We start from the raw sequence: 288,358 nt of genomic DNA, 5'->3' as shown, positions 1-288,358 counted from the left end.
GTGGATGGACGCTGACAACAAATAGATCAGCAAGATTTTATGGCCGTCAGTACTTTGTAGGTCCACCACGTGCAGTGATTACTGCAGACACCCTTCTTGGCACACTGTCCACAAGTTCCTGGACAACAGCAGGCGGTATGTTTCGCTATTTCGCTTGAAATACAGCGACCAACTGTGACACTGAAGAAGCGCGAGACGCCCTAGAATGCACCATTCGCTCCAAATCATCAAATCATCCCAGAGGTTCTCTGTATGGTTAACCTCTTGGCTCTGAGCTGACCAGTCCATCCGGGTTATTGAATCTTTTCTATACTAGTCCAGCGCCGCCATGGAGACATGACATTGCGTTGCCTACGGTGATCCCCTTTTAAAACTCGGTAATCTCCTTCCGGCAAGCCACTTTGTCAGCAAATGATCTAATTAGAGCCCCTCTACATCTTTTATACCTTCACAAACGCGTGTCTTCTGCAGGAGCATACCATTCTGCTTGCGCGTGGTGGGGTGGGGTGTCTAATCACTTTGTCTACATAGTTATGCTGTTGCTTTCACTGTAAGACGCTGTCTCAGTCTGTGTTTATACTGTACGTGTATATCTGGTAATGCATTGTCATGTATTAGATGTGTTTTAGGTTTTGAGCAGTTAAAGTTAATATTGGCGCATAGTGATTATCAGATTTGTTATTTAGTGGTTTGCGTCTGTCTTTCAGTTGAGGGAATATTGAGGTCTGTGTTTCTTGCTCCCACAGGCCTTGTGTCCCTGCACTTTGCCGCTAATGGTTTGGGAGGACGCAAAGCCTTGGTATTATAACGGAGCTTTATCACATACGTTCTCCTCTGTGAGAGATTTATGGTGCCAGCGCGCATCGCACCCTCCGGTATTACGCCACTGACGGCTTTATGTATTGCTGATGTAACTGGTGTGTACAGTATGTAGGTCTGTAGCACAGGGGATTTGCACCAGCTGCGTAAGCTGTGGCCCAGCAGTAATAGTCGGCTCATAACCAAGAGTGATGTTAGCTGCACTGATTTATGGTGAATCTAGGTTCTCTGCGAGTTACGGCACCTTGTAATGGATCCTGTCCCTTGATGTCTTGTAGATGTATTGCTGGAATGTAAGCGTTAATCTCTGGCATTATTGCTGCATTTGTAGGAACTCTGAGGAAATAAGATATAGCAATCGTGCAAACAGCACTTTCCGCTTGATTGTAAGTAGCCCTGCAATTCACCACGGGCTGAACGCGTGTATCTCCTGCACTCCACTAAGAAACACTGGATTCTAGTCTCTATTATTTGCAATGGGACCGCAGTTTACCAGCTCATAAAAGCTTAACTGTAGATGGTGTTAGCCATTGTAGCCTTCAGGCTATGTGTAAGCATTTCAGATCCCTCCCCTACAGCCTGAAGTGTGCATACAGACAGTGCAAATGGCCAACCTGACCTTTCCATAGTGCACAAGATCTTCGTCTCTCATCCACACTCATTACTTGCCCCCATGCACGATTGCAGGACTTTCTTCGGGCTGCACCCACTCTGTGGAATGCCCTACCACATGCAATAAGACTCTTCTCTAGTCTCCAAACCTTCAAACGTTCCCTGAAAACTCACCTCTTCAGGCAGCTTATCACATTCCAGAACCGCTCACATAACCTTCATAAGCTTTCCTATCCGATTATATCCCCACTGTACAGTCCGCACATATCCTCATATATTTATTCTTTCATCACTCTCCCTTCTTTCTGACCCTGGTTCATCATTGCTGTGATGTTATATCATACAGCCCACCAAGTACCTTTTGCAATCTATTGGACAACTGTGCAATAGATAGCACCAACCCTTGTGTATCAGTACCTGTTTCCCCATAGAGTGTAAGCCTGTGAGCAGGGCCCTCCTACCTCTATGACTGTCTGTTATTACCCGGTTTTGTTTTATCACTGTTTCCGATTGAAAAGTGCAAGGAAATATGCTGCGCTATATAAGAAACTGTTAATAATATGTTCTCATACATATTGCGTTGCAGTTGCACCAAACATCCCCTCTTTGCACGCCATGTCCCGTGTTAATTTTTAGCATCTTTCCTAGGACTGCACTGGCACTGTCCTATAAACACTTTCGGGGGACTTCAGATCTGATTGTGGGTTTTTAGTACTCAGGTTACGTGCCCGTTGATGTTTAATTGAATGCATTGTGCTCGGCACTTAAGCCAGGGTCTTAATTGCGATAAACTTAACCTACCGGTTTATGTCGCGTCAGGAGACAAAAGCTGTAATTGGCTGGAGACTTTCAGTGGAGGAACTGATGGAGTAGCGGCTTCCCCTATTTTGGATACTTATTGGGGGATATATAAAAGGAGGATGAGGTAGACTGCAAAATCTTTTTATTTTTATTTTCTTTTTAATGCAGATTAAGGAAGCTACTGATTACATTGCAACTTTTGTATACGTTATGCTGTATATATTAAGAAACAACGTATTTAAGTGTCCATAGTTGTAGATGTCAGAGTGAGAACCACCTGGGTCTAGTAACGCAACACTGAGTGGAAGATAGAAAGTGGCAGTAAGCCTTGGGGGCTAACACAATCGCACAAAATGTATTGTGATCTTTAACAATGGCAGGCATCTTTATTTTATTTTTTTTGCAAAAAATACATTTAATTCACAACAATACATGAGGAGACTGTGCTGATTAACTTGATATGACACGTGTAATTCTGCCTCTGAGTCTGTACACGACGTGCTACAATGCAGCAGCTACAGCTGTTTTCCAATACAAGTTCTGTTCTGCTCCGTATACAGGCGGAGTCACGCACAATATACAAGTGCCACAGTCTCCCAGTCTGTCTTAGACACATTTTTGACAAAAAAAAGGAACGCCCAACGCTAACGTAGTTGCATGGGACCTTTTTCGGCTCACTCACGCCAGGCATCTCAGGCTGCGTGTCATATTGAGGCTGGATGTTTAAGGATACATCTGTATTTTCTTTCATTTGCAGTACTGCTGGTAGGCATTCCAGCAATATGTAGTTAAATAGAAATAACATATAATCAGGTGCAGTATAGAGGGAGCATGACGGAGCATCCAATGCATTTGTATGAAGCTCTTGTAGAGTCTCAGACAGGTTGAAACGCTGCGGAGTCTCCTTCCAGACTTCGCCCGGCTCCAGGCCACTTCATCTAGCCCGTTAGACACGCAGGGTGTATACCCGAGAACACCCTGTGTGCAAACCCATGCTGACGTGTGACAGTCTCCTGGTATGCCAGCACGTCGACCACCTGTGTCCCATGCGCTTATTATAACGCTGCCGGTTGTGAGCAATATGGCGTTCATACGTTTCAGCAGGAGAGTGTGTATTTTCCCCGTGTGAGCCGTTGCGTTGTCCTGCACCTTGTATTACTCTGTAGTAATCAGGGTGTTTATGTTCTAGTGGAAACGTTTATACCGACTCCCTTTGGGTGTGTCCACACGGTGAGATTCTTGCTATGCCCGATTTTCACTTTGCGATTTCCCCTTGAACTCCCCGGAGCCCAGCAACACCGATTTTAACTAACTTTTCTTGAGATATGCACTATGTGTGCTTACCATTTTGGCTTATGTGAGATGTCATTGACATGTGAGATGAACTAGATAGTACACCGATCTAGCAAGGATTGACTTGCCTGCACAGTCTATCTTTTCTTGCCATGCCGACCTGGCGGGACCGCGCTTCGGGATCGAATCGGTATCGCAAGGTGACTTTCACCTTGCGATCTGCACTAACTTTTCTTGCTATTTTGACTATATAGTCAAAATCGAAAGAAAATATCTCACCGTGTGTACACACCCTATGTGCTAATGTGTTAATTTATTTCTAAACAGATTTCAGCATTTATTTGTACACTATATTTTTTGCCTCCTTTACATGACATAGTAACAGATCACCTAAGGGTTTATACTTGTTTGTTCACGTGTTATAAAACCAGTGTTCTCTAGAAGGTATTACACTAGTCCAGGGGTTCTCAAACTCGGTCCTCAGGACCCCACACAGTGCATGTTTTGCAGGTAACCCAGCAGGTGCACAGGTGTATTAATTACTCACTGACACATTTTAAAAGGTCCGCAGGTGGAGCTAATTATTTCACTTGTGATTCTGCGAGGAGACCTGCAAAACATGCCCTGTGTGGGGTCCTGAGGACCGAGTTTGAGAACCTGTGCACTAGTCTATATTCTTTCTGTTTCCTACGTATTGCCAGATTGCCTACCAGCACTACCGCAAATTAAGGAAAATACATCACCATTGTTACTCTCATTACTTTCTGTGCGGTTTGTGTTAGCGCCCAGGGTTTACTGCCACCTTATAGCTTTATTGGGGGGGGGGGGGGGGGGGGGTATCCTGTTCTCTGCGAAAATACAGCAATTTATCACAGGTAAACTTTTCGCGCCTGTGCCATGAAATTTGCTGCGAGAACAGCTAAAGGCGCTATGGGGGTCATTCCGAGTTGATCGCTCACTAGCAGTTTTTAGCAGCCGTGCAAACGCTATGCCGCCGCCCACTGGGAGTGTATTTTAGCTTAGCAGAAGTGCGAACGAAAGGATCGCATATCGGTGGCATAATTTTTTTGTGCAGGTTTAGAGTAGCTCAAAACTTACTCAGCGCTTGCGATCACATCAGACTTTTCAGTTCCTGTTTTGACATCACAAACACGCCCTGCGTTCGCCCAGCCACGCCTGCGTTTTTCAAGGCACGCCTGCGTTTTTCCGACCACTCCCTGAAAACGGTCAGTTGACACCCAGAAACGCCCTCTTCGCTAGACCCTGTGTGAAATTACATCGTTTGTTGTATTAGTATGGCGCACGTGCGCATTGCACCGCTTACGCATGCGCAGAAGTGCCGTTTTTTTTGCCTCATGGCTGCACAGCGAACGAATGCAGCTAGCGATCAATTCGGAATGACCACCTATGTGCACTTCCATTTCTCACACACATCCTTTTCCAAAATCAGAAACGGGATTCGCACGATAATTCTAGCCGAGAAACAAGAGATATTTGTAGAAGAAAATGGGGAAATATGCCTGTATCCCCCAAAAAGCCAAACTAATATAGGAAAACGTTATAGAAGTCAATTAGTGGCTATGATTAAACTATTTTAGATATTTAAATTGGGTCAAATTACTTTCATATGCACTTTTTAAAAATGTGAAAAAAATATAGAAAGCTTTTGTCCCCCCCCCCCCCCCCCTGCAAAATAAGAGCTCTTCTTAAATGAGGGGTACATAAAAATGGGTAGAAGTATGGGTGTGGTTCATTAGGTCACCATGAGTTTTTTTTACTGTTTTTGGTGTCATTGTCTTCGAAAAAGTGACAGGGAACCCCTATTAGTGCACCGTGTCCCCTCACATGACTCGCTTCAGGCAAGGTGCCTCGCTGCGCTTGGCGCAGGTTACCGTTCCCACTTGTAGTCCACGTGGATCGTTTAGTATGAAAAAGGTCAAAAAATGAAGAAATAAAAGTGAAAAACTCATGTCGACCGTTTTGCACGTCGACCTACTACGTGTCATCCTTCAGGGGTTGACCTAATGTATGCTTGTCGACCTAACGACCGCCACCCAGAAGTATATATTTGGGTCATTTATAGCCACATTTATATAAGTAAAAAAAAAAAAACCCCACAAAAAGAAATACAACCCTGACTACTCCCACCTGCAAGCCTAAAAACACTTGTGCCACTCATACAGCAGCGCAATATACCTGTCCCATACCTTGTACCCCAGGCAGCTTCCACCTGTAACGCCGAGTGGGTTTAATGCCTTTGTGTGGCTCCTGGCTCATCACGGCTTCATTTAAGGGGACATGTGAATAGAGGGAGTTAACTGGTTGCTATGGGCAACACCTTTACTCTTACTAAGCCCCCCCTAAGTTACGTGAGCTTACCATAGACATGTAGACAGATTTGTAATTGGTAATCCGTCCTCTGGTCCTTTCAGATAAGTATTTACTGTACGTAGCGCAGGCATTAATGTGAGTATAACTGCTTTACTAACCTGCAGACAAGCCGCATGAAAATTACACGGGTGGTATTGTGTTCCTTTGCTAGTCGCATCTTCAGCTGCAGCTAAAATACTTGGACCTTTTTATTAAAATTAAAACCAACTGGGGGACTTGTCGCCTGCTACAAAAATAATTGCTTCTCCCGCTGGTGCACCTAAGACAAATGATGCGCTTTTGTTACAAAACAAGAGAATTAAGCCCTAGAAAATGAAGGATTTGTACTTCTGGCTAAGTAAACATCAGGATTTACAGAGTAATGGGCCGACACATGCCCAAGACACCAAGGTGCGAATTACGGGCGAGTTTTTCTGTGTCTGTCCATGAATCACTCTCTGCTGTAATTTTCTCCTCTTCTCTCTGTCTGGAAGCCTCCCCTGAGAAGAGCTGTTTGGAAATAATTTTACGATGCTCCTCTCTTTTCTGCTGCTTGTGAAAAATTCTGCTGTGCTTTGCGTCTTCCTGCTGGTAGTAAACAAACCGAGCCATTGGTCTTTTGTACCCCGCGCAGTCAGAGAGATGCAGTGTCTGTCCGGAAGGGCGCTGGGCGGCGCGCCTTTTACTGCAGGCCTGGAGCCTTGTTCTTGTAGTAAATCTCAAGGCTCTTCCGTGTACATCTGATATTTTTTTTTTGTCTTTTCATCCAAACGATAAATTGTGGTTAAAAAACAATACAAAAACAAAAATAGCTCAGTAACTTTTCAAAGTATATTATCTGTTCTGCATTTGATTTCACCTATTTTGGTATACAATTTCGCTTCCTTGGTCAGGTGACCCTAGCCTAGCGAAATGCGTTGATCCTGTTTCTGGACTCCTGACATTTTATTGAACACTAGTGGACTCTGCTGCTCTCCTTGGGAAACATTTGCAGTGTTCTGGATACATAGTGGACACTCCTTCAGCCCGCCCCTCTGCAATTCAGCTGCTAAAGGGACTGCTTTGACTTACAGATTCACATACTGGTAATACCTTGCTGCTATATTGCATCCTTAATGAACACAATAGAGAGTTCTAATTTAATTACAGATGCATTAGGGCAGCACGGATGGTGTAATGGTTAGCATTACTGCCTCACAGCACTGAGGTTATGGGTTTAATTCCAACCATGACCCTTACTGTGTGGAGTGTGTATATTCTCCCCGTACTTGCGTGGGATTCCTCCGGGTACTCCGGTTTCCTCCCACAATCCACAAATATATACTGGTAGGTTAATTGGATACCAACAAAATTGACCCTAGTGTAAATGTGTGTGTGTGTGTACATGTGATAGGGAATATAGATTGTAAGCTCCACTGGGGCAGGGACTGATGTGGATGGACAAATATTCTCTGTACAGCGCTGCGGAATATGTGTGCGCTATATAAATAGCTGGTAATAAATAAATAAAATGCAAGGGCCAGATGAGTAGCTTGATACTCAACGGTGGCCCATTTATTGACTGCATTTTTTTTATTTGATTTTTATTTTTAAATTGTGTTTTTATAATAAATTGTATTTCTCTATCGTCCTAGTGGATGCTGGGGTTCCTGAAAGGACCATGGGGAATAGCGGCTCCGCAGGAGACAGGGCACAAAAAGTAAAGCTTTTTCCGATCAGGTGGTGTGCACTGGCTCCTCCCCCTATGACCCTCCTCCAGACTCCAGTTAGATTTTTGTGCCCGGCCGAGAAGGGTGCAATCTAGGTGGCTCTCCTAAAGAGCTGCTTAGAGAAAGTTTAGCTAGGTTTTTTATTTTACAGTGATTCCTGCTGGCAACAGGATCACTGCAGCGAGGGACTGAGGGGAGAAGGAGTCAACTCACCTGCGTGCAGGATGGATTGGTTTCTTGGCTACTGGACATCAAGCTCCAGAGGGACGATCACAGGTACAGCCTGGATGGTCACCGGAGCCACGCCGCCGGCCCCCTTGCAGATGCTGAAATCAGAAGAGGTCCAGAATCGGCGGCTGAAGACTCCTGCAGTCTTCTAAAGGTAGCGCACAGCACTGCAGCTGTGCGCCATTTTCCTCTCAGCACACTTCACACGGCAGTCACTGAGGGTGCAGGGCGCTGGGAGGGGGGCGCCCTGGGAGGCAAATGAGTACCTATAAAGGCTAAAAATACCTCACATATAGCCCTAGAGGCTATATGGAGATATTTAACCCCTGCCTAATTTTTCTAAATAGCAGGAGACGAGCCCGCCGGAAAAGGGGCGGGGCCTATCTCCTCCGCACACGGCGCCATTTCCTCTCACAGCTCCGCTGGTCAGGACGGCTCCCAAGTCTCTCCCCTGCACTGCACTACAGAAACAGGGTAAAACAGAGAGGGGGGGGCACATTTATGGCGATATTTTGATATAACAAAGCAGCTATAAGGGAGCACTTATTATAAGGCTATCCCTGATATATATATAGCGCTTTTGGTGTGTGCTGGCAAACTCTCCCTCTGTCTCCCCAAAGGGCTAGTGGGTCCTGTCTTCGTTAGGAGCATTCCCTGTGTGTCTGCTGTGTGTCGGTACGTGTGTGTCGACATGTATGAGGACGATATTGGTGTGGAGGCGGAGCAATTGCCAAATATGAGGATGTCACCCCCTAGGGAGTCGACACCAGAATGGATGCCTTTATTTATGGAACTACGGGATAGTGTCAACACGCTAAAGCAGTCGTTTGACGACATGAGACGGCCGGACAATCAATTAGTGCCTGTCCAGGCGACTCAAACACCGTCAGGGGCTGTGAAACGCCCTTTGCCTCAGTCGGTCGACACAGACCCAGACACAGGCGATGACTCCAGTGGTGACGGTGACGAATCAACCGTATTTTCCAGTAGGGCCACACGTTATATGATTTTGGCAATGAAGGAGGCGTTACATTTAGCTGATACTACAGGTACCACTAAACAGGGTATTATGTGGGGTATGAAAAAACTACCTATAGTTTTTCCTGAATCAGAAGAACTAAATGACGTGTGTAATGAAGCGTGGGTTGCCCCTGATAAAAAGCTGATAATTTCAAAGAAATTATTGGCATTATACCCTTTCCCGCCAGAGGTTAGGGAGCGCTGGGAAACACCTCCTAGGGTGGACAAGGCGCTAACACGCTTATCTAAACAAGTGGCGTTACCCTCTCCTGAGACGGCCGCACTTAAAGATCCATCAGATAGGAGGATGGAAAATATCCAAAAAAGTATATACACACATGCAGGTGTTATACTACGACCAGCTGTAGCGACTGCCTGGATGGGCAGTGCGGGGGTAGTTTGGTCAGAATCCCTGATTGAAAATATTGATACCCTGGACAGGGACAATATTTTACTGTCGTTAGAACAAATAAAGGATGCATTTCTTTATATGCGTGATGCACAGAGGGATATATGCACACTGGCATCACGGGTAAGTGCTATGTCCATTTCGGCCAGAAGAGCTTTATGGACGCGACAGTGGACAGGCGATGCGGATTCAAAACGGCATATGGAAGTTTTGCCGTATAAAGGGGAGGAGTTATTTGGAGTCGGTCTATCAGATTTGGTGGCCACGGCTACAGCCGGGAAATCCACCTTTCTACCTCAAGTCACTCCCCAACAGAAAAAGGCACCGACTTTTCAACCGCAGCCCTTTCGTTCCTTTAAAAATAAGAGAGCAAAGGGCTATTCATATCTGCCACGAGGCAAAGGTCGAGGGAAGAGACAGCAACACGCAGCTCCTTCCCAGGATCAGAAGCCCTCCCCGGCTTCTACAAAAGCCTCAGCATGACGCTGGGGCTTCTCAAGCGGACTCGGGGACCGTGGGGGGTCGTCTCAAAAATTACAGCGCGCAGTGGGCTCACTCGCAAGTAGATCCCTGGATCCTGCAGATAATATCTCAGGGATACAGGTTGGAATTAGAGACAGATCCACCTCGCCGTTTCCTGAAGTCTGCTTTACCAACGTCCCCCTCCGAAAGGGAGACGGTGTTGGAAGCCATTCACAAGCTGTACTCTCAGCAGGTGATAGTCAAGGTACCTCTTCTGCAACAAGGGAAGGGGTATTATTCCACTCTTTTTGTGGTACCGAAGCCGGATGGCTCGGTAAGGCCTATTCTAAATCTGAAGTCCTTGAACCTGTACATAAAGAAGTTCAAGTTCAAAATGGAGTCACTCAGAGCAGTGATAGCGAACCTGGAAGAGGGGGACTTTATGGTATCCTTGGACATCAAGGATGCGTATCTCCACGTTCCAATTTACCCCTCACACCAGGGGTACCTCAGGTTCGTTGTACAAAACTGTCACTATCAGTTTCAGACGCTGCCGTTCGGATTGTCCACGGCACCTCGGATCTTTACAAAGGTAATGGCCGAGATGATGATTCTTCTTCGAAGAAAAGGCGTATTAATTATCCCATACTTGGACGATCTCCTAATAAGGGCGAGGTCCAGAGAACAGCTAGAGATGGGATTAGCACTGTCTCAGGAAGTGCTAAAACAGCACGGGTGGATTCTGAATATTCCAAAATCCCAGTTAATGCCGACAACTCGTCTGCTGTTCCTAGGGATGATTCTGGACACGGTTCAGAAAAAGGTTTTTCTCCCGGAGGAAAAAGCCAAGGAGTTATCCGAGCTTGTCAGGAACCTCCTAAAACCAGGAAAGGTGTCTGTACATCAATGCACAAGAGTCCTGGGAAAAATGGTGGCTTCTTACGAAGCAATTCCATTCGGCAGATTCCACGCAAGAATTTTCCAAAGGCATCTGTTGAACAAATGGTCAGGGTCGCATCTTCAGATGCACCTGCGGATAACCCTGTCTCCAAGGACAAGGGTGTCTCTTCTGTGGTGGTTGCAGAGTGCTCATCTATTGGAGGGCCGCAGATTCGGCATACAGGATTGGATCCTGGTGACCACGGACGCCAGCCTGAGAGGCTGGGGAGCAGTCACACAAGGAAGAAACTTCCAGGGAGTATGGACGAGCCTGGAAACGTCTCTTCACATAAACATTCTGGAACTAAGAGCAATATACAATGCTCTAAGCCAGGCAGAACCTCTGCTTCAGGGAAAACCGGTGTTGATCCAGTCGGACAACATCACGGCAGTCGCCCATGTGAACAGACAGGGCGGCACAAGAAGAAGGAGTGCAATGGCAGAAGCTGCAAGGATTCTTCGCTGGGCAGAGAATCATGTGATAGCACTGTCAGCAGTGTTCATCCCGGGAGTGGACAACTGGGAAGCAGACTTCCTCAGCAGACACGATCTTCACCCGGGAGAGTGGGGACTTCATCCAGAAGTCTTCCACATGCTGGTAACCCGTTGGGAAAGACCAATGGTGGACATGATGGCGTCTCGCCTCAACAAAAAACTGGACAGGTATTGCGCCAGGTCAAGAGATCCGCAGGCAATAGCTGTGGACGCGCTGGTAACGCCTTGGGTGTACCAGTCGGTGTATGTGTTTCCTCCTCTGCCTCTCATACCAAAAGTATTGAGAATTATACGGCAAAGAGGCGTAAGAACGATACTAGTGGTTCCGGATTGGCCAAGAAGGACTTGGTACCCGGAACTTCAAGAGATGATCACGGAAGATCCGTGGCCTCTACCTCTAAGGAGGGACTTGCTTCAGCAGGGTCCCTGTCTGTTTCAAGACTTACCGCGGCTGCGTTTGACGGCATGGCGGTTGAACGCCGGATCCTAAAGGAAAAAGGCATGCCGGAAGAAGTCATTCCTACTTTGATTAAAGCAAGGAAGGAAGTAACCGTGCAACATTATCACCGAATTTGGCGAAAATATGTTGCGTGGTGCGAAGATCGGAGTGCTCCGACGGAGGAATTTCAACTGGGTCGATTCCTACATTTCCTGCAATCAGGATTGTCAATGGGTCTCAAATTGGGATCTATTAAGGTTCAAATTTCGGCCCTGTCGATTTTCTTTCAAAAAGAATTGGCTTCAGTCCCTGAAGTCCAGACCTTTGTTAAGGGAGTGCTGCATATACAGCCTCCTGTGGTGCCTCCAGTGGCACCGTGGGATCTCAATGTGGTTTTGGATTTCCTAAAATCTCATTGGTTTGAACCATTGAAAAAGGTGGATTTGAAATATCTCACATGGAAAGTGACCATGCTTCTAGCCCTGGCTTCTGCCAGGAGAGTGTCAGAATTGGCAGCTTTATCTTACAAAAGCCCATATCTGATTTTCCATTCGGACAGGGCAGAACTGCGGACTCGTCCGCATTTTCTCCCTAAGGTGGTGTCAGCATTTCATCTGAACCAGCCTATTGTAGTGCCTGCGGCTACAAGTGACTTGGAGGACTCCAAGTTACTGGACGTTGTCAGAGCATTAAAAATATATATTGCAAGGACAGCTGGAGTCAGAAAATCTGACTCGTTGTTTATATTGTATGCACCCAACAAGATGGGTGCTCCGGCGTCTAAGCAGACGATTGCTCGTTGGATCTGTAGCACAATCCAACTTGCACATTCTGTGGCAGGCCTGCCACAGCCTAAATCTGTAAAGGCCCACTCCACAAGGAAGGTGGGCTCATCTTGGGCGGCTGCCCGAGGGGTCTCGGCATTACAACTTTGCCGAGCAGCTACGTGGTCAGGGGAGAACACGTTTGTAAAATTTTACAAATTTGATACTCTGGCTAAGGAGGACCTGGAGTTCTCTCATTCGGTGCTGCAGAGTCATCCGCACTCTCCCGCCCGTTTGGGAGCTTTGGTATAATCCCCATGGTCCTTTCAGGAACCCCAGCATCCACTAGGACGATAGAGAAAATAAGATTTTACTTACCGATAAATCTATTTCTCGGAGTCCGTAGTGGATGCTGGGCGCCCATCCCAAGTGCGGATTATCTGCATAAATTGTACATAGTTATTGTTAACTAATTCGGGTTATTGTTGAAGGAAGCCATCTTTCAGAGGCTCCGCTGTTATCATACTGTTAACTGGGTTTAGATCACAAGTTGTACGGTGTGATTGGTGTGGCTGGTATGAGTCTTACCCGGGATTCAAAATCCTCCCTTATTGTGTACGCTCGTCCGGGCACAGTACCTAACTGGAGTCTGGAGGAGGGTCATAGGGGGAGGAGCCAGTGCACACCACCTGATCGGAAAAAGCTTTACTTTTTGTGCCCTGTCTCCTGCGGAGCCGCTATTCCCCATGGTCCTTTCAGGAACCCCAGCATCCACTACGGACTCCGAGAAATAGATTTATCGGTAAGTAAAATCTTATTTTCTCTGACGTCCTAGTGGATGCTGGGAACTCCGTAAGGACCATGGGGAATAGCGGCTCCGCAGGAGACTGGGCACAACTAAAGAAAGCTTTAGGACTACCTGGCGTGCACTGGCTCCTCCCTCTATGACCCTCCTCCAGACCTCTGTTAGAATTTTGTGCCCGGCCGAGCTGGATGCACACTAGGGGCTCTCCTGAGCTCCTAGAAAAGAAAGTATATTTTAGGTTTTTTATTTTCAGTGAGATCTGCTGGCAACAGACTCACTGCTACGAGGGACTTAGGGGAGAGAAGCAGACCTACCTGCTTGCAGCTAGCTTGGGCTTCTTAGGCTACTGGACACCATTAGCTCCAGAGGGATCGAACACAGGCCCAGCCTCGGTCATCCGGTCCCGGAGCCGCGCCGCCGTCCCCCTTGCAGAGCCAGAAGCAAGAAGAACGTCCAGGAAATCGGCGGCAGAAGACTCCGGTCTTCATTAAGGTAGCGCACAGCACTGCAGCTGTGCGCCATTGCTCCCTGTGCACACCACATACTCCGGTCACTGATGGGTGCAGGGCGCTGGGGGGGGGGCGCGCCCTGGGCAGCAATTAGAGTACCTTAAGAGTGGCAAATCACACATAATATAGCCTAATAAGCTATATATGTGTAAAATACCCCTGCCACATGATTATAAGAGCGGGAGAAGTCCGCCGAAAAAGGGGCGGGGCTATCTCCCTCAGCACACTGGCGCCATTTTCTCTTCACAGTGCAGCTGGAAGACAGCTCCCCAGGCTCTCCCCTGTAGTTTTCAGGCTCAAAGGGTTAAAAAGAGAGGGGGGGCACTAAATTTAGGCGCAAATCTGTGTATTATAGCAGCTATAAGGGAAAAATCACTGTGGGTAGTGTGAATCCCTGCATTATATAGCGCTCTGGTGTGTGCTGGCATACTCTCTCTCTGTCTCCTCAAAGGACTTTGTGGGGTCCTGTCCTCAGTCAGAGCATTCCCTGTGTGTGTGCGGTGTGTCGGTACGGCTGTGTCGACATGTTTGATGAGGAGGCTTATGTGGAGGCGGAGCAGATGCCGATAAATGTGATGTCACCCCCTGCGTGGTCGACACCTGAGTGGATGGACATGTGGAAGGTATTACGTGACAGTGTCAACTCCTTACATAAAAGGTTTGACGACATAGCAGATGTGGGACAGCCGGCTTCTCAGCCCGTGCCTGCCCAGGCGTCTCAAAAGCCATCAGGGGCCCTAAAACGCCCACTACCTCAGATGGCAGACACAGATGTCGACACGGATACTGACTCCAGTGTCGACGACGATGAGACTACTGTACATTCCAATAGAGCCACCCGTTACATGATTACGGCAATAAAAAATGTGTTACACATTTATGATATTACCCCAGGTACCACAAAAAAGGGTATTATGTTGGGGAGAAAAAAAGCTTCCAGTGGTTTTTCCCCCATCTGATGAACTAAATGTGTGAAGAAGCATGAGTTTCCCCCGATAAGAAACTGGTAATTTCTAAAAGGTTACTAATGGCGTACCCTTTCCCGCCAGAGGATAGGTCACGTTGGGAGACATCCCCTAGGGTGGATAAAGCGCTCACACGTCTGTCAAAGAAGGTGGCACTACGGCCGCCCTAGAGCCTGCAGATAGAATGCAGTAGGCTATCCTGAAGTCTGTATATACACACTCAGGCATTATACTGAGACCAGCTATTGCTTCAGCCTGAATGTGCAGTGCTGCAGCTGCGTGGTCAGATTCTCTGTACCTTAAGACAGGGACACTATATTGCTAACCATAGAGCATATTAAAGACGCAGTCTAATACATGAGAGATGCACAGAGGGATAATTGCCGACTGGCATCTAAAATAAACGCAATGTCCATTTCTGCCAGGAACTCGGCAGTGGACAGCTGATGTTGACTCTAAAAGGCACATGGAAGTTTTGCCTTACAAGGGTGAGGAGTTGTTTGGGGATGGTGTCTCAGACTTCGTTTCCACAGCTACAGCTAGGAAATCAACATTTTGCCCCATGTTCCCTCACAGCCAAAGAAAGCACCGTATTATCAGGTACAGTCCTTTCGGCCCCAGAAAGGCAAGCGGGTTAAAGGCGCGTCCTTTCTGCCCAGAGGCAGAGGTAGAGGGAAAAAGCTGCAGCATACAGCCAGTTCCCAGGAACAAAAGTCCTCCCCCGCTTCCTCTAAGTCCATGACGCTGGGGCTCCACAGGCGGAGCCAGGTACGGTGGGGGCCCGTCTCAAGAAGTTCAGCGACCAGTGGGCTCGCTCACGGGTGGATCCCTGGATTCTACAGGTAGTATCTCAGGGGTACAAGCTGGAATTCGAGACGTCTCCCCCTCGCCGTTTCCTCAAATCTGCCTTGCCGACAGCTCCCTCAGACAGGGAGGCAGTGCTGGAGGCAATTCACAAGCTGTATTCGCAGCAGGTGATAGTCAAGGTACCCCTTCTTCAATAGGGACGGGGTTACTATTCCACAATGTTTGTGGTACCGAAACCGGACGGTTCGGTGAGACCCATTTTAAATTTGAAATCCATGAACACTTAAATACGAAGGTTCAAGTTCAAAATGGAATCGCTCAGGGCGGTTAATGCAAGCCTGGACGAAGGGGATTACATGGTATCACTGGACATCAAGGATGCTTACCTGCATGTCCCCATTTACCCCCCTCACCAGGAGTACCTCAGATTTGTGGTACAGGACTGTCATTACCAATTCCAGACGTTGCCGTTTGGTCTGTCCACGGCACCGAGGGTATTTACCAAGGTAATGGCAGAGATGATGATACTCCTTCGAAGGAAGGGAGTTATAATTATCCCGTACTTGGACGATCTCCTTATAAAGGCGAGGTCCAGGGAACAGTTGTTGATCGGAGTAGCACTAGCTGGGGCAGTGCTACAACAGCACGGCTTGATCCTGAACATTCCGAAGTCGCAGCTGGTTCCTACAACGCGTCTACTGTTCCTGGGGATGGTTCTCGACACAGAACAGAAAAAAGTGTTTCTCCCTGAGGAGAAGGCCAAGGAGTTGTCATCTCTAGTCAGAGACCTCCTAAAACCAAAACAGGTGTCGGTGCACCATTGCACGCGAGTCCTGGGAAAGATGGTGGCTTTTTACGAAGCAATTCCTTTCGGAGGGTTCCATGCAAGTATCTTTCAGTGGGATCTGTTGGACAGGTGGTCCGGATCGCATCTTCAGATGCATCGGCTGATAACCCTGTCTCCAAGGGCCAGGGTGTCGCTGTTGTGATGGCTGCAGAGTGCTCATCTTCCAGAGGGCTGCAGATTCGGCATACAGGACTGGGTCCTGGTGACCTCGGATGCCAGCCTTCGAGGTTGGGGGGCAGTCACACAGGGAAGAAACTTCCAAGTACAATGGTCAAGTCAGGAGACTTCCCTACACATAAATATTCTGGAACTAAGGGCCATTTGCAATGCCCTAAGTCAGGCAAGACCCCTGCTTCAAAACCAGCCGGTGCTGATCTAGTCAGACAACGTCACGGCGGTCGCCCATGTAAACCGACAGGGCGGCACAAGAAGCAGGATGGCAATGGCACAAGGATTCTCCGATGGGCGGAAAATCATGTGTTAGCACTGTCAGCAGTGTTAATTCCCGGAGTGGACAACTGGGAAGCAGGCTTTCTCAGCAGACACGACCTCCACCCGGGAGAGTGGGGACTTCATCCAGAAGTCTTCCAATTGATTGTACACCATTGGGAAGGGCCACAGGTGGACATGATGGCGTCCCGCCTCAACAAAAAGCTAAAATGTTATTGCGCCAGGTCAAGGGACCCTCAGGCGATAGCTGTGGACGCTCTGGTAACACCGTGGGTGTACCAGTCGGTGTATGTGTTCCTTCCTCTGCCTCTCATATCCAAGGTACTGAGAATAATAAGGAGAGGAGTAAGAACTATACTCGTGGTTTCGGATTGGCCAAGAAGATCTTGGTACCCAGAACTTCAAGAAATGATCTCAGAGGACCCATGGCCTCTGCCGCTCAGACAGGACCTGCTGCAGCAGGGGCCCTGTCTGTTCCAAGACTTACCGCGGCTGCGTTTGACGGCATGGCGGTTGAACACCGGATCCTGAAGGAAAAAGGCATTCCGGAGGAAGTTATCCCTACGCTAATTAAAGCTAGGAAAGAAGTGACCGCAAACCATTATCACCGCATATGGCGGAAATATGTTGCGTGGTGTGAGGCCAGGAAGGCCCCAACGGAGGAATTCAGCTGGGTCGATTTCTGCACTTCCTACAGTCAGGGGTGACTATGGGCCTAAAATTGGGTTCCATTAAGGTCCAGATTTCGGCTCTACTGATTTTCTTCCAAAAAGAACTGGCTTCACTATCTGAAGTTCAGACATTTGTTAAGGGAGTGCTGCATATTCAGCCCCCTTTTGTGCCCCCAGTGGCACCTTGGGATCTCAACGTGGTGTTGGATTTCCTAAAGTCGCATTGGTTTGAACCACTTAAAACCGTGGAACTAAAATATCTCACGTGGAAAGTGGTCATGCTGTTGGCCTTGGCTTCGGCCAGGCGTGTGTCAGAATTGGCGGCATTGTCTTGTAAAAGCACTTATCTGATTTTCCATATGGATAGGGCGGAATTGAGGACTCGTCCCCAATTTCTCCCAAAGGTGGTTTCAGCGTTTCATTTGAACCAGCCTATTGTGGTGCCTGCGGCTACTCGTGACTTGGAGGACTCCAAGTTGCTGGACGTAGTCCGGGCCCTAAAAATCTATGTTTCCAGGATAGCTGGAGTCAGAAAGACTGACTCGCTATTTATCCTGCATGCGCCCAACAAGTTGGGTGCGCCTGCTTCAAAGCAGACTATTGCTCGCTGGATCTGTAGCACGATTCAACTTGCACATTCTGCGGCTGGACTGCCGCATCCTAAATCTGTAAAAGCCCATTCCACGAGGAAGGTGGGCTCTTCTTGGGCGGCTGCCCGAGGGGTCTCGGCTTTACAACTTTGCCGAGCAGCTACTTGGTCGGGGTCAAACACATTTGCTAAATTCTACAAGTTTGATACCCTGGCTGAGGAGGACCTAGAGTTCGCTCATTCGGTGCTGCAGAGTCATCCGCACTCTCCCGCCCGTTTGGGAGCTTTGGTATAATCCCCATGGTCCTTACGGAGTTCCCAGCATCCACTAGGACGTCAGAGAAATAAGATTTTACTCACCGGTAAATCTATTTCTCGTAGTCCGTAGTGGATGCTGGGCGCCCGTCCCAAGTGCGGATTGTCTGCAATACTTGTATATAGTTATTGTTTAACTAAAGGGTTATTGTTGAGCCATCTGTTGAGAGGCTCAGTTATATTTCATACTGTTAACTGGGTATAGTATCACGAGTTATATGGTGTGATTGGTGTGGCTGGTATGAGTCTTACCCGGGATTCAAAATCCTTTCCTTATTGTGTCAGCTCTTCCGGGCACAGTATCCTAACTGAGGTCTGGAGGAGGGTCATAGAGGGAGGAGCCAGTGCACACCAGGTAGTCCTAAAGCTTTCTTTAGTTGTGCCCAGTCTCCTGCGGAGCCGCTATTCCCCATGGTCCTTACGGAGTTCCCAGCATCCACTACGGACTACGAGAAATAGATTTACCGGTGAGTAAAATCTTATTTCTCTGACGTCCTAGTGGATGCTGGGACTCCGTCAGGACCATGGGGAATAGCGGCTCCGCAGGAGACAGGGCACAACATTTAAAAGTTTGACCACTAGGTGGTGTGTACTGGCTCCTCCCCCTATGACCCTCCTCCAAGCCTCAGTTAGGTTTTTGTGCCCGTCCGAGCAGGGTGCAATCTAGGTGGCTCTCCTAAAGAGCTGCTTAGAAAAAGTTTGTTAGGTTTTTTATTTTCAGTGAGTCCTGCTGGCAACAGGCTCACTGCAACGAGGGACTTAGGGGAGAAGAAGTGAACTCACCTGCGTGCAGGATGGATTTGCTTCTTAGGCTACTGGACACTAGCTCCAGAGGGACGATCACAGGTACAGCCTGGATGGGTCACCGGAGCCGCGCCGCCGACCCCCTTGCAGATGCCGAATAGAGAAGAGGTCCAGAAACCGGCGGCAGAAGACGTCTCAGTCTTCATGAGGTAGCGCACAGCACTGCAGCTGTGCGCCATTGCTCTCCGCACACTTCACACCAGCGGTCACTGAGGGTGCAGGGCGCTGGGGGGGGCGCCCTGGGCAGCAATGTAATATACCTATTCTGGCTAAAATATATCACATATAGCCCCTGGGGCTATATGGATGTATTTAACCCCTGCCAGGTTCCAATAAAACCGGGAGAAGAAGCCCGCCGAAAAGGGGGCGGGGCCTATTCTCCTCAGCACACAGCGCCATTTTCCTGCCCAGCTCCGCTGCGAGGAAGGCTCCCAGGACTCTCCCCTGCACTGCACTACAGAAACAGGGTAAAAACAGAGAGGGGGGGGGCACTTATTGGCGATATTTATAATATTTGAGCTGCTATAAAGGGAACACACTTATTAAGGTTGTCCCTATATATATTTATAGCGCTTGGGTGTGTGCTGGCAAACTCTCCCTCTGTCTCCCCAAAGGGCTAGTGGGGTCCTGTCTTCTATCAGAGCATTCCCTGTGTGTGTGCTGTGTGTCGGTACGTTTGTGTCGACATGTATGAGGAGGAAAATGATGTGGAGGCGGAGCAAACTGCCTGTAATAGGGATGTCACCCCCTAGGGGGTCGACACCTGAGTGGGTGAACTGTTGGAAGGAATTAACAGTGTCGGCTCTTTACAAAAGATAGTGGTTGACATGAGACAGCCGGCTACTCAGCTTGTGCCTGTCCAGACGTCTCATAGGCCGTCAGGGGCTCTAAAGCGCTGTGTGTCGGTACGTGTGTGTCGACATGTATGAGGACGATGTTGGCGTGGAGGCGGAGCAATTGCCTGTAATGGTGATGTCACCCCCTAGGGAGTCGACACCAGAATGGATGGCTTTGTTTATGGAATTACGGGATAGTGTCAGCACGCTACAAAAGTCGGTTGACGACATGAGACAGCCGGCAAACCAGTTAGTACCTGTCCAGGCGTCTCAGACACCGTCAGGGGCTGTAAAACGCCCTTTACCTCAGTCGGTCGACACAGACCCAGACACTGACACTGAATCCAGTGTCGACGGTGAAGAAACAAACGTATTTTCCAGTAGGGCCACACGTTATATGATCACGGCAATGAAGGAGGCTTTGCATATCTCTGATACTGCAAGTACCACAAAAAGGGGTATTATGTGGGGTGTGAAAAAACTACCGATAGTTTTTCCTGAATCAGAGGAACTGAATGAAGTGTGTGATGAAGCGTGGGTTACCCCAGACAGAAAACTGCTAATTTCAAAGAAGTTATTGGCATTATACCCTTTCCCGCCAGAGGTTAGGGCGCGCTGGGAAACACCTCCTAGGGTGGATAAGGCGCTCACACGCTTATCAAAGCAAGTGGCGTTACCGTCTCCTGATACGGCCGCCCTCAAGGATCCAGCTGATAGGAGGCTGGAGAATACATTAAAAAGTATATACACACATACGGGTGTTATACTGAGACCAGCAATCGCCTCAGCCTGGATGTGCAGTGCTGGCGTGGCTTGGTCGGAGTCACTGTCTGAAAATATTGATACCCTGGATAGGGACAGTATTTTACTGACTATAGAGCAGTTAAAGGATGCATTTCTTTATATGCGAGATGCACAGAGAGATATTTGCACTCTGGCATCAAGAGTAAGTGCGATGTCCATATCTGCCAGAAGAAGTTTATGGACGCGCCAGTGGTCAGGTGATGCGGATTCCAAACGACATATGGAAGTATTGCCGTATAAGGGGGAGGAATTATTTGGGGTCGGTCTATCGGATCTGGTGGCCACGGCAACGGCCGGAAAATCCACCTTTTTACCCCAGGTCACCTCCCAGCAGAAAAAGCCGCAGGCTTTTCAGCCGCAGTCCTTTCGTTCCTATAAGAACAAACGAGCAAAAGGACATTCCTATTTGCCCCGAGGCAAAGGAAAGGGTAAGAGACTGCAACAAGCAGCTCCTTCCCAGGAGCAGAAGCCCTCCCCGGCTTCTACAAAGGCGTCAGCATGACGCTGGGACCTTACAAGCAGACTCAGGGGCGGTGGGGGGTCGCCTCAAACATTTCAGCGCACAGTGGGCTCACTCGCAGGTGGACTCCTGGATCCTGCAGGTAGTATCTCAGGGTTACAGGTTGGAATTCGAGAAGTCCCCTCCTCGCCGTTTCCTAAAGTCTGCTTTGCCAACGTCTCCCTCCGACAGGGCGACGGTATTGGAGGCCATTCACAAGCTGTATTCTCAGCAGGTGATAGTCAAGGTACCCCTCCTACAACAGGGACAGGGGTATTACTCCACGCTATTTGTGGTACCGAAGCCGGACGGCTCGGTAAGACCGATTCTAAAGAGAAGGCGTCTTAATTATCTCTTACTTGGACGATCTCCTGATAAGGGCAAGATCCAGAGAACAGCTGGAGGTCGGAGTAGCACTAACCCAAGTAGTGCTCCAACAACACGGGTGGATTCTGAATTTTCCAAAATCCCAACTGATCCCGACGACACGTCTGTTGTTCCTAGGGATGATTCTGGACACTGTACAGAAAAAGGTATTTCTTCCGGAGGAGAAAGCCAGGGAGTTATCCGATCTAGTCAGGAACCTCCTAAAACCAGGAAAAGTATCTGTGCATCAATGCACAAGAGTCCTGGGAAAAATGGTAGCTTCTTACGAAGCGATTCCATTCGGCAGATTCCATGCACGAACTTTTCAGTGGGATCTGCTGGACAAATGGTCCGGATCGCATCTGCAGATGCATCAGCGGATAAAATTGTCCACAAGGACAAGAGTGTCTCTGCTATGGTGGTTGCAGAGTGCTCATCTGTTAGAGGGCCGCAGATTCGGCATACAGAACTGGGTCCTAGTGACCACGGATGCCAGCCTGAGAGGCTGGGGAGCGGTCACACAGGGAAGAAACTTCCAGGGCGTGTGGTCAAGCCTGGAGACGTCTCTTCACATAAATATACTGGAGCTAAGAGCAATCTACAATGCTCTAAGCCTGGCAAAACCTCTGCTTCAGGGTCAGCCGGTGTTGATTCAGTCGGACAACATCACGGCAGTCGCCCACGTAAACAGACAGGGCGGCACAAGAAGCAGGAGGGCAATGGCAGAAGCTGCAAGGATTCTCCGCTGGGCAGAAAATCATGTGTTAGCACGGTCAGCTGTGTTCATCCCGGGAGTGGACAACTGGGAAGCAGACTTCCTCAGCAGACACGATCTGCACCCGGGAGAGTGGGGACTTCATCCAGAAGTCTTCCACATGATTGTGGTCCATTGGGAAAGACCAATGGTGGACATGATGGCGTCCCGCCTCAACAAAAAACTGGACAGGTATTGCGCCAGGTCAAGAGACCCTCAGGCAATAGCTGTAGACGCTCTGGTAACACCATGGGTGTACCAGTCAGTGTATGTGTTTCCTCCTCTGCCTCTCATACCAAAAGTACTGAGAATTATACGGCAAAGGGGAGTAAGAACGATACTCGTGGCTCCGGATTGGCCAAGAAGAACTTGGTACCCGGAACTTCAGGAGATGCTCACGGAAGATCCGTGGCCTCTACCTCTAAGACGTGACCTGCTTCAGCAGGGACCGTGTCTATTCCAAGACTTACCACGGCTGCGTTTGACGGCATGGCGGTTGAACGCCGAATCCTAAGGGAAAAAGGCATTCCGGAAGAGGTCATCCCTACCCTGGTAAAAGCCAGGAAGGAGGTGACTGCACAACATTATCACCGCATTTGGAGAAAATATGTTGCGTGGTGTGAGGCCAGGAAGGCCCCGACGGAGGAATTTCAACTGGGTCGATTCCTACATTTCCTGCAAACAGGATTGTCTATGGGCCTCAAATTAGGGTCCATTAAGGTTCAAATTTCGGCCCTGTCGATTTTCTTCCAGAAAGAATTGGCTTCAGTTCCTGAAGTCCAGACTTTTGTAAAAGGAGTACTACATATACAGCCCCCGGTTGTGCCCCCAGTGGCACCGTGGGATCTTAATGTAGTTTTGGATTTTCTCAAATCCCATTGGTTTGAGCCACTCAAATCGGTGGATTTGAAATATCTTACATGGAAAGTAACCATGCTACTGGCCCTGGCTTCAGCCAGGAGAGTGTCAGAATTGGCGGCTTTATCGTATAAAAGCCCATATCTGATTTTCCATTCGGATAGGGCAGAACTGCGGACGCGTCCTCACTTTCTGCCTAAGGTGGTTTCAGCGTTTCACCTGAACCAGCCTATTGTGGTGCCTGCGGCTACTAGCGATATGGGGGATTCCAAGTTGCTGGACGTTGTCAGAGCATTGAAAATATATATTTCAAGGACGGCTGGAGTCAGAAAATCTGACTCGCTGTTTATACTGTATGCACCCAACAAGCTGGGTGCTCCTGCTTCTAAGCAGACGATTGCTCGTTGGATTTGTAGCACAATTCAACTTGCACATTCTGTGGCAGGCCTGCCACAGCCTAAATCTGTCAAGGCCCATTCCACAAGGAAGGTGGGCTCATCTTGGGCGGCTGCCCGAGGGGTCTCGGCATTACAACTCTGCCGAGCAGCTACGTGGTCAGGGGAGAACACGTTTGTAAAATTCTACAAATTTGATACCCTGGCTAAGGAGGACCTGGAGTTCTCTCATTCGGTGCTGCAGAGTCATCCGCACTCTCCCGCCCGTTTGGGAGCTTTGGTATAATCCCCATGGTCCTGACGGAGTCCCAGCATCCACTAGGACGTCAGAGAAATTAAGATTTTACTTACCGATAAATCTATTTCTCGTAGTCCGTAGTGGATGCTGGGCGCCCATCCCAAGTGCGGATTGTCTGCAATACTTGTACATAGTTATTGTTACAAAAAAAAATCGGGTTGTTATTGTTGTGAGCCGTCTGTTCAGAGGCTCCTACGTTTGTCATACTGTTAACTGGGTTCAGATCACAAGTTGTACGGTGTGATTGGTGTAGCTGGTATGAGTCTTACCCGGGATTCAAAATCCTTCCTTATTGTGTACACTCGTCCGGGCACAGTATCCTAACTGAGGCTTGGAGGAGGGTCATAGGGGGAGGAGCCAGTACACACCACCTAGTGGTCAAACTTTTAAATTTTGTGCCCTGTCTCCTGCGGAGCCGCTATTCCCCATGGTCCTGACGGAGTCCCAGCATCCACTACGGACTACGAGAAATAGATTTATCGGTAAGTAAAATCTTATTTTTTCACTACCTTATACCGTCCGTCGTTTTCTGTAGCACTGGTTTATATTTCATGGCGTGTTAAGTAATCACTGTACTACCAGATAAGTGATCATGTCTTCTAACACGTCATGACTTCTGTACGGGAAATGCTCAGTGCAGGATTGTCCTTGTGAAATATTGCAAGTGAACTGCCGCAGACACGCAGATAGTAACGGATGGCGGTCATTAGGTCGACATGAGTTAGGTCAACATACATTGGGTCGCCCACGTTTGGTCGACATGATCATTAGGTCGACATGCGTTTTTCACAATTTATTTATTTTTTGACCGTTTTTTTCATACTTAACGATCCACGTGGACTACAGTTGGAAACGGTAACCTGTGCCGACGGCAGCGGTAACAGAAAAAACGACACCAAAAAAGTAAAAAAACAACAACCCCTCATGTCGACCTTTTTCCATGTCCTCCTAGCACATGTCGACCTAGTGATCATGTCGACCAAACGTGGTTGACCTAATGAACCACACACGATAGTAACATAGTTGGTGAGGATGAAAAAAGACCAGTAGTCCATACAGTTCAGCCTGAGTTATATTGCATTCCCTGTTCTATTTAGGTTAAAGTCTATATCCTTGTATATCTTTTTCCGTTAGGAATTTGTCGAACCCATTTTTAAACGCATTGACCGAGTCCGCCATTACAATCTTCTCTGGCGGTGTATTCTAGATTCAAATTGCCTTTACAGTGAAGAATCCCTTCCTGCGTGGAGTAATACATTTCCTCTCCTCATGCCTTAACGGGTGCCTGCGCATATTGTGTAGAGGTCTCTTAATAAACAAATCACCTGATAGCTCCGCATATTGCCCCTTTTATATATTTGTAAATATTAATCATATCTCCTCTTAGTCGTCTCATTTCTAGTGTAAACATGTCTAACCTAGAAAGCCTGTCCTCAAAATCCAGCGTCTCCAACCCCTTAATTAATTTGGTAGCTCGCCTCTGAACCGTTTCAAGTTCTAATATGTTTCTTTTATAGTGTGGTGCCCAGAACTGTACACAATACTCAAGATACATCCGCACCAATGATTTGTACAGTGGCAGGATTACACTCTCATCCCTTGTCTCAATTCCCCTTTTGATGCATGCTAACACTTTAGTTTCCTTTGTTTCTGCACTCTGACATTGTGTGTTGCCGCTAAATCTACTATCAATGAACTTCCCAAATCCTTTTCTAATACAGTTTCCCCTATATTTTGCCCATTTAGTGCATGTTTATTCTTAGTCCCAGAGTGCATAACTTTACATTTTTCCACATTAAACCTCATACACCATTTCATTGCCCAAACTTCCAGTTTAAATAAATCGCTCTGAAGAGACTCCACATCTGACTTGATACATATTTTAGTATCGTCTGCAAAAATTGACACTGCTTTCTAGTCCTTCTCCTAGATCATTAATAAATATATTAAACAGTAGTGGCCCCAGCACAGAACCCTGCGGTATTCCACTGATTACTTTAGCCCAGGTGGAAAACATCCCATTAATCACCACTCGCTGTTCCCTGTTCTCAAGCCAATTGCTCACCCATATACAAATAGTGTATCCTATACCGAGCTCTCTTAATTTGAACATCAGCCTCCTGTGAGGTACTGTCGAAAGCTTTTGAAAAATCCAGATAAACCACGTCTGTTGCATTACCCTGTTCGAAATTGTCGCTTACTATCTCATAGAAGCTAATCAAATTAGTTTGGCTTGACCTATTTCTCACAAAACTATGCTGGTTCTTATTAATAGCATGGGATTTCTCCAAGTAGTCCTGTATGCTGTCCCTTAGTATACTTTTCAACAGTTTCCTCACTATTGATGTCCGACTAACCGATCTATAGTTACCAGGATGAAGTTTAATACCCTTTTTAAATATTGGGACTGCATCCGCTATACGCCAGTCCTTTGGTACCATGCCTGAAACATTGGGGCAGATGAATTAACCTGGAGAGGGCATAAGGAAGTAATAAACCAGTGATAAGTGCAAGGCGATAAACGCACCAGCCAATCAGCTCCAATATGTAAATTAACAGTTAGAAGCTGATTGGCTGGTGCATTTATCACCTTGCACTTATCACTGGTTTATCACTTTCTTATGCCGTCTCCAGGCTTAATACATCTTCCCCACAGTGAAAATCAGATACAGTTTCCTGCTATTTCAGCATTTAGCTCCATCAGAACCCTAGGATGTAGGCCACCAGGAGATTTATTAGTCTTAACTTTTTTTAATCGTTCACGGACTACTTCCTCAGACAGATAAGTATAAAGCAATTGGCCTTTATCAATACTATTATTGTTGTTACTAACCCCACAATCTGGTCCACTCTAGTAAACACTGATGAGAAAAAATGTGTTCAATATTTCAGCTTTTTCATTTTTGTCATTTATCAGGAATCCCAGTTCATTTTTTTAATGATCCTATATTCTCTTTTTTTAGCCTCTTACCATTTATGTACTTAAATAATTTTTTAGGGTTAGTTTTACTCTCCTTAGCGATTTGCTTTTCGATTTCTATTTTAGCTGCTCTGATTTCCTTTTTGCGTTTTTTTGTTACATTCCTTGTAGTACTGGTATGAATCCGCCTTCCTGTCTGATTTGAAAGCTTTAAATGCTCGCCTCTTTTTATCCATTTCTTCCTTAACTTTTTTTGTTTAAACACATTGATTTGAATTTAATACTCTTATTTTTACTGCCCAAGGGGATGCACTTTTGGGTATATTTGTCAAGCATCATTTTAAAAAATCCCACATTTGTGTTTTTTCCCTGAAACAGTATTCCTCAATCTATGTCCTTTAGTGCGTTTTTCAGCATGTTAAAATTAGCTTTTTTAAAGTTGAGTCTTAGTTGTACCCTTAGAGCGCTGCTTTTGAATGCTAATGTCGAATGTGATCATGTTATGGTCACTGTTAACCGAGGTCTCGCCTACTGCGGTATTCGCTATTATCTCCACGTTGTTAGTTAGTACCAGGTCCAATATAGTCCCTAATCTGGTTGTTCCTCGACTATTTGCGACAAGTAGTTATCCTTTAGCATATTTAAGAACCTTTTACCACTTGCTGTATTACATGATTCGTTGACCCAATTTATGTCCGCATAATTAAAGTCCCCAATGATTAGGACCTCCCCCAAGATGAAACCATTAGAGGAAGTGCTGACAACACAAGCAGAACATATAAAATACATACAGACACCACTGTGAGCTGGGATCAATCTTAATACGCAATTGCTGATTGATTGCAGTGCTGACTACTGTGTATCCACATTTGGCCCAATTCCGTTGTTGCTCCGTTTAGATGCCTGGTAGCCGCACGGGTGACTCTTTTTTTCTTGCAGCCTCTTGAGGTGCGAGAAGAAATGTGCACTAAGTTGTCACTTTCGGTGTCCAAGTGGGAATTTGGACTTTAGCCATTGCCTATCACGCCCAATCTGTTTGGGCGTGATATGCGTGATATGCATGTGTGACCAAACACAATTGAATTTTGAGAGTTGTTTGGGGCGTCTAAACAGTGTTGTTTAGACGGGAAAAATAGATGCCTCAAGACAATTGAATCAGCCCCCATTGTGTCATGTAAAATAATAGCGCACCTACTGGTGATCCAGACCCCTACACTGGCCCTCCAAACAAACCTGCCCTGTCCATACACGTTTCTCTCCCACTTCGGGTGCAACCGAAATCATGGGTCTTGGGTGAGCAGAAGGTGTATTCTAGCAACTGTGCAAAGGTTAGTCAAGTTCTGATAATGCCTAAAAAATAGTGACCGTCCTAATTAGGGAGAGCTGGCAACTGTGAGAAAGCAACAATACTGAGGAAATGTTCCGTGTACAGCACGTGCCCCTGCACGAGTCCTGTAAGCTCAGATGTGTTGTGTAGTCCTTCCTCAGGACCTTGTGCAGAGTGGTCTGTATAGAGGTAGAATCTGTAACATGACACTGAGTCACTGTCTGGGTTTGTGTGGGATCCTGTGACATAACACGTTGCACATATGCGGAACATCTCCCCCTCTTGTGCCTTCATGTGTAACAATGTATAACACCGCTTCAAATGGGCTTAGTATTTTAACGGCATTGTGACCCCAGATAGCATTCAGAGAATAACAGTCATCTGTCTCCCGGGTTTGTCTGAACGTACATGATTGTGTAGGTTTCTCTTGTAATAATACATGGTTCAGGTCTAACAAGAGCCACCGCCAGGCTGCGGCCACCCAAAGCTGACGAAGCTGTGTTATATTATGTAGGCATTGTCTCACTTCATCCATTTGTATTGAGCTGTCGTCAGTGCCGTACAGTTCTCTCTCCTGTATTTTTAACTGTATGAGAAAGCGCTGAAACTTAAAATGGGATTAGAACTGTTTGCACAGAGTAGCTCTGGGGATTTCACACAGTGTAGTGCTGCATCCGTTCTGTTAGTTTAGGAATAATTCCCCATGTGTTACCTTTAACCCTTTACTGTCGCTCCTCATTGACTGCAACACAACATTCTCCCCCCTTATATAGTCTATTTTTTGCATCTCCTTTCCGGTATCACACCAAAACTACGGGATGAAGTTGCATCACGTTTTCACTATTGTATAGCTTAGTGACGTACAGTAGAAAGAAAGTGAGGTTGTGGTGTTCCGATTATGATTCTGCAGAACTTGCGTTATGCAACAGATCCCAATTTAAAGTGACTTGAGACAGAGATTCTAACGGGATATGGTGCAGGTGAGACTGCTTATACCACGTGTACCCCAATAGCAACAATTTTCCTTTTCAGTTCTAGCGCCTGCAGTTTCCTGTTACTGTCTGATTCGCTGTGACAGTCAAATGCAGGGGCAAACACTCAGGACCAGCTGCTTCTCCCTTGGGCAGCTTTACGTGGCTTGCTCACAAGTTAGTAGCACCAAGCATCTTTCTTTTAATCCCTGAAGGTAAAAACGGCAAATATTGTTTACAAAGACATTTTGTGATCAATGTGTACAATATAAAATATACATCACAGTGTTAGATGGCACTACTGTCTTTGTGACAGTAGTGCCGCAGAGTAATAAGACATCCATGCGAGCAAAGCTGCAGTCAAATGCTATTGTATATCTATCCACCTATCTATATATTTTTTAATCTATATATCTATCTCTGTAGTATATGGTATGCTGGGCTGCCGCGAGTCTCGGATAAGCAGACCGGCAGTAATTGAGTGTTTTCAATCACATGGCCCCTTTAATTCCCTTCTGTTCTTTGCTGCTAATCAGAAGGTGACACGGAACACACAGGCTGAAGCCGTTTCAACTTAAAACGTACAACTTGCAGAAAGCGGAATATAAGGCTTCGGGCGGTGCGGTTTCTTTCATCTGGTTACCGCTCTTCCTGCTGATCGTTAGTTCTTCGCAAATACCAAGTTACATATCCACGTCTCGTTATCTGTCATAATGTTCTTATAAGAACCAGCATTAAAGTGATGACATCTGGGGTTCTGTTTATTGAGAACATTTGCTGCAAGTCTCCGTTCCATGCATGGCTGCAACTTAAGTTCAAGGTTGATACTATTATTTTCGGATACTCGAGTAACTAATCCACTTGTGCTTCTTAGAGGTGAATAAATAGCAAGAAAAGGCTTTTTGGGACCTGGATATACCGTGTGAGCGCTTAAGAGGAGTGACATGTTTACACTCATCTGTCCACCAACCGGAATGTTGACAGGACATGTTGATGTCTGGATTATATTGGAGTAGTAGGTGAAGGCCTAGGGCTGTTTTCAGTATACGATTAGCTTGTCTCAACCCCCCGTCTGTACAGAGCACAGGTTTCTGCGTTCTCAGAAGCAAGTTGGATTATTTAAAGGTAAAGCAGGTTTTGCTTATGCCAAGTTGACCTGTACAGGACATAACCACCCCCCCCCCCCCCTCCCCCCCATAGAAACAAATTGATAGCTGGAGATACGAGCGGATAGATAGGAATCTATGCTCCGATGAAGTCATTTCGGAAATTACTTTTCCCGTGGTGCCATCATTTAAGGCAAGGAGTCAGATACTCAGGCCCCTCTTCCATACTTTTGCACAGGTGTAATTAGCTACAGGCATACAGTCAGATGCATAAGAATATTCTCTGAAGAGACTCTGCATTAACGGATGGGGGGGGGTGCAGGCAGATGCTCTGGAATTAGAGACATAACTAGTAATTGTAGGCATCTAAATGTTACTGGGATCATATAAAAGGTCTGAGGAGGAATATGGATTAAGATTACGCTACTGCTGCGGAAGCAATACTGGATCGCATCCCTTACACAAGGGGGTAGTGGGCAGATTCACAGGGTGCCTCACTCGGAGGTAGGAGGCTCACCAGATTCCGGCTTTGGGGATTCAATCCCTTCTTCTAATCAAGTCTAGTAATACCCCTTTCAGACATCAGGCGTGGGAAATTGGCGTGTCTTGCAGACCGGCAAATTCCCAGGTCTGAGCTCCATGACCCTGGACGGGAGAAGGGTCGCGGACCCCGGACTTAGTCGCATTCAGACATATGCATACGTGCATAAACCATGTCTGAAATGGGTATAAGTTGTCCCTGAAACTCCTTCTCCCAGACTATGCATTGGGATACCCATCGAAGAGTGATGAATCCAATAGGATCTTTGTATTGCACGCCATGAGTTCTGTTCAGGGCGACTCTGGCGTTATCACTGGCATAACTGGTGGGGATTAACCTTGTTTATCCGGTTGGCGAGTATTTTCATGTAGCATTTATAGTCGCCATTTAGGATTGATATTAGCCTGTAATTCTAGGTGTCACACTTATCACAGAGCGGGTTGGATTTGCATTTACCACATATAAAAGCACCAGGGACCCTACGGTGGCCGGTAAATTGCTAATAATGTCTGTCTCATGCTGCTGTTACACGTTTCCACATAAATCAAATTCTAAAACACTATAGCCTTATACTGAAGCTTCAAATGGAACATTGCCCCTGGTGGTCATATGGTGAAATTAGCCTAGGTCATTCGCGTATCGTTACTTGAAGCCCCTTCCCAAAGTGTGTAGCCCTTCAGATGGCATGTCATACTTGTGGCTCAGAGGGCTGCATTGCATTAAGGCCACAAGTGGTTAAATAAGTTTTCAATCTCCTTTCAGATTAGAGAAGACTATATTCGTGCAGCAGTAACACATTCTCCCGGTCTCTGTAATGGACTGCCACCCGTCACCTTCTTGCGCTGGCTATAGAAGCTGTAGTGATCTGCAGACAGACCGTCCTGTCTTGTATTCTTACTGAACATCTTGTCTAATTATCGGAGCATTACTGCACAGAGCTGGCTCCTCTCTTCTCAAAGGCCTTTTTTTTTTCAGTTTAATGAGTCTGTGAACTTAAGAAAACGTCTGTGTGCCCCTCGTCAGCGGGGGGGATCTCCAGTCCCGAGCCTTGCGCTGTTTAAAGAGCGGCCGCCTCGCCTGCACAGATATTGTGTTCCCGTTTCATCTCTCTGTGTGCTGTGCACTTAACAGGTCAGGACCAGTGCTCCCTGGCTGGAGCCTGCCCACTGCGTGGAATCCTGTTAGCTTTGAGCTTTGAAAGTCTTGTTATACAGAAGAATAAACCTTGGAGCAAAAGCGAGAGGGACTTAGAATGGGGGGGGGGGAGCTGTATAGCTCAGCCGCAGACCGAGCAATTAAAGATATATAGCACCAGCCGTGAGTCTGTGTTTCTAGGAATGCTCCTCTGCGTTCTTTTGCATTATAGATGTGTCCTGCAGTGTAGCTTCATTCGCGCCAAACAGCCCCTCCCAGTGCGCACATCTTAATTTTAAAGGAGGATATTTGGGGTGCAGCACTAAAGCTTTGGTACACACCTATAGATTTTGCCTGTCTGATCATTTGCTCCCATACGTTACCAGATTTTCGTTATAAACAGCCACATTGGACAGATAAATGTTTAGGTGTGTAACCAGCTTAAAGCTTGAATTTTCAGTTAGTAGAGATTTAGGGGGAGGATTCAATTGTGGGTGAAAGGATTCGCCCGGCCGAATTACTGCGACACCCGCCATACTTTACAGTGTGGGGGTCTTGCTCAAAAGTGTTTGCGACCCCACAGGGGTAAAAAGAAAACAAAAAATGACTGTGCACACTCTAAGCACAGGAATCATAAATGGTCAAAGTGATTTGTACTATACATGTTCTTAGTACTTAGAGTGTGCGCCTGCATAACCGATTTTCTCACGAAACTACAAGTCTCAGCATGATTATGTTTGCACTCCTGAGTAGTGCAGGCTACCAGAGACAAGGCTATAGGTACCAGCCATAGAGTCCCTGATCTTTGTATAAATGAGGAGTCCAGGATAAGAGGGGAAAGCTGCGTGATGAATGTGGCGCATACAACAGATAACGGATTGATCCGCCATGCTCTGTTTTCCCTAATATATAGAAATGCCCACACTTGATGACTGTAAAACATTTCTGTGCGGTTCTGTGCCAGTCACCAGGGAAACAGACTCCGAATGTGCAATAAACATCTATCTTATTAATTGCTCTTCACTCTGGATTAAAGTCAAGTTTCTCATGGCTGGAAATTTCCACCAGCAACTTGAACATGTCAGATGATGAAATTAAAATTGGCCTGATAAAGCGTTTGCTATTGAGAATAAACATTGTGGCATGCAGGGGTGACACTGGCCCTTGTGGCTGTATTATATGTAGTCACTTTGTGTACGTAGCTGAAACCTCACTATAACTGGCATTCTGTACCCAGAGAGCCCTGGCAGCTTGGTGGGCACCATATAGCGGCATTCTGAACGCACCTTGGTGCGCTGTAGCCGCAGCCTCTTTGGGCACCATATAGCGGCATTCCGAGCTCACCTTGGTGCGCTGTAGCCGCAGCCTCTCCTTTGCACCATATAGTGGCATTCCGAGTGCCCCATGCTGTAGCCGCGGCCTCTCCTGGGCATTCCGAATGCACCTTGGTGCGCTGCAGCCGCAGCCTCTCCTGGGCACCATATAGTGGCATTCCGAGTGCACCGTGGTGCGCTGCAGCCGCGGCCTCTCCTGGGCACCATATAGTGGCATTCCGAGTGCACCGTGGTGCGCTGCAGCCGCGGCCTCTCCTGGGCACCATATAGTGGCATTCCAAGTGCACCGTGGTGCGCTGCAGCCGCGGCCTCTCCTGGGCACCATATAGTGGCATTCCGAATGCACCTTGGCGTGCTGCAGCCGCGGCCTCTCCTGGGCACCATATAGTGGCATTCCGAGTGCCCCATTGTGCGCTGTAGCCGCGGCCTCTCCTGGGCATTGCGAATGCACCTTGGTGGGCTGTAGCCGCAGCCTCTCCTGGGCACCATATAGTGGCATTCCGAATGCACCTTGGTGGGCTGTAGCCGCAGCCTCTCCTGGGCACCATATAGTGGCATTCCAAGTGCACCGTTTTGCGCTGCAGCCGCGGCCTCTCCTGGGCACCATCTAGTGGCATTTCGAATGCACCTTGGCGTGCTGTAGCCGCAGCCTCTCCTGGGCACCATATAGTGGCATTCCGAGTGCACCGTGGTGCGCTGCAGCCGCGGCCTCTCCTGGGCACCATATAGTGGCATTCCGAATGCACCATGGTGGGCTGTAGCCGCAGCCTCTCCTGGGCACCATATAGTGGCATTCCGAGTGCACCGTGGTGCGCTGCAGCCGCGGCCTCTCCTGGGCACCATATAGTGGCATTCCGAGTGCACCGTGGTGCGCTGTAGCTGCGGCCTCTCCTGGGCACCATATAGTGGCATTCCGAATGCACCTTGGTGGGCTGTAGCCGCAGCCTCTCCTGGGCACCATATAGTGGCATTCCGAGTGCACCGTGGTGCGCTGCAGCCGCGGCCTCTCCTGGGCACCATATAGTGGCATTCCGAGTGCACCGTGGTGCGCTACAGCCGCGGCCTCTCCTGGGCACCATATAGTGGCATTCCGAATGCACCTTGGTGGGCTGTAGCCGCAGCCTCTCCTGGGCACCATATAGTGGCATTCCGAGTGCACCGTGGTGCGCTGCAGCCGCGGCCTCTCCTGGGCACCATATAGTGGCATTCCGAGTGCACCGTGGTGCGCTGCAGCCGCGGCCTCTCCTGGGCACCATATAGTGGCATTCCGAATGCACCTTGGTGGGCTGCAGCCGCGGCCTCTCCTGGGCACCATATAGTGGCATTCCGAATGCACCTTGGTGGGCTGCAGCCTCTTCTGGGCACCATATAGTGGCATTCCGAATGCACCTTGGTGGGCTGTAGCCGCAGCCTCTCCTGGGCACCATATAGTGGCATTCCGAATGCACCTTGGTGTGCTGTAGCCGCAGCCTCTCCTGGGCACCATATAGTGGCATTCCGAGTGCACCGTGGTGCGCTGCAGCCTCTTTGGGCACCATATAGCGCCATTCCGAGTGCACCGTGGTGCGCTGTAGCCGCAGCCTCTCCTAGGCACCATATACCGCACTCACATGGTGAAGCTTACAGGTGCGCAAGATATTTTGCGGCACCCATTAGGTTCTGAGGTCAGTGGTCGGAGCAGAGAGCTGGTTACAAAGCTCTCTGCCGCGTACAGTCTGCAGAGTCACACAGCAGCGCACAGGACCAATGTTCTGACTCACTCATAGCACCGTGCCCCAGACGTAAAGCACCATTGCCCAATGTTTTTGTATTCCATGTTGGCCTGGTGTCTGCCATTTGTCTTCTCCTGAATGAAGCGTGTTGACAGCACACGCCCTCAGGAGCGTTATTATTCCCGTATCTGGTGGAAAGCTCTGTGTTTTGGAAATACCTTCAGGGAGACGGTTTGAGAGCCCCCGTGCTGGAAGATATAAATGTAACTGAGTGGGATGATTTTCTCGTGATGTGCCGTAAATTGCTCACGTCAGTAGGCGGCAGCTCAGCTCTCGTAAGGGGGGGACCGGGGTTCTCCTATGTCTGATTTGTTTTGCATGTAGTCACCGTGTGTTTATCCCATATGGACGTTCTGCAGTTGGCGATACAGAGTAGAGACGTCTTGTACTGATTCTAGCAAAATAATATGTCCTAGAAGAAAGATGGAATTAGTGTTCTAGCAAAGGGTTAACAGCCCCCCCAATCACTTGTCTCCGCCTACGTCTAATAGTAGGACACGATATAGGGCGATGACACTATTGTGCAGCAGTCAGAGAGGGAGATCCCTGATCACTGTTGTAAAGGATCTGTCGACCTTCAGATTACTTTAATTCACCGTCATGCAGGTGCTCCTGTAGCTCTCATATATTCTGTCTCGCTCCTGCTGTGCTCTTCATCCATGTATTTATATCAACAGGGGTGTATTCAGGAGACGGGTTCTTATCGCGTAACATCTCGCCCCATTATATAGATACTTGGCTAAAAAAATAATACAGCCAGTGTAATTACAAGTTGCAGATGGTATTAACCAATAAAATTAAAGCGTTAAATGGCTGAAGACCCCTTTACAAATAATAGAACATGCACACAGGATATGTTCAGGATCTGTGCGTTGGGCTAGGCTGATTCCCAAGAGAGCAACTGCCGCCATGGCCGCTGTGTTATCAGTCATCATATCGTTTACGTCAGGATGGCCGATTCTCCGGTCTACTCTGCTGAGGTTTCCAAAGTGTCCGTCCCGGGAATAATTTTTTATTTTTCAGGTGACTAATTCAAAAAGCAGAAGGTGCGGTTCCTGGTATCCAGTAGGTGTCACATCACAGCTTCCACTTTTCCTGGTTACTCTGTGGTTGTGATGAACAGAACTTTGAGAGCTGGTAACGAATATATATATATATATATATATATATATATATATATATATATATATATATATAAAATTATTTTTCGGTTTATAATGGCAGCTAGAAGGTCTGAACCCCGTGTGACAGTAAATACCAGCGGACCTATATATGAGAAGTTCAGGTCGGCTCAGGCAAGAGATGTTCATTTTCACAAGCGTGTCCTAGGGGGTATATTGTTATTTGCTGCCTGGATGTTACTTTAAAGGAGATTTCAACATTTACAGTGGCCAAATTCATTATTATACGGAAATACTCTGTAAGGATCTGTGTATTACTGCAGCCGATCAGCTCTCTAAGATCTCAGTGAGTTGATAAGTGAACATTGGCTTCCCCCATTTATTGGGATAACTGGGAAGACCGAGAGTCGTACTGATTTGGGGGGACTGTGGAAGGGACTGCTGCAGCCTGTGTGTGCTGTCTGCGGTGGAGCAGATTTGGGGGGACTATGGAAGGGACTGCTGCCGCCTGTGTGTGCTGTCTGCGGTGGAGCAGATTTGGGGGGACTATGGAAGGGACTGCTGCCGCCTGTGTGTGCTGTCTGCGGTGGAGCAGATTTGGGGGGACTGTGGAAGGGACTGCTGCCGCTTGTGTGTGCTGTCTGCGGTGGAGCAGATTAGGGGGGACTGTGGAAGGGACTGCTGCCGCCTGTGTGTGCTGTCTGCGGTGGAGCAGATTAGGGGGGACTGTGGAAGGGACTGCTGCCGCCTGTGTGTGCTGTCTGTGGTGGAGCAGATTTGGGGGGACTATAGAAGGGACTGCTGCCGCCTGTGTGTGTGCTGTCTGCGGTGGAGCAGATTTGGGGGGACTATAGAAGGGACTGCTGCCGCCTGTGTGTGTGTGCTGTCTGCGGTGGAGCAGATTTGGGGGGACTATAGAAGGGACTGCTGCCGCCTGTGTGTGTGCTGTCTGCGGTGGAGCAGATTTGCGGGGACTGTGGAAGGGACTGCTGCCGCCTGTGTGTGCTGTCTGCGGTGGAGCAGATTTGGGGGGACTATGGAAGGGACTGCTGCCGCCTGTGTGTGCTGTCTGCGGTGGAGCAGATTTGGGGGGACTATGGAAGGGACTGCTGCCGCCTGTGTGTGTGCTGTCTGCGGTGGAGCAGATTTGGGGGGACTATGGAAGGGACTGCTGCCGCCTGTGTGTGCTGTCTGCGGTGGAGCAGATTTCCCATCCTCTGCATGCTATTTCCAAGCAGTGTCATTCATTTATATGGGGATTCCCATCTCTTATGCAGTATTTTAAATAAATATCCTAAACAATATAATGTTCTCACTTTTTTTAAAAAGAAGTCGGTTGTAACCTATGTCGCGTGCATTTCCGTCGCTCCTGCTCGTCAGACCTACATAGAGTAGGATGTTGTAGTCGGAGCTGGCCGTTGCGCCATATTATACAGCACGGTGATTGAGACCTGCAGCTCTGCAGTAACTCTCAGAGCTGTTCTCCCAAGCAGCCTTTCTTCTTGGTGCACCAGGTCCTGCGCCCCATGGCAGCGCCAAGCGTCTTTATCACTCAAAGTGCCGGATTCAAATATTATCGCAGGTCCCAGCGCCCGCCAGTAGCTATTCAAATGTTGCCTCTGACGGGAGTGAGAAGTAAATTTCTCTGACGTCCTAGTGGATGCTGGGAACTCCGAAAGGACCATGGGAATAGCGGCTTCGCAGGAGACTGGGCACAACTAAAGAAAGCTGTTGGGTCACCTGGTGTGCACTGGCTCCTCCCACTATGATCATCCTCCAAGCCTCAGTTAGATTTTGTGCCCGGCCGAGGTTGGATGCACACTAGGGGCTCTCCTGAGCTCCTAGAAAGAAAGTATATAATTAGGTTTTTTATTTTACAGTGAGACCTGATGGCAACAGGCTCACTGCAGCGAGGGACTAAGGGGAGAAGAAGCGAACCTACCTGCTTGCAGCTAGCTTGGGCTTCTTAGGCTACTGGACACCATTAGCTCCAGAGGGATCGACCGCATGGAACTGGCCTTGGTGTTCGGTCCCGGAGCCGCGCCACCGTCCCCCTTACAGAGCCAGAAGCAAGAAGAGGTCCGGAAAATCGGCGGCAGAAGACATCAGTCTTCACCAAGGTAGCGCACAGCACTGCAGCTGTGCGCCATTGCTCCTCTCACACTTCACACTCCGGTCACTGATGGGTGCAGGGCACTGGGGGGGGGGGGGCGCCCTGAGAAGCAATAATAACACCTTGGCTGGCAAAAATACCACAATATATATAGCCCCAGAGGCTATATATGTGGTAAATACCCCTGCCAGAATCCATAAAAAAGCGGGAGAAAAGTCCGCGAAAAAGGGGCGGAGCTATCTCCTTCAGCACACTGGCGCCATTTCTCCCTCACAGCTCCACTGGAAGGAAGCTCCCTGCAGTCTACACTACAGAAAAGGGTAAAAAAGAGAGGGGGGGCACTAAATTTAGGCGCAGTATATATAACAGCAGCTATAGGGGACATAATTCAGTTAGTCCCTGCATTATATAGCGCTCTGGTGTGTGCTGGCATACTCTCACTCTGTCTCCCCAAAGGGCTTTTGTGGGTCCTGTCCTCTGTTAGAGCATTCCCTGTGTGTGTGCGGTGTGTCGGTACGGCTGTGTCGACATGTTTGGTGAGGATAATGATGTGGAGGCGGAGCAGATGCCTATAGAAGGGATGTCACCCCCTGCGGGGCAGACACCTTAGTGGATGGACTTATGGAAGGAATTGCGTGCACGTGTCGACTCCTTACACAAAAAATTTGACGACATGCCAAATGCGGGACAGCCGGCTTCTCAGCTCGTGCCTGTCCAGGCGTCTCAAAGGCCATCGGGGGCTCTAAAACGCCCGCTACCTCAGATGGCAGACGCGGATGTTGACACGGATACTGACACCAGTGTCGACGACGATGAGTCTAGTCTAATGTCCACTAAGGCCATTCGTTGCATGATTGAAGCAATGAAAGAGGTGTTGCAAATTTCTGATATAAACCCAGGTACCACTAAAAAGGGTATTATGTTTGGGGAGAAAAAACTACCCGTAGTTTTTCCCCCATCAGAAGAATTAAATGAAGTGTGTGAAGAAGCGTGGGCTTTCCCTGATAAAAGATTGGTAATCTCTAAGAAGTTACTAATGGCGTTCCCTTTCCCGCCAGAGGATAGGTCACGTTGGGAGACACCCCCTAGGGTGGATAAAGCGCTCACACGTTTGTCTAAAAAGGTGGCACTACCGTCTCCGGATACGGCCGCCCTCAAGGAACCTGCTGATAGAAAGCAGGAGGCGATCCTGAAGTCTGTATATACACACTCAGGCATTATACTTAGACCAGCTATTGCGTCAGCATGGATGTGCAGTGCTGCCGCTGCGTGGTCAGATTCCCTGTCAGAAAATATTGACACCCTAGACAGGGACACTATTCTGCTAACCATAGAGCATATAAAAGACTCAGTCTTATACATGAGAGATGCACAGAGGGAGATCTGCCGGCTGGCATCTAAAATAAGTGCATTGTCCATTTCTGCTAGGACTCGCCAGTGGACATGGGATGCAGATTCAAAAAGGCACATGGAAGTTTTGCCTTATAAGGGTGAGGAGTTATTTGGGGATGGTCTCTCGGACCTAGTTTCCACAGCAACTGCTGGGAAGTCAGCATTTTTACGCCATGTTCCCTCACAGCCTAAAAAGGCGCCGTTTTATCAGGTACAGTCCTTTCGGACTCAGAAAAACAGGCGTGGAAAAGGCGGGTCCTTTCTGTCCAGAGGCAGAGGTAGGGGAAAAAGGCTGCAACAAACAGCAGGTTCCCAGGAGCAAAAGTCCTCCCCCGCTTCTTCCAAGTCCGCCGCATGACGGTGGGGCTCCACAGGCGGAGCCAGGTACGGTGGGGGGCCGCCTCAAAAATTTCAGCGATCAGTGGGCTCGCTCACAGGTGGATCCCTGGATCCTGCAAATAGTATCTCAAGGGTACAAACTGGAATTCGAGGCGTCTCCACCCCACCGGTTCCTAAAATCTGCCTTGCCGATTACTCCTTCAGACAGGGAGGCTGTGCTAGCGGCAATTCACAAGCTGTATTCCCAGCAGGTGATAATCAAGGTGCCCCTACTTCAACAAGGACGGGGTTACTATTCCACACTGTTTGTGGTACCGAAACCGGACGGTTCGGTGAGACCCATTTTAAATTTGAAATCCTTGAACACATACATAAAAAAATTCAAGTTCAAGATGGAATCGCTCAGGGCGGTTATTGCAAGCCTGGACGAGGGGGATTACATGGTATCCCTGGACATCAAGGATGCTTACCTGCATGTCCCCATTTACTATCCTCACCAGGAGTACCTCAGATTTGTGGTACAGGATTGCCATTACCAATTCCAGACGCTGCCGTTTGGACTCTCCACGGCACCGAGGGTGTTTACCAAGGTAATGGCGGAAATGATGATACTCCTTCGAAGAAACGGAGTTTTAATTATCCCGTACTTGGACGATCTCCTAATAAAGGCGAGGTCCAAGGAGCAGTTGTTGGTGGGAGTAGCACTATCTCAGGAGGTGCTACACCAGCACGGTTGGATTCTGAATATTCCAAAATCACAGCTGGTTCCGACGACACGTCTACTGTTCCTGGGTATGATTCTGGATACAGTCCAGAAAAAAGTGTTTCTCCCGGAGGAGAAAGCCAAGGAGCTGTCATCTCTAGTCAGAGACCTCCTGAAACCAAAACAGGTATCGGTGCATCACTGCACGCGGGTCCTGGGAAAGATGGTGGCTTCTTACGAAGCAATTCCTTTCGGCAGGTTCCATGCCAGAATCTTTCAGTGGGACCTGTTGGACCAATGGTCCGGATCGCATCTTCAGATGCATCGCCTAATAACCCTGTCTCCATGAACCAGGGTGTCTCTGCTGTGGTGGCTGCAGAGTGCTCATCTTCTAGAGGGCCGCAGATTCGGCATACAGGACTGGGTCCTGGTGACCACGGATGCCAGCCTTCGAGGCTGGGGGGCAGTCACACAGGGAAGAAACTTCCAAGGACTATGGTCGAGTCAGGAGACTTCCCTACACATAAATATTCTGGAACTAAGGGCCATTTACAATGCCCTAAGTCAGGCAAAATCCCTGCTTCTACACCAGCCGGTACTGATCCAGTCAGACAACATCACGGCAGTCGCCCATGTAAATCGACAGGGCGGCACAAGAAGCAGGATGGCAATGGCAGAAGCCACAACGATTCTCCGATGGGCGGAAAATCACGTACTAGCCTTGTCAGCAGTGTTCATTCCGGGAGTGGACAACTGGGAAGCAGACTTTCTCAGCAGGCACGACCTCCACCCGGGAGAGTGGGGACTTCATCCAGAAGTCTTCACGCTGATTGTAAATCGATGGGAACGGCCACAGGTGGACATGATGGCGTCCCGCCTAAACAAAAAACTAGAGAGATATTGCGCCAGGTCAAGGGACCCTCAGGCGATAGCTGTGGACGCTCTAGTGACACCGTGGGTGTACCAGTCATTTTATGTGTTCCCTCCTCTGCCTCTCATACCAAGGGTACTGAGAATAATAAGAAAACGAGGAGTAAGAACAATACTCGTGGTTCCGGATTGGCCAAGACGAGCGTGGTACCCGGAACTTCAAGAGATGATCTCAGAGGACCCATGGCCTCTGCCGCTCAGACAGGACCTGCTGCAGCAGGGGCCCTGTCTGTTCCAAGACTTACCGCGGCTGCGTTTGACGGCATGGCGGTTGAACGCCGGATCCTGAAGGAAAAGGGCATTCCGGAGGAAGTCATTCCTACGCTGATTAAAGCCAGGAAAGATGTAACTGCAAAGCATTATCACCGCATATGGCGGAAATATGTTGCTTGGTGTGAGGCCAAAAAGGCCCCAACAGAGGAATTTCAACTAGGTCGATTTCTGCATTTCCTACAAGCAGGAGTGACTATGGGCCTGAAATTAGGCTCCATTAAGGTACAGATCTCGGCTCTGTTGATTTTCTTCCAGAAAGAACAAGCTTCACTACCTGAAGTTCAGACGTTTGTGAAAGGAGTGCTGCATATTCATCCCCCGGTTGTGCCCCCTGTGGCACCTTGGGATCTCAACGTGGTGTTGAGTTTCTTAAAATCACATTGGTTTGAGCCACTTAAAACCGTGGATCTAAAATATCTCACGTGGAAAGTGGTCATGTTATTGGCCTTGGCTTCAGCCAGGCGTGTGTCAGAATTGGCAGCTTTGTCATGTAAAAGCCCTTATCTGATTTTCCGAATGGATAGGGCGGAATTGAGGACTCGTCCCCAGTTTCTCCCTAAGGTGGTATCAGCTTTTCACTTGAACCAACCTATTGTGGTGCCTGCGGCTACTAGGGACTTGGAGGATTCCAAGTTACTGGACGTAGTCAGGGCCTTGAAAATTTATGTTTCCAGGACGGCTAGAGTCAGGAAAACTGACTCGCTATTTATTCTGTATGCACCCAACAAACTGGGTGCTCCTGCTTCTAAGCAGACTATTGCTCGCTGGATTTGTAGCACAATTCAGCTGGCGCATTCTGCGGCTGGACTGCCGCATCCTAAATAAATTTAAAAAAAAGCCCATTCCACAAGGAAGGTGGGCTCATCTTGGGCGGCTGCCCGAGGGGTCTCGGCTTTACAACTTTGCCGAGCTGCTGCTTGGTCAGGGGCAAACACGTTTGCAAAATTCTACAAATTTGATACCCTGGCTGAGGAGGACCTTGAGTTCTCTCATTCGGTGCTGCAGAGTCATCCGCACTCTCCCGCCCGTTTGGGAGCTTTGGAATAATCCCCATGGTCCTTTCGGAGTTCCCAGCATCCACTAGGACGTCAGAGAAAATAAGATTTTACTCACCGGTAAATCTATTTCTCGTAGTCCGTAGTGGATGCTGGGCGCCCATCCCAAGTGCGGATTGTCTGCAATACTTGTACATAGTTATTGTTAACTAAAGGGTTATTGTTGAGCCATCTGTTGAGAGGCTCAGTTGTTTTCATACTGTTAAACTGGATATAGTATCACGAGTTATACGGTGTGGCTGGTAGGAGTCTTACCCGGGATTCAAAATCCTTCCTTATTATGTCAGCTCGTCCGGGCACAGTGTCCTAACTGAGGCTTGGAGGAGGGTCATAGTGGAAGGAGCCAGTGCACACCAGGTGATTTAAAAGCTTTCTTTAGTTGTGCCCAGTCTCCTGCGGAGCCGCTATTCCCATGGTCCTTTCGGAGTTCCCAGCATCCACTACGGACTACGAGAAATAGATTTACCGGTGAGTAAAATCTTATTTTAAGCTCGCTACCCCCGGAGGCAGCGAGTTGGAATATGCGTAAAGAGACTCGTTTGGATGCCCAAATGGGTCTCTTCACGCTCGCACCCATTAGTTTAGTGCAGGGGTTCTCAAACTCGGTCCTCAGGACCCCACACAGTGCATGTTTTGCAGGTGACCCAGCAAGTGCACAGGTGTATTAATTACTCAGACACATTTTAAAAGGTCCTCAGGTGGAGCTAATTATTTCACTTGTAATTCTGTGAGTAGACCTGCAAAACATGCACTGTGTGGGGTCCTGAGGACCGAGTTTGAGAACCTGTGGTTTAGTGTCTAATGGGTCCGTCTGCAATGGGTGCGATCAGCACAATTGCATATCGCCCTGTGATCTCCTGTCACTTTAGACGAGAGATCGCTTGCGAAAAAAACAATTCAATTTCCCCCAAAATGTGCATCTTAGTCGCGTAAATAAAAAAACTGGAAGTGAGATTACACAAGATTACAGTTTTGCTAGATTACACTAATCAGTGTGATGTGCGACACTTGCATATCTGTGTGTGACTGAGTCTGACTCTGCGTAAGAAGTGCTGCGATGCAGCGTCTGTAGCTTTTTCTCACGCTGAGGTCCGTTGTGCTTCATCTGCGACTTTGTACAACTGTAAAATAAATTCCTGAGCGGCCTAGAGTATCTATTACACACTACTTCAGTGTCGCCTGCTGATGTGGCTATGTTTATTTACCCGGTACCTGTTCTGTATTGTCTTGTACTGTAAGTCACAGTTTTCTTTTTATTATTTGTTTATGTACTCTTTAACTGAGTGCTGCGGAACCCTTGTGGCGCCTTATAAATAAAGGATAATAACATTTCTCTATCGTCCTAAGTGGATGCTGGGGTTCCTGAAAGGACCATGGGGAATAGCGGCTCCGCAGGAGACAGGGCACAAAAAAGTAAAGCTTTACTAGGTCAGGTGGTGTGCACTGGCTCCTCCCCCCATGACCCTCCTCCAGACTCCAGTTAGATTTTGTGCCCGAACGAGAAGGGTGCAATCTAGGTGGCTCTCCTAAAGAGCTGCTTAGAGAAAGTTTAGTTTAGGTTTTTTTCTTTACAGTGAGTCCTGCTGGCAACAGGATCACTGCAACGTGGGACTTAGGGGGAAAGTAGTAAACTCACCTGCATGCAGAGTGGATTTGCTGCTTGGCTACTGGACACCATTAGCTCCAGAGGGATCGAACACAGGCCCAGCCGTGGAGTCCGGTCCCGGAGCCGCGCCGCCGACCCCCTTGCAGATGCTGAAGCGTGAAGAGGTCCGGAAACCGGCGGCTGAAGACTCCTCAGTCTTCATAAGGTAGCGCACAGCACTGCAGCTGTGCGCCATTTTCCTCTCAGCACACTTCACTGGGCAGTCACTGAGGGTGCAGAGCGCTGGGGGGGGGCGCTCTGAGAGGCAAATATAAACCTTATACAAGGCTAAAAATACCTCACATATAGCCCATAGGGGCTATATGGAGATATTTAACCCCTGCCTGACTGGAAAAATAGCGGGAGAAGAACCCGCCGTAAAAGGGGCGGGGCCTATCTCCTCAGCACACGGCGCCATTTTCTGTCACAGCTCCGCTGGTCAGAACGGCTCCCAGGTCTCTCCCCTGCACTGCACTACAGAAACAGGGTAAAACAGAGAGGGGGGGCACATTAATGGCTATATATATATATATTAAAGCAGCTATAAGGGAGCACTTAATATAAGGATATCCCTTGTATATATAGCGCTTTGTGGTGTGTGCTGGCAGACTCTCCCTCTGTCTCCCCAAAAGGGCTAGTGGGTCCTGTCTTCATTAGAGCATTCCCTGTGAGTTTGCGGTGTGTGTCGGTACGTGGTGTCGACATGTATGAGGACGATATTGGTGTGGAGGCGGAGCAATTGCCAAATATGCAGATGTCACCCCCCAGGGGGTCGACACCAGAATGGATGCCTTTATTTGTGGAATTACGTGATGGTTTATCTTCCCTTAAACAGTCAGTTGAGGACATGAGGCGGCCGGACAATCAATTAATGCCTGTCCAGGCGCCTCAAACACCGTCAGGGGCTGTAAAACGCCCTTTGCCTCAGTCGGTCGACACAGACCCAGACACGGGCACTGATTCCAGTGACGACGGTAGAAATTCAAACGTATTTTCCAGTAGGGCCACACGTTATATGATTTTGGCAATGAAGGAGACGTTACATTTAGCTGATACTACAGATACCGTAAAACAGGGTATTATGTATGGTGTGAAAAAACTACAAACAGTTTTTCCTGAATCAGAAGAATTAAATGACGTGTGTGATGAAGCGTGGGTTGCTCCTGATAAAAAGTTGATAATTTCAAAAAAAGTTATTGGCATTATACCCTTTCCCGCCAGAGGTTAGGGCGCGCTGGGAAACACCCCCTAAGGTGGACAAGGCGCTCACACGCTTATCCAAACAAGTGGCGTTACCCTCTCCTGAGACGGCCGCACTTAAGGATCCATCAGATAGAAAGATGGAAGTTATTCAAAAGAATATATACACACATGCAGGTGTTATACTACGACCAGCTATAGCAACTGCCTGGATGTGCAGTGCTGGAGTAGTTTGGTCAGAATCCCTGATTGAAAATATTGATACCCTAGATAGGGACAATGTTTTACTGTCGTTAGAACAAATAAAGGATGCATTTATCTATATGCGTGATGCACAGAGGGATATTTGCACACTGGCATCTCGGGTGAGTGCTATGTCCATTTCAGCCAGAAGAGCCTTATGGACACGACAGTGGACAGGCGATGCGGATTCAAAACGTCACATGGAGGTTTTGCCGTATAAAGGGGAGGAGTTATTTGGAGTTGGTCTATCAGACTTGGTGGCCACGGCTACTGCCGGGAAATCCACTTTTTTACCTCAAGTCACTCCCCAACAGAGAAAGGCACCGACCTTTCAACCGCAGCCTTTTCGCTCCTACAAAAATAAGAGAGCAAAGGGCTTGTCGTACCTGCCACGAGGCAGAGGAAGAGGGAAGAGACACCAACAGGCAGCTCCTTCCCAGGAACAGAAGCCCTCCCCGGCTCCTGCAAAAACCTCAGCATGACGCTGGGGCCTCTCAAGCGGACTCGGGGACAGTGGGGGGCCGTCTCAAAAATTACAGCGCGCAGTGGGCTCACTCGCAGGTAGACTCCTGGATCCTGCAGATAATATCTCAGGGGTACAGGTTGGAATTAGAGACGGATCCTCCTCATCGTTTCCTGAAGTCTGCCTTACCAACCGTCTCTTCCGAAAGGGAGAGGGTGTTGGAAGCCATTCACAAGCTGTACGCTCAGCAGGTGATAGTCAAAGTACCCCTATTACAACAAGGAAAGGGGTATTATTCCACTCTATTTGTGGTACCGAAGCCGGATGGCTCGGTAAGGCCTATTCTAAATCTGAAGTCCTTGAACCTCTACATAAAAAAGTTCAAGTTCAAGATGGAGTCACTCAGAGCAGTGATAGCGAACCTGGAAGAAGGGGACTTTATGGTATCCTTGGACATCAAGGATGCGTATCTACACGTTCCGATTTACCCCGCACACCAGGGGTACCTCAGGTTCATTGTTCAAAACTGTCACTATCAGTTTCAGACGCTGCCGTTCGGATTGTCCACGGCGCCTCGGGTCTTTACCAAGGTAATGGCCGAGATGATGATTCTTCTTCGAAGAAAAGGCGTATTAGTTATCCCATACTTGGACGATCTCCTAATAAGGGCAAGGTCCAGAGAACAGCTGGAGACAGCTTTAGCACTATCTCAAGAGGTGCTAAGACAACACGGGTGGATTCTGAATATTCCAAAATCCCATTTAATCCCGACAACTCGTCTGCTGTTCCTAGGAATGATTCTGGACACGGTTCAGAAAAAGGTTTTCCTTCCAGAGGAAAAAGCCAAGGAGTTATCCGATCTGGTCAGGAACCTCCTAAAACCAGGAAAAGTGTCAGTACATCAATGCACAAGAGTCCTGGGAAAAATGGTGGCTTCTTACGAAGCAATTCCATTCGGCAGATTCCATGCAAGAATATTCCAAAGGGATCTGTTGGACAAATGGTCAGGGTCGCATCTGCAGATGCACCTGCGAATAACCCTGTCACCAAAGACAAGGGTGTCACTTCTGTGGTGGTTGCAGAAGGCTCACCTATTAGAAGGCCGCAGATTCGGCATTCAGGATTGGATCCTGGTGACCACGGACGCCAGCCTGAGAGGCTGGGGAGCAGTCACACAAGGAAGAAACTTCCAGGGAGTATGGACGAGTCTGGAAAAGTCTCTTCACATAAACATTCTGGAACTAAGAGCAATCTACAATGCTCTAAGCCAGGCGGAACTTCTCCTGCAAGGAAAGCCGGTGTTGATTCAGTCGGACAACATCACGGCGGTCGCCCATGTAAACAGGCAGGGCGGCACAAGAAGCAGGAGTGCAATGGCAGAAGCTGCCAAGATTCTTCGCTGGGCGGAGAATCACGTGATAGCACTGTCAGCAGTGTTCATCCCGGGCGTGGACAACTGGGAAGCAGACTTCCTCAGCAGACACGATCTTCATCCGGGAGAGTGGGGTCTACATCCAGAAGTCTTCAACATGTTAATAGACCGTTGGGAAAGACCAATTGTAGACATGATGGCGTCTCGCCTCAACAAGAAACTGGACAAATATTGCGCCAGGTCAAGAGATCCACAGGCAATAGCTGTGGACGCACTGGTAACTCCTTGGGTGTACCAGTCAGTGTATGTGTTTCCTCCTCTGCCGCTCATACCAAAGGTATTGAAGATCATACGGCAAAGAAGAGTAAGAACAATACTAGTGGTTCCGGATTGGCCGAGAAGGACTTGGTATCCGGAACTTCAAGAGATGCTCACGGACGAACCGTGGCCTCTACCTCTGAGAAGGGACCTGCTACAGCAGGGTCCCTGTCTTTTTCAAGACTTACCGCGGCTGCGTTTGACGGCATGGCGGTTGAACGCCAGATCCTAAAAGGGAAAGGCATTCCAGAAGAAGTCATTCCTACCTTGATTAAGGCACGGAAGGAAGTCACCGTGAAACATTATCACCGCATTTGGCGAAAATATGTAGCGTGGTGCGAGGATCGGAGGGTTCCGACGGAGGAATTCCAACTGGGTCGTTTCCTACATTTCCTGCAATCAGGATTATCTATGGGTCTCAAATTGGGATCCATTAAGGTTCAAATTTCGGCCCTGTCAATATTCTTCCAAAAAGAATTGGCCTCTGTCCCTGAGGTCCAGACTTTTGTCAAGGGAGTACTGCATATACAGCCTCCTGTGGTGCCTCCGGTGGCACCGTGGGATCTAAATGTAGTTTTAGATTTCCTCAAATCCCATTGGTTTGAACCATTGAAAAAGGTGGATTTGAAATATCTCACATTGAAAGTGACTATGTTACTAGCCCTGGCCTCTGCCAGGAGAGTATCTGAATTGGCGGCTTTATCTTATAAAAGTCCTTATCTAATCTTCCATTCGGATAGGGCAGAACTGCGGACTCGTCCGCATTTTCTCCCTAAAGTGGTATCAGCATTTCATCTGAACCAACCTATTGTGGTGCCTGCGGCCACTAGCGACTTGGAGGACTCCAAGTTGTTGGACGTTGTCAGAGCCTTAAAAATATACATTGCAAGGACGGCTGGAGTCAGAAAATCTGACTCGCTGTTTATATTGTATGCACCCAACAAGTTGGGCGCACCTGCTTCTAAGCAGTCGATTGCTCGTTGGATTTGTAACACAATTCAACTTGCACATTCTGTGGCAGGCCTGCCACAGCCTAAAACTGTAAAAGCCCACTCCACAAGGAAGGTGGGCTCATCTTGGGCGGCTGCCCGAGGGGTCTCGGCATTACAACTCTGCCGAGCAGCTACGTGGTCGGGGGAGAACACGTTTGTAAAATTTTACAAATTTGATACCCTGGCAAAGGAGGACCTGGAGTTCTCTCATTCGGTGCTGCAGAGTCATCCGCACTCTCCCGCCCGTTTGGGAGCTTTGGTATAATCCCCATGGTCCTTTCAGGAACCCCAGCATCCACTTAGGACGATAGAGAAAATAAGAATTTACTTACCGATAATTCTATTTCTCGGAGTCCGTAGTGGATGCTGGGCGCCCATCCCAAGTGCGGATTATCTGCAATACTGGTACATAGTTATTGTTAACTAATTCGGGTTATTGTTAAGGAGCCATCTTTAAGAGGCCCTTTCTGTTGTCATACTGTTAACTGGGTTTAGATCACAAGTTGTACGGTGTGATTGGTGTGGCTGGTATGAGTCTTACCCGGGATTCAAAATGCCTCCCTTATTGTGTATGCTCGTCCGGGCACAGTACCTAACTGGAGTCTGGAGGAGGGTCATGGGGGGAGGAGCCAGTGCACACCACCTGACCTAGTAAAGCTTTACTTTTTTGTGCCCTGTCTCCTGCGGAGCCGCTATTCCCCATGGTCCTTTCAGGAACCCCAGCATCCACTACGGACTCCGAGAAATAGAATTATCGGTAAGTAAATTCTTATTTTATTCCACTGTGTCCGCAATTTGAATGAGACCAAAAATGTAAAGAAAAAGACTCGATGCTCCATCACGCTAGGTGTCCGGCGCCGCATGGTATATTGAGCTACAGATGTTTCCTTATAGATCATTGACGCAGTTGAGCAAAACAGCCCCTCTTGGTGCGCCAAGTCCTGTGAAACTCTGCCAGCGTCGGGCGTCTTTTATTGTGTCTGTTGCCAATAATCTGTCTAGGCGATTTTGTAGACGATATTGCTTATTTTTACTTTCTGAGCAATATTGTTTACAGTATCGCCCAGTGTGTATGCTACAAGCGATGCGTTGCGCGCTCCTAGGGGTTGTTAACGAGCCCCGATGTCTTCTGTTCATGCAGCTCAATCTAACAACATCATCAGAAGCTGCACGTTCGGGCTAGCGGTATCACACAGTGTGTATGCACTATGTTGGCAGCCCCGGGAGGGGAAACACTATGCGATATTGCTCCCGGAGCGAATCGCATAGTGTGTATGCACCTTTAGTTGCAACTACAACGCACCAGGAGAAAATTGCTGATTAATTTGATATGACCCTTTATATTTTTGTGCGACTGAGTCTCTGAATCTGTACAGGAAGTGCTACAGTGTAACAGCCGCAGCTTTTTTCCAATACAAGTTCTGCTCTATACCGTATACAGCCTCAATCACAGACCGTATACAGTGCTGTGGCATATTCAGACTAGATATAAGAGAACACATCTGTAGAGGTTCAGTATAAGACTCTGCAAAATATATTCTAAGTAAAAAAAACTGCAAGGAAAACAATAATATATACATGCTACGTATAAAATATTCCTAAGTACTCTTCCTAATTCTGTGTTTCTGGCTATGTCTGATTACAGTTTTGGCCGAGAACAGAGCTGAGATTATTCTATGTACGGTAACTCTGGGATATAACCTACTCTGACTACTGTAAATGGTTCCCCAGCACCGGAAATCAGACTAGGAAAATGAAATAATGTTAAAAATTGAACATTCAGGAAAAAAAATAAAAAGTCTTTTGAAACAATTAGGAAAAGAAGTCTGTTTTTTGTTTGGTAATATTTTATAGTAGTAAGTGTGAGACATGTGTGTTGGACAGAGCGGGCCGACGCTGTCCGTGGTGCTAACACGTTTTCCTTATAACTGCTACTTAGGAAATCTCCCACGTATACAGTATTGCAGCACCACACCTCGTGTTCCGTGCTCCACGTGTCCACCTTTCCTCCTGCTCCTCAATCACCTGTCATAAAATGCATTGTCCGTACATAGGTGGTCATTCCGAGTTGTTCGCTCGCAAGCTGCTTTTAGCAGCTCTGCACACGCTAAGCCGCCGCCTACTGGGAGTGAATCTTAGCTTATCAAAATTGCGAACGAAAGATTCGCAATATTGCGATAAGACATCTCTGTGCAGTTTCTGAGTAACTCGAGACTTACTCGGCATCTGCGATCAGTTCAGTGCTTGTCGTTCCTGGTTTGACGTCACAAACACACCCAGCGTTCGCCCAGACACTCCCCCGTTTCTCCAGCCACTCCCGCGTTTTTCCCAGAAACGGTAGCGTTTTTTCACACGCTCCCATAAAATGGCCAGTTTCCGCCCAGAAACACCCACTTCCTGTCAATCACATTACGATCACCAGAACGAAGAAAAAACCGTGAGTAAAATTCCTAACTGCATAGCAATTTTACTTGGCGCAGTCGCAGTGCGAACATTGCACATGCGCACTAAGCGGAAAATCGCTGCGATGCGAAGAAATTTACCGAGCGAACAACTCGGAATGACCCCCATAGCGGTTATGAAATATATGTAATTTTTGGGATCTATAGCGGAGTGGCAGAATAGATTTGCCTTAGTAGGAAAATCCAAATGATAACATCGCTCGTCCTACTGCTGAACCACGCCCGTCTTTAATGAACGTGAGTAAGTGCCGGAGATGAAACGTGTCTCCTATTATGTTATATGTGGAGGGAGGTAAACCGGATATTACAGTGTAATCTGTACATAGAGATAGTGTACTACATATATTTATACTACAATATACTGATGTTTCTCTTCTTTCTCTTTAACAGCCTCAGAAATTGACCCAAATGATCTCCAGGAGCTGTTCCAGATCACGTCTGGGGATGTGTTTAGGATAAACTCGAATGGTGGGTATTACAGATGTCATCTCGTTTATTTGCCAGTGGGTACAGTACCTTCCTAATGCCCTCCACGCTCCCCCTACATAGAGCCTTGCCCCTGCTTTGGATACACTGGCACCAGTCATTAGTATAGGGTTAGCTGTACAGGGTTCTTAGCGCAGAATGGACGGGATGGCTGGGCCACGTTCCTTGCTCCCTGCACAAGTTCTAATGCAGTGTCCTCATTGTGCACTAGTTGTGTCTTGCCTGATCTTTGTAGTACTTTCTATTACTAGTAATACGGACACCATGGGCTAGGACTTGGCAGAGCAGCAGTTACTAAGTTTGTGTTGCGTCCTGTGTTTTCCGCTTTCCAGTATGCTTAGTGTTCTCTAAATGGATAGCGGGAAATCATTCTGAACCCTCTTAAATGCTTCAAGCAGATTGTGATGGTAAAAATAAGAATAATGACAAGTTCAGTTTTACAATTGACCCTTAAGTTTAAAATCTAAAAAAAAAAACAAAAAAACTTTAAATTGCACTTGTTGCACAACACTCGGGGCTGTAAGCAGAAGCCGCTTCCTCGTCGGTTCACCAGGAACCAGTGACGTCTGCCAGATTACAGCCAATCTTTTTGTTGGCACCCTGTGATGTCACTGAAGCAGCGTTATAGATCAGTAATGTTCCCAGTGAATTGTTTTGGTTGCATTTTCTTCCATACTCAGCTGTTTGTGGCCGACAGGTATATGGGTCATTAGGTCGACTTGAACAAGGTCGACGTGAAGTTTTTTTTTTTTAAACTTTTTTTGGTGTCGTTTTCTTCGTAAAGTAACCATGAACCCCAATTAGTGCACTGTGGCCCCTCGCCATGCTTTGGGCAAGGTCCCTCGCTGCGGTCGGCACAGGTTACTTTTTCCAATTGTAGTTCACGTGGATCGTAAAGTATAAAAAAGTTCAAAAAAAATTAAGAAAAAAACGTGAAATGTAAGATGTGTTCATGTCAACCTAGTGACCATGTCGACCAATAGTGGTCGAACTAATGAACGTATCCCGTGGCCGACAGCTGCACTTTTTACATGTAGTTTCATGCATAGCTAATTGCATGGAGCACATTGAGAATTCCACCTGGTGCATCTTGCTACACATGACCCGCGGTGACATGACGCTGGGCAGCAATTTCCGCTAGAATTTAGTTTGTTGTTGTGTCTCTTGTTGACAGTACAGTCTTTGGAGAGAAACCTGCGCTCCCTGGGGACTCCTAGCGATACACCCGAGCTGAGAGACCGCCTGTAAGTACTTACCCGCTGTTTCATTACATGTATGTCCCGGTCGCTGTTACGCTGTGTATCACCTTCTGATGTAGCGGAGAAACATCGATTCTTGTTATACCTAATGTTAGGAGGCATTTCCGGGGGCACGTTAGCTGCTGTCGCAGTGACGCCATCCTGTCCACCCGGCAGCAGGAAAGTCGCTTGTCCGGGCAGGTTTATTGGTCCTGGAAGATGGAAATCTCTAAATGTGAATTTCCCCTGCAAGCAGATCATACCTGTAACTAAGGATGACAACATAAACGGTTTCTGCGACTGTAGGTGTTTAGCTGTGAGTTCCGCTATTAAGTTGCTTGTTCATCCTGATTGTTAATAAATATGTACAGTGTACGTGCAAAATGAATTTTTTGAACAAGCAAGTTTAAGTAGTACAGATATATATATATATTTTTTGGGGTGGGGGGGTTGGAATATTTCATAGCAATGTGTGCAACATATGACGTATTTAGGACAGCAGTTTATATATGTATAATTATGTTAGGAATTTTCTATGAAATATGTGAGTGTGGGTGAAACCTGTAAAGGGCCTTTCGTCTGTCAGTTGAGTTATGTAAGAGACCGCAAAGGGAAAGGTTTCAGGAAAAGTTGACGACTCTGCTCTTACAAGTGGTCACCTAGGATCCTACTGAGATTGGCCACGTGCAGGTCGGCAGTTTCCGTTGCATCCATGCGCAGTGCGATGATCAACAGGTCGGATATAAATCTACATATGTGCTAATATTCAAGGGGAAAAAGATGGTTGCCCGTAGTCGGATAAATAACTCATGCATATAAAATGGCCTCTGGATAATGCGGTTATTACCAAGACTCCCTGCAGCATCCTTAGGAGAGGAAGGTTCCCCCCCTACTACTTTGGGGCAATTCAATTGTTTTTTAGGTGCCCCACCACTAGGTTGCTCCTGACAGCAGCAATTCAATTGTTCAGCGGTTTGGAGACATTCACCGCCAGTGACGACATTTCTGCTCGCGGTGAGCAGAAATGCGCAAAAAACATTTGAGTCTACCCGTCGGTAATCCTACTGAATGATGCTATAGGCAGTCCAAGAATGAACTTGCTTATAATAGAGTGTACTGTACAGGGGCATTATCCAACATAATCCTTACACCCCTTACGGCGCAAAAGACACCCGGCGCAACTGAGATGCTCCGAGAGCTGTAGCTTATCTTCTCTCGCGTACTAGCGTATCATTTGCATTGCAGAAGCAGCAAAACACCATGCACAGGATACTGCAAACACTGACCTGCGACTTTAACCGCACAGGAATTTGAAACACTTAACAAAGTCATAGGTGACGCACAACAAAACTTGGCGTGATGAATAGCCGTGGTTGCTGCATTGTAGCGCTGCGTATACGGGTTCAGATTCAGACGCACAAATGTCGTACATCATATCGGTCAGTGTAAGCCAGCAAAGTAGGTTTGTAATTTCCAGTTGTTTGTTTTGCGCAAAACAGACACCCGTTGTGGCCAAGCCACCCGTGACCCGGTGCTCAGTCTCTGTGGATAAGGTTGGGTCTAGATGTGTACATTGAACATGTTACCAGTGCAGCTGATGAGACGGGGCTGAGAGAGTGACAGGCCGGGTGAATGGGTCTCATTGTACGGAGCAGTGTACTGTTTGCGGTATTGGGGGGATGTGGTGTTGTGTGTTTGTGTATCTGACATACAGTAACTGTATTGGTAGTGTACACTGCAGAGCATGTGAGTTGAGTATAAGTGATGATATCTGTTTTTTTCTTTCTTACGTTTTTACTTTTGAACATTAAGGGGGGAATTCAATTGTTTGAAAAGTCAGTTGGGTGTCAATTTTTTCCTATCTAATAGACAGGAAAAAACAGACACCCAGCCGACTTTTCAAACAATTGAATTCCCCCCTAAGTGCGTGTATCTGTGATATGGAATGTGTGCGTCACATGGAATCATCGCGGTCTCACCAGGCAGGAAGCTAGTCCTTTGCAGAACAGGTGCTGTCTGGCTGCGGAATCTATGCTGCAATTCATTCCCCTGTGCAAATGTACTTCCATTGTATCACCCCGTATTGTGTCTAGGTCCCCTTTTGTTTGCAGTTAGCAGTGTCGCGCATAGAATATGAGTTAGGAATTACAGCTTCCCGGAATACCCGACGCTCGCAGGAGAAACTGCAGGTCACCAGTTAATTGTCGCTATTTGCCAGGTGCGATGTGTGATTTTCATAGCTCCCCGCGTTTGCACTAAGGATGATCCGTGCCGACAGTGACGGGATTGTGTGTCTGCTCTGCCCTTTCTCCGGCTGTTTTTGTCTGAGCTCAGTGTCTGTGCTCCCTATATATATATGAGATGGCGTGTGAGTCAGCCGTTCTCCAATCTTCTTCTCAATCCCTGGGACATTTAGGAAGTTTTACTTCTCACTATTTCCCAGCAGATGCTGAAGACGTCTCAGCAGATAAGTGCTGCAGTTTCCTGTGTCCGTTGCTACGTTTTCATCATATTATATTTGCTGTGATATGAATAGAGGGAAATGATATGCAGGACTGCTGTCACATAACAGGGACGCTCAGATACCAAATAAACTTATTTGTACAGACGTAAGACCATATACAATATTAAAATCTTACAAAATTAATGTAAGCGCTTAGTTCCACTTAAAGGCATTGCAAACCCATAACGTTTAATTTACAATTTAGTGTGATCATGTAGCGATCACAGATACCGGGTCATTGCAGAGGCAAGATGGATTTAATCGTGTTACTATATGCATTATTTGTTCTTTTTATTTGTTACAGTTTCCCTTATTCCCTAAACAATTCAGCATTTGAATATAAACCAAATATTGAGAGTTTTGGAGTGGAAAACAATAAAGAGGGCCGTGCAGTGCTGCAGCCTTTAGTGTAGCGGAAGCACTGGACTGCGGGGTGGGGGGCAGACATTACATTTCGGATCCTCTGGTTGCGCGCCGTCAGCATAGTTGTGACGGCTTCATAAGTTTGTTCTCTGCCCATTTAGTTTCTTTCTGCGTAGAACCGGAAGGGAACTTGCAGTGATTTTTATGAGGGATTAAATGGAAACTCTGCTGTAAACCCCACTGAAAGGTCTGCTAAATGGATGAATGAATTGCTAAGCAACAAGACGGCACAAATGAACAGTTGTAGCGGCGGAAACATCACCTTGTATGAATAATCTCCGCAGGAGTCCACAAGCCGAATAGTGCATGTCATCTGCGCTGACTTTCCCTGAGTGGCGTTAGCTCTGCAGCCCCCGCACTGCTCACGCAATCCTGAGCCATCTGGTGGCTTTAGATGTACAAAAATAACATGCCGCAAACCTCTAAAATATTGTTTCTAAACTCCATTATTATTTTAAATTAATATCAGATCAGTTCCCGTGCTTTTTCTGTTAAATAGCATCTAATTCATATACAGCGCTGCGGTGGCTTGTATGTTCCGCAGCGATTATCTCCTTACATAGGAACCGCAAAGTTAAAAAGCAGCAACCAACGTTCCGTCTAGTCTACCCAGTTTTCCTTCTGGTGAAATGGCGAGACGAGGTGGCGCAGAAGGAGGTACTTCTAGATACAAGTCGTCACGTTAGCCTTCTGTCTATCGTATGCGTCTGAGTCCTGTGGCGGTATGTCGGTTACACACGTCGGGTTCATTGTGACGGTGAGTTGCTCCACTGTAGCGCGTCGGTCGGCCCCTTACGCACCTTCATAGCCGACGTTCACCTCTCACATCAATGGCACGTGGTGCGCCGCTGTTTCCATGTTGGTTATTCGCAGTGGTGCCATTTGTCCAGTCACGATACACCTTCACCGCAGCAGCACGCGGACAAATCACAAACTGCGCTGTGTCAGAAATACTGCCGCCCTTGACCTGAAAGCCGATAATCATCCCTTTGTGCAACTCGGATAAATCGCCCCTTTTACCCATGACAGCAACGAGTGATATGTGTGCAGACGGCCTATCGCACACCTTATATACCCACCAAGCCAGCGCACGGCACGTGACGAACTTCATGGGCTACGCGCTGCCGACGTCACATGTAGGAGGTGGTCATAATGATGTGACTCGTAAAAGGAGTTAAAATTGCTGTTGTGTTGATTTCTAATTTTAGTATTATATTCTATTATTTTAACGTGTTTTATTTCTCTGACGTCCTAAGTGGATGCTGGGACTCCGTAAGGACCATGGGGCATAGCGGCTCCGCAGGAGACTGGGCACAACTAAAAGAAAGCTTTAGGACTACCTGGTGTGCACTGGCTCCTCCCTCTATGACCCTCCTCCAGACCTCAGTTAGAATCTTGTGCCCGGCTGAGCTGGATGCACACTAGGGGCTCTCCTGAGCTCCTAGAAAAGAAAGTATGTTTTAGGTTTTTTTATTTTCAGTGAGATCTGCTGGCAACAGACTCACTGCTACGAGGGACTTGCAGCTAGCTTGGGCTTCTTAGGCTACTGGACACCATTAGCTCCAGAGGGATCGAACACAGGGCCCGACCTCGATCGTCCAGTCCCGGAGCCGCGCCGCCGTCCCCCTTACAGAGCCAGAAGCAAGAAGATGGTCCTGAAAATTGGCGGCAGAAGACTCCGGTCTTCAACAAGGTAGCGCACAGCACTGCAGCTGTGCGCCATTGCTCCTCATGCACACCTCACACTCCGGTCACTGATGGGTGCAGGGCGCTGGGGGGGGGGGGGGGGGGCGCACTGAGCAGCAATATTAACACCTTGGCTGGCAAAAAAATCACAATATATAGTCCTAGAGGCTATATATGTGAAGAATACCCCTGCCAGAGATCCATAAAAAAGCGGGAGAAGTCCGCCGAAAAAGGGGCGGGGCTATCTCCCTCAGCACACTGGCGCCATTTTCCCCTCACAGCTCCGCTGGAAGGATCGCTGCCAGGCTCTCCCCTGCAGTTTCAAGACTACAAAGGGTAAAAAAGAGAGGGGGGGGGGCACTAAATTTAGGCGCAGCAGTATATATATAAGCAGCTATAAGGGAAAATCACTCAGTTATAGTGTTCATCCCTGTATTATATAGCGCTCTGGTGTGTGCTGGCATACTCTCTCTCTGTCTCCCCAAAGGGCTTTGTGGGGTCCTGTCCTTTGTCAGAGCATTCCCTGTGTGTGTGCGGTGTGTCTGTACGGCTGTGTCGACATGTTTGATGAGGAGGCTTATGTGGAGGCGGAGCAGATGCCGATAAATGTAATGTCACCCCCTGCGGGGCCGACACCTGAGTGGATGGACTTGTGGAAGGAATTACGTGAAAGTGTCAACTCCTTACATAAAAGGTTTGACGACATACCAAATATGGGACAGCCGGCTTCTCAGCCTGTGCCTGCCCAGGCGTCTCAAAAGCCATCAGGGGCTCTAAAACGCCCGCTACCTCAGATGGCAGACACAGATGTCGACACGGATACTGACTCCAGTGTCGACGACGATGAGACTAATGTAACTTCCAATAGGGCCACACGTTACATGATTGAGGCAATGAAAATGTGTTGCACATTTCTGATGTTACCCCAGGAACCACAAAAAAGGGTATTATGTTTGGAGAGATAAAAACTACCAGTAGTTTTTTCCCCATCTGAGGAATTAAATGAAGTGTGTGAAGAAGCGTGGGCTTCCCCCGATAAGAAACTGGTAATTTCTAAAAGGTTACTAATGACGTACCCTTTCCCGCCAGAGGATAGGTCACGTTGGGAAACATCCCCTAGGGTGGATAAAGCGCTCACACGCTTGTCAAAGAAGGTGGCACTACCGTCTCCGGATACGGCCGCCCTAAAGGAGCCTGCTGATAGGAAGCAGGAGGCTATCCTGAAGTCTGTATATACACACACAGGTATTATACTGAGACCAGCTATTGCTTCAGCATGGATGTGCAGTGATGCAGCTGCGTGGTCAGATTCCCTGTCGGAAAATATTGATACCCTAGACAGGGACACTATATTGCTAACCGTAGAGCATATTAAAGACGCAGTCTTATACATGAGAGATGCACAGAGGGATATTTGCCGGCTGGCATCTAAAATAAGTGCAATGTCCATTTCTGCCAGGAGAGGGTTATGGACTCGGCAGTGGACAGGTGATGCAGATTCTAAAAGGCACATGGAAGTTCTGCCTTATAAGGGTGAGGAGTTGTTCGGGGATGGTCTCTCGGACATCGTTTCCACAGCAACAGCTGGGAAGTCTACATTTTTACCCCATGTTCCCTCACAGCCAAAGAAAGCACCGTATTATCAGGTACAGTCCTTTCGGCCCCATAAGGGCAAGCGGGTTAAAGGCGCGTCCTTTCTGCCCAGAGGCAGAGGTAGAGGGAAAAAGCTGCAGCATACAGCCAGTTCCCAGGAGCAAAAGTCCTCCCCCGCTTCCTCCAAGTCCGCCGCATGACGCTGGGGCTCCACAGGCGGAGCCAGGTACGGTGGGGGCCCGTCTCAAAAACTTCAGCAATCAGTGGGCTCGCTCACGGGTGGATCCCTGGATCCTTCAAGTAGTATCTCAGGGGTACAAGCTGGAATTCGAGACGTCTACCCCCCGCCGTTTCCTCAAATCTGCCTTGCCTACAACTCCCTCAGGCAGGGAGGCAGTGTTAGAGGCAATACACAAGCTGTATTCCCAGCAGGTGATAGTCAAGGTGCCCCTCCTTCAACAAGGACAGGGTTACTATTCCACAATGTTTGTGGTACCGAAACCGGACGGTTCGGTGAGACCCATTTTAAATTTGAAATCCTTGAACACATATATAAAAAAATTCAAGTTCAAGATGGAATCGCTCAGGGCGGTTCTTGCAAGCCTGGACGAGGGGGATTACATGGTATCACTGGACATCAAGGATGCTTACCTGCATGTCCCCATTTACCATCCTCACCAGGAGTACCTCAGATTTGTGGTACAGGATTGTCATTACCAATTCCAGACGTTGCCGTTTGGTCTGTCCACGGCACCGAGGGTATTTACCAAGGTAATGGCCGAAATGATGATACTCCTTCGAAAAAAGGGAGTTTTAATTATCCCGTACTTGGACGATCTCCTGATAAAGGCGAGGTCCAGGGAGCAGTTGTTGGTCGGGGTAGCACTATCTCGGGAGGTGCTACTACAGCACGGCTGGATTCTAAACATTCCAAAGTCACAGCTGGTCCCTACGACACGTCTACTGTTCCTGGGGATGGTTCTGGACACAGAACAGAAAAAAGTGTTTCTCCCGGAGGAGAAGGCCAAGGAGCTGTCATCTCTAGTCAGAGGCCTCCTAAAACCAAAACAGGTGTCGGTGCATCACTGCACGCGAGTCCTGGGAAAAATGGTAGCTTCCTACGAAGCAATTCCATTCGGCAGGTTCCATGCAAGGACTTTTCAGTGGGACCTGTTGGACAAGTGGTCCGGATCGCATCTTCAGATGCATCGGCTGATAACCCTGTCTCCAAGGACCAGGGTGTCTCTGCTGTGGTGGCGGCAAAGTGCTCATCTTCAAGAGGGCCGCAGATTCGGCATACAGGACTGGGTCCTGGTGACCACGGATGCCAGCCTTCGAGGCTGGGGGGCAGTCACACAGGGAAGAAACTTCCAAGGACTATGGTCAAGTCAGGAGACTTCCCTACACATAAATATTCTGGAACTGAGGGCCATTTACAATGCCCTAAGTCAGGCAAAACCCCTGCTTCAAAACCAGCCGGTACTGATCCAGTCAGACAACATCACGGCAGTCGCCCATGTAAACCGACAGGGCGGCACAAGAAGCAGGACGGCGATGGCAGAAGCCACAAGGATTCTCCGATGGGCGGAAAATCACGTGTTAGCACTGTCAGCAGTGTTCATTCCGGGAGTGGACAACTGGGAAGCAGACTTCCTCAGCAGGCACAACCTCCACCCGGGAGAGTGGGGACTTCATCCAGAAGTCTTCCAACTGATTGTAAACCGTTGGGAAAGGCCACAGGTGGACATGATGGCGTCCCGCCTAAACAAAAAGCTAGAAAGATATTGCGCCAGGTCAAGAGACCCTCAGGCGATAGCTGTGGATGCTCTAGGGACACCGTGGGTGTACCGGTCGGTTTATGTGTTCCCTCCTCTTCCTCTCATACCCAAGGTACTGAGGATAATAAGGAGAAGAGGAGTAAGAACTATACTCATTGTTCCGGATTGGCCAAGAAGAGCTTGGTACCCGGAACTTCAAGAAATGATCTCAGAGGACCCATGGCCTCTGCCGCTCAGACAGGACCTGCTGCAGCAGGGGCCCTGTCTGTTCCAAGACTTACCGCGGCTGCGTTTGACGGCATGGCGGTTGAACACCGGATCCTGAAAGAAAAGGGCATTCCGGCGGAAGTCATTCCTACGCTGATTAAAGCTAGGAAAGAAGTGACCGCAAACCATTATCACCGCATTTGGCGAAAATATGTTGCGTGGTGTGAGGCCAGGAAGGCCCCAACGGAGGAATTTCAGCTGGGCCGTTTTCTGCACTTCCTACAGTCAGGGGTGACTATGGGCCTAAAATTGGGTTCCATTAAGGTCCAGATTTCGGCTCTATCGATTTTCTTCCAGAGAGAACTGGCTTCACTACCTGAAGTTCAGACTTTTGTTAAGGGAGTGCTGCATATTCAGCCCCCTTTTGTGCCTCCAGTGGCACCTTGGGATCTCAACGTGGTGTTGGATTTCCTAAAGTCACATTGGTTTGAGCCACTTAAAACCGTGGAATTAAAATATCTCACGTGGAAAGTGGTCATGCTGTTGGCCTTGGCTTCGGCCAGGCGTGTGTCAGGATTGGCGGCTTTGTCATGTAAAAGCCCTTATCTGATTTTCCATATGGATAGGGCAGAATTGAGGACTCGTCCCCAGTTTCTCCCTAAGGTGATATCAGCCTTTCATTTGAACCAACCTATCGTGGTGCCTGCGGCTACTAGAGACTTGGAGGCTTCCAAGTTGTTGGACGTAGTCAGGGCCCTGAGAATTTATGTTTCCAGGACAGCTAGTGTCAGCAAAACTGACTCGTTGTTTATCCTGTATGCACCCAACAAGCTGGGTGCTCCTGCTTCAAAGCAGGCTATTGCTCGCTGGATCTGTAGTACGATTCAGCTTGCACATTCTGCGGCTGGACTGCCGCATCCTAAATCAGTGAAAGCCCATTCCACGAGGAAGGTGGGTTCTTCTTGGGCGGCTGCCCGAGGGGTCTCGGCTCTACAACTTTGCCGAGCAGCTACTTGGTCGGGGTCAAACACATTTGCTAAATTCTACAAGTTTGACACCCTGGCTGAGGAGGACCTAGAGTTTGCCCATTTGGTGCTGCAGAGTCATCCGCACTCTCCCGCCCGTTTGGGAGCTTTGGTATAATCCCCATGGTCCTTACGGAGTCCCAGCATCCACTTAGGACGTCAGAGAAAATAAGATTTTACTCACCGGTAAATCTATTTCTCGTAGTCCGTAGTGGATGCTGGGCGCCCATCCCAAGTGCGGATTGTCTGCAATACTTGTATATAGTTATTGTTTAACTAAAGGGTTATTGTTGAGCCATCTGTTGAGAGGCTCAGTTGTTGTTCATACTGTTAGCTGGGTATAGTATCACGAGTTATACGGTGTGATTGGTGTGGCTGGTAAGAGTCTTACCCGGGATTCAAAATCCTTCCTTATTGTGTCAGCTCTTCCGGGCACAGTATCCTAACTGAGGTCTGGAGGAGGGTCATAGAGGGAGGAGCCAGTGCACACCAGGTAGACCTAAAGCTTTCTTTTAGTTGTGCCCAGTCTCCTGCGGAGCCGCTATTCCCCATGGTCCTTACGGAGTCCCAGCATCCACTACGGACTACGAGAAATAGATTTACCGGTGAGTAAAATCTTATTTTTTACACTACTGTGCTGCTTGTATGGTATTTTTTTTTAAAATCATGAAACCGTTCTTGATTTAGTGATATGGTGCAGTGTGGCTCCTCAAACAGAAATACCCCCTGATGAGGAGTCCTATTTACTCCACTTGACATAAAAATGTGTGCATGGCTTCCGATAACTGTACATATAGTTGTTATCGCGATCCTGATACCTGTCCGTATAGTTCATCTCGCGATCCTGATACCTGTCCGTATAGTTCATCTCGCGATCCTGATACCTGTCCGTATAGTTCATCTCGCGATCCTGATACCTGTCCGTATAGTTCATTTCGCGATCCTGATACCTGTCCGTATAGTTCATCTCGCGATCCTGATACCTGTCCGTATAGTTCATCTCGCGATCCTGATACCTGTCCGTATAGTTCATCTCGCGATCCTGATACCTGTCCGTATAGTTCATTTCGCGATCCTGATACCTGTCCGTATAGTTCATCTCGCGATCCTGATACCTGTCCGTATAGTTCATTTCGCGATCCTGATACCTGTCCGTATAGTTCATCTCGCGATCCTGATACCTGTCCGTATAGTTCATCTCGCGATCCTGGTACCTGTCCGTATAGTTCATTTCGCGATCCTGATACCTGTCCGTATAGTTCATCTCGCGATCCTGATACCTGTCCGTATAGTTCATCTCGCGATCCTGATACCTGTCCGTATAGTTCATCTCGCGATCCTGATACCTGTCCGTATAGTTCATTTCGCGATCCTGATACCTGTCTGTATAGTTCATCTCGCGATCCTGATACCTGTCCGTATAGTTCATCTCGCGATCCTGATACCTGTCCGTATAGTTCATTTCGCGATCCTGATACCTGTCCGTATAGTTCATCTCGCGATCCTGATACCTGTCCGTATAGTTCATCTCGCGATCCTGATACCTGTCCGTATAGTTCATTTCGCGATCCTGATACCTGTCCGTATAGTTCATCTCGCGATCCTGATACCTGTCCGTATAGTTCATCTCACGATCCTGATACCTGTCCGTATAGTTCATCTCGCGATCCTGATACCTGTCCGTATAGTTCATCTCGCGATCCTGATACCTGTCCGTATAGTTCATCTCGCGATCCTGATACCTGTCTGTATAGTTCATCTTGCGATCCTGATACCTGTCCGTATAGTTCATCTCGCGATCCTGATACCTGTCCGTATAGTTCATCTCGCGATCCTGATACCTGTCCGCCTTGAGCGTCACCCACTCTGAAGTGCTGCTCAGTCCTTTATGTTGTGTGAGCGGGAACAACGTGCAGCCCCCCAGAAGCGTTTCATGAAGCAAAAGTTTGGCCTATTTCTAAAGTTTGTGTTTAGTCTGTTTTGTCATCAGCAGATGCAGAGTGCGTCCGTGTGCGTCAGCGGCTCATCAGCGTGAGAATAATGATGTACTTCTACACCAACACCTCTTACAGAGCTTGATAATACATACAGTGTTTGTGACATGTCTTATTACGTAACTAGGTTAGCCTGCGAGCCTTCCTTTGAGCACGTGGATGGTAAACTTTAGGGAATCTGTACAAATGGAGAAATGCCTGTACTTACCTGGGGATATTATATTGGACTGATAACGCCAAGAGCAGATGTTAGTTGTAGCTGACCGTGAAATTGGATATATGGCTATATACAATGCCTAAGTCTTGCCTCTCGTTAGGTAGTGAAATCACCTTCATAATTGCTATTGCTGTAGTTTGGGCTTTATGTTTAGTGGTCCTTTTTACGCAGATTATGTGCGTGACAAAAATATAAGGCTGACGGTAAAGCTTCTCTCTGCATGTTGGGAGTACAGGATTGCGCCCCAGTAGTTTAATAGAGACTGCGCGTCTTAATTAACGAGCGGAACCCGAGTAAAGGTTAACGCGAGGCTGTCGCAGCAGAGGCTGTGTTGCACGTTTTCTGTCCTCGTGTAAAACAGATGATAAAGTGAAGATACAGATGTTTTACCGAGTGCACGAAATCCCCGTAAAAAGTAAATGTTGGAACCTAGTAATCTCTTTACTTTCAGAGCAGCACTTTCATGTCCAGATTACAGAGCAGCAGGAATAAATAGGGAGCGCGGAGCCCGCTCAGCTCACGGCTCTACGCTCTGCATTCAAGGTATTACTTTGAAGGGATTAGCATGATTCTAAGCGACGTGTCAAAGCATTTTTAGAAATAGTCTCTTTTCCCCTCAAGCCTTCTCAAAGCAGTATAAGAAATCTACATGAGATACGATGAAAGGCCTACCCTCGATTAAACAAACTGACACTTAAAAGCAGGCTATGCGCTTTGCCTGGCCGTGATCTCTTCATTAAATCATGATTAGTTAAATGCTTCCAACCTTTGACTCAATCCATCAAAGTGCAGAGAACAGCGGGATCCGAGGCCGGGATAGGAGCTCCAGCTTTGTTTGCGGTTAAATAAAGGTTGTTCTCTACTATGAAATGCTCCTGTGCGCGGCGATACGCTCGTCTAGAGGGAAGCAATGCCGGACGTCGGTGACCAGGAGATGGTTCTTTGTAGGACCGGACGTAGCATAGATCGGAGGCGACGCCGGGCTCGCACGTCTGGATTTTCTTCACGGTGGTCTAGAACAGAGGTGGACAACTTGTGAGCCCCTGCCCGCACCCCCTGAATCCAAAGTGTAAGAAATGAGAGGCTAGTTTCACACTTTGTAAGTATTTCTTCTGTTAAGTGTCGGATGAATTTGTTTCCATAGTAACAGTCATCAATCATTACTTGTATATTAGTGGTAAGGATCTATCTGTTCTGGTCCCTCAGTCACCACACCATCCGAAAGAACTGCGCAACGTTTGATGCCTTTAATATAATGATTATTAAGAACCCGTCCGAGCGGCCTTATCCATACGCAGTCGCGAGTGGTGTAATCGTTTATTCTTCTCCTGGGTGTCGGTGTCCTGAGTGCATATAGAAAAGGTGATCATTACTTAAAAAGAATAAAAATAAATGACACTCAGTGGCTAGTTCCCTAGGGCCCCTCTACCCCCAGAGTTGCCTGGTCTCTCCGTGTCATGGATACAGCAAGGTGCTGAAAACATTCCTGTGAGGTTCTGGCCCAGGGAGACTGGATGGCGTCATGCAGTTGCCGCAGACGGATGCGCATTCATGCTGCGGGATCCCCCATTCCATCACATTCCAAAGGTGCTGTATTGTGCTGAGACCTGGTGACTGGTGTTCATTGGAGGACATTGATCTCAGTGTCATGTTCATGGAGCCATCGTGAGATGACGTGGATGGATTCCTGTTTACAACAAATTCTGACCCTACCATTAGCGTGTCACAGGAGAAATATTTTCCCATTGTTGGTGGTCCCGTGCCCCCTGTAGCCTCTGTTCCCTAGCTCTTAGCTGACGGGAGTGGAACCTGGTATGGTCTGCTGCTCTGTAGCCCATCAGCTTGCTTTTGTGTTCAGTATGCTCTTCTGGATCTAATGCATGGTTAAGTGACTGTCTCCTTCCTGTCCACTACAGCAAGCCTGGCCGCCTTCCACTGACCCCTCAAGGCATTTTTCACCCCTTGGAGTTGCTGGTTTTTTTTGTGTTACGAACCATTCTCTGTAAGCTCTACTGATTGTCGTGAGTGGAAATCATAGGCGATCAGCAGTTTCTGAGATACTGAAATCACCATGTCTGGCACCAACAACCATCCCACAATGTTCCGTCACTTCGATTACATTTCTTCCCCATTCTGTTATATGGTTTGAACAACAACTGAACCTCTTGACCACACCTGCATACTGTTATGCATTAAGTGTCTGCCAGATGATTGACTGATAGTTGCATTAACTAACATATTCATAAAAGTTGCTTTTAAGTGTATTTATATTTAAGTTCTGGTTTAAGCTGTGCTGGAACCCAATTACATATTCCTATTGTTGGCCTGTAAGCAATCCCATGTGGGAGGAGCTTCTCGTTCTACTTCCCTGTTTATAAACCAGCGGCAGTGATCTATCAGGGTAACACCGTGTATTGTGCCTCACTTCTGTGACATCATGTCATTATGGTTGTCTCGCCACCTCAAACCGAATATTTCAAAAGACAGAGTTAATTATATTTCCACCGGCCAATAGTAGGTACCAACCTGATATCTCTATCACTGTTGAAAACTCGACTACCCCACAAGCTCGCTGCCTAGGTGTCATCCCTGACTCTGATCTGTCCTTTGTTCCCCACAGTCAATCTGTCTCACAGTCATGTTACATGTGTCTAAGAAACATATCCAAAATACGACCATATCTTACACAAGACACAGCTAACACTCTAATCCATGCTCTCATTATCTCCCGCATTGATTATTGCATTGATCTCCCGCATTGACTCTCGCCACTACAATCCATTCTGAATGCAGCTGCGAGGCTAATCTTCCTCACTAGACGTTCATCATCTGCAGATCCGCTCTGTCAGTCCCTCCATTGGTTACCTGTATTCTACTGTATTCAATATAAAATACTTTTACTCACACACAAGGCCATTAACCAGACTGCACCATCATACATCTCTTCACTCATCTCATAATATCTCCAAACCCGACCTCTCCGCTCTGCACAAGATCTGCGTCTCTCATCCACACTCATTACTTGCTCCTATGCACTATTGCAGGACTTTCTTCAGGCTGCACCCACACTGTGGAATGCCCTACCACGCACAATAAGACTCTCCTCTAGTCTCCAAACGGTTCCCTGAAAACTCGCCTATTCAGGCAGCTTATCACATTGCATAACCGTCCACATAACTTTCATAAACCTTCTTATCAAATTGCATCCTCTCTGCACAGTCCACACATATCCTCACGTCTTCTCATTCTTCCTCTCGCCCCCGGTTCATCATTGCTGTGTGACCATATCATACATTCCACCAAGAACTTCTGCAATCTGGCGAACAACTATGCAATAGATAGCACCTATCCTTGTGTATCCAGGCCTATTTCCCTATAGTGTCAGCTTGCGAGCAGGGCCCTCCTACCTTTATGACTGTTATCACCCAGTTTTGTTAGATCATTCTTATTTCCAATTGTAAAGCGCAACGGAATTTGCTGCGCTATATAAGAAACCGTTAATAAATAAATAAATAGTAAATGGTTGTGATTTTGTCCTTTATCAATCTTTTGTATTCTCTCAAAATAAACCACCAGAGAAGTTGAGCTTATCCTGACATAACAGATCTGGGCTGTATGAGTGACAGTGGATATTCCTGCTGACTTACTGTTACCGTCAACTCTGATAGTATTCCCAAACCGCGGTGCGGCTGCTGCTGACACTTGATGGAGGCTATTCATAGGACGCCTGTCATGAGCTGGCGTCCTTACCGTAGTCACAGTCTGCTGTGGTACCACGCTCATCCTTAAATGCTAATGCTTTTGTGTTGCACTTGTGAGGTCTTGTGTATATCACTGCATTATAACGCAGGTCATGCTCCGCGCCGGACATTCTGCTTCCTCTGATTCTCATACAGAATGTTCAGCACTCGCCCTAAACGCCTTCATGTGACCGCAAGTTCCAGGAATTACAGAACATCTCCCCGTTCCTCGCATTCTCCTCCATTTTCAGCCTAACTTCTGCAGCCTTCTGTATTCGTGTGATTGAAAAAGTGCACAAACAGTAGATCCGTAATTACATACTGTGCATTATATTATAGAAAAGCCATTTGACAAGTGACGGGAAATCCAATATTTCATAGCATTGTCTATATATATCACACACACACCAGAATATTTAATGATGCATCAATTGTCCAGTAGATAGGAAAGCCGTTAACTCCTGTCCTTGCAAAAATGTTATGCTGTAAATGTCGGCAGTCGTTACAATACAAACAATCAGCCTTCTTTTACAGTTGTCCTCATACACTATTGCTGCAGTATCTCCAGATAGCCCTTCTTTGAGTGGCAAGCTTTCGCCGAGCGTCTTTTTCTTCCGAATGGGCCTCTCCATTGCAAAGCAATGCAACACTTGTATATCTGTGTGCGACTGAGCCTGAATCTGCATACCAAGTGCTGCGATGCAGCTGCTGCAGCTTATCCATGTCAAGTTCTGTTGTGCTTCATATGCATATTCAGGCTCCGTCGCACACCGATGTACTGTACCCGCGTCACCTATAAAGTATCAGTCTCGTGAAGTAGTTTTTGTGGATTACAATTATGATTAAGAAAAAGATGCAAACAAGACGCTACACTTCTCACGCCAGGCGTATATGCGGACACATCTGTATATTGTGCGTTGCAGCATTTAGCTAGCATATACAGAGCCTGTGTGCTGATGTGTATGTGTGTAACCTGTGTGTAAGGAACACCTACAATACAAAGTATAAATATGCAGTGGCTGCTACAGAGACAATGTAACACTACTATATGGGGTAAACTTACTAAACGGCAGCTGAAGCAGGAAATGCAGAACAGCTTAAACACTTTAAGAAGTTGCAGCTGCTTAGTACATTTCCACCTATTGTCTCTGATACCCTATATAAGTATATTAAGTTTTAAGTTTTATCCCCCACCTCCGGCCCTTTGGAGGCTGTCACTTGCTCTGTATCTGCGCCCACAGCCGAAATGTGCAGTGTCACATCACTGGATGTTATCCTTCATCTTGTTTGGGCTTAAATGACCACATTGAGTTTGGTATGTGTCTGGGAGTATTGTGACATTGATCTTCTATTACATCAGCTGTAATAACCTGAATATTCTCTTTCTCCTACCAGAACCACTTTATACTATCTGATACCGGTCTACGGTGGGTGGGCCCTAGTGTTAACCCCTAGTGCACCTTGCTCCTGACCGCTTTCAGCTTCCTTGGCATCTAAAGCACAACTACTATATGCGGTAATAGAATTGCGTTATTCCGTAGTTCCGAGCATTTCCAATCAAGCTATAGGTCATTTGTCGTTGGGGTTCCATATCTGCATTAATTAATATAACTTTTGCTGAAGAGCATAGAGTGTAGCACTGACCGATTGACACATATTGTAATGGAGATAGCGAATGGGTTCCTCTAAAACCATTGCTTTAGTTGACCAGGAAACTGAACCTTTAGAAGTAATTGAGGAACTTTATTACCAAGGTCAGGATTTTATCTAATTTCCCTATCTTTTTGGGAATACCTTGGTTACAGGCTTGCGACCCAACTATTGTGTTTTTCTAATTTGAAAACCACCCTCAAAGACATAGGGGCAGATGTACGAAGTACCAGCCAATCAGCTCCTAATTGTCATGTTACAGGCTGTGTTTGTGAAATGAAGGGAGATGATTGGCTGGTACTTTATCTCCAAGGCTTAGTACATTTGCCTCAAAATGTGTATTATCTGTCAAGGAGAGACGGGTCTTGAAGAGTCTCCTGAAGTATCACAGCAGTTACCATCACAGAACTAAGAGGCAGCTGATGTAGGCGACCAGAAGAATGATGATACACGTGGAGCTTCTGTGGGGCTCCCGTACCTTCTGGACCAATCTGCCACGTAGAAGACCTGGAAGGAAGCCCTTACAGCGGTACCTGGAGGAATGTGCAGCAGCCGCCTGGGGTATCTGTAGTCTTTGTCCAAGCTGATGGCTCATTATGACTTTGTATGGATTAGAAGGATTGCTGTAAAATATAAGTGACACATGTCCTCTCATCCCAGAACTGATGGAGGAACGGTTTGAGACCTGAATAATGTAATTCCTATAACCTCTGGAGATGAATGGAGGCGGGTGAGAGATATACAGTATGAATGGAGGTTATACAACTCAGACCATTTAGTACCCCTGCAAGTCCTCAGATTTTTATAAATGGCATCATTAAGGACTTACTAGACCAATTAGTTATTTGACTAATTGACATGATTCATTTCAGAGTTCTCTCTTGTACATGCGGAGCGTGTGTTAGATTGGGATGAGAACAGACAGACTTCACCGAAAACAGATTACATTCTTGGGATCCATAGTGTCTCTGAAAGGGTTATGCGTGGATCTCGGCAAGATCCAAGCTGTGGGGAAATTTCCATCCCAGTAGGGGCAATTTAATCAAGCGTAAAAGATTCCATTGCTTAACGTGGGAATTAGGTACTCCTAGCCATGGCAGACCGCTTTAAGAAATGGGTACATCTCTTGGTAGGTAAAACTTGGCAAAAAGGCTTTCCTCACAGATCACCGAAACCTAGAATCGTACAGGTCTGCTATATTCCTTCTTCTCGACATGCTAATCCTTTATTCATGATATCTGGATATGAAATTTGGAGGACACATCTGTAGGAAACCAAGCTCTGCACTAATACAGAGGTTACAGCTCCCCTTCATCCCTAGTCGGGGTCTCTGCTCCCTCCGCTAACTGTCCGTCTCTTCATTCCCCATACCGCATGATGCCCCGTAACTTGCAGATCTGTCCCCCTTTAGGGCCGTGGCACATTGGCACTACAGTACGTAAGCCACAGTAGCCTTGTGTGTGTAGTGTCTGATTCCTGTCCCTCTAGCACTGGTGAGCATTCTCAGTGTCTGCAAACCACCCGACCTCCGGGACACTACGGACACTGAGAATAAACCGGCTTCATCTGTGGAGTCTCCGCAGTATGGCGCGCTTGGGTCTACACCTTTATACACAGGGCACAGAAGTTGTACGAATAAGCAGGCATTCTTAATGCACTGATGCTGGATTATACATTAATTAACTTGGTCAATCTCTTCCATATCATCTGAAACGTCAATATTAAGCAAATATCAGAGGTATAATATTCACAGCTCCATGTAGCATGGCTTTCCATAAAGACCTGACAGGCAGAAAACACCAGGATATAATACATCACCCACTCGGAATATGTCAGTCCTGTCACTGGGCCGTGTTTCGGTAATGTTCTGTGTGTGCAGACCTCTATAATAGCCTCCGTTTATATCCTGCGAGTACTGGTATCACTGCACTACCGGTTCCCATGTTACTGCTGTGTTCTGTGCTGCAATTTTCCTACTTCCTAAGTCATTTCTTTATCTATCCCGATATCTGGGCAGTCATATGCACGTTTCCTGCATTCAGTAAGCTGTATCAAGGCTTCTCCTGGAGGACCATGCATGGTGTCATCCATCACTGAACGGCCTGATTGCGCTGCATTGCTCTTCATGTGTGTCGCCGAGTCAAACTGTCATCTGATCCAACCAGCCGAACTTTACCGTAAAACATAACAGATATTTGCTGCAAAACAAATGTAAAAAGAAAAAAAAAGAAAAAAGTTCATATCAGACAGGGATAAGGTTGTGAGGACTTCCGGTATATACTTCCTTTTTCTAGATTCCGTCAGCAGATGTCCGTTTATGTCTGTGCAGCAAACGTTGTGTGAGTTATACAGCGTGACATCACCAGGTGCGTGCTTTTACTCAACTCCACCAATCTGTACAGAGCATTCCTGTTAATGAGGAGACTGCAAGCCATAGGATCTTGCACCATCCGCTTTGTAGTGCCTAACAGTGATCTAATATGGAGTCTCTGGACCGCTATATAAAGAGAAGCTCACACACAGTGATATTCACCCAGTGGTGTTCATGGTGAGGGATGATTGTGAGCAGAACTTTGCTGTTCCTGAGCACGGGGTCACTGACGTAATGTCGTCCCGTGTTTCCCAGTACAACTCCCACCTCCCTGCTGGGGGGGGGGGGGGGGGGGTAATGGCATCCCCTCTTCAGTGCTACACAATGGGCAGTGTGTGGGAATGGGGTTGTCATGGTTACTAAATAAAAATGTGTCACTAGTAATGACAGTCCTTTTATTAGAATACTAATATAAAAGGCAGCTGACAGCTCCACGTGCGTGGCCTGGGGCGCTGGCTGAATGCGGAAGGTGAGGCTCTCCCCCAGACGCACTACCACTCTGCAGGCGTACGTCCATCTGACGGACAGAGCAGTGTGGACACAAATACCCGGCATAAGTACAAATCCCTGACGGCCACTTAGACGGTGGCAGGAAAATGTTCCACCTGACGCATGATTGCCACACAACACATTTACCAGTATAAAAATACATTGTATCCGGCTCTATTATTCGCCTTCCTACGTTCCAATATAAGGGCTGCAAATCAAAAGCTTTGTGCACCTTCCCCGTCTATTTTCTATCACACGTTAGGTCACAGATTGTATAGCCTAAAATACTGTCTGTATAGCCACATGCCGATCTGTACGGCCTGTCCTACTCTGACGAGTCCCGACGGGAGAGACACTCGCTGTCTGTGGTCGGGTAGAAGCGTCGACTCAGAGGACTGTCTACTTATGAATATTAAAGGCAACAAATAATTATTAGGCTCACGTTATTGTGCTGTTCTTTTGTTAGTATATATTCTCTTGTTGCTTCTTGTCAGGAGATTGTTATCCTGACCATCGTGAACGTAATAGTCCTGTGCACAGAAACAGCGCCGGTCCCATAGGCAGCCATATTGTTCCTTACAGGCGATCTAGTTCCCACACCACCTACACCAGGGATGAGGAGCCTTTGGCCCTCCAGCTGTTGGATGAACTACACATACCAGCATGCTCTGCTACAGTTTTGCTACTTGGCCATGCTAAAAACTGTTGCAAGGCATGCTGGGATGTGTAGTTAAACAACAGCTGGAGGACCAAAGGTTCCCCATTCCTGTTCTAGACCAATTACAATCTCATCAGAGTGTAGTATTCGGCAGAAGTCCTAGGTTTTTGGACTATGTTATGTACATTATTCTTCCTGCCAGCAAATGTATTGAGAGATTGCACAGAGCTAAAATGTACAGGCTGATCTCTTCTATTGAAGTAGGTAATAAGGCTTCTGCATCTGTCATGATAGTGGAATGGTTAGATACGTAGTATGCTGTGTGGTAAGATACGGATTGATGGCACGATGTCCGGATAACAAAGCTCACCACTTACCAGGATAACTGTGTAAGAAATGCAGTTACCACCCAGTAATATGTGTGCATACATTAATGCTGCCACCTAGCACTGGCCAGGGCAGAGGAGGACGGGAGAACAGCTCAGTGCGTCTAACTCCCTGGTGCTGCCGCGCCTGGAGCAATCCACCCGTAGCGGGTTCCGTTACATCTGGAGTGCAGTTGCTGCAAGCTGTGTGCGCTCGGGAAACTGCTACCAGCTTGTTATTCCGCTGAAAGTATCACACGTGGCTCAGTCTGCATTAGCACCTAAACACACCTACCTCAGGCCACAGGAGCCTTCATTATCCGTGTCATGGTCACCGAGCCATCCCAGGGATTCCCTCTGTACTAGATGGATGTCTGACTCCTGCAGACGTCACCTTCTCACTACTGTAGTAATTGTGTCTAATTAGGTGACCACAGAAATCGTGTATTTGCAGAGCTAGACCATTTACTGAGGAACAGCAAGTCCCAGCAAGTTACAGGTTATCAGCGTATCCGTTTTAAAGAAAAAAAGGATGTCAGGGGTCTGCTGGAACTACTAGTTCTGCCGGATATTTTTATCTCTGCATTTTCCCCAGGCGGTTTCAGTATTACATAGAGCACCCTTTGCTGCATATTTGGGTTGTGTACTTGGAGCGGATGAGTGATCAGGAATGAGCCCCCAGCACAGTAATGACTGCACACAGCTGCTCCCCCGGGATCTGAGCTTCCTGTGTGGGAGTCTCGGGACCAGTGTGCTGGGCAGGGGGCAGCCACAGTGTAATGGGGTATAGCATTGTTACTCCTAAATGACAAGGGCCAGTCCTAACGTGGACGTGCCTGCCAGAGATCTGATATCCCGGAGAGCGCGGGAGGATGTTTACGTGAGGCTCTGGGTGGCTGCGGGACTGATTGCAAGTGATATGGAAATTAAGCCGGCTTTCTATACACTTATTAAAAGGATATAAATAGATGTGGCCTCTGATTGTATTCCTGAACGGGGAGAAGCAGTAAGTAAGCGGCAGGTGACCAGACTACATCTTGTTAATGGAACCTCTGGCAGCCGAAGCCTTCTCTTCTGTCCATAGCAATTGATAGACGTATTAATCATTGTACATGCATTTTATCAGAGACCAGCATTCCTTAGTATGCACTTGCCAAACCAGTCTGTCCGTCCATATGGGCTCAGGAACATGGCGTATTCCCTCGCAGCCCCCCTATTACGCCGTATTACAGTGCGCCACCATAGGCAGGGAATGGCGTTTCAGATGTTTCTCTTTAGTTGCGCTGTTTTCCGTTTACACATGACTATCGCGCTCTCTCTGACAGGCTGCCTGGATGTGTCCGTTCCAACTGGATGACAATTCACCAGCAGAATCTGTGCAAGGGAACACCCTGACCTTTGTGTCCTTCAGGTGTAGCCCCTGTGTAAGGCCGCACACACACATTTGTGTGCTGTAGGACCTTGTTGTCTTCTTGCATAGGCCAGTCTGGATGAGAGTCCTACACGCGTGACTCAACCTGAAACATGGGCATGATCGGTGCTGTTGTGTAACTGTCCTGACTAGCTGCTGATCAGGCGTGGCTGTGATTTTTAGGCTCATGTATAATATTGTGCAGCCAGTAATGTCTAAATGATCCACACTGGCCTTCAAGCCACCGTGTGTGGTTATAGTGGCTGCGGGTTGTCATCTCCTGGTGATTGATGAGTTAATATTCCACCAAACTTCGCCTGCTATGTGTAGTTGGGGTATGTGTTGAGTAATAATTATTCTTTTATAAAATATTCAACGTCATAATCGGAAGACTGCGTTGAATACAGGAAGACATTCCTAGAATTCTGTCCTACGTGAATATTGCAGTAATGTGTTGCAGGCTTAGTTACTTCACGTTACAGAAGTAGCACAGCGCGATATTCCCGGACATGTGATAATGTGCGCACTTGGGCTGGACCACCGCAAGCAACGGTTTCCTGGGCGTACAAGACGAAGTGTTAAACTCCAGAAATGTTCAAAGCCCTGCACTATAAATGTGTTTATCTGCTGTAATCCAGGGCCTGTAAATTGTATACATAAGAGGATTGCACCTTTAAATAGCCCATCCCCAAGCGTCTTACAGCTCCATTACTGGCGTTATACCGTTTTATGTAGATGTTACGCAGCGTGATTAATGCTGTGCCATCGCTGCACCAATATGTGCACCTTTTTACTAGTAAAATTAGAAAATAAATAAATTTTCTGGTAAATATATTCAACAGCCAACATTGCAGAAAAACATGTGCTTACACAGCAGTCCTCCGGCCAGCAGGCTCAGCTTCCCCCTGCTTATCTCTCCTCTCCTCCTTATCTGTGCCGCGCACAATGCACTGCAGCAATCCTACAAATCCCTTCCAGTCCCCATGTGCCGTCTCTGGCCTGGAGACCGAGAGCTGCACCAGTACAATGAGCCTGGCCTGTGGTAATGATAACCACATGAACATCCGGGCTGCACTGCCTTGTGTTGCTCAGTATGTGAGTCACTGGTGGCTATACCTGCACGTAATGTTCTGTTGCCGCAATCAGGTGCTCACTTTGCGTATTTCAACGTGAATGCCCACTTTCCCTGTGTGTGGGTATACGCCAGTAAAGGGGGAGAGAGGGCAGCTTGGAGTGATGAAATCATCAGACCCCACCCATTTCATTATGTCACCGTTCTGTCCTAACATATTACTTCCAGGTGATGATGAGACACACTGGGAATGCAGTGTCCTAAGGGTGTCTAGCCCCATACATAACAGCAGCTTTTAATTCCTGTGCAGCAAGAGCTGACTTGAAACCCCCCCTAGTGTGGTGTTTTGCTGTGTCTGCGATGTGAATAAGCCACTACTGTTCCCAAGAGCGTCTCCATCACGCCAGGTGTACGAGTACACATCTGTCATTTTTATTTACATTTTTGTTAGTATAATTTATTACTTTTATATATTTATAACGGCTAGTAAACATTTTATCTAACAGCAATTCTATTAATTACTACGGTTATGCTTTGCAAATGTTGGGGGGGTCAAATACAGCAAATGGGGTGCCAGGGGGTAACCGTGTGGGACACGGGTGACATCCTCCGCATGCTGCTTTTCTCAGGGATTTCAGCCTCTGTGATTCTACAGTATCATGGAGATCTCAGCATATACGCATTGATTGATTATTGATACAGTGTCAGTGGCCCTGACCGTACTGAGCTGCTGCCGCGGATCACCTGATTACTCCGCTCTGTGACATCTTCACAATGTGTTATCTAGTCTGTATGAGATACTGTCAGCGGAAATGTGTCTGTTGGCACAATAATGCGTGTATGTACTAGGTACACTGTATAATAAGTGTACTGCATAGGAATTGTCAGGTTCCATCCTGCATTGTCAGCTGCTGAGTTACACATTTTCTCTGACGTCCTAGTGGATGCTGGGAACTCCGTAAGGACCATGGGGAATAGACGGGCTCCGCAGGAGACTGGGCACTCTAAAGAAAAGATTAGGTACTATCTGGTGTGCACTGGCTCCTCCCTCTATGCCCCTCCTCCAGACCTCAGTTAGAATCTGTGCCCGGCCAGAGCTGGGTGCTCCTAGTGGGCTCTCCTGAGCTTGCTAGAAAGAAAGTATTTGTTAGGTTTTTTATTTTCAGTGAGATCTGCTGGCAACAGACTCACTGCTACGAGGGACTGAGGGGAGAGAAGCAAACCAATCTGCTTGCAGCTAGCTTGTGCTTCTAAGGCTACTGGACACCATTAGCTCCAGAGGGATCGAACACAGGGCCCGACCTCGATCGTCCGTTCCCGGAGCCGCGCCGCCGTCCCCCTTGCAGAGCCAGAAGACAGAAGAAGCGATGAAATCGGCGGCTGAAGACTCCTGTCTTCATTAAGGTAGCGCACAGCACTGCAGCTGTGCGCCATTGCTCCCACTGCACACCACACACTCCGGTCACTGTTGGGTGCAGGGCGCTGGGGGGGGGGGCGCCCTGGGCAGCAATTAGATTACCTTTTGGCACAAAATGCACATAATACAGTTTATAAAACTGTATATGTGCAAAAAACCCCGCCATTAATATTATACAAAATGCGGGAGAAGCCCACCGCTGAGGGGGCGGGGCCTTCTTCCTCAGCACACCAGCGCCATTTTCTCTTCACAGCTCCGCTGGAAGGACGCTCCCCAGGCTCTCCCCTGCAGTATCCATTACAACAAGGGTAAAAAGAGAGGGGGGGCACATAAATTTAGGCGCAATTGTGATAATAAGCAGCTATTGGGAAAAATCCCTGTGTTATATAGCGCTGTGGTGTGTGCTGGCATACTCTCTCTCTGTCTCCCCAAAGGACTTTGTGGGGTCCTGTCCTCAGTCAGAGCATTCCCTGTGTGTGTGCGGTGTGTCGGTACGGCTGTGTCGACATGTTTGATGAGGGTTACGTGGAGGCGGAGCAAGGGCAGATAAGTGTGGTGTCGCCCCCGACGGGGCCGACACCGGATTGGATGGATATGTGGAAGGTTTTAACCGACAGTGTCAACTCCTTACATAAAAGGTTCGATGACGCAGCAGCCTTGGGACAGCCGGGATCTCAGCCCGCGCCTGCCCAGGCGTCTCAGAGGCCATCAGGGGCTCATAAACGCCCGCTAGCTCAGATGGTAGACACAGATGTCGACACGGAGTCTGACTCCAGTGTAGATGAGGATGAGACAAATGCACAGTCTACAAAAGCCATCCGATGCATGATTACTGCAATGAAAAATGTATTGCACATTTCTGATATTAACCCGGTTACTACCAAGAAGGGTATTATGTTTGGGGAGAAAAAGCAGCCAGTGACTTTTCCCCCATCTGATGAATTAAATGAATTGTGTGAGGAAGCGTGGAGTTCCCCCGATAAGAAACTAGTGATTTCTAAGAGGTTACTGATGGCGTACCCTTTCCCGCCAACGGACAGGTTACGTTGGGAAACATCCCCTAGGGTGGACAAGGCGCTCACACGCTTATCAAAAAAGGTGGCACTGCCGTCTCAGGATACGGCTGCCTTAAAGGAGCCTGCGGATAGAAAGCAGGAACCTATCCTGAAGTCTGTGTATACACACTCTGGTACTATACTGAGACCTGCTATTGCTTCAGCATGGATGTGTAGTGCTGCAGCCGCATGGTCTGATTCCCTGTCAGACAACATTGATTCCCTCGACAGGGATACTATTTTGCTAACCATAGAACTTATAAAAGACATCGTCTTATATATGCGGGATGCACAGAGGGACATTTGCCTGCTGGCATCTAGAATTAATGCGATGTCCATTTCTGCCAGGAGAGTATTATGGCCTCGGCAGTGGACAGGTGATGCTGATTCTAAAAGACACATGGAGGTGTTGCCTTATAAGGGTGAGGAATTGTTTGGGGACGGACTCTCGGACCTCGTATCCACGGCAACAGCCGGGAAGTCAACTTTTTTACCTCAGGTTCCCTCACAGCCTAAGAAAGCACCGTATTATCATGTACAGTCCTTTCGGCCTCAGAAAGGCAAGCGGATCAGAGGCGCATCCTTTCTGCCCAGAGGCAGGGGTAGAGGAAAGAAGCTGCACCAGGCAGCCAGTTCCCAGGAATAAAAATCCTCCCCCGCTTCCTCTAAGTCCACCGCATGACGCTGGGGCTCCACAGGCGGAGCCAGGTGCGGTGGGGGCGCGTCTCCGAAACTTCAGCAACCAGTGGGTTCGCTCACAAGTGGATCTCTGGGCTGTACAAATTGTATCTCAGGGATACAAGCTGGAGTTCGAGGCGACTCCCCCTCGCCGTTACCTCAAATCAGCCTTACCAGCTGCTCCCAGGGAAAGGGAGGTAGTATTGGCGGCAATTCACAAGCTATACCTCCAGCAGGTGATAATCAAGGTTCCCCTCCTTCAACAGGGACGGGGTTACTATTCCACAATGTTTGTGGTACCGAAACCAGACGGTTCGGTGAGGCCCATTCTGAATTTAAAATCCTTGAACACTTATATAAGGAAGTTCAAGTTCAAAATGGAATCGCTCAGGGCGGTTATTGCAAACCTGGAAGAGGGGGATTTTATGGTGTCGCTGGACATCAAGGATGCTTACTTGCATGTCCCCGTTTACCCACCTCACCAGGAGTACCTCAGGTTTGTGGTACAGGATTGTCATTACCAATTACAGACGTTGCCGTTTGGTCTGTCCACGGCACCGAGAGTATTTACCAAGGTAATGGCCGAAATGATGGTACTCCTTCGGAAGAAGGGAGTTATAATTATCCCGTACTTGGACGATCTCCTTATAAAGGCGAGGTCCAGAGAGCAGTTGTTAGTCAGCGTAGCACTTTCTCGGGAAGTGTTGCAACAGCACGGCTGGATTCTGAATATCCCAAAGTCGCAGCTGATTCCTGCGACGCGTCTTCTCTTCCTGGGCATGATTCTGGACACAGAACCGAAGAAGGTGTTTCTCCCGGTGGAGAAGGCCCAGGAATTGTCATCTCTGGTCAGGGACCTCCTGAAACCAAAACAGGTGTCGGTGCATCACTGCACGCGAGTCCTGGGAAAGATGGTGGCTTCTTACGAAGCAATTCCCTTCGGCAGGTTCCATGCAAGGATCTTTCAGTGGGATCTGTTAGACAAATGGTCCGGATCGCATCTTCAGATGCATCGGTTGATCACCCTGTCCCCAAGGGCCAGGGTGTGTCTGCTGTGGTGGCTGCAGAGTGCTCATCTTCTCGAGGGCCGCAGATTCGGCATACAGGACTGGGTCCTGGTGACCCACGGACGCAAGCCTCCGAGGATGGGGGGCAGTCACTCAGGGAAGGAACTTCCAAGGACAGTGGTCAAGTCAGGAGACTTCACTACACATAAATATACTGGAACTAAGGGCCATTTACAATGCCCTGAGTCAAGCAGAGCCCCTGCTTCAAAACCAACCTGTGCTGATTCAATCAGACAACATCACGGCGGTCGCCCATGTAAACCGACAGGGCGGCACAAGAAGCAGGATGGCGATGGCAGAAGCCACAAGGATTCTCCGATGGGCAGAAAATCACGTGCTAGCACAGTCAGCAGTGTTAATTTCGGGAGTGGACAACTGGGAAGCAGACTTCCTCAGCAGGCACGACCTCCACCCGGGAGAGTAGGGAATTCATCCAGAAGTCTTCAAGCAGATTGTAAACCGTTGGGAACGGCCACAGATGGACATGATGGCGTCCCACCTCAACAAAAAGCTAAAAAAATATTGCGCCAGGTCAAGGGACCCTCAGGCGATAGCTGTGGACGCACTAGTGACACCGTTGGTGTACCAGTCGGTTTATGTGTTCCCTCCTCTTCCTCTCATACCCAAGGTACTGAGGATAGTAAGAAAGAGAGGAGTAAGAACTGTACTCATCGTTCCGGATTGGCCAAGAAGAACTTGGTACCCAGAACTACAGAAATGATCTCAGAGGACCCATGGCCTCTGCCTCTCAGACAGGACCTGTTGCAACAGGGGCCCTGTCTGTTCCAAGACTTACCGCGGCTGCGTTTGACGACATGGCGGTTGAACGCCGGATCCTAACGGAAAAGGGCATACCAGATGAAGTGATTCCTACGCTGATAAAGGCTAGGAAAGATGTGACAGCACAACAATATCACCGTATATGGCGAAAATATGTTGCTTGGTGTGAGGCCAGAAAGGCCCCTACAGAAGAATTCCAGCTGGGTCGATTCCTGCACTTCCTACAGTAAGGAGTGACTATGGGCTTAAAATTAGGATCCATAAAGGTCCAGATTTCGGCCCTATCTATTTTCTTTCAAAAAAGAACTGGCTTCACTGCCTGAAGTTCAGACGTTTGTTAAGGGAGTGCTGCATATTCAGCCCCCTTTTGTGCCTCCAGTGGCACCTTGGGATCTTAACGTTGTGTTGGATTTCCTGAAATCCCACTGGTTTGAGCCACTTAAGACTGTGGAGCTTAAATATGTCACGTGGAAAGTGGTCATGCTATTGGCCTTAGCTTCGGCTAGGCGTGTGTCAGAATTGGCGGCTTTGTCGTGTAAAAGCCCTTATCTGATCTTCCATATGCTAAGTTCTACAAGTTTGATACCCTGGCTGAGGAGGACCTTGAGTTTGCTCATTCGGTGCTGCAGAGTCATCCGCACTCTCCCGCCCGTTTGGGAGCTTTGGTATAATCCCCATGGTCCTTACGGAGTTCCCAGCATCCACTAGGACGTCAGAGAAAATAAGAATTTACTCACCGGAAATTCTATTTCTCGTAGTCCGTAGTGGATGCTGGGCGCCCATCCCAAGTGCGGACTCTCTGCAATACATGTATATAGTTATTGCTTACCCTGGATTCCAAATCCTTTCCTTGTTGTGTCAGCACTTCCGGGCACAGTTTCCTTAACTGAGGTCTGGAGAAGGGGCATAGAGGGAGGAGCCAGTGCACACCAGATAGTACCTAATCTTTTCTTTAGAGTGCCCAGTCTCCTGCGGAGCCCGTCTATTCCCCATGGTCCTTACGGAGTTCCCAGCATCCACTACGGACTACGAGAAATAGAATTACCGGTGAGTAAATTCTTATTATTACAGTTATGTGAGCAGAGGGGATACAGTGTAACAAGTCTCCTGTGTGGCTGCATCACACTAGTAGTGCTCCTGCTCTAGTGTCAGAGCTTAGATGCTGAGAGGATACAATGTAACAAGTCTCCTGTGTGGCTGCATCACACTAGTAGTGCTCCTGCTCTACTGTCAGAGCTTAGATGCTGAGAGGATACAGTGTAACAAGTCTCCTGTGTGGCTGCATCACACTAGTAGTGCTCCTGCTCTAGTGTCAGAGCTTAGATGCTGAGAGGATACAATGTAACAAGTCTCCTGTGCGGCTGCATCACACTAGTAGTGCTCCTGCTCTAGTGTCAGAGCTTAGATGCTGAGAGGATACAGTGTAACAAGTCTCCTGTGCGGCTGCATCACACTAGTAGTGCTCCTGCTCTAGTGTCAGAGCTTAGATGCTGAGAGGATACAGTGTAACAAGTCTCCTGTGCGGCTGCATCACACTAGTAGTGCTCCTGCTCTAGTGTCAGAGCTTAGATGCTGTGAGTATACAATGTAACAAGTCTCCTGTGTGGCTGCATCACACTAGTAGTGCTCCTGCTCTAGTGTCAGAGCTTAGATGCTGAGAGGATACAATGTAACAAGTCTCCTATGTGGCTGCATCACACTAGTAGTGCTCCTGCTCTAGTGTCAGAGCTTAGATGCTGAGAGGATACAATGTAACAAGTCTCCTGTGCGGCTGCATCACACTAGTAGTGCTCCTGATCTACTGTCAGAGCTTAGATGCTGAGAGGATACAATGTAACAAGTCTCCTGTGCGGCTGCATCACACTAGTAGTGCTCCTGCTCTAGTGTCAGAGCTTAGATGCTGAGAGGATACAATGTAACAAGTCTCCTGTGCGGCTGCATCACAGTGTAACAAGTCTCCTGTGTGGCTGCATCACACTAGTAGTGCTCCTGCTCTAGTGTCAGAGCTTAGATGCTGAGAGGATACAATGTAACAAGTCTCCTGTGCGGCTGCATCACACTAGTAGTGCTCCTGATCTACTGTCAGAGCTTAGATGCTGAGAGGATACAATGTAACAAGTCTCCTGTGCGGCTGCATCACACTAGTAGTGCTCCTGCTCTAGTGTCAGAGCTTAGATGCTGAGAGGATACAATGTAACAAGTCTCCTGTGTGGCTGCATCACACTAGTAGTGCTCCTGCTCTAGTGTCAGAGCTTAGATGCTGAGAGGATACAGTGTAACAAGTCTCCTGTGTGGCTGCATCACACTAGTAGTGCTCCTGCTCTAGTGTCAGAACGTAGATGCTGAGAGGATACAATGTAACAAGTCTCCTGTGTGGCTGCATCACACTAGTAGTGCTCCTGCTCTAGTGTCAGAGCTTAGATGCTGAGAGGATACAATGTAACAAGTCACCTGTGTGGCTGCATCACACTAGTAGTGCTCCTGCTCTAGTGTCAGAGCTTAGATGCTGAGAGGATACAATGTAACAAGTCTCCTGTGTGGCTGCATCACACTAGTAGTGCTCCTGATCTAGTGTCAGAGCTTAGATGCTGAGAGGATACAATGTAACAAGTCTCCTGTGCGGCTGCATCACACTAGTAGTGCTCCTGCTCTAGTGTCAGAGCTTAGATGCTGAGAGGATACAGTGTAACAAGTCTCCTGTGCGGCTGCATCACACTAGTAGTGCTCCTGCTCTAGTGTCAGAGCTTAGATGCTGAGAGGATACAATGTAACAAGTCTCCTGTGTGGCTGCATCACACTAGTAGTGCTCCTGCTCTAGTGTCAGAGCTTAGATGCTGAGGATACAATGTAACAAGTCTCCTGTGTGGCTGCATCACACTAGTAGTGCTCCTGCTCTAGTGTCAGAGCTTAGATGCTGAGGATACAATGTAACAAGTCTCCTGTGTGGCTGCATCACACTAGTAGTGCTCCTGCTCTAGTGTCAGAGCTTAGATGCTGAGGATACAATGTAACAAGTCTCCTGTGTGGCTGCATCACACTAGTAGTGCTCCTGCTCTAGTGTCAGAGCTTAGATGCTGAGGATACAATGTAACAAGTCTCTTGTGTGGCTGCATCACACTAGTAGTGCTCCTGCTCTAGTGTCACAGTTTAGAGGGGTGTAGTACGGCTGACCGGCGGACAGCTTACCGACGCCGGGATCCCGGCGGGGAGGGGCGAGTGCAGCAAGCCCCTTGCGGGCTCGGTGGCGACCTGCGGTCGCCACGGGTTCTATTCCCACTCTATGGGTGTCGTGGACACCCACGAGTGGAAATAGTCCCTGTTGGTCGGCATGCCGACCATCGGGATAGTGAGCCGTCGGGATGGTGGAGGAGGTCATGTGACTGTTGGTCAGCAGACCGCCGTTAACATGAATACCACCTGTTTAGAGGCTGGGTGATTGCTGAGCAGAGGGGATATAGGGCTCAGAATCTAATAACAAAGTCCCATTTATCCTGAGTTTTACTCCTATGGAGTGAATGGACTAGCGCTGCAAAGTACCCTTGGCATGCGGTCTTTCTACCTGAAGCCTGACAATGATGTCTCTACAGTGTCACTAGCAAACCTGTCCAACCATGTAATGGGAATTCTGCAGATACAGGAGGGGAGAGGCTGGGGAATACCACACTGCCATGATACCTATTTGGCTGGTTCATTCATCTACACTCCACCCGAGTGCACAGCGCCACCACCAGGAGGACGTGGGAACAGCTCTGATTGCTAATACTCCCACAGGCAGAAGAGGAAGAATTGGGAGTCTGTCAATAAACGGGGCTCATTCAGTACGCCTCCCAATTACGCTGCGCTCACAGTCATTTTAGAAAATAAATAAGGAGAAACTTTCTGGAACAAGGGCTAATATTCATATATGCTGTGTGTATTAATAAACCTGTATCACATTACATGTACGTTAGCTGTAGCGTGGTGTGATGTCACCTGTACATGCTATAATTACTCCTCCCTGCGGGCGGGTTACATTGCCCCCCCCCCCTATAATTTCTTCATCTTCGGGTTTAGGTCACTTAGAATTTCCCTGCTGCTGTAATCACTTGTTTCCGCGGCTGCAGGATTGGTGATTTGTCGGGTGGCAGTGACTTCCCTTTGTTATTGGAAGGGAGCGTCAGTCATTAGTTTTGAGGATCCTTGTCTTTCATTTTTTGAGGACAGAGGCAGAAGGGAAACACAGCTGTGCGCTGACAATGCTAAATTCCTTGTCGTATAACAACCCTTTATGAAGCTAAGAACACTGTACGCCGTTTACTTAAGAAGTACCGTAATGGTACGCTAGTTGCGTAACGATCGCTCAGCCGTAGGCGAGACGCTCAAGCGTCACGTTCGCTCACGGCCCAGCGATCACAGGACACGTTATTGGTTATGTCTAGGGTAATGATTCGCTATGGCGTAGCTTACGCTCGAGACCACGAGGAGGTCACCAGCGATGCAGACGCTCACAACACTATACCTTTATGATAAAACCTTTATACCAATGAAATACACTGAATACCTTAATGTGAGTACAGGGTGTAAGTGCAACCTTGTGTAACCTGACTAACTACAAAGCTGCTTGAGCGTCACCGACGCTCAAGTGAACACTTAACACTATAGGAAATACACAGATGCTGGTTTAGGTTCCAAAGCCTATTAACTGTATTATATCTAATATACTTGTAAAAGGGGATAACAGTACAAATGATACACTACAATATAACAGAGACTTCCTAACCAATAAATACAAAAAGACAATACTACACTGACCTAAATGCAATACAATACAATACTATCTAATACAATACAATACTAGCCTAGTCTAGGGGAGATATGAGAGAACAGAACAGAGAGAGAGAGAGAGAAATTGAGAGAGATTGGCTCACAGAAAGACAATGATAACGGAGAGAAACTTACGCACAAAGGGTATGATCGCCTGCGCCTCGATATCCAGCTCCCGGCTATCAGCAGATAACCGTTGATGAGAGAGTGAGAGCTGGATGTGGTCGGCCTGCCTATTTATGCCCCACACACAATGCAATCTCCTGGTCCTACAATCCCATTGTCCATTGGCCGAAGGAATTCGGCCCTGCATCATAACAAAAGGTCATAGGGTGATTCATACAGGTGGGCTGTGACGATTTCCAACAGCTCAGGTGGGTGGGAAACTGGGTTTCCCGCCGCATACCTGAGTATGTGTAAATAATAGAAATGGACATAAACTTCTTATGTCCATAACTATTCGCACGAGCGATTAATACGCTCCAAACCAACACCGGAATATTGCTAATTAAATACTCTTCCGATGGGTACCAAACACTGCTGTATGATTCCTGTTAGACCCTTCGTACGATATAAAGAGGGATTCCTCAGCTCTGGGACATTGTATTTTAACCAAACTTTCAGAATCTATCAAAGGGACCATGATCTGTAAACTACATTAATTGTGAAAATATGTAACGAATGAGTCGCACGCTACGACTACATAAACTCTACCGTAAATACGCATACCGCGCCTGCGAGTGCACGCTATTGCGGGTATGCGCCTCCACGGGAGAGCGTATGCACGCGCAGCGCGGACCAGTGTGCGGTGCAAATATGGCAACGTGCATTGAGACATTTTTCTGACTTTGACAGTCCACCCTTTGGCAGTCAATAATAACTGCCACAAAACATTTAAGGAGAAAAATGTAAGTCAGGGGTTAATTGATTTCCATGGTTGGGTAGGGGAGAAGAGAGGAGAAGGTGTGAAGAGGGTATGACCTAGTGAGATAGCAGAAGCATGTGTGTATGAATCCATGTTTGGGGGGTCATGTATCATCGTGCCGTACGTGTTGTAAATCAAGCTTCGAGGTATTGCGAAGTATACATTTGAATTCCTTCTTATCCTGTGGTACAGGTCTGTGGATGGGCTGTCAAACTTTACCGAGCTCTTTTCGGATTTTGAACAAAATGGGGAGCACATTTTAGTTGATGATACATGAATGGGGGAGGTATGTGGTTGCTGATATCTGTGCCTGTATTCCCTATCGTCTATGTGTGTCGTTACCTGAGGGTTGTAGAGATGAAGATAAAGAACACTTACGAAAAATGCAATGATATTCTATGTCAGGGAAATGTACATCTGTTGTTGAAGTTGTGTTCGGTATCTGTTGAGAGTCGTCTTCTTTGCGCTGTTTTGCTCCTTAGGCATGAGCAACAAGCTTTGTCAGTGCCATCAGATTTACAAAAATGTTGGGCTAGCGTGAGTTTAAAATACTAGGGAAACTGGGGATCCATGGCAAAGTTCATCAAGTGTCCATATTTAAAGTTGTCAAATCTTCTTCTTTGGTCAATCCGTTGTCTGTATACATCTCGTCTCGTCAGCTTCCTCGTCCAAGGGGGTCTTTGTATCTTGGAGAAAAGCAGAAAAACAGGTGAAAGAAACGGACCGTATAATCGCATTTTCATCACATCCTGGTTTCTATCATTGGGTCATAAATCAAATCCAGGTTAATTACGGTTTCCTCACTCCTCAAGCTCATCACTTTTGTACTTTGTTTGCACCTCATTAAAGCCTGCCCGCATCTAAATATCAATCCAATCGATATAACGACACCTAAGATACATAGTAGAAACTTTCCAACATCCATTATGACTCCTTGAGCCCAGTCTCCTAAACCGGAGAACCAATTTCGCGGGTTCAACCATGACACCCAACTAGTCAGCTCATTACCTACAGCAGCAAGGGTGAGATTGTGTTTTCGACGAAATTCCCACTTCAATTGGAGAATATCGTCCATCTTTTGGTCTATGACCTCTACCGGATCCTCGGTGCTATTTGTGATATACGTGCAACACTTTATGCCGTACTGTGTTGCCAATGTAACACAATATCCGCCTGTTACTGCTGTAAGATAATCAAGAACCATCCTATGCTGAACTAGTTCTGTTTTATAAGCTTGAAGTTCTCTTCCAGTGTATCTAAACGTGTCATCATACATTTCAGTGATATTATCTAACAAATTGGCGAGTGCGGAAATGTATCTATAATTCATCACACCTCGAGCGGTGCGAGTGAAATCTAACGCTACCAGAACCTGAATCCCGGTGGATTCATGGATAAGATCAGAGGCCGGATGCTCTAACCTTTCTGACAGTTGTCTTTTAACTCGGTGCTCGTAATGAGTGTGAGTATAAGGAGCTTGGGCACCACGGTGTATGTCCTTCATTTTGTCATGTGTAACAGTCATCACTTCAGGCAATACTTTTCCAATATAACACAATCCTTCAGAGTTTGGGGCAAGCCACTTGTACGCCTTTCTCCCGCATATGAAATATGCATCATCGGGGAGAACATATGGGACGGAGAAGGACATGACCATGTTACAAACCTTCCAGGTGAAATCTCCTGACCCTAATTCTTCCATCTGCCTAATGCACGTATCGGTTTGTACGATATGTGCACAGTATCCTGGTGATACCTCTCCAACTCTAGTAATCCTATTTCCTAAGGTATATCGATACCGAAAAGATTTTCCTCTACTGGCTATGTGGCGTACGAGCTCTGTATCTGTAGGCATTCTATCTGCTCTGTGTGAAAAGGTCATGGTATGGTTGCTCCATGACACTTCCCAGTTTCCCGGTTTTCTAGGATTGGAGATGTTAAAACATAAGAGGGACCTATCCACATGGTATTGGTGGAGCTTCAAACTAGGAGGGCTGGAGATGTTAAACCTCCGGTCCACCGGTCTCCCACCACTTAGCTCAAGTACCTCCCCTAACGTTAAAGGAAATGGTACTAGCCCTGATTTGCTGTGACCCTGAGGTACTTGAGAGCATACCCAACAATCTGTTTGGTTTAACACGTTACCCACTAAGGAGTGATAGTCACTCAATGGATGCCGGTCTATATGGATATTAAAACTAGATTGGCATTTCTTTATGCATCCATCTTCGACCAGATTATCACAGAGCCTACAGATACAATTTTCTTCAGCTAACAATCCATCACAATTTCTTCTATCGGATCGTTTTCTGATACTCGCCTTTGCTTGTTGGTTTGGTTGATCTTGGAAAACTACACCTCCATCATCATAATCGGAACCCATTCCAGAACCTCTTTCGACCTCTATGGTACTCTCGCCGGAACAGACTGCTCTGGTCAACATCATGGTTAACATCAAAATCCGGATCACAGTCTCTTGGGGCAAGTCCATCTTTGAGGAGGAAATAGAGAAGAATGAGAAGGGGGAAAAAGAAATTTTAAGGGAGAGGGGCTGGGAAGTGGAGAAAAACAATAAAAGGGAGAAGGGAGTCGACAACTGCTTTCGGTCTTCAAGGCTCAGGTGCCGCCTCAGTCCTCCTGGAACAGACACTCCAGTGATACAACCTCTACCGTCTGTTCCTTATCACGGGACTTCTCTGGATCAGCAACCTTTTTGCAGTGGGATGAATGGACCCAAGTCTCTCTCTCAGCAACCTTCAATGCTGTGGTGCTAGTCAATAAGACCTGGTATGGTCCTTCCCATCTATCAATAAGACAACCTGAGCGTAGAAAATTTCGTATCATTACATAATTCCCAGGTTCAATGTCATGACAATTACTATCTGGTAAATCAGGAATCATCAACTTCAGATTATCATTTTGATTCCTCAACTGCTTACTCATGTTAATCAAGTACTTTACAGTTACTTCATTGTTACATTTCAAATCATCCTGAGGGTTAATCATGACATGCGGTTGTCGACCAAACAGAATTTCAAAAGGGGACAGGTTAAGAGGGGACCTGGGAGTGGTTCTGATGCTATACAAAACAATGGGTAAAGCTTCTGGCCACGTCAATCCTGTTTCTGCCATTACTTTACTCAATTTATTTTTAATAGTGCTGTTCACTCTTTCGACCTTCGCACTCGCCTGTGGACGGTACGGAGTGTGCAGCTTACTATCAATTCCCATCAACTTACACATTCCTTGAAAGACATCACCTGTAAAATGGGTACCCCTATCACTTTCAATGATTCTAGGGATACCATATCTACATACAAATTCCTGCACAATTTTCTTAGCTGTAAACATAGCGGTATTTGTAGCTGCTGGTAAAGCTTCGACCCAATTCGAGAAAACATCTATACAGACAAGTACATATTTCAAATTTCGACATGGGGGCAATTGAATGAAGTCAATTTGTATTACCTGGAAAGGGCCGCCGGCAGGTGGGATATGGGATGGTTCTGTAGGTATTGCTTTTCCAATATTCTTTCTCAGACAGGTAAGGCATGACATTGCTCTTTTACTCGCATGAGAGGAGAATCCTGGGGCGCACCAGTATGCTCTTACCAATTTGCACATCCCCTCCTTGCCTAGATGAGTCAGCCCGTGAGCTGCTTCAGCCAGACATGGAAGGTATGCCCTGGGGGCCACTGGTTTACCATGTCCATCCGTCCAGAGCCCTGAGGACTCCTGGCCATATCCCTTTGCCTTCCAGACTGCTCTTTCCTGTGTGGAACACAAATTCTGCATCTCACACAACTTCTGTGTGTTGATGGTATTAAATATCATCAACTGTGTGGTGTCTGTCCGTGTGGGGGTAGCAGCTGCAAGCTTTGCGGCTTCGTCTGCTCGGCTGTTACCAAGGGATACTGGGTCTTGGCTATATGTATGTGCTTTACATTTGATAACAGCCACTCTGTCGGGTTCCTGTATCGCTGTTAGAAGCCTTTTTATGTGAGCTGCATGCGCTATCGGTGTACCAGCTGCCGTCATGAAATTTCTGAGCCGCCATAGCGCTCCGAAATCATGGACTACCCCGAACGCGTATCTGGAATCGGTGTAGATATTGGCTGACTTACCCTTAGCCAATTCACATGCTCTGGTTAGGGCGACCAGTTCAGCAACCTGGGCTGAGTGAGGTGGGCCTAGCGGTTCCGCTTCTATGGTGTCTTGGTCATCTACGACTGCGTATCCAGTACACAAGTCTCCCGAGTCTGACTGTCTATGACAACTACCGTCCGTGTAGAACGTGAGTTCTGCATCTTCCAGTGGATTGTCACTGATGTCAGGCCTTGCGGTAAAATTTTGGGTCAAATATTCCATACAATCATGTGTATCTCCCTTTGCATTAAATCCTCCTTCCCCATCACTCTCACCTCCCACCCTTTGTGCCTGACCAGGCACACCTGGGAGGAATGTTGCAGGGTTTAATGCGCTGCATCTCCTTATGGTGATGTTTACTGGGGCCATTAATGCCAATTCCCATCTCGTAAACCTTGCTGATGAGACGTGTCTGGTTTGGGCAGAATTCAATAAGGCAGATACCGCATGCGGTGTATGGATTGTGAGGTTGTGGCCTAGCACGACATCTTCGCTTTTTGTCACTAGCAATGCTATCGCCGCAACGCTACGCAAGCATGTGGGGAGGGATCGCGCTACCGTGTTTAGCTGAGCGCTGTAGTATGCAATTGGCCTGCTGGCATCACCGTGTTTTTGTGTTAGTACACCTGCTGCGCACCCAGCACTTTCTGTTCCGTATAGTTCAAAGGGTTTCCCATAGTCTGGCATACCTAGTGCTGGTGCCTGCGTTAGGCACTGTTTGAGTCTCTCAAATGCTGTTTCAGATTCGTCTGTATGCGAAATCCGATCAGGTTTGTTTGAAGAGACCATTTCCTGCAAAGGTAGCGCCAATATGGAAAATCCTGGGATCCAATTACGGCAATACCCACACATTCCTAAAAACGTCCTGATCTGTTGTTGGGTTTGTGGCAGTGTCATGTCTCTAATGGCTTGGATTCTATCAGCGGTCAGGTGTCTCAGTCCTTGTGTTAGACAGTGTCCCAAATATTTTACCTTAGCTTGGCATAATTGCAACTTGTCTTTGGAAACCTTGTGACCTGTGTCTGAAAGATGAAACAGGAGCTGTTTCGTATCCTTCAGAGATGTTTCCAGTGAATCTGAACACAGTAATAAATCGTCCACATACTGTATCAATACTGATCCACTGTCTGGTTGGAAAGACTGTAAACAATCATGCAAAGCCTGAGAAAATATACTTGGACTATCTATGAAACCTTGGGGTAACCGAGTCCACGTGTATTGGACTCCTCTGTATGTGAATGCAAACAAATATTGGCTGTCAGGGTGCAGAGGTACCGAAAAGAAAGCGGAGCAGAGGTCAATAACAGTGAAAAATTTGGCAGTGGGAGGAATTTGCATTAGGATGACAGCTGGATTAGGCACTACGGGGAACTGACTCTCAACTATTTTGTTAATCCCCCTTAGATCCTGCACTAGCCTGTAACCCCTCCCCCCACTCTTTTTAACAGGGAAGATGGGACTATTTGCGGTGCTGGACGTTCTTACTAGAATGCCCTGTTGTAGCAAGCGCTCTATTACTGGGAAAACTCCTAACTCCACCTCTGGCTTCAGAGGATACTGTGGGATTTTTGGAGCTATCCTACCATCTTTTACTTGCACAACTACTGGAGCTACGTTTGCCATTAATCCAGTGTCCTGTCCATCTTTTGTCCAAAGTGACTCTGGTATCTGAGATATCATCTCTTCTACTTGGGATGGATTCCTATTTGTCATAATGGAATGTGACATTAATTTTGATGGGGAGTCTAACATGTCTCGTACTTCCTGAGCGTGATTCTCAGGAATGTCCAAGAATACACCTTCAGGAGTACAATAAATGACGCAACCCATTTTACATAGTAAGTCTCTCCCCAGGAGATTAGTTGGTGCCGATGCTGCCAGCAAAAAGGAATGCTTGGTATGCAAAGGCCCTATTGTAATCTCGGCTGGTTTGCTAACAGGGTAGTGCTGGACTACTCCTGTTACTCCCATGGCTGGAATTGTCCTACCAGTGGTTCTCATGCCCACTGTCGAATTTATCACTGACTTGGCCGCCCCTGTGTCTACAAGAAAGTTTAAAGTTTTACCAGCCACATTGATTGCAATCTCTGGTTCGCTTCCAAGACTGGCAATCAACTTAACTGGCTGCAGATTACAGGTATGGCCACACCCCTATTGGGTATGCTGACCTCCCTGAATCCCGCTGGCAGCAACTACTTGTGAGGGAGTTAGCTGGGAACTACCAGAGGCATGCCAGTCTCTGTTCGGGGGATATCTTTTTGTTTCCCCTGTATGTGGCTCAAAACTCCGCCTCTGTGGACCCTGCTCCCAATGTCGTGTGTTGTGTTGTTGTCTAGGGGGTTGAAAAGATCTTTGTACATTCTTTGTTCTACATTCTCGTGCAAAGTGTCCCGGTCTGTTACAAGAAAAACATGTTATTACACTTGCCTTACCCACAGGATTCGGTGGTACATACGCAGGCTGCCTTGTGGTCAGCGCCTGTATACTTACGGACATCAACTTATCACTTTGCGATTCCCTGTGCCTAGTGATGTTTCTGTCGTGATCAATAGCAGCCTCTCTCAATGTGGACACTGACAGACCTCGCCAACATGGCTGCGTGGTCTGTACCCTAGCTTTTAATGTTTCTTTCAAACCATCCATCAGTACAGATACTGCTACTTCTCGATGGTTTGGGTTGGTCTTAATGTCTTCTATACCAGTGTACTTTGCCATTTCTAATAGTGCCCGGTGAAAATATTCTGTTGCCGTTTCGGACTCCTTTTGCTTAATGGAAAATATTTTATTCCATTTAACAACGGCTGGGAAATACTCTTTTAGCTGTAAATTTATCCTTTTTACATTATCCTTGTTGTACACGTCTGTAAGCGGTACATCTTTATCCAATGCACAATCAGCTAAAAACTGAGTTGCATCAACATTGGAAGGTAAACAAGCTCTTAGCAGTATCTGCCAATCCTTGTTGTTGGGTTCTACAGTGTTACCTAGATCCCTGATGTATTTTTGGCTAGCAACTAAATCCTTTCTGGGGTCAGGAAATTCGGACACTATTGTTCTTAATTCCATTCTGGAAAATGGAGTGTACATGGCAATGTTCCTTATGGGAGTGGCTCCAGACACATCTGTTTTTCCATTGGGAACTGCTATTACCCTTACAGGAGCAATTCTAACAGCCTCTTCCTGTGTAGATTCTACAGCTTGTTGTGGTACAATTGTTTCAGTGTAGTGCATGGTGCCGTACTTACCCGTTGACACGACCTCACCTATCCCTCCGCTAGGGGTTTTCACTAATCTCGTGGGTGTCGCTGTGCCTACTGTGGTCTCTGCTATGGTGGCTGCAAGAGAGAGAGCTGAAATTGTTGCTGAATCGTCTTCTTGATCACACTCCTGAGGAAGGTTCAAAACAGGGTACATCTTGCACGGGTTAATACTTGCATGAGTTATTTGGTTAACATCATTAACATTTACAGTGTTACTAAGAGTTTGTGTTTTACAACCCAGTGCGTTTCTCTCCGCAATCAACCTCTCTCCTGCAATGTATGGTGGAGGAGGAGCTGTGGCAATCAACTTCCTGACTGCCCCAGATCCTGCCGCCAGAGCCAAACCTCTCTGTATCTCACCTTCCTGGTGCCATAACTGTAAATAATCATGATGTTGAATTCGTCTCTTTGCTGATTTTACGAGACATATCCTCCTCCTTAAATTTTGTAACACTTCTGGACTGAAGCTACCTATTCTTGGGAATTTGTCCCTGTCTTGTACAGTCATTCTCTCCCATTCATCACATAAAGATTCGGTGTGAATTCCATATTTTTCACACATTACATATCGTGCCGACCCAATTGGTCGGTTCACAGAATCAACCTGAACCAGGGTTGATCGCCCCCTACCTGAGCAACTGGCCCCCATAGTCTGCAGGTGTTGCTTAGTCCTCCTTGGATCTCTGTATCAAGGTTTTCAGCAAGCCTTTACAGACAACCAAATTACTCCACAGTAGGCCGGCGGTGGCGGTTTACCGAGTACCCCACTCACTCGCCCACCTCGACCAATACGACCTGATCACACCGATATGGTGCTGGCGTACTCGATACAGGGCCCCTATGGAACCTTCAGTTTACTGGAACATATGAGGGTTACCCGCAGGACACTTACTCTTTCCAGTAAAGTTGGGGTTGTTAGATAGTTCCTGAGTGACCAGCGAACTTCCCTTCCAAAAATAAAAAATTACACAAATCACGTCAGAATGTACAGATAGCGTTTGTGACCACTTTACTCTAATGGTATTAGGTCAGATTACTAACTACTGCACACAATTACGTGTGGTCCAATCGTTCAGTACACGAGCACTACTTGTCATGTACTGAAAGATCAATGGAATCGATGTTTCCGGCCGCGATTCCTTCAGCAAGAGCTTATGGCCTATATGGGTTCTGCACCAACACCCCAGGCGTTGTGCCACTGGACTTTTATAGCGGACCTTTTACCTTACGACCTCCTGGTCTTGTTACCTTATGACCTCCTGGTCTTGTTACCTTATGGTCCGCTATACTCTAATGCTCAAATATTATTTAACCAGGGATGCCTCCCTAGCCACCGTATATGTCACTTACACGTGTGTCCCTTGACGAGTACCCGGCTTTCCTTTTGGTTCCACCTTAAAGTTATATAAACTTTTGTATACAAAACACACTCACTCAACACATGTACACTTTTGTTTCTATATCTATTTCTGCGCAGAAATTGTCTTTAGGCCAAAAGTGTTACCAATTAGGAGCAGGATCTGTTAAACTAAATTTCAGATTTTTTTTTTTTTTTTTTTTCAAAAATAGATTTGCGTTATTTACCGCTTCGCGTTATCTACCGCTGTGCGTTACTTATCGCCTTGCGCTAATTATCGCTTTATCACAACTTGAGCTACGTGGGCGTAACCGGACGCTACGTTGCGTAATGTACGCTGCGTGCGTCTGCCTTTTGGATTGCGTACGCTAGTCTTTGTTAGCGACACGTGTACGCAATGCAAAGGATCCACCGTAACACAATATATACTTTTATCAATGTAAATGATCCCTGATCATCTACCGCAATCCACACTGACTGCCTTGTATCTCAGACAAACCGTGTGTTTGTTCTATACTTTAACTATCACCTCTACTATGAAATAACAGCAAATCTCTTTTTAGCACTTTCTATCAACTATAAAATTTGGCAAACAGGAATAGTGATATACGAAAATGAAACAGAAAAATGCAGATATATGTATGCGTGCGTGTATACGCAAGACAAAAGAAAAATAAACAGTTTTAAAAAGACACAAGCGTTTTGTTCTTACTTCCGGTTCCCGGATTCCTTCAGCACTCTTTATCTAAGCGAAGCAGACGCTTATCCCGTCTGCACTGTGAGACAACCTCCCACCCTTTGCTGGAGGGATAATGTCTGCTGATCTACCTAGTGCAGATATGAGAAGGATAGGACGAGTCCCCAATTGACAATGCTAAATTCCTTTGTCGTATAACAACCCTTTATGAAGCTAAGAACACTGTACGCCGTTTACTTAAGAAGTACCGTAATGGTACGCTAGTTGCGTAACGATCGCTCAGCCGTAGGCGAGACGCTCAAGCGTCACGTTCGCTCACGGCCCAGCGATCACAGGACACGTTATTGGTTATGTCTAGGGTAATGATTCGCTATGGCGTAGCTTACGCTCGAGACCACGAGGAGGTCACCAGCGATGCAGACGCTCACAACACTATACCTTTATGATAAAACCTTTATACCAATGAAATACACTGAATACCTTAATGTGAGTACAGGGTGTAAGTGCAACCTTGTGTAACCTGACTAACTACAAAGCTGCTTGAGCGTCACCGACGCTCAAGTGAACACTTAACACTATAGGAAATACACAGATGCTGGTTTAGGTTCCAAAGCCTATTAACTGTATTATATCTAATATACTTGTAAAAGGGGATAACAGTACAAATGATACACTACAATATAACAGAGACTTCCTAACCAATAAATACAAAAAGACAATACTACACTGACCTAAATGCAATACAATACAATACTATCTAATACAATACAATACTAGCCTAGTCTAGGGGAGATATGAGAGAACAGAACAGAGAGAGAGAGAGAGAAATTGAGAGAGATTGGCTCACAGAAAGACAATGATAACGGAGAGAAACTTACGCACAAAGGGTATGATCGCCTGCGCCTCGATATCCAGCTCCCGGCTATCAGCAGATAACCGTTGATGAGAGAGTGAGAGCTGGATGTGGTCGGCCTGCCTATTTATGCCCCACACACAATGCAATCTCCTGGTCCTACAATCCCATTGTCCATTGGCCGAAGGAATTCGGCCCTGCATCATAACAAAAGGTCATAGGGTGATTCATACAGGTGGGCTGTGACGATTTCCAACAGCTCAGGTGGGTGGGAAACTGGGTTTCCCGCCGCATACCTGAGTATGTGTAAATAATAGAAATGGACATAAACTTCTTATGTCCATAACTATTCGCACGAGCGATTAATACGCTCCAAACCAACACCGGAATATTGCTAATTAAATACTCTTCCGATGGGTACCAAACACTGCTGTATGATTCCTGTTAGACCCTTCGTACGATATAAAGAGGGATTCCTCAGCTCTGGGACATTGTATTTTAACCAAACTTTCAGAATCTATCAAAGGGACCATGATCTGTAAACTACATTAATTGTGAAAATATGTAACGAATGAGTCGCACGCTACGACTACATAAACTCTACCGTAAATACGCATACCGCGCCTGCGAGTGCACGCTATTGCGGGTATGCGCCTCCACGGGAGAGCGTATGCACGCGCAGCGCGGACCAGTGTGCGGTGCAAATATGGCAACGTGCATTGAGACATTTTTCTGACTTTGACAGCGCTCTAACAGATGTGCATGCCAGAACAGCTCTGTGCACCTAGGAGTTATTCACTGCACGCTGCCATAACCTACCGCAGCAACCAGGCAAACTGTTCAACATATGCACAAGCCTGAGTATTTGAGGATCGGAGAACAGTTGGGCGCGGCACCCTAGATGGTCTACAGGCAAAGGACCTATTTTTGTTCTAAATGTTTGCAATAAACCTAGTGTTGAAATTTTGTTGACTATGGTCTCATTTTACATTTTACTGCCCCTGTAGTTCTGCCGCCTGCTTGGCAGTATACATTGTTGTGGTGATACCCTGGTTTCAGCAGGTGCGAGAATGGATTGGGTTATTGCTTGGGTCATACGCTAATCGGAATATCTGCTCATTAGGTGACGTGTTAGTTTGGTCCCTTTAAATGTCTTTCAACTATTTGTTTAAGGTGAAATAAACATTGGTTTTCCTTAATAGCGACAATTCCCCTCCCGCTCCCCCATTGTGTACTGTACAGCATACACAGTAGACTATATAATGGGCAGCACGGATGGTGTAATGGTTAGCATTACTGCCTCACAGCACAGAGGTCATGGGTTCAATTCCCACCATGGCCCTAACTGTGTGGAGTTTGTATGTTCTCCCCGTGCTTGCGTGGGTTTCCTCCGGGTACTCCGGTTCCCTCCCACACTCAAAAAAATATACTGGTAGGTTAATTGGCTCCCAATTAAATTAAGAATAGCATAAATGTTTGTGCGCCTACCTGCGGTAGGTAATATAGAGTGTAAGCTCCACTGGGGCAGTCACTGATGTGAATGGCCAAATATTCTCTGTAAAGCGCTGCGGAATATGTGTGCGCTATATAAATAAATAATAGATAATTATACTGTGATCTGATTACTAGAGTTTGTAGCATATTTGGCGCCTTGATAATACCAGTCCTAGATTGAAACACTTCTTACACCTGTTGTCACTTGGCTTTGTTACCTCCTATTCATCAGTTTGTGACACTATTTTGACCTATGTCCAACACTTGTTCTTGCTCTTACATATTGTACAAAACTGACCTTGAAAATGCTTTGCAGCGCGTTGTGCGTGCAGTATGTGAAGTGCGGCTGTGTACTGTAAATGATCGTTATTACATTCACTGTACACGGTTAGTCCGTGCTCTGCAATGCTGCGCCACGCGGGAAACATTTTACTGCGCACTGCACTCATCTGGCGACGCCCAGAGGCCTATAAATAGTGTTAAGAGATAATATTACAGCATAAGTCATTGTTGGCTGTCCACACTATTTAATGCCACCGGCGAGAGCCCACAGCCCTATCCTCACTGTTCCTCTCTGTAATTAACTTGTGTAGACTACAAGGGGAAGTCACCCAGGGTGTACTAATAATTACAATAATGAAATGTCTTTCAACTCTTGTTTATTAAATGAAAGGAACTTGCTGAACAATGTGAAATTCCTCCTCTTATTTCTTTTTAATGAGGCTTCTCCGATGAAGCGCATCTTAAGCTGCATTTTGGGGATCATTTTGGCTATCCTGTGTTTTGCAATAGTTGTTTATTGCTTTGAACATTTCCCAATAATGAGTATTTCCAGTTCCAGCAAAGTGCTCTCGTCAATGTATGCTTTCATATACTAGGTTACGCCGCGTGTCTGGAGCACCTGCGCGTTGGAGCCGTGATCCCAGTTTGGTGGCCCATGCGATGGCACCAGGTATGGGGGCTGCCAAAATAATACTGTGGTGCCAATATTTTCATTTTCCACTCGGATTCTGCATCGAGACCGCAGAAATGTTTCTAAAATTAACTCCGTTCACCGTTCAAGATTAGTAGCAAGCGATAAGCGTATCACTCGTTATTAAATGAGGCCCTTAGTGTTGAATGTTACAGTTCACAATTGTGCGGTTCAGCAGCACTATCTCCTGTGCTACGCGTGTGTATTGTGACGTGTCATGTTACATTGTTGGGTTACTCTGAGTCATCTGAACATAGTTGGGTTTCCCAGGAAACTGCAGCATCTTCCAGGTTATATCCAGGTTATATATAGAACACATTTAAGTCTTAAATAGAGCGAGCAGGTAAATCTTTCTCTTGCTGAGAATTACAGGTGTTCATTAACCAGTGCCGTTCCTCGTGGCGTACGGCGTCCTGCGGGTTTTTCTGTCGCATCATGCGGTTATTCTGTAATCAGGACCTAGACTAGGCGGAACCAAAGTGACATTTATACTCACATGTGAGCACTTCCGAGATCCAGGGACCCCAGTGTCCCACCTTACTGTATACCTACTGTACAGTATGTGCCCATTACTACAACGGAATGACACTTTTTTTTTTGTCTGTTTGGAGTTGTAGTCACATTTCACCAGCAAAGTTCTTATTATTCAGTGTTGCAGCCTTTTACAGAGTGCTGCACCCTCAGTGTTCTATGTAAGATGATCAAGCTGCATGCTCCTTTTTTTTATAATGACGCATTGATTTATACATTGTATCACACCGGGTAGATTACAGGATGTTCTCTTTCCTGCTCCGACCAATACATCCAATCATTTCACATCCCTTACCTAGGACTAAATCCCCTGCAACTCCCAGCTCAGAGCTTCCTCTTCTGAGTTCTCGTTCACGCTGTAAACTATCTATTTGCATTTAATGATTATTTCTCTATCGTCCTAGTGGATGCTGGGGTTCCTGAAAGGACCATGGGGAATAGCGGCTCCGCAGGAGACAGGGCACAAAAGTAAAGCTTTCCGATCAGGTGGTGTGCACTGGCTCCTCCCCCTATGACCCTCCTCCAAGCCAGTTAGATTTTTGTGCCCGGCCGAGAAGGGTGCAATCTAGGTGGCTCTCCTAAAGAGCTGCTTAGAAAAGTTTAGCTTAGGTTTTTTATTTTACAGTGAGTCCTGCTGGCAACAGGCTCACTGCTACGAGGGACTTAGGGGAGAAGAAGTGAACTCACCTGCGTGCAGGATGGATTGGCTTCTTGGCTACTGGACATCAGCTCCAGAGGGACGATCACAGGTACAGCCTGGATGGTCACCGGAGCCTTGCCGCCGGCCCCCTTGCAGATGCTGAAATAAGAAGAGGTCCAGAATCGGCGGCAGAAGACTCCTCAGTCTTCTAAAGGTAGCGCACAGCACTGCAGCTGTGCGCCATTTTCCTCTCAGCACACTTCACACGGCAGTCACTGAGGGTGCAGGGCGCTGGGAGGGGGGCGCCCTGGGAGGCAAATGAAAACCTATTTTGGCTAAAAATACCTCACATATAGCCTCCGGAGGCTATATGGAGATATTTAACCCCTGCCAGAATCCGTTAAGAGCGGGAGACGAGGCCGCCGAAAAAGGGGCGGGGCCTATCTCCTCAGCACACAGCGCCATTTTCCCTCACAGAAAGGCTGGAGGGAAGGCTCCCAGGCTCTCCCCTGCACTGCACTACAGAAACAGGGTTAAAACAGAGAGGGGGGGCACTAATTTGGCATTAGAAATATATAAAAGATGCTATAAGGGAAAACACTTATATAAGGTTGTCCCTATATAATTATAGCGTTTTTGGTGTGTGCTGGCAAACTCTCCCTCTGTCTCTCCAAAGGGCTAGTGGGTCCTGTCCTCTATCAGAGCATTCCCTGTGTGTGTGCTGTGTGTCGGTACGTGTGTGTCGACATGTAGGAGGACGATGTTGGTGAGGAGGCGGAGCAATTGCCTGTAATGGTGATGTCACTCTCTAGGGAGTCGACACCGGAATGGATGGCTATTTAGGGAATTACGTGATAATGTCAACACGCTGCAAGGTCGGTTGACGACATGAGACGGCCGACAAACAATTAGTACCGGTCCAGACGTCTCAAAAACACCGTCAGGGGTTTTAAAACGCCCGTTTACTTTAGTCGGTCGACACAGACACAGACAGGGACACTGAATCCAGTGTCGACGGTGAATAAACAAACGTATTCCTTATTAGGGCCACACGTTAAAGGCAATGAAGGAGGTGTTACATATTTCTGATACTACAAGTACCACAAAAGAGGGTATTATGTGGGATGTGAAAAAACTACCATAGTTTTTCCTGAATCAGATAAATTAAATAAAGTGTGTGATGATGCGTGGGTTCCCCCCGATAGAAAATTATGGGCGGTATACCCTTTCCCGCCAGAAGTTAGGGCGCGTTGGGAAACACCCCTTAGGGTGGATAAGGCGCTCACACGCTTATCAAAACAAGTGGCGGTACCGTCTATAGATAGGGCCGTCCTCAAGGACCAGCTGACAGGAGGCTGGAAAATATCATAAAAAGTATATACACACATACTGGTGTTATACTGCGACCAGCGATCGCCTCAGCCTGGATGTGCAGAGCTGGGGTGGCTTGGTCGGATTCCCTGACTAAAAATATTGATACCCTTGACAGGGACAGTATTTTATTGACTATAGAGCATTTAAAGGATGCATTTCTATATATGCGAGATGCACAGAGGGATATTTGCACTCTGGCATCAAGAGTAAATGCGATGTCCATAACTGCCAGAAGATGTTATGGACACGACAGGGGTCAGGTGATGCAGATTCCAAACGGCACAAAGGTGTATTGCCGTATAAAGGAAGAGGAGTTATTTGGGGTCGGTCCATCGGACCTGGTGGCCACGGCAACTGCTGGAAAATCCACCGTTTTTACCCTAAGTCACATCTCTGCAGAAAAAGACACCGTCTTTTCAGCCTCAGTCCTTTCGTCCCTATAAGATCATATCTGCCCAGGGATAGAGGAAAGGGAAGAAGACTGCAGCAGGCAGCCCATTCCCAGGAACAGAAGCGTTCCACCGCTTCTGACAAGTTCTCAGCATGGCGCTGAGACCGTACAGGACCCCTGGATCCTACAAGTAGTATCCCAGGGGTACAGATTGGAATGTCGAGACGTTTCCCCTTCGCAGGCTCCTGAAGTCTGCTTTACCAAGGTCTCCCTCCGACAAGGAGGCAGTATGGGAAAAAAATTCACAAGCTGTATTCCCAGCAGGTGATAATTAAATTACCCCTCCTACTACAAGAAAAGGGGTATTATTCCACACTATATTGTGGTACTGAAGCCAGAAGGCTAGGTGAGACTTATTCTAAATCTAAAAAATTTTTGAACACTTACAAAGGTTCAAATCAAGATGGAGTCACTCAGAGCAGTGATAACGAACAGGAAGAAGGGGACTATATAGTGTCCCGGGACATCAGGGATGCTTACCTCTATGTCCCAAATTTGCCCTTCTCACTAAGGGTACCTCAGGTTCGTGGTGCAGAACTGTCACTATCAGTTTCAGACGCTGCCGTTTGGATTGTCCACGGCACCCCGGGTCTTTACTAAGGTAATGGCCGAAATGATGATTCTTCTTCGAAGAAAAGGCGTCTTAATTATCCCTTACTTGGACGATCTCCTGATAAGGGCATAGTCCAGGGAACAGTTGGAGGTAGGAGTAGCGCTATCTCGGATACTGCTACAACAGCACGGGTGGATTCTAAATATTCCAAAATCGCAGCTGATCCCGACGACACGTCTGCTGTGCCTAGGGATGATTCTGGACACAGTCCAGAAAAAGGTGTTTCTCCCGAAAGAGAAAGCCAGGGAGTTATCCGAGCTAGTCAGGAACCTCCTAAAAACAGTGCATCATTGCACAAGGGTCCTGGTAGAAAATGGTGGCTTCCTACGAAGCAATTCCATTCGGCAGATTTCACGCAAGAACTTTTCAGTGGGATCTGCTGGACAAATGGTCCGGATCGCATCTTCAGATGCATCAGCGGATAACCCTATATCCAAGGACAAGGGTGTCTCTCCTGTGGTGGTTATAGAGTGCTCATCTTCTAGAGGGCCGCAGATTCGGCATTCAGGATTGGATGCTGGTGACCACGGAGCCCAGCCCGAGAGGCTGGGGAGCAGTCACACAAGGAAAAAATTTCCAGGGAGTGTGATCAAGTCTGGAGACTTTTCTCCACATAAATATACTGGAGCTAAGGGTAAATTTATAATGCTCTAAGCTTAGCAAGACCTCTGCTTCAAGGTCAGCCGGTATTGATCCAGTGGGAAAAACATCACGGCAGTCGCCCACGTAAACAGACAGGGCGACACAAGAAGCAGGAGGGCAATGGCAAAAACTGCAAGGACTTTTTGCTGGGCGGAAAATCATGTGATAGCACTGTCAGCAGTGTTTCATCCCGGGAATGGAAACTGGGAAGCAGACTTCCTCAGCAGGCACGACCTCCACCCGGGAGAGTGGAAACTTCATCGGGAAGTTTTTTCCACATGATTGTAAACCGTTGGGAAATACCAAAGGTGGACATGATGGCGTCCCGTCTGAACAAAAAACGGGACAGGTATTGCGCCAGGTCAAGAGACCCTCAGGCAATAGCTGTGGACGTTCTGGTAACACCGTGGGTGTACCAGTCGGTGTATGTGTTCCCTCCTCTGCTTCTCATACCTAAGGTGCTGAGAATTATAAGACGTAGAGGAGTAAGAACTATACTCATGGCTCCGGATTGGCCAAGAAGGACTTGGTACCCGGAACTTCAAGAGATGTTTACAGAGGTCTTATGGCCTCTGCCGCTAAGAAGGGACTTGCTTCAGCAAGTACCATGTCTGTTCCAAGACTTACCGCAGCTGCGTTTGTTGGCATGGCGGTGGAACGCCGGATCCTAAGGGAAAAAGGCATTCCGGAAGAGGTCATTCCTACCCTGGTCAAAGCCAGAAAGGAGGTGAACGCACAACATTATCACCACATGTGGCGAAAATATGTTGCGTGGTGTGAGGCCAGGAAGGCCCCACAAAGAAATTTCAACTCGGTCGATTCCTGCATTTCCTGCAAACAGGAGTGTCTATGGGCCTTAAATTGGGGTCCATTAAGGTTCAAATTTCGGCCCTGTCAATTTTCTTCCAGAAAGAATTGGCTTCAGTTCCTGAAGTCCAGAACTTTGTCAAGGGAGTATTGCATATACAACCCTCTTTTGTGCCTCCAGTGGCACTGTGGGATCTCAACGTAGTTCTGGGATTCTTCAAGTCACATTGGTTTAAAACCAGTCAAATCTGTGGATTTGAAGCATCTCACATGAAAAGTGACCATGTTCTTGGCCCTGGCCTGGACCAGGCGAGTGTCAAATTGGTGGTTTTTTTCTCAAAAAAGCCCATATTTGTTTGTCCATTCGGACAGGGCAGAGCTGCGGACTCGTCCCCAGTTCTCTCCCTAAGGTGGTGTCAGTGTTTCACCTGAACCAGCTTATTGTGGTGCCTTGCACCTACTAGGGACTTGGAGGACTCCAAGTTGCTAGATGTTGTCAGGGCCCTGAAAATATAGGTTCCAGGACGGCTGGCGTCAGGAAAACTGACTTGCTGTTATCCTGTATGCACCCAACAAACTGGGTGCTCTTGCTTTTAAGCAGTCTATTGCTAGTTGGATGTGTAATACAATTCAGCTTGCACATTCTGTGGCAGGCCTGCCACAGCCAAAATATGTAAATGCCCATTCCACAAGGAAGGTGGGCTCATCTTGGGCGGCTGCCCGAGGGGTCTCGGCTTTACAACTTTGCCGAGCGGTTATTTAGTCAGGGGCAAACACGTTTGTAAAATCCTACAAATTTGATACCCTGGCTAAGGAGGACCTGGAGTTCTCTCATTCGGTGCTGCAGAGTCATCCGCACTCTCCCGCCCGTTTGGGAGCTTTGGTATAATCCCCATGGTCCTTTCAGGAACCCCAGCATCCACTAGGACGATAGAGAAAATAAGAATTTACTTACCGATAATTCTATTTCTCGGAGTCCGTAGTGGATGCTGGGCGCCCATCCCAAGTGCGGATTATCTGCAATACTTGTACATAGTTACAAAAATCGGGTTATTATTGTTGTGAGCCATCTTTTCAGAGGCTCCGCTGTTATCATACTGTTAACTGGGTTTAGATCACAAGTTGTACGGTGTGATTGGTGTGGCTGGTATGAGTCTTACCCGGGATTCAAAATTCCTCCCTTATTGTGTACGCTCGTCCGGGCACGGTACCTAACTGGCTTGGAGGAGGGTCATAGGGGGAGGAGCCAGTGCACACCACCTGATCGGAAAGCTTTACTTTTGTGCCCTGTCTCCTGCGGAGCCGCTATTCCCCATGGTCCTTTCAGGAACCCCAGCATCCACTACGGACTCCGAGAAATAGAATTATCGGTAAGTAAATTCTTATTATTTTCTACTGATATACTCTGTGCTGCTGGGGACACTGCTTCTCCCACTATATAACTCTCAGTCTGTGGCTTCCTGCTGCCTCCATTCCCCTCCTCACATCATATCACTGCCCCTGTCACATGCAGCCCTGTCCTCACTGACACATCATTCATCTCCTGATATACTCTGTGCTGCTGGGGACACTGCTTCTCCCACTATATAACTCTCAGTCTGTGGCTTCCTGCTGCCTCCATTCCCCTCCTCACATCATGTCACTGCCCCTGTCACATGCAGCCCTGTCCTCACTGACACATCACTCATCTCCTGATATACTCTGTGCTGCTGGGGACCCTGCTCCTCCCACTATATAACTCTCAGTCTGTGGCTTCCTGCTGCCTCCATTCCCCTCCTCACATCATGTCACTGCCCCTGTCACATGCAGCCCTGTCCTCACTGACACATCACTCATCTCCTGATATTCTCTGTGCTGCTGGGGTACCCTGCTCCTCCCACTATATAACTCTCACCCTGTGACTTCCTGCTGCCTCCATTCCCCTCCTCACATCATGTCCCTGTCACATGCAGCCCTGTCCTCACTGACACATCACTCATCTCCTGATATACTCTGTGCTGCTGGGGACTCTGCTCCACCCACTATATAACGGTCATTGACTTCCTGCTGTCTCATACCCCTCCTCGCGTCATACCACTGCCCCTTGTCGCATATCCTTACTAATACATTATTCATCTCCTGACATACTCTGTGCGGCTGGGGCCCCTGCTCCTTTCACTATATGGGGACATAACATTAAAATCAGACTAGCAATTGTTGCTCTTGCAAAGCAAAACATTTTTAAATTAAGAATACTTTGCAAAGAACATTTATTCACAGTAACTATAATCTCCCAAATCAGGTCATGATTGCATAATTACAAGTGCCACCACAAATTATCATGGTAAACATTATGAATAAATATATTTCATAACAGATGCTGCAGACGGCGTGACGAGTGCAATCACATATTTTTTTTTTTTAATTTGTTACCATTTCCGTAGGATCTGAAATGTTAACTGTTCTATCTCCCGGATAACGGGCTATAAGCCGTCACTGTGCGCGTCTGTAACCGGCTGTTATGATGTTATTGATGATATTGCAGTGCTCGGAGCTGTATATATTGCACAGTAGCGGAATCCACTGCACGTATGTAGTCGCTACTGATACTGTAATTCCGTATGGAATATATACGTGCCACGTACTTCCTCTTGGAATAAATGTAATAAGCAGTATATAGGATCAAGCCGTTATTATAACAGACACTGTATCTCCGTTTTCTAGGCATTTCACACAGCAGGAGACCAATAACACCATAACTTCTAGCACCAAATCTGTTCTGCAGCTGTCGGAGATCGTGAGAGGGTCGTCGCGGGTGAGTGTACCTATCGTCTAACGCAGTGCAGATAAAAGGGTGTCACTGTGACATTGGGGGGGTCTGCCGCCTGTGACCCTGTCTCCAGGATAGACACAGAGTTTACAGAAAGAGGCGACCTTTCACAACATTGGTGTGTTCCGCCTTTCCTGTTGGGTGGTGGGACCAGAACTTACGCAGCACTTTGTTTAAATAATACTATAAAGCTGCTTGCATTGGTGTTTACAGGTACACATGGGTTGTTACACATTATGTACAGTGCATTCGGAAAGTATTCACAGCGCTTCAGTTTTTCCACATTTTGTTATGTTAGTCTTATTCCAAAATGGAATAAATTCATTTTGTCCCTCAAAATTTTACACACAATACCCCATAATGACAACGTGAAAAACGTTTTTTTTTTTTTTAGATTTTTGCAAATTTATTAAAAACTAAGAAATCACATGTACATAAGTAATCACAGCCTTTGCTCAATACTTTGTTGATGCACTTTTGGCAGCAATTACAGCCTCAAGTCTTTTTGCATATGATGCCACAAGCTTGGCCCACCTATCTTTGGGCAGTTTCGCCCATTCCTCTTTGCAGCACCTCTCAAGCTCCATCAGGTTGGTTGGGAAGCGTCGGTGCACAGCCATTTTCAGATCTCTCCAGAGATTTTCAATCGGATTCAAGTCTGGGCTCAGGCTGGGCCACTCAAGGACATTCACAGAGTTGTCCTGAAGCCACTCCTTTGATATCTTGGCTGTGTGCTTAGGGTCATTGTCCTGCTGAAAGATGAACCGTTACCCCAGTCTGAGGTCAAGAGCGCTCTGGAGCAGGTTTTCATCCAGGATGTGTCTGTACATTGCTGTGTTCATCTTTCCCTCTATCCTGACTAGTCTCCCAGTTCCTGCCGCTGAAAATCATCCCCACAGCATGATGCTGCCACCACCATGCTTCACTGTAGGGATGGTAGGGATGGTATTGGCCTGGTGATGAGCGGTGCCTGGTTTCCTCCAAACATAATGCCTGACATTCACACCAAAGATTTCAATCTTTGTCTCATCAGACCATAGAATTTTGTTTCTCATGGTCGGAGAGTCCTTCAGGTGCATTTTGGCAAACTCCAGGCGGCCTGCCATGTGCTTGTTTACTAAGGAGTGGCTTCCGTCTGGCCTGATTGGTGGATTGCTGTAGAGATGGTTGTCCTTCTGGAAGGTTTTCCTCTCCATGGAGGACTGTTGTGGCTCTGACAGAGTGACCGTCGGGTTCTTGGTCACCTCCCCACTACGGCCCTTCTCCCCCGATCGCTCAGTTTAGACGGCCGGCCAGCTCTAGGAAGAGTCCTGATGGTTTCAAACTTCTTCCATTTACGGATGATGGAGGCCACTGTGCTCATTGGAACCTTCAAAGTAGCAGATATTTCTCTAACGTCCTAAGTGGATGCTGGGGACTCCGTAAGGACCATGGGGAATAGCGGCTCCGCAGGAGACTGGGCACAAAAGTAAAAGCTTTAGGACTACCTGGTGTGCACTGGCTCCTCCCCCTATGACCCTCCTCCTTGTGCCCGAACGAGAAGGGTGCACACTAGGTGGCTCTCCTGAGCTGCTTAGTGAAAAGTTTAGTTTTAGGTTTTTTATTTTCAGTGAGACCTGCTGGCAACAGGCTCACTGCATCGAGGGACTAAGGGGAGAAGAAGCGAACTCACCTGCGTGCAGAGTGGATTGGGCTTCTTAGGCTACTGGACATTAGCTCCAGAGTGACGATCACAGGCCCAGCCATGGATGGGTCCCAGAGCCGCGCCGCCGGCCCCCTTACAGAGCCAGAAGACAGAAGAGGTCCGGAAAATCGGCGGCAGAAGACGTCCTGTCTTCAACAAGGTAGCGCACAGCACTGCAGCTGTGCGCCATTGCTCTCAGCACACTTCACACTCCGGTCACTGAGGGTGCAGGGCGCTGGGGGGGGGGGGGCGCCCTGAGACGCAATAAAACACCTTGGATGGCAAAAAAATGCATCACATATAGCTCCTGGGCTATATGGATGAATTTAACCCCTGCCAAAATACATAGAAAAACGGGAGATAAGGCCGCCGATAAGGGGGCGGAGCCTATCTCCTCAGCACACTGGCGCCATTTTCCCTCACAGCTCCGTTGGAGGGAAGCTCCCTGGCTCTCCCCTGCAGTCACTACACTACAGAAAGGGTTAAAAAAGAGAGGGGGGGCACTAATTACGCGCAGTATTAAAGATACAGCAGCTATAAGGGGAAAAACACTTATATAAGGTTATCCCTGTATATATATATAGCGCTCTGGTGTGTGCTGGCAAACTCTCCCTCTGTCTCCCCAAAGGGCTAGTGGGGTCCTGTCCTCTATCAGAGCATTCCCTGTGTGTGTGCTGTATGTCGGTACGTTTGTGTCGACATGTATGAGGAGAAAAATGATGTGGAGACGGAGCAGATTGCCTGTAATAGTGATGTCACCCCCTAGGGGGTCGACACCTGAGTGGATGAACTGTTGGAAGGAATTACGTAACAGTGTCAGCTCTGTATAAAAGACAGTGGTTGACATGAGACAGCCGGCTACTCAGCTTCTGCCTGTCCAGACGTCTCATAGGCCGTCAGGGGCTCTAAAGCGCCCGTTACCTCAGATGGCAGATATAAACGCCGACACGGATACTGACTCCAGTGTCGACGGTGAAGAGACAAATGTGACTTCCAGTAGGGCCACACGTTACATGATTGAGGCAATGAAAAATGTTTTACACATTTCTGATAATACGAGTACCACCAAAAAGGGGTATTATGTTCGGTGAGGAAAAACTACCTGTAGTTTTCCTGAATCTGAGAAATTAAATGAGGTGTGTGATGATGCGTGGTTTTCCCCCGATAACAACTGATAATTTCTAAAATGTTATTGGCATTATATCCTTTCCCGCCAGAGGTTAGGGTGCGTTGGGAAACACCCCCTAGGGTGGATAAAGCGCTCACACGCTTGTAAGAACAAGGGCTCTACTCTCTCCTGAGATGGCCGCCCTTAAGGATCCTGCTGATAGAAAGCAGGAGGGCATCCTAAAAGGTATTTACACACATACTGGTGTTATACTGCGACCAGCAATCGCCTCAGCCTGGATGTGCAGTGCTGGATTGGCGTGGTCGGATTCCCTGACTGAAAATATTGATACCCTAGATAGGGACAGTATATTATTGCCTATAGAGCATTTAAAAGATGCATTTCTATATATGCGTGATGCACAGCGGAATATTTGCCGACTGGCATCAAGTCTAAGTGCGTTGTCCATTTCTACCAGTAGAGGGTTATGGACACGACAGTGGTCAGGTGATGCGGATTCCAAACGGCATTTGGAAGTATTGCCTTATTAAGGGGAGGAGTTATTTGGGGTCGGTCTTTCAGACCTGGTGGCCACGGCAACAGCTGGGAAATCCACGTTTGTACCCCAGGTCGCCTCTCAACATGAGAAGACGCCGTATTATCAGGCGCAGTCTTTTCGTGGGCAAGCGGGCAAAAGGTTCCTCATTTCTGCCTCGTGACAGAGGGAGAGGAAAAAGGCTGCAGAAATCAGCCAGTTCCCAGGAACAGAAACCCTCTCCCGCCTCTGCCAAGCCCTCAGTATGACGCTGGGGCTTTACAAGCAGAATCAGGCACGGTGGGGGCCCGTCTCAATGAATTTCAGCGCGCAGTGGGCTCACTCGCAAGTAGACCCCTGGATCCTTCAGGTGATATCTCAGGGGTACAAATTGGAATTCGAGACGTCTCCCCCTCGCCGTTTCCTAAAGTCGGCTTTACCGATGTCTCCTTCTGACAGGGAGACAGTTTTGGAAGCCATTCACAAGCTGTATTCCCAGCAGGTGATAATCAAGGTACCCCTCCTGCAACAGGGAACGGGGTATTATTCCACACTGTTGTGGTACCGAAGCCGGACGGCTCGGTGAGACCGATTCTAAATCTAAAATCTTTGAACACTTACATACAGAGGTTCAAATTCAAGATTGAGTCACTCAGAGCAGTGATTGCGAACCTGGAAGAAGAGGACTACATGATGTCTCGGGACATCAAGGATGCTTACCTTCATGTCCAAATTTACCCTTCTCACCAAGGGTACCTCAGGTTTATGGTACAGAACTGTCACTATCAGTTTCAGACGCTGCCGTATGGATGGTCCACGGCACCCCGGGTCTTTACCAAGGTAATGGCCGAAATGATGATACTCCTTCGAAGGAAGGGAATTTTAGTTATCCCTTACTTGGACGATTCCCTGATAAGGGTAAGATCCAGGGAACAGTTGGAGGTCGGTGTAGCACTATCTCAGGTAGTGTTGCGGCAGCACGATTGAATTCTCAAATATTCCAAAATCGCAGCTGATTCCGACGACTCGTCTTCTGTTCTTAGGGATGATCCTGGACACAGTTCAGAAAAAGGTGTTTCTCCCGGAGGAGAAAGTCAGGGAGTTATCCGAGCTAGTCGGGAACCTCCTATAACCGAGCCAAGTCTCAGTACATCAATGAGATGGTTCTGGGAAAAATGGTGGCTTCCTATGAAGCAATCCCATGCGGCAGATTCCACGCAAGAACTTTCCAGTGGGACCTGCTGGACAAATGGTCCGGGTCGCATCTTCAGATGCATCAGCGGATAACCCTGTCACCAAGCACAAGGGTGTCTCTCCTGTGGTGGTTGCAGAGTGCTCATCTTCTAGAGGGCCACGGATGCCAGCCTGCGAGGCTGGGGAGCAGTCACACAGGGAAGGAATTTCCAGAGCTTATGGTCAAGCCTGGAGACATCACTTCACATAAATATCCTGAAGCTAAGGGCCATTTACAATGCTCTAAGCTCAACAAGACCTCTGCTTCAAGGTCACCCGGAGTTGATCCATTCGGACAACATCACGGCAGTCACCCACGTAAACAGACAGGGTGACACAAGAAGCAGAAGGGCAATGGCAGAAGCTGCAAGGATTCTTTGCTGGGCGGAAAATCATGTGATAGCACTGTCAGCAGTATTCATTCCGGGAGTGGACGACCTCCACCCGGGAGAGTGGGGACTTCACCCAGAAGTCTTCCACATGTTTATAAAACTCGACAAGTATTGCGCCAGGTCAAGGGACCCTCAGGCAATAGCTGTAGACGCTCTGGTAACACAGTGGGTGTACCAGTCAGTGTATGTGTTCCCTCCTCTGCCTCTCATAACCAAGGTACTGAGAATTATAAGATGGAGATGAGTAAGCACTATATTCGTGGCTCCGGATTGGCCAAGAAGGACTTGGTAACCGGAACTTCAAGAGATGCTCACGGAGGATCCGTTGCCTCTACCTCTAAGAAGGGACCTGCTCCAGCAAGGACCCTGTCTGTTCCAAGACTTACCGCGGCTGCGTTTAACGGCAGGGCGGTTGAACGCCGGATCCTGAAGGAAAAAGGCATTCCGGATGAAGTCATCCCTATCCTGATCAAAGCCAGGAAAGATATAACCGCAAAACATTATCACCGCATTTGGCGAAAATATGTTGCGTGGTGCGAGGCCAGTAAGGCCCCGACGGAGGAATTTTCAACTAGGTCGATTCCTACATTTCCTGCAAACAGGAGTGTCTATGGGCCTGAAATGGAGGTCCATTAAGGTTCAAATTTCGGCCCTGTCAATTTTCTTCCAAAAAGAACTAGCTTCAGTCCCTGAAGTTCAGACGTTTGTGAAAGGGGTACTGTATATACAGCCTCCTTTTGTGCCTCCAGTGGCACCTTGGGATCTAAATGTAGTTTTTGGGTTCCAAAAGTCACATTGGTTTGAACCACTTAAATATGTGGAGTTAAAATATCTCACATGGAAAGTGGTCATGCTGTTGGCCCTGACCTGGGCCAGGTGCGTGTCAGGATTGGCGGCTTTATCCTGTAAAAGCCCTCATCTGATTTTCCATTCGGACAGGGCGGAATTTATGACTTGTCCTCAGTTTCTCCCTAAGGTGGTTTTCAGCGTTTCACCTGAATCAACCTATTGTGGTGCCTGCGGCTACTAGGGACTTGGAGGACTCCAAGTTGCTGGATGTTGTCAGAGCCCTGGAAATATAGGTTTCCAGGACGGCTGGAGTCAGAAAATCTGACTCGTTGTTTATTCTGTATGCACCCAACAAGCTGGGTGCTCCTGCTTCTAAGCAGACTATTGCTCGTTGGATTTGTAGTACAATTCAGCTTGCACATTCTGTGGCAGGCCTGCCACAGCCAAAATCTGTAAAAGCCCATTCCACAAGGAAGGTGGGCTCATCTTGGGCGGCTGCCCGAGGGGTCTCGGCTTTACAACTTTGCTGAGCAGCTACTTGGTCAGGAGCAAACACGTTTGCAAAATTCTACAAATTTGATACCCTGGCTGAGGAGGACCTGGAGTTCTCTCATTTGGTGCTGCAGAGTCATCCGCACTCTCCCGCCCGTTTGGGAGCTTTGGTATAATCCCCATGGTCCTTACGGAGTCCCCAGCATCCACTTAGGACGTTAGAGAAAATAAGAATTTACTTACCGATAATTCTATTTCTCTATCGTCCTAGTGGATGCTGGGGTTCCTGAAAGGACCATGGGGATAGCGGCTCCGCAGGAGACAGGGCACAAAAGTAAAGCTTTCCGATCAGGTGGTGTGCACTGGCTCCTCCCCCTATGACCCTCCTCCAAGCCAGTTAGATTTTTGTGCCCGGCCGAGAAGGGTGCAATCTAGGTGGCTCTCCTAAAGAGCTGCTTAGAAAAGTTTAGCTTAGGTTTTTTATTTTACAGTGAGTCCTGCTGGCAACAGGATCACTGCAACGAGGGACTTAGGGGAGAAGAAGTGAACTCACCTGCGTGCAGGATGGATTGGCTTCTTGGCTACTGGACATCAGCTCCAGAGGGACGATCACAGGTACAGCCTGGATGGTCACCGGAGCCTTGCCGCCGGCCCCCTTGCAGATGCTGAAGTAAGAAGAGGTCCAGAATCGGCGGCAGAAGACTCCTCAGTCTTCTAAAGGTAGCGCACAGCACTGCAGCTGTGCGCCATTTTCCTCTCAGCACACTTCACACGGCAGTCACTGAGGGTGCAGGGCGCTGGGAGGGGGGCGCCCTGGGAGGCAAATGAATACCTATTTTGGCTAAAAATACCTCACATATAGCCTCCGGAGGCTATATGGAGATATTTAACCCCTGCCAGAATCCGTTAAGAGCGGGAGACGAGGCCGCCGAAAAAGGGGCGGGGCCTATCTCCTCAGCACACAGCGCCATTTTCCCTCACAGAAAGGCTGGAGGGAAGGCTCCCAGGCTCTCCCCTGCACTGCACTACAGAAACAGGGTTAAAACAGAGAGGGGGGGCACTAATTTGGCGTTATAAATATATAAAAAAGATGCTATAAGGGAAAACACTTATATAAGGTTGTCCCTATATAATTATAGCGTTTTTGGTGTGTGCTGGTAAACTCTCCCTCTGTCTCTGCAAAGGGCTAGTGGGTCCTGTCCTCTATCAGAGCATTCCCTGTGTGTGTGCTGTGTGTCGGTACGTGTGTGTCGACATGTATGAGGACGATGTTGGTGAGGAGGCGGAGCAATTGCCTGTAATGGTGATGTCACTCTCTAGGGAGTCGACACCGGAATGGATGGCTTATTTAGGGAATTACGTGATAATGTCAACACGCTGCAAGGTCGGTTGACGACATGAGACGGCCGACAAACAATTAGTACCGGTCCAGACGTCTCAAAAACACCGTCAGGGGTTTTAAAACGCCCGTTTACTTTAGTCGGTCGACACAGACACAGACAGGGACACTGAATCCAGTGTCGACGGTGAATAAACAAACGTATTCCTTATTAGGGCCACACGTTAAAGGCAATGAAGGAGGTGTTTCATATTTCTGATACTACAAGTACCACAAAAGAGGGTATTATGTGGGATGTGAAAAAACTACCGTAGTTTTTCCTGAATCAGATAAATTAAATAAAGTGTGTGATGATGCGTGGGTTCCCCCCGATAGAAAATTATGGGCGGTATACCCTTTCCCGCCAGAATTAGGGCGCGTTGGGAAACACCCCTTAGGGTGGATAAGGCGCTCACACGCTTATCAAAACAAGTGGCGGTACCGTCTATAGATAGGGCCGTCCTCAAGGACCAGCTGACAGGAGGCTGGAAAATATCATAAAAAGTATATACACACATACTGGTGTTATACTGCGACCAGCGATCGCCTCAGCCTGGATGTGCAGAGCTGGGGTGGCTTGGTCGGATTCCCTGACTAAAAATATTGATACCCTTGACAGGGACAGTATTTTATTGACTATAGAGCATTTAAAGGATGCATTTCTATATATGCGAGATGCACAGAGGGATATTTGCACTCTGGCATCAAGAGTAAATGCGATGTCCATATCTGCCAGAAGATGTTATGGACACGACAGTGGTCAGGTGATGCAGATTCCAAACGGCACAAAGGTGTATTGCCGTATAAAGGAAGAGGAGTTATTTGGGGTCGGTCCATCGGACCTGGGGGCCACGGCAACTGCTGGAAAATCCGCCGTTTTTACCCTAAGTCACATCTCTGCAGAAAAAGACACCGTCTTTTCAGCCTCAGTCCTTTCGTCCCTATAAGATCATATCTGCCCAGGGATAGAGGAAAGGGAAGAAGACTGCAGCAGGCAGCCCATTCCCAGGAACAGAAGCGTTCCACCGCTTCTGACAAGTTCTCAGCATGGCGCTGAGACCGTACAGGACCCCTGGATCCTACAAGTAGTATCCCAGGGGTACAGATAGGAATGTCGAGACGTTTCCCCTTCGCAGGCTCCTGAAGTCTGCTTTACCAAGGTCTCCCTCCGACAAGGAGGCAGTATGGGAAAAAATTCACAAGCTGTATTCCCAGCAGGTGATAATTAAATTACCCCTCCTACTACAAGAAAAGGGGTATTATTCCACACTATATTGTGGTACTGAAGCCAGAAGGCTAGGTGAGACTTATTCTAAAAAAAAAAAAAATTTTTTGAACACTTACAAAGGTTCAAATCAAGATGGAGTCACTCAGAGCAGTGATAACGAACCAGGAAGAAGGGGACTATATAGTGTCCCGGGACATCAGGGATGCTTACCTCTATGTCCCAAATTTGCCCTTCTCACTAAGGGTACCTCAGGTTCGTGGTGCAGAACTGTCACTATCAGTTTCAGACGCTGCCGTTTGGATTGTCCACGGCACCCCGGGTCTTTACCAAGGTAATGGCCGAAATGATGATTCTTCTTCGAAGAAAAGGCGTCTTAATTATCCCTTACTTGGACGATCTCCTGATAAGGGCATAGTCCAGGGAACAGTTGGAGGTCGGAGTAGCACTATCTCGGATACTGCTACAACAGCACGGGTGGATTCTAAATATTCCAAAATCGCAGCTGATCCCGACGACACGTCTGCTGTGCCTAGGGATGATTCTGGACACAGTCCAGAAAAAGGTGTTTCTCCCGGAAGAGAAAGCCAGGGAGTTATCCGAGCTAGTCAGGAACCTCCTAAAAACAGTGCATCATTGCACAAGGGTCCTGGTAAAAAATGGTGGCTTCCTACAAAGCAATTCCATTCGGCAGATTTCACGCAAGAACTTTTCAGTGGGATCTGCTGGACAAATGGTCCGGATCGCATCTTCAGATGCATCAGCGGATAACCCTATATCCAAGGACAAGGGTGTCTCTCCTGTGGTGGTTATAGAGTGCTCATCTTCTAGAGGGCCGCAGATTCGGCATTCAGGTTTGGATGCTGGTGACCACGGAGCCCAGCCCGAGAGGCTGGGGAGCAGTCACACAAGGAAAAAATTTCCAGGGAGTGTGATCAAGTCTGGAGACTTTTCTCCACATAAATATACTGGAGCTAAGGGTAAATTTATAATGCTCTAAGCTTAGCAAGACCTCTGCTTCAAGGTCAGCCGGTATTGATCCAGTGGGAAAAACATCACGGCAGTCGCCCACGTAAACAGACAGGGCGACACAAGAAGCAGGAGGGCAATGGCAAAAACTGCAAGGACTTTTCGCTGGGCGGAAAATCATGTGATAGCACTGTCAGCAGTGTTTCATCCCGGGAATGGAAACTGGGAAGCAGACTTTCTCAGCAGGCACGACCTCCACCCGGGAGAGTGGAAACTTCATCGGGAAGTTTTTTCCACATGATTGTAAACCGTTGGGAAATACCAAAGGTGGACATGATGGCGTCCCGTCTGAACAAAAAACGGGACAGGTATTGCGCCAGGTCAAGAGACCCTCAGGCAATAGCTGTGGACGTTCTGGTAACACCGTGGGTGTACCAGTCGGTGTATGTGTTCCCTCCTCTGCTTCTCATACCTAAGGTGCTGAGAATTATAAGACGTAGAGGAGTAAGAACTATACTCATGGCTCCGGATTGGCCAAGAAGGACTTGGTACCCGGAACTTCAAGAGATGCTTACAGAGGTCTTATGGCCTCTGCCGCTAAGAAGGGACTTGCTTCAGCAAGTACCATGTCTGTTCCAAGACTTACCGCAGCTGCGTTTGTCGGCATGGCGGTGGAAAGCCGGATCCTAAGGGAAAAAGGCATTCCGGAAGAGGTCATTCCTACCCTGGTCAAAGCCAGAAAGGAGGTGACCGCACAACATTATCACCACATGTGGCGAAAATATGTTGCGTGGTGTGAGGCCAGGAAGGCCCCACAAAGAAATTTCAACTCTGTCGTTTCCTGCATTTCCTGCAAACAGGAGTGTCTATGGGCCTCAAATTGGGGTCCATTAAGGTTCAAATTTCGGCCCTGTCGATTTTCTTCCAGAAAGAATTGGCTTCAGTTCCTGAAGTCCAGAAGTTTGTCAAGGGAGTATTGCATATACAACCCCCTTTTGTGCCTCCAGTGGCACTGTGGGATCTCAACGTAGTTCTGGGATTCCTCAAATCACATTGGTTTAAAACCAGTCAAATCTGTGGATTTGAAGCATCTCACATGAAAAGTGACCATGCTCTTGGCCCTGGCCTGGACCAGGCGAGTGTCAAATTGGTGGTTTTTTCTCAAAAAAGCCCATATCTGTTTGTCCATTCGGACAGGGCAGAGCTGCGGACTCGTCCCCAGTTCTCTCCCTAAGGTGGTATCAGTGTTTCACCTGAACCAGCTTATTGTGGTGCCTTGCACCTACTAGGGACTTGGAGGACTCCAAGTTGCTAGATGTTGTCAGGGCCCTGAAAATATGTTCCAGGACGGCTGGAGTCAGGAAAACTGACTTGCTGTTATCCTGTATGCACCCAACAAACTGGGTGCTCTTGCTTCTAAGCAGACTATTGCTAGTTGGATGTGTAATACAATTCAGCTTGCACATTCTGTGGCAGGCCTGCCACAGCCAAAATATGTAAATGCCCATTCCACAAGGAAGGTGGGCTCATCTTGGGCGGCTGCCCGAGGGGTCTCGGCTTTACAACTTTGCCGAGCAGCTACTTGGTCAGGGGCAAACACGTTTGCTAAATTCTACAAATTTGATACCCTTGCTAAGGAGGACCTGGAGTTCTCTCATTCGGTGCTGCAGAGTCATCCGCACTCTCCCGCCCGTTTGGGAGCTTTGGTATAATCCCCATGGTCCTTTCAGGAACCCCAGCATCCACTAGGACGATAGAGAAAATAAGAATTTACTTACCGATAATTCTATTTCTCGGAGTCCGTAGTGGATGCTGGGCGCCCATCCCAAGAGCGGATTATCTGCAATACTTGTACATAGTTACAAAAATCGGGTTATTATTGTTGTGAGCCATCTTTTCAGAGGCTCCGCTGTTATCATACTGTTAACTGGGTTTAGATCACAAGTTGTACGGTGTGATTGGTGTGGCTGGTATGAGTCTTACCCGGGATTCAAAATTCCTCCCTTATTGTGTACGCTCGTCCGGGCACAGTACCTAACTGGCTTGGAGGAGGGTCATAGGGGGAGGAGCCAGTGCACACCACCTGATCGGAAAGCTTTACTTTTGTGCCCTGTCTCCTGCGGAGCCGCTATCCCCATGGTCCTTTCAGGAACCCCAGCATCCACTACGGACTCCGAGAAATAGAATTATCGGTAAGTAAATTCTTATTTTCTCGTAGTCCGTAGTGGATGCTGGGCGCCCATCCCAAGTGCGGATTGTCTGCAACACTGGTACATAGTTATTGTTACCAAAAAATCGGGTTATTATTGTTGTGAGCCATCTTTTCAGAGGCTCCTCTATTATCATGCTGTTAACTGGGTTCAGATCACAGGTTGTACGGTGTGATTGGTGTGGCTGGTATGAGTCTTACCCGGGATTCATAAATCCTTCCTTATTGTGTACGCTCGTCCGGGCACAGTATCCTAACTGAGGCTTGGAGGAGGGTCATAGGGGGAGGAGCCAGTGCACACCAGGTAGACCTAAAGCTTTTACTTTTGTGCCCAGTCTCCTGCGGAGCCGCTATTCCCCATGGTCCTTACGGAGTCCCCAGCATCCACTACGGACTACGAGAAATAGAATTATCGGTAAGTAAATTCTTATTTTTTCTGCACCCTTCCCCTGATTTGTGCCTCAAGACGATCCTGTCTCAGAGGTCTATAGACAATTCCTTTGACTTCATGCTTGGTTTGTGCTCAGACATGCGCTGTCAAGTGTGGGACGTTATATAGACAGGTGTGTGCCTTTCCAAATCATGTCCAATCAACTGAATTTACCACAGGTGGACTCCAATTAAGATGTAGGAACATCTCAAGGATGATCAGTGGAAACACGATGAACCTGAGCTCAATTTTGGCAAAGGCTGTGAATACTTATGTACATGTGATTTCTTAGAATTTTTATTTTTAAGAAATTTGCAAAAATCTCAAAAAAAACTTTTTCACGTCATTATGGGGTATTGTGTGTAGAATTTTGAGGGGAAAAATGAATTTATTCAATTTCGGAATAAGGCCGTAACATAACAAAATGTGGAAAAACTGAAGCGCTGTGAATACTTTCCGAATGCACTGTGCATGGCATGATGCTATACAATTCAGTAGCGGATCTTTCCACGGGCAAGCAGGTCTTTTGCCCGGGGCGCCGCCTTCCGGAGGGCGCCGCACCATGGCAAGATCCGCTACTGCAGTGCTGTGCCCCCCGCTGCGTCCCGCTGTGAAGGGCGTCCGGGAACTAGACGTGTAGCGTCTAGTTTCCCTTCGTGGAGAGGACCTTTACTGTGCGGTGCGTGATGACGTCATCGCGCACCGCACAGCATTTCAGCGGCGCTACTACTGTACAGGGGGGCGTAACTGACCGCGCCCCCTGTATGAAGCCACGCCCATACTACCCACCCGGGGCGCAAAAAGGCAGAGAACCGGCCCTGATACAATTGCGGCGCTGTGTTCAGGCACATTAGCCCCTGCCGCAGGGGATTTTACAGTATCATTTCCAGAATCCGGGCAATTTTATGCCAATGCTAGCTAATCTATCGGTATGTCTTTGGACAATGGATGGAATCAGGGTGTGCAGGAATCCTAGAAAAATATGCACACTCCCTACAGATAGCACCCCGGTCCAGGAGTGAACCCACAATAATCCCCGGGTACTGCGAAGCAGCAACACTGATTACTGTGCCACATTATATCAGATTCCGCACCATAAAAAATACGTTCTTTCCGAGTACCATGGTGGTATTTATAGGTCGCACATAGTAACCAAACCGCATTGAGGTAACATTTATCAAGTACATCCTAGAAAATGATAGATAGTTGCCATGGGCAACTTTCCCACTATTTTCACTGTTTGATACATCAGCCCCACAGTCCCTTTAATAACTGAACATGTTTCCTCCCAAAAACTGCTCAGAAATGGTTGTTTTTGTAAAAATATTTCTCTGACGTCCTAGTGGATGCTGGGACTCCGTAAGGACCATCGGGAATAGCGGCTCCGCAGGAGACAGGGCACAAGAATAAAAGCTTTAGGATCAGGTGGTGTGCACTGGCTCCTCCCCCTATGCCCCTCCTCCAAGCCTCAGTTAGATTTTTGTGCCCGAACGAGAAGGGTGCAGGCTAGGTGGCTCTCCTGAGCTGCTTAGAATAAAAGTTTAATTTAGGTTTTTTATTTTCAGTGAGTCCTGCTGGCAACAGGCTCACTGCATCGTGGGACTAAGGGGAGAAGAAGCGAACTCACCTGCGTGCAGAGTGGATTGGGCTTCTTAGGCTACTGGACATTAGCTCCAGAGGGACGATCACAGGTACAGCCTGGATGGGTCACCGGAGCCGCGCCGCCGTCCCCCTTACAGAGCCAGAAGAGACGAAGAGGTCCGGTGAAATCGGCGGCAGAAGACAATCCTGTCTTCAGACTAAGGTAGCGCACAGCACCGCAGCTGTGCGCCATTGCTCTCAGCACACTTCACACTCCGGTCACTGAGGGTGCAGGGCGCTAGGGGGGGAGCGCCCTGAGACGCAATATAAATGATAATACCTTAGGTGGCAAAAGAATACATCACATATAGCTCCTGGGCTATATGGATGTATTTTAACCCCTGCCATTTTTACACAAAAGAGCGGGAGATAAGGACGTCGTGAAGGGGCGGAGCCTATCTCCTCAGCACACAAGCGCCATTTTCCCTCACAGTTCCGCTGGAAGGACGGCTCCCTGACTCTCCCCTGCAGTCCTGCTTCAGAATCAGGGTAAAAAAGAGAAGGGGGGGCACTATTGGCAGCAAATGACAATATAAACAGCAGCTATAAGGGAATAACACTTATATAAGGTTATCCCTGTATATATATATAGCGCTGGGTGTGTGCTGGCAGACTCTCCCTCTGTCTCTCCAAAGGGCTCGTGGGGTCCTGTCCTCTCTCAGAGCATTCCCGGTGTGTGTGCTGTGTGTCGGTACGTGTGTGTCGACATGTATGAGGAGGAAAATGATGTGGAGGCGGAGCAATTGCCTGCGTTAGTGATGTCACCCCCTAGGGAGTCGACACCTGACTGGATGATCGTGTTCAAACAATTAAGTGATAATGTCAGCACTTTGCAAAAAACTGTTGACGACATGAGACAGCCGGCAAATCAATTAGTGCCTGTCCAGGCGTCTCAGACACCGTCAGGGGCCCTAAAACGCCCGTTACCTCAGTGGGTCGACACAGACCCAGACACAGATACTGAGTCTAGTGTCGACGGTGATGAGTCGAACGTAATGTCCAGTAGGGCCACACGTTACATGATCACGGCAATGAAGGAAGCATTGCACATTTCTGACACTACAAATACCACTAAGAAGGGTATTATGTGGGGGGTGAAAAAACTACCAATAGTTTTTCCTGAGTCAGATGAATTGAATGAGGTATGTGATAAAGCGTGGGTTTCTCCCGACAAAAAACTGCTAATTTCTAATAAATTATTGGCACTATATCCTTTCCCATCAGAGGTTAGGACACGTTGGGAAACACCCCATAGGGTAGATAAGGCGCTCACACGTTTATCTAAACAAGTAGCGTTACCGTCTCCTGATACGGCCACCCTCAAAGAACCAGCTGATAGAAGGCTGGAAAATATCCTAAAAAGTATATACACACATACTGGTGTTATACTGCGACCAGCAATCGCTTCAGCCTGGATGTGCAGTGCTGGAGTCGCGTGGTCGGATTCCCTGACTGAAAATATTGATACCCTGGATAGGGACAATATATTGTTAACTATAGAGCATTTGAAGGATGCATTACTATATATGCGTGATGCACAGAGGGATATTTGCACCCTGGCATCAAGAGTAAGTGCTATGTCCATCTCTGCCAGAAGAACGTTATGGACGCGTCAGTGGTCAGGGGATGCGGATTCCAAACGACATATGGAAGTATTGCCGTATAAAGGGGAGGAGTTATTTGGGGCTGGTCTTTCGGACCTGGTGGCCACGGCAACGGCTGGAAAGTCCACCTTCTTACCCCAGGTCACTTCACATCAGCAGAAAAAGACACCGTCTTTTCAAACTCAGTCCTTTCGTTCCCATAAGTACAAGCGAGCAAAAGGCCATTCCTTTCTGCCCCGGGGCAGAGGAAGGGGAACAAGACTGCACCGTGCAGCCGCTTACCAGGATCAGAAGCCTTCCCCTGCTTCTGCCAAGTCTTCAGCATGACGCTGGGGCTTTACAAGCAGACTCAGACTTGGTGGGGGCCCGTCTCAAGAATTTCAACGCGCAGTGGGCTCACTCGCAAGTGGATCCCTGGATTCTACAGGTAGTATCGCAGGGGTACAAACTGGAATTCGAGGCGTTTCCCCCTCGCCGGTTCCTGAAGTCTGCTCTGCCAAAGTCTCCCTCCGACAGGGAGGCAGTTCTGGAAGCCATTCACAAGCTGTATTCCCAGCAGGTGATAATCAAGGTACCCCTCCTACAACAAGGAAAGGGGTATTATTCCACGCTGTTTGTGGTACCGAAGCCGGACGGCTCGGTGAGACCAATTTTAAATCTGAAATCCTTGAACACTTACATAAAAAGGTTCAAATTCAAGATGGAATCACTCAGAGCGGTGATAGCGAACCTGGAAGAAGGGGACTATATGGTGTCTCTGGACATCAAAGATGCTTATCTCCACGTCCCAATCTACCCTTCTCACCAAGGGTATCTCAGGTTTGTAGTACAAGACTGTCATTATCAGTTTCAGACGCTGCCGTTTGGGTTGTCCACGGCACCTTGGGTCTTTACCAAGGTAATGGCCGAAATGATGATTCTTCTTCGAAGAAAAGGCATCTTAATTTTCTCTGACGTCCTAGTGGATGCTGGGGACTCCGTCAGGACCATGGGGAATAGCGGCTCCGCAGGAGACAGGGCACAAAAGTAAAAGCTTTAGGATCAGGTGGTGTGCACTGGCTCCTCCCCCTATGACCCTCCTCCAAGCCTCAGTTAGATTTTTGTGCCCGGCCGAGAAGGGTGCAATCTAGGTGGCTCTCCTAAAGAGCTGCTTAGAGTAAAAGTTTTGTTAGGTTTTTTATTTTCAGTGAGTCCTGCTGGCAACAGGCTCACTGCATCGAGGGACTTAGGGGAGAGAAGTGAACTCACCTGCGTGCAGGATGGATTGGCTTCTTAGGCTACTGGACACCATTAGCTCCAGAGGGAGTCGGAACACAGGTCTCACCCTGGGGTTCGTCCCGGAGCCGCGCCGCCGACCCCCTTGCAGATGCCGAAAAGTGAAGAGGTCCAGAAACCGGCGGCAGAAGACTTTTCAGTCTTCATAAGGTAGCGCACAGCACTGCAGCTGTGCGCCATTGTTGTCAGCACACTTCATAGCAGCGGTCACTGAGGGTGCAGGGCGCTGGGGGGGGCGCCCTGGGCAGCAATGATAGTACCTTATTCTGGCTAAAAATACATCACATATAGCCCCTGGGGGCTATATGGATGTATTTAACCCCTGCCAGGTCTCAGAAAAACGGGAGAAGAAGCCCGCCGAAAAGGGGGCGGGGCCTATTCTCCTCAGCACACAGCGCCATTTTCCCTCACAGAAATGCTGGTGGGAAGGCTCCCAGGCTCTCCCCTGCACTGCACTACAGAAACAGGGTTATAACAGAGAGGGGGGGCACTTATTTGGCGATATGACTATATATATTAAAATGCTATAAGGGAAAAACACTTATATAAAGGTTGTCCCTGTATAATTATAGCGTTTTTGGTGTGTGCTGGCAAACTCTCCCTCTGTCTCCCCAAAGGGCTAGTGGGGTCCTGTCCTCTATCAGAGCATTCCCTGTGTGTGTGCTGTGTGTCGGTACGTGTGTGTCGACATGTATGAGGACGATGTTGGTGAGGAGGCGGAGCAATTGCCTGTAATGGTGATGTCACTCTCTAGGGAGTCGACACCGGAATGGATGGCTTATTTAAGGAATTACGTGATAATGTCAACACGCTGCAAGGTCGGTTGACGACATGAGACGGCCGGCAAACCAATTAGTACCTGTCCAGGCGTCTCAAACACCGTCAGGGGCGTTAAAACGTCCTTTTACCTCAGTCGGTCGACACAGACACGGACACTGACTCCAGTGTCGACGGTGAAGAAACAAACGTATTTTCCTTTAGGGCCACACATTACTTGTTAAGGGCAATGAAGGAGGTGTTACATATTTCTGATACTACAAGTACCACAAAAAAGGGTATTATGTGGAGTGTGAAAAAACTACCTGTAGTTTTTCCTGAATCAGATAAATTAAATGAAGTGTGTGATGATGCGTGGGTTTCCCCCGATAGAAAATTATTGGCGGTATACCCTTTCCCGCCAGAAGTTAGGGCGCGTTGGGAAACACCCCTTAGGGTGGATAAGGCGCTCACACGCTTATCAAAACAAGTGGCGGTACCGTCTCCAGATAGGGCCGCCCTCAAGGAGCCAGCTGATAGGAGGCTGGAAAATATCCTAAAAAGTATATACACACATAGTGGTGTTATACTGCGACCAGCGATCGCCTCAGCCTGGATGTGCAGCGCTGGGGTGGCTTGGTCGGATTCCCTGACTGAAAATATTGATACCCTTGACAGGGACAGTATTTTATTGACTAGAGAGCATTTAAAGGATGCATTTCTATATATGCGAGATGCACAGAGGGATATTTGCACTCTGGCATCAAGAGTAAGTGCGATGTCCATATCTGCCAGAAGTTGTTTATGGACACGACAGTGGTCAGGTGATGCAGATTCCAAACGGCACATGGAAGTATTGCCGTATAAAGGAGAAAAAGACAACGTCTTTTCAGCCTCAGTCCTTTCGTCCCCATAAGGGCAAGCGGGCAAAAGGCCAGTCATATCTGCCATGGGATAGAGGAAAGGGAAGAAGACTGCAGCAGGCAGCCCATTCCCAGAAACAGAAGCCCTCCACCGCTTCTGCCAAGTCCTCAGCATGACGCTGGGGCCGTACAAGCGGACTCAGGTGCGGTGGGGGGGTCGTCTCAAGAGTTTCAGCACGCAGTGGGCTCACTCGCAAGTGGACCCCTGGATCCTACAAGTAGTATCCCAGGGGTAGAGATTGGAAATTCGAGACGTCTCCCCCTCGCAGGTTCCTGAAGTCTGCTTTACCAACGTCTCCCTCCGACAGGGAGGCAGTAGTGGAAACAATTCACAAGCTGTATTCCCAGCAGGTGATAATCAAAGTACCCCTCCTACAACAAGGAAAGGGGCATTATTCCACACTATATTGTGGTACTGAAGCCAGACGGCTCGGTGAGACCTATTCTAAATCTGAAATAGTTGAACACTTACATACAAAGGTTCAAATCAAGATGGAGTCACTCAGAGCAGTGATAGCGAACCAGGAAGAAGGGGACTATATGGTGTCCCGGGACATCAGGGATGCTTACCTCCATGTCCCAATTTGCCCTTCTCACCAAGGGTACCTCAGGTTCGTGGTACAGAACTGTCACTATCAGTTTCAGACGCTGCCGGTTGGATTGTCCACGGCACCCCGGGTCCTTACCAAGGTAATGGCCGAAATGATGATTCTTCTTCAAAGAAAATGGACGATCTCCTGATAGGGGCAAGGTCCAGAGAACAGTTGGAGGTCGGAGTAGCACTATCTCAGGTAGTTCTACGACAGCACGGGTGGATTCTAAATATTCCAAAACCGCAGCTGTTTCCGACGACACGTCTGCTGTTCCTAGGGATGATTCTGGACACAGTCCAGAAAAAGGTGTTTCTCCCGGAGAAGAAAGCCAGGGAGTTATCCGAGCTAGTCAGGAACCTCCTAAAACCAGGAAAAGTGTCAGTGCATCATTGCACAAGGGTCCTGGGAAAAATGGTGGCTTCTTACGAAGCGATTCCATTCGGTAGATTTCACGCAAGAACTTTTCAGTGGGATCTGCTGGAAAAATGGTCCGGATCGCATCTTCAGATGCATCAGCGGATAACCCTGTCTCCAAGGACAAGGGTGTTTCTTCTGCGGTGGCTGCAGAGTGCTCATCTACTAAAGGGCCGCAGACTCGGCATTCAGGACTGGGTCCTGGTGACCACGGATGCCAGCCTGAGAGGCTGGGGAGCAGTCACACAGGGAAAAAAATTTCCAGGGAGTGTGATCAAGTCGGGAGACTTCTCTCCACATAAATATACTGGAGCTAAGGGCAATTTACAATGTTCTAAGCTTAGCAAGACCTCTGCTTCAAGGTCAGCCGGTATTGATCCAGTGGGACAACATCACGGCAGTCGCCCACGTAAACAGACAGGGCGGCACAAGAAGCAGGAGGGCAATGGCAGAAACTGCAAGGATTCTTCGCTGGGCGAAAAATCATGTGATAGCACTGTCAGCAGTGTTCATTCCGGGAGTGGACGACTGGGAAGCAGACTTCCTCAGCAGGCACGACCTCCACCCGGGAGAGTGGGGACTTCATCGGGAAGTATTCCACATGATTGTGAACCGTTGGGAAAGACCAAAGGTGGACATGATGGCGTCCCGCCTGAACAAAAAACTGGACAGGTATTGCGCCAGGTCAAGAGACCCTCAAGCAATATCTGTGGACGTTCTGGTAACACCGTGGGTGTACCAGTCGGTGTATGTGTTCCCTCCTCTGCTTCTCATAACCAAGGTACTGAGAATTATAAGACGTAGAGGAGTAAGAACTATACTCGTGGCTCCGGATTGGCCAAGAAGGACGTGGCACCCGGAACTTCAAGAAATGCTCACAGAGGACTCATGGCCTCTGCCGCTAAGAAGGGACTTGCTTCAGCAAGTACCAGGTCTGTTCCAAGACTTACCGCGGCTGCGTTTGACGGCATGGCGGTGGAACGCCAGATCCTAAGGGAAAAAGGCATTCCGGAAGAGGTCATTCCTACCCTGGTCAAAGCCAGGAAGGAGGTGACCGCAAAACATTATCACCACATGTGGCGAAAATATGTTGCGTGCTGTGAGGCCAGGAAGGCCCCCACGGAGGATTTTCAACTCGGTCGATTCCTGCATTTCCTGCAAACAGGAGTGTCTATGGGCCTCAAATTGGGGTCCATTAAGGTTCAAATTTCGGCCCTGTAAATTTTCTTCCAGAAAGAATTGGCTTCAGTTCCTGAAGTCCAGAAGTTTGTCAAGGGAGTATTGCATATACAACCCCCTTTTTGTGCCTCCAGTGGCACTGTGGGATCTCAACGTAGTTCTGGGATTCCTCAAATCACATTTTAAACCGCTCAAATCTGTGGATTTGAAATATCTCACATGGAAAGTGACCATGCTGTTGGCCCTGGCCTCGGCCAGGCGAGTGTCAGAATTGGCGGCTTTGTCTCTCAAAAGCCATATCTGATTGTCCATTCGGACAGGGCAGAACTGCGGACTCGTCCCCAGTTTCTTCCTAAGGTGGTGTCAGCGTTTCACCTGAACCAGCTTATTGTGGTACCTGCGGCTACTAGGGACTTGGAGGACTCCAAGTTGCTAGATGTTGTCAGGGCCCTGAAAATATAGGTTTCCAGGACGGCTGGAGTCAGGAAAACTGACTCGCTGTTATCCTGTATGCACCCAACAAACTGGGTGCTCTTGCTTCTAAGCAGACGATTGCTCGTTGGATTTGTAGCACATTTCAACTTGCACATTCTGTGGCAGGCCTGCCACAGCCTAAATCTGTCAAGGCCCATTCCACAAGGAAGTTGGGCTCATCCTGGGCGGCTGCCCGAGGGGTCTCGGCATTACAACTCTGCCGAGCAGCTACGTGGTCGGGGGAGAACACGTTTGTAAAATTCTACAAATTTGATACCCTGGCTAAAGAGGACCTGGAGTTCTCTCATTCGGTGCTGCAGAGTCATCCGCACTCTCCCGCCCGTTTGGGAGCTTTGGTATAATCCCCATGGTCCTGACGGAGTCCCCAGCATCCACTAGGACGTCAGAGAAAATAAGATTTTACTTACCGATAAATCTATTTCTCGTAGTCCGTAGTGGATGCTGGGCGCCCATCCCAAGTGCGGATTGTCTGCAATACTTGTACATAGTTATTGTTACAAAAATCGGGTTATTATTGTTGTGAGCCATCTTTTCAGAGGCTCCGCTGTTATCATGCTGTTAACTGGGTTCAGATCACAGGTTGTACAGTGTGATTGGTGTGGCTGGTAGGAGTCTTACCCGGGATTCAAAATCCTTCCTTATTGTGTACGCTCGTCCGGGCACAGTATCCTAACTGAGGCTTGGAGGAGGGTCATAGGGGGAGGAGCCAGTGCACACCACCTGATCCTAAAGCTTTTACTTTTGTGCCCTGTCTCCTGCGGAGCCGCTATTCCCCATGGTCCTGACGGAGTCCCCAGCATCCACTACGGACTACGAGAAATAGATTTATCGGTAAGTAAAATCTTATTATCCCTTACTTGGACGATCTCCTGATAAGGGCAAGGTCCAGGGAACAGTTAGAAGTCGGAGTAGCACTATCTCAGATAGTGTTACGTCAGCATGGGTGGATCCTAAATATTCCAAAATCGCAGCTGATTCCAACGACACGTCTTCTGTTCCTAGGAATGATTCTGGACACAGTCCAGAAGAAGGTGTTTCTCCCGGAGGAGAAGGCCAAGGAGTTATCCGAGCTAGTCAGGAACCTCCTAAAACCAGGCCAGGTGTCAGTGCATCAGTGCACGAGGGTCCTGGGAAAAATGGTGGCTTCTTACGAAGCAATTCCATTCGGAAGATTCCATGCAAGAACGTTTCAGTGGGATCTACTGGACAAATGGTCCGGATCGCATCTTCAGATGCAGCAGCGGATAATCCTATCACCAAAGACAAGGGTGTCCCTCCTGTGGTGGTTGCAGAGTGCTCATCTTCTAGAGGGCCGCAGATTCGGCATTCAGGATTGGATCCTGGTGACCACGGATGCAAGCCTGAGAGGCTGGGGAGCAGTCACACAGGGAAAAAACTTCCAGGGCTTGTGGTCAAGCATGGAAACATCTGTTCATATAAACATTCTGGAACTACGGGCCATTTACAATGCCCTAAGTCAAGCGAAACCCCTGCTTCAGGGTCAGGCGGTATTGATCCAATCGGACAACATCACGTCAGTCGCCCACGTAAACAGACAGGGCGGCACGAGAAGCAGGAGGGCAATGGCAGAAGCTGCAAGGATTCTTCGCTGGGCGGAAAATCATGTGATAGCACTGTCAGCAGTGTTCATTCCGGGAGTGGACAACTGGGAAGCAGACTTCCTCAGCAGACACGACCTTCACCCGGGGGAGTGGGGACTTCATCCAGAAGTCTTCCACATGATTGTGAACCGTTGGGAAAAACCAAAGGTGGACATGATGGCGTCCCGTCTAAACAAAAAACTAGACAGATATTGCGCCAGGTCAAGGGACCCTCAGGCAATAGCGGTGGACGCTCTGGTAACACCGTGGGTGTACCAGTCGGTGTATGTGTTCCCTCCTCTGCCTCTCATACCAAAAGTACTGAGAATCATAAGAAGGAGAGGAGTAAGAACTATACTCTTGGTTCCGGATTGGCCGAGAAGGACTTGGTATCCGGAACTTCAGGAGATGCTCACGGACGAACCATGGCCTCTACCTCTAAGAAAGGACCTGCTCCAGCAGGGGCCTTGTCTGTTCCAAGACTTACCGCGGCTGCGTTTGACGGCGTGGCGGTTGAACGCCGGATCCTGAAGGAAAAAGGCATTCCAGATGAAGTCATCCCTACCCTGGTCAAGGCCAGAAAGGATGTAACCGCAAAACATTATCACCGCATTTGGCAAAAATATGTTGCGTGGTGTGAGGCCAGGAAGGCCCCTACAGAGGAATTTCAACTGGGTCGTTTCCTCCATTTCCTGCAAACAGAACTGTCTATGGGCCTAAAATTAGGGTCTATTAAGGTTCAAATTTCGGCCCTGTTGATTTTCTTCCAAAAGGAACTGGCTTCAGTACCTGAAGTTCAGACATTTGTAAAAGGGGTACTGCATATACAGCCTCCTTTTGTGCCCCCAGTGGCACCTTGGGATCTCAATGTTGTGTTGAGTTTCCTAAAGTCACATTGGTTTGAACCACTCACCACTGTGGACTTAAAATATCTCACATGGAAGGTGACGATGCTGTTAGCCCTGGCTTCAGCCAGGCGTGTGTCAGAATTGGCGGCTTTATCGTATAAAAGCCCTTACTTAATATTTCATTCTGACAGGGCAGAATTGAGGACTCGTCCTCAATTTCTACCTAAGGTGGTTTCTGCATTTCACATGAACCAACCTATTGTGGTACCTGCGGCTACTAAGGACTTGGAGGACGCCAAGTTGCTTGACGTGGTCAGGGCCCTGAAAATATATGTGGAGTCAGAAAATCTGACTCGCTGTTTATCCTGTATGCACCAAACAAATTAGGTGCTCCTGCTTCTAAGCAGACTATTGCTCGTTGGATTTGTAGTACAATTCAGCTTGCACATTCGGTGGCAGGCCTGCCACAGCCAAAATCGGTAAAAGCCCATTCCACAAGGAAAGTGGGTTCATCTTGGGCGGCTGCCCGAGGGGTCTCGGCTTTACAACTTTGCCGAGCAGCTACTTGGTCAGGGGCAAACACGTTTGCAAAATTCTACAAATTTGATACCCTGGCTGAGGAGGACCTGGAGTTCTCTCATTCGGTGCTGCAGAGTCATCCGCACTCTCCCGCCCGTTTGGGAGCTTTGGTATAATCCCCATGGTCCTTACGGAGTCCCAGCATCCACTAGGACGTCAGAGAAAATAAGATTTTACTTACCGATAAATCTATTTCTCGTAGTCCGTAGTGGATGCTGGGTGCCCATCCCAAGTGCGGATTGTCTGCAATACTTGTATATAGTTATTGTTACAAAAATTCGGGTTACTATTGTTGGGAGCCATCTTTCAGAGGCTCTTTTTCGTTCTATCATACTGTTAACTGGGTTCAGATCACGAGTTGTACGGTGTGATTGGTGTGGCTGGTATGAGTCTTACCCGGGATTCAATATCCTTCCTTATTATGTACGCTCGTCCGGGCACAGTATCCTAACTGAGGCTTGGAGGAGGGTCATAGGGGGAGGAGCCAGTGCACACCACCTGATCCTAAAGCTTTTATTCTTGTGCCCTGTCTCCTGCGGAGCCGCTATTCCCCATGGTCCTTACGGAGTCCCAGCATCCACTACGGACTACGAGAAATAGATTTATCGGTAAGTAAAATCTTATTTTAAAATAATTCTCTCCCCCTCCCCCCAAATCCTTCTGTGTCTGTCGGCCCACACTATAAAATAACCCCCCCCCGCCCCCCCCACCCCCCCCACCCCATTGGCAATAGACCCCCCAGTGGTCTTAAATCCGAATAATAGTACCCCCCACACCTCCTCAGTAGTACAGAAATAAAATAAAAATACATGTTCTGGAAACCAAACCCTTATTGTAAAAGCCACTTTTTTTGCACTGCCCTCCTCCGTCCCTCTAACCGATGTGTTGTTTTTTTCTAATTATTATTTTACCCAACCCTCACTGATGATCGATTCCTTCCAGTGGGTGACGCCCCCACCCCCTTGGTCATGTTACCACCAACTCCTCCCCCACGTAAATGGTCCAGGGACAGGTTATGTTTGCGTGGGCTTAACTGAGTGACCAATGGTCTTTTCCACCATTTAAAGCCCACCCAAACTTATCCTATACCTGGACCGTTTGTAGTGGTCCAGGAAAATGTAAAAGGTGGGCCTATTTAACACAATTGAAGTGTCTTTACACATGGAGTATCTTTCCACTTACGCTTATGTGCCTGCACAGAGGTGGGAGCAGGCGCCATCTGCAGAATCTCGTCCCCTAACACATCTAAAGGGGAACATGCATTCCTCTAATGCAGTGATTTTCAACCTTTTTTTTACTCACGGCACACCAAACAATATTTTAAAATTGCCAAGGCACACCATCAGTTCCCCACAGAAAAAAAACAAAAACCACACATTGGCCCTTATAGTAAAAAATATCCACACATACATTGGCCTACACAGGAAAAACATTCACATTGCTCCCCACATAAATCCTATTGCTCCCTACATAAATCTTATTGCTCCCCACATGAATTATTCACATTGTTCCCCCCATAAATCCTTATTCTTCCCACATAAATCCTATTGTTCCCAACACGAGAACTAAAATAACAAATATTAGCCCTTACCGGTCAGCTGTCCTCCTTCCTGTCCCTCAGTGGCGGGGGTTGTTCATAGTGGAGTGCTGCGAATACTGAGCAGTGGGCAGTCGGGCAGGTGTGGATGTGGGTGGGCAAGGAAAGCTGTGTATGCAGGCAGGAACTGGAAGATGTATATGCAGGTGGGTGGGCTGGCTGGGTGGTGAGACGCGCCAGCTGTGACCTATGATTTCACACTGCCGCGTCTTCAGGGTATACGTCACAGCCGGAGCACGACTGATCCTCTAGGAAAAGCCTGGGCCAATAGTTCACTCTGAAGGTGCAGGAAGCTGCTCTGGCTCCGCGGCACACCTTGCAACTGGTCGCGGCACACGGCACACTGGTTGAAAATGCCTGCTCTAATGCATACCTCCCAACATTTTAACAACTGTAAGCGGGAGTCACGCGCACACCCGAAAAAGGGGCATAGCCTATTTGAAAGGGGCGTGGCCTTGCGGCGGTGCCGCGATCGCGAGTCACCCCCACGTTTGCCGTCACTGAGGGGGCTTACCCAGCTCTCTGAGCCGCTGGCACGCCCCCTCTCCCTCTGTCACCTGTATATAGAAACTGTGCGCATGCATAGCAGTGACAAGAGCCTCCCAACTGTCCACCTCCCCCAGCGGGACACTGTGGCCCACGTGTGGTATAGTGGGAGAATACCCCCCCCCCAAAAAAAAAAAAAAAAGGGCTGTCCTGCGAAAATCGGGACAGTTGGGAGGTATGCTGTAATGTAGTGAACTGGAAAAAATAATATTTGTTGATTTTTAAATACTATTTCTCTGACGTCCTAGTGGATGCTGGGGACTCCGTCAGGACCATGGGGATATAGCGGCTCCGCAGGAGACAGGGCACAATAATAAAAGCTTTAGGATCAGGTGGTGTGCACTGGCTCCTCCCCCTATGACCCTCCTCCAAGCCTCAGTTAGATTTTTGTGCCCGACGAGAAGGGTGCAATCTAGGTGGCTCTCCTGAGCTGCTTAGAATAAAAGTTTGTTAGGTTTTTTATTTTCAGTGAGTCCTGCTGGCAACAGGCTCACTGCTACGAGGGACTTAGGGGAGAGAAGAAAACTCACCTGCGTGCAGGATGGATTTGCTTCTTAGGCTACTGGACACCATTAGCTCCAGAGGGAGTCGGAACACAGGTCTCACCCTGGGGTTCGTCCCGGAGCCGTGCCGCCGACCCCCCTTACAGATGCCGAAGTTGAAGAGATCCAGAGGTCCAGAAACAGGCGGCAGAAGACTTTCAGTCTTCATAAGGTAGCGCACAGCACTGCAGCTGTGCGCCATTGTTGTCAGCACACTTCACCAACAGTCACCAACTGTCACTGAGGGTGCAGGGCGCTGGGGGGGGCGCTCTGGGCAGCAATGTATTATACCTTTTATGGCTAAAATACATCACATATAGCCCTTGAGGCTATATGGATGTATTTAACCCCTGCCAGATCTCACAAACTCCGGGAGAAGAGCCCGCCGAAAAGGGGGCGGGGCCTATTCTCCTCAGCACACGGCGCCATTTTCCTGCTCAGCTCTGCTGTGAGGAAGGCTCCCAGGCTCTCCCCTGCACTGCACTACAGAAACAGGGTTAAAACAGAGAGGGGGGGCACTTATTTGGCGATATGATTACATATATAAAAATGCTATAAGGGAAAACACTTGTATAAGGGGTTGTCCCTGTATAATTATAGCGTTTTTGGTGTGTGCTGGCAAACTCTCCCTCTGTCTCCCCAAAGGGCTAGTGGGGTCCTGTCCTCTGTCAGAGCATTCCCTGTGTGTGTGCTGTGGGTCGGTACGTGTGTGTCGACATGTAGGAGGACGATGTTGGTGAGGAGGCGGAGCAAATTGCCTGTATTGGTGATGTCACTCTCTAGGGAGTCGACACTGGAATGGATGGCTTATTTAGGAATTACGTGATAATGTCAACACGCTGCAAGGTCGGTTGACGACATGAGACGGCCGGCAAACAAATTAGTACCTGTCCAGGCGTCTCAGACACCGTCAGGGGCTTGTAAAAACGCCCATTTACCTCAGTCGGTCGACACAGACACAGACACGGACACTGACTCCAGTGTCGACGGTGAAGAAACAAACGTATTTTCCTTTAAGGCCACACGTTTCATGTTAAGGGCAATGAAGGAGGTGTTACATATTTCTGATACTACAAGTACCACAAATAAGGGTATTATGTAGGGTGTGAATAAACTACTTGTAGTTTTTCCTGAATCAGATAAATTAAATGAAGTGTGTGATGATACGTGGGTTTCCTCCGATAGAAAATTATTGGCGGTATACCTTTTCCCGCCAGAAGTTAGGGCGAGTTGGGAAACACACCTTAGGGTGAATAAGGCGCTCACACGCTTATAAAACAAGTGGCGTTACCGTCTCCAGATACGGCAGCCCTCAAGGAGCCAGCTGATAGGAAGCTGAAAAATATCCTAAAAGTATATACACATATACTGGTGTTATACTACGACCAGCAATCGCCTCAGCCTGGATGTGCAGCGCTCAGGGGGCTTGGTCGGATTTCCTGACTGAAAAAAATTGATACCCTTGACAGGGACAAGATTTTATTGACTATAGAGCATTTTAAGGATGCATTTCTATATATGCGAGATGCGCAGAGGGATATTTGCATTCTGGCATCAAGAGTAAATGTGATGTCCATATCTGCCAGACGACAGTGGTCAGGTGATGCAGATTCCAGACGGCACATGGAAGTATTGCCGTATAAAGGGGCGGTCCATCGGACCTGGTGGCCATGGCAACAGCTGAAAAATCCACCTTTTGTTACCCCAAGTCACATCTCAGCAGAAAAGGACACAGTCTTTTCAGTCTCAGTCCTTTCGTCCCCATAAGGGCAGGCGGGCAAAAGGGCCAGTCATATCTGCCCAGGGGTAGAGGAAAGGGAAGAAGACTGCAGCAGGCAGCCCATTCCCAGGAACAGAAGCCATCCACAGCTTCTGACAAGTCCGCAGCATGACGCTGGGGCCGTACAAGCGGACTCAGGTGCGGTAGGGGGTCATCTCAAGAGTTTCAGCACGCAGTGGGCTCACTCACAAGTGGACTCCTGGATCCTACACGTAGTATCCCAGGTGTACATTGGAAATTCGAGACGTCTCCCCCTCACAAGTTCCTGAAGTCTGCTTTACCAACGTCTCCCTCCGACAGGGAGGCAGTATTGGGAACAATTCACAGGCTGTATTCCCAGCAGGTGATAATCAAAGTACCCCTTCTACAACAAGGGAAGGGGTATTATTCCACACTATATTGTGGTACTGAAGCCAGACGGCTAGGTGAGATCTGAAATATTTGAACACTTACATACAAGCGTTCAAATCAAGATGGAGTCACTCAGAGCAGTGATAGCGAACCAGGAAGAAGGGGACGATATGGTGTCACTGGATATCAGGGACGCTTACCTACATGTCCAAATTTGCCCTTCTCACCAAGGGTACCTCAGGTTCGTGGTACAGAACTGTCACTATCAGTTCAGACGCTGCCGTTTGGATTGTCCACGGCACCCCGGGTCTTTACCAAGGTAATGGCCGAAATGATGATTCTTCTTAAAAGAAATATGGACGCTTTCCTGATAAGGGCAAGGTCCAGAGAACAGTTGGAGGTCGGAGTAGCACTATCTTAAGTAGTTCTACGACAGCACGAGTGGATTCTAAATATTCCAAAATCGCAGTTTTTTCCGACGACACGTCTACTGTTCCTAGGGATGATTCTGGACACAGTCCAGAAAAGGATGTTTTCTCCCGGAGAAGAAAGCCAGGGAGTTATCCGAGCTAGTCAGGAACCTCCTAAAACCAGGAAAAGTATCAGTGCATCATTGCACAAGGATCCTGTGAAAAATGGTGGTTTCTTACAAAGCGATCCCATTCGGTAGATTTCACGCAAGAACCTTTACGTGGGATCTGCTGGAAAAATGGTCCGGATCGCATCTTCAGATGCATCAGCGGATAACCCTGTCTCCAAGGACAAGGGTGTTTCTTCTGCGGTGGCTGCAGAGTGCTCATCTATGAAAGGGCCGCAGATTCGGCATTCAGGACTGGGTCCTGGTGACCACGGATGCCAGCCTGAGTGGCTGGGGAGCAGTCGCACAAGGAAAAAATTTCCAGAGAGTGTGATCGAGTCTGGAGACTTCTCTCCACATAAATATACTGGAGCTAAGGGCAATTTACAATGTTCTAAGCTTAGCAAGACCTCTGCTTCAAGGTCAGCCGGTATTGATCCAGTGGGACAACATCACGGCAGTCGCCCACGTAAACAGACAGGGCGGCACAAGAAGCAGGAGGGAAATGGCAGAAACTGCAAGGATTCTTCGCTGGGCGAAAAATCATGTGATAACACTCTCAGCAGTGTTCATTCCGGGAGTGGAAAACTGGGAAGCAGACTTCCTCAGCAGGCATGACCTCCACCCGGGAGAGTGGGGACTTCATCGGGAAGTCTTCCACATGATTGTAAACCGTTGTGAAAAACCAAAGGTGGACATGATGGCGTCCCGCCTGAACAAAAAACTAGATATTGCGCCAGGTCAAGGGACCCTCAGGCAATAGCGGTGGACGCTCTGGTAACACTGTGGATGTACCAGTCAGAGTATGTGTTCCCTCCTATGCCTCTCATACAAAAAGTACTGAGAATCATAAGAGGGAGATGAGTAAGAATGATACTCGTGGTTCCGGATTGGCCAAGAAGGACTTGGTACCCGAAACTTCAAGAGATGTTCACGGAAGACCCGTGGCCTCTACCTTTAAGAAAGGACCTGCTCCAGCAGGGGCCTTGTCTGTTCCAAGACTTACCGCGGCCGCGTTTGACGGCATGGCGGTTGAACGCCGGATCCTGAAAGGGCATTCCAGATGAAGTCATCCCTACCCTGGTCGAAGACAGGAAGGATGTAACCGCAAAACATTTTCACCGCATTTGGCGAAGATATGTTGCGTGGTGTGAGGCCAAGAAGGCCCCTATAGAGGAATTCCAACTGGGTCGTTTCCTACATTTCCTGAAAACAGGACTGTCTATGGGCCTAAAATTAGGGTCCATTAAGGTTCAAATTTCGGCCCTGTCGAATTTCTTCCAGAAAGAACTGGCTTTAGTGCCTGACGTTCAGATGTTTGTAAAAGGGGTACTGCATATACAGCCTCCTTTTGTGCCCCAGTGGCACCTTGGGATCTCAATGTTGTTTTGAGTTTCCTAAAGTCACATTGGTTTGAACCACTCACCACTGTGGACTTAAAATATCTCACATGGAAGGTGACGATGCTATTAGCCCTGGCTTCAGCCAGGCGTGTGTCAGAATTGGCGGCTTTATCATATATAAAGCCCTTACTTAATTTTTCATTCTGACAGGGCAGAATTGAGGACTCGTCCTCAATTTCTCCTTAAGGTGTTTTCTGTTTTTCACATGAACCAACCTATTGTGGTACCTGCGGGTACTAGGGACTTGGAGGACTCCAAGTTACTTGACGTTGTCAGGGCCCTGAAAAATATGTTTCCAGGAAGGCTGGAGTCAGAAAATCTGACTCGCTGTTTAGCCTGTATGCACCCAACAAGATGGGTGCTCCTGCTTCTAAGCAGACGATTGCTCGCTGGATTTGTAATACAATTCAGTTTACACATTCTGTGGCAGGCCTGCCAAAGCCAAAATCGGTAAAAGCCCATTCCAAAAGGAAGGGGGCTCATCTTGGGCGACTGCCCGAGGGGTCTCGGCTTTACAACTTTGCCGAGCAGTTACTTGGTCAGGGGAAAACACGTTTGCTAAATTCTACAAATTTGATACCCTGGCTGAGGAGGACATGGAGTTCTCTCATTCGGTGCTGCAGGGTCATCCGCACTCTCCCGCCCGTTTGGGAGCTTTGGTATAATCCCCATGGTCCTGACGGAGTCCCCAGCATCCACTAGGACGTCAGAGAAAATAAGATTTTACTTACCGATAAATCTATTTCTCGTAGTCCGTAGTGGATGCTGGGCGCCCATCCCAAGTGCGGATTGTCTGCAATACTTGTACATAGTTATTGTTACAAAAATCGGGTTATTCTTGTTGTGAGCCATCTTTTCAGAGGCTCCTTCGTTGTTATCATAATGTTAACTGGGTTCAGATCACAGGTTGTACGGTGTGATTGGTGTGGCTGGTATGAGTCTTACCCGGGATTCAATATCCTTCCTTATTATGCACGCTCGTCCGGGCACAGTATCCTAACTGAGGCTTGGAGGAGGGTCATAGGGGGAGGAGCCAGTGCACACCACCTGATCCTAAAGCTTTTATTATTGTGCCCTGTCTCCTGCGGAGCCGCTATATCCCCATGGTCCTGACGGAGTCCCCAGCATCCACTACGGACTACGAGAAATAGATTTATCGGTAAGTAAAATCTTATTTTTCATGACTCACTCAAAAATGAACGCTCTTATAGCATGTGATCCCATCATGATTCTCAAAAATATTTTGGGGGGATTTATTAACAGTATGAGCAATTTTTGAGATTTTTTTTATTACATTTTTTTAAATATTGGCTTTTTGAGAATCTAAATTTTGTTTTTGAAAATTCATTTTATTTTTTTATTTTTTATGGACAAATACTACTGTTACATAGCTTATGAAAGGCCATAAAAAGAGCTTTAAAATGAGACTTTGCCCAATACTCTAGCTCAATTCGGTGAGCTGCAAGTACAATAAAAAAAAAAGAAAGGCTAATAGTAATAAAAAAAATAAAAATCCAGCTTTAAAGGCATGTAACGTCAAAACCGTTGAACATATCAGTCTCTACCAAATTTAATCGCAATCTGAAATGGTCAGTCTTTAAACTGTGTTGAGTTGGTGTGGACTAACCCGCACATAATACACGCAGTCCTTAGACGCAAGCACACCTAGCTTTCAGATTCATAAGACACTTACTCCTCATAAATTACTGCAGCTCTGAAAATATATTTTGCTTTAATTCACTTGTACATAACATGGATAAGATCTGGTTATTGCTGGAATATACGGAGCGTGTTACGAGGGTGTTGAAGTCATTCCTCGGATTAGTAGCCTGTTTATAAAAAGGAAATAAGTGGAGGAGAGCAGAAGCGTTTTGTCACCGGCGCACATTATCCGTTTATTTTCTTTCATTGCAGCAAGATCGTCTTCAGCTGGACAGACTAAAGAGCCAATTATCAGATGCCATCCAGCGCTATGGGTCCGTGCAAAAGGTAACACCTTCATTTGAAAGGTCTGATTGGTTGAAAGCATCTGCTGTGTGCTTGGTTAAAGCAGCTGGTGGACTACAAGTTGCAGACTGATCTGCCAGGTTAGGTAACGGTACGTGAAAAATCCCTAAAGTAATCACATCTGAAAATCTGTAACTGGTGCTCCCCAGTAAGTACTTCTGAATACCCGAATGTAACAATAAAACATAATAGGGAGTAACCTCCCAATTGGGGACACATTAGCTGTTAGCCACATGTATTCATTTTGAATAAATCATAATTTATTAAAATCATAAATTCCTTGACGCACAGTTAATCTATAACAAAATGTATTATTTCTTTAAAGCTCCTTTAGATATAAAATACCACTTTCACTATTAAAGGTAGTAAAAATCAGTGAAAAATCTGCATATGTGGCTGACGCAGTCGTCCATAGTGACAGGTTGGCTGTTCCTTCACACGTTTCTATGTTAGTAGCCTTTGACGGTTTTATCAGAAGACGTTCTCATATTCAAACCCAATTGAAAATAAACTGTGTTCCATGCACTTGTAGATGATGTACTAAAATGTTGAATGCCATTTACCATGTCTTTTTTGTTGACATTTAAAATCTGGGAGTTTTTTCTTGCTTCAGCCTGTATTTTGTGGATAAAGTGCTATGTCCAAGTTCTAATAAATTCTCTTTACCTGTAATATAACGCTTTAATCCACTCGCCTCTTCACTTATTATGGGTATTAAGGAGTTTATGATTTTTGCTATTATTGGTCAGTACAAAAAATGGGCATATATAGGCCCTCATTCCGAGTTGATCGCTCGTTATTTTTCATCGCATCGCAGTGAAATTTGGCTTAGTGCGCATGCTCAATAGTCGCACTGCGACTGCGCCAAGTAACTTTGCTATGAAGATTGGATTTTTACTCACGGCATTTTCTTCGCTCCGGCGATCGTAGTGTGATTGACAGGAAATGGGTGTTACTGGGCGGAAACACGGCGTTTTAGGGGCGTGTGGATGAAAACGCTACCGTTTCCGGAAAAAACGCAGGAGTGGCCGGAGAAACGGGGGAGTGTCTGAGCGAACGCTGGGTGTGTTTCTGACGTCAATCCAGGAACGACAAGCACTGAACTGATCGCACAGGCAGAGTAAGTGTGGAGCTACTCTAAAACTGCTAAGTAGTTTGTGATCGCAATAATGCGAATACATCGGTCGCAATTTTAGGATGCTAAGATACACTCCCAGTAGGCGTAGGCTTAGCGTGTGTAACTCTGCTAAATTCGCCTTGCGACCGATCAACTCGGAATGAGGGCCCTAGTGTGTAGCTGATTACCCGTGCTCCGCTATGGAATTTCAAGTATAATCACAAAGATGAAAAGCGCTGGTTCTGAGGAGAATAATCCACCTCCTTATCTGCCCCGTCCCGCCTCTGATGCTGCCCTGCTCAGTGCTGTAACTGCTGGTGCTGAGGAGAATAATCTGCCTCCTCCTCTGCCCCGTCCCGCCTCTGATGCTGCCCTGCTCAGTGCTGTACATGCTGGTTCTGAGGAGAATAATCCGCCTCCTCCTCTGCCCCGTCCCGCCTCTGATGCTGCCCTGCTCAGTGCTGTAACTGCTGGTGCTGAGGATAATAATCCGCCTACTCCTCTGCCCCGTCCCGCCTCTGATGCTGCCCTGCTCAGTGCTGTACATGCTGGTTCTGAGGAGAATAATCCGCCTCCTCCTCTGCCCCGTCCCGCCTCTGATGCTGCCCTGCTCAGTGCTGTAACTGCTGGTGCTGAGGATAATAATCCGCCTACTCCTCTGCCCCGTCCCGCCTCTGATGCTGCCCTGCTCAGTGCTGTAACTGCTGGTTCTGAGGAGAATAATCCACCTCCTTCTCTGCCCCGTCCCGCCTCTGATGCTGCCCTGCTCAGTGCTGTACATGCTGGCGCTGAGGAGAATAATCCGCCTCCTTATCTGCCCCGTCCCGCCTCTGATGCTGCCCTGCTCAGTGCTGTAACTGCTGATTCTGAGGAGAATAATTCGCCTACTCCTCTGCCCCGTCCCGCCTCTGATGCTGCCCTGCTCAGTGCTGTAACTGCTGGTTCTGAGGAGAATAATCCACCTCCTTCTCTGCCCCGTCCCGCCTCTGATGCTGCCCTGCTCAGTGCTGTACATGCTGGCGCTGAGGAGAATAATCCACCTCCTTATCTGCCCCGTCCCGCCTCTGATGCTGCCCTGCTCAGTGCTGTACATGCTGGTTCTGAGGAGAATAATCCGCCTCCTCCTCTGCCCCGTCCCGCCTCTGATGCTGCCCTGCTCAGTGCTGTAACTGCTGGTTCTGAGGAGAATAATCCACCTCCTTCTCTGCCCCGTCCCGCCTCTGATGCTGCCCTGCTCAGTGCTGTACATGCTGGCGCTGAGGAGAATAATCCGCCTCCTTATCTGCCCCGTCCCGCCTCTGATGCTGCCCTGCTCAGTGCTGTAACTGCTGGTTCTGAGGAGAATAATCCGCCTACTCCTCTGCCCCGTCCCGCGTCTGATGCTGCCCTGCTCAGTGCTGTACATGCTGGTTCTGAGGAGAATAATCCGCCTCCTCCTCTGCCCCGTCCCGCCTCTGATGCTGCCCTGCTCAGTGCTGTAACTGCTGGTGCTGAGGAGAATAATCCGCCTCCTTCTCTGCCCCGTCCCACCTCTGATGCTGCCCTGCTCAGTGCTGTACATGCTGGTGCTGAGGAGAATAAACCGCCTCCTTCTCTGCACTGTCCCGCCTCTGATGCTGCCCTGCTCAGTGCTGTACATGCTGGTTCTGAGGAGAATAATCCGCCTCCTCCTCTGCCCCGTCCCGCCTCTGATGCTGCCCTGCTCAGTGCTGTAACTGCTGGTGCTGAGGATAATAATCCGCCTACTCCTCTGCCCCGTCCCGCCTCTGATGCTGCCCTGCTCAGTGCTGTACATGCTGGTTCTGAGGAGAATAATCCGCCTCCTCCTCTGCCCCGTCCCGCCTCTGATGCTGCCCTGCTCAGTGCTGTAACTGCTGGTGCTGAGGATAATAATCCGCCTACTCCTCTGCCCCGTCCCGCCTCTGATGCTGCCCTGCTCAGTGCTGTAACTGCTGGTTCTGAGGAGAATAATCCACCTCCTTCTCTGCCCCGTCCCGCCTCTGATGCTGCCCTGCTCAGTGCTGTACATGCTGGCGCTGAGGAGAATAATCCGCCTCCTTATCTGCCCCGTCCCGCCTCTGATGCTGCCCTGCTCAGTGCTGTAACTGCTGATTCTGAGGAGAATAATTCGCCTACTCCTCTGCCCCGTCCCGCCTCTGATGCTGCCCTGCTCAGTGCTGTAACTGCTGGTTCTGAGGAGAATAATCCACCTCCTTCTCTGCCCCGTCCCGCCTCTGATGCTGCCCTGCTCAGTGCTGTACATGCTGGCGCTGAGGAGAATAATCCACCTCCTTATCTGCCCCGTCCCGCCTCTGATGCTGCCCTGCTCAGTGCTGTACATGCTGGTTCTGAGGAGAATAATCCGCCTCCTCCTCTGCCCCGTCCCGCCTCTGATGCTGCCCTGCTCAGTGCTGTAACTGCTGGTTCTGAGGAGAATAATCCACCTCCTTCTCTGCCCCGTCCCGCCTCTGATGCTGCCCTGCTCAGTGCTGTACATGCTGGCGCTGAGGAGAATAATCCGCCTCCTTATCTGCCCCGTCCCGCCTCTGATGCTGCCCTGCTCAGTGCTGTAACTGCTGGTTCTGAGGAGAATAATCCGCCTACTCCTCTGCCCCGTCCCGCGTCTGATGCTGCCCTGCTCAGTGCTGTACATGCTGGTTCTGAGGAGAATAATCCGCCTCCTCCTCTGCCCCGTCCCGCCTCTGATGCTGCCCTGCTCAGTGCTGTAACTGCTGGTGCTGAGGAGAATAATCCGCCTCCTTCTCTGCCCCGTCCCACCTCTGATGCTGCCCTGCTCAGTGCTGTACATGCTGGTGCTGAGGAGAATAAACCGCCTCCTTCTCTGCACTGTCCCGCCTCTGATGCTGCCCTGCTCAGTGCTGTAACTGCTGGTTCTGAGGAGAATAATCCGCCTCCTCCTCTGCTCCGTCCCACCTCTGATGCTGCCCTGCTCAGTGCTGTAACTGCTGGTTCTGAGGAGAATAATCCACCTCCTTCTCTGCCCCGTCCCACCTCTGATGCTGCCCTGCTCAGTGCTGTACATGCTGGTGCTGAGGAGAATAAACCGCCTCCTTCTCTGCACTGTCCCGCCTCTGATGCTGGCCTGCTCAGTGCTGTAAATGCTAGTTCTGAGGAGAATAATCCGCCTCCTCCTCTGCCCCGTCCCGCCTCTGATGCTGCCCTGCTCAGTGCTGTATATGCTGGTGCTGAGGAGAATACTACGCCGCCTCCTCTGCCCCGTCCCACCTCTGATGCTGCCCTGCTCAGTGCTGTAACTGCTGGTTCTGAGGAGAATAATCCGCCTCCTCCTCTGCCCCGTCCCGCCTCTGATGCTGCCCTGCTCAGTGCTGTACATGCTGGTTCTGAGGAGAATAATCCGCCTCCTTCTCTGCCCCGTCCCGCCTCTGATGCTGCCCTGCTCAGTGCTGTAACTGCTGGTGCTGAGGAGAATAATCTGCCTCCTTCTCTGCCCCGTACCGCCTCTGATGCTGCCCTGCTCAGTGCTGTAACTGCTGGTGCTGAGGAGAATAATCCGCCTCCTTCTCTGCCCCGTCCCGCCTCTGATGCTGCCCTGCTCAGTGCTGTAAATGCTGGTGCTGAGGAGAATAATCCTCCTCCTTCTCTCCCCGTCCCGCCACTGATGCTGCCATGCTCAGTGCTGTACATGCTGGTGCTGAGGAGAATAATCCACCTCCTTCTCTGCCCCGTCCCGCCTCTGATGCTGCCATGCTCAGTGCTGTAACTGCTGGTGCTGAGGAGAATAATCTGCCTCCTTCTCTGCCCCGTCCCGCCTCTGATGCTGTCCTGCTCAGTGCTGTAACTGCTGGTGCTGAGGAAAATAATCCACCTCCTTCTCTGCCCCGTCCCTCCTCTGATGCTGCCCTGCTCAGTGCTGTAACTGCTGGTGCTGAGGAAAATAATCCACCTCCTTCTCTGCCCTGTCCCGCCTCTGATGCTGCCCTGCTCAGTGCTGTAAATTATGGGACAACAGGCCCACTTTATGTTAAATATGTAAGGTTTTCAGGGATAGGTTGACTCTATTCCAAACATACCTAAGTCTTCTTGCTTAGCGTCTCGCTCTCCTTAGGGCTCCTCCTTTGAGGTAAAAAGGTAAAGATTTTTGCACAACACGTAAGGGAGAACTGTCAGTGCCCTTTACACAGCAGATAAGCAGCTGCTGGCTAGCAAGCTTCCCTGTAATGCATTTAAGAGTCAAAATATCTATCTCTCCTTTCCTCCTATTGCTCTCTGAGAGGTTCGGCAATGTTTAGTTCAAGTGACAGGTTACCCTCTGATAATTGAGACACTATCCTCTCCTGACTGGTAATAGGTTGGTTAAGTACTTTTACCTGAAATCTATATACACTGCTCAAAAAAATAAAGGGAGCACTTAAACAACACCCTGCAACTCCAAGTCAATCACACTTCTGTGAAATCAAACTGTCCACTTAGGAAGCAACACTGATTGACAATCAATTTCACATGCTGTTGTGCAAATGGAATAGACAACAGGTGGAAATTATAGGCAATTAGCAAGACACCCCCAATAAAGGAGTTGTTCTGCAGGTGGTGACCACAGACCACTTCTCAGCTCCTATGCTTTCTGGCTGATGTTTTGGTCACTTTTGAAAGCTGGCGGTGCTTTCACTCTAGTGGTAGCATGAGATCTAGTCTACAACCCACACAAGTGGCTCAGGTAGTGCAGCTCATCCAGGATGGCACATCAATGCGAGCTGTGGCAAGAAGGTTTGCTGTGTCTGTCAGCGTAGTGTCCAGAGCATGGAGGCGCTACCAGGAGACAGGCCAGTACATCAGGAGACGTGGAGGAGGCCGTAGGAGGGCAACAACCCAGCAGCAGGACCGCTACCTCCGCCTTTGTGCAAGGAGGAACAGGAGGAGCACTGCCAGAGCCCTGTAAAATGACCTCCAGCAAGCCACAAATGTGCATGTGTCTACTCAAACGATCAGAAACAGACTCCATGAGGGTGGTATGAGGGCCCGACGTCCACAGATTGGGGTTGTGCTTACAGCCCAACACCGTGCAAGACGTTTGACATTTGCCAGAGAACACCAAGATTGGCAAATTCGCCACTGGTGCCATGTGCTCTTCACAGATGAAAGCAGGTTCTCACTGAGCACATGTGACAGACGTGACAGAGTCTGGAGACACCAAGGAGAACGTTCTGCTGCCTGCAACATCCTCCAGCATGACCGGTTTGGCAGTGGGTCAGTAATGGTGTGGGGTGGCATTTCTTTGGGGGGCCGTACAGCCCTCCATGGGCTCGCCAGAGGTAGCCTGACTGCCATTAGGTACCAAGATGAGATCCTCAGACCCCTTGTGAGACCATATGCTGGTGCGGTTGGCCCTGGGTTCCTCCTAATGCAAGACAATGCTAGACCTCATGTGGCTGGAGTGTGTCAGCAGTTCCTGCAAGACGAAGGCATTGATGCTATGGACTGGCCCGCCCGTTCCCCAGACCTGAATCCAATTGAGCACATCTGGGACATCATGTCTCGCTCCATCCACCAACGCCACGTTGCACCACAGACTGTCCAGTAGTTGGCGCCTGCTTTAGTCCAGGTCTAGGAGGAGATCCCTCAGGAGACCATTCGCCACCTCATCAGGAGCATGCCCAGGCATTGTAGGGAGGTCATACAGGCACGTGGAGGCCACGCACACTACTGAGCCTTATTTTGACTTGTTTTAAGGACATTACATCAAAGTTGGATCAGCCTGTAGTGTGTTTTTCCACTTTAATTTTGAGTGTGACTCCAAATCTAGACCTCCATGGGTTAATAAATTTGATTTCCATTGATATTTTTGTATGATTTTGTTGTCAGCACATTCAACTATATAAAGAACAAAGTATTTAATAAGAATATTTCATTCATTCAGATCTAGGATGTGTTATTTTAGTGTTCCCTTTATTTTTTTTGAGCAGTGTATATATAAAAGGCAAACACCACTGACTCATCAAAATTTCCTGAACCATAAGGCTGTACTTCCTTGCCAGTGGCAATTTTAGAGCAGTTCATTATTCAAATAGAGGAGCCACACTCGGCGATGTTTGACAGTGTTAGGGTGGCAGTTGATGTGGCTCCCTTATATGAATAATGGCCACTGGCACTGAAATTCAGGTACAGAGCATTGTGTCCTCACCCCTCCGCCACTTGGTATCGCCGACAACCTGCATTCTTTATAGCCGTCTGGGTGGGCTGTCTTAACTCTTCTCTGTGAGGGGGGAATTATCTTACCCCTTTTAACCCCTTTGTGGATGGAATTTAAAAAAAATCCTTTCTTAGTGCGTGCCTGCGTCACAAAAGCAAGCTACTATCCAAATGTCAAGTTCCCAGTCCTTATGATTCAGGAGATTTTGTGATGAGTAAGTGGTATTTGATAGATATATATATATATATATATATATATATATATATATATAAGACTCTGTGATAGTGTAGGACCTGCATGAAGGTGGGGTACCTTGAAAATCGTTGTGCAGGCTTCCGTGCATTGGCCAATCCACCAACTAAACCCCCATCATTTATTTATTGAATTGCTGAGGATAAGTGAGTTTACTTTGGTGAGTGCTGGGTTCTTTGTTTGTATATATATATATATATATATATATATATATAATATAATTTATTACATTAATACCCGTGTGGGGGTATTTTATATTTTTATGTGACTGCACCAGAAGTATATTTATTCATTAATGTATGAGTAAAAAAAAATAAAGTCTGCATACCTGGGTAAAACCATACTGCACAGTGGAGGGGGTTCCTGGATAGATGTAATGCGCAGAGAGTTAGAGCATGATCTCACAAATGTTCACTCTCTCCGCAGAGCATCGCTACCTAAGAAAATCAGCTGATAAAGAATTTTGTATTAACTTAAAAAGAATTGTAACTATTTTGTTATCAGATAGCTTCCACTTAGTTCTATACATACAACAATAGTGGTTAGTGAGAAGCTCGACGCAGTCCTACTGACACTTGTTCTGCTGAGCCTGTAATGGGTTCCGCCGGATCCTCTGTGCAGTCTGTGTCCAGATTTTACATAACCGCATGAGTGAGTGTGACAGGTCCGCAGATGGGAGACACCTGTATTTATACAGGGAAAGTGCTCTCCTGCTTTATGGTATGGCATTTTTACTGTTTACCTTTTCACCTTTTGAGCTCAATAAAACCGAAATAGTTAATAAAAAATCTCATTGCCGTGCTTTTAAAAATGTTTAAAATATCAATTTACATAGAAATTGTGTTGGTTTTTCATCCTTAATCTGCATTTGTGTTTACCGGCACAGCCATGCCCTGTAGCGTATGAGATATATATGAGTGGCAAGCATTTAAAAATACATTGGAATTTTTTTTAAGCGTTTTAAAATCCCTCGTTTGCCTATATTTGAATAATGTTGCATACTTAGAACCGCGTTCCCTCCGGACATTTCTCATCGTGTAATGGGAATATAAATGGCGTTCTTCCTTTTTTTTTCTTCTCATCCACAGAAATTAGCAGATAAATCGAAATCTTTGCTCGGCAGTGGACAGAGAAATCTAAAGCAAGTAAGTGCCATCTGTTACCTGTTTTGTCCCTCACATCTGCTGGTGCCGCACCTTGCAACTAGTAAGCGGGGCAGGTGTACTGAGCCTTGGAGACTGATTAAGTGGAAAGAGGTAAAGTGTTTGAAAAAATGGCAGTTAGGAGCCGATTGGCTGGAACTTTATCTCTCTCTCTCTGCTTTATCTCTCTCTAAAGCTTAGTACATTTCTCCCAATGTGTCCTGTGTGGCCCCTTCATTATACAGTAACAGGAATACCCAGGCAACACATACATGCCGCTGATGGCTGGTTTAGAGAACTCATAGCACTTAGTGGTTGGCGCTCTTCTGACTGCAGTGCAGAGAACCCTGGCTCTATCACCTGCATGTACAGATGAAGCCCTGCTCATCTATCCCTTTAATAGGACTAACTGAGCCAGGGCTGTCGGAATTAATCCCCTGCTGTATTGTTTTCTCTGTATTGTATTGCAGCTGAGAACAATTAATGAAAGGCTTATGCTAATAAACCTTGGTGCACCATGGTGCACTAGAGAAGGCTAGATGAGCCAGGCTCCATCTGTATAGGGGGATATTGTATTAAGTGCAACGGCTCTTGTCGTAACCTCGTGAGGTATGTGGCAGCACTCATTGTGGGTAACTGTGGGAAGAAAACCTCGCTCATTTACACTCGCAGCGCTATGGGGGTCATAGTCTTCCTACTGGATGGAGCACATTGCAGAAGCGCCATGTTCCCTCACAGTCATGGAGTCAGCCTCACCACCCAAGCCTGGGATGAGATATTGGGGTATGTTGCAAATTCTGCATCCGCAAAACCTGGCAGGTAATTGGCTAAATCTACTACAGCGGTTAGTTCTCCCTAATTTTCAGGGGATTGTCTGCTTAAGTTTGGTCTCTTTAAATATATATAAGTGCGTCACTTTCCAGTGCATTGTGCGACGCTTCCTTCCTTGGTCGATTGTGACAAACAGATGGCGAGGGAAGTAGATATTCCAATACACTGACAACAACGGTAAGCAACTGTGCGCACCCTCTTGGTGTATAATTAGGAAAAAGTCTATGTGTAATAACATAGAAATTTGAATGTCACAAGATTACACTAATTCCTTTGCGCCGGGAATTATAGCGTTTCAATCCAACTCCAATTCGGTCTCAAAAATGAGCTCAAATGTCGTAATTCTCTCCTTTCTCTCGATGGAAGACCAACTGTAAGTACTTCCATTCCTTAACAGAGGGGAGGCTGCATGTAGTTTCCAAGGCATCAAAAGAATGTGTCCCCTTAACATATACCAGATATCTGACCTAGAACAGCCTTGCAGTCAGCCAGTACTTAACAACCCTAGCATTTAGTCCAGGGGGCACCAACAAAATAATGCAATACAGGTACAGTAACGCTGAGTTCACTATTAGCCACAATATCAATTATGTTGATCCAAGCTTCACAGAATGAGTGGTTTCTCCTAGTCAGGTGCTTATTTCCTAGTGAATAGTAGAGCGACTTTACTTTTACATAAACTGGAAATCAGAGAGCGCTGCTACTATACTTTCTTTTACATTGGTAAACGTAGGGGCAGTTCTGCTGTCATTGTGTTGTGTCCGGCTGCTTAATATGGTAGAGTGTGGTCATTTTGCTGTACACCTCTGTGGGATGCGAGAATTATAGGATGAAGATAATGATTATATAGTCTGCGCCATCCCGTGCACATCAGTCTTGTATAGAAAGGACGCAGCGCACCTATACGTCAAACTGCCAGGGGTTTGCAATGAATATTTAGTTCCAGCGGTCTCTTTGTAGCGACCCTCCTCCTCTACCACAACACCAGGTGATATAACACAGTAAAAACGATGATATACAATGAAATTAGGACAGGTATAAATAACGATGTAAAACAAGTTATCCTGAAAACATTACATGAATTGCAAGAATGGTAATGGAGATATGTCCAAAAGGTACAGTTTTGAAACAAAAGATGCTTTAAAGATATTCTGATCTAGCAATAAGAATACAACCTTTGGAAATCATTTCCAATAGTCCGGGTGTGTGTGGATTGGAGTAATCTTTATCCTGGCTTTGTAGATGGAGCCACTGGTGCTATTTGAGCAGAGTGCTGTCCGGAATACGCACACCACTGGGCTTCAAGGCTTTAAAACCGGGCAGTTTCCCCACTGGTCCTGATAGTCCTTATAGTCACCGGTGGTCACCTTCAACGCGTTTCCAGCCAAATGAGCTCTTTTTCAAGGCTTAGATACAGTGTTCATATTATTGAAGAAACAATGTATTATCATCATCTATATAACGCCTCGCCAAATGTCCGTTGCGCTGTACAGGAACAACTTTCACTGAAACATGAACATTTCAGTATGAGAAGGTACAAAGGGGAATATTAAACCGTTCATAACAGTAGCACTCAATGAGCTAGGGCCCCCAGGAGGGAGGAGAGAGAGGATCGGAGAGGCTGGCTGTGAGTGGAAGAGTACTGGAGGTAGGGGTAGTTCTGGTAATAAGAAGGGTCCTGCGCATGGGTACTACTGTAGATGAGGCAGGGAGGGCAAATGACATTATTTAATAGTTTGAGGAGAGCTGGGGGGGCTTTACTGAACAGGTGCATGTTCAGCGCACTTTTGAAACAATGCAAGCTGGTAGACAGTCTCATACGGTTGGGGAGAGAGTTCCAGAGAAAGGGTAGCAGTGCACCAGAAGTCTTGAGTGCAGGAATTGGAGGAGGTGATCGGTATAGAGGAAAGGCAATAGTCATAGGAAGTGGAAGGAAAGGTTAAGTCAGAACACTGAGATAGGAAGGCAGCAATGAGGATAGATGTATTTGGGGATTGGGGGGGGGGGGGGGGGGGGAGGGGGAGGAGACCAATGAGACAGGTTTTGGTTGTCCAGGCGATAAGATTACAAGTAGACTGAGAGGAAGTGGTTAGGGAGCTTGGAGAGAGCCATGAGAGGGAGCGGAGAGAATAGCATGAAAGGGAAGTCGGATGAACAGAATTTTCTGCAGTGCCATTTTGCATTGTTTTTCCTTTTTCTTTTTTTAAAGATATCTTTTATAAAAAATGTTTCTCTATCGTCCTAGTGGATGCTGGGGTTCCTGAAAGGACCATGGGGAATAGCGGCTCCGCAGGAGACAGGGCACAAAAGTTAAGCTTTAGGATCAGGTGGTGTGCACTGGCTCCTCCCCCTATGACCCTCCTCCAAGCCTCAGTTAGGTTTTTGTGCCCGGCCGAGAAGGGTGCAATCTAGGTGGCTCTCCTAAAGAGCTGCTTAGAAAAGTTTAGTTTTAGGTTTTTTATTTTACAGTGAGTCCTGCTGGCAACAGGATCACTGCATCGAGGGACTTAGGGGAGAAGAAGTGAACTCACCTGCGTGCAGGATGGATTGGCTTCTTAGGCTACTGGACATTAGCTCCAGAGGGACGATCACAGGTACAGCCTGGATGGGTCACCGGAGCCGCGCCGCCGGCCCCCTTGCAGATGCCGAAAAGAGAAGAGGTCCAGAAATCGGCGGCAGAAGACTCTTCAGTCTTCTTAAGGTAGCGCACAGCACTGCAGCTGTGCGCCATTGCTCTCAGCACACTTCACACGGCAGTCACTGAGGGTGCAGGGCGCTAAGGGGGGGCGCCCTGGGCAGCAATGGAAACCTGTTATTTGGCAAAAAATACCTCACATATAGCCTCCGGGGGCTATATGGAGATATTTAACCCCTGCCAGAATCCGTTGAAGAGCGGGAGACGAGCCCGCCGAAAAGGGGGCGGGGCCTATCTCCTCAGCACACAGCGCCATTTTCCCTCACAGAAAGGCTGGAGGGAAGGCTCCCAGGCTCTCCCCTGCACTGCACTACAGAAACAGGGTTAAAACAGAGAGGGGGGGCACTAATTTGGCGTTAGACATATATATAAAGATGCTATAAGGGAAAACACTTATATAAGGTTGTCCCTATATAATTATAGCGTTTTTGGTGTGTGCTGGCAAACTCTCCCTCTGTCTCTCCAAAGGGCTAGTGGGTCCTGTCCTCTATCAGAGCATTCCCTGTGTGTGTGCTGTGTGTCGGTACGTGTGTGTCGACATGTATGAGGACGATGTTGGTGAGGAGGCGGAGCAATTGCCTGTAATGGTGATGTCACTCTCTAGGGAGTCGACACCGGAATGGATGGCTTATTTAGGGAATTACGTGATAATGTCAACACGCTGCAAGGTCGGTTGACGACATGAGACGGCCGACAAACAATTAGTACCGGTCCAGACGTCTCAAAAACACCGTCAGGGGTTTAAAACGCCCGTTTACCTTAGTCGGTCGACACAGACACGGACACTGAATCCAGTGTCGACGGTGAATAAACAAACGTATTCCTCATTAGGGCCACACGTTAAGGGCAATGAAGGAGGTGTTACATATTTCTGATACTACAAGTACCACAGAGATGGGTATTATGTGGCAGTGAAAAAACTACCGTAGTTTTTCCTGAATCAGATAAAATAAAATGAAGTGTGTGATGAGGCGTGGGTTTACCCCGATAGCAAATATTGGCGTTATACCTTTTCCCGCCAGATGTTAGGGCGCGTTGGGAAACACCCCTTAGGGTGGATAAGGCGCTCACACGCTTATCATACGGCCGCCCTCAAGGAGCCAGCTGATATGAAGCTGGAGTAATATCCTAAAAAGTATATACACACATACGGTGGTTATACTGCGACCAGCGATCGCCTCAGCCTGGAAATGCAGTGCTGGGTTGGCTTGGTCGGATTCCCTGACTGAAAATATTTTAGTGATATAGAGCATTTAATAGGATGCAGTCTATATATATATATATATATATATATATATGCGAGATGCACAGAGGGATATTTGCACTCTGGCATCAAGATAAGTGCGTTGTCCATATCTGCCAGAAGATGTTATGGACACGACAGTGGTCAGGTGATGCAGATCCCATACGGCACATGAAAGTATGGTCGTATAAAGGAAAGTAGGTACTTGGGGTCGGTCCATCGGACCTGGGGGCCACGGCAACAGCTGGGAAATCCAACCTTTTTACCCCAAGTCACATCTCAGCAGAAAAAGACACTGTCTTTTCAGCCTCAATCCTTCCGTTCCCATAAGGGCATGCGGGCAAAAGGCCAGTCATATCTGCCCAGACATAGAGGAAAGGGAAGTAGACTGCAGAAGGCAGCCCCTTTCCAGGAACAGAAGCCCTCCACCGAGTCTGCCAAGTCCTCAGCAGGACGCTGGGGCCGTGCAAGCTGACTCAGGTGAGGTGGGGGGTCGTCTCAAGAGTCTCAGCGTGCAGTGGGATCACTCGCAAGTTGACCCCTAGATCGTACAAAGTATTATCCCAGGGGTACAGTTTGGAGATTCGAGACATCTTTTCCTCGCAGGTTCCTGAAGTCTGCTTTACCAAAGGCTCCCTCCGACAGGGAGGCAGTATTGGGAAAAAATTCACAAGCTGTATTTCCAGCAGGTGATAATCAAAGTACCCCTCCTACAATCAAGGAAAAGGGTATTAGTCTTCCACACTATATTGTGGTACTGAAGCCAGACGGCTTGGTGAGACATATTCTAAATCTGAAATTTTTGAACACTTACATACAAAGGTTCAAATCAAGATGGAGTCACTCAGTACCTATGGTTCGTGGTACAGAACTGTCAATATCAGTTTCTGACGCTGCCGTTGAATTATCCACGGCACCCCGGGCCTTTACCAAGGTGATGGCCGAAAAGATGATTCTCTTCAAAGAAAAGGGCATCTTAATTATCCCTTACTTGGACGATATCCTGAAAAGGGAAAGGTCCAGAGAACAGTTGGAGGTCGGAATAGCACTATCTAAAGTAGTTCTATGACCGCACGAGTGGATTCTAAATATTCCAAAAATCGCAGCGTTTTTCCGACGATACGTCTGCTGTTCCTAGGAATGATTCTGGGCATAGTCCAGAAAAAGGTGTTTCTCCTGGAGGAGAAAGCCAGGGAGCTATCCGAACTAGTCAGAAACCTCCTAAAACCAGGCCAAGTATCAGTGCATCAATGCACAGGAGTCCTGGGAAAAATGGTGGCTTCTTACGAAGCAATTCCATTCGGCAGATCTCACGCAAAAAATTTTCAGGGGGATTTGCTGGACGAATGGTCCGGATCGCATCTTCAGATGCATCAGCAGATAATCCTGTCTCCAAGGACAAGGGTGTCTCTTCTGTGGGGGCTGCAGAGTGCTCATCTTCTAGAGGACAGCACATTCAGCATTCAGGACTGTGTTCTGGTGACCACGGATGCCAGCCTGAGAGGCTGGGAAGCAGTCACACAGGGAAGAAATTTCCAAGGAATGTGGTCAAGTCTGGAGACTTTTCTCCACATGAATATACTGGAGCTAAGAGCAATTTCCAATGCTCTGAGCCTAGGAAGACCTCTGCTTCAAAGTCACGGACATCATCATGGCAGTCGCCCACGTAAACAGACGGGGTGGCACAAGAAGCAGGAGGGCAATGACAGCAAGAACTTTTCGCTGAGCAAAAAATCATGTGATAACACTGTCAGCAGTGTTCATTCCGGGAGTGGAAAACTGAATTTCCTCAGCAGGAATGAATTCCACTCGGAAAAGTGGGAACTTCATCTGGAAGTTTCCACATGATTGTAAACCGTGGGAAAGACCAAAGGTGGTCATAAGATGGCGTCCCACCTGAAGCGCCAGGTCAAGAGACCCTCAGGCAATAGCTGGGTCGCTCTGGTAACACCGTGGGTATACCAGTCGGGTATGTGTTCCCTCCTCTGCCTCTCATACCCAGGGTATTGAGAATTATAGGAAGGAGAGGAGTAAGAATTATACTCGTGGCTCCGGTTTGGCCAAGAAGGACTTGGTAACCGGAACTTCAAGAGATAAGAAGGGTCTTGATTCAGCAAGAATCATGTCTGTTCCAAGACTTACCGCAGCTGCGCTGACGCAGGGGCGGGTGAACGCCGGATCCTAAGGGAAAAAGGCATTCCGGAAGAGGTCATCCCTACCCTGGTCAGAGCCAGGAAGGAGGTGACCGCACAACATTATCACAGTTTAGGTGAAAATATGTTCCATGGTGTGAGGCCAGGAAGGCTCCACGGAAGAATTTCAACTAGGTTAATTCCTATATTTCCTGCAAACAGGAGTGTCTATGGGCCTCAAATTGGGGTCCATTAAGGTTCAAATTTCGGCCTGTCGATTTTCTTCCAGAAAGAATTGGCTTCAGTTCCTGAAGTCCAGAAGTTTGTCAAGGGAGTACTGCATATACAACCCCTTTTGATGTCTCCAGTGGCACTGGGGGATCTCAACGTAGTTTTGGTGATTCCAAAAATCACATTGGTTTAAACCACTCAAATCTGTGGATTTGATATATCTCACATGGAAAGTGAACATGCGGTTGGTCCTGGCCTCGGCCAGGCGAGTGTCAAAATTGGCGGCTTTGTCTCACAAAGCCATATCTGATTGTCCATTCGGACAGAGCAAAGCTGCGGACTCGTCCCCAGTTTATCCCTAGGGTGGTGTCAGCGTTTTACCTGAACCAGCTTATTGTGGTACCTGCGGCTACTAGGGACTTGGAGGACTCCAAGTTGCTGGATGTTGTCAGGGCCCTGAAAATATAGTTTTCCAGGTCGGCTGGAGTCAGGAAATCTGACTTGCTGTTTTATCCTGTATGCACCCAACAAGCTGGGTGCTCCTGCTTCTAAGCAGACTATTGCTCGTTGGATTTGTAGTACAATTCAGCTTGCACATTCTGTGGCAGGCTTGCCACAGCCAAAAATATGTAAATGCCCATTCCACAAGGAAGGTGGGCTCATCTTGGGCGGCTGCCCGAGGGGTCTCGGCTTTACAACTTTGCCGAGCGGCTACGTGGTCGGGGGAGAACACGTTTGTAAAATCCTACAAATTTGATACCCTGGCTAAGGAGGACCTGGAGTTCTCTCATTCGGTGCTGCAGAGTCATCCGCACTCTCCCGCCCGTTTGGGAGCTTTGGTATAATCCCCATGGTCCTTTCAGGAACCCCAGCATCCACTAGGACGATAGAGAAAATAAGAATTTACTTACCGATAATTCTATTTCTCGGAGTCCGTAGTGGATGCTGGGCGCCAATCCCAAGTGCGGATTATCTGCAATACTTGTACATAGTTATTGTTAACTAAATCGGGTTATTGTTGTAGTGAGCCATCTTTCAGAGGCTCCTCTGTTCTCATACTGTTAACTGGGTTCAGATCACAGGTTGTACAGTGTGATTGGTGTGGCTGGTATGAGTCTTACCCGGGATTCAAAATCCTTCCTTATTATGTACGCTCGTCCGGGCACAGTATCCTAACTGAGGCTTGGAGGAGGGTCATAGGGGGAGGAGCCAGTGCACACCACCTGATCCTAAAGCTTAACTTTTGTGCCCTGTCTCCTGCGGAGCCGCTATTCCCCATGGTCCTTTCAGGAACCCCAGCATCCACTACGGACTCCGAGAAATAGAATTATCGGTAAGTAAATTCTTATTATAACGTTACAACTGAGTTTTATTCAGGCAATTTATAGTCAACATTTTTTTGTGCATTTGTTGCTACAACAAAAGGTGTTTTTTTTTTGTGTGTTAAATTGGTGAAGTTTAAAATCTTATATTGAGCCTTACGGTAGGGTTTTCTCACAGTTTTCTTTAAATCACCCTTTTAAAGCCCAGTGTACGGTCTCTTTCATTACATTTCTCTGTTACTTTCATGAAATCAATCACGATTTGAAGTGATCGCCCTTCAGTGAAAACAAAATGGCTATATTCTCGTTGACTTTCATGTTTCCTTCTATTCGTATTGCTTTAATATACTTAAAGTAAATTGCGCAATTACTTTTTTATCCCAGGTGAAATAAAGGATTTTATTGGACTCCATTGCGGAAGCCAGGCATTCTGCACTACTTCCCTGCATTTTTGTCCATTTTTTTCCCCTAAGTACTTTCCACCTCCGCTGTGTTCACTGTGCGCCATCTTTGCCGCCGTTGTGCGCGGTCTCCACCGTTTAATGTGTTTGCCTGAATCCCTCTGTATACAGCTATTGCTGTTGTCTGTTAATAACTATTCAGCTTATGGCAACCAGCAGTAGGGTTCCTATCTAGATGGCGTTAGTAATGGCTTATCCCGTTCTCCGCAGTCGGTGAATACAGGCACCTCTCATTCCGCACCTTGCAAGGTCATCAATAAATAGGACATGCCGCCATAATTTCTAGTGCAAAAGTGACATTAAAGTCTCATCCATTTAACATGTGGTTCAGTAAAGCGTTTTGACTTCCACTAACTCTTTTTTGACCATCTAGAGGAAACAATGAATACACAAACCAGCGCTGAATGTCAAGAAAAATTACAAGAGGACGATTTGTCTTGTTTTTAAAAAAAGTTATACACAATTTATTACATACAATAAAAATAAATATAAAACATAAATTAAAAAAATGGGTTAAAAAATTGCTTGTGCAATATTGCAAATGATCACCTCTCTAGATAATTCCTGTTAAGGGTCCACTCATAATGGTTATTGTGGATTTTCCAATAGTTTAGCTAGGACGTTTTTCCGATTCTCTACAGTCACTTGTAGTGCAGGATTATTTACCGGATGATGGTATGCAAAGATCCCTTGTAGTTGTCTCAGCCTAGCAATGTTCCATGTGTGGTTGTAGGGAATGCCGGGTACTAATGCTGGTGCAAATGTCCAAATAGTGCCAAGGTAATTTCAGGAGCTTCTGATGAAGCTGGTAGACGCATAACCAGCGAAACGCGTTGAGCCAGTCCCACCTCTCTTTCCTGGATTTATTACCACTCAGCTCCACCATCTGAACTTCTGCAATTACCTGGGCTGAGACATCTACAAGGGATCGTTGCATACAATCATCCGGTAAATAATCCTGCATTACAAGTGACTGTAGAGAATCTGAAAAATGTCCTAGCCAAGCTATAGGAAAATCCAAAAATAACCATTATGAGTGGATACTTTTAACAGGAATTATCTAGAGAGGTGTTCATTTGCAATATTGCACAAGCAATTTTTTAACCCATTTTTATTTTATTTGTTTTATATTTATTTTTATTGTATGTAATAAATTGTGTATAACTTTTTTTTAAAAACAAGACAAACCGTTCTGTTGTGTGTAATTTTTCTTGACAGCCAGCGCTGGTTTATGTATTCATTGTTTTAGTCTATTTTCAAGGGACTTGACCATCCTATCTCCAGCTGCTGTTGGTTGCGCACTTGTATATTGTTTTTTTATATTGTTATCTAGAGGAAACACTCTGAATGTGTTGTTAAATTAAATTCTAATAAGTAACCTGCATTCTGAAACATAGGCCCTTTTGGACGACACCCTCCTTTGTCGCCATTGAGATTGGATTTACATCCTGTTGGTAGCAAATAGTGATTCATGCCACGGGTACAGTACGCCAGTAGCAAGGTTCTAGGCTGCCATATTTGTCTGGGTAACGGGTGCACGGTAACACCTCTCTGTACATTCGTGTCTGTCCTGTATGATGCATGTGGAAGAAATCTCCATTCAGCTGCCATAAATCTGATCAGTGTATGGAGCAGTCATTGCCTGTTACATCCAGGCTTCTCCGTCAGACTGCGCGCTGCCCCCAGCCATGATAAAGCCACTGCGGAAGAATGGATGGGGAGTTTTATCCAATGTGTCACCTTGTAGAGGCGAAGTGACTTATATGATATATTTAATCATTTCAAGCCTATGCAGCTTTCTTACGCAGACAAAAGGAGATGACACGGGATCTGGCGTGATGGCTGTGCCGGTAATCTGATTAAGGCGAGCGTTCTGCCTGGGCTTCCTGACCTTGAGATATTAGCTGGGATTGTGGGCGATGTCAGGAAGAACATAAGGATTTCCTTCTGAGCGAAATAATAGGATGATGCGAGCAATGTCATGTCCTATGTTTTGGATTTCCTCCGCGTTGTGAATGTAGATGATAGAGCATGTCACAAGTTCCAAAGAAAATGCCATTTTGTGAGAAATCTAATTAAAGCAAGTGTTTCGGAATAGAGGACGTGCGGCATAATTCGCTTCAGACGCCTTACAGTCTGTAGTTTCATCAACGGCGAGTCAGATTTGATAGGCAGTTACGTATATTAAGTGATGTCTTTAAGTTTGTATTTGGATTGCAAAGAACTTTTTACGTTTTTGATTGGCCTTTTATTTCTTTGTGTTTTGTATTCCTTGTTATTGAGCCCTGTCGGCTACGCCAAATAATTTCCACTAGTTAACCTTAAAAATAGTTCCTGCAGAGGTTCTTATTTCGGCCCCATGTTTCCCATCTAAAGTAGGACCACTTTTCCTCCTCCATAGTACACCAGTCAGTATAGTCCATGGTCTGCATTGAAAAGATCGACCGATAAAAAAGTAGACACTGTAGAAGATCAACAGGTACAAAAGGTCGACACATGGAAAAAAAGACACAGAAATGGTCGCCACACCATTTGTATGCGTGTGTGGGATGTCGTTTTCTCCGTCAAAGCACATGGAACCCCAATGAGTGTACTGTGTCCCCCCTCGCTTGGCTTGCTTCGCTCAGTAGGGTCGCAGGTTACTATCCCCAACCGTAGTCCACATGGATGGTAAAGTATGAAAAAGTTGGGGGTGGGAAACCCCCCCCCCCCCCCAAAAAAAAAAAAAAAAAACCACAAAAAAAAAAAGTTGCGTCGAACATTTGTGTTTCTACCATTCTCATGTTGACATTTGAACCTATTGCCCATAAGCTCTGTTGACCTTTTGCATGTTGACCTTTTGACCAAGTGTACCGAATGTCTGTCAACCATATGGGATCTACGTAGTTGGGGTTGACCTATCATCCGGATACCGCGGCGATGTCTGATGTTTGGACGCGGTTACTGTGAAGCATTGGTCATCTTCACGTGCCGTCTGTTTTTGATGGTGATTTAACGGCGTATCTATTTAAGGGAATGCCCACCCTTGGAGATGATTACTCTTACTTGTGAGGCCTAATATGATGAGCTTTGTGTTACAATGGCGCTTCTGTTTTAAAGTTTGCCATTGTAAGCGGGATCACAAGGGATTTTGCGGTTCCGCCATACGCCAGGAAAGTGTTTTTAGAAGAGGGTTTAATTTCTTGCAACATAGTGTTCAGCAGCCTGGAAATGACTCGCAGTATTGGGTTTGTTGTATTTTTTTTTTTACTAGCGTTTGCCCGTGGCTTTGCTCGCGCGGATGTCTGTTATTGCTCGGCGGAACTAAGTTTACAAAGACAGTAGTGCCATATAATATTGTGATGTATATTTTATTGCACACATTGATCACAAAATGTAATTGTCAACAATATTCACAGTTTTTCCTTCAGGGATTAACACAAAAAGATGCTTGGGGCTTCTAACTTGTGAGCAAGCCACATAAAGCTGCCCACGGGAGAAGCAGCTGGTCCTGAGATCTACGCCTGCAGCCCTGAGGGTTTACCCCTGTGACTTTTTGATCATCACAGTGAAGCAGACTCTTAGAGGAAACTGCAGGCACTTGAACTGAAAAGGAAAACTGTTGGGGATCAGGGGTATACGTAGTATAAACACAGTCTCACCTGCGCCACATCCTGAGCAGTCACTTTAAGTCGGGTTCCGTTGCATAACTTGGGCGGAGTCAAGTTCCGCAGAAGGATGATCGGAACACCAACTTTAATTTCTCCCTGATGTCACATGGAGATCACACATACCTCCGTTTCTTTCTAGGCCACTAAGCTATACAGTAGTGATAACGCCATCCGCATTCATCCAGTGGTTTTTGATGCTGCCGGAACAGACATCTTTATAGTTTATAGACTGTTCCTAGAAGTATATGCCTCAAAAAAATATTATGTACAGACCCAATCCTCAGTTTTATTGTGTGTATAGATGAGACCACGTGTGATGTTGATTGCGCAGACAATTCATATTATTGGTTGTGTTATAAATATTTTAACAACACCCCTGAGATTTCTGTCGTGGTCTGCTTAGACCTTAAAGTAAGAAGCAGCCGTACCTCCTCCTTCGTGTGTCTCTACGCGTCCATGCGGGATGCAGCCGGAATCTTCTTGAGCTCTCCTCATCTACCAGGCTTCTGTAATGTTAAGCAGTAATTAAACAAATAGCATCGCCTCTCAACTTCTGTCCTTGCTTTAAGTGTGATTAATTTGTTTAGTATGCCGACGTCTCTCCAGACTTGCTTCCGTCTCGCACATGAGCGGTGACTGACGCTGTGAGTGTAGTGACCGGCACAGCACGAGCTATGAGGCTCACTCGTAGCCAGGACCTGTAGGAGCTAACTGGGGAAATAATGACAATGGAAAGCATTTTACTAAAAACTGTACTCCATGCTGGTGTTCTCACTTCTGTGAGCGTCATACACTTATGTCTGTAGATTCAGATAGATTTTTATATATATATATATATATATATATATATATATACATATAGCTGAAGCATCGGCATTGCCCGGGTTTAAATCTTCACGTTATCAATGAGTTGGATGTAACGGTCAACAGTTTAAAAATTAGTAGTAGTTTAGCAGCCCCTTCCAACACACACCGATGAGGCGGCCGTCCAGTGTCACTGTTGTTTTTGAGGTGTCACCAGTAGCCCTGATCCCCAGCTTTCCTTTCTGTTCAGTCTCATAATCACACTTCCATTGCGAGATGGGCGTCAAGAACTCCTTCTGTTATCGGTGTTCCGAGGGTTTTGCGTACACGATATTGTTTGTCTTCGCACCTCCATTTCTGTCAGTCAGTTTAGTTAGTTGATTTATGGTTATTTTGTTATTACAGTTTATTAAAGTTTTCATCCAAATCCACCCAGTGGAAGGCCCAGAACAGGCTCCTTGTGTCAGAGTTCTGTCTGACATACCCCAACGTGAGGTCCCACCAGGACCAAAACACCCTAAAACCTGGCCTCGCTATGGTTTCTTCTGAATCAGTGCAGGGTTGTCCAAGTGTATAACTGGACAGACAAACAGGCCAAATGAAGTCTATCTAGAAGATAAATTATAGATATATATACATGTGTGTGTATGTGTGTATACATTATTATATATATATATATATATATATATATATATATATATATATATATATCTTCTAGTTTTTTTTTAATTCTCTCTATCTATATATATCTATATATATCTATATATATCTATATATATATACTGAACTGAAGAAACTGCGGCACTCAGGGACTAATGAAAAATCAATGTATTAAGCAATACAAAACATCCATCAACGTTTCGGGGACTTCAACCCCTTTCTCAAGATGTACAGGTATCAAAAGAAAAAGAAAAACCCACTCACCTTTAAAAGAAGAGAGAGAGCCCTCCACGACACCCGTGCGTGCATTTCCCGAGCTTCCGGGTCCGGCATGGGGTAAGGCGCCAGGAGATGACACATCATGACGTCCGCGCTGAGCCCGGACGTCTGTTGCTGGGCAACGCCTGACGCTGGACCCCCTTTCCCCAGCCTCCGGTCTGTGGGTCCAGCGTCAGGCGTTGCCCAGCAACAGACGGCGGGCTCAGCGCGGACGTCATGCTGTATCATTTCCTGGCGCCTTCCCCCATGCCGGACCCGGAAGTTCGGGAAATGCACGCACGGGTGTCGTGGCGGGCTCTCTCTCTTCTTTTAAAGGTGAGTGGGTTTTTCTTTTGATACCTGTACATCTTGAGAAAGGGGTTGAAGTCCCCGAAACGTCGATGGATGTTTTGTATTGCTTAATACATTGATTTTTCATTAGTCCCTGAGTGCCGCAGTTTCTTCAGTTCAGTGTTCATACCTTTCTGAGGGCACCGGGGCGTGTTGTTTTTTGCGGGAGTGCCGGGCTGTTTGTACTGATATATATAGATATATATATATATATACACACACATGTGTAGACACATTGATAGGAATAAGACGTGAAGCAGCGTCCTTAACATTTTGCTTTGGTACGCAGAGTGGTTTTGTGAATGGTCTCCGCAGCACAGAGATCCTTTTCTTTTCTGTAGGACCTTTGAATGTACGATGAATACAGGACACTTCCGCACTAAGAGAAACCGAACCATCACAACAAACCACAAGGAAGGACGGAGTATTGCACGGTTTTCTAGAACTACAGAGGGGAGAGGAAAACATGGATTCATTTCGTGATTAATCCCTGGTGCACGATGGACTCTGACTCCTACAATCCCCGGCACCTGAAGAGGGTTAAAGCACCAACCCCATAACTGAGCTTATAGCAGTTTCAGCAGGATGAAAACCCCCATAGCATTACAGTATAACATTAGCTGTAACTGGAAGGAACATTTCCCTGTTTAGCATTCTATACCATGATCTGGAAAACCGTTGGTGACGGCTATTACCCAGCTGCCGGGGTCAGGATTATGGCAAATTACAGGTAAGATTTACCACCTGTATATCAGGCCATTAGACAGTGTACGGTCATGAGATGTAACTCTGTACCAGACTTATAGTTACAGCAGTGTGTCAGTGCACCCGGAACTTGTGATTGGAGCATTACCCTCTCATCCCTGGTCATCCTGGCCTATCCGTAACGTGCCCACCAGATCCTGGTTCCCGGCACGCTTGGATAAAGCACCGGGGCCGGAATGGTTTCTCTATATCAGAATGCAGCACAAAGGCTACAGCCGAACCTCATCAGTCATCCAGTGCACTCTGGGAGAACGCGAAGGGCAGGGGGCGCTTACACCAGTGTGATTACATTCTTGGAATGGAAGTAGCCAGGGAACAAAAGCAATAAGTGCCTTCCAGTTACTCCTGGCCTTTTTGTCATTGCAGCGGTAAACATTTCTCAGCAGACCACATAATAATGTGTGTTTCCATTCCTAACGCCGAGCCGGCAACGCGTCTGATATGAATGGACAGTGAGAGGACTTGAGTGAAAGCCGCCGTTAATCCTCGGCCCCCCCAGCTTCGGTCCTGAGGGAGGTCAGACCTGTGCTACGTACTACCAGGGCTGTAAAATTGTTATTTACAGAGTAAGACCCCGGAGAGATGATGTGATCATGCCTGTAATTACAGCCGGGGAATACCTCTCACTCATGTCCCATGTCTTCCGCTGCGGCCGGGTAAGAAGGATGGATTGTCTTCAGTGTTCGGAGACCCCCCGAGGGCAGCCGTCCTTTTACTGGATGTACGTACACTTCAACTTATAGAGACTGACTTATCAAACCCATCTTAGAAAGTCGATGAAACATGTTGGGAAGGTAAATTCTGGAGGGAAATCCAGCAAACAAGAAGCAATTGTTTCTAGTATTGTAAGGAGTCTGTCACTGCAAATAATCACGGACGTACAAGGGTAAAAGCCTTTAGGTCAAATTCAATTAGCGGCAAATTTGCGATCATTTACGCAGGTATGCACACCCCCTGCGATTTGCCCTATGCAAATTAGTGAAAACGGGATTACTGCATATTTGGTGGCAAAAGTGAAAAATGGTAAATTTGTCCGTAGCCCCCCAAAAAGTTAAACTAAAATTGGATAGCAGTATAAAAGTTTAGTTATAATAAACTTATTTCTGGTACTTAAATTGAGTCAAATGGCTGTTAAAATAAAAAAAAAATTAAATGGGAAAAAAATTTTTATAAAAATATTTTTTCCCCCAGCAAAAATAAGTGCTAAAATTAAATTTGGGGTACTTAAAAATGGGTATAAGTATGTACTTGGGTCATTTTAGGAGACTTATTGCAGTGCTCATAAAGCACTGCAATATACTTGTGCCATACCTTGTACCCCAATTTCCATCATTTTGCACTTGCACCCCAAAAATGGCATTTCATTATTGGCTAATTAAAAATAATTAAAAACTTCTAAATGCCTAATTATTCATTCGGGGGGTGTCCCAGGGGTTCAGAAACAAAATCCTGACATTTTTTACTTGAAATAAGGATTTTTGCCAAGTTTTTCACCTGCTCAGAGTTGATGAATTGAACTTAGCTGTAAAATTACTGCAAAACCGCTTTTGCGGACAATTGAATAGGCGCTTTGGCGAATTTACCACAATTTGTTATAAATTCTCGTCTTTTTTTTTACCACAAAAATGCGTTTTTCGCCGCTAATTGAATACGTCTCTTTATCCTCAGAGGTTATACCTCAATTTGCTTTTAACCTGTAATGGAAAGTCTATTGCAGGGTCAGCCTCAGGGGGCGATTACACTCGCCATAACGCACCGTGGCGGCGTAGCTTGGCTCACTTGTTCTCACGCCCCATAGAGTGTAATAAACAGTAGTGTGCAATATCCTGGGGCACACAACAGAGGAATTGAAGAAACCTAGAATTTGACGGCAGATCAGAACCACTTGGCCCATCTCTGCCCTATACAATTGCACATATAGATACAGGTACTTACACACCGTGGTTCATTTTCTTTGTCAGGAGCAAATTAACCTACAGTATATATTTTTTTATATATACAAACTAACCAGAATATTTTTGAATTGTTGGAGGAAATCTGGAGTACCTGTAAGAAACCCATTTAGGCATGGGAAGAACATACAAACTCCACACTGGACCATGATGGGAATAGAAACTAGCCTAGACTCCTCGCCCCCCAGACTTTAACAGTCCTGCCCCAGTTATCAATAATCTGGTAGAATTATTTCACAACTTTAGAAATACTTTTCTCTTGTGTTATTTATACAGTCTTCCCGGCATCATTTCATTCAGAGAGAGAGAGTCTGCAAAACGGATCATGTTCCGCTGTAAAATCCCTAGGAATAAAACGACGTCTACCTGTAGAAAAGGCGGACTCTAATGTGTACCAGGGGTTTCATCGCAAAGGAAAGCAGGACTGAAAATAAAATTGAAGAAGAAATGAATTATAAATGGGCACTTTTATGTCCGCTTAGCGTTATGGGAAAGGTCATCGGGGGACTCCTGTCACTCTGTGAGGTCGGGCTTTATGTACTGAGACAGTTCTGTCCTAAGAGCCACTGATGCTATCCTCTTCTCTCCCCATTCATTACCTGCTCCCTAAGCCGTAGGTTAGGGCAGCCTGATTTGTAATGAGGGACGTGAATTGTTGACTGACGGACTAAAGATGGATCTTTGAAAGTGGCTATGAATCACAAATGCCTCCTCCTGCCTGGGTGCAGTCATGCTGCAAATATCCCAGAGTCTTGTGAAGATTAAATGCAAAGCGGCTTTTATTACTATTCCATCTGCTGCGCTATAGGGACCCGTTCAACTCCTTTACTCCCATGTGCGTTGCCCTGCAGTGTGTGCATGTAATAATACCAGAAATATAACATACAGTTTCATTAAGACCTAGCAGGTAACTGTGAACCGACACATGGACCAGCGGGCTGTTTTGGAGAAACACATTGATTTACGTACTCGGCACAGCGTTAAGGCGCTAACCTTTCTACGTGCGGATTATGCGCAGCTACATGCGTTATGCAAATAGGGGTAAATGCGGGAAAGGTTTACACTACAGTGAATGCAATCGCAGCAGAAGCCAGTCTGATTGGGATCAACTGAGAATACATTTATCTGATCACTGCAGCCAATGGCCGACTGTACTGTTAAGGTTCTGCATGTTCATTAAAAGTCACCAGTATATTGTCCTCAGGTTAATATTTCCACGTTTCTGTTTATAGGAAGGGCAGCAGTGCTCAGTGAGATCATATGGCCTCTCTGAGCTTGCGGGAAGCAGATGCCTTGGGTGCTTGTTTAGTAAAACATATAGAGAATAACACAGTGGTTCCCAAACTTTCTTCAGTCACGGTGACCTAGAGTATAAGATTTTTTTTTTTTTTCACGGTACCCATTGGCCAAAAGTTTATTTTTGGGAAATTTAGAAAGAGATACAGGTTGAGTATCCCTTATCTAAAATGCTTGGGACCAGAGGTATTTTGGATATCAAATTTTTCCGTATTTTGGAATAATTGCATACCATAATGAGATATCATGGTGATGGGACCTAAATCTAAACACAGAGTGCATTTATGTTACATATACACCTTATACACACAGCCTGAAGGTCATTTTCGCCAATATTTTTTATAACTTTGTGCATTAAAAAAAGTGTCTACATCCACACAATTCATTTATGTTTCATATACACCTTATACACACAGCCTGAAGGTAATTTAATACAATATTTTTAATAACTTTGTGTATTAAACAAAGTTTGTGAACATTGAGCCATCAGAAAACAAAGGTTTCACTATCTCACTCTCACTCAAAAAAGTCCGTATTTCGGAATATTTGGATATGGTATACTCAACCTGTATTAAATATAAATAAAGGATAACAAGTAAATTGTGTCTATATGTCATCCATTGGTTCAGTTGTGTGGTGAGGGATTTGCTTCTGTTTGTCCACATTTTATGATTGGCAGCCACCAGCACTTGTCTATTACATTGACCATAAATAATTTGAATTGGTCCTGGGCCACCAATCCAAGGTACCCCTGCAAGTGTCCCGAGACACCCCAGGGAGCCACGGCACACAGTTTAAGAACCACTGGTATAATAGATTTGTATTATATTTCTGTCCAGGTTATGTTGGGGGTAATGTGTTCTATGTCTGTATAGGGTGTAATAGATGTATTATGGTCATGGTCATGGCCAGTGGTCGGGTCATGTTGGGGGTGTAATGTCCTGTGTCTGTATAGAGTGTAATAGATGTATTATGGTCATGGCCAGTGGTCAGAGCATGTTGGGGGTGTAGTGTCCTATGTCTGTATAGGGTGTAATAGATGTATTATGGTCATGGCCAGTGGTCAGGTCATGTTGGTGGTGAAGTGTCCTATGTCTGTATAGGGTGTAATAGATGTATTATGGTCATGGCCAGCGGTCAGGTCATGTTGGGGGTGTAGTGTCCTATGTCTGTATAGGTTGTAATAGATGTATTATGGTCATGGCCAGTGGTCAGGTCATATTGGGGTTGTATTGTCCTATGTGTGTATAGGGTGTAATAGATGTATTATGGTTATGTCCAGTGGTCAGGTCATGTTGGGGTGTAGTGTCCTATGTCTGTATAGGGTGTAATAGATGTATTATGGTCATGGCCAGCGGTCAGGTCATGTTGGGGGTGTAGTGTCCTATGTCTGTATAGGGTGTAATAGATGTATTATGGTCATGGCCAGTGGTCGGGTCATGTTGGGGGTGTAGTGTCCTATGTGTGTATAGGGTGTAATAGATGTATTATGGTCATGGCCAGCGGTCAGGTCATGTTGGGGTGTAGTGTCCTATGTCTGTATAGGGTGTAATAGATGTATTATGGTCATGGCCAGTGGTCAGGTCATGTTGGGGGTGTAGTGTCCTATGTCTGTATAGAGTGTAATAGATGTATTATGGTCATGGCCAGTGGTCAGGTCATGTTGGGGGTGTAGTGTCCTATGTCTGTATAGAGTGTAATAGATGTATTATGGTCATGTCTAGTGGTCAGGTCATGTTGGGGTGTAGTGTCCTATGTCTGTATAGAGTGTAATAGATGTATTATGGTCATGTCTAGTGGTCAGGTCATGTTGGGGTGTAGTGTCCTATGTGTGTATAGGGTGTAATAGATGTATTATGATCATGTACAGTGGTCAGGTCATGTTGGGGGTGTAGTGTCCTATGTCTGTATAGGGTGTATTAGATATATTATGGTCATGGCCAGTGGTCAGGTCATGTTGGGGGTGTAGTGTCCTATGTCTGTATAGAGTGTAATAGATGTATTATGGTAATGGCCAGTGGTCAGGTCATGTTGGGGTGTAGTGTCCTATGTCTGTATAGGGTGTAATAGATGTATTATGGTCATGTCCAGTGGTCAGGTCATGTTGGGGGTGTAGTGTCCTATGTCTGTATAGAGTGTAATAGATGTATTACGGTCATGTCTAGTGGTCAGGTCATGTTGGGGTGTAGTGTCCTATGTCTGTATAGGGTGTAATAGATGTATTATGATCATGTACAGTGGTCAGGTCATGTTGGGGGTGTAGTGTCCTATGTCTGTATAGGATGTAATAGATGTATTATGGTCATGGCCAGTGGTCAGGTCATGTTGGGGGTGTAGTGTCCTATGTCTGTATAGGGTGTAATAGATGTATTATGGTCATGGCCAGTGGTCAGGTCATGTTGGGGGTGTAGTGTCCTATGTCTGTATAGGGTGTAATAGATGTATTATGGTCATGGCCAGTGGTCAGTTCATGTTGGGGTGTAGTGTCCTATGTCTGTATAGAGTGTAATAGATGTATTATGGTCATGGCCAGCGGTTAGGTCATGTTGGGGTGTAGTGTCCTATGTCTGCATAGGGTGTAATAGATGTATTATAGTCATGGCCAGTGGTCAGGACATGTTGGGGGTGTAGTGTCCTATGTCTGTATAGGGTGTAATAGATGTATTATGGTCATGGCCAGTGGTCAGGTCATGTTGGGGGTATAGTGTCCTATGTCTGTATAGGGTGTAATAGATGTATTATGGTCATGGCCAGTGGTCAGGTCATGTTGGGGGTGTAGTGTCCTATGTCTGTATAGGGTGTAATAGATGTATTATGGTCATGGCCAGTGGTCAGGTCATGTTGGGGGTGTAGTGTCCTATGTGTGTATAGGGTGTAATAGATGTATTATGGCCAGTGGTCAGGTCATGTTGGGGGTGTAGTGTCCTATGTCTATAGAGTGTAATAGATGTATTATGGTCATGGCCAGTGGTCATGTCATGTTGGGGGTGTAGTGTCCTATGTCTGTATAGGGTGTAATAGATGTATTATGGTCATGGCCAGTGGTCAGGTCATGTTGGGGGTGTAGTGTCCTATGTGTGTATAGGGTGTAATAGATGTATTATGGCCAGTGGTCAGGTCATGTTGGGGGTGTAGTGTCCTATGTCTATAGAGTGTAATAGATGTATTATGGTTATGGCCAGCGTTCCCGCACCTGTCACGTGTGCCATTCATGGGAATTGTGACAATATTGCGTGTGATTCTTCAATGTGCATCCAGGGAGAGGTGGATTATAAGTGGGGGAAATTACCCTGAACACACCCAACACTGATAAATAACTTATCAGCACAGTATTAGAAGGCGGTTAGTGGCTATAAGCAAAGTATTGGATGTTCTTAAAGGTAGAATGGTTGATTTTGACATTGTTTTTAGTAAGTTTGGAGAGATGGCAGCCAGCAAGTATTTATCAGCAGATTAAATTCCCCATATTAGTCTGGTGTACAGAAAAATGTTTTAATGTCCTTTCCCAGTGTTTTAAGGCAAGTTTGGGAAAAGTAGGAGCAAACCTTTTAGTTCTCACTTTGAATTGTACTTTCCTAGATATGCATCACCCCATATACCTGCCCCACATAATTTCCGCCTCCATATAGATATCCTACATGAGTTAGAGCCCCTTCATTCCTGTTTCACATCATTTACACCCTCACAGACCTGTCCCACGTCATTAACCCCCCAGCCCCCCCCCCCCCCCCCCCAACCCCCCATATACATATCCTACATGATTTAGAGCCCCACATTCCTATCCCAAATCATGTGCACCCCCACATACCTGTCATGTCAGTATTGGCCACATTGTGTTATTTAAATGCCTCCAAGTTCCTTATACATAATCAGAGCGTTACCAGATATTCTGAGCTGTGTTCTGGCATGGTAACTTAAAAACAAAATAGTAATCTTTCCCCCACCTTTTCCCCTTGCTGTGAAACTTGTCTAGGAGTTTGAAATTGAATTGCAGGATTGCACAGAGATGACTTTTACCATCCAGATCACAAATTCCTGGCACAATGAATGGAGTGGAGTGGGATAGCCCCCCATAGTACCAACCTTCCGAGTGGCCCAGCTTCGAGATGGGTTCCGGTATGAACAGTCGACAGTGTTAAGGTCAACATTCATTAGGTCGCCCACTATTGGTCAACATAGACATATGGTCGACGCATGAAAATGGTTGACACAGGATATTTTAACTGTTCTTGGTGTCATTTTCCCGTAACATGATCAGGAACCCCAATTAATGTACCGCGTCCCCTTGCATGGCTCGCTTCGCTCGCCATGTCCCGGGCAAAGTGCCTCGCTCTGCTACCGTTCACAATCGTAGTCCATGTGGATGGTAAAGTATGAAAAAAGTTAAATAATTTAAAAAAAGCCATGTCGGCCTTTTCATGTGTCAACCTGTCACGTGTTGACCATCGCCACGTGTCGACTATGTCAATGTCGACCATCCAAACGGATACCTTCGGGATGTATCCTCAAAAGTATTTTTTATATTCGGTCCCTTTTTGGAATGATTGATCCATTTTTCATTTCATCTTCCTTTGCCTTGTGGGCTGTATAAGCGGTCGCTTTTACTGCATATTCATATTTTAATAGATTAGTATGAAAACAATTACCTAATTGCTGCGATCAGTGACCATTATCATGATGGAACAGGTAATGTGCTATGATTCGTCCTCTGTAACATACTGGCACTTACCCGTCCAGTAGTGTCGCTGGATATTACCGTCGTGTGTCGGCAAGCTACGGCAGTATAGGAATCCTGTACTAGCCTTAATTAGAAAGACAATACAGTCTGCAGAAGAAACTTTCCTTCTATCTCTCTCTTGTTGTTAGATTGATGAAGGCAAATAAGGTTTGACATTCAGTTTTACATCTGCAGCCGAGCAATTTGTGCGAGAGGACAGGAATAGAAGCGGAATATCAAGTACTCCGGCAGTGGAAATTCTTTGTGACTCTGCTGACAAGAGGCATGCTTTATTTAAGGGATCTGAGAAGACCTCACAAAATATCCCTGCAAATATTACCAAGCCGGCTTCCACTCCCTATTACTCCGCAGAGTCTGCAGGAGACCGGGCTGAATGGGTTGGGGCAAACTTACCTGAACCGGATAAATGCCGTACTGAGTAACATGGTGAAATTCACAAACTCATCAGACTGTGTAGATACGCATAATATATCTGTAAAACTACGGGAGGGCAGTTAGATATAGAACCTGTAGTTTTTCCATACTTTTATTTTTATATATTTTTTAAATGAAGTCTGTTTTTATTGGGTTTTAAAAACCATAACAATGGAAACACAAAAGAACACATCCAACATCCTTCAACCCTTCCACCATCGCATAGAGTACAGACATACATAAAAGCCATCTCTGTGACATAAATTATTAAATACAATAAAAAAATAAAAATGAATGGTCTCCTGGGCGCTGTAAGCCAAAAAGCACATGTCTGGCTGATACAAGGATTTTCTGGTGTGTGCAGAATCAACATAATTGTCATATTGTGTCCAGGTGTGATGTGATTTGTGTGACCTGTCAATTCAGGATGTCTACAATCCCATAATTGGGTTATAGGCGTATAATCACTCCTTAAGACGAAATTTCATCAACCTCTTCGTCAAATTCTTTGGGTACTATCTTGGCCCTTCTTGGGATGAACTCTTACGGTTTTTAGTAAATAATTTTAAAGAATAATCAAGATAATCAGTGACCTCACCTATGTTAAAGATAATCAATTACAATCTGGTGGGACTTTTTTGAAGTTCACAGAGCCTACCATTTTTTTTTAAAAACACCTAACCCTGAAGAAGTCCAACTGAACGAAACGCGCAGGGTTTATTCCTTCAATTCACCACCAACCTGTTTGTAAATTCACCCTAGAGCGCACACCGTAAGAGGATATACTTCCAGGCTACAAGTAGGAAGAACCCAAAGAGAGAGCTAAAGACTGTTGGAAAGACTTCTGAAGGAAACTGAATTGAGATGCTCTCAAACAGCGTCCTAAATTGAGCGCACTCTAGACTTTTTTGTTTGTATCTATTCTCCAACTTCCCAGTAACGGGTTCTTCTTGCTGTGCTGCTCTTACAGCGCATAAGGGGCTATATTGTTTTTTATATTAAATACAATAGTTTATACGGTTGCAGTTGCAGAGTCAGACATTACGCTGTAAGGCCCAATAGAATAGAAAATGCCCTCCCAGAGCCAGAAAACGAATTATCAAGGTAACATATAACATCACCACATGCCATCTCGTCAACAGATGTAGCCCCGCCTCCAACGCCAAGACCATAAATTGACGTCTTCTACAATCTCCGAACATGTTCATATATCATTGCGCTTGGTATACATGAATCGTTCACGCCCCAGTACCTTCTTTTAGTAGCCGACACCGCTCCGCAACTGCAGGACTTCTAGAGGCCAACCAAGTGTGAGCAGCACAAAGGTTGCCAAAAAGTTTGATAAACATCAAGAACACAGTAAACAACTATATGAATAGACCCTAACAAAGGCTGTGCAGCTCTCTGCTCTAGCTAAAGTGGTTGGTGGAGGCCCCTTCTGCTCAGTGTGCCTTTTTGATCATCGGGGGTGAGGGATGTTCTGTACTCCCTAAGCTTGGACTACTGTATAACATATACTGCCCCAGTTCAACTTCCCTGGTCCTAATGGTCCCTGAGGATTGGTGAACGCCCCCAAATAGATCTGTTGCCCCCAGACCTCCTGTATGGCATGACCTGGAAGTATTTAGGCCCTTTTCGGATCCAATTCCAGTACATATATACGGATATGGATGGAAATGACTAATGTAAATGCCCTCACAGGTAAATATTAATATGTAATTAGATATATTCGGGTGGACACCTGAACGTCATAACTAATGTCATTTCAAACCCATGGGGTCATTAATATGGAGTTGCCCCCTCACTTTGCTGCTGTAACAGCCTCTACTCCTCCGGGATGATGGTCCGTAAGGACATCTCACGGTCATATTTCCAATGGATTGCAGGCCAGTTCTTCTACATCAAACCCGCAAATCATTTTTTGGATAGACCTTAATTTGTGCTCTGGGGGCATTGCCATGCTTACACAGGAGTGGCCTTTCCTAACTCATTCCTCTGGATTGTCATTGTACGCTTCAGCATCAAGATGTCCCATTACTAGAAGTAAGGTGCCCCAAGCCAAACCACAGGAAACAGCCCCATATCCTTATTCTTTCTCTACCAAACTATACATATAGCTGGAAGTGTTTTCTTGGCGCCCGCCAAACCAAGATCAGTCTGTTTTAATGTTATTAACATTTTATATATATATATATATATATATATATATATATATACAGATGGAGCCTTGCTCGTCTAGCCTTCTCTGCTGCACCTAGGTGCACCAATGTTTATTACCATAAGCCTTTCATCTATTGTTCTCGGCTACAATACAATACAGAGAGAACAATACAGCAGGGGATTAAGTCTGACAGCGCTGGCTCAGTTAATCCTATTAAAGGGATAGATGAGCAGGGCTCCATCTGTAGCACCATCTTATTCTGTTGGGCCTTACAGTTGGGATGGACAGTTCTTTTCCTACTTTGAGTAGTTCAGAGCGGTTTCTGGAAGCACAGTGGCGGGTCATTTTTACGCACAGTGCGCTCCAGCACTGGACGGTGCCATTCTGTGGCCTTGTGTGACTTTTACCGCTGTGCGGCTGGCTCGTAGACATTGCCACGTCACAATAACTGCACTCAGTGTGTGGGGCTGCAATCCGATGACTTGTTGGAAAGGTGGCATCCTATATCCGTGCCACGTTAATTCTCCGATCTCTTCCGTACGACCCATTCTACTGTGAATGATTATTCTAGATTGCTCTGCTGCGTGCTGTGTTTTTAGGCACCGGTTAGCAAGCGGTGATGCTGGAGTGGCCAAACACACGAAGATGAGTTGTTTACTTCTGACCGTGTGCGTCTACGTTAAGGTTATATAGAGAGAGATATGACCGTTGATGTACTCATGGCGTTGGTACAGCAGAACCTGTTAGGTGTCAGTGAGTGTTATGCATTATGGGGGTAATTCCAAGTTGATCGCAGCAGGAATTCTGTTAGCAATTGGGCAAAACCATGTGCACTGCAGGTGGGGCAGATATAACATGTGCAGGGAGAGTTAGATTTGGGTGGGGTGAGTTCAATCTGCAATCTAATTTGCAGTGTAAAAATAAAGCAGCCAGTATGTACCCTGCACAGAAATAAAATAACCCACCCAAATCTAACTCTCTCTGCACATGTTATATCTGCCCCCCCTGCAGTGCACATGGTTTTGCCCAATTGCTAACAGAATTCCTGCTGCGATCAACTTGGAATTACCCCCTATATATGTTCCGTACTCTCTCTAATCAGTGCACTTTTTAATGTTCCCATTTAGTCTGTGTGACTGTGAATGATTCTGCAGTCGAGCACTGGTTACATATCTAACCCTGGAGTTGTGTTATCAGAACAGACTTCTCCCTCCAGTGGAAACGAGTTCCCATCGTAATTAATCTGTGAGACTGGAGCATTAAATTTAAGAGCTGTCACTCATGGACCGGCTGTCCGCAGCCTGCGTCGCTCCTCCAGGGTTTGCAGCGCTGTGCTAGAGAAATGTAATTACATCTATATAGTTCTTGGTTAAATGATAAAGTGCCTCTTAAAATGCCAGCGCTCAGATTAGCAGCCTCACCCTAACATAGTGTGTGTGAGCGCACAATAAAACGCAATCTCACCTTCCCAAAAGATTTAGTTGTCCCTGGCTCCTCTTCTCCTTGGCCGCAGCAGCAGCCTCTCCGTGTGATTGCATTGGTCCCAGCGTCAGGAGACACCGGTGTAAATCTGTCATTCCCCCAAGGCTAGCTGTGCTAGAGGTGGGGAAGGAACGCTGTGCCACCTGGGCTTAGGCTCTGTACGGTGCCGAGCATGTCTGCAGGTATGTGAGTGTGCACTCTGTGGATGAGTGCAGGGTGGGGTGGGCTCTGAGAATCCAGATAAACCTTATGGGCCTCGTGGGTGTCCCTGTGACCTCCAAAAGGCCACAACAGTACCCTTAATGTCAGTAAGTTGTGACGTGTACGCAGGAACCGCGTTCCTCCTTAAGGTGCCCACACACTGGAAAGACTTGAGAAAGATGCAAGTCTTTTAGATTTCCCTTGAACTCCCATGCAGTCCCAGACTCTCGATATAACGCAATACACATAAGATATATTGTATAAGATCGTGCAAAAGATCTAGGAGTGCTCACATCCAGGAGCATGCTGTCCCTGCAGCAGGGAAGATCTAAAGAGACATCATCTGAGCCACGGGACCGCACATCGTTACTGTTATGCAAACAGATAGGCAGTCTAATATATCAATATCTGGCGCATCGGCTCGATTGTCTCCCTGCTGGCTGGTGGTCATTACTCTCACAATCCTCTGTCCCCACAAATATTTAGCTAAAATAAAAATCAAAAAAGACCCCAGAGTACCTCTGCAGTCTAATTGTCCCAATAGGAGGGAGGGCAAGGAGAGAGAGTTGTGAAGTGAGAGGAGGGCAGGGAGAGGGGGCGGTGATGTCAGGAGGAGGGAGAGCGGAGGGGGCGGTGATGTCAGGGGGAGGGCAGGAAGAGAGGGTGTGAGGTCAGGAGGAGGGGGAGGAGAGAGGACGGTGTGGGGAGGGGAGAGGGCGGTGATGTCAGGAGGAGGGCAGGGAGAGAGGGTGTGAGGTCAGGAGAAGGGAGGGGGCGGTGATGTCAGGAGGAGGGCAGGAAGAGAGGGTGTGAGGTCAGGAGGAGGGGGAGGAGAGAGGACGGTGTGGGGAGGGGAGAGGGCGGTGATGTCAGGAGGAGGGGGAGGTCAGGAAGAGAGGGTGTGAGGTCAGGAGGAGGGGGAGGAGAGTGGGCGGTGATGTCAGGAGGAGGGGGAGGAGAGTGGGCGGTGATGTCAGGAGGAGGGGAAGGAGAGTGGGCGGTGATGTCAGGAGGAGGGCAGGGAGAGAGGGTGTGAGGTCAGGAGGAGGGGAAGGAGAGTGGGCGGTGATGTCAGGAGGAGGGGAAGGAGAGTGGGCGATGATGTCAGGAGGAGGGGAAGGAGAGTGGGCGGTGATGTCAGGAGGAGGGGGGAGGGCAGGGAGAGAGGGTGTGAGGTCAGGAGGAGGGGAAGGAGAGTGGGCGGTGATGTCAGGAGAAGGGGAAGGAGAGTGGGCGGTGATGTCAGGAGGAGGGCAGGGAGAGAGGGGTGTGAGGTCAAGAGGAGTGGAAGGAGAGTGGGCGGTGATGTCAGGAGAAGGGGAAGGAGAGTGGGCGGTGATGTCAGGAGGAGGGCAGGGAGAGAGGGGTGTGAGGTCAAGAGGAGTGGAAGGAGAGTGGGCGGTGATGTCAGGAGGAAGGGAAGGAGAGTGAGCGGTGATGTCGGGAGGAGGGCAGGGAGAGAGGGTGTGAGGTCAGGAGGAGTGGAAGGAGAGTGGGCGGTGATGTCAGGAGGAGGGGAAGGAGAGTGGGCGGTGATGTCAGGAGGAGGGGAAGGAGAGTGGGCGGTGATATCAGGAGGAGGGGGAGGAGGGCAGGGAGAGAGGGTGTGAGGTCAGGAGGAGGGGAAGGAGAGTGGGCGGAGATGTCAGGAGGAGGGGAAGGAGAGTGGGCGGTGATGTCAGGAGGAGGAGAGAGTGAGGTGAAGTGAGAGGAGGACAGGGAGAGAGAGGGTGTGAGGTCAGGAGGAGGGGAAGGAGAGAGGGTGGTGTGGGGAGGGGGGAGGGCGGTGACGTCAGGAGGAGGGGGAGGAGAGAGTGAGGTGAGAAGAGGGCAGGGAGAAGATGGTGTGAGGTCAGGAGGAGGGGAAGGAGAGTGAGCGGTGAGGTCAGGTGGAGGAGAGAAGTTGGTGAGGTCAGGTGGAAGTAGAGGAGCGAGGGCAGTTAGGTCAGGGGGAGGAAAGAAGGTGATGAGAGGGCAGTGAGGTCAGGATGGAGGTCAGTGAGGTGAGAAGAGGGCGAGGAGAGAGAATGTGAGGTCAGTCGCAGGAGAGAGGGCGGAGTGGGGAGGGTGATGGCAGGGAGAGAGGGTGGTGTGGGGAGGGGGAGGGCGGTGAGGTCAGGAAGAAGAGGAAGAGAGAAATTGGTGAAGTCAGGTGGAGGCGGAGTAGAGAGGGTGGCGAGGAGAGGGCAGTGATGTCAGGAGGAGGGGGAAAAAGAGGGCAGTGAGGTCAGGTGGAGTGTAGGGGGAAAAGAGAGGAAGGTGAGGTCAGGTGGAGTGGAGGGGGAGGAGAGATGGCAGTGAGGTGAGGGGGAGGATAGAGGATGGTGAGGTCAGGTGAAGGGGGAGGAGAGAGGGCGGTGAGGTCAGGTGAAGGGGGAGGAGAGGGGGTGAGGTCAGGTAGAGGGGGAGGAGAGAGGGCGGTACAGTCAGGTGGAGGGGGAGGAGAAAGGGCGGTGAGGTCAGGTGGTGGGGGAGGAGAGAGGGCGGTTCGGTCAGGGGGAGGGCAGGTCAGGTGATTATGGTGCAAAAAAAATTGGTTTTGCACCTACTGTACAGTATTGTAACATTCCGTGCTCTTACAGGACCATTTATGGCTTGTGCAGGGACTTCTTTTTATTTATTTCTTTAGGTTAAATGCTTGTGCATGGAATAGGGTAATGTGCAATCATCCTATATACTGTTTCCCAATCTCTGCCATTATGGTCCATGTTTGAGTCCTAATGGTTATATCAAATAGGCTAAGGTACTAATGAAATAACCTGTGCCAAGCCATGGCCTGCTGGGCTACCTAGAGGGGGGCGGGTACGTGAGCCACTGCTGTAAAGAACAAGACGTGCGTATGATGGGAATGTCAGAGCATTCCGCAGACAGTCGCCTATGATCCGTCTCTGTCGCAGTGTGGCCAATCAGATGCAGTCCGCATTTAATAACACATGACTGAATGTTCCTGCTATTTCTTACATCAGTTCCTCGTGTTACAAGTCCCCTGTCCTCTATTTAGAGTAAGAACAGCAGAGAGTACGGTTTACGGTATGACGCTTGCTCCGCAGTGAAGGATAGACGTTTCATTTGCTGCCATGGCGCAGACCTGTTGGCATTGGAAGTCTGCACTTTTCATCTGTTCCAGCGCTTTACTCTCTTCATCCTCTTTTAGGCAGATTTTTAGCTTATCTCTGTTGCCCAACCACCAAATTCGGTGAGACTAATTGGTCTTAAATTCCTGTGTGTCTTGTGAGGAAATCCATCGAAAGCCAGAGACGGCTCTATGGAGTGAAAGGAACAGGTCCGTAACGGTGATTTGGATGATGAGCTATTAGCTCTGGCTGACTCAGATAAATTATTGCCTGCCAAGCCCAAGTTCAAGCCGTTTAATGTCCTTTGCTGTCACATCGAGTCTTCATTTATTTCAATAAGAGCGTCTTGAAATTATAAAAATAAAATAAAACTAAGTAATAAACATAGGGATTGGAACCTGTAATGACCGTATTACATGTCTGTAATGTCTTTCAATTTTGACAGTAACAAAAAGATATCACATATTTACTATGTGTGTATTCGTTAATTGGCGTATACATCGAGGTATTGCCCTCACATGTAGCTATAGGAGCAGGTGCAGGAGTCACAGAGGGAGCACGGGGCCCTCACATGTAGCTATAGGAGCAGGTGCAGGAGTCACAGAGGGAGCACGGGGCCCTCACATGTAGCTATAGTAGCGGGTGCAGGAGTCACAGAGGGAGCACGGGGCCCTCACATGTAGCTATAGGAGCCGGTGCAGGAGTCACAGAGGGAGCACGGGGCCCTCACATGTAGCTATAGTAGCGGGTGCAGGAGTCACAGAGGGAGCACGGGGCCCTCACATGTAGCTATAGGAGCGGGTGCAGGAGTTACAGAGGGAGCACGGGGCCCTCACATGTAGCTATAGGAGCGGGTGCAGGAGTCACAGAGGGAGCACGGGGCCCTCACATGTAGCTATAGGAGCGGGTGCTGGAGTCACAGAGGGAGCACGGGGCCCTCACATGTAGCTATAGGAGCGGGTGCAGGAGTCACAGAGGGAGCACGGGGCCCTCACATGTAGCTATAGGAGCGGGTGCAGGCGTCACAGAGGGAGCACGGGGCCCTCACATGTAGCTATAGGAGCGGGTGCAGAAGTCACAGAGGGAGCACGGGGCCCTCACATGTAGCTATAGGTGCGGGTGCAGGAGTCACAGAGAGAGCACGGGGCCCTCACATGTAGCTATGGGAGCGGGTGCAGGAGTCACAGAGGCAGCACGGGGCCCTCACATGTAGCTATAGTAGCAGGTGCAGGAGTCACAGAGAGAGCACGGGGCCCTCACGTGTAGCTATAGGAGCGGGTGCAGGAGTCACAGAGGGAGCACGGGGCCCTCACATGTAGCTATAGGAGCGGGTGCAGGAGTCACAGTGGGAGCACGGGGCCCTCACATGTAGCTATAGGAGCGGGTGCAGGAGTCACAGAGGGAGCACGGGGCCCTCACATGTAGCTATAGGAGCGGGTGCAGGAGTCACAGAGGGAGCACAGGGCCCTCACATGTAGCTATAGGAGCGGGTGCAGGAGTCACAGAGGGAGCACGGGGCCCTCACATGTAGCTATAGGAGCGGGTGCAGGAGTCACAGAGGGAGCACGGGGCCCTCACATGTAGCTATAGGAGCGGGTGCAGGAGTCACAGAGGGAGCACGGGGCCCTCACATGTATCTATAGGAGCGGGTGCAGGAGTCACAGAGGGAGCACGGGGCCCTCACATGTAGCTATAGGTGCGGGTGCAGGAGTCACAGAGGGAGCACGGGGCCCTCACATGTAGCTATAGGAGCGGGTGCAGAAGTCACAGAGGGAGCACGGGGCCCTCACATGTAGCTATAGGTGCGGGTGCAGGAGTCACAGAGGGAGCACGGGGCCCTCACATGTAGCTATAGGAGCGGGTGCAGGAGTCACAGAGGGAGCACGGGGCCCTCACATGTAGCTATAGGAGCGGGTGCAGGAGTCACAGAGGGAGCACGGGGCCCTCACATGTATCTATAGGAACGGGTGCAGGAGTCACAGAGGGAGCACGGGGCCCTCACATGTATCTATAGGAACGGGTGCAGAAGTCACAGAGGGAGCACGGGGCCCTCACATGTAGCTATAGGTGCGGGTGCAGGAGTCACAGAGGGAGCACGGGGCCCTCACATGTAGCTATAGGAGCGGATGCAGGAGTCACAGAGGGAGCACGGGGCCCTCACATGTAGCTATAGGAGCGGGTGCAGGAGTCACAGAGGGAGCACGGGGCCCTCACATGTAGCTATAGGAGCGGGTGCAGAAGTCACAGAGGGAGCACAGGGCCCTCACATGTAGCTATGGGAGCGGGTGCAGGAGTCACAGAGGCAGCACGGGGCCCTCACATGTAGCTATAGTAGCAGGTGCAGGAGTCACAGAGGGAGCACGGGGCCCTCACATGTAGCTATAGGAGCGGGTGCAGAAGTCACAGAGGGAGCACGGGGCCCTCACATGTAGCTATGGGAGCGGGTGCAGGAGTCACAGAGGCAGCACGGGGCCCTCACATGTAACTATAGGAGCGGGTGCAGGAGTCACAGAGGGAGCACGGGTCCCTCACATGTAGCTATAGGAGCGGGTGCAGGAGTCACAGAGGGAGCACGGGGCCCTCACATGTAGCTATGGGTGCGGGTGCAGGAGTCACAGAGGCAGCACGGGGCCCTCACATGTAGCTATAGTAGCAGGTGCAGGAGTCACAGAGGGAGCACGGGGCCCTCACATGTAGCTATGGGAGCGGGTGCAGGAGTCACAGAGGCAGCACGGGGCCCTCACATGTAGCTATAGTAGCAGGTGCAGGAGTCACAGAGGGAGCACGGGGCCCTCACATGTAGCTATAGGTGCGGGTGCAGGTGTCACAGAGGGAGCACGGGCCCCTCACATGTAGCTATAGGAGCGGGTGCAGGAGTCACAGAGGGAGCACGGGGCCTCACATGTAGCTATAGGAGCGGGTGCAGGAGTCACAGAGTGAGCACGGGGCCCTCACATGTAGCTATAGGAGCGGGTGCAGGAGTCACAGAGGGAGCACGGGGCCCTCACATGTAGCTATAGGAGCGGGTGCAGAAGTCACAGAGGGAGCACGGGCCCTCACATGTAGCTATAGGAGCGGGTGCAGGAGTCACAGAGGGAGCACGGGGCCCTCACATGTAGCTATAGGAGCGGGTGCAGGAGTCACAGAGGGAGCACGGGGCCCTCACATGTAGCTATAGGAGCGGGTGCAGGAGTCACAGTGGGAGCACGGAGCCTCACATGTAGCTATAGGTGCGGGTGCAGGTGTCACAGAGGGAGCACGGGCCCCTCACATGTAGCTATAGGAGCGGGTGCAGAAGTCACAGAGGGAGCACGGGGCCCTCACATGTAGCTATAGGAGCGGGTGCAGAAGTCACAGAGGGAGCACGGGGCCCTCACATGTAGCTATAGGTGCGGGTGCAGGAGTCACAGAGGGAGCACGGGGCCCTCACATGTATCTATAGGAACGGGTGCAGGAGTCACAGAGGGAGCACGGGGCCCTCACATGTAGCTATAGTAGCAGGTGCAGGAGTCACAGAGGGAGCACGGGGCCCTCACATGTAGCTATAGGAGCGGGTGCAGAAGTCACAGAGGGAGCACGGGGCCCTCACATGTAGCTATGGGAGCGGGTGCAGGAGTCACAGAGGCAGAGCACGGGGCCCTCACATGTAACTATAGGAGCGGGTGCAGGAGTCACAGAGGGAGCACGGGGCCCTCACATGTAGCTATAGGAGCGGGTGCAGGAGTCACAGAGGGAGCACGGGGCCCTCACATGTAGCTATAGGAGCGGGTGCAGGAGTCACAGAGGGAGCACGGGGCCCTCACATGTAGCTATAGGAGCGGGTGCAGAAGTCACAGAGGGAGCACGGGGCCCTCACATGTAGCTATGGGAGCGGGTGCAGGAGTCACAGAGGCAGCACGGGGCCCTCACATGTAGCTATAGGAGCGGGTGCAGGAGTCACAGAGGGAGCACGGGGCCCTCACATGTAGCTATAGGAGCGGGTGCAGGAGTCACAGAGGGAGCACGGGGCCTCACATGTAGCTATAGGAGCGGGTGCAGGAGTCACAGAGGGAGCACGGGGCCCTCACATGTAGCTATAGGAGCGGGTGCAGGAGTCACAGAGGGAGCACGGGGCCCTCACATGTAGCTATAGGAGCGGGTGCAGGAGTCACAGAGGGAGCACGGGGCCCTCACATGTAGCTATAGGAGCGGGTACAAAAGTCACAGAGGGAGCACGGGCCCTCACATGTAGCTATAGGAGCGGGTGCAAGAGTCACAGAGGGAGCACGGGGCCCTCACATGTAGCTATAGGAGCGGGTGCAGGAGTCACAGAGGGAGCACGGGGCCCTCACATGTAGCTATAGGAGCGGGTGCAGGAGTCACAGAGGGAGCACGGGGCCCTCACATGTAGCTATAGGAGCGGGTGCAGGAGTCACAGATGGAGCACGGGGCCCTCACATGTAGCTATAGGAGCGGGTGCAGGAGTCACAGAGGGAGCACGAGGCCCTCACATGTAGCTATAGGAGCGGGTGCAGGAGTCACAGAGGGAACACGGGGCCCTCACATGTAGCTATAGGTGCGGGTGCAGGAGTCACAGAGGGAGCACGGGGCCCTCACATGTAGCTATAGGAGCGGGTGCAGGAGTCACAGAGGGAGCACGGGGCCCTCACATGTAGCTATAGGAGCGGGTGCAGAAGTCACAGAGGGAGCACGGGGCCCTCACATGTAGCTATAGGAGCGGGTGCAGGAGTCACAGAGGGAGCACGGGGCCCTCACATGTAGCTATAGGAGCGGGTGCAGGAGTCACAGAGGGAGCACAGGGCCCTCACATGTAGCTATAGGAGCGGGTGCAGGAGTCACAGTGGGAGCACGGGGCCCTCACATGTAGCTATAGGAGCGGGTGCTGGAGTCACAGAGGGAGCACGGGGCCCTCACATGTAGCTATAGGAGCGGGTGCAGGAGTCACAGAGGGAGCACGGGGCCCTCACATGTATCTATAGGAACGGGTGCAGGAGTCACAGAGGGAGCATGGGGCCCTCACATGTAGCTATAGGAACGGGTGCAGGAGTCACAGAGGGAGCACGGGGCCCTCACATGTATCTATAGGAACGGGTGCAGGAGTCACAGAGGGAGCACGGGGCCCTCACATGTAGCTATAGGAGCGGGTGCAGGAGTCACAGAGGGAGCACAGGGCCCTCACATGTAGCTATAGGAGCGGGTGCAGGAGTCACAGAGGGAGCACAGGGCCCTCACATGTAGCTATAGGAGTGGGTGCAGGAGTCACAGAGGGAGCACGGGGCCCTCACATGTAGCTATAGGAGCGGGTGCTGGAGTCACAGAGGGAGCACGGGGCCCTCACATGTAGCTATAGGAGCGGGTGCAGGAGTCACAGAGGGAGCGCAGGGCCCTCACATGTAGCTATAGGAGCGGGTGCAAGAGTCAGAGGGAGCACGGGGCCCTCACATGTAGCTATAGGTGCGGGTGCAGGAGTCATAGAGGGAGCACAGGGCCCTCACATGTAGCTATAGGAGCGGGTGCAGAAGTCACAGAGGGAGCACGGGGCCCTCACATGTAGCTATAGGAGCGGGTGCAGAAGTCACAGAGGGAGCACGGGGCCCTCACATGTAGCTATAGGAGCGGGTGCAGGAGTCACAGAGGGAGCACGGGGCCCTCACATGTAGCTATAGTAGCAGGTGCAGGAGTCACAGAGGGAGCACGGGGCCCTCACATGTAGCTATAGGAGCGGGTGCAGGAGTCACAGAGGGAGCACGGGGCCCTCACATGTAGCTATAGGAGTGGGTGCAGGAGTCACAGAGGGAGCACGGGGCCCTCATATGTAGTTTTAGGAGAGTGTCTCGTTACAGATCTGATGGACCGATACGGCCGGCCCGGCAGCTGGGGGGAGGTGACGGTGGGAGTGAAGTGTTTCTTCACTCCCTGACGTCACCTGGTCCATAGCCCTGCATGCTAATATGGACGATATTGTCCATATTAGCTTGCAGGTATAAACGAGCTGGCTGCACATCGTTGGTGTCTACACACTGAAAGATATCAACCTTCATATCGGTCAGTGTGTAGGTCCCTTAAATAGCCAACCACGGGCTAACCTGCAGTGTGAGCGGCACGGAGTCTTCATTCTGATTCTCCCTGAGTCTTCTCCGAAACGGTAATATGCGTCTGTCATGTGGAGAGACCCCTGAGATATATGCTGCCAACTGCTGATGTCAAACAATGGAGTCTTCTGCAAAAGATTGTTGAGAAACTTGTGTGTTGCAGTGTGTAAGTGGATTGAACAGTACATGCTACACAACAAAGACCAAACTTTGTCACTTTATCTTTGCGATAAATAAACATCGCTACATCTCAGTGTACCAGGTACCCAGCGTTTGCCCCACACGGGGTGGGTGCAATGTACACATCGCAAATACTGGTCTGTGTATCGATCGATTGCAGTAGGATAGTTAAAGGAACGCTCCTCCGCTACATCCATTAAGCACCAGGTTTCAGGCCAGTGTACGAGCCCCAGAAGTCACGAAACCCCTGCGTATTTAGCAAGCGTTAACCGGAAATAAAAAAAAAAACACATTCTGCGCTCCAATACTTCACGTGCGGATTACACAACACAGGGTATTTTTAGCGGCTGTCACGGTTTTCTGCTTCTGTGTTTTCCCGAAAATAAAGAGAGTAAGTGAATCATTTATGGCGACAGCTGTGAACATCTGATTTGCAATAAAATATTACAGTAGATAAAGTGGAGGAAGTGTGTTTACCTTATGTAACGAGGGAAGCGAGCGTCTGGCAGATGAGGCGAGTGCGGGGATTGATTCGTACGGTTAATGAACAGTAATGATCAGAGCTACCAAAAGGTGTGTGTGTGTGTTTTAAAAAATTGTTTTAAAAAAAAATGCTATGGAAACATCACACAATTACTTCTGTCCCTGTTAAAGTTTTAGTTGTGTCATTAAATATACTGTTTTATGGCATGACACCAGTTTCAAGGACATGTTGCTCATGTTATCAGCGGAAACAAATTGGTTCCTAATCCTCCTGACAGTTGGATTTGGTAGGTGGCGGTGGGCAGTTATCGGCTATCTTGCTTAAGCCTCTTCTGTGCGTTTGATAAAGAGGATATTGTGCAGGTCCATCCTATCCTATTGTCTCATCCGTGCTGTTTGTGTTCGGCCTAGGCTCTTTGTTTATCCTGCTCTTCTCCCCGGCAGTCTAAACCGAGTGCAAAGCTTTCATTAATTAAAGCAGAATTTGGATTGGGGGGGGGGATAGCGGCATTGTATGGATTAGCTGCTAAAAGGTCCCTGCTGATTTAATTGTTTAATTAGCTTAAATATGCTCCATTGTACAGTGGTTTATGGTTTGTTGTTTTTTTTATAATATTGCCAACATTTTCATTCGCTTATGATCCCATTCCATAATGGCGGCTTTATAATGTGTCACTTCTCACGCCATGCCCGGCACTTGTGCAGCGAATGAGCCCCAGGAGTTACAGGTCTTATATAGCCACATTCTCTCCTTTGCCATCCCCTATTAATGAGTAGTAGGGACAGTTCCGCAATCCGGAGCGCAGCGATGCATTAATTGAGAGAGATGGTTGCTATTGGTGACTGTTCTCCATGTGCCCAAATGAGACCCCCCCCAGGCAGTTATTTCGCTGCACAATGGTTCTCCATCTAATTGGTTATTGTATTGCTTAATCTATTGCATGGTTGTTCAGTCTGATGCCTAATGGCCAGATCTGGGCCGCATGCCATGTTTTACAGGTTTCAGTAGGCAAACTGTACATTGTGACTGGAGGTCGTGTTCAGCCACATCATGGGATCTGCATGTAACATGTCTGTATATTGCCAACACACAGGCTAAATCATTTTATTCTCCTTTCGTAGAGCCCTCGGACCCCTTTCTCAGACATTGCGGATGATGAGAAGATCTTTAACGGTGGTGATGAGCTGTGGCAGAACGAGAGTCCGAGCCAGGATTTGTCCGAGATCACAGAGGAAGATCTTGAGCAAATCCGTGAGAAAGAAGAAGCTGTAAGGCAGATTGAGGTACAAACTCTTCCTATTCTGGCTCCTGAAATGTAATTGTGATACAAATGTGGAACCTGGCGGTGATGGGGATGGTTTCTCCTGCGTTCTGCAGGGTACAAGGCATACTTGCGCACATGGTTTGTTTTTTTTCTTTTTAGTCATAAAATGCCTGGAGTAATTGCATTTCACTTGTGTATTCAACATTCCTTTTTCTCTGACGTCCTAGTGGATGCTGGGAACTCCGTAAGGACCATGGGGAATAGCGGCTCCGCAGGAGACTGGGCACAAATAGAAAGCTTTAGTACTACCTGGTGTGCACTGGCTCCTCCCCCTATGACCCTCCTCCAAGCCTCAGTTAGATTTTTGTGCCCGAACGAGAAGGGTGCACACTAGGGGCTCTCCTGAGCTTCTTAGTGAAAGTTTTAGTTTAGGTTTTTTATTTTCAGTGAGACCTGCTGGCAACAGGCTCACTGCATCGAGGGACTAAGGGGAGAAGAAGCGAACTCACCTGCGTGCAGAGTGGATTGGGCTTCTTAGGCTACTGGACACCATTAGCTCCAGAGGGACCGCTCACAGGCCCAGCCTTGGAGCTCGGTCCCAGAGCCGCGCCGCCGGCCCCCTTACAGAGCCAGAAGCAAGAAGAGTCCGGCAAATCGGCGGCAGAAGACATCCTGTCTTCCACAAGGTAGCGCACAGCACTGCAGCTGTGCGCCATTGCTTCTCAGCACACTTCACACTCCGGTCACTGAGGGTGCAGGGCGCTAGGGGGGGGCGCCCTGAGCAGCAATAGAAACACCTTGGCTGGCTAAAAATACATCACATATAGCTCCTGGGCTATATGGATGAATTTTAACCCCTGCCAGATTTTCACAAAAAGCGGGAGAAAGGCCGCAGAGAAGGGGGCGGAGCCTATCTCCTCAGCACACAGGCGCCATTTTCCCTCACAGCTCCGCTGGAAGGACGTCTCCCTGACTCTCCCCTGCAGTCCTGCACTACAGAAACAGGGTAAAAAAGAGAGGGGGGCACTAATTGGCGGGTTATTAACAATACAGCAGCTATAAGGGAGAAACACTTATACAGGTTGAGTCTCCCTTATCCAAAATGCTTGGGACCAGAGGTATTTTGGATAATGGATTTTTCCGTATTTTGGAATAATTGCATACCATAATGAGATATCATGGTGATGGGACCTAAATCTAAGCACAGAATGCATTTATGTTACATATACTCCTTATACACACAGCCTGAAGGTAATTTTTGCCAATATTTTTTATAACTTTGTGCATTAAACAAACTGTGTCTACATTCACACAATTCATTTATGTTTCATATACACCTTGTACACACAGCCTGAAGGTCATTTAATACAATATTATTAATAACTTTGTGTATTAAACAAAGTTTGTGTATATTGAGCCATCAAAAAACAAAGATTTCACTATCTCACTCTCACTCAAAAAAGTCCGTATTTCGGAATATTTCGTATTTCGGAATATATGGATATGGGATACTCAACCTGTATAAGGTTGTCCCTATATCTATAGCGCTCTGGTGTGTGCTGGCATACTCTCCCTCTGTCTCCCCAAAGGGCTAGTGGGGTCCTGTCCTCTATCAGAGCATTCCCTGTGCATGTGCTGTGTGTCGGTACGTTTGTGTCGACATGTATGAGGAGGAAAATTATGTGGAGGCGGGGCAATTGCCTATAATAAAGATGTCACCCCCTAAGGAGTCGACACCTGAGTGGATGGCTTTATGGAAGGATTTACGTGACAGTGTCAGCTCCTTACAAAAGACGGTTGATGACATGAGACAGCCGACTAATCAGCTAGTCCCTGTCCAGGCGTCTCAAAAACCATCAGGGTCTCTAAAAAGGCCGTTACCTCAGGTGGTGGATACTGACGTCGACACGGATACTGACTCCAGTGTCGACGGTGAGGAGACAAACGTGACTTCCAGTAGGGCCACACGTTACATGATCACGGCAATGAGAGAGGTGTTAAACATTTCTGATACTGCAAGTACCACTAAAAAGGGTATTATGTGGGGTGTGAAAAAACTACCTGTAGTTTTTCCTGAATCAGACGAATTAAATGAGGTGTGTGATGAAGCGTGGGTTTCCCCCGATAAAAAACTGATAATTTCAAAAAAGTTATTGGCATTATACCCTTTCCCGCCAGAGGTTAGGGCGCGTTGGGAAACACCCCCTAGAGTGGATAAAGCGCTCACACGCTTATCAAAACAAGTGGCGTTACCGTCTCCTGATACGGCAGCCCTCAAGGAGCCAGCTGATAGGAAGCTGAAAAATATCCTAAAAAGTATATACACACATACTGGTGTTATACTGCGACCAGCAATCGCCTCAGCCTGGATGTGCAGTGCTGGGGTGGCTTGGTCGGATTCCCTGACTGAAAATATTGATACCCTGGATAGGGACAGTATATTGTTGACTATAGAGCATTTAAAAGATGCATTTCTATATATGCGAGATGCACAGAGGGATATTTGCACTCTGGCTTCAAGAGTGAGTGCGCTGTCCATTTCTGCCAGAAGAGGATTATGGACGCGACAGTGGTCAGGTGATGCGGACTCTAAACGGCATATGGAAATATTGCCTTATAAAGGGGAGGAGTTATTTGGGGTCGGTCTATCGGACCTGGTGGCCACGGCAACTGCTGGGAAATCCACATTTTTACCCCAGGTAACCTCTCAACATAAGAAGACGCCGTCTTATCCGGCTCAGTCCTTTCGTCCCCATAAGGGCAAGCGGGCAAAAGGTTCCTCTTTTCTGCCCCGGGGCAGAGGAAGGGGAAAAAGACTGCAACAGACAGCCACTTCCCAGGAACAAAAGCCCTCCCCCGCTTCTGCCAAGTCCTCAGCATGACGCTGGGGCCTTACAAGCGGACTCAGGCACGGTGGGGGCCCGTCTCAAGAATTTCAGCGCGCAGTGGGCTCACTCGCAAGTGGACCCCTGGATCCTGCAAGTAGTATCTCAGGGGTACAAATTGGAGTTCGAGACGTCTCCCCCTCGCCGGTTCCTGAAGTCTGCTTTACCAACGTCACACTCCGACAGGGAGGCAGTATTGGAGGCAGTTCACAAGCTGTATTCCCAGCAGGTGATAATCAAGGTACCCCTCCTGCAACAAGGGAAGGGGTATTATTCCACGCTGTTTGTGGTACCGAAGCCGGACGGCTCGGTGAGACCAATTTTAAATCTGAAGTCTTTGAACACTTACATACAGAGGTTCAAATTCAAGATGGAGTCACTCAGAGCAGTGATCGCGAACCTGGAAGAGGGGGACTATATGGTGTCTCTGGACATCAAAGATGCCTACCTCCATGTCCCCATTTACCCTTCTCATCAAGGGTACCTCAGGTTTGTAGTACAAAACTGTCACTATCAGTTTCAGACGCTGCCGTTTGGATTATCCACGGCACCTCGGGTCTTTACCAAGGTAATAAATGATGATTCTTCTTCGAAGAAAAGGCGTTTTAATTATCCCTTACTTGGACGATCTCCTGATAAGAGCAAGATCCAGAGAACAGTTAGTAGTCGGAGTAGCCCTATCTCAGGTAGTGCTACGACAGCACGGCTGGATTCTAAATATCCCAAAATCGCAGCTGGTTCCGACAACACGTCTTCTGTTCCTAGGGATGATTCTGGACACAGTCCAGAAAAAGGTGTTCCTTCCGGAGGAGAAAGCCAGGGAGTTATCCGAACTGGTCAGAAACCTCCTGAAACCGGGGCAAGTCTCAGTGCATCAATGCACAAGAGTCTTGGGAAAGATGGTAGCTTCCTACGAAGCGATTCCATTCGGCAGATTCCACGCAAGAACGTTCCAGTGGGATCTGCTGGACAAATGGTCCGGATCGCATCTTCAGATGCATCAGCGGATAACCCTGTCTCCAAGGACAAGGGTGTCTCTTCTGTGGTGGTTGCAGAGGGCTCATCTTCTAGAGGGCCGCAGATTCGGCATTCAGGACTGGGTCCTGGTGACTACGGATGCCAGCCTGAGAGGCTGGGGAGCAGTCACACAAGGAAGAAATTTCCAGGGCTTGTGGTCAAGCCTGGAGACATCACTTCACATAAATATCCTGGAGCTAAGGGCCATCTACAATGCTCTAAGCCTAGCACGACCTCTGCTTCAAGGTCAGCCGGTGCTGATTCAGTCAGACAACATCACGGCAGTCGCCCACGTAAACAGACAGGGCGGCACAAGAAGCAGGAGGGCAATGGCAGAAGTTGCAAGGATTCTTCGCTGGGCGGAAAATCATGTGATAGCACTGTCAGCAGTGTTCATTCCGGGAGTGGACAACTGGGAAGCAGACTTCCTCAGCAGGCACGACCTCCACCCGGGAGAGTGGGGACTTCACCCAGAAGTCTTCCACATGATTATAAACCGTTGGGAAAAACCAAAGGTGGACATGATGGCGTCACGCCTCAACAAAAAACTAGACAGGTATTGCGCCAGGTCACGGGACCCTCAGGCAATAGCTGTGGACGCTCTGGTAACACCGTGGGTGTACCAGTCAGTGTATGTGTTCCGTCCTCTGCCTTTCATACCCAAGGTACTGAGAATCATAAGAAGGAGAGGAGTAAGGACTATACTCGTGGCTCCGGATTGGCCAAGAAGGACTTGGTACCCGGAACTTCAAGAGATGCTCACGGAGGACCCGAGGCCTCTACCTCTACGAAGGGACCTGCTCCAGCAGGGACCCTGTCTGTTCCAAGACTTACCGCGGCTGCGTTTGACGGCATGGCGGTTGAACGCCGGATCCTGAAGGAAAAAGGCATTCCGGATGAGGTCATCCCTATCCTGATAAAAGCCAGGAAGGATGTAACCGTGCAGCATTATCATCGTATTTGGCGTAAATATGTTGCGTGGTGCGAGGCCAGGAAGGCCCTACAGAGGAATTTCAACTGGGTCGTTTCCTGCATTTCCTGCAAACAGGACTGTCTATGGGCCTAAAATTAGGGTCCATTAAGGTTCAAATTTCGGCCCTGTCGATCTTCTTCCAAAAAGAACTGGCTTCAGTTCCTGAAGTTCAGACGTGTGTCAAAGGGGTGCTGCATATACAGCCTCCTTTTGTGCCTCCAGTGGCACCTTGGGATCTCAATGTGGTTTTGGGGTTCCTAAAATCACATTGGTTTGAACCACTCACCACTGTGGACTTAAAGTATCTCACATGGAAAGTGGTAATGCTATTGGCCCTGGCTTCAGCCAGGCGCGTGTCAGAAATGGCGGCTTTATCCTATAAAAGCCCTTACCTAATTTCTCTATCGTCCTAGTGGATGCTGGGGTTCCTGAAAGGACCATGGGGAATAGCGGCTCCGCAGGAGACAGGGCACAAAAAGTAAAGCTTTAGGATCAGGTGGTGTGCACTGGCTCCTCCCCCTATGACCCTCCTCCAAGCCTCAGTTAGATTTTTGTGCCCGGCCGAGAAGGGTGCAATCTAGGTGGCTCTCCTGAGCTGCTTAGAAATAAAAGTTTAGTTAGGTTTTTTTTATTTTCAGTGAGTCCTGCTGGCAACAGGCTCACTGCATCGTGGGACTAAGGGGAGAAGAAACGGACTCACCTGAGTGCAGAGTGGATCGGGTTTCTTAGGCTACTGGACACTAGCTCCAGAGGGACGATCACAGGTTCAGCCTGGATGGGTCACCGGAGCCGCGCCGCCGTCCCCCTTACAGAGCCAGAAGAGACGAAGAGGTCCGGTGAAATCGGCGGCAGAAGACATCCTGTCTTCAGACTAAGGTAGCGCACAGCACCGCAGCTGTGCGCCATTGCTCTCAGCACACTTCACACTCCGGTCACTGAGGGTGCAGGGCGCTGGGGGGGGAGCGCCCTGAGACGCAATATAACGGAATACCTTAGGTGGCAAAACAGAATACATCACATATAGCTCCTGGGCTATATGGATGTATTTTAATCCCCTGCCATTTTACACAGAAAAGCGGGAGATAAGGACGTCGTGAAGGGGCGGAGCCTATCTCCTCAGCACACAAGCGCCATTTTCCCTCACAGCTCCGCTGGAAGGACGGCTCCCTGACTCTCCCCTGCAGTCCTGCTTCAGAATCAGGGTAAAAAAGAGAAGGGGGGGCATTTTTGGCAGCAAATAACGATAATAACAGCAGCTATAAGGGAATAACACTTATATAAGGTTATCCCTGTATATATATATATATATAGCGCTGGGTGTGTGCTGGCAGACTCTCCCTCTGTCTCTCCAAAGGGCTAAGTGGGGTCCTGTCCTCTATCAGAGCATTCCCGGTGTGTGTGCTGTGTGTCTGTACGCGTGTGTCGACATGTATGAGGAGGAAAATTATGTGGAGGCGGAGCAGTTGCCTGTGTTGGTGATGTCACCCCCTAGGGAGTCGACACCTGACTGGATGATTGTATTTAAACAATTAAGTGATAATGTCAGCAATTTGCAGAAAACTGTTGACGACATGAGACAGCCGGCAAATCAATTAGTGCCTGTCCAGGCGTCTCAGACACCGTCAGGGGCGCTAAAACGCCCGTTACCTCAGTGGGTCGACACAGACCCTGACACAGATACTGAGTCTAGTGTCGACGGTGACGAGACAAACGTAATGTCCAGTAGGGCCACACGTTACATGATCACGGCAATGAAAGAGGCATTAAACCTTTCTGACACTACAAGTACCACAAAGAAGGGTATTATGTGGGGAGAGAAAAAACTACCAATATTTTTTCCTGAGTCAGAGGAAATAAATGAGGTGTGTGAAAAAGCGTGGGTTTCCCCCGATAAAAAACAGCTAATTTCTAAAAAATTATTAGCATTATATCCTTTCCCGCCAGAGGTTAGGGCGCGTTGGGAAACACCCCCTAGGGTAGATAAGGCGCTCACACGTTTATCAAAACAAGTAGCGTTACCGTCTCCTGATACGGCTACCCTCAAAGAACCAGCTGATAGAAGGCTGGAAAATATCCTAAAAAGTATATACACACATACTGGTGTTATACTGCGACCAGCAATCGCCTCAGCCTGGATGTGCAGTGCTGGAGTCGCATGGTCGGATTCCCTGACCGAGAATATTGATACCCTGGATAGGGACAATATTTTGTTAACTATAGAACATTTAAAGGATGCACTACTATATATGCGTGATGCACAGAGGGATATTTGCACCCTGGCATCAAGAATAAGTGCTATGTCCATCTCTGCCAGAAGAGCGTTATGGACGCGACAGTGGTCAGGGGATGCGGATTCCAAACGGCACATGGAAGTATTGCCGTATAAAGGGGAGGAGTTATTTGGGGCTGGTCTATCGGACCTGGTGGCCACGGCAACGGCTGGAAAATCCACCTTTTTACCCCAGGTCACTCCACATCAGCAGAAAAAGACACCGTCTTTTCAAACTCAGTCCTTTCGTTCCCATAAGTACAAGCGAGCAAAAGGCCACTCCTTTCTGCCCCGGGGCAGAGGAAGAGGAAAAAGACTGCACCATGCAGCCGCTTCACAGGAGCAGAAGCCCTCCCCTGCTTCTGCCAAGTCTTCAGCATGACGCTGGGGCTTTACAAGCAGACTCAGATATGGTGGGGGCCCGTCTCAAGAATTTCAACGCGCAGTGGGCTCACTCGCAAGTGGATCCCTGGATTCTACAGGTAGTATCGCAGGGGTACAAACTGGGATTCGAGGCGTTTCCCCCTCGTCGTTTCCTGAAGTCTGCTTTACCAAAGTCTCCCTCCGACAGGGAGGCAGTTTTGGCAGCCATTCACAAGCTGTATTCCCAGCAGGTGATAATCAAGGTACCCCTCCTGCAACAAGGAAAGGGGTATTATTCCACGCTGTTTGTGGTACCGAAGCCGGACGGCTCGGTGAGACCAATTTTAAATCTGAAATCCTTGAACACTTACATAAAAAGGTTCAAATTCAAGATGGAGTCACTCAGAGCAGTGATAGCAAACCTGGAAGAAGGGGACTATATGGTGTCTCTGGACATCAAGGATGCTTATCTCCACGTCCCGATATACCCTTCTCACCAAGGGTACCTCAGGTTTGTAGTACAAAACTGTCATTATCAGTTTCAGACGCTGCCGTTTGGATTGTCCACGGCACCTCGGGTCTTTACCAAGGTAATGGCCGAAATGATGATTCTTCTAAGAAGAAAAGACATTTTAATTATCCCTTACTTGGACGATCTCCTGATAAGGGCAAGATCCAGGGAACAGTTAGAAGTCGGAGTAGCACTATCTCAGGTAGTGTTACGTCAGCACGGGTGGATTCTAAATATTCCAAAATCGCAGCTGATTCCAACGACACGTCTACTGTTCCTAGGAATGATTCTGGACACAGTCCAGAAGAAGGTGTTTCTCCCGGAGGAGAAGGCCAGGGAGTTATCCGAGCTAGTCAGGAACCTCCTAAAACCAGGACAGGTCTCAGTGCATCAGTGCACGAGGGTCCTGGGGAAAATGGTGGCTTCTTACGAAGCGATTCCATTCGGAAGATTCCATGCAAGAACATTTCAGTGGGATCTACTGGACAAATGGTCCGGATCGCATCTGCAGATGCATCAGCGGATAACCCTGTCGCCAAGGACAAGGGTGTCTCTCCTGTGGTGGCTGCAGAGTGCTCATCTACTAGAGGGCCGCAGATTTGGCATTCAGGATTGGATCCTGGTAACCACGGATGCCAGCCTGAGAGGCTGGGGAGCAGTCACACAGGGAAGGAATTTCCAGGGCCTGTGGTCAAGCCTGGAAACGTCTCTTCATATAAACATTCTGGAACTAAGGGCCATTTACAATGCCCTAAGTCAAGCAAAACCTCTGCTTCAGGGTCAGGCGGTGTTGATCCAATCGGACAACATCACGTCAGTCGCCCACGTAAACAGACAGGGCGGCACGAGAAGCAGGAGGGCAATGGCAGAAGCTGCAAGGATTCTTCGCTGGGCGGAAAATCATGTGATAGCACTGTCAGCAGTATTCATTCCGGGAGTGGACAACTGGGAAGCAGACTTCCTCAGCAGACACGACCTTCACCCGGGAGAGTGGGGACTTCACCCAGAAGTCTTCCACCTGATTGTAAACCGTTGGGAAAAACCAAAGGTGGACATGATGGCGTCCCGCCTCAACAAAAAACTGGACAGATATTGCGCCAGGTCAAGGGACCCTCAGGCAATAGCAGTGGACGCTCTGGTAACGCCGTGGGTGTACCAGTCAGTGTATGTGTTCCCTCCTCTGCCTCTCATACCAAAAGTACTGAGAATCATAAGAAGGAGAGGAGTAAGAACTATACTCGTGGTTCCGGATTGGCCAAGACGGACTTGGTACCCGGAACTTCAAGAGATGCTCACGGACGAACCGTGGCCTCTACCTCTAAGAAAGGACCTGCTACTGCAGGAGCCTTGTCTGTTCCAAGACTTACCGCGGCTGCGTTTGACGGCATGGCGGTTGAACGCCGGATCCTGAGGGAAAAAGGCATTCCAGAAGAAGTCATCCCTACTCTGGTCAAAGCCAGGAAGGACGTAACCGCAAAACATTATCACCGCATTTGGCGTAAATATGTTGCGTGGTGTGAGGCCAAGAAGGCCCCTACAGAGGAATTTCAACTGGGTCGTTTCCTTCATTTCCTGCAAACAGGACTGTCTATGGGCCTAAAATTAGGGTCCATTAAGGTTCAAATTTCGGCCCTGTCGATTTTCTTCCAGAAAGAACTGGCTTCAGTACCTGAAGTTCAGACATTTGTAAAAGGGGTCCTGCACATACAGCCTCCTTTTGTGCCTCCAGTGGCACCTTGGGATCTCAATGTGGTGTTGAGTTTTCTAAAGTCACATTGGTTTGAACCACTTTCCACTGTGGACTTAAAATATCTCACATGGAAGGTGTCGATGCTGTTAGCCTTGGCTTCAGCCAGGCGTGTGTCAGAATTGGCGGCTTTATCATATAAAAGCCCTTACTTAATTTTTCATTCTGACAGAGCGGAATTGAGGACTCGTCCTCAATTTCTACCTAAGGTGGTTTCTGCATTTCACATGAACCAACCTATTGTGGTACCTGCGGCTACCAGGGACTTAGAGGACTCTAAGTTGCTTGACGTTGTCAGGGCCTTGAAAATATATGTTTCCAGGACGGCTGGAGTCAGAAAATCTGACTCGCTGTTTATCCTGTATGCACCCAACAAGCTGGGTGCTCCTGCTTCTAAGCAGACGATTGCTCGTTGGATTTGTAGTACAATTCAGCTTGCACATTCTGTGGCAGGATTGCCACAGCCAAAATCAGTAAAAGCCCATTCCACAAGGAAAGTGGGCTCATCTTGGGCGGCTGCCCGAGGGGTCTCGGCTTTACAACTTTGCCGAGCAGCTACTTGGTCAGGGGCAAACACGTTTGCTAAATTCTACAAATTTGATACCCTGGCTGAGGAGGACCTGGAGTTCTCTCATTCGGTGCTGCAGAGTCATCCGCACTCTCCCGCCCGTTTGGGAGCTTTGGTATAATCCCCATGGTCCTTTCAGGAACCCCAGCATCCACTAGGACGATAGAGAAAATAAGAATTTACTTACCGATAATTCTATTTCTCGGAGTCCGTAGTGGATGCTGGGCGCCCATCCCAAGTGCGGATTATCTGCAATACTTGTACATAGTTACAAAAATCGGGTTATTATTGTTGTGAGCCATCTTTTCAGAGGCTCCGCTGTTATCATACTGTTAACTGGGTTCAGATCACAGGTTGTACAGTGTGATTGGTGTGGCTGGTATGAGTCTTACCCGGGATTCAAAATCCTTCCTTATTGTGTACGCTCGTCCGGGCACAGTATCCTAACTGAGGCTTGGAGGAGGGTCATAGGGGGAGGAGCCAGTGCACACCACCTGATCCTAAAGCTTTACTTTTTGTGCCCTGTCTCCTGCGGAGCCGCTATTCCCCATGGTCCTTTCAGGAACCCCAGCATCCACTACGGACTCCGAGAAATAGAATTATCGGTAAGTAAATTCTTATTTTTTCATACGGACAGGGCAGAATTGAGGACTCGTCCTCAATTTCTCCCTAAGGTGGTTTCAGCGTTTCACCTGAACCAGCCTATTGTGGTACCTGCGGCTACTCGGGACTTGGAGGACTCCAAGTTACTGGACGTAGTCAGGGCCCTGAAAATATACGTTTCCAGGACGGCTGGAGTCAGAAAATCTGACTCGCTGTTAATCCTGTATGCACCCAACAAGCTGGGTGCTCCTGCTTCTAAGCAGACTATTGCTCGTTGGATTTGTAGTACAATTCAGCTTGCACATTCTGTGGCAGGCCTGCCACAGCCAAAATCTGTAAAAGCCCATTCCACACGGAAAGTGGGCTCATCTTGGGCCGCCGCCCGAGGGGTCTCGGCTTTACAACTTTGCCGAGCAGCTACTTGGTCAGGGGCAAACACGTTTGCTAAATTCTACAAATTTGATACCCTGGCTGAGGAGGACCTGGAGTTCTCTCATTCGGTGCTGCAGAGTCATCCGCACTCTCCCGCCCGTTTGGGAGCTTTGGTATAATCCCCATGGTCCTTACGGAGTTCCCAGCATCCACTAGGACGTCAGAGAAAATAAGAATTTACTTACCGATAATTCTATTTCTCATAGTCCGTAGTGGATGCTGGGCGCCCATCCCAAGTGCGGATTGTCTGCAATACTTGTACATAGTTATTGTTAACTAAATCGGGTTATTGTTGTAGTGAGCCATCTTTTCTAGAGGCTCCTCTGTTTATCATACTGTTAACTGGGTTCAGGTCACAAGTTATACGGTGTGATTGGTGTGGCTGGTATGAGTCTTACCCGGGATTCAAAATCCTTCCTTATTGTGTACGCTCGTCCGGGCACAGTATCCTAACTGAGGCTTGGAGGAGGGTCATAGGGGGAGGAGCCAGTGCACACCAGGTAGTACTAAAGCTTTCTATTTGTGCCCAGTCTCCTGCGGAGCCGCTATTCCCCATGGTCCTTACGGAGTTCCCAGCATCCACTACGGACTATGAGAAATAGAATTATCTGTAAGTAAATTCTTATTTTAAATTTGTCCTGGACACTATTCAGTCCATAAACCTCTAAATACTTTAAAACACTTGACCTCTTGTAAACCCTATTTATTTGATATAGTGCCTCAGCACTTCGTGGGCAGACTCAGAGACTCGGTCGCTGGCAGACTTAGGGACTCTGTCACGGACAGATTCAGGGACTAGGTCGCGGGCAGACTCGGGGACTGGGACGCGGACAGATTCAGGGACTGGGACGCGGGCAGACTCGGGGACTGGGTCGCGGGCAGACTCGGGGACTGTCGCACGCAGATATACAAGTGTCATGCATCACATAAATCGGTGCATTCTCCTGGTGCGTACTATCCGCCTCACTTTTTTTGGGGGGTAGGGAGCGCTGGCACTTTCAGACCCACTTCGGACCAGGCGCACTGAAAGGGGCTTTTTGTCGCGACTACAGCAGTAGTGTAGGAAGACACATTTGTACAGAGAGTGGATGGATTCAGAGGTGTCTCCACAAAATATCAGAACTCGCCGGTAGGAAAGTCTGCAGTCTAGGTCTGCTCCTCTACGTGTCGGTAATTTGTACGAAAGTGCAGATGACGCACAAGACTGTTACAGTATGTAAAGGTTATTTCCCTATAGTATGTCGGTACTTACACAGAGTACACAATTTCAAGTTGTAAAATAACGGAGTTAAAGTTCTGAGTACATCCAGATTCATTATCTCCCAAAGCCAAACATGATAACAATTCATAATTTCCTACTTGTGATAAAGCACATTATGTAGCAGGCTGTATGGTTTATTCCCTGGTTATATTTTACAGAATCTCAGCTGTTATTAGCTATAACTTCCATTTACATAACTCTGTCCTCTGTGTCCCCTGGTTCTGGTCCAACCGGACACCCTCGGAGCCCCCTTTCAGCTAGGTACCGACCAGCGTCCTGTATCCCAGGGTGCGTGTAAGCCTGTTTGCTCATTCCCAGGGGAAGACGTTTCCAGCTGTGGATAGTCTGTGAAATTACTGATCAAAGCTGATTGGTTAATTTTGATCTTTCTCCAAGGCTTGATACATCACCCCCCAGTCTTGTTTTATTACCGTGTACCCAATTGCACAAAGAAATATGCTAGCACTAGATGTAAATAAATAAAGTATAATTGAAAATAGATTATGAACACATTTAAATGCTGGAAGAGGCACCTGTCAGACAGGTTATAATGTGTAATACTTAGTAAGGGTATTTACTCACGTCAACATTATCCGCTGGTCACGTGGACCCTAGGGCCCCTCACTGGTAATATCTTATGTTTTTAATACACTTACAGATGTGTGCTCATACAGTGTGGCTTCAGGTGCGCCAGGTCACAGGTGAGTCTACCGAGCGTCTCTTTCACTCACAATGTGCGTCTTATTGGCACGCACAAAACAACTGGTAGGGACCGCACTACTCCGCTAGACTGCACCAATCAATGCGATGTGCGTCATTAAACCATCTGTGTGTGGCCGAGTCTGACTCTGTGTAAGAGGTGCTACAATGCAGCAGCCGCAGCTTCTTTTCACGTCAAATTCTGATGTGCAGTACTTCATATACCGTACAGATTCAGACTCACACAGATTTACATTAAGGAGCACATTCCCGCGGAAAAGATGCGGCTCCAGGTGGGCTTCCAATAAGCCATTTCTAGGAATACATTCTGTGAAGCTGCTTGTCGTCCCCTGCGCCCGCACTTTGATGCCGGAATCTATTTGATGATATTTTATTTGAAGGGGACAGATAGTTGTTTATAATTGGCTGCGATATGGCAGGTGGTTTTACGGATACAGTGATACAAGTGGCACGTTGCAGAGCGAGCGACCATCTGGGAAAAGAAGGGACCTGGAGAAGATACAATCCTGAGTGCTGCACGCTGGGATCACTGCCACAGGATAGGAAGAGACCTGCCCTCTGCAGAGCAGCCTCCAGCTTCTGCTGCATACAGTGTGTCTGGGGAACTGTTATTTAGCCTTCTGGGACATAATGCTAGCGGCGTAGTTATAGGATTCTCTGATCCATAAGAAAACAGGGATGGAAGTTCTTCCTACAGTAATCCTCGCTTTCCAGGGCATCTCCCAGGCTTGCTTCCCACGCCAGCTCCTGGGGTACTTTGGAGAAGAGTCACATATAGAGTAGACCGCAGGTCTTCCGTTACGGTTTCTGCGGTTTATCTCATCTTTAGCAGCTCTGTGGAATTGTATAAATAATTGTACCAGCAACCAGCCACGGCCCATAAGTGCTTGTGGTACAGCCGGGTTATATCCTGCGTTATGGAACTGCTCTGTACTTCTGGTGCGGGATCTAACCTGTGACGCTCAGAAGTCCAATCATCTGCATTCTAAACATTTCCCACAATACAGAATACGTTTTCTGTTCTTCATTGTCGTACTACAGAGAGGTGGAGTCACACCCGTGTTATTGAGAATCTGCTCTTTGCTAGCAGCCGAGTGCTTTCCAAAGCGTCATACTGTATATATGTCTGGTTCATGTCGTGTGTCACACCAGTCTACCCTGCTTCTGTTACACAGGCGGCAGGCTAATAGCCTGCTCTGTACAAAGCACAATCCCCGCTGGCTTTTCTCAGTACTGGCGATTGCCAGTGAGTAGCCTGCGGCCGGCCCTGTATCCATCTGCATACCTGGCAGAAATGTGGCTACGAGCGTCATCTCAGGGTGCTAGATACGTGTGACATGAATGGCGCTCCACTCTGTTAACCATCATTATGTATAAACCGAATTAGAACTAAAAATTAAGGGCAACTTTTCTATCGCTCCCCGCTCCGGCCTGGTCTGTATGTGTAGTGCTATATCTCTGCGTGGCCAACCCCAGTGCTGCTGCTGTCAGTATTCCTCCGTCCTTTCCTGCTGGCTGCCACTGGCCACACGCCTGCACATATGTACACGTATGTCATGCGTGCGATGTGTAATAGAGTCAGCTGCACCACTTGTGCCAAGTATCTATATTACAGTTTTGTTTTGTCCCACAGATAATAAAAACATTAGTAAAGGTAATAGATTGGCAGCGTAGACTGTGACACTGATACCTGGGAATAAATATAACAGAGGCAGTAATAAGAATCAGTATACACACTGCATAAAACATCATCATACGTATACCGTTACACAGTCTGTAACAAAATGAAACAAATAGGCAAAGTCTGACCATTGTTTTTTTTGTTATTGTATTATAATTTTCAGCAGTTTCTTTCGGACTCATCTGTTTGATATACAGATGTGTCCTCGTACATCATTGCCAAACAGCCCCTCTCGGCGTGCTAGCGTCAGGCGTCTCTCTTGCTGAAAATGCATCTTAGCTGCAACGTGATACGGCTAGGACGCACCAGGAAACGGCTGATTAAATTGATATGTTGTATAGCTGTGTGCCACTGAGTCTCTGATCTGTACACAAAGTGCTACAATGTAGATGTCCCAGTTTCTTTTTCAACACAAGTTCGGTTCTCCTCCGTATACACACTCAGGCATACACAGTATACAAGCGTCCTGTAGCATTAATCAGCGCAATCTCTTGGTGAGTCCAAGACGCATCCTGTTGGGACTAAGACGCATTTTCTCCAAAGAAGCCACCCGACGCCAGTGGAACTGCACAGGACCTGGCGGCTATGTGTATTAAATGTGAGAAACGTAAGAAAACAAACGTGTTGGGGGTGGGGGGAGGGTTTCTATTAATAAGCCCCAATGGGGCTTACAATTTAAATGTTCGAACATGCTCTCAAGGGTTAATTTTGGCAGGAGCCAGTTGCCCTACCAGTATGTGTTGGGACTGTAGGTGGAGCACGTAGAGGAGATTCTCTCTGGGAATTATGCTGTGACCATTAGTGATCTGTACAGGGCACACAGCATAGTGCCCAGTCACAGTATTGCAGTATGATAGGAGCACCGCTCACTTATCTATTCCAGTAAAATGGATTGGATTTAGCGCATGTATTTATTTTTCTGTAGACCGCAGCCGATGCATGTTAGCACGTAACTGATATCATTGTCGATGGCGTCAATTTTTTGAAGTACTGTGATTTGGTTTCTCTACCGTTTCTTACGACGACCTATCACTCTTGTTTTAATGCCCCCAGTAAAGCGGATTGATTCATTTGCTATGGCCCTGTATTGTTGCGTCCCCCCTTCCCCATTCCATACAGACCACTAATGAAGTTCAACCTCATCCGTCTTCCTTCCAACTACATTGACAAAAAAAAAAAGGTGCCGCCGTTTGACACCGGACATTTTTCTACCGTCTGTGTCACCGCCGCAGGAGATTTACAGCCTACGACAAGTCCGAATCCAATCTACAAACAAAATTGAATCTATCCACACAATGCTTCTGATATCTCTGCCGTTTCTTCTTAAAAGGAAAAGAATTGAGGGCAAAGAGTGAGGTTTTTGGCGGGGAGGGGAAAAAAATACTCTTTTTAGATTGAAAGACTAAATCTAGTGGAGAAAATAGATTTCTGAGTTACTAAAACTATTCTCTGGTTTTATTGCAATGTAAGATTGCAGAATTGGCAAACTAATCGCTTCCGCGAGTTAACCCTTTCAGGGTGCGACTGCTGAATTGGGCTCAATTTATTAGGCAATTGGTTATATATGGTCTTTTGTGCTGTTATGTGCTAGGGATTGGTACGGAGTATGAGTAATATATTCTGCAATGATGGAAATTAGTTACAGCAAATATCGGAACAAGCTACTCCATGTACGATTGCTAAAATAAGTTGTAAGAGGTATCGATGTGGGTATAGAGGTGCTGAGAGAGAGACGGGAGGTCTACCGGGTTGGTTTATATAGTGGTGCCGAGGGCTTTGTGTGTGTTAGGAAGGCAACCAGCATATGTCAGCATGACAGCGGAGTTTGGGGGGATAAGACATCGTTCACTAGAGAATCCTGGTACAGAGACAAAAGAAGCTTCTTAGGGATTAGTGCAGATATTTCATTAAGGTTTATATTTAATGTATTTATAGAACCAGGACAAAATACGGTGGCTTGAGTGCTACTAATATTGACAGGTAAAGGAAAATGAAATGCAATGTTAGCAGCTACAGAAATGAGCTTCCTATCAAGGGATGGTTTAGATCTCATAGCTATTACTGAGCCGTGCTGTAAAGATAATCATGTCTGGGACATAGCTATTCCCTGTTACACCCTGCTTACAGCAGAGCCGCGTCATATGTAACGCCAGCTGTAATACGGGGCTCTGCAGATCAGACGGAGCATATCTACTGTGCAAGGCCACGTATGGGGACAACCTGCGAGCAGCTCTGAGACCGCCGTAATTCCAAGCTTAGGGCTCAGCATACCGGGGGAGTCCGATGCCGGCCATCAGATAGAGAGCTGTGAGCGTTCTGCTGCTGCGTGCACCAAATAGAAAGACAACTGTCCCGGCTCACAGAGGACAACATTGCTCAGGCGGGTTACACTCCAGGGTGACCTTTTTGGGAATTCCCCCGGCTCTGGAGTACACTGAGACAAAAGCAAGGCAGCCAGTGCAGGGATACAGTGTTGTTTAATGTATACATTAGTGCAGTTACTTTTACTAGAATATATGTAAATATTTATTTCTGGCGGTGGAATCCTGCTGTCGGTATGCGGACCTCCGAAATTCCGACTACTGGCATATATGCCCCAACCCAGTGAGTGATGTCAGTAGGGTACTTGGCTGTTTAGGAGAGATTACAGTTGTGTGTACGGTAATGGAAGATGTTCCTCTGCACTTAGAGGGGAGACCGGGCAGAGGACAGGTAGTAGTAATAGAGCTTAGAGGGGAGACCGGGCATAGGACAGGTAGTAATATAGCATAGAGGGGAGACCGGGCAGAGGACAGGTAGTAGTACTAGAGCTTAGAGGGGAGACCGGGCAGAGGACAGGTAGTAGTAATAGAGCTTAGAGGGGAGACCGGGCAGAGGACAGGTAGTAGTAATAGAGCTTAGAGGAGAGACCGAGCAGAGGACAGGTAGTAGTAATAGAGCTTAGAGGAGAGACCGGGCAGAGGACAGGTAGTAGTAATATAGCTTAGAGGGGAGAGCGGGCAGAGGACATGTAGTAATAGAGCTTAGAGGGGAGACCGGGCAGAGGACATGTAGCAGTAATATAGCTTAGAGGGGAGACCGGGCAGAGAACGGGTAGTAGTAATAGAGCTTAGAGGAGAGACTGGGCAGAGGACATGTAGCAGTAATATACCTTAGAGGGGAGACCGGGCATAGGACAGGTAGTAGTAATATAGCTTAGAGGGGAGACCGGGCAGAGGACAGGTAGCAGTAATATAGCTTAGAGGGGAGACCGGGCAGAGGACAGGTAGCAGTAATATACCTTAAAGGGGAGACCGGGCAGAGGACAGGTAGCAGTAATAGAGCTTAGAGGGGAGACCGGGCATAGGACAAGTAGTAGTAATAGAGCTTAGAGGGGAGATCGGGCAGAGGACAGGTAGTAGTAATAGAGCTTAGAGGGGAGGCCGGGCATAGGACAAGTAGTAGTAATAGAGCTTAGAGGGGAGATCGGGCAGAGGACAGGTAGTAGTAATAGTGCTTAGAGGGGAGACCGGGCAGAGGACAGGTAGTAATAGAGCTTAGAGGGGAGGCCGGGCATAGGACAAGTAGTAGTAATAGAGCTTAGAGGGGAGATCGGGCAGAGGACAGGTAGTAGTAATAGTGCTTAGAGGGGAGACCGGGCAGAGGACAGGTAGTAATAGAGCTTAGAGGGGAGACCGGGCAGAGGACAGGTAGGAGATGGGGCAGAGGACAGGTAGTAGTAATAGAGCTTAGAGGGGAGACCGGGCAGAGGACAGGTAGTAATAGAGCTTAGAGGGGAGACCGGGCAGAGGACAGGTAGCAGTAATAGAGCTTAGAGGGGAGACCGGGCATAGGACAAGTAGTAGTAATAGAGCTTAGAGGGGAGATCGGGCAGAGGACAGGTAGTAGTAATAGAGCTTAGAGGGGAGACCGGGCATAGGACAAGTAGTAGTAATAGAGCTTAGAGGGGAGATCGGGCAGAGGACAGGTAGTAGTAATAGAGCTTAGAGGGGAGATCGGGCAGAGGACAGGTAGTAGTAATAGTGCTTAGAGGGGAGACCGGGCAGAGGACAGGTAGTAATAAAGCTTAGAGGGGAGACCGGGCAGAGAACAGGTAGTAATAGAGCTTAGAGGGGAGATGGGGCAGAGGACGGGTAGTAGTAATAGAGCTTAGAGGGGAGACCGGGCAGAGGACAGGTAGTAGTAATAGAGCTTAGAGGGGAGACCGGGAGAGGACAGGTAGTAATAGAGCTTAGAGGGGAGACCGGGCAGAGGACGGGTAGTAGTAATAGATCTTAGAGGAGAGACCAGGCTGAGGACTGGTAGTAATAGAGCTTAGAGGGGAGACCGGGCATAGGACAGGTAGTAGTAATAGAGCTTAGAGGGGAGACCGGGCAGAGGACAGGTAGTAGTAATAGCGCTTAGAGGGGAGAACAGGCAGAGGACAGGTAGTAGTAATAGATCTTAGAGGGGAGACCGGGCAGAGGACGGGTAGTAATAGAGCTTAGAGGGGAGACCGGGCATAGGACAGGTAGTAGTAATAGAGCTTAGAGGGGAGACCGGGCAGAGGACAGGTAGTAGTAATAGCGCTTAGAGGGGAGAACAGGCAGATGACAGGTAGTAGTAATAGAGCTTAGAGGGGAGACCGGGCAGAGGACGGGTAGTAGTAATATACAGTAGCTTAGAGGAGAGTCCGGGCAGAGGACAGGTAGTAGTATTAGAGCTTAGAGGGGAGACCGGGCATAGGACAGGTAGTAGTAATAGAGCTTAGAGGGGAGACCGGGCAGAGGACAGGTAGTAGTAATAGCGCTTAGAGGGGAGAACAGGCAGAGGACAGGTAGTAGTAATAGAGCTTAGAGGGGAGACCGGGCAGAGGACGGGTAGTAGTAATATACAGTAGCTTAGAGGAGAGTACGGGCAGAGGACAGATAGTAATATAGCTTAGAGGGGAGACCGGGCAGAGGACATGTAGTAATATAGCTTAGAGGAGAGACCGGGCAGAGGACAGGTAGTAATAGAGCTTAGAGGAGAGACCGGGCAGAGGACAGGTAGTAATAGAGCGTAGAGGAGAGACCGGGCAGAGGACAGGTAGTAATAGAGCTTAGAGGAGAGACCGGGCAGAGGACAGGTAGTAATAGAGCTTAGAGGGGAGACCGGACAGAGGACAGGTAGTAGTAATATAGCTTAGAGGGGAGAGCGGGCAGAGGATGGGTAGAAGTAATAGATCTTAGAGGAGAGACCGGGCAGAGAATGGGTAGAAGTAATAGAGCTTAGAGGGGAGACCGGGCAGAGGACGGGTGGTAGTAATAGAGCTTAGAGGGGAGACCGGGCAGAGGACGGGTAGTAGTAATATAGCTTAGAGGGGAGACCAGGCAGAGGACAGGCAGTAATATAGCTTAGAGGAGAGACCGGGCAGAGGACAGGCAGTAATAGAGCTTAGAGGAGAGACCGGGCAGAGGACAGGTAGTAGTAATATAGCTTAGAGTGGAGAGCGGGCAGAGGATGGGTAGAAGTAATAGAGCTTAGAGGGGAGACCGGGCAGAGAACAGGTAGTAGTAATATAGCTTAGAGGGGAGAGCGGGCAGAGGATGGGTAGAAGTAATAGAGCTTAGAGGGGAGACCGGACAGAGGACAGGTAGTAGTAATATAGCTTAGAGGGGAGAGCGGGCAGAGGATGGGTAGAAGTAATAGAGCTTAGAGGGGAGACCGGACAGAGGACAGGTAGTAGTAATATAGCTTAGAGGGGAGAGCGGGCAGAGGATGGGTAGAAGTAATAGAGCTTAGAGGAGAGACCGGGCAGAGGACAGGTAGTTATAAATGTATTGAAGGCCGTGTTTTGTACCCAGTAAGGTAGGAATTTACACACACAAGAGAAAAGAAGTTTGTATATGGCACACTGAAGAACAAAAACTTTGTAAGTTTGAGAATGTAACTAGTTAAATGCTGCACAGGAATGTATGGTCATCTCTGGCTCCTAGTGAATGGATAGGCTGAACTCCTGACTCTGGTTTCAGCCGTAATACTGCCTGCATCTGCGGGGTGTGGGTGCCCGGTACACTTAAATGTTGTAGGTGATTTGCAGGTACCATTTAAACATTATAAGCGTCCTTCAACCAGTTAGTGACATACATGTAAGAGGTGTGTTAGAGGCAGTTCTGACACACATGGGCATCCTTACAAGTCACCAGTAGTCCAGCATGAGTCCTGGTGGTGGTGAGGTGACGTTACACCTCTGGTTTATGGAGAGGTGAGTTCTCCAGCCTTAGCTACTAATTGTCCCTTTCTGATGCCCAAATAACTTAATTAAATATTTGCAGTTGTTTTAATGAAGTCTGTGATATAGTGAACTATATACTGTGAGCGATCCGGCACCGTCTTCACAAAAGCAGCTTCTAGCTGTGACCCGTGCTGTCCTCCTGTGTGACCTTGGTCAAATTATTTCATTCCGCCTCGCCTCTAAGACATATTAAAAGCAACTGTAAACTCCCAGCGGGATTAATTGTGCCTCTTGTATTTGGTCAGTGCTGCTCCCTTTAGCCTGGCAATACTTTTGAACAATTGTCACTGTTATATTTCATAGACTGAGAACTTAATCCTGACCCGAGTCCGAGCTGTGGCCCCCGGGGATCGCTGCCTGCAGTCATTTGCTGCTGGGAAGATGTGGAACCGCGTTTATCTTCATCAAAGCCTGCCGCTCCCAAAATTATTACAGCAGATATTTTTGTGCTTCCAGAATATGCTTATGTCGCATCACCAGCGTGTCGTTCAAGAGATAAATTAGCTTTTGGGGTTTTAGTGTTTTTGGTCACCTGCAGTCCTGGCTCGTTCTGACTTTCCTCTCCTGTGACATAAACCGCACATTAGTAAGAACCCGCAGAGCCACGTCTAGAAGTGGCCGCACGGGTGCGATGCGCAGGAAAGTGATGTGTGCCTGCCTGATTATCTGCAGTGCTTGCTATGAATAAATAACGGGAATATACATTTTCTTACAGACGCAGAGCAGCCATTAGTATGTTGCTGCAGTATTCACAGTCCGGACTGCTCTGCACAAGTTACGCTGCCAATGGCCTGTGAGCGTTTCCTAGCCACAGCTTAAGACGCAAGCAATTCTATAACTTCACAGAACTTGGTTGTATGCATCACATTTGGGGAAACAGAGTCTTGCTGCTGTGTGTTACTGGCATTATGACGTAGATGTGTTTATTTGCTCTGTCCTGGTAGATATTCAGTTATTTGCTGCCGGGTTGCAGCCACGTTGGCGATCTTAGCTGGGTGGTACCGCGCTGGAGGAAAACTTTTTACCGCACAAATATGTATACTATGTAAGTTCAGGTGTCATTTCCCGCTCGCTTCATATTGCTGGTTACGCTAATTGGGAAATCAAAAACAATTATGAATGAATGAGTTTATTTTTAGCAATGAAATGGGAAATAAGCATTTTGTGTAATTACTGCAGATACATTACTTTTAAAAATAGACATTTTACCAGAAATACTGAATCCTTGTGAACTGACAAGGTGGTGCGTCTGATGTGTATCTACTAGAAGGTGCATGAGGTGACCGTGGATACATGTTTGTATGATTTGTGGTACCTGTAACTACAGCCTGTATCCGCCCCGTACCCAGGTGCACCTTGTACCTAGATTTACTCCTACCTGTAAATCGTGCCCATTGTGAGTGTATATTAATAGAGTTTGCGCAATATTCCGACATGCCTAATGGTAGATGGGTAACGAGAAACGTATTCTGGGAATCTGCTGGGACTTGGCTGAATCATTTTGGTGTAATTGTATCTAAGTGGTTACAAATTAGTCTTCCCCAAAATAAACGTACATATTACTTCAAATCTCCTTCTAGAATAGCGCGGAGGCTCCAGACAAGTATGGCAGTCGTCTTCTCTTTCAGGTAGCGTCTACAGGGGACTGTTTCCCATTTTCTAGCTCTGTGCCTCGGGCATTGTGTATGACGCGCCGGACGTGCCTTATGTTCTGCAGTTAGAGACGCACAACTCAGCCGGTGTCTTTCTGCGGACAAAGTAAAACTTGATGTCATGAGACTTCAAGGCTCCAAAGATGACCTGTCAATCATCGTACCCATTGAGTCACGTTTCTGTTCACAGAGGGGTTCTGATGGTCGTGAGGCCGTCTCTGCGTGTGTCTGTAGCAGACTTCATTCATGGGTGACAGGACCTGCGTATGTGGCCTTTCTTTCAGTGTATAGCAGCAGTGGCCAACGCGTGGCTCTTTCTTCTCACTGATGCGGCTCTCACTGCTCCTGACAGTCTACACTCTTCACACTTTGACCCGCGGCCAGCTCCGACTTTGCAGGGCTGCTGGGACTGAAGGGCAGAGCGTGACACTGGCACTACATCATGGCCACGCTCCCTGCTGTCTAGGACTCCTGCCGTTGCTGTGAATAAGTGGCACCTGTCTGGCCTTACTGTACGCTGGCTCACCGTCATACAGGTGACGGCGGCTACCAGTGACCGGAAGGGGGAAGAGATAGAGGGAGAGGATGCTGAAAGATGCAGAGTGAAGGGGGAGCAGGCTGAGAGGCACAGAGTGAAGGGGGAGCAGGCTGAGAGGCACAGAGTGAAGGGGGAGCAGGCTGAGAGGCACAGAGTGAAGGGGGAGCAGGCTGAGAGGCACAGAGTGAAGCGGGAGCAGGCTGAGAGGAACAGAGTGAAGGGGGAGCAGGCTGAGTGGCACAGAGTGAAGGGGGAGCAGGCTGAGAGGCACAGAGTGAAGCGGGAGCAGGCTGAGAGGCACAGAGTGAAGCGGGAGCAGGCTGAGAGGAACAGAGTGAATGAGGGGCAGGCTGAGAGGCACAGAGTGAAGGGGGAGCAGGCTGAGAGGCACAGAGTGAAGAGGGAGCAGGCTGAGAGGCACAGAGTGAAGGGGGGAGCAGGCTGAGAAGCACAGAGTGAAGGGGGAGCAGGCTGAGAGGCACAGAGTGAAGTGGGGAAGGCTGAAGGGCACAGAGTGAAGGGGGAGCGGGCTGAAGAGCACAGAGTGAAGGGGGAGCGGGCTGAGAGGCACAGAGTGAAGTGGGGCAGGCTGAAGGGCACAGAGTGAAGGGGGAGCGGGCTGAAGGGCACAGAGTGAAGGGGGAGCGGGCTGAGAGGCACAGAGTGAAGGGGGAGCAGGCTGAGAGGCACAGAGTGAAGGGGGAGCAGGCTGAGAGGAACAGAGTGAATGAGGGGCAGGCTGAGAGGCACAGAGTGAAGGGGGAGCAGGCTGAGAGGCACAGAGTGAAGGGGGAGCAGGCTGAGAAGCACAGAGTGAAGGGGGAGCAGGCTGAGAGGCACAGAGTGAAGTGGGGAAGGCTGAAGGGCACAGAGTGAAGGGGGAGCGGGCTGAAGGGCACAGAGTGAAGGGGGAGCGGGTTGAAGGGCACAGAGTGAAGGGGGAGCGGGTTGAAGGGCACATAGTGAAGGGGGAGCGGGCTGAAGGGCACATAGTGAAGGGGGAGCGGGCTGAAGGGCACAGAGTGAAGGGGGAGCGGGCTGAAGGGCACAGAGTGAAGGGGGAGCGGGCTGAAGGGCACAGAGTGAAGGAGGAGCAGGCTGAGAGGCACAGAGTGAAGGGGGAGCAGGCTGAGAAGCACAGTGTGAAGGTGAAGCAGGCTGAGAGACAGAGTGAAGTGTGGCAGGCTGAGAGGCACAGAGGGAAGGATGGGAGGCTGTGAGTCACAGAGTGAAGGGGGAGGCTGTGAGGCACAGAGTGAAGGGGGAGGCTGTGAGGCTCAGAGTGAAGGGGGGAGGCTGAGAGGCACAAAGTGAAGGTTGAGAGGCACAGAGTGAAGAGGGAGGCTGTCTTGTTTCAGTGTATGTTATGTGGATCTTTATTGTTTCAGTGTTTCTCACCCCCAGTGTGACAAAAAATGGGGGTGTGACACATGGTCATGCTCCTACAAACGTCATACCGCAGGCGGGCACACAAAATGGGGTGTGGCCTTGTGCCAGTTAGGCCACGCCCCACTTTTTGCACGCACACCTTCGGTGCGCATATCATACCAGCTCCTTGAGTTGACTACAGATATTTTTGGGCTCTTTCCCTCTGACTAGTTGGCCATCCCTGGTGTATAGTATATCACATAGTGTTATGTGTTGGATATTTATATATACCTATATGATAGTGATACATGCCTAAACAGTTATACATACACACAGTGCCAGATTAAGGTCCTCATGGGCCTGGAGCTGAAAATTATAATGGGCCTATCACGCACCGCCGCAAGGGGCATGACCAGCCTGGCGGGGGTGTAATTATTAATACGGGGGAGTGACCAGTGCTGTGGGGTGTGGTATGTGCCGTGGGAGGTGGCTAGCACCATGGAATGGATGGCTACCCACCTACCTTCAACCAACTCAATCTCCCTCCCCTCTGCATCACAGAGCATATATATATATATACTGCTCAAAAAAAATAAAGGGAACACTAAAATAACACATCCTAGTTCTGAATGAATTAAATACTTTGTTCTTTACATAGTTGAGTGTGCTGACAACAAAATCACACAAAAATTATCAATGGAAATCAAATTTATTAACCCATGGAGGTCTGGATTTGGAGTCACCCTCAAAATTAAAGTGGAAAAACACACTACAGGCTGATCCAACGTTGATGTAATGTCCTTAAAACAAGTCAAAATGAGGCTCAGTAGTGTGTGTGGCCTCCACGTGCCTGTATGACCTCCCTACAACCCACACAAGTGGCTCAGGTAGTGCAGCTCATCCAGGATGGCACATCAATGCGACCTGTGGCAGGAAGGTTTGCTGTGTCTGTCAGTGTAGTGTCCAGAGCATGGAGGTGCTACCAGGACACAGGCCAGTACATCAGGAGTCATGGAGGAGGCCGTAGGAGGGCAACAACCCAGCAGCAGGACCGCTACCTCCGCCTTTGTGCAAGGAGGAACAGGAGGAGCACTGCCAGAGCCCTGCAAAATGACCTCCAGCAAGCCACAAATGTGCATGTCTACTCAAACAATCAGAAACAGACTCCATGAGGGTGGTATGAGGGCCCGACGCCCACAGGTGGGGGTTGTGCTTACAGCCCAACACCGTGCAGGACGTTTGGCATTTGCCAGAGAACACCAAGATAGGCAAATTCGCCACTGGCGCCCTGTGCTCTTCACAGATGAAAGCAGGTTCTCACTGAGCACATGTGACAGACGTGACAGAGTCTGGAGATGTCAAGGAAAACGTTCTGCTGCCTGCAACATCCTCCAGCATGACCGGTTTGGCAGTGGGTCAGTAATGGTGTGGGGTGGCATTTCTTTGGGGGGCTGCACAGCCCTCCATGTGCTCGCCAGAGGTAGCCTGACTGCCATTAGGTACCGAGATGAGATCCTCAGACCCCTTGTGAGACCATATGCTGGTGCGGTTGGCCCTGGGTTCCTCCTAATGCAAGACAGTGCTAGACCTCATGTGGCTGGAGTGTGTCAGCAGTTCCTGCAAGACAAAAGCCCGTTCCCCAGACCTGAATCCAATTGAGCACATCTGGGACATCATGTCTCGCTCCATCCACCAATGCCACGTTGCACCACAGACTGTCCAGGAGTTGGCGGATGCTTTAGTCCAGGTCTGGGATGAGAGCCCTCAGGAGACTATCCGCCACCTCATCAGGAGCATGCCCAGGCGTTGTAGGGAGGTCATACAGGCAAGTGGAGGCCACACACACTACTGAGCCTCATTTTGACTTGTTTTAAGGACATTACATAAAAGTTGGATCAGCCTGTAGTGTGTTTTTCCATTTTAATTTTGAGGGTGACTCCAAATCCAGACCTCCATGGGTTAATAAATTTGATTTCCATTGATAATTTTTGTGTGATTTTGTTGTCAGCACATTCAACTATGTAAAGAACAAAGTATTTAATAAGAATATTTCATTCGTTCAGATCTAGGATGTGTTATTTTAGTGTTCCCTTTATTTTTTTGAGCAGTGTGTATGTATATATATAATATAAATATTCAAAGATGGCTGGCACTCCGTAATACTTGTCCAATATTTGCCCAGGTGCCTTCCTTACCACTCAAAGTGGAAATGTATAGATGGAAGATGCTGGCGGCACTCATAGGACTTAGTAATAGTAGTAATAAGCAAGGCTTGCACGCCTATGTAGATCTACATAGGCGTGCAAGCCTTGCTTATTACTACTATTACTAAGTCCTATGAGTGCCGCCAGCATCTTCCATCTATATATATATATATATATATATAGTGCTCGATGTAGGAATTTAGAGGTGGAGCTGTGGAAATTTTAATAAAACAGCGGGGGGCTTAGGTGTTTTAAAAACACAGTATTCATTTTAGATGCTTTTTAGCAGTACAGTATGTGTTATATTTAAAACATGTTAGCTTTTCGCTGTTTTCATCTTTCCAAAATGTCTCAAATGTTCCTACAGTGGGTAATTCTGAGTTGATCGCAGCAGGATTTTTGTTAGCAGTTGGGCAAAACTATGGGGGTCATTCCGAGTTGTTCGCTCGCAAGGCGATTTTAGCAGAGTTGCTCACGCTAAGCCGCCGCCTACTGGGAGTGAATCTTAGCATCTTAAAATTGCGAACGAAAGATTCGCAATATTGCGATTACACACCTCGTAGCAGTTTGTGAGTAGCTCCAGACTTACTCGGCATCTGCGATCAGTTCAGTGCTTGTCGTTCCTGGTTTGACGTCACAAACACACCCAGCGTTCGCCCAGACACTCCCCGGTTTCTCCAGCCACTCCCGCGTTTTTTCCGGAAACGGTAGCGTTTTTTCCCACACGCCCATAAAACGGCCTGTTTCCGCCCAGTAACACCCATTTCCTGTCAATCACATTACGATCGCCAGAACGAAGAAAAAGCCGTGAGTAAAATTCCTAACTGCATAGCAAATTTACTTGGCGCAGTCGCAGTGCGGACATTGCGCATGCGCATTAAGCGGAAAATCGCTGCAATGCGAAGATTTTTACCGAGCGAACAACTCGGAATGACCCCCTATGTGCACTGCAGGGGAGGCAGATATAACGTGTAGAGAGAGTTAGATTCGGGTGGGGTGTGTTCAATCTGCAATCTAAATTGCAGTTTAAAAATAAAGCAGCCAGTATTTACCCTGCACAGAAACAAATAACCCACCCAAATCTAACTCTCTCTGCACATGTTAAATCTGCCTCCCTGCAGTGCACATGGTTTTGCCCAACTGCTAACAAAGATCCTGCTGCGATCAACTCAGCATTACCCCCTATGTTCACTGCTCTCTGTTTTCCATGTCTCTTCCTCTTTCCCTTACCTATTTCTTTTCTGTCACTCTCCTTATGTGCCAATATCTTCATCCAAGGTAACTATATCACTCCACACACGCTCTCCTTGCTCCCTTACACCTCTCACTTCTTCCATCCCTCTCTTATCACCTGCTACCCTCTCACCCAATGCTTCCCTCACTCAGAGCCAAATTCAGAACTGATCGCAGCAGCAAATTTGTTAGCAAATGGACAAAACCATGGGGGTAATTCAGAGTTGATCGCAGCAGCAAATGTGTTAGCAGTTGGGCAAAACCATGTGCACTGCAGGTGGGGCAGATGTAACATGTGCAGAGAGAGTTAGATTTGGGTGGGGGGGGTGTTCAAACTTAAATCTAAATTGCAGTGTAATAAAAGCAGCCGGTATTTACCCTGCACAGAAACAATATACTCCACCCAAATCTAACTCTCTCTGCACGTTATATCTGCCACACCCGCAGTGCACATGATTTTGCCCATTCGCTAACAAATTTGCTGCTGCGATCAGGTCTGAATTATGCCCTTAGTTCATTTACACCAATGATGGGATAAGTTCTTCAACCCTTCGTCCCTTACTCAACCCCTGGTCCTCTCACTCCCTGCTTCCATCACACAGCCTCAGCACCTCTCACGCTCTCTATCCCTTGCTCAACCCCAGGTCCCCTCATTCCCTGCTACCCTTTTAAGACCTGCGTACCTCTCACCACAAGCTTTTCTCATTCCTTGCTTCCCTCACTAAGCCTCTGCACCTCTCACACTCTCTATCCCCTCCTCAACCCCTAGTCTCCTCACTCCCTGCTACCCTCTCATGGCTTGCTTACCTCTCACTCCCTGCATTTCTCACTGCCTGCTTCCATCACATAGCCCCTGCACCTCTCTCTCTCTATCTCTATCCCTTGCTCAAGGCCCAGTCTCCTCATTCCCTGCTTTCCTCTCACCTCCTGCATTTCTAATTCCCTGATTCCCTCACCCAGCGTCTGCACCTCTCGCACTCTCCATCCCATGCACAACCCTGGGTTCTTTCAACCTCAGTGAATCTCACTCCCCCTGCTTCCCTCACTTTGGCCACTGTATATATACAGACCGCCCCACTTTGGGCACTGTATATATACACTCCACCCCACTTACACACACGCTGTTCTTGTGCCCTTACACCTCTCACTTCTTCCATCCCTCTCTCAACACCTTTTACCCTCTCACCCAATGCTTCCCTCACTCAGTCCCTGCAACTCTCACACTTTTCATCCCTTACTCAACCCCTGGTCCTCTCACTATCTGCTTCGCTCACACAGCCTCAGCACCTCTCACGCTCTCTATCCCCTGCTCAAACCCTGGCCCTCTCACTCCATACTACCCTCTCATGGCCTGCTTATTACCTCACACTCCCTGCATTTCTCACTGCCTACTTCCATCACATAGCCTCAGCACCTCTCACACTCTCTATCCCCTGCTCAAACCCTGGTCCTCTCACTCCCTGCTACCCTCTCATGGTCTGCTTACTTCTCACTCCCTGCATTTCTCACTGCCTACTTCCATCACATAGCCTCAGCACCTCTCACACTCTCCCTCCCTTGCTCAACCCCTGGTCCTCTCACTCCCTGCTACCCTCTCATGGCCTGCTTACTTTTCACTCCCTGCATTTCTCACTGCCTGCTTCCATCACATAGCCTCAGCACCTCTCACACTCTCCCTCCCTTGCTCAAACCCTGGTCCTCTCACTCCCTGCTACCCTCTCATGGTCTGCTTACTTCTCACTCCCTGCATTTCTCACTGCCTGCTTCCATCACATAGCCTCAGCACCTCTCACACTCTCTATCCCCTGCTCAAACCCTGGTCCTCTCACTCCCTGCTACCCTCTCATGGTCTGCTTACTTCTCACTCCCTGCATTTCTCACTGCCTGCTTCCATCACATAGCCTCAGCACCTCTCACACTCTCCCTCCCTTGCTCAAACCCTGGTCCTCTCACTCCCTGCTACCCTCTCATGGTCTGCTTACTTCTCACTCCCTGCATTTCTCACTGCCTGCTTCCATCACATAGCCTCAGCACCCCTCACACTCTCCCTCCCTTGCTCAACCTGGGGTTCTTTCACCCCCAGCAATACTCACTCCCCCTGCTTCCCTCACCTTGGCCACTATATATATACAAACCACCCCACGTCGACACACAGATATAAATAATTCCCAGCTCCGGCACTCCACTGGAATAACCAATTCTTACTGGCCCAGGGCCCTCCACAACACAGCCTGCACGGCTGTATGCAACATACGTATCCAACTGGGGCACTCGAGACTCAAATAAAGACAACTTCACGCAGCCTTAGGCCCTAAAGCTGCGTGAAGTTGTCTTTATTCGAGTCTCGAGTGCCGCCGTTGGATACGTGTATATATATATATATATATATATATATATATATATACACACTGTATATATAGCTATACATTTATATATATTTTATTATTTGTTTATATTTGCACATACAAATATCATATCTTGAAAAAAAACATTAAATTACTATATATATATATATTTATATATATATATATATATATATATATATATATACACATAAATAAATAAATAAAAACTGCATCTTTAATAAACAGTGCCCCAGTCCAGCATATTGTATAACTTACAGGACAGGGCCGCAGTCAACAGGTACAGTAGGTCTGACACTCTGAAGCCTCATCGCAGTCACTGGCTCACTGCAGTCAGGAGGAAGAGATGTCTGGCCGCCTTCACGGAGCAGCACAGATGGATGACACTGCAGTGCATTGGCTGCCCTGTGCTGTCACTGTGCTGAGGAGTCTGTGCTCGGTGGTGGCGGGTGGCACTTTTGTGACGTCATGGCGCGATGTCTTACGTGTGGGTAGGGAGCTAGTCACTGTGCGACGTGTGCGCTTCTGCTGCGCCGCCATCGTATTCAGATATCATTTTGGCTGGTGGCGCATGTGATTCACAGGCGCCGCAGCAGGGTTGGAGGGGGAGGAATGAGGCTGGAGGGGGCGGGGCCTGGAATGCTGCAGGCTGCAGTGGAAGGAAATTATTTTTCCTATCTACTGCAGCACAGAGATCTGCAGATGCTGGGGGCCTGTTTGGAGCGTGGGCTTGGAGCTGCAGCTCCATCAGCCCCATTGTTAATCCGGCCCTGCATACACACACCTACAGATGTGTCCTCATGCATCCAGTGCAAGATGCCTAGCATAAATGAGCCGTCAGGTCCCGTGCAACTCTGCTAACACCTGCTGTGTGTTTTTTTGCTGTTAATGTTTCTTAGTCGCAACACAATGTGACTAGGACACACCAGGAGACTGCGCTGAGTAATGTGATATATGACACCTGTATACTGTGTGTGACTGAGGCTGTATACTGAGCACAATGTGACTAGGACGCACCTGGAGACTGCGCTGAGTAACGTGATATATGACACCTGTATACTGTGTGTGACTGAGGCTGTATACGGAGCACAATGTGACTAGGACGCACCAGGAGACTGCGCTGAGTAATGTGATATATGACACCTGTATACTGTGTGTGACTGAGGCTGTATACTGAGCACAATGTGACTAGGACGCACCTGGAGACTGCGCTGAGTAATGTGATATATGACCCCTGTATACTGTGTGTGACTGAGGCTGTATATGGAGCACAATGTGACTAGGACGCACCAGGAGACTGCGCTGAGTAATGTGATATATGACACCTGTATACTGTGTGTGTGACTGAGGCTGTATATGGAGCACAATGTGACTAGGACGCACCAGGAGACTGCGCTGAGTAATGTGATGTGTGACTGAGGCTGTATACGGAGCACAATGTGACTAGGACACACCAGGAGACTGCGCTGAGTAATGTGATATATGACACCTGTATACTGTGTGCGACTGAGGCTGTATACGGAGCACAATGTGACTAGGACGCACCAGGAGACTGCGCTGAGTAATGTGATATGTGACACCTGTATACTGTGTGTGACTGAGGCTGTATACAGAGTACAATGTGACTAGGATGCACCAGGAGACTGCACTGAGTAATGTGATATGATACCTGTATACTGTGTGTCACTGAGGCTGTATACAGAGCGCAATGTGACTAGGACGCACCAGGAGACTGCGCTGAGTAATGTGATATATGACACCTGTATACTGTGTGCGACTGAGGCTGTATACGGAGCACAATGTGACTAGGACGCACCAGGAGACTGCGCTGAGTAATGTGATATGTGACACCTGTATACTGTGTGTGACTGAGGCTGTATACGGAGCACAATGTGACTAGGACGCACCAGGAGACTGCGCTGAGTAATGTGATATGATACCTGTATACTGTGTGTCACTGAGGCTGTATACAGAGCGCAATGTGACTAGGACGCACCAGGAGACTGCGCTGAGTAATGTGATATATGACACCTGTATACTGTGTGTGACTGAGGCTGTATACGGGGCACAGTGAGACTAGGACACACCAGGAGACTGCGCTGAGTAATGTGATGTATGACACCTGTATACTGTGTGTGACCTGAGGCTGTATACGGAGCACAATGTGACTAGGACACACCAGGAGATTGCGCTGAGTAATGTGATATATGACACATGTATACTGTGCGTGACTGAGGCTGTATACGGAGCACAATGTGACTAGGATGCACCAGGAGACTGCGCTGAGTAATGTGATGTATGACACCTCTATACTGTGTGTGACTGAGGCTGTATACGGAGCACAATGTGACTAGGACGCACCAGGAGACTGCGCTGAGTAATGTGATATATGACACCTGTATACTGTGTGTGACTGAGGCTGTAAACGGAGTACAATGTGACTAGGACGCACCAGGAGACTGCACTGAGTAATATGATATGACACCTGTATACTGTGTGTGACTGAGGCTGTAAACGGAGCACAATGTGACTAGGACGCACCAGGAGACTGCACTGAGTAATGTGATATGATACCTGTATACTGTGTGTCACTGAGGCTGTATACAGAGCGCAATGTGACTAGGACGCACCAGGAGACTGCGCTGAGTAATGTGATATATGACACCTGTATACTGTGTGTGACTGAGGCTGTATACGGGGCACAGTGAGACTAGGACACACCAGGAGACTGCGCTGAGTAATGTGATGTATGACACCTGTATACTGTGTGTGACTGAGGCTGTATACTGAGCACAATGTGACTAGGACGCACCTGGAGACTGCGCTGAGTAACGTGATATATGACACCTGTATACTGTGTGTGACTGAGGCTGTATACGGAGCACAATGTGACTAGGACGCACCAGGAGACTGCGCTGAGTAATGTGATATATGACACCTGTATACTGTGTGTGACTGAGGCTGTATACTGAGCACAATGTGACTAGGACGCACCTGGAGACTGCGCTGAGTAATGTGATATATGACCCCTGTATACTGTGTGTGACTGAGGCTGTATATGGAGCACAATGTGACTAGGACGCACCAGGAGACTGCGCTGAGTAATGTGATATATGACACCTGTATACTGTGTGTGTGACTGAGGCTGTATATGGAGCACAATGTGACTAGGACGCACCAGGAGACTGCGCTGAGTAATGTGATGTGTGACTGAGGCTGTATACGGAGCACAATGTGACTAGGACACACCAGGAGACTGCGCTGAGTAATGTGATATATGACACCTGTATACTGTGTGCGACTGAGGCTGTATACGGAGCACAATGTGACTAGGACGCACCAGGAGACTGCGCTGAGTAATGTGATATGTGACACCTGTATACTGTGTGTGACTGAGGCTGTATACAGAGTACAATGTGACTAGGATGCACCAGGAGACTGCACTGAGTAATGTGATATGATACCTGTATACTGTGTGTCACTGAGGCTGTATACAGAGCGCAATGTGACTAGGACGCACCAGGAGACTGCGCTGAGTAATGTGATATATGACACCTGTATACTGTGTGCGACTGAGGCTGTATACGGAGCACAATGTGACTAGGACGCACCAGGAGACTGCGCTGAGTAATGTGATATGTGACACCTGTATACTGTGTGTGACTGAGGCTGTATACGGAGCACAATGTGACTAGGACGCACCAGGAGACTGCGCTGAGTAATGTGATATGATACCTGTATACTGTGTGTCACTGAGGCTGTATACAGAGCGCAATGTGACTAGGACGCACCAGGAGACTGCGCTGAGTAATGTGATATATGACACCTGTATACTGTGTGTGACTGAGGCTGTATACGGGGCACAGTGAGACTAGGACACACCAGGAGACTGCGCTGAGTAATGTGATGTATGACACCTGTATACTGTGTGTGACCTGAGGCTGTATACGGAGCACAATGTGACTAGGACACACCAGGAGATTGCGCTGAGTAATGTGATATATGACACATGTATACTGTGCGTGACTGAGGCTGTATACGGAGCACAATGTGACTAGGATGCACCAGGAGACTGCGCTGAGTAATGTGATGTATGACACCTCTATACTGTGTGTGACTGAGGCTGTATACGGAGCACAATGTGACTAGGACGCACCAGGAGACTGCGCTGAGTAATGTGATATATGACACCTGTATACTGTGTGTGACTGAGGCTGTAAACGGAGTACAATGTGACTAGGACGCACCAGGAGACTGCACTGAGTAATATGATATGACACCTGTATACTGTGTGTGACTGAGGCTGTAAACGGAGCACAATGTGACTAGGACGCACCAGGAGACTGCACTGAGTAATGTGATATGATACCTGTATACTGTGTGTCACTGAGGCTGTATACAGAGCGCAATGTGACTAGGACGCACCAGGAGACTGCGCTGAGTAATGTGATATATGACACCTGTATACTGTGTGTGACTGAGGCTGTATACGGGGCACAGTGAGACTAGGACACACCAGGAGACTGCGCTGAGTAATGTGATGTATGACACCTGTATACTGTGTGTGACCTGAGGCTGTATACGGAGCACAATGTGACTAGGACACACCAGGAGATTGCGCTGAGTAATGTGATATATGACACCTGTATACTGTGTGTGTGACTGAGGCTGTATATGGAGCACAATGTGACTAGGACGCACCAGGAGACTGCGCTGAGTAATGTGATGTGTGACACCTGTATACTGTGTGTGTGACTGAGGCTGTATATGGAGCACAATGTGACTAGGATGCACCAGGAGACTGCGCTGAGTAATGTGATATATGACACCTGTATACTGTGTGTGTGACTGAGGCTGTATATGGAGCACAATGTGACTAGGACGCACCAGGAGACTGCGCTGAGTAATATGATGTGTGACACCTGTATACTGTGTGTGACTGAGGCTGTATACGGAGCACAATGTGACTAGGACACACCAGGAGACTGCGCTGAGTAATGTGATATATGACACCTGTATACTGTGTGCGACTGAGGCTGTATACGGAGCACAATGTGACTAGGACGCACCAGGAGACTGCGCTGAGTAATGTGATATGATACCTGTATACTGTGTGTCACTGAGGCTGTATACAGAGCGCAATGTGACTAGGACGCACCAGGAGACTGCGCTGAGTAATGTGATATATGACACCTGTATACTGTTTGTGACTGAGGCTGTATACGGGGCACAATGAGACTAGGACACACCAGGAGACTGCGCTGAGTAATGTGATGTATGACACCTGTATACTGTGTGTGACCTGAGGCTGTATACGGAGCACAATGTGACTAGGACACACCAGGAGACTGCGCTGAGTAATGTGATATATGACACATGTATACTGTGCGTGACTGAGGCTGTATACGGAGCACAATGTGACTAGGATGCACCAGGAGACTGCGCTGAGTAATGTGATATATGACACCTGTATACTGTGTGTGTGACTGAGGCTGTATACGGAGCACAATGGGACTAGGACGCACCAGGAAACTGCGCTGAGTAATGTGATATATGACACCTGTATACTGTGTGTGTGACTGAGGCTGTATACGAAGCACAATGGGACTAGGATGCACCAGGAGACTGCGCTGAGTAATGTGATATATGATACCTGTATACTGTGTGTGACTGAGGCTGTAAACGGAGTACAATGGGACTAGGATGCACCAGGAGACTGCGCTGAGTAATGTGATATCTGACACCTGTATACTGTGTGACTGAGGCTGTATACGGAGTACAATGTGACTAGGATGCACCAGGAGACTGCGCTGAGTAATGTGATATATGACACCTGTATACTGTGTGTGTGACTGAGGCTGTATACGGAGCACAATGGGACTAGGACGCACCAGGAGACTGCGCTGAGTAATGTGATATATGACACCTGTATACTGTGTGTGTGACTGAGGCTGTATACGGAGCACAATGGGACTAGGATGCACCAGGAGACTGCGCTGAGTAATGTGATATATGATACCTGTATACTGTGTGTGACTGAGGCTGTAAACGGAGTACAATGTGACTAGGATGCACCAGGAGACTGCGCTGAGTAATGTGATATGTGACACCTGTATACTGTGTGACTGAGGCTGTATACGGAGCACAATGTGACTAGGATGCACCAGGAGACTGCACTGAGTAATGTGATATGTGACACCTGTATACTGTGTGACTGAGGCTGTATACGGAGCACAATGTGACTAGGATGCACCAGGAGACTGCACTGAGTAATGTGATATATGACACCTGTATACTGTGTGTGACTGAGGCTGTAAACGGAGCACAATGTGACTAGGATGCACCAGGAGACTGCGCTGAGTAATGTGATATATAACACTTGTATAATGTGTGTGACTGAGGCTGTATACGGAGCACAATGTGACTAGGACGCACCAGGAGACTGCACTGAGTAATGTGATGTGTGACACCTGTATACTGTGTGTGTGTGTGTGTGTGTGTGTGTGTGTGTGACTGAGGCTGTATACGGAGCACAATGTGACTAGGACGCACCTGGAGACTACGCTGAGTAATGTGATGTGTGACACCTGTATACTGTGTGTGACTGAGGCTGTATATGGAGCACAATGTGACTAGGACACACCAGGAGACTACGCTGAATAATGTGATATATGACACCTGTATACTGTGTGTGACTGAGGCTGTATACGGAGCACAATGTGACTAGCACGCACCAGAGACTGCACTGAGTAATGTGATGTGTGACACCTGTATACTGTGTGTGTGACTGAGGCTGTATACGGAGCACAATGTGACTAGGACGCACCAGGAGACTGCGCTGAGTAATGTGATATGTGACACCTGCATACTGTGTGTGACTGAGGCTGTATACGGAGCACAATGTGACTAGGACGCACCAGGAGACTGCACTGAGTAATGTGATATGTGACACCTGCATACTGTGTGTGACTGAGGCTGTATACGGAGCACAATGTGACTAGGACGCACCAGGAGACTGCGCTGAGTAATGTGATATGATACCTGTATACTGTGTGTCACTGAGGCTGTATACAGAGCGCAATGTGACTAGGACGCACCAGGAGACTGCGCTGAGTAATGTGATATATGACACCTGTATACTGTGTGTGACTGAGGCTGTATACGGGGCACAGTGAGACTAGGACACACCAGGAGACTGCGCTGAGTAATGTGATGTATGACACCTGTATACTGTGTGTGACCTGAGGCTGTATACGGAGCACAATGTGACTAGGACACACCAGGAGATTGCGCTGAGTAATGTGATATATGACACATGTATACTGTGCGTGACTGAGGCTGTATACGGAGCACAATGTGACTAGGATGCACCAGGAGACTGCGCTGAGTAATGTGATGTATGACACCTCTATACTGTGTGTGACTGAGGCTGTATACGGAGCACAATGTGACTAGGACGCACCAGGAGACTGCGCTGAGTAATGTGATATATGACACCTGTATACTGTGTGTGACTGAGGCTGTAAACGGAGTACAATGTGACTAGGACGCACCAGGAGACTGCACTGAGTAATATGATATGACACCTGTATACTGTGTGTGACTGAGGCTGTAAACGGAGCACAATGTGACTAGGACGCACCAGGAGACTGTGCTGAGTAATGATGATGTGTGACACCTGTATACTGTGTGTGTGACTGAGGCTGTATATGGAGCACAATGTGACTAGGACGCACCAGGAGACTGCGCTGAGTAATGTGATGTGTGACACCTGTATACTGTGTGTGTGACTGAGGCTGTATATGGAGCACAATGTGACTAGGACGCACCAGGAGACTGCGCTGAGTAATGTGATATATGACACCTGTATACTGTGTGTGTGACTGAGGCTGTATATGGAGCACAATGTGACTAGGACGCACCAGGAGACTGCGCTGAGTAATATGATGTGTGACACCTGTATACTGTGTGTGACTGAGGCTGTATACGGAGCACAATGTGACTAGGACACACCAGGAGACTGCGCTGAGTAATGTGATATATGACACCTGTATACTGTGTGCGACTGAGGCTGTATACGGAGCACAATGTGACTAGGACGCACCAGGAGACTGCGCTGAGTAATGTGATATGATACCTGTATACTGTGTGTCACTGAGGCTGTATACAGAGCGCAATGTGACTAGGACGCACCAGGAGACTGCGCTGAGTAATGTGATATATGACACCTGTATACTGTTTGTGACTGAGGCTGTATACGGGGCACAATGAGACTAGGACACACCAGGAGACTGCGCTGAGTAATGTGATGTATGACACCTGTATACTGTGTGTGACCTGAGGCTGTATACGGAGCACAATGTGACTAGGACACACCAGGAGACTGCGCTGAGTAATGTGATATATGACACATGTATACTGTGCGTGACTGAGGCTGTATACGGAGCACAATGTGACTAGGATGCACCAGGAGACTGCGCTGAGTAATGTGATATATGACACCTGTATACTGTGTGTGTGACTGAGGCTGTATACGGAGCACAATGGGACTAGGACGCACCAGGAAACTGCGCTGAGTAATGTGATATATGACACCTGTATACTGTGTGTGTGACTGAGGCTGTATACGAAGCACAATGGGACTAGGATGCACCAGGAGACTGCGCTGAGTAATGTGATATATGATACCTGTATACTGTGTGTGACTGAGGCTGTAAACGGAGTACAATGGGACTAGGATGCACCAGGAGACTGCGCTGAGTAATGTGATATCTGACACCTGTATACTGTGTGACTGAGGCTGTATACGGAGTACAATGTGACTAGGATGCACCAGGAGACTGCGCTGAGTAATGTGATATATGACACCTGTATACTGTGTGTGTGACTGAGGCTGTATACGGAGCACAATGGGACTAGGACGCACCAGGAGACTGCGCTGAGTAATGTGATATATGACACCTGTATACTGTGTGTGTGACTGAGGCTGTATACGGAGCACAATGGGACTAGGATGCACCAGGAGACTGCGCTGAGTAATGTGATATATGATACCTGTATACTGTGTGTGACTGAGGCTGTAAACGGAGTACAATGTGACTAGGATGCACCAGGAGACTGCGCTGAGTAATGTGATATGTGACACCTGTATACTGTGTGACTGAGGCTGTATACGGAGCACAATGTGACTAGGATGCACCAGGAGACTGCACTGAGTAATGTGATATGTGACACCTGTATACTGTGTGACTGAGGCTGTATACGGAGCACAATGTGACTAGGATGCACCAGGAGACTGCACTGAGTAATGTGATATATGACACCTGTATACTGTGTGTGACTGAGGCTGTAAACGGAGCACAATGTGACTAGGATGCACCAGGAGACTGCGCTGAGTAATGTGATATATAACACTTGTATAATGTGTGTGACTGAGGCTGTATACGGAGCACAATGTGACTAGGACGCACCAGGAGACTGCACTGAGTAATGTGATGTGTGACACCTGTATACTGTGTGTGTGTGTGTGTGTGACTGAGGCTGTATACGGAGCACAATGTGACTAGGACGCACCTGGAGACTACGCTGAGTAATGTGATGTGTGACACCTGTATACTGTGTGTGACTGAGGCTGTATATGGAGCACAATGTGACTAGGACACACCAGGAGACTACGCTGAATAATGTGATATATGACACCTGTATACTGTGTGTGACTGAGGCTGTATACGGAGCACAATGTGACTAGCACGCACCAGAGACTGCACTGAGTAATGTGATGTGTGACACCTGTATACTGTGTGTGTGACTGAGGCTGTATACGGAGCACAATGTGACTAGGACGCACCAGGAGACTGCGCTGAGTAATGTGATATGTGACACCTGCATACTGTGTGTGACTGAGGCTGTATACGGAGCACAATGTGACTAGGACGCACCAGGAGACTGCACTGAGTAATGTGATATGTGACACCTGCATACTGTGTGTGACTGAGGCTGTATACGGAGCACAATGTGACTAGGACGCACCAGGAGACTGCGCTGAGTAATGTGATATGATACCTGTATACTGTGTGTCACTGAGGCTGTATACAGAGCGCAATGTGACTAGGACGCACCAGGAGACTGCGCTGAGTAATGTGATATATGACACCTGTATACTGTGTGTGACTGAGGCTGTATACGGGGCACAGTGAGACTAGGACACACCAGGAGACTGCGCTGAGTAATGTGATGTATGACACCTGTATACTGTGTGTGACCTGAGGCTGTATACGGAGCACAATGTGACTAGGACACACCAGGAGATTGCGCTGAGTAATGTGATATATGACACATGTATACTGTGCGTGACTGAGGCTGTATACGGAGCACAATGTGACTAGGATGCACCAGGAGACTGCGCTGAGTAATGTGATGTATGACACCTCTATACTGTGTGTGACTGAGGCTGTATACGGAGCACAATGTGACTAGGACGCACCAGGAGACTGCGCTGAGTAATGTGATATATGACACCTGTATACTGTGTGTGACTGAGGCTGTAAACGGAGTACAATGTGACTAGGACGCACCAGGAGACTGCACTGAGTAATATGATATGACACCTGTATACTGTGTGTGACTGAGGCTGTAAACGGAGCACAATGTGACTAGGACGCACCAGGAGACTGTGCTGAGTAATGATGATGTGTGACACCTGTATACTGTGTGTGTGACTGAGGCTGTATATGGAGCACAATGTGACTAGGACGCACCAGGAGACTGCGCTGAGTAATGTGATGTGTGACACCTGTATACTGTGTGTGTGACTGAGGCTGTATATGGAGCACAATGTGACTAGGACGCACCAGGAGACTGCGCTGAGTAATGTGATATATGACACCTGTATACTGTGTGTGTGACTGAGGCTGTATATGGAGCACAATGTGACTAGGACGCACCAGGAGACTGCGCTGAGTAATATGATGTGTGACACCTGTATACTGTGTGTGACTGAGGCTGTATACGGAGCACAATGTGACTAGGACACACCAGGAGACTGCGCTGAGTAATGTGATATATGACACCTGTATACTGTGTGCGACTGAGGCTGTATACGGAGCACAATGTGACTAGGACGCACCAGGAGACTGCGCTGAGTAATGTGATATGATACCTGTATACTGTGTGTCACTGAGGCTGTATACAGAGCGCAATGTGACTAGGACGCACCAGGAGACTGCGCTGAGTAATGTGATATATGACACCTGTATACTGTTTGTGACTGAGGCTGTATACGGGGCACAATGAGACTAGGACACACCAGGAGACTGCGCTGAGTAATGTGATGTATGACACCTGTATACTGTGTGTGACCTGAGGCTGTATACGGAGCACAATGTGACTAGGACACACCAGGAGACTGCGCTGAGTAATGTGATATATGACACATGTATACTGTGCGTGACTGAGGCTGTATACGGAGCACAATGTGACTAGGATGCACCAGGAGACTGCGCTGAGTAATGTGATATATGACACCTGTATACTGTGTGTGTGACTGAGGCTGTATACGGAGCACAATGGGACTAGGACGCACCAGGAAACTGCGCTGAGTAATGTGATATATGACACCTGTATACTGTGTGTGTGACTGAGGCTGTATACGAAGCACAATGGGACTAGGATGCACCAGGAGACTGCGCTGAGTAATGTGATATATGATACCTGTATACTGTGTGTGACTGAGGCTGTAAACGGAGTACAATGGGACTAGGATGCACCAGGAGACTGCGCTGAGTAATGTGATATCTGACACCTGTATACTGTGTGACTGAGGCTGTATACGGAGTACAATGTGACTAGGATGCACCAGGAGACTGCGCTGAGTAATGTGATATATGACACCTGTATACTGTGTGTGTGACTGAGGCTGTATACGGAGCACAATGGGACTAGGACGCACCAGGAGACTGCGCTGAGTAATGTGATATATGACACCTGTATACTGTGTGTGTGACTGAGGCTGTATACGGAGCACAATGGGACTAGGATGCACCAGGAGACTGCGCTGAGTAATGTGATATATGATACCTGTATACTGTGTGTGACTGAGGCTGTAAACGGAGTACAATGTGACTAGGATGCACCAGGAGACTGCGCTGAGTAATGTGATATGTGACACCTGTATACTGTGTGACTGAGGCTGTATACGGAGCACAATGTGACTAGGATGCACCAGGAGACTGCACTGAGTAATGTGATATGTGACACCTGTATACTGTGTGACTGAGGCTGTATACGGAGCACAATGTGACTAGGATGCACCAGGAGACTGCACTGAGTAATGTGATATATGACACCTGTATACTGTGTGTGACTGAGGCTGTAAACGGAGCACAATGTGACTAGGATGCACCAGGAGACTGCGCTGAGTAATGTGATATATAACACTTGTATAATGTGTGTGACTGAGGCTGTATACGGAGCACAATGTGACTAGGACGCACCAGGAGACTGCACTGAGTAATGTGATGTGTGACACCTGTATACTGTGTGTGTGTGTGTGTGTGTGTGTGTGTGTGTGTGTGTGTGTGTGTGACTGAGGCTGTATACGGAGCACAATGTGACTAGGACGCACCTGGAGACTACGCTGAGTAATGTGATGTGTGACACCTGTATACTGTGTGTGACTGAGGCTGTATATGGAGCACAATGTGACTAGGACACACCAGGAGACTACGCTGAATAATGTGATATATGACACCTGTATACTGTGTGTGACTGAGGCTGTATACGGAGCACAATGTGACTAGCACGCACCAGAGACTGCACTGAGTAATGTGATGTGTGACACCTGTATACTGTGTGTGTGACTGAGGCTGTATACGGAGCACAATGTGACTAGGACGCACCAGGAGACTGCGCTGAGTAATGTGATATGTGACACCTGCATACTGTGTGTGACTGAGGCTGTATACGGAGCACAATGTGACTAGGACGCACCAGGAGACTGCACTGAGTAATGTGATATGTGACACCTGCATACTGTGTGTGACTGAGGCTGTATACGGAGCACAATGTGACTAGGACGCACCAGGAGACTGCGCTGAGTTATGTTATTTCTGCTGCGGGCTACAATGGGCTCCACAAGGATAGACATAGGGGTGTAGAGTAGGATCTTGATCCGAGGCACCAACAGGCTGAAAATATTTGACTGTTCCCAGAATGCATAGTGCCGCCTCCTCTATAACCCGCTATAACCCCGCCTCCCTGTACAGGAGCTCAGTTTTGTAGTTGGTGCTGCAGTAAGCAGGCACTTAACAGAGGGGCTGCTCCAGGCAGCCCAAAGAAGAGCTTTTTTGAAGAAAAAAGTGAAGACTACAAGGGCAGCAGCAGTGGTAAATGTCAGAAGACATTCACTGCTGCAGCTCCATCTCTCCCCAGCGGCGCTGTACACTCCCGAGCCCTGGTTGCCGGGTAACTACAGCAGTAGGCACCGGTTTTCTTCATGGTCAGGCACACATGACGGGGCTCTCCGGGATCGCGTGGCCGCGCTTCGGGCGGTGGTGAGTGGGTCCTACTTGCGGGATCCATACTTTATCGCGATCCGGCGCGGTCAGTGGGAGGCGGGCCGCGCGCGCTGGCGGTGGACACTGTGGCAGTACAGGCGATCCCACCTAATCACCAGGGCATGGGTGCAGGTCAGGTTTTCTCTCTAAACTATTTTAATAGTAGCCCACAGTACCTGGTGGTTTTGCCAGCAGGGGGATAAGGCTTAGACCTGAAGCCCCTCCCCCAGCCCCACGGCGCCATTTCCCGCAAATGTTCCCGCCCTGGAGCTGCATATCTGTCTCTCCCTCACTCCCTGTCAGTGTCTGGGCGCCATTTCTCTCAGCTACACTGTTCCTGGGACTGCTTGGGCAAATCCTCCTTTGTAAAGCCGCCTGGTAGTCAGCGCCGTGAGTTTACATGACACTTAAGTATTCTACCTGCCTTTTTAGACAGTGTTAGTTAAGAAAGAGTGCATTTAGTCAGGGTTTTCTAGTACAAGTACCCTGTGATATACATACAGTTCTTACTGTGCAGTGTTATATCTATTGACTACATAGCTATATATATAAGCTAGTCCAGTGCAGTATTATTGTTAGTAGTAACCTCTGCATTGTACAAACTGTGACTACCTGTGTGTGCATTAGCTCGCTGAGTGGTGTCCATTTCGCGTGTCTCACTCAACTTGCTATCCCTATATTCTATAACCTGAGGGGGCTTGGTGCGTCAGGTTTTATATTTATATAGGATTTTCACAAAGATATACTTTAATACGTATTTTTCTTTGTGATTTTAGTCACCATATCTCTACTTTATCTCTGCTAGTGCTGACTACACTGCACAGGGGTTTGGGTAAGAGGTATTGTGCTGCTGCCAATTGTACTGTGTTACCCGATTCTGCAAGTTATATCATGTCTGCTTCTGAGGGTAACGGTTCTGGGGCTGAACACACTGCCGGTGTTGCTGAAGCCACAGATTCCTATGAGGAGAATATAGCAGCTGTGGGCTCTGGTTCTGGGGGCTCATTGCCCCCCCAGTGGGTCTGTGGCAACGGAGGTACATAATGACCCACCGTGGGCCGATTTTCCACGCTTCTACATACGCTAGTTAATAAACTAACACCCCCTATGGGACCCGCTATGCCGGTACAACCGTATGTGGTCCCTGCAGCTAACTCGACGTGGGCGGACGATTTATCTGCTCAATTGAAGAAGTTGAACCAGTCCCTGACTACTAAAAAGTCTGACCCTCGCTCGCCCAAGCCCAAGGGGTCCTCTAAGCGAGCTCTTATCTCCTCACAATCCACTGCTGTCACTGACACCTCGTCTGATGAAGACGGCACTTACACTGACCCCACAGATTCTGACACAGATACTGCTGATGGGGAGGGTAGTTCACATGTGGATGTTCCTGATCTTTTGGAGGCTATTAAGTTGATTTTACAGATTACGGATGATCCCGAGCCATCCGTCCCTCCTAAGAAACCAGATAGGTTCAAGCGTCAGAAGGTGGTTAAACAAGTTTTACCTCACTCTGACCACCTAGTGGATATACGTCAGGAACCCTTGGGAAAACCCGGGTAAGAAGTTTGTGCCTCAAAAGAAGATGCTGGCTCGCTATCCCCTCGCACCAGAGCTGTCTAAGAATTGGGAAACGCCTCCTCCAGTAGACTCGCATGTGGCTAGGATGGTGGTTTCCTCAGCTCTACCTGTCACTACCGTCACGTCTCTAAAAGAGCCTACAGATAAATGTGTGGAGGGTTGTCTGAAAGCGATTTACACCCTTACGGGTGCTGCACAAAGGCCCACTATTGCAGCAACATGGGCTGCAGAGGCTATTGAAGCATGGGCCTTGGAGTTGGAAGCTGAAATCTCTTCTGACCATGCTAGACAATGCTTGTCATATATTGTCACAGCTTCTCGCTATATTAAAGACGCTGCTTCTGATGCCGGTATCCTAGCAGCCAAGGCCTCTACTACGTCAGTCCTGGCTCGCCGGATATTGTGGCTGAGATCCTGGTCTGTGGAACTGGACTCTAGAAAAACCCTGGAGGTACTCCCTTTCAAGGGAGATATTCTGTTTATGGAGGACTTAAATAAGATTGTGGTTGACTTGGCTACTGCCAAAACTGCCTGTCTGCCAAGTACCGCTCCTTCTGTGTCAAAGGCTAAAGGTACTTCCTTTCGCCCCTTTCGTCCTTCAGGTAAAGCAAAAGGTCAGGCGTACAACAAGCAGGCCCGCACTTCCAAACCTGGTAAGCCAAAGCCCAAAAGAGCCTGGGCGGCCCGTCAGCCAGCTTCCAAGACCGATAAGCCTGCGGCATGACGGGGCGGGTCTCCCCCTGGGGGATCCCAGGGTGGGGGGCCGGCTTCTAGGGTATACCCAGGAATGGTTGAAGACCACTTCAGATGCCTGGGTACGGGAAGTCGTCACTCGAGGTTACGCCATAGCCTTCAAAAACCTACCCCCTCATCGATTTTGCCGGACAGACGTCCCGTTGGACCAGACAAATGCAAACACTCTACATTCGGTGGTACAGACCCTCCTGGATACAGGAGTCGTAGTACAGGTGCCTCTTGCGCAGAGGGGCCGGGGGTACTATTCTCCGCTGCTTCTAGTCCCGAAACCGAATGGGTCCTCCCGGCCCATTCTCAACCTCAAGGCATTGAACAGGTTTGTGAAGGTTTCCAAGTTCCGTATGGAAACCCTTCGCTCTATAGTTCTGGCCTTGGAACCTGGGGACTACATGGTCTCCCTGGATATACAGGATGCTTACCTGCATATTCCTATAGCAGCGTCACATCAGCAATACCTGAGGTTTGCGATTGGCAACCTACATTACCAGTGTCGGGCGTTACCTTTTGGTTTAACAACGGCTCCGCGAGTCTTCACTAAAGTCAATGGCGGTGATGACGGTGGTACTCCGCCGTCAAGGGGTCAGGATACTGCCGTATCTGGACGACTTGTTAATCCTGGCAAATTCCCCAGAACTTCTCCTACGTCATCTGGATATGACGGTCCGGTTTCTACAAGCCCACGGGTGGCTCATCAACTGTAAGAAATCCTCCCTGGTCCCTGCTCAGAGCATGGTGCACCTGGGAGCGCTATTGGACACTCACAAGCAGAGGTTGTTCTTGTCTCAGTAGAAAGTCCTGAAGCTTCAGGACAGGATTCGTTGCTTTCTTTCTCGTCCGCAAGTGTCGATACATTCGGCGATGCAGGTGCTGTGCCTCATGGTCTCAGCATTCGACATGGTGGAGTATGCTTAATTCCATTCTCGCCCCCTCCAGAAGCTAATTCTAGCCAAGTGGGATGGCCTGCCTCACCGGATTAGGTCTCACATGATCTCATTGACTCCGGAGGTTCGTCTGTCGCTGCTCTGGTGGCTCCAGGACCAACAATTGTGCAGGGGCTGTCCCTTCTGGATATCCAACTGGGTCCTGTTGACGACGGATGCCAGTCTAAGAGGTTGGGGCACAGTGCTGGAGCAACACTCCCTTCAGGGTCGGTGGACCAAGGAGGAGTCCCTCCTCTCAATCAACATTCTGGAATTGCGGGTGGTCTTCAATGCATTGAACCTGGCCCAGGATTTAATTCAGAACCGTCCTGTTCAAGTACAGTCGGATAACGCCACCACAGTGGCTTGCATAAATCATCAAGGCGGCACTCAATGAAGGAAGTCTCACGGATTCTACATTGGGCGGAATGCCATCTACTGGCCATATTGGCAGTATTCATTCCTGGAGTCCTGAATTGGGAAGCGGACTTTCTCAGTCGTCATGACGTACATGCCGGCGAGTGGGGCCTCCATCCAGAAGTGTTTCAACTCCCTAGTGGAAAAGTGGGGCCTTCCAGACGTAGATCTGATGGCGTCTCGACACAATCATAAGGTTCCGGTCTTCGGAGCAAGGACAAAGGATCCTCAAGCAGCATTCGTGGATGCGCTGGCGGTGCCGTGGAGGTTTCGGCTGCCGTACGTGTTCCCTCCGGTGTAACTCCTGCCCAGGGTAATTCGGAAGTTCAAGCAAGAAAAAGGAATTCTGCTTCTCATGACTCCGGCGTTGCCCAGACGATACTGGTTCTCAGACCTGCAAGGCCTATCGTCAGAGCGTCCAATTCTACTTCCACAATGCCCAGACCTCCTCGTTTAGGGTCCCTGTGTCTACCAGGACCTAGCCCGGCTGTCTTTGACGGCGTGGCTCTTGAAGCTTCCGTCTTAAGGGCTAAAGGGTTTTCTGAGGCGGTCATTTAAACTCTGTTGCGGGCCCGGAAACCGGTTACGGCTCGGATTTACTATAGGGTCTGGCATTCTTACTTTGTTCGGTGCGCATCTAACGATTATGACGCTTCCAAGTTTAGTATAGCCAAGTTGTTGGCTTTTCTTCAGCAGGGCCTGGACTTAGGCCTGCGTCTGGCCTCCCTCAAGGTTCAAATATCTGCCTTGTCGGTGTGGTTTCAGAGAAAAATTGCGACCTTACCTGATGTGCATACCTTTACTCAGGGTGTGTTGCGTATCCAACCTCCCTATGTCCCTCCTGTGGCTCCTTGGCACTTGTCAGTGGTTTTGGAGGCGTTACAAGAGTTTCCGTTTGAACCTCTTGGTTCAGCTGATCTTAAGTGGCTTTCCCTTAAGGTGGTGTTTCTGCTGGCTATTGCCTCAGCTAGAAGAGTGTCGGATTTGGGTGCCTTGTCCTGTAGTTCCCCATATCTGATATTTCACCGTGACCGGGTGGTTCTTAGGACTCGTCCCGGATACTTACCTAAGGTGGTTTCTTCGTACCACCTTAACCAGAAGATTGTGGTTCCGGCACTTGTTTCTCCTGATCTGTCTTCCAAAGAGAGGTCTTTGGATGTGGTACGGGCTCTCCGTATCTATGTGAAGAGAACTGCTTCTATTAGGAAATCTGATTCTCTCTTTGTGCTGTTTGGATTTCACAAACGGGGCTGGCCTGCTCACAAGCAAACTTTGGCCAGATGGATTAGAATGGTGATTGCACATGCTTTTGTGAGGGCTGGCCTCTCGGCTCCTGCTCACATTACGGCCCATTCTACTCGGTCTGTGGGATCTTCTTGGGCGGCCCGCCATGGTGCGACCCTTGAACAATTGTGCAAGGCGGCTACGTGGTCTTCTGGGAACACGTTCATAAGGTTCTATGCCTTCGATACTGCCGCTTCCCAGGATGCTTCCTTTGGACGCAGGGTTCTTGTGCCCGCTACAGTGCGTCCCCTCCCATAAGGAACTGCTTTAGGACATCCCCATTGTCCAATCCTTGTGGAGCCCAGTGTACCCCGCAGCAGAAAACGAGTTTTATGGTAAGAACTTGCCTTTGTTAAAACTCTTTCTGCGAGGTACACTGGGCTCCACAAGGCGCCCACCCTGACGCACTTAGCTTCTTTGGGTTGGTATGGCATATGTGGCTACTAACCGTTGTCATCTCTTTTCCTGCTACTGCATTGGGCTGGTTAACTAAAAACTGAGCTCCTGTGCAGGGAGGCGGGGTTATAGAGGAGGCGGCGCTATGCATTCTGGGAACAGTCAAAGCTTTTCAGCCTGTTGGTGCCTCGGATCAAGATCCTACTCTACACCCCAATGTCTATCCTTGTGGAACCCAGTGTACCTCGCAGAAAGAGTTTTTAACAAAGTTAAGTTCTTACCATAAAATCCGTTCTATGACACCTGTATACTGTGTGTGGCTGAGGCTGTATACGGAGCACAATGTGACTAGGAAGCACCTGGGGACTGCGCTAAGTAATATGGTTTACTAGGTTATTCATCGCGCCCTACGGGCGCTCTTCACACCGTCGTAAGGGGCTACGCCCCCTTAACCCTTGCACTCCCTTGTGGCGTGCAATATTTTTATTATTTGGACTATTAACCCCAATCGTAATTGTGTGAGTTGTTAAATATTGTATGGACAAAGGGCGTGCAATGGTTTAGGGGTCATAGCCCCTTGCAACGGTGTGAACAACGCACGCAGGGCTTGATGAATCACCTAGTAGGAGCTTTGGCTGGGGGAGTGGTGGGTGCGGGGGAGACGCTAGTGGAGAAAAGGCTGTTGCAAGGGTGCCGCGGGTGGGGGAGGGGCGGTTGTGGGGGTGCTGCGGATCGGGAGGGCGTTTGGAGCCACCGCGGGTGGTGGAGGGGGGGGGGGGGGGGTGTGCCACGGATGGGGCCCGGAGGTGCCACGGATGGGGCCCGGAGGTACTGTGAGTGGGGGAGGGACGGGTAATGCTTCTCCTCCTGTCAGCAGCTAAGCTGCTGTCCTCCCTTTGGCAGTGGCTCTCCCGGAGACTCGCACAGCAGCCAGTCACTATTGTTAGCGCAGGTGTCCCAACGCGCCGCATTCCAGGGAAGAAGATGCACTCAATAAACTACAGCTCCCAGCAGCCCTAAGGGCCGGAGTGGTTCGGTGCTAACGGCTGCTGGGAGTTGTAGTTTATTTAGTGCGTCTACTTCCCTGTAATGCGGCGTGTTGGGACACTGGCGCTAACAATAGTGACTGGCTGGCAGAACTGAGTGACTGGCTGAATCAGTGTAAAAGGTGAGAGTGCTGTGCAGTGCCAGTGACACTGCACACCCACTGCACTGCACAGCACTGTTACCTTTTACATTGATTCAGCGTTCAGACATTACCCTCCACGCAGGGCCGGTGCTAGGGTGTTCGGCGCCCCCCTGCAAACTATAAATTTGTGCCCTCCCATATTCCTTTGGCGCGCGCCGGGAAAAGGGGTGTGGTCTCACAAGTAAGGGGCATAGCCACACAATAGTACCCCCGTTCAAAATTACGCCACAATGTAGCACAATCTTATTCATCTTATACGTAATGCCCCACCCGTAGTAGTAGCGTCCTTATACGTAATGCCCCACCCGTAGTAGTAGCGTCCTTATATGTAATGCCCCCCAGTAGTAGTAGCATCGTTATACAAAGTGCACCCCCAGTAGTAGTAGCGTCCTTATACGTAAGGCCCCCCCAGTAGTAGTAGTATTGTTATATGTAATGCCCCCCCAAGTAGTAGTATCGTCCTTATACGTAATGACCCCCCCAGTAGTAGTAGTATTGTTATATGTAATGCCCCCCCAAGTAGTAGTATCGTCCTTATACGTAATGACCCCCCCAGTAGTAGTAGTATTGTTATATGTAATGCCCCCCCAAGTAGTAGTATCGTCCTTATACGTAATGACCCCCCTAGTAGTAGCGTCATTACATGTAATGGCCCCCACATTAGTAGCGTTGTTACACGTAATGGCCCCCCCATTAGTAGCGACGTTACACGTAATACCCCCCCCTGTAGTAGTAGCGTCCTTAAAGCACACATAAACGCACACAGACACAATACACACACACACTGCCCTCTCACCCTTCACTTACCTAAGCCAGTCTCCCTCTGAGTCTGTACATTACAGCAGCATGGTCCGTGTAGCTCCGCCCCCTTCTGTCCCATTTAGCCACGCCCCTCCCGTCCCATGTAGCTCCGCCCCCTTCTGACCCATACACAGCGCTGTCCTGTCACACAAGTGAGGGGAGGGAGGAGGATTTTCATGCTACAAGCGCCGCTGCCAGTGCCTGTCATACAGGCACAGCAGCAGGGGGGACAGGACGGCGCAGCAGGGAAGCAGAGCTGGGGGAGCGCCTCTCCGTCTCAGCGCCTCCCTGCACTGCATCCCTTTGCTGAGCGGGTAGCGTCGGGCCTGCCTCCACGATATCACCCACTCTATCTGTTACATTAGCCATCTCGGGGCTTCCAGGCCGGCAGCCCAGGTGCTGTGTTGCAGAGTCGGGGCCTCTGGGGGTCTGGGCGCGGCTGTGGCGGGGAGGCACTTCTGTGACATCACCCGCAGAGGAGGCTCCGGGGCTCAGAGAGTATGCGGCTATGAAAGCCTTCCGCTGCGCTGCTTTCATACACATCTATGCCGGTGTCCGCAGCAGCTTTTGTTCCACCTGCGCCACGGCTATGTAGTGGGGATTGTTGATGCCGGAGTGGGCAGGCGGACTGGCAGCAGGACATAGGATGCTGCAGTAAAATCTACAGCGCAGAGACTTGCTGCAGATACAGTGGCATACCCTCCAGCTGCACCTTTTTGGCAGGTACAGGACCTTCTCTTTGTGGTCTGTACCGATTTTTGGCTCTCCAAATTTCCATTGAAAGTATAGGAAAAGGGGCGCGGCCACATCGCTGTACCCGTGGTCACGCCCCCTTTTTTAAAATTGTGGTGATTTTTGTGTGTAAATTGTAGGAGGGTATGATGCTGCAGATGCAGGGGGCCTATTTTGGGGTGTGGACCTGGAGCTGCAGCTCCTTCAGCCCCATTAGTAATCCTGCTCTGGGAACACACAGCAGCCAAAGGGCAGAGCCTCCCATTGGATGTAACCTGTGTGGGAGGACGTTTCTCACCCAATCAGCTCTGGACTGGGCGTGATAGACCTGCAGGTAACCCAATGAGAGCTCCTACCCACGCCCGGCGTGATACACACAGGCACAGAGTCACAGATCTGGGCTATTATATAGGAGATGACACCTGTATACTGTGTGTGACTGAGGTTGTATACGGAACAGAACAGAACTTGTATTGGAGAAAAGTTGCGGCTGCTACATTATAGCACTTCCTGTACAGATTCAGAGACTCAGTCGCAAACAGATATACATGTGTCATATCACATTACTCAGCGCAGTCTCCTGGTGCATCCTAGTCACATCACGTTTCGACTAAGATGCATTTTTGGCAAACAAGAACGCCCAACGCTAGACAATTTTCATGCAACCTGGCGGACCAGGAGGGCCTATTTTGTGTGACTGCAGCAAAGATGGATACATCTGTAAATAATAGTGATATATAAACTGATTTCTATACAGTTATACATACATACACCTATATAATAGTGATACATGAACCGCTGCCTATACAGTAATACACCTATATAATAGTGATACATGAACCGCTGCCTTTACATTTATACATACATACACCTACTGTGTATAATAGTGATACAGGTTGAGTCTCCCTTATCCAAAATGCTTGGGACCAGAAGTATTTTGGATATCGGATTTTTCCGTATTTTGGAATAATTGCATACCATAATGAGATATCATGGCGATGGGACCTAAATCTAAGCACAGAATGCATTATGTTTCATATACACCTTATACACACAGCCTGAAGGTAATTTAATACAATATTTTTAATAACTTTGAGTATTAAACAAAGTTTGTGTACATTGAGCCATCAAAAAACAAAGGTTTCACTATCTCACTCAAAAAAGTCCGTATTTCGGAATATTTGGATATGGGATACACAACCTGTACATGAACCGCTGCCTATACAGTAATACACCTATATAATAGTGATACATGAACCGCTGCCTATACAGTTATACATACATACACCTACTGTGTATAATAGTGATACATGAACCGCTGCTTATACAGTTATACATACACCTATATAATAGTGATACATGAACCGCTGCCTATACAGTTATACATACATACACCTACTGTGTATAATAGTGATACATGAACCGCTGCTTATACAGTTATACATACACCTATATATTAGTGATACATGAACCGCTGCCTATACAGTAATAATACACCTATATAATAGTGATACATGAACCGCTGCCTATACAGTTATACATACATACACCTACTGTGTATAATAGTGATACATGAACCGCTGCTTATACAGTTATACATACACCTATATATTAGTGATACATGAACCGCTGCCTATACAGTAATAATACACTTATATATTAGTGATACATGAACCACTGCCTATACAGTAATAATACACCTATATAATAGTGATACATGAACCGCTGCCTATACAGTTATACATACACCTATATAATAGTGATACATGAACCGCTGCCTATACAGTAATAATACACCTATATAATAGCTATACATGAACCGCTGCCTATACAGTTACACATACACCTATATAATAGTGATACATGAACCGCTGCCTATACAGTAATAATACACCTTAATAATAGTGATACATGAACCGCTGCCTATACAGTAATACATACACCTATATAATAGTGATACATGAACCGCTGCCTATACAGTAATAATACACCTATATAATAGTGATACATGAACCGCTGCCTATACAGTAATAATACACCTATATAATAGTGATACATGAACCGCTGCCTATACAGTAATAATACACCTATATAATAGTGATACATGAACCGCTGCCTATACAGTTACACATACACCTATATAATAGTGATACATGAACCGCTGCCTATACAGTAATAATACACCTATATAATAGTGATACCTGAACCGCTGCCTATACAGTTACACATACACCTATATAATAGTGATACATGAACCGCTGCCTATACAGTAATAATACACCTATATAATAGTGATACATGAACCGCTGCCTATACAGTAATAATACACCTATATAATAGTGATACATGAACCGCTGCCTATACAGTAATAATACACCTATATAATAGTGATACATGAACCGCTGCCTATACAGTAATAATACACCTATATAATAGTGATACATGAACTGCTGCCTATACAGTAATAATACACCTATATAATAGTGATACATGAACTGCTGCCTATACAGTAATAATACACCTATATAATAGTGATACATGAACCGCTGCCCATACAGTAATAATACACCTATATAATAGTGATACATGAACCGCTGCCTATACAGTAATAATACACCTATATAATAGTGATACATGAACTGCTGCCTATACAGTAATAATACACCTATATAATGATGATACCTGAACCGCTGCCTATACAGTAATAATACACCTATATAATAGTGATACATGAACCGCTGCCTATACAGTAATAATACACCTATATAATAGTGATACATGAACCGCTGCCTATACAGTAATAATACACCTATATAATAGTGATACATGAACCGCTGCCTATACAGTAATAATACACCTATATAATAGTGATACATGAACCGCTGCCTATACAGTAATAATACACCTATATAATAGTGATACATGAACTGCTGCCTATACAGTAATAATACACCTATATAATGATGATACCTGAACCGCTGCCTATACAATAATAATACACCTTAATAATAGTGATACATGAACCGCTGCCTATACAGTAATAATACACCTATATAATAGCTATACATGAACCGCTGCCTATACAGTAATAATACGCCTATATAATAGCTATGCATGAACCGCTGCCTATACAGTAATAATACGCCTATATAATAGCTATACGTGAACCGCTGCCTATATAGTTATACATACAGTAACTACACCTACTGTATAGAATAGTGATAAGAACCCATTTCAGCATTATGTACAGTAATTTGACTTTGGTCCTATGTAGGTCTCTGAACTTCACATCATTCTATCTAGGACAAGTAATGCTCCATCTGTTATCCGTATAGGTAATTATAAGTATTCTGTACAATTCTGCAGCAGCATAATGTCCGTACATCTCAGTGACGCTGTAACATTGCCTGCTCTGGTTTCTACAGCTTTACGTCCCATTCCCATGTTCTCATTACTCCGTGTCTCCTTTTCCTTCTTATTCAGTCATTTAGGACAGTTCAGGCAGCGCTCCCACTTCTGGCTGATATTTGTACATAACACCCACATACAAGTGCAAGCCACAGTACACTGCTCCCTGTTTATAATCTCCGCTATAAAGTATATTTACAGGATGCTGTTTTTGAATTGTTCGGGTATAAAACGTATGATAAGAGTCTTTTTTTTATTTTTATTTTATTTTAAATAGGTTTCGCCTGCCGATGAAAACGTGCTATATAAACACCAATATAAATCTCTAGCTCTGTTTTGTTTTCTCCCCCCAGTGTGTATAATGTTTTTGTCTCTACCAGAAGTTTATTTGCACCCACGGTCACTTCCGTTAGCTTAGCCGTGGTTGTCTGCCCCTTTGGGAGATGGGGGTTTGCAGATACTGCCCCCCAGACCTACATCCTCCCGGCTTACTTCCCCCCAGACCTACATCCTCCCGGCTTACTTCCCCCCAGACCTACATCCTCCCGGCTTACTTCCCCCCAGACCTACATCCTCCCGGCTTACTTCCCCCCAGACCTACATCCTCCCGGCTTACTTCCCCCCAGACCTACATCCTCCCGGCTTACTTCCCCCCAGACCTACATCCTCCCGGCTTACTGCCCCCCAGACCTATATCCTCCCGGCTTACTGCCCCCCAGACCTACATCCTCCCGGCTTACTGCCCCCCAGACCTACATCCTCCCGGCTTACTGCCCCCCAGACCTACATCCTCCCGGCTTACTTCCCCCCAGACCTACATCCTCCCGGCTTACTTCCCCCCAGACCTACATCCTCCCGGCTTACTTCCCCCCAGACCTACATCCTCCCGGCTTACTTCCCCCCAGACCTACATCCTCCCGGCTTACTTCCCCCCAGACCTATATCCTCCCGGCTTACTGCCCCCCAGACCTACATCCTCCCGGCTTACTTCCCCGCAGACCTACATCCTCCCGGCTTACTTCCCCCCAGACCTACATCCTCCCGGCTTACTTCCCCCCAGACCTACATCCTCCCGGCTTACTGCCCCCCAGACCTATATCCTCCCGGCTTACTGCCCCCCAGACCTACATCCTCCCGGCTTACTGCCCCCCAGACCTACATCCTCCCGGCTTACTGCCCCCCAGACCTACATCCTCCCGGCTTACTGCCCCCCAGACCTACATCCTCCCGGCTTACTTCCCCCCAGACCTACATCCTCCCGGCTTACTTCCCCCCAGACCTACATCCTCCCGGCTTACTTCCCCCCAGACCTACATCCTCCCGGCTTACTTCCCCCCAGACCTACATCCTCCCGGCTTACTTCCCCCCAGACCTACATCCTCCCGGCTTACTTCCCCCCAGACCTACATCCTCCCGGCTTACTTCCCCCCAGACCTACATCCTCCCGGCTTACTGCCCCCCAGACCTATATCCTCCCGGCTTACTGCCCCTCAGACCTACATCCTACCGGCTTATTGCACCCCAGACCTACATCCTCCTGGCTTACTGCCCCCCCGACCTACCTGTACATCCTCTCGGCTTACTGCCCCCCAGACCTACATCCTTCCGTCTTATTGCCCCCCAGACCTACATGCTTCCGTCTTATTGCCCCCCAGACCTACATCCTTCTGTCTTATTGCCCCCCAGACCTACATCCTCCCGTCTTACTTCCCCCAGACCTACAGCTTCTCATCTTACTACCCCCCAGACCTACATCCTTCCGGCTTACTGCCCCCCAGACCTACATCCTCCCATCTTACTGCCCCCCAGACCTGCATCCTCCCATCTTACTGCCCCCCAGACCTGCATCCTCCCATCTTACTGCCCCCCAGACCTGCATCCTCCTGGCTTACTGCCTCCCAGACCTACATCCTCCTGGCTTACTGCCTCCCAGACCTACATCCTCCTGGCTTACTGCCCCCCAGACCTACATCCTCCTGGCTTACTGCCCCCCCCCCAGGCCTACATCCTCCTGGCTTACTGCCCCCCAGACCTACATCCTCCCGGCTTACTGCCCCCCAGACCTACATCCTACCTGCTTACTGCCCCCCAGACCTACATCCTACCGGCTTATTGCACCCCAGACCTACATCCTCCTGGCTTACTGCCCCCCCGACCTACATCCTTCCGGTTTACTGCATCCCAGACCTACCTGTACATCCTCTCGGCTTACTGCCCCCCAGACCTACATCCTTCCGTCTTATTGCCCCCCAGACCTACATGCTTCCGTCTTATTGCCCCCCAGACCTACATCCTTCTGTCTTATTGCTCCCCAGACCTACATCCTCCCGTCTTACTTCCCCCAGACCTACAGCCTCTCATCTTACTACCCCCCAAGACCTACATCCTTCCGGCTTACTGCCCCCCAGACCTACATCCTCCCATCTTACTGCCCCCCAGACCTGCATCCTCCCATCTTACTGCCCCCCAGACCTGCATCCTCCCATCTTACTGCCCCCCAGACCTGCATCCTCCCATCTTACTGCCCCCCAGACCTACATCCTCCCGGCTAACTGCCTCCCAGACCTACATCCTCCTGGCTTACTGCCCCCCAGACCTACATCCTCCTGGCTTACTGCCCCCCCCCCAGGCCTACATCCTCCCGGCTTACTGCCCCCCAGACCTACATCCTCCCGGCTTACTGCCCCCCAGACCTACATCCTACCGGCTTACTGCCCCCCAGACCTACATCCTACCTGCTTACTGCCCCCCAGACCTACATCCTACCGGCTTATTGCACCCCAGACCTACATCCTCCTGGCTTACTGCCCCCCCGACCTACATCCTCCCGTCTTACTTCCCCCAGACCTACAGCCTCTCATCTTACTACCCCCCAAGACCTACATCCTTCCGGCTTACTGCCCCCCAGACCTACATCCTCCCATCTTACTGCCCCCCAGACCTGCATCCTCCCATCTTACTGCCCCCCAGAACTACATCCTCCTGGCTTACTGCCCCCCAGAACTACATCCTCCTGGCTTACTGCCCCCCAGACCTACATCCTCCTGGCTTACTGCCCCCCCCCCCCCCAGGCCTACATCCTCCCGGCTTACTGCCCCCCAGACCTACATCCTCCCGGCTTACTGCCCCCCAGACCTACATCCTCCCATCTTACTGCCCCCCAGACCTCCATCCTCTCGGCTTACTGCCCCCCAGACCTCCATCCTCTTGGCTTACTGCCCCCCAGACCTCCATCCTCTCATCTTACTACCCCCCAAGACCTACATCCTTCCGGCTTACTGCCCCCCAGACCTACATCCTCCCATCTTACTGCCCCCCAGACCTGCATCCTCCCATCTTACTGCCCCCCAGACCTACATCCTCCTGGCTTACTGCCCCCCAGACCTACATCCTCCTGGCTCACTGCCCCCCAGACCTACATCCTCCCGGCTTACTGCCCCCCAGACCTACATCCTCCCATCTTACTGCCCCCCAGACCTGCATCCTCCCATCTTACTGCCCCCCAGACCTCCGTCCTCTCGGCTTACTGCCCCCCAGACCTCCATCCTCTCGGCTTACTGCCCCCCAGACCTCCATCCTCTCGGCTTACTGCCCCACAGATCTACATCCTCCCGGCTTACTGCCCCCCAGACCTACATCCTCTCGGCTTACTGCCCCCCAGACCTACATCCTCCCGGCTTACTGCCCCCCAGACCTACATCCTCCCGGCTTACTGCCCCCCAGACCTACATCCTCCCGGCTTACTGCCCCCCAGACCTACATCCTCCCGGCTTACTGCCCCCCTGACCTACATCCTCCCGGCTTACTGCACCCCAGACCTACATCCTCCCGGCTTACTGCCCCCCAGACCTACATCCTCTCGGCTTACTGCCCCCCAGACCTACATCCTCTCGGCTTATTGCACCCCAGACCTACATCCTCTCTGCTTACTGCCCCCCAGACCTACATCCACCCGGCTTACTGCCCCCCAGACCAACATACTCCCGGCTTACTGCCCCCCAGACCGTACATCCTCCCGGGTTACTGCCCCCCAGACCTACATCCTCCTGGCTTACTGCCCCCCAGACCAACATACTCCCGGCTTACTGCCCCCCAGACCGTACATCCTCCCGGGTTACTGCCCCCCAGACCTACATCCTCCTGGCTTACTGCATCCCAGACCTACATCCTCTCGGTTTACTGCCCCCCAGACCTACATCCTCCCGGCTTACTGCCCCCCAGACCTACATCCTCCCGGCTTACTGCCCCCCAGATTTACATCCTCTCGGCTTACTGCCCCCTAGACCTACATCCTCCCGGCTTACTGCCCCCCAGACCAACATCCTCCCGGCTTACTGCCCCCCAGACCTACATCCTCCCGGCTTACTTCCCCCCAGACCTACATCCTCCCGGCTTACTTCCCCCCAGACCTACATCCTCCCGGCTTACTTCCCCCCAGACCTACATCCTCCCGGCTTACTTCCCCCCAGACCTACATCCTCCCGGCTTACTTCCCCCCAGACCTACATCCTCCCGGCTTACTGCCCCCCAGACCTATATCCTCCCGGCTTACTGCCCCCCAGACCTATATCCTCCCGGCTTACTGCCCCTCAGACCTACATCCTACCGGCTTATTGCACCCCAGACCTACATCCTCCTGGCTTACTGCCCCCCCCCGACCTACCTGTACATCCTCTCGGCTTACTGCCCCCCAGACCTACATGCTTCCGTCTTATTGCCCCCCAGACCTACATCCTTCTGTCTTATTGCCCCCCAGACCTACATCCTCCCGTCTTACTTCCCCCAGACCTACAGCTTCTCATCTTACTACCCCCCAGACCTACATCCTTCCGGCTTACTGCCCCCCAGACCTACATCCTCCCATCTTACTGCCCCCCAGACCTGCATCCTCCCATCTTACTGCCCCCCAGACCTGCATCCTCCCATCTTACTGCCCCCCAGACCTGCATCCTCCTGGCTTACTGCCTCCCAGACCTACATCCTCCTGGCTTACTGCCTCCCAGACCTACATCCTCCTGGCTTACTGCCCCCCCCAGGCCTACATCCTCCTGGCTTACTGCCCCCCAGACCTACATCCTTCCGGCTTACTGCCCCCCAGACCTACATCCTACCTGCTTACTGCCCCCCAGACCTACATCCTACCGGCTTATTGCACCCCAGACCTACATCCTCCTGGCTTACTGCCCCCCCGACCTACATCCTCCCGGTTTACTGCATCCCAGACCTACCTGTACATCCTCTCGGCTTACTGCCCCCCAGACCTACATCCTTCCGTCTTATTGCCCCCCAGACCTACATGCTTCCGTCTTATTGCCCCCCGGACCTACATCCTTCTGTCTCATTGCTCCCCAGACCTACATCCTCCCGTCTTACTTCCCCCAGACCTACAGCCTCTCATCTTACTACCCCCCAAGACCTACATCCTTCCGGCTTACTGCCCCCCAGACCTACATCCTCCCATCTTACTGCCCCCCAGACCTGCATCCTCCCATCTTACTGCCCCCCAGACCTGCATCCTCCCATCTTACTGCCCCCCAGACCTGCATCCTCCCATCTTACTGCCCCCCAGACCTGCATCCTCCCATCTTACTGCCCCCCAGACCTACATCCTCCCGGCTAACTGCCTCCCAGACCTACATCCTCCTGGCTTACTGCCCCCCAGACCTACATCCTCCTGGCTTACTGCCCCCCCCCCCCCCAGGCCTACATCCTCCCGGCTTACTGCCCCCCAGACCTACATCCTCCCGGCTTACTGCCCCCCAGACCTACATCCTACCGGCTTACTGCCCCCCAGACCTACATCCTCCCCTCTTACTGCCCCCCAGACCTACATCCTCCCATCTTACTGCCCCCCAGACCTCCATCCTCTCGGCTTACTGCCCCCCAGACCTCCATCCGCTCGGCTTACTGCCCCCCAGACCTCCATCCTCTCATCTTACTACCCCCCAAGACCTACATCCTTCCGGCTTACTGCCCCCCAGACCTCCATCCTCTCATCTTACTACCCCCCAAGACCTACATCCTTCCGGCTTACTGCCCCCCAGACCTACATCCTCCCATCTTACTGCCCCCCAGACCTGCATCCTCCCATCTTACTGCCCCCCAGACCTACATCCTCCTGGCTCACTGCCCCCCAGACCTACATCCTCCTGGCTTACTGCCCCCCCCCCCCCCAGGCCTACATCCTCCCGGCTTACTGCCCCCCAGACCTACATCCTCCCGGCTTACTGCCCCCCAGACCTACATCCTCCCATCTTACTGCCCCCCAGACCTGCATCCTCCCATCTTACTGCCCCCCAGACCTCCGTCCTCTCGGCTTACTGCCCCCCAGACCTCCATCCTCTAGGCTTACTGCCCCCCAGACCTCCATCCTCTCGGCTTACTGCCCCCCAGACCTCCATCCTCTCGGCTTACTGCCCCACAGATCTACATCCTTCCGGCTTACTGCCCCCCAGACCTCCATCCTCTCGGCTTACTGCCCCCCAGACCTACATCCTCTCGGCTTACTGCCCCCAGACCTACATCCTCCCGGCTTACTGCCCCCCAGACCTACATCCTCCCGGCTTACTGCCCCCCAGACCTACATCCTCCCGGCTTACTGCCCCCCAGACCTACATCCTCCCGGCTTACTGCCCCCCAGACCTACATCCTCTCGGCTTACTGCCCCCCAGACCTACATCCTCTCGGCTTATTGCACCCCAGACCTACATCCTCTCTGCTTACTGCCCCCCAGACCTACATCCTCCCGGCTTACTGCCCCCCAGACCAACATACTCCCGGCTTACTGCCCCCCAGACGTACATCCTCCCGGGTTACTGCCCCCCAGACCTACATCCTCCTGGCTTACTGCCCCCCAGACCTACATCCTCCTGGCTTACTGCCCCCCAGACCTACATCCTCCCTGCTTACTGCATCCCAGACCTACATCCTCCCGGCTTACTGCCCCCCAGACCTACATCCTCCCGGCTTACTGCCCCCCAGATTTACATCCTCTCGGCTTACTGCCCCCTAGATCTACATCCTCTCGGCTTACTGCCCCCTAGACCTACATCCTCCCGGCTTACTGCCCCCTAGACCTACATCCTCCCGGCTTACTGCCCCCCAGACCAACATCCTCCCGGCTAACTGCCCCCCAGACCAACATTCTCCCGGCTTACTGCCCTCTAGACCTACATCCTCTCGGCTTACTGCCCCCCAGACCTACATCCTCTCGACTTACTGCCCCCCAGACCTACATCCTCCCGACATACTGCCCTCCAGACCTACATCCTCCCGGCTTACTGCCCCCTAGACCTACATCCTCCCGGCTTACTGCCCCCCAGACCTACATACTCTCGGCTTACTGCCCCCCAGACCTACATCCTCCCGGCTTACTGCCCCCTAGACCTACATCCTCCCGGCTTACTGCCCCCTAGACCTACATCCTCCCGGCTTACTGCCCCCTAGACCTACATCCTCCCGGCTTACTGCCCCCAGACCTACATCCTCCCGGCTTACTGCCCCCCAGACCTACATCCTCCCGGCTTACTGCCCCCCAGACCTACGTCCTCCCGGCTTACTGCCCCCCAGACCTACATTCTCCCGGCTTACTGCACCCCAGACCTACATCCTCCCGGCTTACTGCCCCCAGACCTACATCCTCCCGGCTTACTGCCCCCCCGACCTACATCCTCCTGGCTTACTGCCCCCCAGACCTACATCCTCCCGGATTACTGCCCCCAGACCTACATCCTCACGGCTTACTGCCCCCCAGACCTACATCCTCTCGGCTTACTGCCCCCCAGAACTACATCCTCCCGGTTTACTGCCTTTCAGACCTACATCCTCCCGGCTTACTGCCCCCCAGACCTACATTCTCCCGGCTTACTGCCCCCCATACCTACATCCTCCCGGCTTACTGCCCCCCAGACCTACATCCTCCCGGCTTACTGCCCCCCAGACCTACATCCTCCCGGCTTACTGCCCCCCAGACCTACATCTTCCCGGCTTACTGCCCCTCAGACCTACATCCTCCCGGCTTACTGCATCCCAGACCTACATCCTCCCGGCTTACTGCCCCCCAGATTTACATCCTCTCGGCTTACTGCCCCCCAGACCTACATCCTCTCGGATTACTACATCCTCCCGGCTTACATCCCCCTACATCCAGACCTACATCCTCCCGGCTTACTGCCCCCTAGACCTACATCCTCCCGGCTTACTGCCCCCTAGACCTACATCCTCCCGGCTTACTGCCCCCTAGACCTACATCCTCCCGGCTTACTGCCCCCAGACCTACATCCTCCCGGCATACTGCCCCCCAGATTTACATCCTCTCGGCTTACTGCCCCCTAGACCTACATCCTCTCGGATTACTACATCCTCCCGGCTTACATCCCCCTACATCCAGACCTACATCCTCCCGGCTTACTGCCCCCTAGACCTACATCCTCCCGGCTTACTGCCCCCTAGACCTACATCCTCCCGGCTTACTGCCCCCTAGACCTACATCCTCCCGGCTTACTGCCCCCAGACCTACATCCTCCCGGCATACTGCCCCTCAGACCTACATCCTCCCGGCTTACTGCATCCCAGACCTACATCCTCCCGGCTTACTGCCCCCCAGATTTACATCCTCTCGGCTTACTGCCCCCCAGACCTACATCCTCCCGGATTACTACATCCTCCCGGCTTACATCCCCCTACATCCAGACCTACATCCTCCCGGCTTACTGCCCTCTAGACCTACATCCTCCCGGCTTACTGCCCCCTAGACCTACATCCTCCCGGCTTACTGCCCCCTAGACCTACATCCTCCCGGCTTACTGCCCCCTAGACCTACATCCTCCCGGCTTACTGCCCCCCAGACCTACATCCTCCCGGCTTACTGCCCCCCAGACCTACATCCTCCCGGCTTACTGCCCCCCAGACCTACGTCCTCCCGGCTTACTGCCCCCCAGACCTACATTCTCCCGGCTTACTGCACCCCAGACCTACATCCTCCCGGCTTACTGCCCCCAGACCTACATCCTCCCGGCTTACTGCCCCCCCGACCTACATCCTCCTGGCTTACTGCCCCCCAGACCTACATCCTCCCGGATTACTGCCCCCAGACCTACATCCTCCCGGCTTACTGCCCCCCAGACCTACATCCTCTCGGCTTACTGCCCCCCAGAACTACATCCTCCCGGTTTACTGCCTTTCAGACCTACATCCTCCCGGCTTACTGCCCCCCAGACCTACATTCTCCCGGCTTACGGCCCCCATACCTACATCCTCCCGGCTTACTGCCCCCCAGACCTACATCCTCCCGGCTTACTGCCCCCCAGACCTACATCCTCCCGGCTTACTGCCCCTCAGACCTACATCCTCCCGGCTTACTGCATCCCAGACCTACATCCTCCCGGCTTACTGCCCCCCAGATTTACATCCTCTCGGCTTACTGCCCCCTAGACCTACATCCTCTCGGCTTACTGCCCCCTAGACCTACATCCTCCCGGCTTACTGCCCCCCAGACCAACATCCTCCCGGCTAACTGCCCCCCAGACCAACATCCTCCCGGCTTACTGCCCTCTAGACCTACATCCTCTCGGCTTACTGCCCCCCAGACCTACATCCTCTCGACTTACTGCCCCCCAGACCTACATCCTCCCGACATACTGCCCTCCAGACCTACATCCTCCCGGCTTACCGCCCCCTAGACCTACATCCTCCCGGCTTACTGCCCCCTAGACCTACATCCTCCTGGCTTACTGCCCCCCAGACCTACATACTCTCGGCTTACTGCCCCCCAGACCTACATCCTCCCTGCTTACTGCCCCCTAGACCTACATCCTCTTGGCTTACTGCCCCCTAGACCTACATCCTCCCGGCTTACTGCCCCCTAGACCTACATCCTCCTGGCTTACTGCCCCCTAGACCTACATCCTCCTGGCTTACTGCCCCCTAGACCTACATCCTCCCGGCTTACTGCCCCCAGACCTACATCCTCCCGGCTTACTGCCACCTAGACCTACATCCTCCCGGCTCACTGCCCCCCAGACCTACATCCTCCCGGCTTACTGCCCCCCAGACCTACATTCTCCCGGCTTACTGCACCCCAGACCTACATCCTCCCGGCTTACTGCCCCCCAGACCTACATCCTCCCAGCTTACTGCCCCCCAGACCTACATCCTCCTGGCTTACTGCCCCCCAGACCTACATCCTCCCGGCTTACTGCCCCCAGACATACATCCTCCCGGCTTACTGCCTCCCAGACCTACATCCTCCCGGCTTACTGCCCCCCAGACCTCCATCCTCTCAGCTTACGAATTTACAGGGCTTGCTCACATATTGCGAGTTGTCTTATAGTCTGTAAGTAACATTTGAGCCTTATATTTAGCCCCTGCCTACGCTTGCTTCTGGCCCGAGGCTCCGGTAGCCAGCCCTGTTTCCCTGTGTAATTGCTCTTACACCAGTGGTTTCCAAACTTTTTTTAATCACGGCGCCTTAGAATATCAGAATTTTTTTCACGGCACCCCTAGGCCAAAAATTTCTTATTGAGAAATTTAGAAAGAAATATTACATTAAGTAGATCGCGTTTATATGTCATCCGTAGGGTCAGTTGTGCGGTGAGGGACAATATTTGCTTCTGTTTGGCCACAAATTTTATGACTTGCAGCCACCAGCTCTGGTTTTGCCTATTATATTGACCATGAATAATTTGAATTGGTCCTGGACCACCAACCCAGGGCACCCCTGCAAGTGTCCCGAGGCACCCCAGGGAGCCACGGCACACAGTTTGGGAACCTCTGTCTTAGAGGTACCATCTGCCCGATCGTAGGTTTATGGTTAGGCTGCGGCACGTGTTGGTGAATGAATCATTTATCTCTTTGTTGGATAGGTGTTTATGGTTCGGTTACAGCGATTCGGACAGAAACTATTGACTGATGGGTTCGTAAGGTTTGCGCCCTCGTGGATGCTTGGCGTTCTGTATCTACCTAGTATCCCCAGAAGGGCGCACGTGTTTTGGAGAGACTAAGGTTTTGACACCTCTCTAAAACGAATGAAATCACTAGTATAGTTCAATCATCTTACTAATGTGAATAATTAAACATTCTCTGTAAAGCGCTGCCAAATATGTTGGCACTGTATAAAGGTTAACAAATAATAAATATTGCTTACCGTAGTAGGAACGTGCCGTGAATTGCAGATAGGCTGGTGCGTCGTCTCATTAAGAGATCTGCAGCGTGCTAGCCAAGCAGCTACACGTGACCATGTACCTAATAGCCAGCCTGTGGCTCTCCAGCTGCTGTGCAACTACAAGTCCCAGCATGCTTTAGCATCTAAACGGTGGAAGGGTATTCTGAGACTTGCAGCTTCCCAAAAGCGCCACAGGTTGGCCAGGCCTGCATTAGTAGATGCTAGTAGGGGCTTGAACGTAGGATAATGGGAGTTTTGTTTGGATTCCATTCTGTAGGTTGCCTATGTATTTGATGAGTTTACAGATACAGGTTGAGTATCCCTTATCCAAAATGCTTGGGACCAGAGGTATTTTGGATATGGGATTTTTCTGTATTTTGGAATAATTGCATACCATAATGAGATATCATGGTGATGGGACCTAAATCTAAGCACAGAATGCATTTATGTTGCATATACACCTTATACACACAGCCTGAAGGTCATTTTAGCCAATATTTTTTATAACTTTGTGCATTAAACAAAGTGTGTCTACATTCACACAATTCATTTATGTTTCATATACACCTTATACACACAGCCTGAAGGTAATTTAATACAATATTTCTCTATCGTCCTAAGTGGATGCTGGGGTTCCTGAAAGGACCATGGGGAATAGCGGCTCCGCAGGAGACAGGGCACAAAAGTAAAGCTTTTACAGGTCAGGTGGTGTGTACTGGCTCCTCCCCCCATGACCCCCCTCCAGACTCCAGTTAGATTTTTGTGCCCGGCCGAGAAGGGTGCAATTCTAGGTGGCTCTCATAAAGAGCTGCTTAGAGAGTTTAGCTTAGGTTTTTTATTTTACAGTGATTCCTGCTGGCAACAGGATCACTGCAACGAGGGACAGAGGGGAGAAGAAGTGAACTCACCTGCGTGCAGGATGGATTGGCTTCTTGGCTACTGGACATGAAGCTCCAGAGGGACGATCACAGGTACAGCCTGGATGGTCACCGGAGCCACGCCGCCGGCCCCCTCACAGATGCTGAAGCAAGAAGAGGTCCAGAATCGGCGGCTGAAGACTCCTGCAGTCTTCTTAAGGTAGCGCACAGCACTGCAGCTGTGCGCCATTTTCCTCTCAGCACACTTCACACGGCAGTCACTGAGGGTGCAGGGCGCTGGGGGGGGGGCGCCCTGGGAGGCAAATGAAAACCTTTAAAAAGGCTAAAAATACCTCACATATAGCCCCAGAGGCTATATGGAGATATTTACCCCTGCCTAAATGTACTAAATAGCGGGAGACGAGCCCGCCGGAAAAGGGGCGGGGCCTATCTCCTCAGCACACGGCGCCATTTTCTGTCACAGCTCCGCTGGTCAGGAAGGCTCCCAGGTCTCTCCCCTGCACTGCACTACAGAAACAGGGTATAACAGAGAGGGGGGGCAAAATAAATGGCTATATATTAATATAAAAGCAGCTATAAGGGAGCACTTAATCATAAGGCTATCCCTGTCATATATAGCGCTTTTTGGTGTGTGCTGGCAGACTCTCCCTCTGTCTCCCCAAAGGGCTAGTGGGTCCTGTCTTCGTATAGAGCATTCCCTGTGTGTCTGCTGTGTGTCGGTACGTGTGTGTCGACATGTATGAGGACGTTATTGGTGTGGAGGCGGAGCAATTGCCAAATATGAGGATGTCACCTCCTAGGGGGTCGACACCAGAATGGATGCCTTTATTTGTGGAATTACGGGATAGCGTCAACTCGCTTAAGCAGTCGTTTGCCGACATGAGGCGGCCGGACACTCAATTAGTGCCTGTCCAGGCGCCTCAAACACCGTCAGGGGCTGTAAAACGCCCCTTGCCTCAGTCGGTCGACACAGACCCAGACACAGGCACTGATTCCGGTGGTGAAGGTGACGAATCAACCGTATTTTCCAGTAGGGCCACACGTTATATGATTTTGGCAATAAAGGAGATGTTACATTTAGCTGATACTACAGGTACCACTAAACAGGGTATTATGTGGGGTGTGAAAAAACTACCAGTAGTTTTTACCGAATCAGAAGAATTAAATGACGTGTGTGATGAAGCGTGGGGTGCCCCGATAAAAAACTGCTAATTTCAAAGAAGTTATTGGCTTTATACCCTTTCCCGCCAGAGGTTAGGGAGCGCTGGGAAACACCTCCTAGGGTGGACAAAGCGCTAACACGCTTATCAAAACAAGTGGCGTTACCCTCTCCTGAGACGGCCGCACTTAAAGATCCATCAGATAGGAGGATGGAAAATATCCAAAAAGGTATATACACACATGCAGGTGTTATACTACGACCAGCTATTGCGACTGCCTGGATGTGCAGTGCTGGGGTAGTTTGGTCAGAGTCCCTGATCGAAAATATTGATACCCTGGACAGGGACAATATTTTACTGTCGTTAGAACAAATAAAGGATGCATTTCTTTATATGCGTGATGCACAGAGAGATATCTGCACACTGGCATCACGGGTAAGTGCTATGTCCATTTCGGCCAGAAGAGCTTTATGGACACGACAGTGGACAGGCGATGCGTAGAGGAGTTATTTGGGGTCGGTCTATCGGATTTGGTGGCCACGGCTACGGCCGGGAAATCCACCTTTCTACCTCAAGTCACTCTCCAACAGAAAAAGGCACCGACCTTTCAACCGCAGCCCTTTCGTTCCTTTAAAAATAAGAGAGCAAAGGGCTATTCATATCTGCCACGAGGCAGAGGACGAGGGAAGAGACAGCAACAGGCAGCTCCTTCCCAGGAACAGAAGCCCTCCCCGGCTTCTACAAAAGCCTCAGCATGACGCTGGGGCTTCGCAAGCGGACTCGGGGGCGGTAGGCGGTCGTCTCAAGAATTACAGCGCGCAGTGGGCTCACTCGCAGGTAAATCCCTGGATCCTGCAGATAATATCTCAGGGGTACAGGTTGAAATTAGAGACAGAGCCACCTCGCCGTTTCCTGAAGTCTGCTTTACCAACGTCCCCCTCAGAAAGGGAGACGGTTTTGGAAGCCATTCACAAGCTGTATTCTCAGCAGGTGATAGTCAAGGTACCTCTTCTACAACAAGGGAAGGGGTATTATTCCACTCTTTTTGTGGTACCGAAGCCGGATGGCTCGGTAAGGCCTATTCTAAATCTGAAGTCCTTGAACCTGTACATAAAGAAGTTCAAGTTCAAGATGGAGTCACTCAGAGCAGTGATAGCGAACCTGGAAGAAGGGGACTTTATGGTATCCTTGGACATCAAGGATGCGTATCTCCACGTTCCAATTACCCCTCACACCAGGGGTACCTCAGGTTCGTTGTACAAAACTGTCACTATCAGTTTCAGACGCTGCCGTTTGGTTTGTCCACGGCACCTCGGGTCTTTACAAAGGTAATGGCCGAGATAATATTTCTTCTTCGAAGAAAAGGCGTATTAATTATCCCATACTTGGACGATCTCCTAATAAGGGCAAGGTCCAGAGAACAGCTAGAGATGGGTTTAGCACTATCTCAAGAGGTGCTAAAGCAGCACGGATGGATTCTGAATATTCCAAAATCCCAATTAATGCCGACAACTCGTCTGCTGTTCCTGGGGATGATTCTGGACACAGTTCAGAAAAAGGTTTTTCTTCCCGAAGAAAAAGCCAAGGAGTTATCTGACCTGGTCAGGAACCTCCTAAAACCAGGAAAGGTGTCTGTACATCAATGCACAAGAGTCCTGGGAAAAAATGGTAGCTTCTTACGAAGCAATCCCTTTCGGCAGATTCCATGCAAAGGGATCTGCTGGACAAATGGTCAGGGTCGCATCTTCAGATGCACCTGCGGATAACCCTGTCGCCGAGGACAAGGGTATCCCTTCTGTGGTGGTTGCAGGAGGCTCATCTATTGGAGGGCCGCAGATTCGGCATGCAGGATTGGATCCTGGTGACCACGGATGCCAGCCTGAGAGGCTGGGGAGCAGTCACACAAGGAAAAAAAAAAAAAAAAATTTCCAGGGAGTGTGGTCGAGCCTGAAAAAGTCTCTTCACATAAGCATTCTGGAACTAAGAGCAATCTACAATGCTCTAAGCCAGGCGGAACCTCTGCTTCAAGGAAGACCGGTGTTGATCCAGTCGGACAACATCACGGCAGTCGCCCATGTAAACAGACAGGGCGGCACAAGAAGCAGGAGGGCGATGGCAGAAGCTGCCAGGATCCTTCGCTGGGCGGAGAATCACGTGATAGCACTGTCAGCAGTATTCATCCCGGGCGTGGACAACTGGGAAGCAGACTTCCTCAGCAGACACGACCTTCACCCGGGAGAGTGGGGACTTCATCCAGAAGTTTTCCACATGCTATTAAACCGTTGGGTAAAACCAATGGTGGACATGATGGCGTCTCGCCTCAACAAAACACTGGACAGGTATTGCGCCAGGTCAAGAGATCCGCAGGCAATAGCTGTGGACGCACTGGTAACACCTTGGGTGTACCAGTCGGTATATGTGTTTCCTCCTCTGCCTCTCATACCAAAGGTATTGAGGATTATACGGCAAAGAGGAGTAAGACTAGTGGCTCCGGATTGGCCAAGAAGGACTTGGTACCCGGAACTTCAAGAGATGGTCACGGACGATCCGTGGCCTCTACTTCTGAGAAGGGACCTGCTTCAGCAGGGTCCTTGTCTTTTTCAAGACTTACCGCGGCTGCGTTTGACGGCATGGCGTTTGAATGCCAGATCCTAAAAGGAAAAGGCATTCCAGAAGAAGTCATTCCTACCTTGATAAAGGCAAGGTAGGAAGTCACCGCGAAGCATTATCGCCGTATTGGGCGAAAATATGTTGCGTGGTGCGAGCAGCGGAGTGCTCCGATGGAGGAATTTCAACTGGGTCGTTTTCCTACATTTCCTGCAATCAGGATTGTCTATGGGTCTCAAATTGGGATCTATTAAGGTTCAAATTTCGGCCCTATCAATATTCTTCCAAAAAGAATTGGCCTCGGTCCCTGAGGTCCAGATTTTTATCAAAGGAGTACTGCATATACAGCCTCCTGTGGTGCCTAAGGTGGCACCGTGGGATCTAAATGTAGTTTTAGATTTCCTCAAATCCAATTGGTTTGAACCACTAAAGAATGTGGATTTGAAATATCTCACATGGAAAGTGACTATGTTACTGGCCCTGGCTTCGGCCGGGAGAGTATCTGAACTGGCGGCTTTGTTTTATAAAAGCACTTATTTAATTTTCCATTCGACATAGGGCAGAGCTGCGGACGCGTCCGCATTTTCTCCCTAAGGTGGTATCAGCGTTTCACCTGAACCAGCCTATTGTAGTGCCTGCGGCTACAGACGACTTGAAGGACTCCAAGTTGTTGGACGTTGTCAGAGCCTTAAAAATATACATTTAAAGGACGGCTGGAGTCAGAAAATCTGACTCGCTGTTTATACTGTATGCACCCAACAAGTTGGGTGCACCTGCTTCTAAGCAGTCGATTGCTCGTTGGATTTGTAACAAAATTCAACTTGTACATTCTGTGGCAGGCCTGCCACAGCCTAAATCTGTTAAGGCCCATTCCGCAAGGAAGGTGGGCTCATCTTGGGCGGCTGCCCGAGGGGTCTCGGCATTACAACTCTGCCGAGCAGCTACGTGGTCAGGGGAGAACACGTTTGAAAATTTTTGCAAATTTGATACCCTGGCAAAGGAGGACCTGGAGTTCTCTCATTCGGTGCTGCAGAGTCATCCGCACTCTCCCGCCCGTTTGGGAGCTTTGGTATAATCCCCATGGTCCTTTCAGGAACCCCAGCATCCACTTAGGACAATAGAGAAAATAAGAATTTACTTACCGATAATTCTATTTCTCGGAGTCCGTAGTGGATGCTGGGCGCCCATCCCAAGTGCGGATTATCTGCAATACTTGTACATAGTTATTGTTAACTAATTCGGGTTATTGTTTAGGAAGCCATCTTTCAGAGGCTCCTCTGTTATCATACTGTTAACTGGGTTTAGATCACAAGTTGTACGGTGTGATTGGTGTGGCTGGTATGAGTCTTACCCGGGATTCAAAATCCTCCCTTATTGTGTACGCTCGTCCGGGCACAGTACCTAACTGGAGTCTGGAGGGGGGTCATGGGGGGAGGAGCCAGTACACACCACCTGACCTGTAAAAGCTTTACTTTTGTGCCCTGTCTCCTGCGGAGCCGCTATTCCCCATGGTCCTTTCAGGAACCCCAGCATCCACTACGGACTCCGAGAAATAGAATTATCGGTAAGTAAATTCTTATTTTTTAATAACTTTGTGTATTAAACAAAGTTTGTATACATTGAGCCATCAAAAAACAAAGGTTTCACTATCTGTCTCTCTCAAAAAAGTCTGTATTTCGGAATATTCCGTATTTTGGAATATTTGGATATGGGATACTCAACCTGTACTGTATGTCCTCATACCTCCAGCCTCAATACGCCATGCAGCACAAGATGCCTCATACCCCCAGCCTCAAAACACCATGCAGCGAGAGATGCCTCATACCTCCAGCCTCACCATGCAGCGTGAGATGCCTCATACCTCCAGCCTCAATATGCCATGCAGCACAAGATGCCTCATACCTCCAGCCTCAATATGCCATGCAGCACAAGATGCCTCTTACCTCCAGCCTCAATACACCATGCAGCGAGAGATGCCTCATACCTCCAGCCTCACCATGCAGCGTGAGATGCCTCATACCTCCAGCCTCAATATGCCATGCAGCACAAGATGCCTCATAACTCCAGCCTCAATATGCCATGCAGCACAAGATGCCTCATACCTCCAGCCTCAATACACCATGCAGCGAGAGATGCCTCATACCTCCAGCCTCAATATGCCATGCAGCGTGAGATGCCTCATACCTCCATCCTCAATACACCATGCAGCGAGGGATGCCTCATACATCCAGCCGCAATGCACCATGCAGCATGAGATGCCTCATACATCCAGCCTCAATACACCATGCAGCGAGAGATGCCTCATACATCCAGCCTCAATACACCATGCAGCGAGAGATGCCTCATACCTCCAGCCTCAATACGCCATGCAGCATGAGATGCCTCATACATCCAGCCTCAATACACCATGCAGCGAGAGATGCCTCATACATCCATCCTCAATACACCATGCAGCGAGAAATGCCTCATACATCCAGCCTCAATACACCATGCAGCCTGAGATGCCTCATACCTCCAGCCTCAATACACCATGCAGCATGAGATGCCTCATACCTCCAGCCACAATACACCATGCAGCGTGAGATGCCTCATACATCCAGCCTCAATACATCATGCAGGGTGAGATGCCTCGTACATCCAGCCTCAGTACACCATGCTGCGAGTGATGCCTCATACTTCCATCCTCAATACGCCATGCAGCGTGAGATGCCTCATAAATCCAGTCTTAATACACCATGCAGCGAGATATGCCTCATACATCCAGCCTCAATACACCATGCAGCACGAGATGCCTCATACATCCAGCCTCAATACACCATGCAGCACGAGATGCCTCATACATCCAGCCTCAATACACCATGCAGCGAGAGATGTCTCATACCTCCAGCCTCAATACGCCATGCAGCACAAGATGCCTCATACCTCCAGCCTCAATACGCCATGCAGCACAAGATGCCTCATACCTCCATCCTCAATACACCATGCAGCGAGAGATGCCTCATACATCCAGACTCAATACACTATGCAGTGTGAGATGCCTCATACATCCAGCCTCAATACACCATGCAGCGAGAGATGCCTCATACATCCAGCGTCAAAATGTCATGCAGCGTGAGATGCCTCATATATCCAGACTCAATACACTATGCAGTGTGAGATGCCTCATACATCCAGCCTCAATACACCATGCAGCGAGAGATGCCTCATACATCCAGCGTCAATATGTCATGCAGCGTGAGATGCCTCATACATCCAGCTTCAATACACCATGCAGCGAGAGATGCCTCATACATCCAGCCTCAATACGTCATGCAGCGTGAGATGCCTCATATATCCAGACTCAATACACTATGCAGTGTGAGATGTCTCATACATCCAGCATTAATATGTCATGCAGCGTGAGATGCCTCATACATCCAGCCTCAATACGCCATGCAGCATAAAAAATATAATTTATTACCGGTTATTTATATAGTGTGCACATATTTTCCAGCGCTTTGCAGAGAATATTTGACTTCTCACATCTTATTCGCAACGCAATACAGCTAGATTGCACAAGGAGACTGCGCTGAGTAATGTTAGATGACACCTGTATACTGTGTCTGGCTGAATCTGTATACGGACAGCGCTGAGTAATGTAAGATGATGCCTGTATACTGTGTGTGCGTCTGTATATGCAGCAGAACAGAGCTTGTATTGAAAAGAGGCTGCTGCTGCTGCTACATTGTAGCACTTTGTGTATAGCTTCAGAGACTCAGTCGCACACAGATATACAAGTGTCATTAATCAGCGCAGTCTTCTCGTGCGTCCTAGCTGAATTGCATTGTGACTAAGACACATTTTCATCAAGGAAAGACGACTGGCGCTAGAAGATTCTCACGTGACCTGTCGTGACTGTAGGAAAGATGAATGAGGACACACGTGTATTTATACCCATGATATGCATACATATACTACAGGTTGAGTATCCCATATCCAAATATTCCGAAATACGGAATATTCCGAAATACGGACTTTTTTGAGTGAGAGTGAGATAGTGAAATCTTTGTTTTCTGTGGCTCAATGTACACAAACTTTGTTTAATACACAAAGTTATTAAAAATATTGTATTAAATGACCTTCAGGCTGTGTGTATAAGGTGTATATGAAACATAAATGAATTGTGTGAATGTAGACACACTTTGTTTAATGCACAAAGTTATTAAAAATATTGGGTAAAATGACCTTCAGGCTGTGTGTATAAGGTGTATATGAAACATAAATGCATTCTGTGCTTAGACTTAGGTCCCATCTCCATGATATCTCATTGTGGTATGCAATTATTCCAAAATACGGAAAAATCCCATATCCAAAATACCTCTGGTCCCAAGCATTTTGGATAAGGGATACTCAACCTGTAGTAGTAAACCGCTAAGAGTTTGTATATTACCATGAAAAGAAATACCATGGCCCAAATGTAGTAGGCTCCAATCTGGTGGTCCTGGTGCGGTACCTGCCATATAGCTGCTAGGTTTATATTGACATCCACTTATGGCAAAAAACCTGGTTTTACCATAGAACGAATTGTCACTTCAAAGCCAGTGGCTGTCTCGCCAGAATCACGCCAGGACCAGCGAATCGGAGGCCATTACATCTGGGCCTTTGTGCTTATACAGGTTTGGTTGAGCACGGATGATGAATTATAGAGCACACCGTATGTTTGGCGGAGGGATCGGCAAAGGCTGATAATGCGGTAATGCTAAATGTTTGAGTCACTTTGTGTGATGCCGGACAGCCCACGTGCTTTGTGTGCTGTAATGTTACCAATGTACAGTGTTTAGTGAATTTACCCCAGCCACACAACAGTGTCTATGTGTATACTGTATATGACCCCTGCAGTCCGCTGTTCTGTTGGTGATCACTTTGCCTCTTGTTTTGCAGAGTGATATGCTGGATGTCAATCAGATAATGAAAGATTTGGGATCCATTGTTTACGATCAAGGTGAATCTATAGGTGAGTATAGTCACAGTGTGTGTGTGTGTGTGTATATATATATATATATTTATTTTATTTTTTTATTATTATTTTTTTTTAATTGTCTTTTGCTAATTGATAAGTGCATGTTTTACTATAAAAGGTGTTATCTGAAATGTTTTGGTAACTGAAGGTCTCCAGCAGTCTGCGAGCGCCGGGAGCCCGCAAAGGGGCTTCGTTGTGCTTGCCCACCACACCCTACCCCACCTTCCCTGACGGCAATCTAAAGCTCGGGAACCGGGCGTCAGTGTGGTGACAGGTGGGATCCCAAAGCCGTTCACACTAATCTTAACTCTTCCTAGCCTAGTTGCGCTCCTCGCAGTGCTTAATGATGCTCCGTAACCGTTGGCGTGTGTAAGCAGCAGCAATCTTTTTCTGGTTTATGGACCTTGGTGAATGCATGCTATAGACGTGTCCGCCTATATCCTTGCTTCAGTCACGCCAAACAGCCCCTCGTGGCACGCCAGGTCCCGTGAGACTCTGCTAGCGTCGTGCTTGTTTTTTCTGAAAACGAGTCTTAGACTCAAAGCAATGCGACTAGGACACACTAGGCGACTGTGCTGATTACTTTTATACGCAACACGTGTATATCTGTGCGCGACTGAGTCTCTGAATCTGTACAGGAAGTGCTACAATGTAGCTGCTGCAGCTTGTTCTGCTCCGTATACAGCCTCAGTCACACACAATATATACAAGTGTCCATGGACGGTTCCGGGGCTTCTGGCGCCCCGGGCGGCATTAAGGGGCGTGGCTTCATACAGGGGGCGTGGTCAGTTACGCCCCCTGTACTGTTGTAGGATGTGCGGTGCCCGATGACGTCATCGCGCACCGCACAGCAAAGGTCCTCTCCACGAAGGTAAACTAGACGCTAAGCGTCTAGTTCCCTTCGTGGAGAGGACCTTTGCTGTGCGGTGCGCAATGACGTCAACGCGCACCACACATCATTACAGTGAAGGTCCTCTCCAGGAAGGGAAATTAGACGCGTAGCGTCTAGTTTCCCTTCACAACGGACAGCGGGCCGCGGTAGCGGGGCCACCACAGCAGCAGCGGATCTTGCCATGGTGCTGCGCCCTCCGGAAGGCGGCGCACCGGGCAAAAGTCCTGCTTGCCCGTGGCAAGATCCGCTACTGCAAGTGTCATATACCACAGTACTCAGCGCAGTCTCCTCATGCGTCCTAGTCATATTGCAATTAAGATTGCATTGTGGACATAAAAAGACTCCCATTGTTAGCAGAGCTGCGTGGGACCTCTCTTAACACCATGCATCTCCCGCTGTGTGACGTGTTGAGTCTGGATGTATAGCTATGTACCAGCCTGTGGCTGAGGGAACACATTGAAGGACCAGGAGAATTGCTGTATGGGCTACAGAAGAAACAGCCTCTTCCTGGGGAAATAGCCATTATCTGTGGGAACTGGGGATACTATGGATATTAATGCGTCATTTGTTGAGAGGGAATTATGCCGTGTTATGTGAAATGAATATAATGACTCCTTTACGGCCTGAGGTGCATTGTACTTCTAGCACAGTCTCCGCGTTTGTCGGGCGCTGGTGTTAAATCATGGCTGTGTAATTGTTTTGTGTATTTCTCCTTTTTTTGTAAATGTTTGTTCCCGTTATAGTGTGTGCCATGGGAGAATGCAACACGTTTTTAATGTAAAGCGATAATGGAAGTAATTCAGAGTTGATCGCAGCAGCAAATTTGTTAGCAGTTGGGCAAAACCATGTGCACTGCAGGGGGGGCAGATGTAACATGTGCAGAGAGAGTTAGATTTAGGAGGGTTATATTGTTTCTGTGCAGGGTAAATACTGGCTGCGTTATATTCAAATTGAAATCATCTAAATTGCAGTGTAAACACACCCCGCCCAAATCTAACTCTCTCTACACATGTTACATCTACCCCCCCTGCAGTGCACATGGGGTCATTCCGAGTTGATCGCTCGATAGCTGTTTTTAGCAGCCGTACAAACGCTATGCCGCCTCCCACTGGGAGTGTATTTTAGCTTAGCAGAAGTGCGAACGAAAGGATCGCAGAGCGGCTACAAAAAAAAATGTGTGCAGTTTCAGAGTAGCTTCAGACCTACTCAGCGCTTGCGATCACTTCAGACTGTTCAGTTCCTGTTTTGACGTGACAAACACGCCCTGCGTTCGCCCAGCCACACCTGCGTTTTTCCTGGCACGCCTGCGTTTTTCCGATCACTCCATGAAAACGGTCAGTTGCCACCCCGAAACGCCCACTTCCTGTCAATCACTCTGCGTCCAGCAGTGCGACTGAATAGCTTCGCTAGACCTTGTGTGAAACTACTTCGGCCGTTGCGAAAGTACGGCGCGCGTGCGCATTGCGCTGCATGCGCAGAAGTGCCGTTTTTTAACATCATCGCTGCACAGCGAACATTTTCAGCTAGCGATCAACTTGGAATGACCCCCATGGTTTTGCCCAACTGCTAACAAATTTGCTGCTGTGATCAAGTCTGAATTAGGCCCAAAGAGCAGATCTGGCTAGTATTGTACGATGCAGTAACAGCAGAGTGATGTCACCGTGTGTCTCCCACACTGTTTGCACAAAGCTTACAGTATATGCCAATAACTGGAGCTTATTAGACGGGTAAATGACTGATCGGCGCCGGTTCGGTTCTGTCAGCGTTATATTGGGGGGGTTTTGTTGTCTTTGCTGATAGAGTACCAAAATATCTATTAACATTCTGTTCTGAATTTGCAGATAGCATTGAAGCCAATATTGAGAGTGCGTCATCTAATGTAGAATCTGCCAATCGCCAGTTGGCGAAAGCAAACCAGCACCAAGTAAGTAAGATTAGAGCAGTCAGAATATCAGCTGGAAACAGACATGTACATATAGAATAAGTGGAAATTGCTTTCTTACTTTCTCTCCTCTTTGCTCTCAGTGATAACTTGGCTATAAAGCAGTAAAAAAAAAAAAAAAATCAAAAGATGTCACACAAAATATTTGGCATTTTCTGTCCCCTTGATCACTAGACGGATATTTCTTATGTGCTCCGTCCGTCAGCTGTGTGTAACTCCAGCTGTGCGCTACATTAAGACTTTCTGAGCAGTGAGCCTTAAAAAGAGTCAGGGAGATCTCTAGTCTGCACTCCCTAAGGGTAATATGCAAATGCACTACTACAAGAGGAAAGGGATCTTCTGGGTAATTACACAAACCGAACAGGAAGTCTGATTCCGACTGAAGTCATTTCATATATCCGCCACTTTCAGATGTGGCTTGTACAGTTATTTGTGCTTAAAGTTGCAGTAGTTTTACCAGAATTGTCGTACAGCAGCTAAAATCAAGGGGCAACTAATGAATGGTAAATATTTTTTTTTATGGCTGCTGTTCATGGATCAGGAGTCTCGGCAAGGTTCTGTTAGCGCCTTGAGTCCGATCGGAGATAGAGCGCTATATAAATTCAATTATTATTATTACTACCCAGTAGAATGTTTTTAATAAAGCTACATCGTTTTTGAGGGGTTATCTTGTTTAGTGGACCCAACCCATGTTTCAGAGGTCCGGGACCCCTCCAGGCACGCCGGCTGACCTGTAGCTGCTGTTGGGGTGGGAGATGTATAAGGTGCATCCTGTACTGTGGCTGGAGCAATTCATGCATCATAACTAGGTTCTAGCTAGCAGCTTGTGCTGTATATATGCTGGTATTACAGATACACTGGATACAGTATTTATAACATAGAGAGGCTGACCGTAGAACATGGGGGTTTGACAAAAAGTCAGTGAGAATGGTTGTATCGGGGAAGGGGGGGGGGGATCATTTTAGATTTGTATCATTGTTGCTCCTTGGGATCTGAACTGTTTACTTTCCGAGAATGAGAAAACAGGACTTTATCTTGTTCTGAATGAATGAATAAAATAAATATATATGTGTGTGTGTGTGTGTGTGTGTGTGTGTGTGTGTGTGTGTGTATGTATATATACAGTGTGTGTATATATATATATATATATATATATATATATATATATAATTTTATACAGTACCAGTCGAAAGTGTGTCCAAACTTTTGACTGGTAATATATATATATATATATATATATATATATATATATATATATATACATACACACACACACACCTGGTCTCCGCGAGTTGCCTGCTGCGCCTGTTACTTTCTAGGTTCATTTGCATGATTTTGGTAGAATTGAAGACTTGTTGGTTTTGTCCTGGCCTTAGCTCAGTCTACACTGCAGGAACATGAGAGGTTACCTGGACAGATAGTACATTTGTACAGCACTATACGGAGAACCCTGTGTGTGGTGCAGGGATGGGCAGGAGATTTCCTATACACTTGTTTTTCCGACAAATTCCATGTACAGGTTTATTTTCTTGTGTTGCTTTCTCCCAGTTGATCCAGTTGCCTCCGGACAATTGTTCCACGTACCTTCTCTGTTGTGTTGAGTGGAGGTGAGAACTGCAGATACAGAAACATTTTAGCTGCATGTTCCGTGTGGCGCCTTGTGCCCTCCCTCCAGAGCTGGATGATGCTGGGGGGGGGGAGTTAGTTGGGCACCAAATGCCCTCCTGGGGTAAAGGAGCCATGTGACTGTGGTACGTTTTACACATTGTGACCCATAGCCATCTCACACACACACACGCACACACTCACATTCGAAATGTGCGAAATATACTCAGTGAACGTACATGGAACAAAACTGCTAGGGACCAAATTAATTTTCATATTACATTTCCAGTTTTTGAAGGTGTTCTTTCTGGCAGACAGCCGGCATTGGATGGGTTCAATAGCAGAGCACCTGCTGTCCGTCTCTCACCCAGTTTACCTCCCGGCGTGTATGGCCAAATGGGACAGATTGTCACGCGTCAGGATCTAGTGATATCTGTTCCGTAGTCACGTTTCTATGAAAATCTCCTCATATAAATATTTATTCTGCTGCAATAATGTTCCGCTGGCGTAACGGTGCCCGGTGGGATCCAGTCCATGAGGTACAGTGAGCATTTATACATTAACTAGTTGCCAACCCGTCAACTAAACAGCTCCGTCGGCTTTGCACGCCCGAACGGAGTAACGCTTGAATTGCTCTATTAGATGCCATTTAGTGGCCACCGGTGCGCACAACACTTGATTCCCCCCATATAGATTCCCTATGCATTGGAAGCTTACGAGCAGGGCCCCTCTACCTCTAGGTCTGTCTGTTATTACCCAGTTTGGTTCTAATACTGTTACCCCAATTGTAAAGCACAAAAGAATACGCAGCTCTATATAAAAGCCTGCTAATAAATAAATAGAGGTAAGGAGCAGCATTATCCGTTTTTTATATGGGATATACTACTTATCTCTTACTTGGCCCCTGATTTTCTTGCGGGTTTGGAGTTTGGCGCACCAGGCTTTGGTTTGGAATTAGCGTCAGAGTATTATATGTGACATGTCGTAGCATAGGCTACGCGCCGCGGTCAGTCATCGTGGTTTCTGTTTCCCGTCTCTAGAACCTCAGCGCTGTCTAAGTAGCTGCAGATGTTCCTGGAACTGTTTAGAGTAATCAGACTATTTGAGTGAAAGGTAATTAAAATTCATTAACATGAAAAGAAAGCTGGTAATTATCATACGTCAGTGTTAAGTGGCGTAGCAGGGAGGATGAAAGGACCTTACCTGGAAATCTTCTCTTTGTGAATTAAACATGAGATCTCCTCTGGAGGCTGCACCATCTGCCGCGGCAGTGTCAAGCCTTCCGCGTTTCCCCGCAGATATTGACTGAAAGGTCACTCGCTTGAAGCTTTATTTTTATTTACTTTGGCTAAAACCTCTCACCTGGAAACACCATTTACCTGTTGCCCGAGGCTGTGATCAAATGTTTACTTTCTAGTTACCTGTGCAGTAAGAGCATGGGAAGGTCTGACTACGATTCACATTGTTTGCTAACACCGTGTGTCTTGCTGCATATAACAATACTTTTATTTCTTTAAGATTTACACCATCATAATCCAGTTATTAATGTTTCTATTTAAAGGCCGTTCTCTTGAATGGCCGATATATTGCGGGTCCGTCGACCAGTGTGTACGGCCGATACGTCTGTGAACTCCGTCGTTCACAGACGTATCGCGTCGGCCCCGCAGCACAGCCGACGGCCAATATATCTACCGATATATAGGCGCGCCGCTGTGTGTGTACGGCGGTCGGCCGACCGCCCTTACACATGCTGGGCCGCCGGCTGTGATTGACAGCTGAACTGGGCGGGCATGTGTACACACCCGCCCAGTTCATGACGTCAGCCCCCGACGGATCGGGCAGTGTGTATGCTCAGCACACTGCCCGATCTGTCCATAGATATATCTGCCGATCAATTGTTCAGCAAATATATCTTTCGAGTGTGTACCCACCTTTAGAGTTGTAAGTAGTGTAACACTCTTATATTTGTTGCTAGAATTATAATACCTATCTGGCACTACAGTATACAGCAGGCACGTCCAAACTGCGGCCCTCCAGCTGTTGTGAAACTACATATCCCAGCATGCCCTGACACAGTTTTGCTGTCAGGGAATGCTAAAGCTGTGTCCGGGCATGCTGGGATGTGTAGTTTCTCAACAGCTGGAGGGCCGCAGTTTGGACATGCCTGCTACACAGTATTAAAGGTAACTCCTTTCGTTTAAAAAGTGATACGTTTGATCAGTGTTTCCAAGTGTTCTGATACCATTATTTGTTAGTTGTAGGTATGAAGCCTCCGCAGTTCCGCTTTCTGTAGGGTATATTGGTTAGATGACAGCTGACTGTAGAGACCGCCAGTTATGAAGGGTTGAGGTGGGATACTCTGGGAGCCACATGGCAGATCCGTATTGCAGGAAATGTGGACAAACTCGGTAGACACCTTAACCGTTGTCGAAAATTTTGGGTCATTTACAAGTGGTGCTTGTAATCAGTGGCGTAGCTACCATAGGTGCAGGGTATGGGGCTGCTATGGGGCCCCGGCTGTCACAGGGGCCCGGGACCCGCCGCTCCCCTTACACCAAGTTAGTTGCGCTGCTGCGCTGTGTGTGAGAGTCCGGGAGGGACCGCACAGCGAGCAGCTCTCCTGTGTTTCCGGCGGCGTGTCTGTCAAATGAAGCGCCGGTTCGTGAGCCAATCAGAGCCCCCGGTCCGGCAGCCGATCAGGAGCCGCAGCTGCCGTTCCGCGAGTTCTGATTGGCTCACGAACCGACGCTTTATTTGACAGACACGCCGCCGGAGATAGACAGGACGGACACAAGAGAGGTTTGCGCTGTGCCCTACTTCCCGGACTCTCACACAGCTCAGCAGCGGTGAGTGGGGGGGGGGGGGGGGGGGGGGGAGTACCTGGCACTGGTGGGGCATATTTGGCACATTTGTAGCTGGCACTAGGGGGGGCATATTTGGCACATGTGTAGCTGGCACTGGGGGGTGGCATATTTCTCACGGAATGCGGTGGGTCCCTTTCAAAATTTAGCTATGGGGCCCACAAAATTCTAGCTACGCCCCTGCTTGTAATAGCGGCTTATGTGCGACTTATTGTGTCGGTGGATTCTGAAATCGGTAAAATCCGGCAGTGATGTGTCTGTATAAATGTTGGGGTACCCTAATTTGCTGCTCAAGAATGTGAGGTGCGTGTATGTAACCGGACAGTTTTCTACCCATCCACCATGTACCCCTCTCCGTTCACCCCATCCCCTTAGTATATTTGCTCTCAAGCTGAGCTATCTTCCAGGAGTATCCAATTAGTTTTTCTACCGATAAAAACGGCCTGATTGCACGATATTTCATCGATGGTCATTATCGCACTGCCCAATTAAAGGCCGCTTTTATCAGCAGATAAAGGACCCACGATTGTGCGATAATGCGTGGGATCCGGGATAAGTTCCCAGTACCATGCGTTATCGTGACGCCGATTGCGTCTTATCGCGGATTATGCTTTGGGTGCTGCAGCTAATTGGGCACTGGCCTTGTTTCCTCTTCAGCCAGACTTTGGGGGCAGGACCATTGCATACTGAAGGGTTCTCCGGTGGTCCAGGGAACACTTTCATTTGATTTAGCATTTCTCTATTTTCACTCCTCTTCTGTCCTCTTTTCAGTCTCCCCTCTCTCCCTTATCTAGGCGTGTTATCCTATCCCTTCTCTCCCTTATCTAGGCGTGTTATCCTGTCCCATCTCTCCCTTATCTAGGCGTGTTATCCTGTCCCTTCTCTCTCTTATCTAGGCGTGTTATCCTGTCCCTTCTCTCTCTTATCTAGGCGTGTTATCCTGTCCCCCCCTCTCCCTTATCTAGGCGCGTTATCCTGTCCCCTCTCTCCTTTATCTAGGCGTGTTATCCTGTCCCTTCTCTCTCTTATCTAGGCGTGTTATCCTGTCCCCCCTCTCCCTTATCTAGGCGCGTTATCCTGTCCCATCTCTCTCTTATCTAGGCGTGTTATCCTGTCCCTTATCTAGGCGTGTTATCCTGTCCCCCCTCTCCCTTATCTAGGCGCGTTATCCTGTCCCCTCTCTCCCTTATCTAGGCGTGTTATCCTGTCCCTTCTCTCTCTTATCTAGGCGTGTTATCCTGTCCCCCCTCTCCCTTATCTAGGCGCGTTATCAGTTCCCTTCTCTCTCTTATCTAGGCGTGTTATCCTGTCCCCCCGCTCCCTTATCTAGGCGTGTTATCCTGTCCCCTCTCTCCCTTATCTAGGCGTGTTATCCTGTCCCCCCTCTCCCTTATCTAGGCACGTTATCCTGTCCCCTCTCTCCCTTATCTAGGCGTGTTATCCTGTCCCCCCACTCCCTTATCTAGGCGTGTTATCCTGTCCCCTCTCTCCCTTATCTAGGCGTGTTATCCTGTCCCCCCTCTCCCTTATCTAGGCGCGTTATCCTGTCCCTTCTCTCTCTTATCTAGCCGTGTTATCCTGTCCCTTCTCTCTCTTATCTAGGCGCGTTATCCTGTCCCTTCTCTCTCTTATCTAGGCGTGTTATCCTGTCCCCCCTCTCCCTTATCTAGGCGTGTTATCCTGTCCCCTCTCTCCCTCATCTAGGCGTGTTATCCTGTCCCGTCTCTCTCTTATCTAGGCGTGTTATCCTGTCCCTTCTCTCCCTCATCTAGGCGTGTTATCCTGTCCCTTCTCTCTCTTATCTAGGCGTGTTATCCTGTCCCCTCTCTCCCTCATCTAGGCGTGTTATCCTGTCCCTTCTCTCTCTTATCTAGGCGTGTTATCCTGTCCCCCCTCTCCCTTATCTAGGCGTGTTATCCTGTCCCTTCTCTCTCTTATCTAGGCGTGTTATCCTGTCCCCTCTCTCCCTCATCTAGGCGTGTTATCCTGTCCCTTCTCTCTCTTATCTAGGCGTGTTATCCTGTCCCTTCTCTCTCTTATCTAGGCGTGTTATCCTGTCCCTTCTCTCTCTTATCTAGGCGTGTTATCCTGTCCCTTCTCTCTCTTATCTAGGCGTGTTATCCTGTCCCCCCTCTCCCTTATCTAGGCGTGTTATCCTGTCCCCCCTCTCCCTTATCTAGGCGTGTTATCCTGTCCCCCCTCTCCCTTATCTAGGCGCGTTATCCTGTCCCTTCTCTCTCTTATCTAGGCGTGTTATCCTGTCCCCCCTCTCCCTTATCTAGGCGTGTTATCCTGTCCCTTCTCTCTCTTATCTAGGCGTGTTATCCTGTCCCTTCTCTCTCTTATCTAGGCGTGTTATCCTGTCCCTTCTCTCTCTTATCTAGGCGTGTTATCCTGTCCCTTCTCTCTCTTATCTAGGCGTGTTATCCTGTCCCTTCTCTCTCTTATCTAGGCGTGTTATCCTGTCCCTTCTCTCTCTTATCTAGGCGTGTTATCCTGTCCCCCCTCTCCCTTATCTAGGCGCGTTATCCTGTCCCTTCTCTCTCTTATCTAGGCGTGTTATCCTGTCCCTTCTCTCTCTTATCTAGGCGTGTTATCCTGTCCCCCCTCTCCCTTATCTAGGCGCGTTATCCTGTCCCTTCTCTCTCTTATCTAGGCGTGTTATCCTGTCCCCCCTCTCCCTTATCTAGGCGTGTTATCCTGTCCCTTCTCTCTCTTATCTAGGCGTGTTATCCTGTCCCTTCTCTCTCTTATCTAGGCGTGTTATCCTGTCCCTTCTCTCTCTTATCTAGGCGTGTTATCCTGTCCCTTCTCTCTCTTATCTAGGCGTGTTATCCTGTCCCTTCTCTCTCTTATCTAGGCGTGTTATCCTGTCCCTTCTCTCTCTTATCTAGGCGTGTTATCCTGTCCCCCCTCTCCCTTATCTAGGCGCGTTATCCTGTCCCTTCTCTCTCTTATCTAGGCGTGTTATCCTGTCCCTTCTCTCTCTTATCTAGGCGTGTTATCCTGTCCCCCCTCTCCCTTATCTAGGCGCGTTATCCTGTCCCTTCTCTCTCTTATCTAGGCGTGTTATCCTGTCCCCCCTCTCCCTTATCTAGGCGTGTTATCCTGTCCCTTCTCTCTCTTATCTAGGCGTGTTATCCTGTCCCTTCTCTCTCTTATCTAGGCGTGTTATCCTGTCCCTTCTCTCTCTTATCTAGGCGTGTTATCCTGTCCCTTCTCTCTCTTATCTAGGCGTGTTATCCTGTCCCTTCTCTCTCTTATCTAGGCGTGTTATCCTGTCCCTTCTCTCTCTTATCTAGGCGTGTTATCCTGTCCCCCCTCTCCCTTATCTAGGCGCGTTATCCTGTCCCTTCTCTCTCTTATCTAGGCGTGTTATCCTGTCCCTTCTCTCTCTTATCTAGGCGTGTTATCCTGTCCCCCCTCTCCCTTATCTAGGCGCGTTATCCTGTCCCTTCTCTCTCTTATCTAGGCGTGTTATCCTGTCCCCCCTCTCCCTTATCTAGGCGTGTTATCCTGTCCCTTCTCTCTCTTATCTAGGCGTGTTATCCTGTCCCTTCTCTCTCTTATCTAGGCGTGTTATCCTGTCCCTTCTCTCTCTTATCTAGGCGCGTTATCCTGTCCCTTCTCTCTCTTATCTAGGCGTGTTATCCTGTCCCTTCTCTCTCTTATCTAGGCGTGTTATCCTGTCCCCTCTCTCTTATCTAGGCGTGTTATCCTGTCCCCCCTCTCCCTTATCTAGGCGTGTTATCCTGTCCCCCCCTCTCCCTTATCTAGGCGTGTTATCCTGTCCCTTCTCTCCCCATTCAGACTTTGTGTATTTTCATCCCACTTCTAAGGCTTTAGCAACAGAAATGGCCTTTATCTAGTAAGATGAAACCTGCAGACAATGTTCTTTTCATAAACGTTACACGTTTCAGTCCCTATTAGTGTATATATGACAGCCGCTATGGTTCATTTACAAATCCCAATATGCACGCCCGGCAATATTACTGACTATACGTGTCACCTTATGACGGAGTCTGGCCCGCACATGATCTGAGTGCCTTAGCGCTGAATCGTGAGGTCGCTCCCTAACGTGCACAATTGACCTCTGTGTGGCAGATAAGTGGCTTTGAAAAGTACAATATATTTGTTTTGTTTTAACAATTGTATAATTATGCAATGCTCAAATTTGCAAATATAAACCCTCTCTTTACTAAATTGATGCTAGGGTTTATTGAGCACTTTCCTTTCCTGCAGCACTTCATATATGGAGGACAGGGTGTACTGTAGGTCCCCGCTGCAACTTATTTGGCTCAGTGGCTTGCTGCGCTCACCGCAGGTTCTATTTGCACTCTATGGGTGTCATGGATACCCACGAGTGGGAATAGCCCCTGTTTGCTGGCATGCCGGCATCGTAAGCGGTTGGGATTCCAGCGTCTATATCCTGAACGCCGGTAAAGCAACTACATACCATGTGGAGGACAGACATGAGAGGTGGGGGCGGGGGGTCGCAGGGATGAGAGATGGAGTAGGTGAGGGGGACAGATGTAAGGGGGGAGTGTTGGGGACAGGCACAGGGGGATGGAGACAGAAGAGATGGCACGGTGAGGGGGACTAATGAGAGACAGGGAGATGATGGGTGAGGGGGACCGAGATGAGAGGTGGTGGCGGGGGGTCACAGGGATGAGAGATGGAGTAGGTGAGGGGGACAGGTACAGGGGGATGGAGACAGAAGAAATGGCACGGTGAGGGGGACTAATGAGAGACAGGGAGATGAAGGGTGAGGGGGACAGAGATGAGAGGTGGGGGCGGGGGGTCGCAGGGATGAGAGATGGAGTAGGTGAGGGGGACAGATGTAAGGGGGGAGTGTGGGGGACAGGTACAGGGGGATGGAGACAGAAGAAATGGCACGGTGAGGGGGACTAATGAGAGACAGGGAGATGAAGGGTGAGGGGGACAGAGATGAGAGGTGGGGGCGGGGGGGTCGCAGGGATGAGAGATGGAGTAGGTGAGGGGGGGGTGTGGGGGACAGGTACAGGGGGATGGAGACAGAAGAAATGGCACGGTGAGGGGGACTAATGAGAGACAGGGAGATGGGTGAGGGGGACAGAGATGAGAGGTGGGGGCGGGGGGTCACAGGGATGAGAGATGGAGTAGGTGAGGGGGACAGATGTAAGGGGGGAGTGTTGGGGACAGGCACAGGGGGATGGAGACAGAAGAGATGGCACGGTGAGGGGGACTAATGAGAGACAGGGAGATGATGGGTGAGGGGGACAGAGATGAGCTAAAGGGAGACAGGAAGGTAATGAGATACAGGGAAATGGGGGACATCAATGAAGGGGCGGGAACGACGCCCAGCATATCCCTGCATTATAACTGGCAATGCAGCATATCACGGGTCCAAAATACTAGTGTATTTTTATAGTTATAGGATTGCATAAAGACGTTTTGTTCTAATATCACCTTCAGCAAAATGAGTTTTAATAGTTTCATGCAGGCTGATCTTATGTGTTTGTTTCAAAATCTTTATGTTTATAAAGTATATAAGTTGGTCCAATAAAAGATGTTGTAAACGTTTATTAGTGACTCCTAAAACAGAGTAGAACAATATCTATGTAGTTATTTTGGTGAGTATATTTTTAATGTCCTGTTTTGCATGTTATTACATCAGCAAGGAGTAGACCATTATCATAAAGTGTGTTACATCTGATTTTGTACGCAGCTGACATTTTGTTGTTTTTATTTATGTCACAATAAATACACGTCGTCTACAACCACTGGAGGCAGCCATTTTGAACTGAACTAATATTTAAGGGTGCATTCAGTAATTAATTTGGCTAGAAACCAGTGGCATCATGCCTCGGTTATGTCCCTGGTTCCTAATAAACCAGGCTGCATACATGAAAATAGGTTACCTCCAATGTTTCTAGGCAACCAGTAATCTTAGGACAATGATCAAAGTTTTATTTGTGTCTTGGTTTATGGAATGTAGATTCAAACAGCCCTTCTCATTTCATTTTACAAGAGGCGTAACCTTAGAATGTCCTGTGCACCAAGGAAGAGAAAGGAGAAGTTTTCTCCTCTTGAACTTGAAATTTTGGTGGCCGAAGTAACAAAAAACCACTCTAAGCTCTACGGAAGTGAGAGGGTCAACCTGAGCCAGCCAGCGAGAGAGCGTATCTGGTTAGACATTGCCAAGAAGATCAACACAGTAGCCCGATCACCAAGAACCACTAGAGATTTGAGAAGGAGGTGGGACGACATGAAAAGACGGACTAAGGAGAAGTTGGCCATCATAAAGCGATCCGTGGTGTCTTCAGGAAGCCTTACTAGGAACTCCAGCCCGTCGGGTTTACATAACGATACAAATAGCGATGTTTACCCTGGATTTGGTGGTGATGATGAGGACGATGATCATGATGAAATAGATGTGGAAGTTGATGCACAGCACATAGCTCTTGAGCTCCAGTCAGGTAAAACCTCCGGAACGGGTACAAGCTCTTTGACTTAACAGCGATGGGAAAGTAGAAGCAGTAGTTACAGTTAGCCATAGTTACTTTGGTGGTTGAATTCGTACAATGTGGAAACAGTTGTGGTTATGGTCTTGGATATAATTTAAATGATGTGTTCCTTTTAGTGATATGATTTGCAGGAGACAATGACGTTCAGTGCTCATTTTATTAACGAGCATACTCCAGTTCCATTAGACTAATCTGGACTTAATTTAGTACCTTGTAACTTGTTTTTGACTCTTTGGATGCAGCTTTTGCGTTAGTCCTATTTTGTAACGCAGTTTTTATTTTTCTTCGTTTTTATTCTTTTTACAGTCAGTAATTTTATTATTTATTTTTTTCTAATTCCCACAGATGAGGAGGAAAATGGCCCTGGGTGCACTTGGGTGCCTCTAAAAACTATAGAAATGGCAGTTTCAGCTGAGCCCGATATGTCTGATCATCCGGTGATCATTCAGACGTCTGCCTCTTCTCCGTCCCCTCCGTCCTCACCTCTGAACCAGATGAAATCCACCTACGCGAGGAGGCTTGCCCAAACGTCTCAGCACGCCCGCCGGAAACACGAGGTCTCTGAATTTGAAAAACAGTTGATGGAGAGTCAGATACAGCAGAATACCCTTTTATCTTCTTGGTACCAGCAACAAACGACACTCATGGTCCAGCAAAACCTCATACTGGAGACCCTTGTAGAGCAAAGTAGACGCTTAGCAGACAATGTTGAGATCTTAAACCGGACTTTGGAAAAAATGGTGGATAGTAATCATTCGCGCAGGGAAACAGTTCACTTTGTACAGGATCACGCGCAAGGTGCACCTGCCCGCGGCCCCTCGCGAATATCCAGAAGCGAATCTGGTGGACCTTCGGGTATCGAAGTATTTTCTGGCATGATACTGAAAGTTGAGGAGGAACTGTAAATGTTTTTGTTTGTTCTTTTTCAGTGGAAAAATCTTAAGTGACTGACTTTTTGAACAACTTTTTGTATTCATGGGGAAAAAGAAACACACACTTTTTTTTTTTTTCTTGTCGGTAGAGGAAAAAGACTCCCCCCGCCCCCCCTTACACAGTGCATACATAGAGCCATTTTTGTAGGTTGTGAAATACATTGTGCATATTTTCTATTTGGATTTATCGGTTTGTGAGGAAATATTTTGTATGTGTTCTTTTTATTCTAAGATAATATTTTTTCTTACATAAATTTAAAAAATAAGTTTTTAAAAAAAGAAAAGAAAAAAAAATTGTCATATTTATCCTACTGGAATAGGTAGCATTTTGCAATTGAATCGGATGCATAATCATTAATATGTAGCTGAAGAAAAGGTTATGCCGGATTCGCACTACAAACCAACATATCAGCATAACTGACGCCATTTACTAGCCGTGTGATTCGTGGCATGCAGATATATGAAAAGACCCTCCTAATTTTGTATCATTTGCTTTTTTTTGTTAAAGAAGAGGCGGTCTGAAAAGTGTTGTTTAACCAAGTATTTTTTACATTCAAGAACAAAGCATTTGATAGAACTTTGGTAAAAAGGTTCAGAAACTCATTTTCTGCTGTCCCTATTTTTTGTTTTAACAGTATTTTTCTCCTATGTTACATGTGCGGAAAGGCCAGAATTGGATTTGTTAATCCAGATTATAGGGCATCAAGTTTTGTGTGAGCATCATTTTAACAGTTTAGCGCTAAACCTTGTTACAGACCACGAAAATCACCCTTAACTCTGCTGTACAATAATACGTACCATTTATTTTATCTTGGATTGGTGTCTGACATATATGGACAGATGAGAGCTGACTGCTATGCAAGGCTCTTATAGAGCCACAGTGGGCACGTGTAGTTGTTCCAAACCTGCCAACCAAAAAAAAAGAAGCGAATTGAAATCAATTTTTATTTTTTAATATTTATTACCCTTATATTTACATGTAAACCAAACATTTCTCATGGTAATGTTTACAACTGTATGGAATATTATCCCCCTAAAAAATGCAAGTCGTTAACCTGTTTCTTTTGTAAACTCGGTTATAGTCTAGAGTAGGTTTTAAGACCGGTTCATAAAAATGTGGAAGTATTTGCCTTATCTGAAAGCTCTAAACCAGTTCCTGAGTCTTTTTGAATATATATTTTTGAAAGTTATGAATTGATCTGTTTTGCAAAGCCAGTTGCATTGTAAATGCGGTTCTTCATGAGGTTTTACTGTATGAGTGGTTCCCGTAAGCAGAGTACAGTGATAAACGTCACGGGTAGACGACACCTTTCCGTTAGATGGCGTTAGGGAAAACCACCCGATGTTCTGCCAACCAGGTTGTAGCCCAAAGCCTGAGGAGCACGGGAATGGTTTCAAATGACCACTGAGCTAAATTGTGAGTTTAGATTCCGGAGCCAGCCGCGTCCTGGTAACAATAGATGCCGCTGCAGATAAGAGGGGGATACGGTCATTAGGTGGACCACTATTGGTTGACATGATCATTAGGCTGTCGACATGGAAAAAGGTTGACATGAGTTTTAAAAACTAAAAAAAAATCTTAATTTTTTGAATTTTTTCATACTTTACGATCCACGTGGACTACGATTGGGAATAGTAATCACCTTTGCAAGCCATGCGGGGGCAAACGGTGCACCAATTGGGGTTCCCCATCACTTTACGAAGAAAACGACACAAAACCCCCCCGTGTTGACCTTTTTCCATGTCGACTTAATGACCGTGTTGACCAATAGTGGTCGAGCTAATAACCCATACCTGATAAAAGGTGACTCTAGTAGTAATATCCTATAATCCACTGATTTACCCCAGTGATTTTGTGCAAACAAAATTAGTTCATGGGCGGGATGTGATTAAGGGGGACATTTACTAACCAGTGATAAGAGCTGAGAAGTGAGCCAGTGGAGAAGTTGCCCATGGCAACCAATCAGCACTGAAGTAACATCTATAATTTGCATACTGTAGAATTATACAGAGCTGCTGATTGGTTGATGGGGCAACTTCTCCACTGGCCCACTTCTCCGCTCTTATCACTGCTTAGTAAATGTCCCCCTAAGTTCGAGTTCATCGACCGTGCGGGATGCTGCCCGAACTCAGACATTTTTTTTAAAGGGACTGCCCCTTTAGAAAAATGTCTGAGTTCGGGCAGCACCCTCCACGGTCGATGAACTCAGACTTCAATACATCTCGGCCTTGTATCCTAATCCTTGGTGCTACGGAAACATTAAATATTTTCCAACATCCGGTTGCAGTAAAATAACTAAAAAATGAGAATGAAATAAATAAAAATATCCGTCATTAATCAGATATTTATATTTTTATTGATTGTTTTTCATGGAAATTGTTCCGTTGAAGCAAACAGAGCTTATTTCAGGATCCCTTGTTCAAAAGCAATAAATAATTATGATACAGCGTCCTCCCTCTCCCCTCCCCAATTTATATTTTTATGGACGGTTAATCTCCGCAATGTTGCTTCCTAGTTTTTCCTATGGTTTAATTTTTATTTATTTTTATATTTTTTTTTTTTATGGCTTCCTGTTTTAAAATTTGTTAGCAGCGGTGTTACAGATATATTGCATGAAGTGGCGGTTCATATGCCAGCCTTCTGTTTCTCGGTCTCCTTTGTGGGTTATATGGAGCGGTAGATATTTCGTAACACGGAGAGGTGTCTTTTACATTCTCTGTGTTACTTTGTGTCTACCAAAATGTGTACAGAATATGCATCACAATGAGACTCTTACGGATACACAATACTAATTTGTACAATAAACCACTATGTACATATGTAGCGGTTTCACTGTATAGGCAATGAGACAGGTGGCATATTATTAATAAACCATTTAAAATCGGTCTCACCTTCTACACGGTCTAGTGTATTCCAGTGGCTGAGTTTGGAGTGTAGACATGTGTTTGAGATACCTGTGATGAGAACAGTCTTCAGTTCTAGCAATAAACGTTGATGATATTAAACTCAGAGGCATAGTCCCCACAGATATTCACTTTAGTGTCTGTTTCACTATGTGACAAATGTGGAGGAACTTCTGGGATTTAGTTTTTGTTTCTCTGCCTGGAGATATTATGCTTCAATGCAGGTAAAGAGTAGGAGTTCCTGACCTCTGCTTCAGATCACACACCATACGTTGGCCTGTCCTGTTTTACCTTAAAAAGTTGTGTAACGCTTTTTACAAGGTGCCTGGACGTATTTTGTTTGTCATTCTATTTCAGTTTAGAGAAGTGAACTCCTGCGCCGCCATAACGTTTAACCCTGGACCGCGTTGGACCAACTTGGTAGCTCGATAGCTAATTAACAAAAGTTGTTGCCCTGTGCCCAATATCTGCCAGCTGAGCATGTCTGCCACCATGTACAAGCTTCGGGGGGGAAGTTGCTCCCAGATTGCTCCATTACTATGACCTAAAATAGAGGTTGTTTCCACAACGTCCAGAGTCAGGAGAGTTTTTCTACTGTGATACCTGGTATAGTCTCCCATCTGTCCGAGAGCGGCTGCAGACCTGTAACCGGGCATATACAAAGGGGCACAAACCCTCTAGCTGTAGGGAACGCACAGAGCAGTAATACGTGTGAATATATATCATAAACATCATCAGATAATGATGGTGCGGGAAGTTTCAGCCTGTAACGTGTTTATTTTCTCTTCACATTTATAATCTCACAAAGTTCAGTGTTTGGGCTGTAAACCTTATGTAAAATGTCCTGAAGACTTTTGCTTCCTACTTCATATTAAATCCAGTGTGTGAGTGTAACCAGGCCAGGTAAGTGGCCAACAAACTAGCAGACACCTAGGTTTTATGCCTTATACTGGTTTAATAACGTTACCACAAATACATTACCCCTAGTAGTGATACAGTGCCCCCCCTTTATAACGCTAGCTTACAACCTCCCGGGGGTGGCTACAGATATGTCTTTTTACATTTTCCATGCGCAACAAGTCGCGTTACTCATAACGCGGGAGTACCGTGTGACTCTAGCCTGTGTGTTTTCCCCACATAACTGCATCTTAGACACAGAGTAATGTAATAGGACGCACAAGCAGCTTCTGATTAAAATGGTATGCAGCATGCCTATATTCTGTGTGTGACTTCGACTGTATTTGCATACAAAATGCGATGCTACAGGGTTTTCCTGGACGTGGCATTTCGGATGCAGATACAGCCGCAATTACACACAGAATATAGGCATGCCGCATGTCATTTTAATCAGCAGAAGCTGCTTGTGCATCCTAGTACAAAAATGCGGAAAAAAAGATGCTCGGCGCAGTAAGAATGTAAAAGGACACACCTGTATAAAGAGGCAGACGCACACTGGAATGAATACGTTGTGCTAGAGTTTTGTGCAGATTAATTGCCTGCAGTGTAATCAGCGCAGTCTGATCAGTGTGACTGGTGTCCTTCTTACGAGTCACTGCTACCCGGAACCTGAACGCTTGCGCTCATCCAGCCCGCCGTGTCACCCTGCCGATAAGCCAACCTTTGGGGGTAAGTTCATGGTAAGTACACGGTAACAGTATTATAGTTATATATGGTGTTAGGATTATTCGCCAGGGTTGTTCTGACGTGTTAAAGTGCGCTTGTTGCCTATTTTAGATGAGACTATACTCATCCACCAGCGTCAATCAGAGTGCAGCCCATCCATTGAGACCCCTGCTAGGGTCCGTTTCTTGTGAATAGACGGTCTGCACTCTCATGGATCTTGGGTCTGCCTTAATTCTGTGAGGGCGACAAGTGCAATTTAAGGCGGATTATAATTACATCCTCTTTTTATTGGACCATCGTTATATATATATTTTCAATATTTATGTGTTCTAAAGTTTATATATTAGACTGTTGTTTTACTGTGTGTTGGCTGACTGCCGTAATGTGATTTTTGAAACCTATTTTGAAGAAAAGATACCCTAATTTATGGATCCCCAGCGATCGCCATTACCTCTTCCAAGAATAACTCTCCTGATATTTCTGGCCTATTAATTGTATCGGCCAGGGGTATAGTTAAGCGTGTTGCACTTGTCTTCATCTAGAATTTTTTAGGTTCCCCAACTGTCCTTTTAGTGCTTGTGTGACCGCAACGCAAAATATGGAGGCAATTTTTAATCCCATTAAGAAGGTGTTTCCGAAATTCTGTGCCAAATTCTGTCTGATAAGACATACATGTGAGTGTCCCCTCCCCCTCCTACGCCTCCACTTTACATATTTCCCTGCGAGATCTCCCTAAATTATGAAGTCAATCCTTCTGTAGCGTTGTCCCCATATACACCTGACCTCAAAATGCACCAAACAGTCATGGACTTTAAGTCCTGCCGTGCATATGTATCTTAGAGTGTGTTATTAAACTGCTGCTTTATACAAGTCCCTTTCCGACAACAATCCTTATCCTAAATACTTATTACACTATGAGTGAATGAGGCCGCCCAATCCAGGAAACAGAACACACTCTGGGGTATAAAGACAGGCTGTGCCGCGGGGCTGATGTGATATATCTGTTAATGACCCAGCATAACCCCCCCCCCCCCCCCCCCCCCTCGCCTCCGAGAATCGATTATTTTATTGCACATGGGAGGGACGGGGTTAACGCAAAGGGGTGTAACGCAAAACTTTTTGTCTATGAACCTGTTACTGCAGTCTCTCAGCCGGTCCCAGATTATGCAGCTCCGTTATGTTCCCCGTTGATGCAGGATTGGAAACGCTTGCTTCTCGTGGCTTAATGAAATAGCTCTTTATCATTTAGGCTCTAGTTTGGGTTGTACACATAAAAATGCTCTTTACACAATTTTTTTGTTTTTAAATATATTTCCAAGTACGTGGATCAGCCCCATACACGGACTTCAACAGTTTAACTTGTAGTACAAGTGTACTTTATTCAGTGTTCTACGCAGTTACAGATGTGTCCTCATTCAGCTATGCTGCGGTCACGCCAAACAGCGCCTCTTGGCACGCCAGTTTACCGAGGATCTAGTGTCTGTAGTCTTTTGTTGCCGCAAATGCATCTTGGTCACAACGCAATGCGACTAGGACGCACGGGGAGACTGTGCACATTAATTGGATGTGACACTTGTATATCTGTGTGCGACAAAGTCTTTGAATCTGTACACAAAGTGCTACAATGTAACAGCCCCACCTGTTCTGCTCCGTATACAGCCTCAGTCACACACAGTGTACAGGTGTCACATATCACATTACTCAGCACAGTCTCCTGATGCGTCCTAGTCACATTGTGCTCCGTATACAGCCTCAGTCACACACAGTATACATGTGTCATATATCACATTACTCAGCGCAGTCTCCTGGTGCGTCCTAGTCACATTGTGCTCCGTATACAGCCTCAGTCACACACAGTATACAGGTGTCACATATCACATTACTCAGCGCAGTCCCCTGGTGCATCCTAGTCATATCGTGCTCCGTATACAGCCTCAGTCACACACACACACAGTATACAGGTGTCATATATCACATTACTCAGCGCAGTCTCCTGGTGCGTCCTAGTCACATTGTGCTCCGTATACAGACTCAGTCACACACAGTATACAGGTGTCATATATCACATTACTCAGCGCAGTCTCCTGGTGCGTCCTAGTCACATTGTGCTCTGTATACAGCCTCAGTCACACACAGTATACAGGTGTCATATATCACATTACTCAGCGCAGTCTCCTGGTGCATCCTAGTCACATTGTGCTCCGTATACAGCCTCAGTCACACACAGTATACAGGTGTAATTTATCACATTACTCAGCACAGTCTCCTGGTGCGTCCTAGTCACATTGTGCTCCGTATACAGCCTCAGTCACACACAGTATACAGGTGTCACATATCACATTACTCAGCGCAGTCTCCTGGTGCGTCCTAGTCACATTGTGCTCCGTTTACAGCCTCAGTCACGCACAGTATACATGTGTCATATATCACATTACTCAGCGCAGTCTCCTGGTGCGTCCTAGTCACATTTTGCTCCGTATACAGCCTCAGTCACACACAGTATACAGGTGTCATATATCACATTACTCAGCGCAGTCTCCTGGTGCGTCCTAGTCAGATTGTGCTCCGTATACAGCCTCAGTCACACACAGTATACAGGTGTCATATATCACATTACTCAGCGCAGTCTCCTGGTGCGTCCTAGTCACATTGTGCTCCGTATATAGCCTCAGTCACACACAGTATACAGGTGTCATATCACATTACTCAGCGCAGTCTCCTGGTGCATCCTAGTCACATTGTGCTCCGTATACAGCCTCAGTCACACACAGTATACAGGTGTCATATCATATTACTCAGCGCAGTCTCCTGGTGTCCTAGTCACATTGTGCTCCGTATACAGCCTCAGTCACACACAGTATACAGGTGTAATTTATCACATTACTCAGCACAGTCTCCTGGTGCGTCCTAGTCACATTGTGCTCCGTATACAGCCTCAGTCACACACAGTATACAGGTGTCATATATCACATTACTCAGCGCAGTCTCCTGGTGTGTCCTAGTCACATTGTGCTCTGTATACAGCCTCAGTCACACACAGTATACAGGTGTCATATATCACATTACTCAGCGCAGTCTCCTGGTGCGTCCTAGTCACATTGTACTCCGTATACAGCCTCAGTCACACACAGTGTACAGGTGTTATATATCACATTACTCAGCGCAGTCTCCTGGTGCGTCCTAGTCACATTGTGCTCCGTATACAGCCTCAGTCACACACAGTATACAGGTGTCATATATCACATTACTCAGCGCAGTCTCCTGGTGTGTCCTAGTCACATTGTGCTCCGTATACAGCCTCAGTCACACACAGTATACAGGTGTCATATATCACATTACTCAGCGCAGTCTCCTGGTGTGTCCTAGTCACATTGTGCTCTGTATACAGCCTCAGTCACACACAGTATACAGGTGTCACACATCACATTACTCAGCGCAGTCTCCTGGTGCGTCCTAGTCACATTGTACTCCGTATACAGCCTCAGTCACACACAGTGTACAGGTGTCATATATCGCATTACCCAGCGCAGTCTCCTGGTGCGTCCTAGTCACATTGTGCTCCGTATACAGCCTCAGTCACACACAGTATACAGGTGTCATATATCACATTACTCAGCCCAGTCTCCTGGTGCGTCCTAGTCACATTGTGCTCCGTATACAGCCTCAGTCACACACAGTATACAGGTGTCATATATCACATTACTCAGCGCAGTCTCCTGGTGCCTCCTAGTCACATTGTGCTCCGTATACAGCTTCAGTCACACACAGTATACTGGTGTCATATAACACATTACTCAGCGCAGCCTCCTGGTGCGTCCTAGTCACATTGTGCTCCGTATACAGCCTCAGTCACACACAGTATACAGGTGTCATATATCACATTACTCAGCGCAGTCTCCTGGTGCGTCCTAGTCACATTGTGCTCCGTATACAGCCTCAGTCACACACAGTATACAGGTGTCACACATCACAGTACTCAGCGCAGTCTCCTGGTGTGTCCTAGTCACATTGTGCTCCGTATACAGCCTCAGTCACACACAGTATACAGGTGTCATATATCACATTACTCAGCGCAGTCTCCTGGTGCCTCCTAGT

General features: G+C 48.1%; 1 protein-coding gene across 1 annotated transcript; it reads left to right on the top strand.

Moving 5' to 3' along the window:
- Positions 1-51,931: 51,931 nt before the first annotated feature.
- On the top strand, positions 51,932-282,074 carry TSNARE1 (t-SNARE domain containing 1). The gene is made up of 11 exons (XM_063925132.1): positions 51,932-51,950; positions 52,049-52,126; positions 53,319-53,388; positions 107,831-107,921; positions 140,999-141,073; positions 149,718-149,774; positions 188,370-188,531; positions 264,920-264,992; positions 267,732-267,814; positions 278,276-278,756; positions 279,150-282,074. Exons 1-11 carry the CDS (start codon positions 51,932-51,934, stop codon positions 279,707-279,709), a joined length of 1,749 nt encoding a protein of 582 aa, XP_063781202.1. The 3' UTR covers positions 279,710-282,074.
- The last annotated feature ends 6,284 nt before the right edge of the window (positions 282,075-288,358 follow it).

The sequence above is a fragment of the Pseudophryne corroboree genome, chromosome 5, assembly GCF_028390025.1.
Source record: "Pseudophryne corroboree isolate aPseCor3 chromosome 5, aPseCor3.hap2, whole genome shotgun sequence".
Taxonomy (NCBI): domain Eukaryota; kingdom Metazoa; phylum Chordata; class Amphibia; order Anura; family Myobatrachidae; genus Pseudophryne; species Pseudophryne corroboree.
Note: the sequence above shows the minus strand (reverse complement) of the source record. Positions and strands in the feature narration are given on the sequence as shown.

What these genes read in the sequence shown, in the direction of transcription:
- TSNARE1 (XM_063925132.1), top strand. An exon ending in CCCGAGCTGAGAGACCGCCT is followed by an intron (nt 53,389 to 107,830) that starts GTAAGTACTTAC and finishes TCCGTTTTCTAG; the next exon opens with GCATTTCACACAGCAGGAGA. An exon ending in CGAAAGCAAACCAGCACCAA is followed by an intron (nt 267,815 to 278,275) that starts GTAAGTAAGATT and finishes TATGGAATGTAG; the next exon opens with ATTCAAACAGCCCTTCTCAT.